General features: G+C 44.9%; 9 protein-coding genes and 1 non-coding gene across 20 annotated transcripts in view; 4 read left to right on the plus strand and 6 right to left on the minus strand.

Moving 5' to 3' along the window:
- Positions 1–8,205: 8,205 nt before the first annotated feature.
- Positions 8,206–25,955, plus strand: si:ch73-40i7.5 (amyloid-beta A4 precursor protein-binding family A member 1). Its single transcript, XM_042342834.1, has 11 exons — positions 8,206–8,551; positions 8,598–9,328; positions 11,199–11,235; positions 14,929–15,074; positions 17,712–17,798; positions 18,199–18,375; positions 19,597–19,773; positions 20,630–20,842; positions 21,667–21,786; positions 22,161–22,301; positions 23,535–25,955. The coding sequence occupies exons 1-11, from the start codon at positions 8,206–8,208 to the stop codon at positions 23,604–23,606; spliced, it is 2,247 nt and encodes a 748-aa protein (XP_042198768.1). The 3' UTR covers positions 23,607–25,955.
- Positions 25,956–26,788: 833 nt separating this feature from the next.
- LOC103188138 (tight junction protein ZO-3) lies at positions 26,789–57,555 on the minus strand. The gene is given in 21 exon segments (XM_007908000.2): positions 26,789–28,155; positions 29,433–29,473; positions 31,334–31,588; positions 32,111–32,211; positions 33,212–33,422; positions 33,959–34,038; positions 34,954–35,049; positions 36,150–36,346; positions 37,273–37,393; positions 37,396–37,491; positions 38,368–38,476; positions 39,730–39,886; positions 40,944–41,028; positions 42,708–42,766; positions 43,330–43,429; positions 44,225–44,387; positions 49,280–49,383; positions 54,115–54,793; positions 55,652–55,754; positions 56,792–56,916; positions 57,505–57,555. Coding segments are annotated over 21 exon segments (3,024 nt in total). The 5' UTR covers positions 57,550–57,555; the 3' UTR covers positions 26,789–28,058.
- Positions 52,169–52,240, minus strand: trnav-cac. Its single transcript has one exon. It is a non-coding gene; the product is annotated as a tRNA-Val (tRNA).
- A 26,249-nt stretch (positions 57,556–83,804) lies between the features above and the next one.
- Positions 83,805–144,171, plus strand: LOC103188137 (phosphatidylinositol 4-phosphate 5-kinase type-1 gamma). Of its 3 annotated transcripts, XM_042342610.1 has the most exons (17): positions 83,805–83,968; positions 108,557–108,588; positions 108,670–108,762; positions 110,917–111,047; positions 112,703–112,820; positions 115,968–116,120; positions 117,611–117,910; positions 118,657–118,862; positions 120,144–120,227; positions 120,689–120,737; positions 122,459–122,543; positions 123,464–123,625; positions 124,911–125,061; positions 126,233–126,265; positions 128,826–128,927; positions 130,476–130,611; positions 143,178–144,171. In XM_042342610.1, exons 1-17 carry the CDS (start codon positions 83,833–83,835, stop codon positions 143,178–143,180), a joined length of 1,974 nt encoding a protein of 657 aa, XP_042198544.1. In that variant the 5' UTR covers positions 83,805–83,832; the 3' UTR covers positions 143,181–144,171. The 3 variants fall into 3 exon arrangements, with proteins under 3 accessions (XP_042198544.1, XP_042198542.1, XP_042198543.1); XM_042342608.1 differs by lacking the exon at positions 143,178–144,171 and having other exon boundaries at positions 130,476–131,195; XM_042342609.1 differs by lacking the exon at positions 143,178–144,171 and having other exon boundaries at positions 123,491–123,625; positions 130,476–131,195.
- Positions 144,172–152,346: 8,175 nt separating this feature from the next.
- mrpl54 (mitochondrial ribosomal protein L54) lies at positions 152,347–156,023 on the plus strand. 2 transcript variants are annotated; one of them, XM_007907995.2, is made up of 3 exons: positions 152,347–152,466; positions 154,550–154,706; positions 155,665–156,023. In XM_007907995.2, the coding sequence occupies exons 1-3, from the start codon at positions 152,361–152,363 to the stop codon at positions 155,795–155,797; spliced, it is 396 nt and encodes a 131-aa protein (XP_007906186.1). In that variant the 5' UTR covers positions 152,347–152,360; the 3' UTR covers positions 155,798–156,023. The 2 variants fall into 2 exon arrangements, with proteins under 2 accessions (XP_007906186.1, XP_007906187.1); XM_007907996.2 differs by lacking the exon at positions 152,347–152,466 and adding an exon at positions 153,140–153,503.
- Positions 156,024–158,594: 2,571 nt separating this feature from the next.
- Positions 158,595–179,059, plus strand: malt2 (MALT paracaspase 2). The gene is made up of 17 exons (XM_042342836.1): positions 158,595–158,622; positions 160,103–160,254; positions 164,338–164,504; positions 165,425–165,555; positions 166,070–166,214; positions 167,548–167,729; positions 167,862–167,958; positions 169,219–169,266; positions 170,699–170,752; positions 171,162–171,365; positions 171,935–172,112; positions 172,668–172,742; positions 173,067–173,194; positions 174,751–174,900; positions 175,971–176,128; positions 177,739–177,873; positions 178,173–179,059. Exons 2-17 carry the CDS (start codon positions 160,118–160,120, stop codon positions 178,701–178,703), a joined length of 2,520 nt encoding a protein of 839 aa, XP_042198770.1. The 5' UTR covers positions 158,595–158,622; positions 160,103–160,117; the 3' UTR covers positions 178,704–179,059.
- A 16,936-nt stretch (positions 179,060–195,995) lies between these two features.
- Positions 195,996–206,499, minus strand: rx1 (retinal homeobox gene 1). The gene is made up of 3 exons (XM_007908006.2): positions 206,208–206,499; positions 202,012–202,253; positions 195,996–196,544 (listed from the first exon to the last, which is right to left on the minus strand). Exons 1-3 carry the CDS (start codon positions 206,497–206,499, stop codon positions 196,101–196,103), a joined length of 978 nt encoding a protein of 325 aa, XP_007906197.1. The 3' UTR covers positions 195,996–196,100.
- A 13,143-nt stretch (positions 206,500–219,642) lies between these two features.
- On the minus strand, positions 219,643–229,712 carry cplx4c (complexin 4c). Its single transcript, XM_007907993.1, has 3 exons — positions 229,546–229,712; positions 221,602–221,689; positions 219,643–219,861 (listed from the first exon to the last, which is right to left on the minus strand). Exons 1-3 carry the CDS (start codon positions 229,710–229,712, stop codon positions 219,643–219,645), a joined length of 474 nt encoding a protein of 157 aa, XP_007906184.1.
- A 9,243-nt stretch (positions 229,713–238,955) lies between these two features.
- matk (megakaryocyte-associated tyrosine kinase) lies at positions 238,956–275,600 on the minus strand. 6 transcript variants are annotated; one of them, XM_007907989.2, is made up of 13 exons: positions 275,521–275,600; positions 264,046–264,198; positions 261,974–262,087; positions 259,871–259,986; positions 258,562–258,781; positions 255,430–255,523; positions 253,850–253,915; positions 250,695–250,794; positions 246,164–246,248; positions 245,760–245,833; positions 243,472–243,667; positions 242,569–242,655; positions 238,956–240,935 (listed from the first exon to the last, which is right to left on the minus strand). In XM_007907989.2, the coding sequence occupies exons 2-13, from the start codon at positions 264,052–264,054 to the stop codon at positions 240,711–240,713; spliced, it is 1,386 nt and encodes a 461-aa protein (XP_007906180.1). In that variant the 5' UTR covers positions 264,055–264,198; positions 275,521–275,600; the 3' UTR covers positions 238,956–240,710. The 6 variants fall into 6 exon arrangements, with proteins under 6 accessions (XP_007906180.1, XP_007906179.1, XP_007906178.1 ...); XM_007907988.2 differs by having other exon boundaries at positions 275,502–275,600; XM_007907987.2 differs by having other exon boundaries at positions 264,046–264,236; positions 275,521–275,539.
- A 5,547-nt stretch (positions 275,601–281,147) lies between these two features.
- zfr2 (zinc finger RNA binding protein 2) overlaps positions 281,148–288,358 on the minus strand; it is a 50,760-nt gene continuing 43,549 nt past the window's right edge. For all 3 annotated transcript variants that reach the window (XM_007907984.2, XM_007907983.2, XM_042342632.1), the window contains 3 exons: positions 285,944–286,055; positions 284,626–284,723; positions 281,148–283,370 (listed from right to left, as the gene is read on the minus strand). In XM_007907984.2, coding sequence (XP_007906175.1) covers positions 283,188–283,370; positions 284,626–284,723; positions 285,944–286,055 — 393 coding nt within the window. In that variant the 3' untranslated portion in view covers positions 281,148–283,187. The remainder of the gene's footprint in view (positions 283,371–284,625; positions 284,724–285,943; positions 286,056–288,358) is intronic.

Raw genomic sequence — 288,358 nt, forward strand, 5'->3', positions numbered from 1 at the left:
CTTTGCTCTCCGTGCTGCCTCTCACAAGGTTTTACAAGTCAGGAGATCAGCCTCATAAATAAATACAAAAATATGCTAAATACGACAAAAACTGATGGCCATGACTTTCTAAAGGGACAAGAACAACAAAATTACAGGTGTATAGGGTTTTTCACGTTGGGAGGACGTCCCAAGACGCTGGACAGTCAGTGTTTCGGACCCGAGCTGGGGGTTGGGATCGGGGAGGGTGGAGGGCAGGGGGCAAAGAGGGTGATCAAAGACACAGTCATAGAGTGGGGTCTTGAGATGGGTCTTGAAAGAGCTGCCAACTAGTCGCACTCCTCCCCTATTACACCATAGCCCTGCAAATTGTTCCTTATAACATACATAACCAATCCCTTTTGAAAGCTAAAGTGATATCCTATATTAGAATTGTAAAAACATAAGTGTAATTTTTGCATAATTTTATTTTTTTCCTGAATAATTTATTTTTTCTGCGTTTGTAATTCCCTGAAGTGTTCTCTATATAGTACGGTATCCTGTAGCTCAGTGGTTAGATCACTCACCTCGCAAGCGAGAGGACCTGGGTTTGATTCCCGGTGGGGAAGGGCGAAATGCTGGGTAAGTTTCCTTACTCCTCACCCCTCTGTTTACCTTGCAGTAAGTAGGAACCTGATCGCTTTTCTGGGGGTAATAATCCCTTCAAAAAAATAATAATAATAATTTGGTCACTTAATCCACAACTGCTCGTGGACACTGCTGTGTGCAGTTGGCTGCCCCATTTCACCTACAAAGATCCGTACAGTCAATTCACTTCACAGTATATTCTATAAAGCGCTTTGAGATGTCTGGAAACCGTGATAAGGCGCTGATCAAATGCAAGAATTATTATTATTATTATTGTCCTCTCTGACATACCTGGAGCTCCTCCTACTGGATACTCACTGAATTATTGAATTCTGCTTCTACCACTGATTTTTGGCCAGGCATTGCGTGTCCTGATAGCCCCTCCGCAAACTTTCAAATGGTGATTGTTGGTCAGGACACCGCTCTCTTTGCCTGTAGTATTGACGTGTTCTTTAGCAGACTGATCACACGTCCCCGATTTGTGGGGACTTTCTCCGGATGACCTATTGTGTCCCTGGGGCCAAGTCTGCCCCTGTCTTGAGATCAGCAAGAAACTTAACAAGCATTCTAACCCAAAGACACTCATCAGCCATCAATCCAACATGTTTCCCCAGTAACTGCCGGCATCAGCCATTGTGGGCAGTTTTACATTTTATTTATATGTGTCCCCAGATCTGGATAACAAATTTTTGGTCAATTTTATTTTTGGTATCTTTAACATCCGACTGAACACGGAGATGGGATGCAGGTTTAACATGTCGTCCAAATGACTGTGAAGTCTCTGCACCTCTGACAATTCCTACCTGCCTTCTTCCTTCTCTTAAATGTTCCGAGACGCTACTTGTGTGTAAGGCGCAATATAAATGCAAGTTGCTGTTCTCTCTCCCCACTTCCCCCCTCAATCAGCAGTAGCACTTGCCCCAGTGCCTGGAGAAGCCCTCTGTACGTGTATGTCTATCTGTGTGCGTATCACTGATCGGGCCTTCAGCCACTCTACCCCAGCCTCTGGAACTCCATCCTGCAGTCCCTCCACCTCACCCCATCCCTTGGCTCCTTCAAGACTCATCTCAAGGCCCTTTTCTTCAAACGTGCCTTTGATAACCCTGCTTTCCCCAATACCCCCCACCCTCCCAGATCCTGACCCCCAGCTCGAGTCCAAAACTCTGACTGTCCAGCGTCTTTGGACATCCTCACGACAGGAAAGGCACTATACAAACGTAATCCTAGAGGATCGAATTCAAGATCCTCATCCTCACCTACAGGGCCATTGACGGCCTCGCTCCCTCCTACCTCTCTGACCTATTATCCCCCTAACCCTCCGTTCCTCTGGCTCCGGTCTGCTCCACACCCCCCGCCCCAACCGCCCTACCATCGGTGGCCTTCAGCCTCTCAGCCCCGAGGCTCTGGAACTCTATCCCCCAGTGCCTTTCCCTCCTCGCCCCCTCCCTTCCCTCCCCTCACCCTGACCATTTCCCCCCTCCTCGCTCCCTCCCTTCACCCTGACCATTTCCCCCCTCCTCGCTCCCTCTCTTCCCTCCCCTCACCCTGACCATTTCCCCCCTCCTCGCTCCCTCCCTTCCCTCCCCTCACCCTGACCATTTCCCCCCTCCTCGCTCCCTCCCTTCCCTCCCCTCACCCTGACTATTTCCCCCTGCTCGCTCCCTCCCTTCCCTCCCCTCACCCTGACCATTTCCCCCTTCCTCGCTTCCTCCCTTCCCTCCCCTCACCCTGACCATTTCGCCCCTCCTCGCTCCCTCCCTTCCCTTCCCTCCCCTCCCCCTGACCATTTCCCTAATGCTCGGGTCCTGACCCAACTGTACAGCGCTTTGGGACGTCCTCCCGACGTGAAAGGCGCTCTATAAATGGAATCTTGTTGTTGTTGTTGTTGTCTCTGTGTGTGTGTGGATCTCTGTGTGTGTCTGTGTGTCTCTGTGGGTGTGTCTGTCTCTCTGAGTGTCTCTCTGTGTATGTGTGTGTCTGTGTGTGTGTGTGTCTCTGTGTGTGTGTCTTTGTGTGTGTGTGTCTCTGTGTGTGTGTCTCTGTGTGTCTGTGCGTCTCAGTGTGTGTGTGCGTGTCTCTGTGTGTGTATGTCTGTGTATGTGTCTGTGTGTGTATGTGTGTGTGTGTCTTTGTGTGTCTGTGTGTGCGTGTCTCTGTGTGTGCGTCTGTGTGTATGTCTGTGTGTGTGTCTCTGGTTCAAGTCCTATTTTTCTAAGGAAATGAGAGGACTTTAACCTCTATTTTTTACTCTATCAAAGTAATCCTATGATTCAGGCATTGTTTCTTGTATTAACTAGATGGGGGGGATGGGGGGACGGGGGGGATGGGGGGATGGGGGGATGGGGGGACGGGGGGGATGGGAGGACGGGGGACGGGGGGATGGGAGGATGGGGGACGAGGGGATGGGGGGACGGGGGGATGGGAGGATGGGGGGGATGGGAGGACGGGACGGGGGGACGGGGGATGGGGGGGAACGGGGGGATGGGACGATGGGGGGATGGGGGGATGGGAGGATGGGGGGACGGGGGAGATGGGAGGATGGGGGGACGGGGGATGGGGGGACGGGGGGATGGGAGGATGGGGGGACGGGGGGATGGGAGGATGGGGGGACGGGGGGATGGGAGGATGGGGGGACGGGAGGATGGGAGGACGGGAGGATGGGAAGACGGGGGATGGGAGGATGGGGGGACGGGAGGATGGGAGGATGGGAGGATGGGAGGATGGGGGGACGGGAGGACGCTTGCTAAAGAGATGGGGATAGTTACATGTCATAGATACGTGTGTGTGTGTGTGTCTGTGTGTGTGTGTTTCTGTGTGTGTGTCTCTCTGTGTCTGTGTGTGTGTCTCTCTGTGTCTGTGTGTGTCTCTTTGTGCGTCTGTGTGTGTATATGTGTGTGTGTTTATGTGTGTGTGTGTCTATGTGTGTGTGTCTATGTCTATGTGTGTGTGTCTCTCTGTGTGTGTTTATGTATGTGTGCGTGTGTCTGTGTGTGTGTCTTTGTCTATATGTGTGTGGGTCTCTGTGTGTGTGTGTCTCTGTGTGCATGTGTCTATGTGTGTGTGTCTGTGTATCTATGTGCTTGTGTCTGTGTGTGTGTCTGTGTGTGTGTCTGTATGTGTGTGTGTGTCTATGTGAGTGCGTTTATGTGTGTGTGTCTCTCTGTGTCTGTGTGTCTCTCTTTGTGCGTCTGTGTGTGTGTCTCTGTGTGTGTCTGTGTGTGTGTCTGTGTGCCTGTCTGTGTGTGTCTATGTAGGTGTGTCTGTGAGTGTCTGTGTGTATATGTCTCTGTGTGTGTGTGTCTGTTGTGTCTATGTGTGTGTCTGTCTATGTGTGTCTCTCTGTGTGTGTTTATGTTTATGTGCGTGTGTCTGTGTGTGTGTATATTTGTCTATGTGTGTGTGGGTCTTGTGTGTGTGTGTGTCTGTGTGTGTGTGTTTATGTGTGTCTGTGCGTGTGTTTCTGTGTGTGTCTGTGTGCGTGTGTCTATGTGTGTGTGTGTGTCTATGTGTGTGTGTCTCTGTGTGTGTGTTTATGTGTGTCTGTGCGTGTGTTTCTGTGTGTGTCTGTGTGCGTGTGTCTATGTGTGTGTGTGTGTCTATGTGTGTGTGTCTCTGTGTGTGTGTTTATGTGTGTGTCTCTCTGTCTGTGTGTGTCTTTGGTGCGTCTGTGTGTCTGTATGTGTGTGTGTCTGTGTATGTGTGTGCCTGTGTCTGTCTGTGTGTGTGTCTGTGTGTCTCAGTGTGCGTCTGTGTGTGTGTGTCTATGTGTGTGTGTGAGTGTCTCTGTGTGTGTGTGTGTCTGTTGTGTCTATGTGTGTGTCTATGTGTGTCTCTGTGTGTTTATGTGTGTGTGTGCGTGTGTCTGTGTGTGTCTTTGTCTATGTGTGTGTCTGTGTGCGTGTTTATGTGTGTATCTCTGTGTGTGTTTGTCTGTGTGTGTGTGTCTGTGTGTTTATGTTGTGTGTCTCTCTGTGTGTGTTTGTGTGTGTCTGTGTGCGTGTCTTTGTGTGAGTGTTATGTGTATGTGTGTCTATGTGTGTGTGTTTATGTGTGTGTGTCTCTCTGTGTATGTTTATGTGTGTGTGCGTGTCTGTGTGTGTGAGTTTATGTGTGTGTGCGTGTGTCTATGTGTGTGTGTCTGTGTGTATCTATGTGTATGTGTCTCTCTGTGTCTGTGTGTGTCTGTGTGTGTCTCTTGTGTGGGTGTCTGTGTTTATGTGTGTGTGTTTGTCTATGTGTGTGTGTGTCTGTGTGCGTGTGTCTATGTGTGTCTGTGTGTATCTGTATGTGTGTGTGTGTCTATGTGTGTGTGTTTATGTGTGTGTGGCTATGTGTGTGTGTGTCTCTCTGTGGGTGTTTGTGTGTGTGCGTGTCTGTGTGTGTGAGTTTATGTGTGTGCGCGTGTGTCTATGTGTGTGTCTGTGTGTATCTATGTGTATGTGTCTCTCTGTGTCTGTGTGTGTCTCTTGTGTGGGTGTCTGCCGCTCCGCGGTCACTTCCCCTCCAACTTCCACCCACCACCCACCCCTTCCCTCCCACACTCCGACTCCTACCCATCCTCCCCTACACACCTTCGTACCCGTTTCCCCACCCTCTGTCACTGAACTCATCCTATCCCTAAAACCAACCACCTGCTCCCTTGACCCCATCCCCACTCCACTCCTTATCTCCCAGCTCCATTTTCTTGCCCCACACATCACTGACATCATAAACCTGTCCCTCTCCTCTGGCTCTGTCCCCATTCCATTAAAAACTGCCATCATCACGCCCACCCTGAAAAAACCCTCCCTTGATGCGTCGCAGCTATCAAGCTACCGGCCCATCTCCAACCTCCCCTTTCTCTCCAAGGTCTTGGAAAGAGTTGTCGCCTCCCAACTGCGCTCTTTCCTCTCCACCCATTCTCTTTTTGAACCCCTTCAGTCAGGTTTCCGTGCTGCTCATAGCACAGAAACTGCCCTGGTCAAGGTCACCAATGATATCCTGACCATCTGTGACCAGGGCTCCCTCTGTCTCCTCGTCCTCCTCGACCTATCGGCAGCATTCGATACGGTCGACCACGCTATCCTACTCCACCGCTTGTCCTCCCACCTCAACCTTCAAGGCACTGTCCTTGAATGGTTTAGCTCTTACCTTTCCCACCGTCTTCACTTCGTCTCAACGAATGGCTTCTCCTCCACCCCCCGTACTGTCTCATGTGGTGTCCCTCAGGGCTCTGTCCTCGGTCCCCTCCTCTTCACCCTCTATATGCTCCCCCTCGGTGACATCATCCGCAACATGGGGTTAACTTCCACATGTATGCGGATGACACCCAACTCTACCTTTCCTCCTCTACTCTCAACTCCACGACCACCGATGTCCTGACAGCCTGCCTGTCCGACATCGAGTCCTGGACGAGAGACAACTTTCTTCAGCTCAACGTGCGAAAAACCGAGGCCCTCCTGATTGGCTCACGTCAGCGCCTCCGCACCTCAGGCGCTGACACCATCAGCATCCAAGGCTGCACTCTCCACCTCTCAAAGCCAGTCAGGAACCTCGGCGTTTTGTTCGACCCTGAGCTGTCCTTTCTCCCTCACATCCGCACCACAACTGGCACCGCCTTCCATCACCTCCGGAACATCGCCAGACTACGGCACTACCTCACCCCTCACGCTGCTGAAACCCTGGTTCACGCCTTTGTCACCTCAAGGCTGGACTATGGGAACTCTCTCCTCGCCGGCCTTCCCGCCACCTCCCTCCACAAGCTGCAGGTCATTCAGAACTCTGCAGCTCGTGTACTGTCCCGCACCAGGCTTCGGGACCACATCACTCCCACCCTCGCTCGCCTCCACTGGCTCCCCATCCCCCAGAGGATTGATTTCAAGATCCTCATCCTCACCTACAAGGCCATTCACGGCCTTGCTCCCTCCTACCTCTCCAACCTACTATCCCCCTACCTACCTGCCCGTACCCTCCGTTCCTCTGGCTCCGGTCTGCTCCACGTCCCCCGCCCCAACCGCCCTACTATCGGTGGTCGGGCCTTCAGCCTCTCAGCCCCGAGGCTCTGGAACTCCATCCCCCAGTGCCTTCGCCGCTTCCTCCCTTTCCTCCTTCAAGGCCGGTCTCAAAACCTTTCTCTTTGACCGTGCCTTCAGCTCCCCTCTCGACTCTCTTCCTCCTCCTCGCTCCCTCCCTTCCCTCCCCTCACCCTGACCATTTCCCCCCTCCTCTCTCCCTCCCTTCCCTCCCCTCACCCTGACCATTTCCCCCAATGCTCGGGTCATGACCCAACTGTGCAGCGCCTTGGGACGTCCTCCTGACGTGAAAGGCGCTCTATAAATGGAATCTTGTTGTTGTTGTTTATCTGTGTGTGTGTTTGTCTATTTGTGTGTGTCTGTGTGTGTGTCTGTATGTGTGTGTCTCTCTGTGTGTTTATGTGTGTCTATGCGTGTGTTTATGTGTGTGTTTGTCTATGTGTGTGTGTCTGTGTGCGTGTATCTATGTGTGTGTGTGTCTGTGCGTCTATGTCTGTGGTCTATGTGTGTGTGTCTCTGTGTGTCTATGTGTATGTGTCTCTCTGTGTGTGTCTGTGTGTGTCTCTTGTATGGGTGTCTGTGTGTGTGTTTGTCTATGTGTGTGTGTCTGTGTGCGTGTGTCTATGTGTGTCTGTGTGTGTCTGTATGTGTGTGTGTGTCTATGTGTGTGTGTTTATGTGTGTGTGTCTCTCTGTGGGTGTTTGTGTGTGTGTGAGTTTATGTGGAGTCCTGTAGCTCAGTGGTTAGAGCACTCGCTTTGCAAGTGAGAGACCTGAGTCCAATCCCAGGCAGAGGGCGAAACCTTGGGCAAGTTTCCTTACTCCACACAGAGCCTAATAATAATCCTCCAAACCCCAAACAATAATAAATTGGTCATTTTCAATCTACGACTGTTTGTGGGACATTGCTGTGCGCAATTGGCTGCCGCGTTCGCCCACAAATATACAGTCAATTCACTTTACAGTGTGTTCTGTGAAGCGCTTTGGGACGTCCTCCTGACGTGAAAAGCGCTATATCAAATGCAAGGATTATTATTATTATTATTATGTGTGTGTGCGTGTGTCTATGTGTGTGTGTCTGTGTGTATCTATGTGTATGTGTCTCTCTGTGTCTGTGTGTGTCTGTGTGTGTCTGTGTGTGTCTCTTGTGTGGGTGTCTGTGTGTGTGTTTATGTGTGTGTGTTTGTCTATTTGTGTGTGTCTGTGTGCGTGTGTCTATGTGTCTGTGTATGTGTGTGTGTCTGTGTGTGTGTCTGTATGTGTGTCTCTCTGTGTGTTTATGTGTGCGTGTGTCTATGTGTGTGTGTCTGTGTGTGTCTATGTCTGTGTGTGTGGGTCTATGTGTGTGTGTCTGTGTCTCTGTGGGTGTGTCTCTGTGTATCTGTGGCTCAGTCACTGTGTGTGTGTGTGAACGGTCCTCGCGCTGTGATTGGTTGCGTGCGGCTGACGTCATGACGCTGTGTGCGTGGCGGTGGCGCCGCGCGGGGACAGCGCCGTCAGTCAGTCACTCACTCCCTCACACACCGACCGACCGACCGCGGCCCCGACACCCGGGGAGGGAGAGCGGGAGGCGGCGGCGCGGGGCGGACATGGAGAGCGTCCCCGAGGAGACACCGGGAGGCGCGGCCTCTCCGCAGAAAACCGCCCACAGCGGCGGGACGGCCGAGTCCGGGCCGCAGCCCGAGCGGGTGGACGGTGCCCCTGAGGGGGAGCGGTCAGCAGTCCACCTGCCCCCGGGACCCCCGACCGCCCCCCGCGACCCCCCCGGCGGCCGCCGCTCTCAGCCCGACGGCGACTTGATCGACTTCACCCGCCCCCCCGAGCCGGCGGCGGGGGGGTCCGAGGCCGAGGCCGAGCCGGCGGCGGGGGGGTCCGAGGCCGAGGCCGAGCCGGCGGCGGGGGGGTCCGAGGCCGAGCCGGCGGCGGGGGTCCGAGGCCGAGCCGGAGCGGCGGGGGGACGAGGACCACTCGCGGATCAAAGCGCTCGCGTGTCGGCTCCGCGGCGCTGAGGGCAGCGCGGGCCCGGAGGCCGCCCCGGAGGCCGCGGAGCGCGTGCGGCCCGAGAGCGGTGCAGCGGGAGGGCCGGAGGGCGGGTGGCAGCCCCTCGCGGGGGTCGGCGGGGACACACCGCGGGACCGCAGCCCCTCCCCGTCCGGCGGCGGAGGGCCTCCTCCTCCTCCTCGGGGGGCGGACGGGAGACCCGATGTCGGGGCGGACCGGGAACTCGAGTCCGACCGAACCCTCCGCCGGGACCTGATCTCTTGGGCGAGCGACGAGCACTTGTGCAGCGGTTCGGGCGGTGATCACTTGACTCCTGAGCGCGATGGCGAAGCTGATGGAAGACCTGTAACGCCGGAGGGAGTGTGCGGTCGGGCGGAAACTCCCGGGGACCGGGTCTCCCGCGGAGCCGCGACCACCGCCGCGGACTCCTCACCCGAGGGCCGGGCAGCTCCGGACCTCCGTGTCCACGGCTCCCCAACGGGTGGAGGAGACCCCTCGCTTGACCCCCGGCCGCCGTGTGGCCGGACCCCGCTGGGGAGGGACTGGGAGAGGCAGGGCCGGGCCTTGTCGTTGGCTGTTCGGGAGTTAAAGGAGGAGGTGGAGAGCATCAGCGAGTGCTTTCCGGCTGACGGTGCGGCTGAAGCTGTGGGGCCGGAGAGTCGGGGGCTGTGCCCGGAGGGAGGCAGCGAACAGGCACTGCCTGACCGGGAGGTACGTGGAACAGCGCGTGGAGAGGGCTCTGCCTTTCACCTTCTGCATTGGAGGCGCTCTCCAACCAACACAACAGTCACGTTGTGAAGCGCCTTTCAAATCGGACGTCCCGAGGCGCTGAGCTGTCAGGGATTAGGGTGGGGGGGGGGGGGGAGGGGGGGGTTGGGATCCGGGGAGGGGGGAGAGGGTAGGAGGGAGAGGGTAGGAGGGAGGGAGGGAGCGCGGCCGAAAGCACAGTCGAAGAGGAGGGCCTTGAGGCGGTCAAGTCTCCTCACTCCGCACACGGCCCTAATAATAATCCCTCAAAAAAAAACAATAATGAATTGGTCATTTACAATAATAATAATAATAATCTTTTCATTTGATATAGTGCTTTTCACGTCGGGAGGACGTCCCAAAGCGCTTCACAGAACACACTGTAAAGTGAATTGACTGTATATTTGTGGGCGAACGCGGCAGCCAATTGCGCACAGCAATGTCCCACAAACAGTCGTAGATTGAAAATGACCAATTTATTATTGTTTTTGGTTTTGGAGGGATTATTATTAGGCTCTGTGTGGAATAAGGAAACTTGCCCGAGGTTTCGCCCTCTGCCTGGAATTGAACTCAGGTCTCTCACTTGCAAAGCGAGTGCTCTAACCACTGAGCTACAGGACTCCACAAATCCCCGACTCTGCGGGGACGCTGCTGCGCGCAATTGGCCGCCGCGTTTCACCCACAAACATACAGTCAATTCACTTCACGGTCTATTCTGTGAAGCGCTTTGAGACGCCGAGAAGACGTGAAAGGCACTATATCGAATGCGAGGATTGTTATCGTTGAAGGAGGCAACAAAGGGAGCGATGCGAAGGGAATGTGGGATGGAGTTCCAGAGGGCAGCTGTCCTCAAGTGAATGAGTCCCTATAATGAAAGTATCTTAACTCTCCTCTTGCTCCCTCATTCCCGATACAATGGCCACACTAAACCATATGCTATATGCAGGATGTGGCGTATTGTAGCACAGTGGTTAGAGGACTCTCCTCGCAAGTGAGAGGATCCGGGTTGGATTCCTACAGTGTGAAACCTTAGGCAAGTTTCCTAACTCCACACGCTTCTGTTTACTAGCAACCAGGTTGTTAGTCGATTGACACATCGCTTTTCCGGGGGTAATAATCCCTTCAAAAATAATAATTTGGTCACTCAATCCACCACTATTTGTGGGACACTGTTGTGCGTAATTGGCTGCCAAAATATACAGTCTATTCACTTTGCAGTATATTCTGTGTAAAGTTTTGAGACGTCTCAATTATGTGATAAGGCGCTATATCAAATGCAAGGATTATCGTTGGCTGACCTCAGCTGGGGCAGTAGTTGTGGCTATAATTGGCTTTTAAACCGCTGGATTTAGGAGGCGACAGATCAGCCAGGGTTTCCATTCCAGGTTTTACGTCCTGATATTTTCGCTTAGCAATTGCATCTATCCCCAGGCGTCTGGATAGCAATCGGGAGTTATAAACCCTCCCGAGTCCAAAGGAGCTGAGGTTAAGGTAGCGTGAACTGCTGCAAACTCAGCAACGACCAAAGATCGAAAAGGAACCTCCCTATTCTGTGTGTGTCAGCTGGTCACCGAATAATTGTCATGAGACTCACACACATTATTATAATAATAATAATACAAATAATCTTTGGATTTGATATAGTGATATAGTGCTGATATAATGTTGTTGAGACATCTCCAAGCACTTCACAGAATATACTGTAAAGTAAACTGAGTGTTTGTATTTGTAGTTGAATCATCACTGAGTCATCAGAGTCAATCTCATCACCTAAAATTAGATTGATTTTAAAACTTCTGTTTTAGCATATTAAAACCCCCAATTTTTCTTTCAGAGAAAGAAGAAATTATTGTTCCCTGCTTTTAAGGAAGGTAAGCTGGTTTGACTTGGATGATCTATACATTTTTTTTGTGTGCAGTTGGTGTAGAGTAAATCAGCATCAGATTTCTCTGTCTCGCAGAACAAATCTGCCGCTACAACTAATGCTAGGAACTTGCTGCATGAGGAGTTAGGGACGTAAGCTCATGCACCGGTTCAGTTTCCATTCCCCTAAAAACAGCCGTCATCACCCCCATCTTGAAAAAATCCTTCCTGGACCCATCCCTTCTCTCCGCCCCATCTCTAACCTCCCATTCCTCTCCAAGGTCCTGGAACGAATCATCGCGTCCCAACTCCGCTCCTCCCTCTCTTGTCATTCCCTCTTTGAACCCCTCCAATCCGGCTTCCACGCTGCCTACAGCACGGAAACAGCCCTGGTCACAGTCACTAATGACACTGAATATCTGTGATCAGGGCTCCCTCTGCCTCCTTGTCCTCCTCGATCTCTCTGCCGCCTTCGTCACTGTCGATCACTCCATCCTCATACACCGTCTCTCCGCTTTACTCAATCGTCGTGGACCTGCCTTTGCCTGGTTCAATTCCTATCTCTCTCACTGTCTCCACCTTGTTGCCTCTAATGATTTCTCCTCCAGCCCCTGCACTGTCACGTTTGGCGTCCCCCAGGGCTCTGTCCTTGGCCCTCTCCTCTTTAATATCTACACGCTCCCCCTGGGACATGGGGTCAACTTCCATATTTATGTGGATGACACCCAACTCTTATCTTTCAGCCTCCACCCTCAACTCCATGACCACTGTTGTCCTGACAGACAAAATTTCCTACAGTTGAATGTGAACAAGACTGAGACCCTCCTGATTGCTCGCGTCAGCGCCTCAGCACCTCAGACTCTGTCAGCATCAACCTCCATGGTTGCACACTTCAACTCACCAGCCAGTCAGGAACCTAGGGTCCAACTCTCAACTATCTTTTCTTCCCCACAACCAAGCTATGACCCGCTCTGTCTTCCCTCACCTCAGTAACATCGCCCGACTCCGCCACCACCTCACCCCTCAGGCCGCTGAAACTCTTGTTCATGCCTTCATCACCTCCAGGCTCGAACTATGCAAACTCCCTGCTTGTCGGCCTTCCCAACCACTCCCTCCACAGACCTCAGATAATCCAGAACTCTGCAGCCCGTGTCCTCTCCCGCACCAAACTCCGTGACCCCATCCAGAACTCTGCACCCCATCTCCCCCACTCTCCCCCGACTCCATTGGCTCCCTATCCTTCAGAGGATCCAGTTCAAGATCCTGGTTCTCACCTATAAAGCCCTCCATGGCCTCGCCCCACCCACCTCTGCGACCTCCTAACCCCCTACCAACCCGCCCGCTCCCTCCGCTCAGCCGGCTCTGGCTGTCTGGCTGCTCCATGTCCCCCGACCCACCCGCCCCACCATTAGGGGAGAGCCTTCAGCCACTCTGCCCCCAACCTCTGGAAGTCCATCCCCCAGTCACTTCGCCTCGCCCCCTCCTTAGCCTCTTTCAAGTCCCGCCTCAAGACCCTCCTCTTTGATCATTGGCCACCCCGCCTTCCCCGCTCCTCCTTCTCCCCACCCCGACCCCAGCTTGGGTCTGAAATGCTGTACACTTCCAGTGCCTTGGGACGTCCTCCCGACTTGAAAGGCGCTATACAAATTAATCATGTTATTGGTGTCTTGTCACTTAGTGGTCCTGATTGGCTCACGTCAGCGCCTCCGCACCTCAGGCGCTGACACCATCAGCATCCAAGGCTGCACTCTCCACCTCTCAAAGCCAGTCAGGAACCTCGGCGTTTTGTTCGACCCTGAGCTGTCCTTTCTCCCTCACATCCGCACCACAACTGGCACCGCCTTCCATCACCTCCGGAATATCGCCAGATTACGGCACTACCTCACCCCTCACGCTGCTGAAACCCTGGTTCACGCCTTTGTCACCTCAAGGCTGGACTATGGGAACTCTCTCCTCGCCGGCCTTCCCGCCACCTCCCTCCACAAGCTGCAGGTCATTCAGAACTCTGCAGCTCGTGTACTGTCCCGCACCAGGCTTCGGGACCACATCACTCCCACCCTCGCTCGCCTCCACTGGCTCCCCATCCCCCAGAGGATTGATTTCAAGATCCTCATCCTCACCTACAAGGCCATTCACGGCCTTGCTCCCTCCTACCTCTCCAACCTACTATCCCCCTACCTACCTGCCCGTACCCTCCGTTCCTCTGGCTCCGGTCTGCTCCACGTCCCCCGCCCCAACCGCCCTACTATCGGTGGTCGGGCCTTCAGCCTCTCAGCCCCGAGGCTCTGGAACTCCATCCCCCAGTGCCTTCGCCGCTTCCTCCCTTTCCTCCTTCAAGGCCGGTCTCAAAACCTTTCTCTTTGACCGTGCCTTCAGCTCCCCTCTCGACTCTCTTCCTCCTCCTCGCTCCCTCCCTTCCCTCCCCTCACCCTGACCATTTCCCCCTCCTCTCTCCCTCCCTTCCCTCCCCTCACCCTGACCATTTCCCCCCTCCTCGCTCCCTCCCTTCCCTCCCCTCACCCTGACCATTTCCCCCCTGCTCGGGTCATGACCCAACTGTGCAGCGCCTTGGGACGTCCTCCTGACGTGAAAGGCGCTCTATAAATGGAATCTTGTTGTTGTTGTTGTTGTTGTAACACATTTACTAACACATTTCGTGGAGTCCTGTAGCTCAGTGGTTAGAGCACTCGCTTTGCAAGTGAGAGACCTGAGTTCAATTCCCGGCAGAGGGCGAAACCTTGGGCAAGTTTCCTTACTCCACACAGAGCCTAATAATAATCCCTCCAAAACAAAACAATAATAAATTGGTCATTTTCAATCTACGACTGTTTGTGGGACATTGCTGTGCGCAATTGGCTGCTGCGTTCGCCCACAAATATACAGTCAATTCACTTTACAGTGTGTTCTGTGAAGCGCTTTGGGACGTCCTCCCGACGTGAAAAGCGCTACATCAAATGCAAGGATTATTATTATTATTACTAATTGCACTTGTGTGGTGCAGGGTTGATTGCAACAACTGGTGGATTCATTGTCAAGTGTTTCCAACATTAGATCATTCAAATATTGTGGGTTTGTTTTGGATAGCGGTGTTCCGACATGTGCAGAAAATGCGCGGTATGCTTAAGAGTATCTAAACCAGATCGAGCATCCTATATATGTGGGCCACCTACACGTAGAAATGTTCCATCTGTCTGGGATTAAGTGCTCACTCTCTCCTAGAGGTGCACCTAATTACCTAATTGTAGAATGAATTGGGCGTAGGTTGGCAGGAGCTAAAGCTTAAAGACCTCCAGAATGTCACTAGTTTATCATTAAACATCGAACAAATACAGGTATGAGCCCTTATTAGGTGGAGAGTAGGTACCAGGTACCTTGTGGACCTTTTGGTGAGAGGTACAGCTCAGTATATGTCCACATATCTGGGTGTGTGGTGGGGAGGGTTTTGTATAAGAGTCGAGAGTAGGAACTTAATTTCCCTACTCCCTAATCCAGAGGCACTTGTAGCCCAAACTACTGTTCCAGCCGAGATTAGCTAACCCAGCACCGACAGTGTTTGAACCTGTGACTCTGGTTTGTATTTTCTAGTGCGGTGCTTTTACCCCTTAATCGAGGGAAAAATCGCAAAGGTATTTCTAAAGAGTGACCTAAACAAATAATAAGCACAAATAAATATTATTATCCTTTTCTATTCCTTTCTGAAGTGTCTGGACCCTGTGAGTCGGAGGACCTCCTGGATGGAATCTTATTTGCAGCGAATTACCTTGGGTCGACCCAGCTGTTCTCTGAGAAAAACCCATCGACCATTGTGCGAATGGCACAAGCGCAGGAGGCAGTGGGCAGGATAAAGGTAATGATTATAGTGGTAATGAAACATATAGACCTGCTGCCAGTGTCTTCCTGCAAGTCAATGCGATTTCTGGTTCCAGTAGACTCCTGATAACTCGACCCTGGGTTAACTTATCATTACTACCTAAGCCATTGTGCTTTCAATATCCCAGCACATTTATTTATGTATTTATATATACTTCTAACCCGCCGTTCCGGATAACTAGTCAGTGAACTCCTTTCCTTTGGAGTTTACTGTATTGTAATAATACATTTTTTAAAAACTCAATCATAGAGGTTGAAGCACAGAAGGGGGCCACTTGGCACATTCAGCCGATGCTGATGGAAGCTCCTCCATGGGAGCTAACTATTATTCTATCACAAATTCCTTGTCCTTTTATATTTACTCTTATATTTTTCTATGTTGCATTGGTCTTAGCTTCAATAACAACTGATGGCAAAACATTCCAGGTTCTAATAATTCTCTGCCCCATCGCACCTTGACAACAACAACAACAACAAGATTCCATTTATAAAGCGCCTTTCACGTCAGGAGGACGTCCCAAGGCGCTGCAGAGTTGGGTCAGGACCCGAGCAGGGGGAAATGGTCAGGGTGAGGGGAGCGAGGAGGGGGGAAATGGTCAGGGTGAGGGGAGGGAAGGGAGGGAGCGAGGAGGGGGAAGAGAGTCGAGAGGGGAGCTGAAGGCTCGGTCAAAGAGAAAGGTTTTGAGACCGGCCTTGAAGGAGGAGAGGGAGGAAGAGGCAAAGGCACTGGGGATAGAGTTCCAGAGCCTCGGGGCTGAGAGGCTGAAGGCCCGACACCGATGGTAGGGCGATTGGGGCGGGGGATGTGGAGCAGACCGGAGCCGGAGGAACGGAGGGTACGGGCAGGTAGGTAGGGGGATAGTAGGTTGGAGAGGTAGGAGGGAGCGAGGCCGTGAATGGCCTTGTAGGTGAGGATGAGGATCTTGAAATCAATCCTCTGGGGATGGGGAGCCAGTGGAGGCGAGCGAGGGCGAGGGTGGGAGTGATGTGGTCGCGGTGTCTGGTGCGGGACAGTACACGAGCTGCAGAGTTCTGAATGACCTGCAGTGTGGAGGGAGGTGGCGGGAAGGCCGGCGAGGAGAGAGTTCCCATAGTCCAGCCTTGAGGTGACAAAGGCGTGGACCAGGGTTTCAGCCGCGTGAGGGGTGAGGTAGTGCCGTAATCTGGCGATGTTCCGGAGGTGATGGAAGGCGGTGCCAGTTGTGGTGCGGATGTGAGGGAGAAAGGACAGCTCAGGGTTGAACAAAACGCCGAGGTTCCTGACTGGCTTTGAGAGGTGGAGAGTGCAGCCTTGGATGCTGATGGTGTCAGCGCCTGAGGTGCGGAGGCGCTGACGTGAGCCAATCAGGAGGGCCTCGGTTTTTCGCACGTTGAGCTGAAGAAAGTTGTCTCTCGTCCAAGACTCGCCGGCCTTCCCGCCGCGGTGGAGGAGGATAGCGTGGTCAACCGTATCGAATGCTGCCGATAGGTCGAGAAGGACGAGGAGGCAGAGGGAGCCCTGGTCACAGATGGTCAGGATGTCATTGGTGACCTTGACCAGGGCAGTTTCTGTGCTATGGGCAGCACGGAAACCTGACTGAAGGGGTTCGAAGAGTGAATGGGTGGAAAGGAAAGAGCGCAGTTGGGAGGCGACAACTCTTTCCAGGACCTTGGAGAGAAAGGGGAGGTTGGAGATGGGCCGGTAGCTTGATAGCTGCGACGCATCAAGGGAGGGTTTTTTCAGGGTGGGCGTGATGATGGCAGTTTTTAAGGGAATGGGGACAGAGCCAGAGGAGAGGGACAGGTTGACGATGTCGGTGATATGTGGGGCAAGAAAGTGGAGCTGGGAGATAAGGAGTGGAGTGGGGATGGGGTCAAGGGAGCAGGTGGTTGGTTTCAGGGATAGGATGAGTTTGGTGACAGAGGGTGGGGAAACGGGTACAAAAGTGAGTAGGGGAGGATGGGTAGCAGTCGGAGTGTGGGAGTGAGGGGGTGGGAGGTTGGTGGATGTTGGAGGGGAAGTGACCGCGGAGCGGATTCCCTTGATCTTGGATTCAAGGAAATCCAGCATCTCCTCGCAGTGAAGGTTGGAGGAGATGACCTGCGCGGGGTGGCGGGGGGGACGGAGGAGTCGGGTTGTGGTGGAAAACAGTAGCCTGGGGTTGTTCTTCGCCTCCAGGATTATCCTGGAGTAGAAGGACGACTTGGCCGAGGCTAGAGTGGAGCGGTAAATTTTGAGGAGGTCCAGCCAGATTTGTCGGTGGACCGTTAGGCCAGATTTGACACAGGTGCGTTCAGCGGCCCGCACCTGGCTTTTCAGTGAGCGGAGGTGGGTGGTGTACCAGGGGGAGGAGCGGGGGTAGGAGACAGTGCGGGAAGTGATGGGGGCAAGAGTATCGAGTGTGGAGGAGAGGGTATTGTGGAGGAGGGAGAGAGGAGAAGAGGGGTCGGTGAGGGTTGAAGGCCAGAGGGAGAGGAGTTCAGAGGACTCCAAGGCATCGGTTAGGGATTGTGGGTGTAACTTCTTCCAAGGGCAGTAGAAGTTTACATTCTGACCTTATATCTGAGTTAAATTACAATTTGGTTACATGTAAACTGAATGTGAGGTTAACCCTGCTGTGTTTTTTTTGTTCAGGCACCAGAAGGAGAATCGCAGCCTATGACGCAAGTGGATCTCTTTATTTCCACTCAACGAATTAAAGTGCTGAATGCAGATTCTCAGGTAAATAGAGCCAGTTGCGCAAGACAAATCAAGAGGCTTAATTAAGGCTTTTGGCGGATTGCTTTTCCGGTATTAATAATCCCTCAAAATAATAACAATTTGGTCACTCAGTGGATGACTGTTTGTGGGACACTGCTGTGCACAATTTGCTGCTCCGTTTCTCCCACAAAATATACAGTCAAATTTATTTTACAGCGTATTCTGTGAAGCGCTTTGAGACGTCTCAACAGCGTGATAAGGCGCTATATCACCTTTAAGGATTATTATTATTACAAGGCATATTTAACACAAACAAATAGCACATGGGTTTATTTAACTGAAGAAACATTTGATGCACTTAGTAGCTGACTACGCAGAGTTGCCTTGATGTCTGACATATAATCAATGGTGTTCTCTGCAGGAAGCCCTGATGGATCACTCTCTGCAAACCATCTCATATATCGCTGATATTGGAACTATCATTGTCCTGATGGCTCGTCGCCGAATACCACGCAAAGCTACAGCCCCGGAAACCTCCAGCCCATCACTTGAAAAACAAGAGTATAAGATGATTTGTCACGTCTTTGAGTCTGCAGATGTGAGTGTTCTTTTCAGAAGGAGATGGCTTCTCTCACCTCTGGGGCAATGTATTCACTATAGACCTGTTTGGGTTCAGAAACAAATAGCAGGTGATTGTAGAGGCCAAGTGAATGGCTGGCATGTTTACAGCTGCTTTCATTCCATGGCTGTTTGTGGGACATAGCTATGTGCAAATTGTCTGCTGTATTTGCAAAAAAATACAGTGTTGCTAAAGTGTACAGTGTGAAGTGATTTGAGATGTCCTCTCGACATGAAAGGTATTTTATCAAATGTAAGGATTTTGTTGGTTTTCCCTCCGCCTCAGCCCATCTCTTGCCTCCTTTTATGTGGAGTCCTGTAGCTCAGTGGTTAGAGCACTCGCTTTGCAAGTGAGAGACCTGAGTTCAATTCCAGGCAGAGGGCCAAACCTTGGGCAAGTTTCCTTACTCCACACAGAGCCTAATAATAATCCTCCAAAACCCCAAACAATAATAAATTGGTCATTTTCAATCTACGACTGTTTGTGGGACATTGCTGTGCGCAATTGGCTGCCGCGTTCGCCCACAAATATACAGTCAATTCACTTTACAGTGTGTTCTGTGAAGCGCTTTGGGACGTCCTCCCGACGTGAAAAGCGCTATATCAAATGCAAGGATTATTATTATTAAGACCTTCCTCTTTGACTGTGCCTTTGGCCACACTCCTGCCCTCATGTCACCTAACCTCCAACCCTCTTGATCCTAACCCCCAGTTCAGATGCAAACCCTTAATTGGAAACCCTTAACAGCGCCTAAAGATATTCTTCCGACATGAAAGGCAGTATATAAATAAATGTAATTTTGTGCTGTTGTTATGACAAATTGAGAAAAAAACAGGATGTTTTCAGCCTGGCTCAGTTGGTAGCGCTTGTGCTTCTGAGTCAGAAGGTTGAGGGTTCCTGCCCAAGTTGCCTTTTACTTTGGTTGCCATTTCCCAAAGTAGATCAGTGTCTGCCTGGCAGTAATTATAGGAATTTCGGAAACCTCAAAGATTAGGTCATTGACAACGTTGGCTTCTCAGCACGTGATTGACTGAGTTCTGTTGAGTCTTTAGCATCACATCTCGGTTTATTTTCCTCCTGGCAAAGTCCGTCCCTGACTTTGCTCCTCACTAACCAGCACCTTGGTTGGGATGTCCTACCGACGTGAAAAGTGCTATAAAAATGTAACTTGTTGTTGTGGTTGCTGTTGGTTGCTCGCAGGCATCACTCATTGCACAGGCAATCGGCCAGGCTTTCAGCGTCGCTTATCAACAGTTTCTAAACGCCAATGGCATCAATCCTGGTGATCTGAGCCCCACTGAATACAACGATTTACTCGACACAGATTTCTACAACGGAGACCTGGTCCACTTCTCCAAGTCTGAGAACTCCAAGGAGGTGAGCAGCTGATGCAGACTGAGTAATAGAATATCTTTCCAAGATTTAAGTTACTTTACCAGCTATTACATCTAACAATGTACTTGACGTGATTGTGAATTTACAGTTAAATACAATGTAAAATTGCCGAATGATTTTCAATGACTGGGTCTGGGCTATATTTATAAATAATAAAAATAATAATAATGGTTACATTTGGCAAAGTGCCTTTCACCTCAGGAGGTTGTAACTCAGTAGTTGCTGATTTCTGCATTATGACAGCCCTTTAGCTCGTTTGCATTGCACAGATGGTTTCCAGGCAGTTGCAAGTTTTTCCTCTTTAATAACCGTGTGTCCTACTCACTGGTCTAGCTTCAGTGTGAGTCACTGCGCTGCGCAATTGGCTGCTACATTTTGCCCACAATTCACATTACAGTATATCCTGTGAAGTGCTTTGAGACATCTCAACAATGTGATAAGGTGCTATATCAAATGCAAGGATTATTATCATTAGTGCTCTGGTTCTACTGTTGGGCATAGGCCACACCTCTTGTAGTGTGAGCCCTGCTAGAGATGTGAGGGAATGTTGGATGAGGAGAAGATCTGGCTTGACTGTGAGGCCCTCAGTAATCTATTGGCATGTTGATACTCACTGTCAATGGTAACGTGTGAAGAATGGCCAATTGCCCCTTTTGATACCTGCCTGGGGGTGCCAAGGAGGTCCTGTAAGGCACCAATCAGTACCTTTAGGAACATAGGCAAGAAAATTGGTAATAAGGAAAAAAAAATGTATACATCAGCCTTGAAAAAGAAACCTTAAACTGGGTGGCTGAGCTAATCCTGTGTTGGTTGTAACTTGGTTGGATTCTCTGCCCAGGTTCACATCGAAAAGGGCAAGGGAGAGATCTTGGGCATTGTGATTGTAGAGTCAGGCTGGGGCTCCATCCTCCCCACCGTGGTGATAGCCAACCTGATGCATGGAGGGTGTGCGGAGCGATCGGGGGAGCTGAACATTGGCGACCAGATCATTTCTGTCAACGGGACCAGCTTAGTCGGACTCCCTCTCGCTACTTGCCAGGGCATAATCAAGGTATTTCTCTTTGACCGAGCCTTCAGCTCCCCTCTCGACTCTCTTCCCCCTCCTCGCTCCCTCCCTTCCCTCCCCTCACCCTGACCATTTCCCCCTCCTCGCTCCCTCCCTTCCCTCCCCTCACCCTGACCATTTCCCCCCTCCTCGGGTCATGACCCAACTGTGCAGCGCCTTGGGACGTCCTCCTGACGTGAAAGGCGCTTTATAAATGGAATCTTGTTGTTGTTGTATGGGTTTCAGCTGCTCTGTAGTATCTGTTATTTGGATTAACCTGTTCACTGAAGTCTAGAAAACCTTTTTGGGGAATGAATACGTTGCTAGGTTCAAGGACTGTAAGATAATGTCAGCCCGTGCTGCACTGTGAGCTCAATACCTAAAGTGGGGCTTACTCGATTTGCTTTGGTCAGGCGAGTGTCTGAAACATGTCAAAACCCATCACCGTGCTTATGAGTATCTAAACCAGACTGAGATCTCCATGTACACCACATACACATTGAAATTCCCATGTTTGGAATGGAATGTGCACTCTCTCTCTCCCTGGAGGGACGCCACCCGCTGCTTACCCTAATTCCAGAGAGTATTGGGTACTAGTTAGCAAGAGCCAAGGCTTGGCAACCGCAGAGTGTATGTTGGGGGTAACTGTTGGAGTTTAATCAGTTGAAACCTCATAAGAATGTTTGCGGGACATAGAGAAAAGCAAACAAATGAGAATAAAGTGAAACCAGCCCAAAGGATTGAATGGCTGGCTACTCCTTTTCCTGTTGCTAATGATCTCTACCGAAAATCAGAGAAATGTTTTGACATGAAACACGTTGGTTTTCCAGGACCTAAAGTACCAAACCGAGGTAAAGCTGAACATTGTTCGATGTCCTCCAGTCACCACTGCCATTATCAAACGACCTGACACACACCATCAGCTCGGATTTAGTGTGCAAGACGGCATAGTAAGTCAAAACCTTATTTTAGCTGAGTATGTTACTTTCTCAGAATCAGATTTTATCTTTTCAGAGTCCCGGTAATACTGTGGAACGATGAGTATGTTTTTTCTTTTATAAAATAATTTCTCACAGTTTTCACTATCTCGTGACTCTTGTCTGAAGAACGCACATGTGTAGACAGGATTGGGCTTAGCTGTAATTCTCTCTCTCTCTACTCCCCCTCCCCCATGTGCGTATGCATCAGCCACTTGAGTGAGCTATAAGGTGGTGGCAATTTACCTCTGGAGAGCAATACAGCGGAATTTCTTTTGAAAAAAAAGCTGTCATCTATAATGTAGCTAAACACAGGGTATTGTAGCTGAACGTACCTTCCAACCCAGATCTACAGCCTTATGAGAGGTGGGATTGCAGAGCGAGGTGGCATCAGAGTCGGTCATCGGATCATTGAAATCAACGGGCAGAGTGTCGTCGCTACTCCACACGAGAAGATTGTCCACCGATTGTCCAACGCCATTGGAGAGGTGAGTCAGGCATGTAGCGGAGGATCCCCCTCGTGGCCGAGTGGGTAACGGGCCTGCTTCTGATCAACTAAACTGTCGGGAAGTTTCTGTAATGAACCAACAGCCAGCTGTGTGGTATAATGTCTGAGATTCACAAGAGGATTTGTCATCACTGAATCCTGCATCTACATGGCTAGTCTCAGGCTGACTCTTTGGAACTCCTCTTGGATTCTGACCTTATTTTCGACTTGCATAAATCTAGACTGTGGTGGAAGGAGGCTCCCAGTCGAAGATTGGTTATGAAATTGCTATACCAAATGCGAGGATTATTATTATGATGAGTAGAGTTCCAGAGAACAGGCATATGACAATTCCTGATACTTGCAGTATCTGCTATTTACAAATCCTTTTGTAAAGCTTGTAAAATAGTAACACAAGGCAGATAATGTCCTTCTCTCATAAACCTTGATTGATTTCTTCGCCTAATAGCTTCCCTGTTGCTGTGTGTGCTTACACAATATGCTTCCCTTGGCAGTCTGTTCCACATATTCAGCAGTCGCTTTGTAACGTACTTAAATATGAACAGTCTGATCATATTTTGTTTCTGAGCTTAAATCGCTGTCTGATTAGTGTAGATATTTTTGTCCATTCAAAAGCTGATTTTTAGGGTTCATGCATTAGGATATTCAGATTGATCTGTGGTGTGAATATTTTCAGCTTCTGTAGCCTCTTGTCACAACTCGAGTGTCGAGTCCCGCTCTTAGTCCAGTTGCCCTTCTTAGTACCCATTCTAATAACAATAAACCTTGAATTTGATATAGCACTTTTTCACACCTTGGAATGTCTCAAAGCGTTTCACAGAATATACTGTAAAGTGAGTTGACTATATATTGTGGGCAAAACACGACAGCCAATTGGGCACAGGAATGCCCCATAATCTGTCGTTGATTGAGTGACCAAATTATTATTATTTTTTACTTACACAATCTGCTTACTCCAATGCTAAGATATCTTCACTGGGATACAGATTTGTACGAAACTGAGCTTCGGGATAGCTTCGAGACTGATCTGCAATCTGTTCTTGACCGCTGATTGTCCAGCGCCCTGGGATGTCTTTCTGACATGAAGGGCCCTATACAAGTGTTAATTTGCTGTTTTATTTCTAGTTACAATATGGACAGGTGTGTAAGCATAATCTATAGTTTGCAGGTGCCGACTGTCACTGTGGGTAACTGGGTGTTTTTCCTCTGTTAGATACACATAAAGACGATGCCAGCTGCAACCTACAGACTGCTGACTGGACAAGAGCAGCCAATATACATTTAAAGGAAGGACCTACACGTCGGGTCAGCAATACGCTAGGTTCTGGAGCTGGTATACTGCACCTGATAGTAATATGACAGTATTTCCTGACATCACTCAACGTATTCTGCTTCTGAGACGCCACTTGCCACAGCCCACTGTACACTGCACAGCTCTGCTCAATGCAGCCTCTGGGACTGAGGCCCACAGCAGGAACCAGCATAAATCTCTTTATCTTCCACAGTGGATGAATGAAAGGATGGATGGAGGAGGAGAACACAAGGAAGTATGTGACCTGAAGTGGGCAGGCCTGGTGAGGGTGGCACTGCCAGGAGACCCACCACGATGGCTGCTTCAATATTTATTGGCTTCAGGGAAGATATGATACCAGCCAGCCACAGCTTTATCACCAGCGCAGACCGTTCTGCACACGCTGCCAGCAGCACCATAACGGACCCTGCTTTCAGAATGGCACCTTTTTTTAATATAGCGAAGTATATACATACGGAATAAATAGTTTTGATAGCACAGCTTGACATGTATTTTAACAAAATGATTTAAAAATAATGACACACTTAGCAAAGGGCTGAGGGTGTTGGAAGTTGATGTTATTAATCCTAACCGCCCCAGTGAGTGAGTGAGCACAATAGGCTGGAAAAAAGGTGTAGTAATTACAGAGACTTTGACGATGAGGCCTTACTCGGTATTCCTGAACCAGACTCTCCTGGCTCAGCTGGGCTGACTGGAAAAGCACTTCATGTTCAGTCGATCTTCCCCCAGTGTCTCCATAATGAGATCAAACACAGTCTACAAGTTTGTAACCATGGTATTGCACAGCTTTATGTTTAAAACTCGTCTGTGAGATTTTCTAACAAGCAGCTGAATGTGCTGTTTGCTTATTGCCCCCCAAAGACTAGATTGTGGACAGCCTGGGAATTGGATTGCATGGTGCCTTTGATGAGATAAAATTACAAGCTCGATCAGGAGAATTACTATCTAAATTAGAGTTGATGATTAGTTTGTTGTGCACTCGTGGTAAAATGAGTTTAATCTTACTGGACATCAGGTACTGGCTAAATTAGTTCTCTTCCTCTGTGGTTCTTAAATAGCCTGTAATAAAACATGAGATGTATGGAGTTTGTTAATCTCAGCAAAAGCAGAGGTAAGGATGTGACAATTAGCCTAAATGCTCCTGCTCTAGAGAGAGAGTGTGCCAGGGTTCCAGCTCCTGGCAGCTTTGGGGTAGCCATCTTCCTTGCTGGAAATGCATATGTCAGGTACAATTTTATCTCATCAAACAGACACGGAGTTGGGCTGTGTTGGGCTTACTGCTGCCAACACTGGCCTCACACATGAATGGTTCATGCGTGAAGCCAACATTGGCAGCAGTAGTGCGAGCACAGCCCAAGGTGTCTAAGGATGAGTAACAACCTTCGTGGAACTGTTTCCCAGCGCGAGCCAGCACCTTCAGGAGAAGATGGGAATGAGTAAGATTATCATCTCAGATTAACTAAGATAGTTGCATTGGCCAGTGATCCAATGAAAGAAATGCTGATATTTTTCCCAAAGAAGCTGCAGTTGTTCAATAAAATGCATACAGACTCCAGTTAGTCACGCACCAATGTTATTCAGACGCAGCTGAGTTATAGGTATATAAAGGGTGAGTTCCATCAAGCAGACCCAGTTTATGCTGTAGCTGTGATGGAATTATTGATGCTGGAATCTGTTGAACGTTAGAATCCATGCTGCTTATTGCAAAGGAGTGGAACGTCAGGAAGAAAACCCAAGTGCTTTGACAGCTCCTTAAAATGCCTCATTCACAGATAGTTGCCTTATCTTCGTGGTGCTTTCCACAGCAACACTTCAGCCACCTCTAGTTCTTGCTTTGGTTGCTTTATAAGAAAGCCGTGACCATATCACTTTATGTACACACACCAGTATTAACCTGCACAGTCTAACAACCGTGCTCATTAATGAATGGTAGGAGGGAAAACACCCTCAGTAGATCTCGAACTTTACCTCAAGAGCCAGATCCTTGTTATTTTAAGGAATTATGTGTAAAAATGCAAGGACCTTTTTATTTAATGATTGGTGCAGATTTCATATTCCAAGCTCAGTGTTTTAATCACAAAAGCTGCCTTCCTCAGACCAGCTCTGCCACAGGTGCTTCCAAAGAAATATCATGTTGGTGAACAGTCAGGCCTTGGCGATAGGGAGCCTGAGTCTGTTTGTAATGGATGTAGAGCCACAGTGCCTATGAGCCACTGTGCGCTGCTGAATTACGCTTTATATTCTCAGTGACTGGCAACAAAAGGACAAAGTTTTCGAAGCTTTTGTAAATTGCACTGTTTTCTTAATAAAAAGAGGAAACTGCACAGTTGTCAAAGTGTCCTTTGCATTTCACTGAATGTTCTTGTTTAAGCTGCTGATAAACACACCCACACTCCCTCTTTTTTAGAATAAAACCGTGGGTGGGGGCGGGGAATACCGCTACACAGTGTATCAGGCTTGCCCCATCCATAGATCAATGCAAACCGTATTTTACCTCGGACAACCCTCTCCAGATCCTGAGATACAACAACAACAACAAGATTCCATTTATAGAGCACCTTTCACGTCAGGAGGACGTCCCAAGGCGCTGCACAGTTGGGTCATGACCCGAGCAGGGGGGAAATGGTCAGGGTGAGGGAAGGGAGGGAGCGAGGAGGGGGGAAATGGTCAGGGTGAGGGAAGGGAGGGAGCGAGGAGGGGGGAAATGGTCAGGGTGAGGGGAGGGAAGGGAGGGAGCGAGAAGGGGGTAGAGAGTCGAGAGGGGAGCTGAAGGCTCGGTCAAAGAGAAAGGTTTTGAGACCGGCCTTGAAGGAGGAAAGGGAGGAAGCGGCGAAGGCACTGGGGATAGAGTTCCAGAGCCTCGGGCTGAGAGGCTGAAGGCCCGACCACCGATAGTAGGGCGGTTGGGGCGGGGGACGTGGAGCAGACCGGAGCCAGAGGAACGGAGGGTACGGGCAGGTAGGTAGGGGGATAGTAGGTTGGAGAGGTAGGAGGGAGATCAGCACTGCATCAACACTTCTGTAAAGGCAATCAAACAAAAGTTGCAAAATTATACATCCCCAAATGCTATTTAACCCGGACGTGCTTTCCACCAGTACATGTGCTGTTGGGGAAACGAGAGAGCATTGTTGGTTCAGCAAAGCAATATTTAAAGATTTTCTAAAAATGTACAGTATTTTATTGAAATACATTGATAATCTTACAAAATCACTTAGCATATAGTTTTGGTTGAACACAGTAACTGTTTACCAAAAGAAACTACCACCATTCTTACTCCCCAGCTGGAGTATCACATCACCCTTCCAGTTTATAATAATAATAATCCTTGCATTTGATATAGCGCTTTTCACGTCGGGAGGACGTCCCAAAGCGCTTCACAGAACACACTGTAAAGTGAATTGACTGTATATTTGTGGGCGAACACGGCAGCCAATTGCGCACAGCAATGTCCCACAAACAGTCGTAGATTGAAAATGATTTTCAATTTAATTATTGTTTTTGGTTTTGGAGGGATTATTATTAGGCTCTGTGTGGAGTAAGGAAACTTGCCCAAGGTTTGGCCCTCTGCCTGGAATTGAACTCAGGTCTCTCACTTGCAAAGCGAGTGCTCTAACCACTGAGCTACAGGACTCCACAAATGTATATTACATAACAAGATGTTGCTCATTTCTATATTAAAAGTACAACCCTCTCCCTACCTACATAGAGACAGCCCATTAACGAAATTGACGTTTCAGTTTATGCTGCCTATTAACCTGAGCAGTACAGCTCTGAGCTGCTATGCACTTTTGTGGCATCCAAGCTACTTGCCCACATAATGAGTAAAAGGTGGTCAGTATTTGGAGGTGATTTTGAAAGGAGTTGCTGACTGTATTGTTTTTTTTTTGTTTCTTCGGGTTGTGAGCTGAAGTAGCACAGAGAGAGAGAGAAAGTTGCAATGAGTCTGACAAAGGCCCACTGATAATTGGTAAACAGTCAAGCTAAATTATGTTGGTTTTGTACGCACAATAATACATCTGGTCTGGGAAACAGGTCCACATTGAAGGTGAGAAAGGTTAATCTTCTGATCTATGGCCTTGGGTTAGAGGGAGTTTCAGGGTCCGTGTTAGTCACTGTTTATGATGTTCTTCAATCACTTCACCTCTCAGAAATTGAGATTATGTGAATTCCCGTAAAGAAGTGATATTTACTCTCCAGATATGAACTAATTGGAACGAGATGTTTATATTCCTGGAATGCACAAAGAATCTTAGCAGCTAAAATCTTCCATTCAGCAAAACAGACAACCATAAGAGATTTACACCTGAGATATAGTACTTTGCCATGTGGAATTATATTGATTCCCTTATTTTGAATTACAGTCACATTTGGCGAGTGGTTGGAGATGTGAGAGGTTCTGTGTTTCGCCACCTGATGTAGTTTCTTTCACAGTTCAGTCGCTGGACCATTCCAATCATCTTCGTCCGAGCTGTAGTTGGTTCTCCCATGGTTGTGATGTGTCCTGTGGTCCCATTTGTCAGATCTTTTTAAGAGATTGAATAATAACAAATAATAATCCTCGCGTTTGATACAGCGCCTTATCACGTCTTCAAGATGTCTCAAAGTGCTTCACAGAATAGACTGTAAAGTGAATTGACTGTATATTTTGTGGGCGAACGCGGCAGCAAATTGCACACAGTAGTGTCCCACAAACAGTCATGGATTGAATGAACAATTTATTATTTATTTTTGGAAAGAATTATTACCCCCAAAAAAGTGATCCACCAATCGACTAACAACCGGGTTCCTACTAGTTTGATAGGTAAACAGGCGGGTGGAGTTAGGAAACTTGCCCAACCTTTCGCTGTGCCAGAAATCGAACCCAAGTCTCTTGTTTGCATGGCGAGTGGTCTAACCACTAAGCCAGAGGAATAAACTGATCTTTAGGACCAAACCCCCCCCACCCCTCCATTGTCATCCCATTCACAAACGCTGGCCTACAGTTCCACAGAAACAGGCCAACTTCCTCTATCTTGCCAGTGTTTCATGTGTGAGCTTCACCAGTGAGTGCTGAAAGCATACCCACGCATATATACCTCCCAACAAGGGGAGGGTGACTGAATAGTCACCAGTAAGTACAGAACAAATCCTGTGTGGATTCTTCAGCAAGAGAGAATTTCCCCCCATATCCTTGGGTATTGGTAGCAAATTGTATTTGATTTTAGAAGGTACAACAGTACCAGTGTCTAATTTTATAAGGGTTGAGTTGGGAGCAGAACACAGAACACGCCACTCATCTACTTCTATTATTAGAGGAGGAGTTCATAGAATCATAGAATTATACAGCAGATAAGGAGACCATTCGATCCATCGTGCCTATGCTGGCTCTTTGAAAAGAGCTTCTAAATCAATCCGCTCTCCCCATAGCCCTGCAAACTTGTCCTGCCCAAATAATTATCTACTTCTCTCTTAAAAGCTGTTATCAAATCGACTTCCGCCACCCTTTCAGGCAATGCATTCTAGATCCCAACAACTCGGTGTCCTCGGGTTACCGACCCACTCGCCAGTGGAAATAGTTTCTCCTTGTTCACCCTATTGAATCCCCTCAGAATTTTTAAAATTTATATTAAGTCTCCTCTTAACCTTCTCTGGTCCAAGGAGAATAATTCTCGCTTCTCTAGCCTCTCCTGAGTTTGCAGTTGTGGCTTCACTGGTTTCCACAAAATCTAATTAAGGGAACAGAGTCACAGCGTTTACTGGAATTTGGTCACTAGTGCCTTGATCAAAATAGAGACAAAATGTGTAAACGAGAGCACTCACCGTGGATACTGGGGGTTCTTGTACTGTCCCCGTGGCTGTACCTATCAAAAGAAACCATAATGGAATGGAATCAATCGAGTTACATAGAGCAAAGTAAGAAGGTATCATTCTGGTACAATGATGGCACTCGAGCTTTTGAGTCAGAGGGTTGTGGGTTCAAGCCCTGCATAGGTACTTGGAACCACAACGCCACCTTGCATTTATATAGTGCCCCTCATGCAGGGGAGCGTCCCGCTTAAATCGCATAGTCTAAGGTGACATTTCCAATGCAGTCCTGAGCATGGGGGGGGATTTGCATTGACGGAGGCACTGTCCTTCAGATGAGACCTTAAACCAAGGTCCTGTCCCTGCCTGTTCAGGTGGATGTTAAAGATCCCATAGCACTATTTGAAAAGAGAAGGGAGTTTCTCCTGGTGTCCTGGCCAACAATCCTCCAAATAAAATTGGTCACTCATTCGATGGTTGTTTGTGGGACACTATTTTAATAATAATCCTTGCATTTGATATAGCGCATTATCACGTCTTTGAGACTTCTCAAAGCGCTTCATAGAATGTACTGTAAAGTGAACTAACTATATTTTTGGGTGAAACACGGCACCCAATCGTGTACAATGACCCACAAACAGTTGTGGATTAAGAGACCAAGTTATTATTTTTTTTGAAGGAATTATTACCCCCGGAAAAGCGATTCTCCCAATCATCAAACAACTGTGTTACTTCCAAGGTAAACATGGGCATGTGGAGTAAGGAAACTTTCCCTACGTTTTGCCCTGCCGGGAATCAAACCCAGGTCTCTTGCTTGCGGCACGAGTGCTCTAACCACTAAGCTACAGGACTGCAATTGGCTGCCGTGTTTCACCTACAAAATACAGTCAATCCACTTCCCAATGTATCCTGTGCAGTGCTTCGGGACATCTCAACATTACATTAGAATACATAACAGAAACAGCCATTCGGCCCAACTGGTGTCTGCCGGTGTTTATGCTCCTCCTGCCCTTCCTCAAGCATAATTCTATTCCTTTCTCCCTCATGTACCTATCTCGTTTCCCCTTAAATACATCCGTGCTATTTGCCCCAACAATTCCTTGCGGTAGCATGTTCCACATTCCCTCTACTCTCTGTGTGAAGAAATTTCTTCTAACTTCCCTGTTTGATCTATTTGTGACTATTTTATATTGATGGCCCCTGGTTTTGGTCTCCCCCACAACTGGAAACATCTTCCCTATGTCGACCCTATCAAAACCTTTAATCATTTTAAAGACCTCTATCAGGTCACCCCTCACCCTCCTCTTTTCAAGAGAAAACAGTCCAAGTATGTTCAGGCTTTCCTGATAGGTATAACCTCTCAGTTCTGGGAACATCCTTGTGAGTCTCCTTTGTACCCTCTCCAGTGCCTCTACATCACTTCTATGATGTGGGGACCAGAACTGCACACAGTATTCTAAGTGTGGTTCTATAGTTTACCATAACTTCCCTGCTTTTCACTTCTAACCCTCTAGAAATGCCTGGTTTGCCTTTTTTATGGCCTTATTAACCTGCGTTGCTACTTTTAGCGAGTTGTGTACCCCAAGATCCCTTAGCTCCTCTACCCCATTTAGGTTTTTATTTTTCAACGACTTGATAACGCGCTCTCTCAAATGGAAGGATTAAAAGGTGCAATGAAAAGGACTCTGGAGAAAATGAACCCAAAAGGCATTTTGTTATAGCAGTTCCTCTTCAGATTTTGGGCGAATAATGAGCAAAATGCTTTCAACAGAGACTTCTGATACTCCACTTGCTGTCCTGAGTGGGATTGATGTTAGTATAACTGGTAACAACAACTTGCAGTTACACAGCGCCTCTCATGCAGAGTAGAGTCCCAGAGCACTGAGTTTGCCAATATCTGTCAGTGAAGCCCTTACCTGTGCCAACAAGTTTTCTGTTGAAACCCTGGTGTGGGGGACGGGGCTGTGGTGGGCTTCGTTCCTCACGGGCTCAGAGGACCTGGAGATGGCGGGTACGCCCATGTAATCGTCGAGCTCGTTGTCGGTGTACCCACCGCCCTCAGCGTCCGTGTCCTCGTAATCGCTGGTCATTCGGCTGTCGTCACAGCTCAGGTAATCCATGCTGATGCTGGGCTTCAGTATCTCCAGCTCCTCGTTGCCTCCTTCCTCGGTCTGAGAGCGAACAACGTCAAGAGAGTCTTAGCAAAGTGCTCACAACACGCATTTGAAGATCAGGCCATAAAACCCACCTTGGAAGGACCCCACCCATTAACTCACAATAAGGTTCGTCAATCATCCACATCACTGCAGAACCTTGCAGTCATGCTTGCCGTTATAACAGTCACTACGCTTCAAAGTAACTCATATGAGGTATTTTTGAGTGTATTTCATTTGATATGCGGCTGTTACAAAGGCAAGCTCTTTTCTTTAAATCATAGTACAAGTTCTATTGATTTGCTCATCTCATCCAAACAGTAATAAACAAGGTTTAATTGAATCTTACAGCACATCTTACATAACATAACCCCAGGCCATTCGGCTCATCGTGACAGTGCCATCTCTTTGAAAGAGCTACCAAACTAGTCCTACTCCCCCGCTCTTACTCCATAGCCCTGCAAACTTTTCCTTTTCAGTATTTATACAATTCCCTTTTGAAAGCTTTATTAAAGAAGTTTTATTAAAGAAAAAAAATACCTTTTCTTCGGAAAACCAGACAGGGTGAGACTGCTGTTCCTTGATCACCGAGGCTAGATTTGAGAACCACGTCGCAGGAGCCGAGTTTAGGTTTATTGTGGCTGTTGGGATTGGGGGGAAAGAGAAACAAAATCCATGTGATAAAATCTCTCTCAGTTATTCAAATGAGAATAGAATCTAAAACAGAAAATAAATCAGCTCCTGATTACTATCTGCTACTCGTCAGCAGGACTTAAAGGGAAATCAGTAACTGGGAAAAGGGATTCTTGCCACTCAGCTTAACAACAACTTGCAATTATACATTGCCCCTCAGGGTAGTGTCCCAGAGCGATCAACTTTGTTAAACCTTGCATGCCAAAGACCTAGAAAGTAGGGTTCGTCCTAGCGGGACAAGCAGTGGGATGATCTGGGGACCCCAAGCCTTGGCTCTTGCCAATTTGCACCTGATACTCTATGGAATAAGATAAGCAAGTGTGCAGTGCATTCTAGCTTCAGGGCAATTTCCATGGGTAGTGTTTTACATATGTGGAACTCATTTGAGAGCGCTCGTGTTTCTAAGTCATACGAACGAGATCATCTGTAATGTCCACCGTTCAAAGCCCTGCTAACTTCATCAATCTGCACACCTCTTTCCCCTTGGCAGGCACTGGCCTGCTCCACATCCCCTGCCCTGCCTGCTCCACTATCAGTGGTCGGGCCTTCAACCTCTCTGCCTCCACCCTCTGGAACTCCATCCCGGAGTCCCTCCACCTTGTCCCTCTCTTGCCTCCTTCAAGGCCTGTCCCAAGACTCTCCATTTCAAACATGCCTTTGGTCATCTTCCCTCCACCCCTCCCTGATCTCAACCCACAGCTCGGGTGCAAACTCTTCAATGTCCAACACTTCGGGACGTCTTCCCGAAGTGAAAGGTGCTCTGTTTGTTGTTCTTGTTGTTGTCTGGCCTAACACAATAAAATAGTTTAGGAACATAATAGATGCTGCATCAAATCAAGGATTATTATTACAATGCAAAGTCCGCAGGTGGAACTGCACTCCAGCCTGAAGGAACGGGAGACAGTTAAAGGGAAAACATTGGCAAAGGCCGCTGGAAGATTTATTTACCTGTGAAGAGGTGAGACCAGTGTTTCCTGAGTTTCACTGCCTGAGTGTAGAGTCTCTTAGAACTTTTCTTGGACTCAGGGCACAGACGCTGACGGACGGCTTTCACTTCCTGACGGTTCTCTGGGTTGAAGAAAACCACAATGGGGTACCACTTGACGTAATTGAGCCGCTCGATGGCTGGCGGTGTGATGTCCAGCAAGCCGTGCTTGTCCTGCAGAGGAGACGGGGGTTACATTTCTCACCTTCTGTAATTCATCAGAAATCTCAAAACGTTTTTCTTTCATAATTGAACGGTGCCTCGTCAGCTGATCTCAGGCTGGGTCAGCATGCGTGACGTCAAAGTTAATTCTGAGTTTGTTATCCTCCTTAGGATAGAGTTCAAAATCCTCATCCTCACCTTCAAAGCCCTCCACGGAGCTGCTCCCCCCTCCCTCTGCGACCTGCTAACTTTCATATAAACCTGTCCGCTCCCTCCGCTCATCGGGCTCTGGCCTTTGGAGCTGTTTCACAGTCCATTTCCCTTGCTCCATCCCTTGCCTCCTTCAGGGCCAGTCTCAAGACCCTCCTCTTCGACCAACCGCTCGTTCAGTCACCCTTCTACCCACACTCTCCCCCCACTCCACCCCTCCTGATTCCAATCTCCACTTAAACTGCATTTTAGCGCAGAACAATTCACAGCAGTGAAAAATTTGAGGGAATATGTAGAACTGCCAACCTGAAGCACCTGGAAGGGTTTTTTTGCCTCACCTTCTGAGCTATAAACTTGACCGTCTCAAGCTTAATAATGGATGATGAGTAGTCAGCATCAGGGTTTCTCCGCACCGTTTCTGGAAACGACACATCTCAACATTAGAGAGATATTGGTGCAGTTATTACATTACATCTCCGGCAACCAGCCTCGGAGAAGTTCTTCACCGTCTAAAGGCTTCAGACACCAGGGGGTGCAATTAAGTAAGGAGCAAGTAGGGAATGTCAAACAGACCTTTTTTTAAGAAAACACGCAGAAGGTAATAGGAGAGTTAACAGGGAGATCATGGAAGCAGATGTACTGGGTGACTCTGTTGATTAGGTACCTTACTGGTGGTGTGGAACATGTTTGTAGGCTTAGCCAGTTGCACACAGCAATAGTCCCACAAACAGCCTTGAAGTGATTGACCAATTTTCCTAGGAGAGGACACTGGGAGAGAGAAACTCTTTTTTTGAAATAGGGCCATGGGATCTTAAATGTCCACCTAAACAGGCGAGTGGGGCCTCGGTTTAACGTCTGCAATGCAGCACACTCCCAGGCTCAGAGGCGAGAGCGCTATCGACTGAGCTGACACACGGATTAAAGGATCTGGTGTGAAGGAAGGTGATGGGGTTAAAATCAATCAAAATGGAACAGTCATTGGGCTAAATTCACGTTCCTGATCCAAAAATTTATAGCAATGTAAAAACAGCAAATAAACTTAGAATCAAATAAACCTAGAATCCTACAGCACAGAAGGAGACCATTCGGCCCATCGTGCCTGTGCTGGCTCTTCGAAAGAGCTGCCAACAAGTCCCACTCCCCCATCTTTCTCCATAACCTTGCAATTGTTTTCGTTTCAATTAAATATCAAATTCCCCTTTGAAAGTTAATATTGAATCTGTTTGCCCCGGCCTTTCAAGCAGTGCAGTCCAGACCGTAACAAGTCGCAGCGAAAGAAATTTCTCCTCTCCCGTCTGGTTCTTTTGCCAACTTGACCCTAAGGGATACTCACGAGCGAGCTCGAACTTGATGGGAAGGTCGTCGGCCAGGGTCTGTATGGCAACATCTGAAATTGGTCCGAGAATAACTATCGGCCGTTTAAAACTTGCTGTAGATAGAAAGGCAGTGAGTAAAAGCCAAAGATTGAGCACAGTTGCTGAAAAATTACAAAACTTGTAAACTTATATATATATAAGAACTGTAGTAGGATATTCAGCCCCTCGAGCCTGTTCTGGCATTCCATTAGATCACTTTTTAACTTTTTAAAAAAATTTGGGTGGAAATAATTCAAAAGGGCTCATTCAATAGATGACATGACAACTTAAAAAAAAACACATGAAGGCTTAACTGAAAGAGTTCTATATCTCCCCTACAAAATAACACAAAACCATTTTAACAATTTTATCGAATGACAATGAGGGTTTAGAACCTGATCTGACATTGATGCACTTCAGTGGCTGCTTCTCTGAACTTTTCTTCCATCATCAAAAATCCCCATTCCACACACTCTCGCACCTTCCCCATCTTCACTGTGTCAAAACCTAATCATTCAATCCCCAGGACCACAAGGCTCTGACCTCCTTCGCTCATTCCTACAACCTAAACACTTTTAAGATCCGAAGGAATCTCCTGCTTGTCTGGTGAAGACCTTTCACTGGCTTCGTTCACCCTCTGAGTTTGGACTTTCCAAAGCTCAGCCTTAACCATCTGTCCTCCTGGTCCTTCCTTTTCAAAGTATCTTTGCTCAGTGCCTGCTGCACGGTTGTTAGTCTCATGGACGTTGAATGACAGTCAGAGTCTTGTGGAGGCTTGGAAGCTTTTGTTAAACTTCTTTGAGAAAGGACATTGCCCAGACCCCAGTCTGTGCTCTTTTACTTTCCATCAGGTCAATGTGTAAAAAATCTACACCACTCCTAGCTAAGAACGTAAGAATTTACTGGCAAATAAAGACCAATGTCCATCGATTTCACCTTCCACCATCCTGGCAGTTGCTTGACATGTCGTGCCCCAAACCATATACTGTGTCCCCAGATATTATTTTCTAGCAGCAATTTATCCAATTTGTTCTTGAAACAAAACGACATTTTCTGCTTCCGCTGTCAGTCTCCCGAGGGAGCCTGTTCCATACGTTTACTACTTGCTACTGAAGTAACATTTCCACCAGCTCAACGTGTAAGAACCTACACCGTTCCTATCTGCGGGCTGTACCTTCTCTCAGAGCCACGTGTTCATACGGTGGGAATCTGCTTTGGATGGTGAGGTTTGAAAGGTCGTCTCTGCTCTTTCGCAGGTTTTTCTTGGCGCCCCTCAGCCCGCGCATCTTCCAGAATTCTGCCCTCGGTCCTGTCGAAGAGTTCGAGGAGGCTATTTTCTGAGTCATCCCCACCCTGACAATTTGCTCCGCTCTGCGGGAAAATAAGCAACAGGGCATCACTGAGGGGGACCGGGCCACAAAATCAGTCCTTTTTTTTCTTACAATAAATAATAATGGTTGCATTTGATAGAGCACATTTTCACATTGTTCAGACATTGATAAGACGTGATAAGGCACTATATCAAATGCAAGGATTGTTATTATCTCAAGGTGCTTTGTGGGTGAACATGACAACAACCAATTTGCACGCAACAATCTTCCACAAACAGACAATTTTATTTGGGAGATTTTTGTTGGCCAGGATACCGGGCGAGAGAAACTCGCTTCTCCTTCGAATAGTGCCATGGAATCTTTAACATCCACCTGAACCTCAGTTTTAACCTTTCATCCAAGTGACCGCCCTTCTAACAATGCGTTCAAAGTACCGACAGAGGGCTTGAATCCACAAGCTTCTCTGACTCAGAGGCAAGAATGCTTAAAACTAAGCCAGGCTGACACTTCAACCCCCCTCCCATTCAGGAAACGCCTGGAACTTCAACAACTTGAGTTTAGGTAGATCTAAATGTAGCAAACCTCACTGGTACCAAATTAACATTTGTAAAGGCCATGTTCTACATTATAATAGAGGAACTGCGATAGAAATGGGAACATATTTATCACAATCTGCTTTGGGGGCAGTTTTTAATGTTTTTTTAAAAGAATTTGTAGTAAAATCTGGGTTATTGAGGAACCTTAGATTTACCATATTGAAATACAACAAGCAAGCTGAAAGAAAGTGGCCTCTTAAGAGACACTTCATAGAATCATATAGAACCTTATAGTACAGAAGGAGGCCATTCTGTTGGCTCTTTGAAAGAGCTACCCAATCAGTCCCACTTGATGGTCCTGAGTGAATGAGATTCACTGATTACAATCTCTCACACCCTTTGGCCCATGTTCTCCCCAAGGTTCTCTGACCTGCTCTTGTTGGGGATAGTGCCTCTGTCCTGCTCTTTCAGGTCGTGTCCGATTCTCACGGCGAGCCAGGTTCCCAGCTTGCCCTTGAACATGGTGTCCACCACCCGGAAAACCTCTCCCGCGAAAAGGTCAACCCACGTGGCTCATCGGCCTCATGTTCAAAGTGCGCTCGGATGTGGAAGGAATCTCCTACATTGGACTGCATCATCTTCGTATAAACTGGAAGGAGAAGACATGGAATTTTGGCATTTATAAGCAGCTCCGTAATGGAATTGAGGAACTAAACACAGAAAAATATTTGTCCAATCTTTTTCGCAGAGAGTTGTTACAGTCTGTAATGCACGCCCTGAAAGGGAGGTGGGAACAGATTCAATATAGCTTTCAAAAGAGAATTGGGTAGGTACTTGAAAAGGAAAACTTTGCAGGGCCATGGGGTAAGAACGGGGGAGTGCGATTAGTTGGTAGCTCTTTCAAAGAGCCGGCACAGGCACTATGGATCGAATGGCCTCCTCCTGTGCTGTAAGATTCTATGATATGATAAGGTGGCAGGACGAGAGGGTGTTGGTTCAGTATTGTGAAGGGCAACTTTGGAAACAGGCAAAAGGAAAAACAAGTACACAGTGGAGTCAACGGCTGCAACACGTTATCAGACAGGATGGCCGAGGCCAGGAGACACGTTAAAGGACAACTGGATGAGATAATGGGAAGACGCAAGGGTGGAGAACCTGGAAGAATGAGATCAGGGGACTACAGTTGCCCTCAGGTTCCTAAGGTTGGCGGGGGTGGAGGAGTGGGAAGTGGGGATGCAGGGAATAAAACCCAGCTAGGGTCTATTTTCCTTATCGCTCTTACTGCCACTGACCAGAGGTTTTCTTCTGGAGGGCAAGTGGTTGTGGGGCAGCACAGACATTACTATTCTCACTGTGGCACCGCTTGCTGTCCTGCCATCACCCCACCTGAGATCACACATGAAGAACGGTGGCTTAGGTGAGATCCCAGAGGGTGGTCAGTAGGCGATGAACTGAAGACCAGGCACCAGTCAGTGGTACCATAGAGAAGAGAAACATTAATATGATATAGAGCAGCTCTACTTACTGTCCTGTTTGCTCTGAGCCAGAATTTCCATTTGTTCACCTCTCGGTATGTCCAGCAGAAAAAGGATAGCTTCCTCACGTGTGAGGTTTTGAAAGTTGACGTTGTTCACCTGTTCGATAAGAGGAATGAGGTACAGATCAGTTTATGGGAGGGTGTGGGGGGATAGGACAGCACAGCACCCCAAGATGATCATTCGGAACCCAGCAACAGGAACCCATCACCGGCTGCCACTGGCTCAAGCCAGCAGAGAGGCTGGACGTTAAGAAAGAACTTGCATTTTATAGCTCATGATCACGTCACATCTCAGAGCACGTGTAGATATAGTTTCTGTGGAAGCCATTTGCACAAGCAAACTTCAAACTTCAACAAACAGCCAATGTGGAGGAATGTGGCCAGGACTTTGGGAAAAATTCCCTTTTTCTTTTCCACTAGTCTTTGAAGCCCACCAAAATAGGCAGACTCTTACACAGGGTCAATAGGATGCCTGGTACGATTTTCCAATATCATAGTTGACTGTTAGCCCTATTGAGGTTGTGAATTTGATTTCCTGGCTGTGTTGAGTCGGATGATTTCAGCTGAGGCAGCAGCTAGGGTCACAGTTGGCCTCAGTTGAGGGGAAAAATCAGCTAATGTTCCTGTCCCTGATCGCTGCTCCTGTTGGAGACTTCAAACACGTACTACACGTAGGAGTCCTGTAGCTCAGTGGTTAGAGCACTCGCTTTGCAAGCGAGAGACCTGAGTTCAATTCCAGGCAGAGGGCGAAACCTTGGGCAAGTTTCCTTACTCCACACAGAGCCTAATAATAATCCCTCCAAAACCAAAAACAATAATAAATGGTCATTTTCAATCTACGACTGTTTGTGGGACATTGCTGTGCGCAATTGGCTGCCGCGTTCGCCCACAAATATACAGTCAATTCACTTTACAGTGTGTTCTGTGAAGCGCTTTGGGACGTCCTCCCGACGTGAAAAGCGCTATATCAAATGCAAGGATTATTATTATTATTATTACACAACGCAGCGCTACCCCAGAATGTCATTGGAGTGTCGGCCTAAACAATGAACTCAAGAGGCCCGATGTGAGGGCTTAAACCCACAACCTTCCTACTCAGAGGCGAGAGTGCTGCTAACTGAGCCAGGCTGACATTAGCTTTAAAGATGCTGCTCCTGTGGTCAAAGTGCTTGCAAACACTCTTTGGTCCAGGCTCACCCATGAAGAAGAACAGTTTGTGTGGACACGTGATCAATCCCACGGAACCACAGCACAGGATCAGGAGGGAAGGAAATTAATAATGGAAAAGCTCTAAAGGGTGTGAGGTATAAGATTGAGAAGATTGAAGAATCTGGACTTGTTTTTCCTTACTTTAAGAATCTGATCTCCTTTCTGGATGCCTTGCTTTCCAGCAGGGCTTCCATCCTGAACTCCTGATACAAATATCCCCACATCATTGCCTCCTGCCAGTTGGAGGCCAACACTGTCATCCTTGGTGAACCTCGCCATCTTCATGTCAGGGCTGTAGCTAAACAGCAACACATTACATTACAATGAACAAAAGGCAAAAGATCGCAGATGCTGGAAATCTGAAATATAAACAGGTCGCTGGGAACACGCAGCAGGTCAGGCCGCATCTACGGAGGGAGGAAAATGAGTTAATGTTTCAGGTCGATGACCAAAGGTCATTTTCCTCTCTCCATAGATGCTGCGTATTCCCAGCTTCTTCTGTTTGTATTACATTACTGTTATGGGGAGCCGTTGACATTGGGATTGATTTCAACTCCTGAATTATCTTATCAAACATCATCGAATGGTGGCCTAGTTGGTAAAGACACTAAAGTACAGCAATAGATCATACAGACCAGGGGGTCGCAAGTTCAAATCCTGGTTTGTGCTGATTTAACCTATTTGTACCAGAGCAAGTTAGGGCTATGATTTATAATTTCAGTTAGGGCGTGGTGGGGGAGGGGAGAGGGAGAAAAAGGTTTCCGCTCCTAATTACTACCCGGGATGTTGGGATCAGTTTAGGGTGGAGGGCAAGGGGGGGGATGGAGGAGGGAAGATGACCGAAGGCATGTTTAAAGAGGAAGGTCTTGATATGGGCCTTGAAGGAGGCAAGAGAGAGAGGGAGTGGCTCTGGGATGGAGTTCCGGAGGGTGGGACAGAAGGCTGAAGGCCCGACCGCTGATAGTGGAGCGGGCAGGGCCGGGGACATGGAGCAGGCCGGAGCTTGCAGAGTGGACTTATAATGGACAGGTTGGTTTTAATAGGTGGCAGAGATAATGAGGAGCACGATTGTGAAGGGATGTAAAGGTGAGGACAAGGATCTTGGACTCAATCCTCTGGGAGATGGGGAGCCAGTGAAACCCATGGGGTGATGGCTTTACTATCCGGGTCATTGGGAGGAAAGACCTAATCATTTGCTCAGAAAATACACAGTCAGTACTTTACAGTACATACTGTGAATCAATTTTTTAGACGTTCTCCCAAATGTGAAAGCGCTTGATCAAATGTAAGGATTATTATTATTATGATCGGATAATTATTGATCAATTCCTGTTAAAAGAAAGGTTCCAACTTACCCAGCATTATATTCATCTTTCAGTTTTGTGAATGAAGGCTTTACCGGGAGAGAGTAAATTGGATCTTCACTGACTGAGCTCAGCCCTTGAAGGTGGGGATAGAAAATGAAATAATTCACTTTAAAAAGCTAACTGTTACAGAACCACAGTACAGGAAATCAAATCACTCCAGCGTTTCGTTCACAAAATACAGTTAATCCATTGTACAGTATATTCTGTAAAGCTCTTTGAGAGTTCAACAACGTGAAAAGGTGCTACATCAAGGGCATGGATGATTATTATTATTGTTATCATTATGTGATTGAATTCATCTTTCCAGCAAACACTGGAATGTGGATTTCAATCCTCAAAGATTGTAGATTTACTGAATGACACAGTGGGTTAGAGACTGGCTTTGCACATCCGGGATCAGTCTTTAAATACAGCCTAGACCGACGTGGTATAGAGAGAGCTTCACTCCTGCATCTCACCTGTGCTGAGAGTGCTTGATGTGAGGGGCTTTGAGACGTCTCAAAGATGTGATAAAGCGATATATCAAATGCAAGGATTATTGATTCAGACACCATCTAAAACGAGACCTTGCTCCATTTGCACTAACACCCTCACATCAATGAGCACAAACTTCACCCAAAAGTTTAAAAATTGCTAATAGTAATCTGCTCATGCAAAGCTTCTCCATTCACAGCAGCAAAACAATTATAATAATAATCTTTGCACCTTTCTTATCAAGGAGGACGTCTCAAAGCACAGGTCTTATCTGAAGGAAAGGCACATCTAAAATACAGCCCTGGATTGTAGGGGCAGCCCAGGCATTATGAGTTCAAAGTTCCAACATGGGATCAGTCATTAAGATCAATTGCCATTTGGTCAGGATGGTAAATGCCAACATGTGAAGCTTAATGTGGAGAAATGCGATGTGATGCAATTTGGGAGGAAGAATGAGGAGCGGCAATATAAGCTGATGGTACAATCTTAAAGGGGGTGAAGGAACAGATACACCTGGGTCTCATATGAGTAAATGTTTGAAGGTGGCCGGACAGGTAGATACAGCTGTTGAAAAAAGCATATGGGATCCTAGGCTTTATAAATAGGGGCATAGAATACACAAGTCAGGAAGTTATGATAAACCTTTATAAAACACTGGTGAGGCCTCAGCTACAGACTGGGTTCAGTTCTGGGCCCCACACTTTAGGAAGGATGTCAAGGCATTGGAGAAGGTGCAAAGGACATTTACCAAGATGGTACCAGGAATAAGGGACAAGGTTAAGAGGAGACTGAATAGAATTTTTCAAAATTCTGAGAGGAATCGAGAGGTGAACAAGGAGAAACTATTCCCACTGGCGGGTGGGTCTGTAACCCGAGGACACCGATTTAAAATAGTTGTTAAAAGAAACAGAGGGGAAGCGAGAAGAAATTTTTTCACACAGCGAGTTGTTGGTATCTGGAATGCGTTGCCTAAAAGGCTGGTGGAAGCCAATTCAATAACAAATTTTTACAAGAGAAATAGATAATTATTTGGAGAGGACAAGTTTGCAGGGCCATGGGGAGAGAGCGGGGGAGTGGGATTGATTTGGAAGCTCTTTTAAAAGGGCCGGCACAGACATGATGGGCTGGATGGCCTCCTTCTGTGCTGTATGATTCTATGTGCAACTTTCATCTCTAGCAATCTGCATCCAACTGCTGATCCAACAACAACAACATGCAATTAAAGCATGTATAATGCAGGGTAGCGTCCCAGAGCAAGTCAATCCACTCGACACTCACCGGGAAGAGGTTCAATGGCTGTGGGCTTGTCCACCACGTCCGCTTTGTTGGTTTTCAGGCTGGTCAGTAAAAGAGAATTAAGTCATTTTGGCAAAGGACAGGCAGGCATGATGACATGTTCAACATTCGAGAGTTTCACAATTTGCATTCTGTGATTCAATCGCCATATGGAGCCGTGATCCATGTGGTTTTAAGATGCTTGTAGCTTGTAATTGATTGCACAATAAACCTGATGCATTCGAAATAACCCGGGTAATTAGCTTTAGCTTTCCTATAATGCAGTTTCCTGTGCAAGGAGACAAAAAGAAAAAGGACTGTGATCTAGTTTAGGATCCAGTGACCACCACGCACCCACCTCCGCTTACCCCATTCCACAAACACCCACCACTCACCCTTGTGGGTGTGGACATTGGGTGAGGGCATGATCAGGTTTGGCTGTGATGTTTGTCATTGTTAAATGGCCAGGGAACACTCACAGTGCACACCGACCGAGGTTCTGAGTGAGATATCACAGACACCTGTGGAATGGAGCGCAGAGGGAGAATACTGGAGGTCAACAGACATCAATGCCTCCAATAACTGAGTGGGTTGTTAGGAATCTCTCTTTAGAAAGCCCAAATACCGTTCATTGTTCTTGGTCTCCCTCTCAGGATTTCGCTCGACCGGTTTTCTCCTGCGCTCGTCCGGGGAATCCAAGGGGTCAGGCTCCAAGTCTGAAATATCTGCGTAGAAAATAATAACAAAGGTAATAATAATAATCCTTGCATTTGACATAGTGCCTTATCACGTCATTGAGACGTCTTAAAGCGCTTCACAGAATATATTGTAAAGTGAAGTGACTATGTATTTTCCGTGTGATTTGCCAAAGTTACATTTCAGTCCGTTTTGAAGGATGAGCAAAGTGAGAACTGGGGAATGAGCTCACAGTGAGCAGCCGAGGCTGCTGTCAGCCAGGCCAGCCTATCACATCCCACATTTACCAGGGAAACCAGGTGGAATTGGACAAAATTTAAGTATGTGTACGAATACAGGAAACACTAGGGCTTCCCGGGAGTTATCTGTGAGTAGCTGAGCCATACAGACCAGGCTAGGTCCAGGTTCAACACTTGATCGCTGATTCGAATTCAACACTTGGGTTATCTGATCTCAGCCGGAACAGAGGAGTCAGAGCTGCTGTTAGCCTCGGTGATGCTGTGTTAGAGACTGGAAATCCAGTAAGAATTCGATCCCGATTGCTATCCAGAGATACCTTTCTTCTTACGTGTGGTGTTGTGTTGTGTGGTGTGGTGTGTGCGTGTGTGTGTGTGCATGGATATCAGATTAGGACAAACCCAAGTTCAGCTGTAATCCTGCTGCAGTCAAACAGTGGACTGACACTGACTGTAAATTCACAAATGAATTATGGTCACTTGGGTGAGGAAGGATGTCCTGCACCAGTGACTGCTTTCAGGGGATGAGCAATGCTGTTTGCTGGAATGTGGTGGAACATTTGGATCTTCCATTGCCCCGTCACTCACCCTCAAGCCCAGAACTGTGCTCATCGCTGTCAGCTAGCTCAGGAATATTGACCAGAAATTGTTCTTTATCCCGCAGCACCAGGAGGGCTAGTTTCCCCTCGGACTTCTCAATCAAGGTCCTCGTGTCTTCGAGAGAAATGTTCTCGGTCACTATACCATTAATCTAGACAGTGGAAGAAATTGGTCCATTCAACACTCAGAGTATGACTTTAACCCAGTGTAAAAGATCGACAACAACAACAATTTGCACTTACACAGAGTCACGTCCCAGAGCGCTTGTCAGTGGGGGTGCACAACGAGAGCCAGGGGGAGGTGGAGGTGACTGTAGGCACAGTCGAAGAGGAAGCTCTTCAGACGTGATCTGAAGGTAGGGAAGGAAAGGGCAAGGTGGACGAATAGAGGAAGAGTGTTTCAGAGTTTTGGGGCATAGTGGCTGAAAGCACAGCCACCAATGGTGGAGCAAAGGGCATGAGGTACAAACAGGAAGCCGTAGCCAGTCGAGCGGAAGCAGCAGGTAGTGGGGATCCAGGAAAGAGGAAATGTCTGTAAGGCATAGTGGATTTGGACCTTGAAAATGTTAGCAGGGAACTTCCGAGAAGCCATGAACAGAGAGAGTATTGATAAAAATGAACAAAGGTTGTGCTGGAGATTGAGATTGGAAGCGAGAGATAACAATGATCCTTCCATTTAATGTATCATCTTATCACTTCAAAAGACGTCTCAAAGCACTTCACAGGAATTTACTGCGAAGTGTAGTGGCAATATTTGCAATCAGACCCGGCAGCTAATTTGTTCACAAACAGTGAAAGATAACTTTTATCTGGAAGATTGTTGGGCAGGGAAAAAACTGGGAAAAAACTCCCTTCTCTTTTCGAATAGTAATAATAATCCTTGCATTTGATATAGCGCTTTTCACGTCGGGAGGACGTCCCAAAGCGCTTCACAGAACACACTGTAAAGTGAATTGACTGTATATTTGTGGGTGAACGCGGCAGCCAATTGCGCACAGCAATGTCCCACAAACAGTCATAGATTGAAAATGACCAATTTAATTATTGTTTTTGGTTTTTTTTTGGAGGGATTATTATTAGGCTCTGTGTGGAGTAAGGAAACTTGCCCGAGGTTTCGCCTTCTGCCCGGTATTGAACTCAGGTCTCTCACTTGCAAAGCGAGTGCTCTAACCACTGAGCTACAGGACTCCACAGTGACTTCTCTTTAAGGTCCACCTGGCCAGATTCCTTCAGTTTAAAGTCTCATCCGAAAGATGAAGTCAGGTGTGTCAGCCTGGCTCTGAGTCAGAAGGTTATGGGTTCAAGCCCCACGTCAGGACTTGGAATTCATGTTGTCTAAGCTGACGCTCCAACAACAACAACAACAAAATTACATTTGTAAAGCGTCTTTCACGTTGGGAGGATGTCCCAAGGCGCTGGACAGATAGAGTTATGGACCCGAGCTGAGGGTCGGGGTGGGGGAGGGCAGCGGGGGAAGCAGGGAGATTGAAAGCACAGTCGAAGAGGAGGGTCTTGAGGTGGGTCTTGAAGATGGTGAGGGAGGGGGTAAGATGGAGGGACTGCGGGATAGAGTTCTAGATGGTGGGGGCAGAGTGGCGGAAGGCCCGCCGATAGTGGGGCGAGCGAGGCGGGGGACGAGAAGCAGGCCAGAGCCTGCTGAGCGGAGGGAGCGAGCAGGATGGTAAGGGGTTAGGAGGTCGCAGACGTTGGGGGGATTAGCAAGATTAGGGAGGGCTTTGAAGGTGAGGACCAGGATCTTGAACTGTATCCTCTGTGAGATGGGAAACCAGTGGAGTCGGGCGAGGATGGGGGTGATAGGGTTGTGGAGCCTGGTGCAGGAGAAGACATGGACTACAGAGTTCTGGATGATCTGCAGCCTGTGGAGGGAGGAGTTGGGGAGGCCGACAAGCAATGAGTTTACATAGTCAAGCCTCGATGTATTGAAGGCGTTTATGAGGGTTTCGGCGGTCTGTGGTGTGAGACAGTGTCGGAGCCGGGAGATGTTGCGGAGGTGGGGTAAGGCAGAGCACAGATAGTGCAATTGTGGGGTAGAAAGGATAGTTGAGGGTCAAACAAGACCCCAAGGTTCCGGACTGGTCGAGGGGGTGACCACGGACATGGGTGGATGTGAAGGGAGAGGTTGAGGGAGGAGATGAGGGAGGAGAAATCATCCTAGGTGATTTCAACCTTCACTTCACCCCCAAATGATAGAGCAGAAGGGGGTGAAGTGAAGGTTGAAATCACCTAGGATGAGAAGGATCGGATGGTGGAGATGTCAGGGATGAAGGTGTGCGAGGGCTTGTGGGGGCGGTAGATAAGGAGAATTTTGAGGGAAAGGTTGGAGGGGTGATAGAGAGTAAGGTGCTGAAAGGAGGGCAAGGTTTCAGAGGAGGCAGGGGATAGGCCGAGGGGGAACCGGGAGATGAGAGCCACTCTGCCACCACGGCGGTTGATCGAGGGTGTGATGGACGGTGTAGCCGGCCTCAGTCTGGGGGAAGGTGTCACCTGAAGTAATCCCATAAACAACAACAACTTGTACTTATATAGTGCCCTCCACGCAGGTTAGCGTCTCAGAGCGCTTAATAGTGGCGGAGCCTGACTCTGAGCCAGTGCAGTGCTGGGGGGTGTTGGGGGGGGGGGGGGGGGGGGTGGGTGTTGGTGGGATGGGAGCAAGTTACATTGCTGGAGGCACCACCTTTCGGATGAGGTATTAAACCAAGCCCCATCTGCCTGTTCAAATAAACTGAAAGAGAAGAGTTTCTCCCGGTGTCCTGGCCAACAATCCCCCAAATAAAATTGTTTGTTCACTTCATGGCTGTTTCTGAAACATCACTGTGCCAAATTGGCTGCCACATTCACCCACAAAGCAGTCCCTGCACATTCAGTATATCCTGTGAAATGCTTTGGGACGTCCTCCTGATATGAAAGATGCTCTACCAGATGAAAGGATTATTATTTTATTATTATTAATAATAATAAGGCTGCACCTCCAACAATACAGGTCCGCGCTCCCCCCAGCACCTCATTGGAGTGTCAGCCTAGGCTTTGAGTTCAAAGCCCAGTGTGGGTCCACAACCTTCTGACTGAGAGGCAGGAGCTACCAACTGAGCCAGGCTGACACTTGTGATGGTGGATCAATTGTCAAACGATAATTTTGGTTATCATTGGTCCTTGCCAGCCAATGATTGTCATCACATTAATATAGGTGAAGGCAAGGTCCATAGTGCAACCTGAAGCAAAAGTCACGTGAGAGAATTCCTGAGAGTAAAATTGCTGATGCACCTTTTTTTTTTTGTCGGTCACAAAGCTTTTTTTTTTGTCACCGCACCATGATTCAATCAGGAAGTTGTAGGTTCACGGGAAACCCTGAAGCTAAGTAGCAGAGCAGTTCTTTTAATAGAAATCAGGCACTTTAACTGCCTTTAAGAAAATCCCTCAATGTCAGGAACTCCAGGCAGAGTGTTAATCAAACAATTTCAAGGTGACAATATCTCAACCTATAACACAGTTAAAGATATAGGTCTCAAAAAGCATAGGTGCTGCTCTCTCAAAAACTGCAGGATGTCAGTTTTAATGCAGTTCCTCCTTGCCCCCCTCTCCTTTTCAATCTCCTTGGAAAGATCTGAATGTCCACGACAACAACTTGTACTTATATATTGCCTTGCAAGCTGGGTGACTGTCTTGAAGTGCAGACTGGGAGACAGAAGGAAGAATTCAGGATGTTTACCAAAAGCACAGTCAAATAGATGCATGTTTTAGGAGGTCGATATGTTTGAAGACAGAGAGAGTAAGAATCTGAAAGAGAGTTCCAGGGAGCTGGACAGATAGAGTTACACCTTTGTTACCTCCAGACTAGACTTCTCAATAAAATAATAATCCTTGTATTTTATACAGCGCTTTATCACATCTTCTAGATGTCTTAAAGAGCGTCACAGAATATACTGTAAAGTGAATTGACTGTATATTTGTGGATGAATTGTGGCAGCCAATTGCGTACAGCAGCGTCCCACAAACAGTCGTGGTTTGAAGTGACCAATTTATTATTGTTTTTTTTCTTGACGGATTATTATCAGTCGTGTGGAGTAAGGCAGCTTGCCCAATGTTTTCCCCTTCTGGGAATCGAACCCAGGTCTCTTGCATGCAAAGCGAGTGCTCTAACCCACGAGCTACAGAACAAACACACTCCTTGCCAGTCTCCCACTGGCTCAGCATCTCCCAATGGACCACTTTTAAGATCCTCAACCTCGCCTCTAGATCCCTTCATGCCCTCACACCTTGCCATCTACACCACTCTTCTGCTCGCCCCATCCTCCGACTGCGTAACTCAGGTCTCCTGCATGTCCCCCAACCCCTCTGCACTCTGTAAATATTAATTTGTATTGTGTAAAGGATGCTATAATAAATGCAAGTTGTTGTTGAAGTCAGTGCCAAGAAAATGGGACAGAGGGAGTGAGGGATGAGAAACAGGTAATAATAATAATCCTTGCATTTGATACAGCGTCTTATCACATCTTCGAGATGTCTCAAAGCGCTTCAGAGTGAGAAGAGTGGCGAGTATGGGAAGGAGAATAAGGTAAGAAAGACAACGTAGAAAGATAAGGCAAGACCGTGAACTGATCTGAAGGTCAGAACCCGTATAATTCCCATTGTTAATTACCAATGCAAAATCTTGATATCACTCCAGGCAGGCAACAACAACAACAACTTGCATTTATACAGCGCACTCACGTGGGGTAGCGTCCTGGAGCGCTTGACAGTGATCGAGTCTGACTCCGTGGCAAGGGGGAGAGGGAGGTGGGGAGGTGACCGTGAGCACAATCAAAAAGCAAGGTCTTTACGCGAGATTTGAAGTGGGGAGGGAGGGGGAAAGGCGGAGGGATTGAGGGAGAGATTTTCAGGGCATAGTGGATGAAGGCACGGCCACCGATGGTGGAGCGGAGGGGACGAGGGACAAAGGGTCATGGCTCATAGTGCAAGACACCACAACTGCGAGCAGAATAGATAAATAACGAGATTGGTCATTTTATGGAAATTGGACTCTGACCTTCAGTATGATGTCTCCTTCCTGCAAGACTCCATCCTTTGTTGCAAGGCCACTCGGGGACATGTGCTTAATGTAAACCTGACTCCCCAACCTCAAGCCATATTCTGGGGGAGAAGAATAGTACAAGCTGTTAGGCTGAAAGAGTTGACGTCAAAGATTACGACATCCCTGCAACCATCAAGGAGATATTTAACAACAACAACAACAAGATTTCATTTATGGAGTGCCTTTCACATTGGGAGGATGTCCCAAGGTGCTGGACAGTTGGGTCAGGACCCGAGCAGGGGGGAAATGGTCAGGGTGAGGGGAGGGAAGGGAGGGAGCGAGGAGGGGGTAGAGAGTCGAGAGCGGAGCTGAACACACGGTCAAAGAGAAAGTCTTGAGACCGGCCTTGAAGGAGGAAAGGGAGGAAGCGGCGAAATCACTGGGAGATAGAGTTCCAGAGCCTCGGGGCTGAGAGGCTGAAGGCCCGGCCACCGATGGTAGGGCAGTTAGGGCGGGGAATGTGGAGCAGACCGGAGCCAGGGGAATGGAGGGTACGGGCAGGTAGGTAGGGGGATAGTAGGTCGGAGAGGTAGGAGGGAGTGAGGCCGTGAATGGCCTTGTAGGTGAGGATGAGGATCTTGAATTCGATTTCTGGGGGATGGGGAGCCAGTGGAGGGAGCGAGGGCGAGGGTGGGAGTGATGTGGTCGCGGTGTCTGGTGCGGGACAGTACACGAGCTGCAGAGTTCTTAATGACCTGCAGTGTGGAGGGAGGGCCGGGAAGGCCGGCGAGGAGAGAGTTCCCATAGTCCAGCCTTGAGGTGACAAAGGCGTGGACCAGAGTTTCAGCCGCGTGAGGGGTGAGGTAGTGTCGTAGTCTGGCGATGTTCCGGAGGTGATGGAAGGCGGTGCCAGTTGTGGTGCGGATATGAGGGAGAAAGGACAGCTCAGGGTCGAACAGAACCCCGAGGTTCCTGACTGGCTTTGAGAGGTGCGGCCTTGGAGTGCGGCCTTGGAGCTGATGCTGTCAGCGCCTGAGGTTTGAAAGCTGTGGCCGCGTAATTGCTGCAATCCACTTGTCAGCCTCAGGGCCAATTACTTATCTATTGCTTGGCACCAGGTCTATTAATACTAATAGTACTTAAATTTGATATAGTGCTTATTGATATCATGCCATTAAGACGTCTCAAAGCATTTCACAGATTATATTGTAAAGTGGATTGACTGAGTATTTTGTGGGCAAACATTTAAGTAATTACTTTAGTTGATTAAAATATTTGGTTAAGATTTCAGAGTTGGCCGATAAAAATCAAATATTGAAGTAAAGTTTGCAATTGCCGTTTGTAATAATGTTCAATATTGTGATATAATTCACATTGTTAATTACTAACACAAAATTTTGATATCACTCTAGGCAGGCGAGAACAACAACAACATGCATTTATATAGTGCCCTTCACTCGGTGTAGTGTTCCGGGTGTGGCGTTCCTCAGGGCTCTGTCCTTGGTTCCCTCCATTTAATATCTACGTGCTCTCTCTTGGTGACATCATTCACAGACATGAGGGCAACTTACATACCCAACTCTACCTCTCTGCCTCCACGCCTGACTCCAGGGACCGACCCACTGCTGTGCTGACAGAATGTCTGATGGACATCAAGTGCTGGATGAGAACTAACTTTCTTCAGTTGAACGTCAAGAAGACTGAGGCTCTCCTGATTGTCTCCCGTCAGCACCTCTTCACCTCAGGCGCTGACAGCATCACCTTCCATGGTTGCACACTCCACCTCACTGAGCCAGTCCAGAACCCTGGGGTCTTCTTTGACCCTCAATTATCCTTTCTACCCCACATCCGCGCCATGACCCGCTCTGCCTTCCCCCACCTCTGCAATGTCGCGCGGCTCCACCACTGTCTCACACTGCAGGCCGCCAAAACCCTCATACATTACATTTCATTACATTGAGGCTCGATTATGCAAACTCCCTGTTGTCAGCCTCCCAAACTCCTCGCTCCACAGGCTGCAGATCATCCAGAACTCTGCAGCCCATATCCTCTCCTGCACCAAACTCCATGACCCTATCACCCCAATCCTGGTCCGACTCCACTGGCTTCCCATCACACAGAGGATGCAGTTCAAGATCCTGGTCCTCACCTTCAAAGCCCTCCCCTACATCTGTGACCTCCTAACCCCCTACTATCCTGCCCGCTCCTTCCACTCAAAGGGCCCCACTCAATAGGCCTTCTGCCACTCTGCCCCCACCATCTGGAACTCCATCCCGCAGTCCCTCTGCCGCGCCCCCTCCCTTACCTCCTTCAAGACCCGTCTCAAGACCCTCCTCTTCGATCGTGCTTTTGATCTCTCTGCTTCCCCCACTGCCCGCCACCCTCCCCAACCCTGACCCCCAGCTTGGTTCCGAATATCTGACTGTCCAGCTCCTTGGGACGTCCTCCCTACATGAAAGGCGTTATACAAATATAATTGTGTTGTTGTTGTTGAATTCAGGGGAGAGCTTCTATGTGGAGAAACTAAATGCTCTCTTTCAGGTTTCTCAGACGGTTGCTTCCGAGTCAATAGGTTGTGGATTCAACCTCTGATGACCAACTTTGCGACTTTACACACTTACAGGAGTGGCGAGTTAGGCCTGTGTATAAATACATAAATAAATGTTGCCGGGATACTACTACTAATAATAATCCTTGCATTTGATATAGCGCTTTTTCATGTCTTTTCGACGTCTCAAAGCGCTTCACAGAATAGACTGTAAAGTGAATTGACTGTATATTTGTGGGAGAAATGCAGCAGCTGATTGCGCAGAGCAATGTCCCACAAACAGTCGTGGATTAAGTGACCGATTTTATTATTTTTTTTGAACAATTATTATTAGGCGTGTGGAGTAAGGAAACTTTTGGCCCTGCTGGGAATCGAACCCAGGTCTGTCGCTTGTGAGGCGAGCGCTCTAACCACTGAGCTACAGGACTCCTATATTGACACCAATGATTACTTAAGTGGTAGTGACAAGTTAAGTCAGGATCCAGTTATCAGGAGTTTACTGTGAATTGTATTGTATCCCAGAGAGAAATAGCCGGCTCTCGCCGAGAATGAAGACCAGTCTGGTAGTCAGGGTGTTGGCCTGTGGAAAGCCTTTACAAGAAGTGGGGGTGGGTAACAGAACACGGATTGACACGGACTCCACGTCCCCCGGCCCAACCGCCCGACCATCGGTGGTCGGGCCTTCAGCCTCTCAGCCCCGAGCTCTGGAACTCCATCCCCCAGTGCCTTCGCCGCTTCCTCCCTTTCCTCCTTCAAGGCCGGTCTCAAGACCTTTCTCTTTGACCGTGCCTTCAGCTCCCTCTCGACTCTCTTCCTCCTCCTCGCTCCTCCCTTCCTCCCTCACCCTGACCATTTCCCCCCTCCTCTCTCCCTCCCTTCCTCCCTCACCCTGACCATTTCCCCCCTGCTCGGGTCATGACCCAACTGTGCAGCGCCTTGGGACGTCCTCCTGACGTGAAGGGCGCTCTATAAATGGAATCTTGTTGTTGTTGTTGTTGTTTGCTCTCCGTTGGAACTGTGACCATTTGGGACCTCAATTGTTTCAGGTCAGGAATAACGCAGCCTCCCTCGTTCAGTGATACCCTCAATGTAACGTGTTTGAATTCTGATGACGTTACTGAACCTATAAAAACACTGACAACAAAGTAGTGCTGAACAAGCACTGGGAATCCTTCAACAGCAACTACTACACAGGGCTTTTTATTTGGTCAGCCGCGGGTCTGACACACACGGAAACCCACATCACCGTGCTTATAATAATCCGTGCATTTGATGCAGCGCCTTATCACGTCTTCGAGACGTCTCAAAGTGATTCACAGAATACACTGTAAAGTGAATCAACTGTATATTTTGTAGGGGCGAAATCTAAAAATATATAAAATCATTTTTTTGATGTAACCTCCTGACATGAAACACACCATATTTGATACAAGGATTATTAATTAGTATTATTATTATTTAGTTATGTTGAACATTCTCAGGTGTTCAATAGGTAACATGGTACAGAGTGCCCTCTTCACAGTAAACACAGTAACTACACTGAGGAGGTTGCTGTAGGTTTGCTCAGTTTGTACTACTCTAACAACAACAGCAAGAACAAATTACATTTGTATAGCGCCTTTCACATCGGGAGGACATCCCAAGGCGTGGACAGTCTATAGCATTTCAGACCCGAGCTGGGGTCAAGGGGGAGAAGTGAGGGGAGGGTTAGGGGGGTGACCAATGGCATGGTCGAGGAGGAGGGTTTGGAGGCGGGACTTGAAGGAGGCTAAGGAGGGGGCGAGGCGGAGTGATTGGGGGATGGAGTTCCAGAGGTTGGGGGCAGAATGGCTGAAGGCTCTCCCGCCAATGGTCGGGCAGGTGCGTTGGGGGAGCAGGCCGGAGCCGGCTGAGCGGGCGGGTTGGTAGGGGGTTAGGAGGTCCCAGAGGTAGGGTGGGGTGAGGCCAATGAGGCTTTTGTAGTTGAAGACCAGGATTTTGAACTGGATCCTCTGAAGGATAGGGAGCCAATGGGAGTCGGTGAGAGTGGGGGAGATGGGGTCACGGAGTTTGGTGCAACATAGTGCAAAACAATACTTTTATACTACAGTAGAATATCGTAACGTAAAACCACCAAAGGTGTCCTTGCCATTTGCCGACACAGTACGACTTTCACAAGAACCACACTGATTTGCTCTGATTTGGGGAACGTTAAGGTCAGATGATGAAGGCCAAGGTAGGGGTCATGAACAAGTCCTATTGCTATCAGAAGCAGCACATTTCTGAGTGTCAACAATTCCCAGATCGCCTTTCACATGCTCACCTTCGTTTGGATTTTGTTTAACCAGGACACTCTGGATGGGTTTATTGAAGGTAAGGTCACTGTGGCTGTTGTTGTGGTCCAGCTCATCATGGTGACTCCTCTTTGGGTAGCGTTCTCTGTCACCGGTATATTCCCGGCTGGAGCTGTGGCCTCGATCGTCGCTCCTCCTGGGACTCAGGCCTCGATCGTGGCTCTTCGCTCGCCGCATAGGGCTCAGCTCTTCATCATAGCCGCGGTTGGAACTGAGTTGATCGTAACTCTTGGCACGATTTATCCCTTGATCATAGCTCCGAGGGGGACTGCGGCCCTGGTCATCACTCCAAGAGGGACTCCGACCTCTGTCATAGCTTCTGGTGGGACTGTGTCCCCGGCCATAGCTCCTGGTCGGACTGCGGCCTCGTTCGTAGCTCCGTGTGGAGCTCCGGTCTCGGTCATAGCTTCCATCACTGCTGGGCTCTCGGGAATGGTTGTGGTGGTTATAGTCAGGTCTGTGATTTGGGTGGTCAGCGTAGAGGTTTTGGTTCTGAGCCCTTCGCAGGTTCCTGTTGGGATCATAGTCCTCGTCCTCGTCTGAGGCATCGTCACTCCGCGGCGGGTCCGAGTGGAAGGATTGGCTGGAATAATAGGAGTTGGCAGGTAGTTCTCGATTGACCACTACCTTCCGAGACCTCTTTATGATCTGAAACAAAAGAGAATGTCATCTCATGAGACGGGACAAGATCAGCCTCATCCCAACTAGCTGGTGGTAACTGTACTTGGGAATGGCAGTTAGTCAATAACGTAAGACAGAGGCCGACTCATCAAGTTAGTGAAGGTTATACAGACTAGGTTTGGTCCTGAGCAAAGCTCACAGAAGGAGCGATGATAGAGACTCACTTGGTCTCAGAGACACTGAATTTTGAAGAGGTGGGCGAGGGGGAAAATTATTCAGAATTCCTGCTTTCTAAGCGCTGTCCAGTGCAATCCCCCTGCCCCCCTCCCCACCCCCCCAATCCTGGGAAATATACGTGTATCCATGTCAGATTACAATGGGAATGGGCTCAGTTAGGCTTCTCTTCCCTCCGTGCTCTTCCCCTCCATTCACAGAGCTGCACATAGTAATATTTGAATTTGGTAAAGCACCATGAAATGAAGTGAGTGACCAATTTTATTTGGGGGATTGTTGGCCAGGACACCAGGAGAAACTCCATTCTCATTTTGAATAGAGCTTTTGGATTTTTAACGTCCACCTGAACAGGCTGCTGGGTCCTCGGTTTAACGTCTCATCCGAGAGATGGAACCTCAAACAATACAGCACACATTGTATTGGAGCGTCATCTTATAATTCGGGAGTTCCAAGTCCTGACGTGGAGCTTGAACCCACAAACTTCAAACTCAGAGGTGAGGGTTACCAACTGAGCCAGGATTAACACATTTAAGGGCAACATTAACTGTCTCAGTGTTAATGTCCAGCTCTCTAAAGCAATACAGTTAAATGGATTTGTGAAGTTAAACAAAATCTTTACCACACAGCCATTCTGGACAGTTTGATACTCACAATATTCACAGCCTTTCCACAACTTTTCAGAGTCTGGATTGAGAAGAACGAGGTCACATTTTCCATGGAAACTCCATTCACCATAATAATCTTGTCATTGATCCTGAAAAGGGACAACAACTGGAATTACAGGAAGCATCGCAGCAAAGGGCCAGGCCGGGTCTCAGCCCTTCATCTAGACATTGAAAAGAGAAAGCTCTTTTTGGAGAACAGAGCAACCATGTGGAAAAGAGCCAAACTGTTCTCAAGACCTACACTTTTTGACCCATTGACTAGGGTTACAATCAATATAAGAATAATCCTTGCATTCGGTATAATGCCTTAATCATAGAATCATAGAATCATAGAATGTTACGGCACAGAAGGAGACCATTCGGCCCATCGAGTCTGTGCGGCTCTTTGATAGAGCAACTGACTTTTATTAACCCCACTCACCAGCTTTCTCCCCATAACCCTGCAAACCTGTCTTCTCCAGATACCTATCCAATTCTCTCTTAAAAGCTGTTATCGAATCGGACTTCACTGCCCTTTCGGGCAGATCATTCCAAATTCTCATTTGGAGTCACAGACACACCTACCAGCGGAAACAGCTTTTCCCTATCTCGCCTGTCGAAACCTTTCATGATCTTGAAGACCTCTATCAGATCCCCGCGTAACCTTCTCTGCTCTAATGGGAAAAGTCCTAACTTCTCCAGCCTGTCCTCATAGCTAAGGTTCCCCATTCCTGGTATCATTCTCGTGAATCTCCTCTGCACCCTTTCCAGTGCCTTAATATCCTTCCTGAGGTAATGTCTCAAAGCACTTCACAGTATTTACTGTAAACTACGGTGACTGTGTAGGCAAATGTAGCAGTGAATTTGTTCAGGGCTGTCTCTCATAAGAGATCTTTAATGCCCAGCTTGCCAGGCAGACAGGACCTAGGTTTAAAGTCAGAAGGATGGTACCTCCAACAATGTGACATTGGAATACTCCTCCCCCCGCCCCCCCCACCACCTACAGGACTGTATTAGAGTGTTAGGATAGATAGACTACGTGAGTTCAAAGTCTCAATACGGGGCTTCAACCCACAACCTTGTGACTTGGAGATGAGTGTTACAGATTGAGCCAGGTTTAGTTGATCGGAGAGATTGCTTTACTTACATCATTTTTCCAAAGGCAGGTCCTTGAGGAACAACATCTGTCACTAGAATAGCTGGGTCTCCATTGGCGGGGTTGGGTTTATCCCTTCCTCCAGAGATTGCAATACCAAAGCCAATTCTTGGATCCTAGAGTGAAATACAGTACAGAGGATTAAGAGGCAGGTCAGAGCCGTAGGGAGGTCGTTTAAACAGGATAAGGAAGAAGTACACCTGGTAATTTTCTCCAGTGAAGCAGAAGTCATTTGCCAAGACTAACAATTCCCATGGATCACTGAAGTCTGAGTGACGTCAAACAGGTAACGGTAGGAGAGGAGCCTGAGGCTCCTGGCAATCTGTGTGTTCACTCATGCACACCTGCACAGTCCCCCCCCTGACGTGTGTTGGATCACTGACTGAGACCAGACAACACTGAGACAAGTGTTCTCTGGGTCCATCTCAAAAGTAATACCAAAGCAATTTTTTTTCTAGAAAAAATTACACTTTTTAATTTATCTCCTTGAGTTGCTCTATCCCTGGGGGGGGGGGTGCAGCATCCAGCCTAGTGATATGCAGCTCAATTTACACTCTACAAGAACAGGGTTGTTTTATTTTGTGTGTGTGGGGGGCACAAGAAAGCACAGATGATGTGGGTAGATTCTTATATTAACTATTAAACATGGCTGAATTCCTCATCGAATCAGACACAGCTAATGATAATAGAGGGCTGATTATTACCTTGTGTAAGGTCACTGTGAATGGCTCCCATATTATTTCCTCCATGACTGTGGACTGTAAAGGAATAAGAAACACTGTTAAAATGAAAAGCTGTATGCAACTACTTAAGTAACATTTTGTACCTGCTCACATCACGTACCTCCCCTCCAAAGACATTTACATTCTTGTTCCTTACCAACAACTTTTTATAAATTGCTAATCCCACCTCCACCACCCATTCCTTCTACCCACCCCCCAAACACCCAAAGACCTGCTTATGCTGGGACGAGGTTATTTCTACCCCAGGCAAGACCAGCTGACACAGACCGCCTAGGCACACATACATACAAACATACAAACAGTCACCACACTGTACGGTAAATCCTGTGAAGAGCTTTGGGATGTGCTGTAGCATTCTTGCCTCTAGGTCTGAAAGCTGTGGTGTTGAAGCCCCACATCGGGACTTGCAGCTGACAAGTCTAGACTGACGCTGCATCACAACAACAACAACTTGCATTTATACAGCACCCCTCACACTAGGTAGCGTCCCAGTGCTGGAAGGAGCTCTGCATTGTTGAAGCCCCTTTTGATGAGATGCTAAACTGAGTCTGCCTGTTCAGGTAGTTGTTAACGATCCTGCGGCACTACTCAAAAAGAGAAAGCAGTTTCTCCCGGTGTCTTGGCCCACTATCCCCCAGATACAATTAGTCATTCATTTCCTGGCTATTTTGGGGACGTTGCTGTATGTGAATTGGCTGCCACGTTCACCTACAAAGTACACATTCACTACACGTTAGCAGAGACTCTGTGAAGTGCTTTGAGTTGTTTCATTGATGAACTGAGGCATTACATCAAATGTAAGGATTATTTATATTATTTTTGCCAATAACATTGCCTTTTTAAAAAAAAACATCAATAGAAACATAGAATTATACAGCACAGAAGGAGGCCATTCGGCCCATCATGTCTTGCCGTTTCTTTGAAAAGAGCTTTTCCAAATCAAACCCACTCTCCCGCTCTCTCCCCATAGCTCTGCAAACTTGTCCTCCCCAAATAATTATCTACTTCTCTCTTAAAAGCTGTTATCGAATCGGTTCCCACCGGCCTTTCAGGCAATGCATTCCAGATCCCAACAACTCGCTGTGTAAAAACATTTCTCCTCACCTCCTCTCTGTTTCTTTTCACAACTATTTTAAATCGGTGTCCTCGGGTTACCGACCCACCCGTCAGTGGGAATAGTTTCTCCTTGTTCACCCTATACTATTTTAATACTGTATCAAAATTTTAAAATCTACAAAATTGACAGTAATTACCCTTGTACCGCTTCGCGACTTCGCCATGAGAAGATGCTATAAAAATCCAAGTTCTTTACTGCTTCACTGCTGAACAATTTCTGGAGTGGTTTTCGGTTGCTGCCTGGTTTACTGTAGAAGGTTTACACAGAGTGGCAGGAAATGCCACACACACACACACACAGCCCTCCAATTGGACTATATCTGTGTAATGGCAGACACTCCCAAAAAGAGATTGAAATTCCTGCCCAACTCCCTCAGGTAATGGAATAAAACAATCCAGGATTGCAATCTTATCCTCGCAATCTACTCCATTTAATGTTGACCAATAGCATTCCACACATAACATTGCCATTATACCAACAAGACTGGAACCAAACGCCTGAACACGATATTCAGCCCTGCAGCCCTGTCTAACACCTACAATTTGTTCGCAACCAATTCTCCTTTGAAAAGAGTTAATCAACTTCAGTCAATCGCTGTACCTGTGAGAGCCTCATCATGACTGATCTGTACTTCAGCTCTATTTACCTGCCGTTGCTCCATATCCCTTGATGCCCTGACCTAACAAACATCTATCAGCCTCAGTCTTGAACATTTGAATGGATTCAGCACGCATAGCCTTTTGGGGGAGAGATTTCCACTTCCCTTTGTAACTCACACCATTCAAATGTTGGTAGTTCCTGTCTCTACGTTAGACGTTTGGGGGTTTTGGCCCCATGCCACAGGTTGGTACTGTGCTCCAATGCAGTGTTGTTCAGCGCTGATGGTCAGAGATTAAACGGTTAAACTAAAGTCTCATTTACCTGGACATTAAAGATCCCACAACACTATTTGAAAAGAGAAGTTTCTCCTGACCAACAATGCTCTAGAAAATTGGCCAGCTATAAAAACTCAAGATACTGGGGATGCTGATATGGTTAGGCTCCTGAAACCACAGAACACACAGAACTTCCTGCTTGCATTTGATATGCACAGTACCTTTCAGATTGAGAGGACTTCTCAAAGTGCTTCACAGGATTTATTGTAAAGTATATTTTGTAGTCAAACACAGCAGCTAATTTGCACACACCAAAGTCCCACAAGCAATGGTGAAGTGAATGACCAATTTTATCCAGGGGATTGTTGGACAGGAGAACTCCCTTCTTTTATCATGGAGGGTCATGGGGTCTTAAAAATCCTCCTGAACAGGCAGATGGGACCTCGGTTTGATGTCTGATAAGATGTCTGAGAGCTGAAATACAGCATTTGCTGTGGATTTCCTATAGAGGTTACTCCCCAGTTTTACCGTGTGCTTCTCAGACTGAACAGCATCACAGTCTGGTAGCTTTACTCCTGGGGATTGGGGAGTGGGGGCGGGGGGGTAGGATGTGGTTAGTGGGGTGGGGGGCAGCAGGCTCGGTTGATGTGACCTCTGTAGAATAGTTAGCAGTTTAAAAAGAAGGCAGTTATGCAAACAACCGCTCATAAAACAATATAACAAAGATCCCAGGCCAGACAGGAAGCCTGGAGTTGGATTTCCTGGTTGTGCTGCAGGTTACAATATATCAGACAAAACCCAGCAACTGTCTCCTTTCTGAACTTAAAACAACTACAACAACAACAACGTACATTGATATAGTGCCCTACACACAGGGTAGCGTCTCAAAGCGCTCAAGAGTGGCAGAGCCTGACGCCAAGCAGCGGGAGTGGGGGAGGTAACCGTCATCACGGTCGAAAGGGAAGGTCTTCAGTCATGATCTGAAAATGGGGAAAGAGGTGGCAAGCGAAGGGATTGGGGGGGGGAAGAGTTCCAAAGGTGTCATGGCTGAAAGCATAGCCACCGATGGTGGATCGGAGGGGACGAGGGACAAGCAGAAGGCCAGAGCCAGCCGAGCAGAGGTGGCGGGTGGTGGAGTAGGGGGGTTGCAGGTCGGAGCTTAAACATTAAGTAGGTTGCGGACTGGGAGAGAGGGCTGGCACTGCTGGCATGGACGAAGAGGCAAATGCTGGGTTTTCTGCATTATCTTGAATGTTTTATAGATTTTAGTGCTTCTGAACTCTGGAGTTATTAATCTCACATTAACTTCCTGCAATTTGTATACCTCTGCATCTCAGAGAGAAATTCATCATTTGTGTATTGCCTGAGAGGCAAATGATTGTATCAGAGAGAGAGCGAAAGAGAGTAATGTCGCCTTAGGGAAGGCATTATAGAAATGTGATTTGTTTGCTGTTGTTATTGTTACTTTTAGTTATTACTGTATGAATATGGAGTATTTGAGTGGGGAAGAGAGCAGCATAGTCAAGTTCGATCCCTGTTGTCCCCGCAGCCCCCCCCCCACATACACACACACTCTAGCGAGGGATCTCTGGAGAGCGATCAGGATTTTAAATCCCTGACTGGCCCACGGGCACTGAGGCCAATTGTGTTGTGGCCCCGACCTCTACGCTGCGTGAGATCAGCTGATTCACCACAGTCTAGAAATTAAACCTGTCATTCTCTGCATTTCTCAGTCAGTCACAGTTGGCTGCTGCCTTTACCCACTCACTAAACTCCAGGAGGCACAGACGTACACACTCTCTTCCTGGGAGACTCCGATACAGTACCAAACAGCAGTTTAGACCCAGCCCAAAGATCAGGCTCCTTATACGAGCAGCTTACAGACAGTTTAAAGATCAGCATCACTCCTGTCCTAATGTTAAGTGATTGAGCAGCTCCGGTTATACAGTAACAGTCATACTTGCCTGGTCTAGAAACCTTACAGACATTTTGAAGCTAGTTTTTCGGACTGTAACTGAGGTGCCCCTGGTGTCCTTCCCTCTCACTTGTTAAGTCCTCATTTTGAGATTGTGGGGTGAGGTGTGCAGGGCAGCGCAGGGCAGCCGGCCAGCAGCTCCTAGGCCTGGAGAACAGGGTGTGTGTGTTCACCTGCCACACACAGGGGAATGAGGTTTGTTGGGCTCCAGCCCACAGCCTGCCTCCGCCCCGCCCAGTGACGCCACAACCACACTCACCTGCAGTAAACAAGACGTACCCTTTGGCCCTTTTAAATCTCAGGCCTGATCCTTGCGAGTTTCCACACAGGCACGACAGAGTTCATAATCTGAGCGTTCAATGTTCCATCAAAGTCTCTCCGAGCATTTTGTAGGCAATTGCTGTCAAGCGTAGCGACTGTGTCTACACACAGACGAACCAACAACATTGTCCCACAAACGGCTGTGAAGCGAGTGATCGATTTTATTTGGGGGTTTGTCAGCCAGGACATTGGGAGAGAGAAATTCCCTTCTCTTTTTGTATAGTGTCTCAGCATCTTTAACGTCCCCTGAACAGGCAGACGGAACCTCGGTTTAATGTTATATCGAAGGATGGCACCTCCGACAATGGAGCTCTGGATAGTGACCTCAAAGGCTCGATGTGGGGCTTGAACCCATATCAGTCTGAACCAAAGGAAAGAGTGCTCCTGCTTTTGCACTCAATTCTATATTCTGCTCGCAGCAATAATCTGCCAGATGTGCAAGTCCAGATGTGGACTCACTGAGTGAACCCATCACCTTAAGCAGGAAGGGCTCAGGTTCTGATCTCTAGGCTGTGCTGTGTTAGCTGATCTCACAGCAGATGGGGAGAGAGGAAAGCTTCCAGGTTTCGCCCATAATATACAGTCAATTCACTTTACAGTATATCCTGTGAAGCAGTTTGAGACATCTCGAAGATGTGATAAAGTGCTATATCAAATGCACATCAAATGCACATATTGCACACAGCAGTGTACCACAAATAGTCATTGATTGAGTGAATCCCTCAATTTATTTTGAGGGATTATTACCCCTGGAAAGCAATCCACTAACAATCGGATTCTTACATATTGCGAGATAAACAGAGGCTTGTGGAGTAAGGAAACTTGCGTAAGGTTTTCCCTTTCCCAGGAATCGAACTTGGATCCTTTTGCTTGCAAGGCGAGTGCTCCAACTAACCACTACGCTATGGGATTCCATGGGATACAACAACTGGTCTCATTGCCATAGTTTATGGGGGAGAGAATTTGTGCACAGCGGTATCCAAAACAAAGGGTAAGTAGGTGACCAATTTCATCTGGATGGTTGTTGGCTGGGCAATTGGCTTCCCAATTGATTAGGCGCTGTATCGAATGCAAGGATTATTATTATTATTATTAATATTATTCACAGCTACCCAAGCTGAGCTCCGCTAACTTAGCGCTGACTTAATAATAATAATCCTTGCATTTGATATTGCGCTTTTCACGTCGGGAGGACGTCCCAAAGCGCTTCACAGAACACACTGTAAAGTGAATTGACTGTATATTTGTGGGCGAACTTGGGATGGAACCTGGTGCTTTCCCAGCCTGTGGAGCTCAGATCCTCACTGAACAACATTTCTGAGCGTGTAGAGGAGGCCAGTATGTCATGTACAGTACAGTTCCAGGTGTCAGGCTACCTCACCTCAGTCAGAATGGTGTCTCCATGTTGGTCTTTGAACTCACAGTTCAGTGAGGTGTGGGAGTGGGGAGGAGCAGCATTGTTGAAGGTGTCATTAAACTGAGGTCTCTTCTGTTCAGGTAGACATTAAAAATCCTATGAAACTATTCAAAAAGAGAAGGGAGTTTCCCTTTCCCGGTGTCCTGGATAACAATCCCCCCAATAAAATTGGTCACTCACTCAATGGCTGTTTGCAGGATGTTGCTGCACACAACTTGGCTGCCAGGATCACGCACATCTACACAGTCACTACACTTCACAGTAAGGTCTTGTGAAGTGCTTTGAGGCATCTCGACGAAGTGGTAAGACGCTGTATCAAACACAAGGATTATTTATTGAATCTGAAACAAGTTATGAGCACAGTCCCTCCCTCAGGGCCTGATAGTTACTGATTTGCTCACACTGACTGATTTGGATACACCAGTTAGTTTCAGATAATGTGTCAGTTACATCTTTTGTTCTCAGCTCTTAAATAATTCCACAGAATGTCCCTTGTGGTTTACAACCCTTACAGGGCAGGCGGAGTAAGAGAACAAGGTAGGGCTTTGTCAGGATCTGTAACCTGGAATCCTAGAGTAAACTTGTAAACTTTGTAAACTTGTAAACTTGGGACAAAGGATCAAATATAGAATGTAGATTAACACACAGACAAACACATAGACAGACATTTCATTTTTATCTGGGAGGACTCCTGTGGGAGGACTCGTTTTGGAAGGACTCAGTGGAAGGACTCAGTGGGAGGACTCAGTGGGAAGATTCCTTTAATATATTTTCTCTCAAAGTATCTCTCTCTCTCTCTCTCTCTCTCTCTCTCTCAATCTTTCCCAGTCTCCCCCTCTCTCTCTCTCTAAGTTTCTCTCTCTCCCTGTCTGTCCCTCTTTTAGTGTTCCTCTGGTTCTGTGGAGTCCTGTAGCTCAGTGGTTAGAGCACTCGCTTTGCAAGCAACAGGACACCTGAGTTCAATTCCAGGCAGAGGGCGAAACCTTGGGCAAGTTTCCTTACTCCACACTGAGCCTAATAATAATCCCTCCAAAACAAAACAATAATAAATTGGTCATTTTCAACCTACGACTGTGGGACATTGCTGTGCGCAATTGGCTGCCGCGTTCGCCCACAAATATACAGTGAATTCACTTTACAGTGTGTTCTGTGAAGCGCTTTGGGACGTTCTCCCGACGTGAAAAGTGCTATATCAAATGCAAGGATTATTATTATTATTATTCTCCTTCAAACCACAGTCACTACACTTTATAATATATTCTTTCTCACAGTCTCTCTCACACAGTCTATCTCTTCGTATCTCTCTCTCTCTCTCAGTCTCTCTCTTTGCTGTCCCACATGGGAGGACTCTAGCTCCCAGAAAAAGGTGCCATACATTTGTGCAGGATATAGATGCATCTCTTTGAAGAGTGTGTGCTTTCTTCTGTTGCTGTGTAGTTGCAGAATATGATGCGTACCACATATTTTGGGGCTTAATGGAAGCATTTTTTAATATAGTTCATCAGCAATAGGAGACCCCCCAAAAATTATGACTAAGACACTGCCAAATGCAAGACCTTTCCGGTGAGGTATAAATCATGTCTTTATGTCAATCAGTTATTATGTGATTGTCAGATTCACTGTCACACTGACAGTGTCTTTAATAGTACAAAGAAGATGTCTCCTTCACTCATCCCCTCTCCTCTCCTCTCCGTCCTGACTTGTGCTGGATTAGGTTTGCGTGTCAGTCGGAGGTATTTGAGCACAGAGGCATGACGGTCGAGCCCAATCCAGTCCGTTCCCCCCACCTATTGTGACATCCACATCTTCTACCAGGGCAGGAGGAGGGGAGCCATTGGAAGGGATCAGGTGTGGGAGCCTGGCCAGTATTTTCTCCTCCAGCCGATTTCCTTTCTGTACTTCCACACAGACTACAATAATATAGTCTGAGTCTGGGGCATGTTTTTCTCAACATGCCCCAGTTCTGACGAAGGATTGTGGGCCCGAAACGTTGACTCACTTTCCTCTCTCCATAGATGCTGCCTGATCTGCTGAGTGTTCCCAGCGACTCCTGTTTTTGGTACAATAATATAGCCTCGGTCGATGCTGGCTGTTGCACTGACTAACAACCAGGGATCCAGGCAAGAACAACAACTTGCATTTATGTGATACCCCTCACATAGGGTAGCATCCTAGAGAGCAACAAAATTGCATTCATTAAAATAATAATCATTACGCCTTTCACGTTGAGAGGACGTCTTAAAGGGAGTCACGGGATGTACTGCAAAGTATAGTGACTGTATTTTTGTAGAAAAACTGGACTTTGAGCCAGAACACTCACGGTTATTATCAATGTTTTACAACTCCACAGGGTCCAGTATTTACAGGAACCAAGTCCAATAATCTTTTGTGAACTTAAAAACTTTCCTCGACTGTCTAAAATTCAAGCAGCCATGAGGGCGAGTGCTGTGAGCTCACTCCCACCTTCCCTTCTGTTGAGAGTTGCAAATATTAATTTCAACACTTGTATTGATCCAAACACTGCCCCACCTGCCTGCCCTGTTACTGAAGCTGATCACTGGCTGTGTTTATCTCTCTACGGAGGATTTCTCACTTCCTTCTTGCAAGTCATTCAGCAGCTGTTGTGTTGCATAATGTCGAACTTCAAAACAAATAACGGAAATAAATTATGTTTAAGAATCTTGTTACTGTCACGAAGAGCACAAATGTTCCAGCCTCAAGGCAGAGCATTCAGGGATAATAATAATAATCATCCTTGCATTTGATGTCGTGCCTTATCACATCTCAAAGCATTTCACAGACCACACTGTGAAGTGGATTAATTGTGTATTTTGTGGGTGAAACACGGTAGCCAGTTGCGTACGGCAGTGTCCCACAAACAGCCGTGGATTGAGTCACCTTTTGGATTATTCTCTCCAAAATTGATCCACCAATCAATTGCCAACTGGGTTCATACTTACTGCTAGGTAAACAGGAGTGTGGAGTAAGGAAACTTGCCTAAGGTTTCATCCCACCAGAGAATCAAACCTGTGTCCTCTCACTTGCACGGGACTCTACATTCATTCCACTAGTCACGGACTCAACGACAAGAGGACTTGAATTCAATACTGTGACTTGGAAAATAAAAAGAGGAAGGTTGGGTTGTCAGGGTAGCTTTAAGAGTTGAGTTGATTGGAGGCATTTTAATGAGAATTGAACAAGAATGGGCAGAGGAAGGGGATTAGAGGGGACGGGGAGAAAGCAGGGAATTGGGACTAAGATAGACAACTTCTTGGGAAAAAATGGCCCAAATGGCCACTGATTGTGTCATGCATTTCTCTTGGGTCCACCTGGTTCAGAAATCCACTGCCCCTCTCCTCACTTGTAACAGGCTCCGCACCCCTACCACCCTAGTCCTTGCCAGGCTCCACCGGTCTCTGTCGCAGAACAACAACAACTTGCACTGATATAGTGCTCTCCACGCAGGGTAGCGTCTCAGAGCGCTTCACGGTGGCGGAGCCTGGCTCCGAGCCGGAGGGTGGGAGGGGGAGGTGGCCGTAAGCACAAGCGAAGAGGAAAGTTTTCAGGCAGTATTAAAAAAGGGGAGAGAGAGGGCAAGGCTAGGCAAGAAATTTCAAGATCCTCACACTCATTTACAAATCACTTCATGCCCTCGCGCCTCCCTACTACTCCAATCTGTTTAACCCCCCCCGCACTCCTCTTCTCACCCACTTCACTCAGCCGGCTATGGCCATACCTTCAGCCACTCGCTTTGAGTTGAGTGACCAAATTCAGAAGTTTTTTATAACTCCTTGTCTCAGTGTCTCCACCGTGCCCACATTCAAATCTCACCTTGAAACTTTTATCTTTGCAAAGACAGCAACAACTTGCATTTATATAGTGCCCTCCATGTGGGGTACAGTCCCAGAGCACCTGCAGTCACCTCCCCTTTCCCCACAGCTCGCTATCAGCCTACTCCATTTGTTCAGTGCTCTGAAATGCGACCCCAAGTGAAGGCCCCTACACAACTGCAAGTTCTTGTCATTGTAGTATGGTTCTATGGGTAACACATGCTGCTCACTCACATCAGCAAACCTTTCATTCCATGATACAACTGGGATTGCTACACAGCTTGTAAGGCCTTGGGAAGATGGCTGTGTAATTAATAGATATATTAGGCTTTAGAATTAGGTGAATTGTGTTCATATTGAGGGTGAAGGCTGGTAATAAAGTACAGCACAGCTCTCTTTACTCTGCCCCAATATGGTCTCAGCAGAGCAGCCTGCACAGCATCACTGTGAGATATTCAGGGTCAATATCCAACACAGAAGGAAACCAAATCGAGATGTTCCTGAGATATTGCAACATCGGGGAGAGAACTACGTAGGTTTACAAGAATGTTTCCAACAATGAGCGAATATAGTTATAAGCAAAATCAGACAGGTCATAGAAACAGGAGTAGGCCATTCAGCCCTCGAGCCTGTTCCACCATTATACAAGATCATGGCTGATCTGTAACTCAAGTCCTCTTGCCCGCCCTTGCCCCGTATACCTTAATACCCTACCTGGATCTTTTATTTGTAGAGTTGAGATGAGTGAGAGGGGGGACCTGATAGAGAAGTGAGTTATGAAAGGATTTGATGAGTTGTTGGGATCTGGATGCATTGCCTGAAAGGCTGGTGGAAGCCCATTCAATAACAACTTTTAATAACAGAGAGAAGTAGATGACTATTCGGGGAGGACAAGTTTGCAGGACTGTGGGGAGAGTGGGTGGAAGTGGGATTGAATCGGATAGCTCTTTTCAAAGAGCCGGTACAGACACGATGGGCCTAATGTCCTCCTTATGTGCTGTAGAATTCTATGATTGATGGACATTGGTAGGTAGACTGTTTTTACTTGTTGGTGAGGCCCAAACTAAAGGGTGCAAAGATAAGCAGCAGATCGAATAGACAGTTTAGGAGGAACTTCATCACACAGAGGGCTGTGAGAATATGGAACTCATTGCCAGAAACTGTGGTTGAACCAGTAAAACAAAGTATTTAAGAGGAACTTGATGAGTGCATGAGGAAGAAAGAAATAGAAGAGGGAAGAACTGGAGAGGTGGAAGCTCATGTGGAGTGTAAACAGTGGCACAGACTATTTGGACCAAACAGCCTGATTACCAACCCTCACCAAATTATAATTTGTACAGAAATTACAACAATAACTTGCATTTTATATAACGCCCTTCACGCCATCTGGAGTGAAAGGCTCTATGTGAAGGTAAGTTGTTATTGTATGTAATTCCTAGGGGAGAAATTCCACCTGGGTCTAGACAGGAACTATTTTTTTCTCATCACCTTCAAAGTGGGCAACTTCCTAAGAAAATAATACTGAACACCAGCTTCAAAATTAAGTTAAGTCTAACTTTAAGAATTGTCCAAAACCCGTATACGCTTTAAAATGTTACTAAAATACCTCCAGGCAGAAAGTCTCCACTTGCTCTCTGCCAAGATGCACATTCCCTGAAGCATCAACGAAGTGAGCAAATGAAGCTGAACTAATTTCCCGGCATGGAAGAAATATAACACTGTACGCACGTTTCAGATAGAGCTCAATGCAATTCCTGGGAATTTTGCTGTTCCACTATCAATGACAAAAATTAATGATAATCCTGTTGTCAAAACGTCTCAAAACGTTTCTCAGGATTTGCTATAATAATAATAATGTGTAGTGATTATATATTATTGGGCAAACATGGCAGCCAATTTGCACAGAACAATCTTTGCAAACAGTCATGGATTGAGCGATCAATTTTATTTGGAGATTGTCGGCCAGGACACTGGGGGAGAGAAACCCCATTCCCTTTTCATATAGCGCCGCTGGATCTTTAAAATTCACCTGCACAGGCAGACGTGACCTCGGTTTAACATCTCATCTGAAGGATGGCACCTCTGACAATGCAGCACTCCCCCAGCCGTGCACTGGAGAATCAGCTAAGTCTAGGAATTCTAATTCTCACTGTGAAGCTTGAAGCCCAAAGCTCATGACTCAGAGGCGAGAATAAAATACTGCCCCAACATGGAATTGGAGTGTCGGCCTAGACTGGGAGCCTTTCTGAGCCAGAGGCAAGAACGTCACCACCTGAGCCAGGCTGACGGTTAAGGTGAGGCATCAGCCTTTATTGTCATTAATCCACTAAAAGCACAAGAGATTTTTTTCAGTCACTCCCCGGGGAACGCCTCATTTAGGGTATGTATGAATTAGACCTCAACTCCCCTTGGCTAGGGAGGCAAAAGCCACCAGGGCTCTTGCTCACCATTTGGTGACGCCTGTTGGAGTTGGATTGTGAGCGTGCATCAGGGTCCTGGCATCTGTGCCAGTGTGTGCAAGTAATAAGAATGTGTGTAAGCTGACTCTTATCTAAGTCAGAAGATTGTGGGTTCAAACCCCATGGTTCTTTGAGCTCACAGTCTGACACTCCAGTCCATGCTTCAGATAATAATAATAATAATAATCCTTGCATTTGATATAGCGCTTTTCACGTTGGGAGGATGTCCCAAAGCGCTTCACAGAACACACTGTAAAGTGAATTGACTGTATATTTGTGGGCGAACGCGGCAGCCAATTGCGCACAGCAATGTCCCACAAACAGTCGTCGATTGAAAATGACCAATTTATTATTGTTTTTGGTTTTGGAGGATTATTATTAGGCTCTGTGTGGAGTAAGGAAACTTGCCCAAGGTTTCGCCCTCTGCCTGGAATTGAACTCAGGTCTCTCACTTGCAGAGCGAGTGCTCTAACCACTGAGCTACAGGACTCCACAATAAGATACGCCGTCTGTGCCTGTTTATTAAGCCCTCTGAGATGCTACCCTGTGTGGAGGGCGCTATATATAAGTGTAAGCTGTTGTTGTGGATGGATTTTAAAGTTATTTGGATACAAAAAGAAGGAATTTTCTTTGTATGTCGTGCAATAAAACTGATAAGTCACTTCACAGCTGTTTGAGGGACACTGATGTGTGCAAACTGGCTGCTGTGTTTACCTACAAACACAAGGTGTAACCTGCAAAGCGTGTTAAAACATTTCAACGACATGATTAAGATGCTATTATTATGGCGTGATTACGGCAGAACAAGCTCGAGGGGCTGAATGGCCTGCTCTGTTCCTATGCTACATCAAATGCAAGGCTTGTTTTAATGGGCCACTAGTTATAATAATAACAATCCTTGCATTTGATATAGTGCTTTTCACGTCTTCTCGACGTCTCAAAGCGCTTCACAGAATAGACTGAAAAGTGAATTGACTGTATATTTGTGGGCGAAATAGTTTTGAGGTAGAGGGGCTGAGGCACAAGCCAGTGCCTTCAGCAGAGCCGAGATGAAATAAATTGAGAAGGGATAAAATTCTAAAAACCATCAAATCACTTTGTACATCTGCAAAACAAGTTGCTGGCAAGAACGCAGCAGCTCACAGCAAGTCACTGCTTGCACTGCCTGATGCCCTGATACACTACAGCCCTGAGATGTTTATCGAGGAGTTTCACGCATTTGCTATGAAACCGTGTTTCCAGTCGGAGCAGTTAGGGAGAAGCCGCTGGCACTGACCAAACCGGTTGAGCAGGTACATGCTCAATTGTAGGTCTCTGGTAAGAATGGCCTCTTGCCCGTTGCTTGCATTGAGCTCAGTGAATGCTCAGTCCTTACTTCCCCGAGGGATCACCAATCAAATTAACCCTTACACAGTGACGAGTTATCAGAAGTGGCGAGTTAAGCCTATGTATAAATAGATAAATAAATGTGGTCGCAATGTCAGCGGTAGTGACAAGTTAAGACAGGAACAAAAACAGAGAGAGCTGGGAAAACTCAGCGGGTCAGGCAGCATCTATGGAGAAAGGAAAGTGAGCCAATGTTTTGGGACCACGACCCTTCATCAGAAGTTCATCAGTTAAGCCAGGACCCACTTATCAGGAGTTTACTGTGAATTGTATTGTATCCCAGAGAGAAATAGCCGGCTCTCGCCGAGAATGAAGACTAGTCTGGTAGTCAGGGTGTTGGCCTGTGGAAAGCCTTTACAAGAAGTGGGGGTGGGTAACAGAACACGGATTGACACGTTTGCTCTCCCTTGGAACTGTGACCATTTGGGACCTCAATTGTTTCAGGTCAGGAATAACGCAGCCTCCCTCGTTCAGTGATAATGTAACGTGTTTGAATTCTGATGACGTTACTAAACCTATAAAAATACTGATAACAAAGTGGTGCTGAACAAGCACTGGGAATCCTTCAACAGCAACTACTATACAGGGTTTTTTTATTTGGTCAGCCGCGGGTCTGACACACACGGAAACCCACATCACCGTGCTTATAATAATCTGTGCATTTGATGCAGCGCCTTATCACGTCTTCGAGACGTCTCAAAGCATTTCACAGGATATATTGCAAAGTGGATTGTCTGTGTACGTTGTGGGTAAAACATGGCAACGAATTATGCACAGCAACGTCCCACAAACAATCATGGATTGAGGGACAACAGCAACAACAAAAAATTACATTTGTACAGCGCGTTTCACATCAGGAGGACATCCCGAGGTGCTGGACAGTCGGTGTTTCGAACCTGACCTGGGGGTTGGAATTGGGGAGGGTACGGTAGGGGCTTAGTCGGTTTCAGACGTAGGGGGAAGCAAGACCATGAAGGTGAGGACCAGGTTCTGGAACTGTATCCTCTGTGTGATGGGAAGCCAGTGGAGTTGGGCGAGGATGGGGGTGATGGGGACCAAATTATTATTAATTTTTAAAGGAATTTTTCCCCCGGAAACAATCCACCAGTCGACTAACAACCGGATTCCTTCTTGCTGCTCGGTAAACTGAGGCGTGTGCAGTAAGGAAACTGCCTGATGTTTCAACTTGCCTGGGAATCGAACACGGGTCCTCTTGCTTGTGAGGCGAGCGATCAAACTACTCCAATTACAGCTTAAGTGTATCCAAACCAGATTGAAAGGTCCACATATCCAGCGCGAGATTCTGAAATGCATTCGTTAAGCTCATGAAAGCTACAATCATTTGGGCTCTGCCTGCCTTTCCCGAAAAAGTTTCCCCGAACATTTCTCAGACTGAACATGACAGTTTCCATTCGTACTAATGATTAGTTCCGCCAGGCTAACGATTAATACTCCAACACGTAGAATTAGTTCAGCTTTCAGTATTTTAGGGCATGGTTACAAAAATGGTGGGCAATTTGGCACATCAATCTCTCAAATGTTCAGAAACTGCCCCAGGCATCTCTGCTCTCTCTACGTTGCAGGAGAGGTGCTGCTACTACTCACCTTAGTACAAAACTTGTGGGAATCCAGCACCAAGCCAGGGAAGGAAGACCCAAGCAACCGAGACCAAACTCAGAACATTATTCCTGGCTCTGAACTTCTCCAGCATGCACTGAACCATTCAGAGACGCAGTGCCTTGTGCAGTGGTTAAGGGTGGGTGGATAAATCGTTTCTCATTTCAGCAGGTGTCAGGTTTACAGCGAACTTAACCCTTTGTGGTCCTGAAGGCAGCAGCGGAACCCGGATCAGCCTCTGTCTGTCACCATCCGGACTTTTCTCTCTGCTCCAATATTGAAGTTGTTGGAGACATTTTCTCTGGCATCTTTACTTACATAGTTGGCCATTCTTCATGTGTGAGCCAACAGAGTGAACGTCTCAGGCTATTCTAGCGTGGAGGTGTTTTGTTTTGTCCGGAAACCCATCAACAAAGAACAACAAATTAGATTTGTATAGCGCCTTTCACATTGGGAGGACATCCCAAGGTGCTGGAACCATGCTTAAGAATATCCAAACCAGATTGAAAGTTTTACATATCCAGCACTACAGATCCCTTCTTATAAATATTAATAATAATAATCCATGCATTTGATATAGCGCCTTATCAGGTCTTCAAGGCATCTCTATATATAATTATTATTCACTATATAGATATATACTAATATATCAGACTATTAGAGGTTCTCACTGTTAATATCAGACTATTAGAGGTGCTCACTGTTAATATCAGACTATATAGAGGTTCTCACTATTAATATCAGACTATATAGAGGTTCTCACTATTAATATCAGACTATATAGAGGTTCTCACTGTTAATATCAGACTATATAGAGATTCTGACTGTTAATATCAGACTATATAGAGATTCTCACTATTAATATCAGACTATATAGAGGTTCTCACTGTTAATATCAGACTATATAGAGATTCTGACTGTTAATATCAGACTATATAGAGATTCTCACTATTAATATCAGACTATATAGAGGTTCTCACTGTTAATATCAGACTATATAGAGGTTCTCACTGTTAATATCAGACTATATAGAGGTTCTCACTGTTAATATCAGACTATATGGAGGTTCTCACTGTTGATGTCAGACTATATAGAGGTGTCAGTGTTAATATCAGACTATAGAGGTTCTCACTGTTAATATCAGACTACATAGAAATTCTCACTGTTAATATCAGACTATATGGAGGTTCTCACTGTTAATATTAAACTATATAGAGGTTCTCACTATTAATATCAGACTATATAGAGGTTCTCACTGTTAATATCAGACTATATGGAGGTTCTCACTGTTAATATCAGACTATATGGAGGTTCTCACTGTTAATATCAGACTATATAGAGGTTCTCACTGTTAATATCAGACTATATAGAGGTTCTCACTGTTAATATCAGACTATATAGAGGTGTCATTGTTAATATCAGACTATATAGAGGTGTCAGTGTTAATATCAGACTACATGGAGGTTCTCACTGTTAATATCAGACTATATAGAGGTGTCAGTGTTAATATCAGACTGTATAGAGGGTCTCACTGTTAATATCAGACTATATATAATTCAATATATATATATAATTTAAGAATTATTATCCAATGACGAATGACTCTACATATGTGTATTTTCAAACAGGGGTTATGCATGGTGATGACAAACACTGGTTGACTTTCCCTCTGTCTAGCCCAGGAACCCTGAGGACAGTTACCTGTTTAGAGATGGGGTTTGGGCTGAATGGCTGACACTCTTTCCACTGGGACAGAAGGTTGTCGGGTGTCGGCTGACGATGCGTTGTCAGTGCCTCAGTGAGCGAGACACCACTGTGATCACTGACGCTTCAGGCAATAGTTAGTGAGTAACGTCACAGTCTACCCCTCTTTTACGTAACCCGTCTGTCTTTTCTGTTTAATTTATGCGTTGGAAACATTAACTGTTGAAAATGTTTAATGTTTCCAGTGTGTAGTTTAAAACATTGATTGCTGAAATGTGGTTATTTTCTGACCCCAATGCGCTCGAGTAAAACCCGTACAAACACCAAGAGTTTGGAAAAGAACTAGCGCATAACAGTTTTCAGTGTAATATTACTTTAACTGCATTTTTAATGTACTTAATTATGATTTTGACACGTTGGTGCCATCAAGTCATCACAGGCGTTGGTTGCAACAATTTGGTGGTACTTCCCATTCTAATATGCAAATGAATGATTGGAAGTGAACTTGTACCCTATTGCGCAACTGAGCGGAGGATCTGATTGAACAATAAAAAGGCACCAATTACACCAAATTATTGGTGCAATACAATTACTATTGGGGTAATTACCCTAATTCAGGGAGGGCTTAATGCCCATAAAAGAACGAGCACCATGTACTTGCTTTTACTTGATAACATCAGAAAAGTATGTCTCTTGACGAGCTCTAGCTCTGAGTTAATAGTTGTTTCAGTGCAAATACATTAACAGCAACAAGATTACATGTGTGCAGCGCCTTTCACGTCGTGAGGACGACCCAAGCCGCTGGACAGTGACAGCATTTCAGACCCGAGCTGGGGTTGGAAGAAAGGAGGGGAAGGGGAGTGGCCAATGGCACGGTCAAAGAGGAGGGTCTTGAGGCGGGACTTGAAGGAGGCTAAGGAGGGGGCGAGGCGGAGTGACTGGGGGACAGAATTTCAGAGGTTGGGGGCAGAGTGGCTGAAGGCTCTCCCGCCAATGGTGGAGCGGATGAAGCGGGGGACGTGGAGCAGCCAGAGCCGGCTGAGGGGTTGGTAGAGGGTTAGGAAGTCACAGAGGTAGGGTGGGGTGAGGCCCAGGATCAAACTGGATCCTCTGAAGGATAGGGAGCCAGTGGAGTTGGGCGAGAGTGGGGGAGATGGGGTTTGGTATGTAATATGTATGTGTATATATGTAACTTCATATGTAATAGGCTGCTGGCTAGTATTTGTTAAAGTTGATTAGTTATTTGTGTCAGTCATGGTTGTGTAATTCATTGTTATTTATCGAAATCACTTGAGGGCTACTTCCAAGGCGTTTGGGATTCTGAACGAACTGTAATAAAATTACCATAGAGTTTTCTTAACTGTGTCTCATTCGAGTTAATAATAATAATAATCCTTGCATTTGATATAGTGGGCAATCCACTAACAATCGGATTCTTACATATTGCGAGATAAACAGAGGCTTGTGGAGTAAGGAAACTTGCGTAAGGTTTTCCCCTACCCAGGAATCAAACTTGGATCCTTTTACTTGCAAGGCGAGTGCTCTAACTAACCACTACGCTATGGTTATTGGCTGGGCAATTGGCTTCCCAATTGATTAGGCGCTGTATCGAATGCAAGGATTATTATTATTATTCACAGCTACCCAAGCTGAGCTCCGCTAACTTAGCACTGACTTAATAATAATAATCCTTGCATTTGATATAGCGCTTTTCACGTCGGGAGGACATCCCAAAGCGCTTCACAGAACACACTGTAAAGTGAATTGACTGTATATTTGTGCGCGAACGCGGCAGCCAATTGCGCACAGCAATGTCCCACAAACAGTCGTAGATTGAAAATGACCAATTTATTATTGTTTTGTTTTGGAGGGATTATTATTAGGCTCTGTGTGGAGTAAGGAAACTTGCCCAAGGTTTCCCTGTTAACAAGAGTTCTCTGTTAATTTTCAATTAGCAAGAAATACTTAGCGATGAGTGAGAATTGATTACAGAGGCCACCCAGTATACTCTGCAAGGGGGGGAGCGAACCATATTGTGGCTGAGTCGGTAACATTTTCACATCTGAATCAGAAGGTTATGGGTTTGAGTTCCACATCAGGACTTTGAACGTACAGTCTACGGTGACAGTGCAGTTCTGTGCTGTGCTCGGGGAGCCCTGAATTGTCAGAGTGAGATACTATGGGCTCTTGATCAGTGAGTAATACAGAAAGATGGTCTTTTATTACCTCTCATGCTGGAACCAAATCCTAACGTTAACAACAACATTCTCAACTTTATTTCAAGCTGATTGATGGTATGTTGCTGGATTTCATGTGCTTCCCTTATTCAATTGCAATGGGTGATGGAAAAGATGATGAGATGAAGGATGTGCCTGGAATTAACAATGATACTGAATCATACAACAATGATTTACAGTCTATAGAATGAGGAGGTAAAATAGCCTCCAGTACTTTAACTGCAGCTATTGTGTTCAAGGCCCAAGTAAGGAGCTGGAATTTAGCTGCAGTCCCTGTCAATCTGTTTTAACTGGTTAGACTCCAGCAATAACACCTCCCACTGACACGCATACACACACTCTCTCTCTCGCTCTCTTGGGTCCCCAAGCCTTGGCTCTCTCACCAGCCTGTGCCTAATACTCTCCGGAATTAGATTGCAGGGAACAGCCCTCCAGGGAGACGCTTTCCATTCCAGACGCAAAGGGAAGTTTTTTCATGTGTAAAACGACAATACAATTTACATTTATTATTAGTGCCTTTTGCATCTGGAGGTGTTTGCCCAGTTGGGATATTGTTAATAATGGTAATGGGTTTCAGACACCCCGCGGGAAAAAACAGGTAACTCACCTGTGAATGGGTGGTCCCCACACAGGCTGGTGGAGCTTTTATAAGAGGATAACCCTTTTAAGGGACTGGAGGGAAGCTGAATGGGGCACAGGTGTAACAAATAGTTCTGTCTGTCAGAAGGTTTAAGGATACCAGAGCTGGTCAGGTGGGAGATCGAGAGTGTTTGTTTAATTTATACACAGTTGCGCCATATAGAATCATAGAATGTTACAGCATAGAAGGAGGCCATTCGGCCCGTCGTGCCTGTGCCGGCTCTTTAAATAATAATCCCTCCAAAAACAATAATAAATTGGTCATTTTCAATCTACGACTGTTTGTGGGACATTGCTGTTCGCAATTGGCTGCCGCGTTCGCCCACAAATATACAGTCAATTCACTTTACAGTGTGTTCTGTGAAGCGCTTTGGGACGTCCTCCCGATGTGAAAAGCGCTATATCAAATGCAAGAATTATTATTATTATTATTATTAAAGGAGCTACCAACACGTCCCACTCTACTTTTACTCTGTAGACTTGCACATTATTCCTTTTCAAGTACCTTTCTAATTCCCTTTTGAAACCTACTATCAAAAGGGAATAATTGAATGTGATGTTTGTTTTCCAGCCTCCAATAAATTGAGGGTGTTTTGTCGGTGAAAGGTTTGTGTCTGTTGATGTTAACTGGTGATGTTACACAGGAGTCAGTGCTGGCTGTGGGTTTGCAGCTGAGTTTGATCCTATTCTCAGCTGATCAACATATGCCCTTTCCAGGAGGGTCTGGATGGTGATTAGATGTTAAACTGAGCTCCTGCCTGTTCAGGTGGATTTCTCCTAGCCAACAATCTCCAGATAAAACTGGTCACTCACTTTGTAGCTGTTTGGGGGATATTGTTGAGTGCAAATTGCCTGCCAATTTGCTAACAAAATCCTCACTCCACTGAACTATAAATCCATTTCCTATGTGAGAATCCTTTTCAAATAAGGTCACAAGATTTTGAAAAGCCATCTGAACAGGCAAACAGAATCGTCTCAAAAAATAAAGTGATGATCCTAGGTTTTGAGTTGTGCTCCTGATGTGAAAGAGAGTATATCAAATGCAAGGGTTTAATGAAACCAAGCCCCAGCTGATTTTCCCAAGGATGCTGAATTTTTAGCTGCTGCCCCTGGATGAGATCTGCTAACTCGGCACAGAGGACAACTCAAAAGTTCTCTTTTATACCTTTCACATCAGGAGGACAACTCAGAGCCTAGGATCATCATTTTATTTTTTGAGACAATTCTGTCTACCTGTTGCCTTGTGCCTTGGAAGACTGAGGACCTGGCGGAATAGACTGCCACAGAGTTGACTCAATTTTGACAATCTATTGTGAAACATTTTATCTTGGAGCCAAACTTGCCTTGAGGAGACCCTGCTTACCTTCCCCCTCCCCAATGGACAGTCATTAATTGGTCATTGGCATCTGTCTGATACAAACACTGGTCAGGCATGGCAGACTGGATTGGCCACCTTTACCTCCTCTGAAATGTCAATCTTATTGTCTCATACCTTGGGCATTGGGCTGTGCTCCCTGCAGTCTCTAAATTATGACGCAGATTAATTTCTAAATTAAGATTTATTTGTTACTGCCCCCTAGTGGTGAAGTGGTAAACAGCAAGGGGATTTATCGGAGACTTAAATATTGGTGTCAAGTACAAACAGGATTGTACGTGTGGAATCTTGCCATGACCAGATGAGCGTCACAGAGTCGGTGGGAACCTGTGTAGATGAGATCTTCTCAGTGGTTGCAGCAGAGATGCTGTGAGTCAGCAGGACGCCCATCTGGTTGCAATATTTCCAATGTTTTGTTGAATGAATGAGGCCTGCTGTCTCAACAGACTTGTGACCTTCTGGTCTGTGCGCCAGTTTCAATGTCACAAAAAAAAACTGGTCACGTTCAACTGATGGGTCAATGGACCAATTCTGATACAGTCTGTAATAATAATAAAGTTCAACTCATCAATTGTTTATTGATACTGAAACACTTCCATTCTTTTCAGCTCTGTCTGACACATGGAGAAATTCATCACTGTACACCTTGTTCTCTCTTATTGAATTTTAGCTACAACTGCAGAGCTCAGTAACTTCGGAGACCAGGGTTGAAACTTTCTGATGAAAGGTCATAGACTTAAAACATTAATTCATTTTCCTCTCTTCATGGATGCTGCTTGATCTGCTGCGTGTTCCCAGCGACTTCTTATTTATACCAGATTTCCAGCATCTGCAGTACTTTGCCTTTTGAAACTTTATGACTTGTATGGCTCGGTGCTGATTTACTGTTATAAAATTGCCTACTGACTACAATCAGTAACTTTAACATTACATCATGTGAAATGCTTCCAGATCTCCCTCTGATGTGAGGTGCTTTATCAAATACAAAGTTTTTTTTTATATGAGTATGAGTTTGAGGAGCTTTACATCGTGTACCCAAACTCCTGTTATTCCCCATGTGTTTTTTCTCTCTCTCTCTACAGTGTACTGTCTAACAACTGAACAACTGAATGATGATAGTTGCATTTAGATGTATTTAATTGTATTCAATACAAGTGTTTAACTGTATTTAGATGTCCAGAGGATCAGTGTGTGTGAGTGCGTGTCATTTTCATGGTAGCTAATGATCTGTCACCGTGCAACATCTTCTGTAACATGGATGGAGTGACGAGGCCAAATGCATCTCCGACAACTTGTTTCAGCTCCTCCGTAGTCTCATATCGCTGTTATGTAACAGGGGGTAACAGGACTTTGCGGATACCCTGGATACTAGAAAGACTAAAATCAGACGACAGTGGAATTTCATTCACCTAGTTGGAATATTTTATCAAATAAAATAACACTAACATATCAAATTCCACTTACAGAACAGCTGGCATTTTGTTACTACAATAATAAGGCACGATTTGAAATGTATCTCAGTCACAGCACTGCTTGGATTATTATGATCCTTTGCTTTTTATGTAGTGACTATATGACTAATACATCTCAAAATGCTTCACAGGGAATTGCTATTTGTAAATAATAACTATTTGTAGATATATGCAGCCATTTTCGCACGGGAAGCCACTGAAATGGCCATCAAATGAATGTGCAGCTTCTCTGGAGGATTTTTGTCCAGGATATGCTATACTGGAAGATTTTTTTGTCCTATATATAATGAAAAGGAATACTACAGAGACAGAGGGACAGTATTTACAAATGCTAATTTATGTTGACACAGATCTAAAAGCATCTTGAGATATAGTTAACCAAGTACTATATTCACAAGTGCAATAGATATCATTATACAATGTGGTCTTTAAGGGGGAGTGCAGACTTTCTCTCTCTCCCCACCCCCCATTTATTTAAAGGCACTGCCCACACCGTGCAGCTGATCATTGGCTGCCACATTTCGCCCACAAATATACAGTTAATTCACCTTACAGTCTGTGAAGTGCTTTGAGACGTCGAGAAGATGTGTTGTTATTGTTTTAAGAACCAACCTCTCTGTTCTTTTGCCATTCCCTACCTCTTCTGTGTTTTATGCTGACAAGTCAATTTGATTCAGATAATGACATTCTTGCTCCAGGTGATGTGAGTCTATTGTTTTTTCTCTACCGCTGAGGTCTACTGGTCCTACGGCTTGGAAGAGCCCAGCATTCACTGCTGGTCACAGTTAGTTGGTTGACTATTCTGATGGCCTAATGAGTAAACATCCTACTGAAGTATTAAGGTACGTAGATCAAAGGTTTGAATGCTTATTTGGTTGATATTAACCAGGGCAGCAGTCTGGGAATTACAATTGACCCCAGTATCCCAGAGGAGAAATCACTCAAGGTTTCTGCTTGAAGTTGTTGTCTACTGATCCCTACTGGAACATTCCTGCATGTGGACAGGATTGATTGTCTTCTTCCGCCCAATTCTCAACATGTACAGAATCCTTCCTGGGCTCAATGCCAATTAGAAAAGGTACAGGAAGGTGCCCTGTGGAACATAAAACCCCAGCTCCCTGAGTGGAACAGATGGTTGGGGAAGGTTTATTCAAACCAAATCTTAAATGTTCATCTGAGCTGTGAGCAAATGATTAGACAAACTAACAAGATTCTTTCAACTTGAGAGAAATTGTCTCAATAGGGATCTTATAGTTGTACAAGACTTTTAAATGGGATTAAAAAAATAAACCCAGAAAGTAAACTTTAGGAGACAGTAGAACAAGAGGAGATAGATTTAGAGTTGCAAAAGGGCAATTTCAGGGTGAACTCAAGTCAGTTATTTTTTCTTTATCCAATGGAACTGGAACAGGTTGCCAGGAAGGGTTATGTGGAGTCCTGCAGTTGTGGTTAGAGCACTCGCTTCAGTTCAGTTCTCAGCAGGGCGAAATGTTGAGCAAGTTTCCTTACTCCACACACCTCTGCTTACCTAAGTAGTAAATGGGAACCCAGTTGTTAGTCGATTGGCAGATCACTTTTCTGGGGGTAATAAATCCTTAAAAAAAAATTGGTCACTCAACCCACGACTGTTTGCGGGACGCTGCTGTGTGCAATTGGCTGCCACAAAATATACAGTCAATTCACTTTACATTATATTCTGTGAAGCACTTTGAGACGTCTCGATCAGGCGCTATACCACATGCAAGGATTATTATTATTCCCCACCTCCACATCACCTCTCCCTCATGACACATCCCCCCCATACTCATTCAACCCTACCTCTCCCTCCTCTCTCACTATGACTGTCTGCAAATCCAAATCCACCACCTGCTCCCTCGATCCCATCCCCACCTTTCTCCTCGTTTCCCAGCTCCACCTTCTGGTCCTTCTCCTGTCCGATGTCATTAACCTCTCCTTATCCACCGGTTCAGTTCCCACCTCCCTAAAAACAGCCGTCATCACCCCCATCTTGAAAAAACCTTCCCTGGATCCATCCCTCTTCTCCAGCTACAATCCCATCTCTAACCACCCATTCCTCTCCAAGGTCCTGGAATTAGTCGTCGCGTCCCAGCTCCACTCCTTTCTCTCTCGCCATTTCCTTTTTGAACCCCTCCAATCTGGCTTCCGCGCTGCCCACAGCACGGAAACAGCCCTGGGAGTCACAGTCACTAATGACATTCTGAACATCTGTGATCAGGGCTCCCTCTGTCTCCTTGTCCTCCTTGACCTCTCTGCCGCCTTCGACACTGTCGACCACTCAATCTCATACACCGCCTCTCTGCTTTACTCAATCTTCACGGACCTGCCTTTGCCTGGTTCGATTCCTGTTTCTCTCACTGTTTCCACTTGTTGCCTCTAATGGTTTCTCCTCCAGCCCCCGCACTGTCACATCTGGCGTCCCCCAGGGCTCTGTCCTTGGCCCTCTCCTCTTTAATATCTACTCGCTCCCTCTGGGACATGGGGTCAACTTCCACATGTATGCGGATGACACTCAACTCTATATTTCTGCCTCCACCCTCAACTCCAGGAACACTGCTGTCCTGACAGACTGCCTGTCAGACATCAAGTCCGGGATGAGGGCAAATTTCCTACAGTTGAATGTGAAGACTGAGGCTCCTGATTGGCTCGCGCCAGTGCCTGGGTCTTTTCTCCCCACATCCAAGCCATGACCCACTCTGCCTTCCCTCATCTCCGTAACATCACCCGACTCCGCCACTACCTCACCCCTCAGGCCGCTGAAACTCTTGTTCATGCCTTCATCACCTTGAGGCTCGACTATGGAAACTCCCTGCTTGTCGGCCTTCCCAACTCTTCCCTCCACAGCTGCAGATAATCCAGAACTCTGCAGCCTGTGACCTCTCCCGCACCAAACTCTGTGACCCCATCTCCCCCTTTCTCACCCGACTCCATTCAGAGGATCCAGATCCTGGTCCTCACCTACAAAGTCCTGCATGGCCTCGCCCCACCCTACCTCTGTGACCTCTTAAATCCTACCAACCCGCCCGCTCCCTCCGCTCAGCCGCTCTGGCTGCTCCACATCCCCCAACCCACCCGCCCCACCATTGGCGGGAGAGCCTTCAGCCACTCTGCCCCCAACCTCTGGAATTCCGTCCCCCAGTCACTCCGCGTCGCCCCCTCCTTAGCCTCCTTCAAGTCCCACCTCAAGACCCTCCTCTTCGACCGCGCCATCAGCCACCCCCCCCTTCCCCTCCCCTCCCCCCCTGACCTCCGCTCGGGTCTGAAATGCTGTCACTGTCAGCGCATTGGGACGTCCTCCCGACATGAAAGGCGCTGCACACGTGTAATCTCGTTGTCGCTATATGGTTGAGTCCAGGACTCGTTTAAGAAACAACTCGATGCCGGAAGGAATGCTATTAAATGGGCAGAAGAACCTCATCATCCCGACCCCGGGTGACCCCGGGCCCCATTCATAAAAATAAGGGCTGAGGGTACCCGGAAACTGGTGACGCAGCAGAGGCGTGATGACGCAATGCGGGAGCGGGGCGGTGACGCGGAGCGCAGGGAGCGGTGACGCGAAACGTAGGGATCGGTGACGCGGGCGGGAGCTGTGCTGTGCTGCCGGCGGACGTCGGCGACTCTTCAGTCGGAGCGAAGAAGAGCAGCAGCGCAGGGAGCGGGGCCCCGGGGGAGGCTGTGCCGCTCGAGCCGTCCGTCGGTCCACGACCCCAGTGTTGGGGGGTGGGTGAGGGTCAGAATCCCGCGGGGGGAGAGGTGCGGGGTTCAGTTATTTGGGTTTGAATCCGGCGTCGGAGAGGAGGAGGAGGAGGAGGTGGCGGTGGGGGGGGGGCGCTGGGGGGGGAGCTGAATGGAACCGGACGGCGCGGCGACCGAGGCCGGAGGCGAGAGCGAAGTGGCGGCGGCGGTGGCGGTGGCTGAAGCGGCGGCCGATGAGGAGGAGGAGGAGGAGGAAGAGGAAGGGGTGGAGGACGCGAGTCCAACGGGTGAGACCCTCTTTTTTTCTACCTTTTACCGACCACCGTCAGCCCCGCCCGGGGTCCCGGGCCCGGGGGAGGGGAGGGGAGGGGAGGGGCGCTGAGGCAGCTGTTTACCCGCCTCCCCTTTCAAAGGGGGGAATCAGGTGCTTTGCCACATAGTGAGCTGCGTTATACCCCCCAACCCCCCCCCCCCCGCTCCCACCCGCCTGATGGGGCCTCGCGCCTGCGCAGATTGGGCTGTTTGGCTGCTAAATAGTGCACCTGAACCACAGATGTTTTGGACTCAGAGTTGTCCCCATCCCTGTCCTCTGGTCGGTTCTTCTGTCATCATCATCATCATCATCACAACAATAATAAACCTTGCATTTTGATATAGCGCCTTATTACGTCTTTGAAATGTCTCAAAAGCACTTCACAGGATATACTGTAGTAAAGTGTAGTGACTGTATTTTGTGGGCGAAATGCGGCAGCCAGTTGTGCACAGCAATAATAATAATAATAATCCTTGCATTTGATACAGCGCTTTTCACGTCTTCTAGACCCGCAAACGGTTGTGGTGACCAAAGTTAAAATGTCTCCTTACCGTCATCCATCATTCCAATAATGACAAATTGTGTTGATAAGGCGCCTTTCATGTCGGGAGGATGTCCCCGAGGCACTGGACAGTTGAGGGTTTGCACCTTTACAGAAGCTGTTGGTGTATTTGTTGGGACCAAGCTGTGACTTGCTTTGTGCCAACTTTATACCGAAATCAATTGCTGTCAGAATTGGCAATCACATTTTGCGAGACAAATCTTTGAAATTTATTTTTGCCCTCTCAGAAATTTCAATATGTTTCTGTTTGTCAAAAAAAATATGGAATGAGTCAGAGATCATTGTGGTATCTTGTAAAGTTTGGGATAATTAAATTATACAACGCAGGCTGCTTTGTCTCTGAAAGTGTAAATGCAATCTTCGGTTTCACAGTATGTTTTCACTCAATGGGAAAAATAGGTAACTGATTATAATATCTATTTGGATATTACTGTAGAATTTCCAAGTTTTACAACACTAACGAAATCAAATGTGCATGTTTGATTAAAGCAAAGGTGGATTTCTTGTCCATAAATAGTAGTAAAATAGGCTGACAAGATTGCCTTATTAACCCAATTTCAAGCTTTATCCATCAGCCTATTTAAAATGTTGTCATGACAGTGCTAACAAAATTTAAAGAGTATATTGAATCTGTTCCAAAACAATATGGAGTCTGCTGATAAGTGAACCTTTGTGGTAAGAAGTATAATTAGTAAAAGCAATCAAAATTAGGTAATGTTCCTTAATAGGAACAATATAAAAGGGCACGGGGAAAAAAGGGTAGGAAATTGGGATTTGATTTCCAGGGGAGCAGATAGCACCAATCTGGGTTTCACAGGCTTAATGGCTTTCTTCTGTGCTGTGCGTTTTATGATTCTGGTTTATTTGGATAGTGGAGTCGTTATCTCGTATTTAACAGTTATGTCGGGTGCTTTTGTAGATGGAAACCTAGGTAGCTTTGTGGTGCAGTCCTTCACATCGAGTGGCTTTGCTCTTCACGCATGTGATAATCTGGTTATTGGAAAAATAAGAGGTTAAGTGTCGTGTGGAGGGATCTACATAAGAAGGCAGCAGGGCAAAGCTTTTTTAAAAAAAATAGTATTTTCAGGAATTTAATGTCTGTTTACTGATCAACAAGGTGTTATGTTAAGATGAATTCTAATTCAGCTGCTGCAAAATATGTCATCAGTTTTGGGTTGGATACAAGCCGAGTTAGAAGAAACCGTTTTCCTTGGATTACATGAGCTTTGAATTTGTGCCAAGAATGGAGCGCTTTCAATTCAAGCTGACTCTTTACTGTAACTGAACTTACTGCTTGCTCCATTTCATTAAAACAGTTAATAATGTTCAGTCAGCTGATTGCTAGCTATAGCGAACCATTGTGGCTTGAGAAACGTTTAGGCCTGAAGTGAATGTATGTTGAGGATGAGTGTACGGGCCACACCCATTGACTTCCTATTAATTTCCTTCTTCAGATTTCTTAGACACATTCTTTTTATCCTGCCATTGCCTAATTGCATCAGCTTAAGTATTGTACGGTAAATACTTGGCAAGTAAATTGGTTTGGGGCTGAGACGGTGGGCTGAAGGAACACCTGATGTACAGAAACTCTCCATTTCTATGAGTGAGTGTTTGACATTTTCTTTTCGGGAAAGAAAACATTTTGATGCATCTACAAAGTATTGGATCTTCCTATGTTACTAATTACAAGTAAAATAGGAATGAGTTTGCTGCTATTGTATGCGTTAGCAGGTCTCTATGGGGGTACATTTTGGAGGGCATTGTAGACTATAGGGCTTTATGTGCCACCTGTTCATTGATTAACATATATGATCTATTTGTACTCTGTATTTTAACTGTTTAGCTGTAGCAGTTAGAGGTTATTAGGTGTGACATTGAATTAGTTTGGTTTCATGAACAACCTAATGGAACTTAAATATTTTTGAAGTCTCCCCCCCGCCCAACTAAGAGATCCACTTCAGTTTATTTGAAGCTATTCCACTTTTTCCTTTCCATTTTTTTCAGTGTCTCAGAATGTGTGCTGAGGTCTGTTTTCTTCCACGATCATCCTGATTAAAACTTAGCTTTTAACTTGCTGGTATTCACCTAGTATTCCTTGTGTGTTATCAAAGGAAGCAAATTTCACTCATGGGGTCATTGTTTCATAATTGCCAGCATGTTGGAGTTGTTATGATCCGTATTGCCAAATGCCATTCTAGTATTTGCTAACCATTATGCTGTGGAGCTTGAGGCTATGACTCTGAAATATGTGGTTGCATTGTCAGATAAGCTGTATAATCAAACTGGCAGTATTGAGTAAACCCTCCCCCGCACCCCCACGACCCCGCCCCATCCCATGGCTGAAAAGAATGGCATTGTTTTGTTATACTCTGCATGAAGCAGTTGTGGGAGCTGTGAACAATGTAGCTTGAACAATGTGATGGGAACTGCAGTGCACGTGTTTACAAAACCGGAAAATGTTTCGCTTCAAAGATTGCGTGCGCTCAACTTCAAGCAGCTGTACGAATGTGCCAAGAATTCTGAGAATCTGTACTCTTTACCACGGTCAGTCTTATCCTGAGCAATGCAAGATCAATTGTTTGCATTGTCACTTCCTTGAGTTCCCTTACATCTCTTATCTTCATCAGTGCGTTGCTGGCTGTTTAGCCGAAAACTGCTACGAAAAAAATGAAAAGTGCCAACACAAAATACCTCACTAGAGAAGACTGCAAAATGCATCAAATATGTTTTTTTATAGCGAGTCTGCATTGTAAATTCAGTGTTAATGCAAACAAAATAATTCCTACAAGATTCACCTTGAATTCACTTCTTTAAGAGATGTTTCACTTCACAGGTGGTATTTCCAGCTTCACCAAGCTGCTGTCAGAGGAATAATAATCATTGCATTGAAAATAGTGCCTTTCATCTCAGGAGGACATTTCAAAGTGCTTCACAGGATTTAGTGTAATGCGTAGTGACAGTTTTGTAGCTGAGTGTGACAGCCAGTTTGCACACAGCAAGGCACCACATATTAGCATGAAATGATTGACCGTTTTTTCCCTCTAGATTGTTGGCTAGGACATAGGGAGAAGCTTCCTTCTCTATTCTCAATTTGAATAGTGTCATAGGATCTTTAACATTAACAGGCAGACAGGACCTTGGTTTAATGCTCATCCAGGTCGTCACCTGCACAGGTTAGTGCTCCATCAAGCTACGTAGTTTTTGCTGATTAAATTCCAGCAGTACCCCAATGTACTATTTGGAGTCCCCAAGCATGCCGTGTAGTGTAATGTCTAATAGGCTTCATGCTGTTTGTCTAGCTGGGAGTTCTTTTGTTAGTTCTTTTGCTAAGTGTTAATTGAGTGGGAAGAATCCCTTCTCTGATTGGCTTGTCTGTGCCTCCAAGGCTTCCCAATGAGCCAGGCTGAATGGTGTGTCATCAGCAGTGCCCTGGAATGTTAGACTAGAGTGTCAGCCTACATGGGCTTGAACCCATAACCTTCTGACGCAGGTGAGCATGCTACCAGGCTGACGCACAACTGTGCAAGACAGCTCTGGCTACTGAGAGGAGTAGAATCCAATCGCTTGACTTTGCATTTGGATAATTGTAAATGACAATTCTGATTAACCAATTAAATCACAGAAACCACAAGGAATTGTTTAAAGGCAGCTTAAGGTGTAGATCGATGCAGAAGCTACATCTCATTTAGTTTGTAGCATTGTGTTGTACGTTCTAAATGGAGCAGCTGTGCCAAGCTGGTAATGGATTTGGTTGTGTTTTATTGCTGCGACTCTGAGTCTAATAAGAATGAGCAGTAGCCTGACCGGGTCTGTCATTACAACAGACAGAAAAAGCTTTGCATTTTAGAGTCTTTAAAAAGAGCAGTGTACATTTTAAGCTTTATTTTGATTTTTTGGGGGGGATCAATGGTATGAAGATGTTTGTTAAGTCAGAACACCTTGATGAGCCCTCATGTTGTTTTAAAGCCAACTTTGTGTCCTTGAATTTGATTCTGAACCACGTTGAGACATATCAACCAGCAACATGTATTTACATAGCACTTTTCATATTGTTGTTTGTCTCAAAGTGCTTCAGAAGCAAATGCAAGGATTATTAGAACTATGACTTTCAGGGCTGAGTCTGATGCCAATTCCAGCACATCTGTTTGTTGAGAATACATGTGAAAGGCACAGCCCTGTTCTCTTGGTAAACTACAGTGAGAGGCCTTTTAGATTGGTGAGAGGGCTACACTATTTTATTTTGAATTTTGCTTTTAGGCTTAGTAGGTATAGTTTAGTTATAGTTTTTGTCTCTTTGCTCTCAAGTCTACTGCATTCCCTTTGCTTGCCATAATGACTTGTGATTGACTTGTCTGCAGTTGTGCCTGAGCCAAGCTCTGGAGCACCTGGTTGCTCCGTGGAATAGTTGGGAAGGTTTGAGGAAGAAAAATATGCATGAAACTGGAAGCCACTGTTGTTAATTCTTCAAAGTTTAATTACTATTTTGTCATTTGGATCAACATTGATCCCGTTACTGAAACTGATCTGCGGAACTAAAGGTAGAGAAGGAAGTAAGAGCAATTGTTTTCACTCTCCTGCCGTACAATGCACTTTGCTTTTGCAACTTCTGTCAGTTTTATTCCAGTGTTATCAACAAAACGAAACAGGAATAGAAACAAAATATTGAAAAAAATATCAATTAAATGGGGGGAAACAGGATGTTACTTTTGCTGAATATATTGTTTTTAAAAACTGGTTACAAATTGGTTTAAACATTGTTGGGTGCAATGTAACTAGATAACTTACTGTCAGAAGATGTAACAGCCTGTGGTGACATTGAAATGAAGTTGTTGATTTGTTTATCTCACTTGTGACTTTCAGTTCCAAAATAGAAACAATGATAGCTGAAGCGCAGTATAACTGGACTCAAATAAGAGCATTGGAGATAATGGAGGCAATGTTGCTGTAGCGAATACCCTTGACACGAGTCATATGTTCAGCCCAATATGTTCAGTTTCACAAATACAGGGTTGCTCTAAAATGTAAGACTTTCTCTCATGGAGGTTTCCTTTAAACCTTGATTAGTGGACCAAGTACTGGTAGTTTATAAAGTTCCAAGAATGATCTTAAACGCTATTACAGGCATTGAATCTTGTGTTTTGGGTTTGCTATGGTGCTGGAAACCATAGCTGATAAACATTGTCACATCACATCAACTAGCAAAATATTGGAGAAAAATTAGTTTTCTTTCAGTAATAGGACCACTTCATAGCATAAATATTTTAGATTAGAATGCTGCACGGGTTTTACTGTAAAGTGTAATGACTTTATTTTGTAGCAGTGCTGCACAAACAGCCACAAAGTGAATGACCCATTTTATCTATTGGAATAGAGAGGAACAATACCACAAGAAAAACAATTGTCATTCATTCACTTTGTGGTGTTTGTGGGATATTGCTATATGCAATTTGATTTCAGTGTTTGCCTACCAATGTACAGATGCTAGACTTTACAGAAAACATCTTTGAGATGTTTCAACTTAGTAAGGGGCTATAAGGGGCTATAGTAAGGGGCTATATCTAATCAAGGATCATTATCATATCATTGTGTCATAACAACAAGTGTTTTTCCTGTTTCTTTAGCCCTTATCTACTCCACTTTTCTCCATCCCCCACCACCCCCTCGTCCAAAAAAAAGTCCAGGGGCACTCACTGATTTTAATCTTGTGTTTGAACTGGAGTTAATTATATACAGTACCATATTTAAGGTAGCATCTTATTTTTAAATTATATTTTTTGTGTGATTTAGCTGAAATAGTTAATCGTACTCTCAATGCGTATTTGCAGTCTAAATGATCATAATCCTTTCGGTTTGTGTAGCAATTTATCATGTCATCAGCATCACAATTTTTCAGAGAAAATATTGTGAAGTGACTGTATATTTGTAGGTGAATAGTTCTTCCAGTCAGACTGGGGTTCCTCTTGCATTTCAGCAGAAACACAAATTGCAGTTGTGGTAACTTTCATGTCTGTGTGGTTCATGGCATAGGATCAGTAACTTTACTAACTGCATCCACTAATTTAAACCTCTTTGCTGCTATAATCTGTTTCCCAAATACTGTATAAAACATGTTGAACATTTGACATTTGGTACATGTTTCCTTTGTCAGTAAAATGTTGCAAAAAAAAAGTAACTTTCTGGAATCGTATGATACCTTAACCTTTTAATGTATTAAAGTGGAACGCTTCTTACTATTTTTGCCTGGCGTATTTCAACAATATTAATAGATCCAATTTTACATATTGAGCTTTATTTGCCAAATTGTCCATTTAGCCCGATGTAATGAGCTGCTTGTTTGTTACTGTTGTTCTGCACTGTCGTTTATAACAAGGTAATATGAACAAAGTAATATGTATACTTTCATATAATTTGAGTTGCAAAGGTTATGTTCATGAGTGCAGTTAGTTCGATTTTTTTAATAGAAAATGTCTGAAGAGCACTTAACTATTATTCAGTGAATTATTTGTGACCGTGTGGATGAATTTACATTGCTGTTCATGAGTATCTGTATCTGCTGGACAACTGCATTTTCCTGAACCAAATTTCTCTCTGGATCTGCTTCTGTTCTGTGTATTCTTACAATTAACCTAGAATTGTGCGCATTTTATTTTAATCCTGCTGAGAATCTCTGAACTTGAGATGGTTTAGCACGGCCTAATTTATGGTGTCTTTGAAGCTTTGGATTTCATTAGCTATAATTGAATCTTGTGTTTTGGGCTTTCTATCCGTTCTGTGATGCTGGAAGGCACAGCTGATAAGCATCGTCACATCAACTAGCAAAATATTACAGAAATTAGTTTGCTTTGATCTAATTTATTTATGCTATGAAGTTCTGGCTCAGTCGCTTATGTGTGTGTCAGCCTGGCTCAGTCACTGTATGTCAGCCTGGCGCAATAAGTGGTCCTGTTACTGCAAAAGGTTAAAACTACAGAATTAAAATGAAAAGTGGAAAAATCTGAAATTGAACAACGAAAGCAGAAAAATGCAGTTCTTTTGAGTCTTGCTCCAGACTGCATCTTTTTTGATGCTTACTGACTGCTGTGGATTTCCAGCATTTTTTAAAACTACATCCTAGTCTTTATCCAACTGGTTATGTAATTGTTTATTCTATTCCGTTTTGAACTGTAAGATAGCAGCGGTATCCCTGATGTAATCAGATAACCGATTGTGCGCAAAAAGTATTGGGCAATCTAGTATTGCAGACATATTGACGTGTGCATTTTGAAATATGCAAAGGATGTTCATTTTATGAATGTTGATTGGGTAGAAATGAAATGCCCTAACCTTGTAACTAACTGCCTGTTGCTCCATAACATGCTAAACCACATATTTGCTGGTAGATACGCACCCCTCTCCCATCTCACACACACACACACACAGTTTCATTGTCTTTTTCAAACGTTCTGCAATTCGTGGGAGAAACAGGATTAAAATAACAATGTGATGTCTGCTTCGTACTGTAACAGACGTTGGCTGGATTGATATGTAATTGATTACTTGGCCCTCTCCCCTCCCCCCCACCACCACCCCCACATCACAAAGTTTAACATCTTACTTTTGAACTGGAGTTTATATATAGTACCATATTTAAGGTAGTATCATATTTAAAATATATATTTTGTGTGTGATTTAGCTGAAATAGTTAATTGCACCCAATGCATCATATTTGTAATACAAATGATTATAATCCTTCCATTTTATAGCATCTTATTATGTCAACAATTCAATTTTTCACAGGATTTATTGCAAGGTGACTGTGTAGGTGAACAGGGCAACCAATTTGTGCTAAGTAATGTCCCACAAACAGCCTGGAAGTCAATGTTCAATTTTGTCTAGAGGATTGTTGGCCAGGATACTGGGGGAAACCCTCTTCTCTTTCAAATAGTGCCATGGGCTCTTTAATGTCAACCTGAATAGGTAGACTGGACCTCAATTTAACATTGCTTCCACAGTACAGCAGCTCTCCCAATCCAGCACTCATTCCAAGCTGTATTAGATCGTCAGCCGAGGCAATCAGCTCAAAATTCTGTTTTGAGGCTTGAACCCACGTATTTCTGCCTCTATCCCTAGAATGCTACGAACTGAGCTAAGACATGCACACACTATGTGTGTGTGTGTTATCCGTATAAATACTTAACATTTCAGCAATTTAGATCAACTAATCAAAAATTCCTGTACACATCAACAATGAATTCATTGCCTTGTTCTGGGATTTGATTATTGTAGGCAGGCGAAGGCTTAATCTAAATCCTTTGAAGCTTGTAACTAGTTCACTTGAGAAAACTTTGAATACGACATGCTGATCACATAGTTTCTTGGAAGATTAATTTGACTCCATAATGTTTTTTCCTTTGTTTTAATCTCCAAATCTATTTAATCTTCATATACAGTGAAGCGAGGAAGGATGGAATTGCAGGCAGACAATCTTTAGCAAGATTTGTATAAGCGTTGTGAAAACTACTTGATCTCACTGTTTCTGCTTTTTTAAAATGTACCCTGATCTAACTTGCAATTTCCCACCATCTCCAACATTGGTGGTTGTTCTTTAGGGACACTATTGTCCTTTTTCATATTAGTTAATTTTGGTAGCCACTATGTCTGTTTAGTAAACTCCTGATACCTCGACACTGTCTTAACTTGCCACTACTACTGTCGTCATGCTGTCAATATCCCATGACCATATGTATTTCTGTGTTTATTCATAGGCTTAACTTGCCACTCCTGATAACTGGTCACTGAGCCCTTTTCCTTTGGAGCGACAAGTTATCAGGAATTTGTTTGGCGCTGTTGTATATGAATTCGAACTAGTCATCAAGTTATGGCTGTATAATACCAGCTCTGGTGGTTCAATCATTTAGAAGCTGGCCCTTGGTCTCTACCCATAATATAGTTATTCCATAGACCTTCCCAGCTACTGACCAGGCATAACTTTGTTGCCTTCTAACCAAGCATAGCTTTGAAGAATATTAACCTATTCACCTACAGTCAATTCACTTTACAGTATATTCTGTGAAGTGCATTGAGATGTCCCATGATAAGGAGCTATATCAAATGGAAGGATTATTATTAACCTCCAAATGGGTATGGTGAGAAAGACCAAAAGGCTGTAAGATTATCAGACAGGATGGCCTTGCAAGATGCACCAGGAAGGAAGCTATGGAGTCGAATTTGCATGTTAAAATCTGAAAAGTAGCACAAATTCTTGATAAGAAGGATTCACTAGGGTAAGAGGATGCGGTTTATCTGAACTGGCGGTTGCTCTTACCCTATGGCTTACTGTTAGGATAGGTAGACACCATATGGTGCTTTATTTTTGAAGCTTTTGAGATTGAGTATCGGTAGTGACATGATTGCTGCCTTTTAAATTCTAAAGGGACAAGACAATATAGATCATAGCAGGCTGTTTCAACTTGTTCAGAATAGTAGAACCAGAGGACATGGCCTGCGATTGAAAGAGGGTAAATTCAGAATGAATCTATTTCAGTGAGCGTAGAGTGAACCCATGGAACATGCTCCCAAGTGAGGCGACGGTTGAAGCAGGAAGTGTTGATTCTTTCAAACACAAATTAGATGATTTTCTTTTAGGAAATAATATTATGGAATACAGTACATAGGTAGTTTGGGACATATGTGCATGCAATCGCCTAGAAGGTGGAAGGTGAATTAGATGGATCTTGGTCTTTTATCATCTAGCATTTCTTATGTTCTAAGTCTGAGCTCAGATGTGCCTCTGACACCAATATATGGGCTTTACTTGGTTAACTGCCCATGGTACTGAAAAGGTTCGAAGTGCTTGTTTATAATAATTGTTTGATTATAATATAGCCTTTAATAAGCATTTGATATAGCTTCTTATTACATTTTTGAGATGTCCCAAAGCGTTCACAGAATATACTTTAAAGTGAATTCACTGTATATTTTGTGGGCGAACTGCGACAGCCAATTACACACAGCAGCGTCCCACAAATAGTTGTGGATTAAGTGACTAAATTATTATTAGATTTCTTTTGAAGGAATTATTACCCACGGAAAAGCGATCTGACAATTGACTAACAATCGGGTTCCTACTTACTGCTAGGTAAACAGGTGTATGAAGTAAGGAAACTTGCCCAACATTACCCTGCTGGGAATCAAGCCCAGGTCTCTCGCTTGTGAGGTGAGTGCTGTAACCACTGAGCTACAGGATTCCACAAGTTTGCTTCTGTTGTGCATGGTTTGACCAAATCCTTCAAGGTCACAGTTGTTCCTTCTTAGAATATTCAGCTCAATTCAACAGACATTGGTGAGCTAGTCACTGTCATGGATCACAGCCTTCAGAAATCACCATGGATTTAGTGACCTTAGAAATATGGCATATTTGAATTTGTTCCAGGTGACTACTCACATTGCTCTTCGATGCTTTCATCACTGTCCTTTTAACAGACAATATGAAACCAGTGCTTCTCGGGAGCGCCTCACAGTTCACTGAGGTTTGGGCTGGAAGTAAGACATCACATTGCTTCAACAGCAACTTGTGTTTATGAAGCATCCTTCTCTTGTAGAGTTAAATCTGAGTGCTTTATGTAGATGGTACCAAACACTGAGCAGGAAGGGGTAGGTACATATGCAGAATGGTCTCCTGCATGTTGAAGGGTAAAGCTGAAGAAGTTTACTGAGTTGAGGAGGTGCGAGGGAGTGAAGGAATTTGTAGCTGATACTGAAGATCTTGTTTGCTGGGAGCCAGTGGAGCCTGGCAAGGATGGCGGGGGCAATAGGCATGTAGAGTTTTGTGAGGGTAAGGATGTGGGCGGCTGGGATGAACTGTTGCTTGTAGATTGCGGAACTGCGGAGGCCAGCAACAAAACCATTTTAAAAAGTTGAGTTCTGAAGGTGACAAAGGTATGAATGTGGTTTTGGCAGCATTGAGCGTGTGATGGAGACTGTGGCAGGCGATGGAGCAAAGATGCAGAAAATCAATCTTGGTCGGAGACTGAATGTGAAGGAAAGCTGAGGGTCGAACTGAATGTGGCACTGATTCAGTAAGTTGGAGAGAAAGGCTTGGAAGGTTGAGGATGGCTCAGCCGGAGGCAAGATGATGTTGGCAGGAGCTGATGTAAAAATGTTTCAGTAGAATCCATTCAATGACATTGACTTGCTATATTTTATTAGTTATGACAGGAATTGGTGTATTACCTCCAGACTTGCTCATTAATGGTTTCACGTTGTACCTTGTGTAAAAAAATTGATGTCGGTTGATGTTTTTTTTATTTTGTATCCATCTGCCATCCAAGAAACTCTGTTACTTTTGAATTAAGGATTCATTAAATATACAATGATGCATTGAAAAACTATTCTTCAGCCTTGCTAGTCCTGTCGTCCTCTGCTGCGGAGTGGCAGTTTGTGGTCATGTTACTGCTGAACCTGTCACTGAGCTATAGTGTGTGAAGGATAATATATGGTTGCAGCTTTTTCAGGCCCTGAGTGTGAAAAAGCAGAGCAGAGAACCTGATGATAGTAATCCTAGCATTTGATATCGCTCTTCAACCATCACCTGTGTCTCAAAGTGCTTCTCAGAATTTCTTGTAAAGTATGGTGATGCAGCTAACCAATTTGTGCAGAGCAGTATCCCTGTCCCACAATCAGCCATGAAGTGAATGACCAATTATATCCGGTCTGTTGTTAAACTACTGTTCTGTCAAATGAGGACAAGGCTGTTTCAAAAAAGATCCCAGAAGCTCTGATCAGTTCAGTAACTATGCTTCGCCTGTCTCTATGCTGCTAGGCACCAAGTTCAGACTGTTGGGAGTGCTGACGTGTGAAAGCTTGTCATTTTCCACTGGCGTATGTGGGGAGGTCCATATTTCCCACTGTTTTGTCCTGCTGTCATGGTACCTACTGGATAAACAGAGGGCTGCTAGCTGTGGCTGTTATGGATATGCACAGGACCTCATGTGGAGGAGAATGCAAACAAAGAGTATTTTTTGGTGAGAAGAGGATAATAATGCTATTTTTCTGATCAAATTAATAAACTTAGTAGATTCTCATCTAGGTTACCCCAGTGTGCTATTCTGTACCTGAGGCTTGTCTTTACAGCTATATGCACAATGTAATAATAGCTGTCGTAAATCATCCTGTTTTCCAGTACAAATGTGATAGATTACAATTTGCTTAAATTAAAAAAAAAAATTAAGCCCTTGATGAAATCCTGCTGAATAAGAAATTAAGTGCTAAATAATTTCAAACAAATCTGTTTTACGGATATGGGACAGGACCTCTTGTGAAGTAGGATGCAAACAAAGAGGTTTCGCCCACAAAATATACTGTCACTTTTATGGTATATTCTGCAAAGCGTTTTGGGACGACTTAAAGACGTGATAAGGCATTACATCAAATACAAGAATTATTATTATAAGTAAAAGCTCACTTTTGTAATTTATCAGTTGGTATTAGGATTGAATTGCAATTTTAATTTTCCATTTTCAGTCTCATGTTTTACAAAGCCATTTGGTTGGCTGTATCTTGCTAATTTTTGATTTTTGTCTGCATTTCCATAGTATGCAAAGGTCAAACTTGCTTTGCCTTCAAGGATATTCATTTGAATTATCACAGCTTTATAGGTCATGGGAAGGCTGAGTTACACTTGAATGAATTTGCCAAATACTGGCATGTTAAATACTGGAAAGCTTTTGGATACGGAGAATCAATCTTGCGCTATGCAAACCTGTGAAAACCCATTTACGTTACAAAAGAAGACTGTGCTGCATTTTCACACAATCTTGACCCAATAATTTTGAAATGTGGGAATGAAGAGCTTAGAGACTCTATTTTCCTTTCTGAATCATACAATCTCTGCTTAAGAAATTTCAGTACAAGCTGAATGATACCCACTGGGATGGTTCAACCTTCAGCCAATGTGAGAGTGGCATGCAATAATTGGTCTTGCACCTCTGATAGGGAGGAGCAAAATAGCTCAAGTTTTTATTTCTTGCCTCCATTTATGGGGCTTGTTGAAAATTACATAAATGGTATATAGATTTTAGTGGAGGATTGGGTCTGGCACAGTTTTGTGATGTTTCTTGAAGTTACTAGACTGCATCTTCTCGGGGGGAAAAAAGCAAAAATCCCTTGTATACGGAATGAAAAGGCTCACCGGCAGGACTTGGAAGCCGGAGCCATAACAGGTAGTCTTGACTCTTGCCAACTGGTGGCTCATACTCTCTGAAATTATGTAAGCAGAATGTGTCCCTCTCAGAAGAGTGTGTGCATTCCATTAGCCAAGGGAATTTCTACGTGTAGAAACTGGTTTGATTTTAGAATCTCATAGCATAATAATGGACATTAGGCTGACCTGAAAAAAAAATCGTTTTGTCACTGAATTTTGTAGAATCTCTGCACAGAAGGAGGCCATTCGGCCCATCGTGGCTGTGCCGGCTCATTGAAAGAGCTACCAACTAGTCGCACTGCCCCACTCACCATAGCTCTGCAAATTTTTCATTTGTAAGTGCCTGTCCAATTTGATCTATCATTCTAACATAATTCTAGTTATAGGCCTAGTTCTGCCGTTGTTTTAACATTAGATTTATGCATTAGATTTATGAACGAGTTTGTTGAACAAATGTATTAATATATTCTCCTTTCCTGAAGACTCCAGGATACAGGCATCACCAGTTTAAGTTGCCATTCTTTACCTGTGAAGCCAAGACATTCAGGATAGGCTAAAGGTCATAGCTACTTTACAACATAATCATAATAATAATCCTTGCATTTGATATAGAGCTTTTCACGTCTTCTCGATGTCTCAAAGTGCTTCACAGAATAGACTATAAAGTAAATTGACCGTATACTTGTAGGTGAAACGCGGCAGCCAATTATGCACAGCAGCATCCCACAAACAGTCGTGGATTGAAACTGACCAATTTATTATTGTTTTGTTTTTTGAAGGGATTATTATTAGGTGTGTGGAGTAAGGAAACTTGCCCAAGGTTTTGCCCTGCCTGGAATTGAACCCAGGTGTCTCGCTTGCAAGGTGAGTGCTCTAACCACTGAGCTACATGGTAGAGACTTGAGTCAGAGACATGATAGTAAGAGATGTGCAGGTGGATTGCTTGTTAATCCTTTGTTTTGTGGAACAATTCAAGCAGAATCCCACATGAAGGTGAAGTGAACCTTGTACCAGGTCTATCCTGGTATCGTATTGTGCTGTGATTCTAGTCGATAGTCTATTAAGCAGGTATTGACTGACCTCGGTTCATGTCTCTGACATGGATGTGTTGGTTGACCAGGCAGAGTCTACAACTGATATGTCCTACATGCTGCATTACTCCAGTCCAGCTAAGTTGCTGCTTCTTGTATCACATTGTGGTGTCTGAAACTGTATGCCCTGTTGGTTATTTGACCCTGAACTGCAGTATTATAAACTTCTGGCTGCGCACAAATGATCATTAAAAATGCACTTGGTACATTTTAAAAGCCATTTGAGATGTCGTCTTCTGGAACAGAATAACCCTAGAATTACATTTGTACCCTTGTTAGTACCGGTGTTACGTAACGTACCACATATCTGTGATGGATGAGGAAAATGATGCAACCGTGATCAACATGGGAAACCTGGTAGTTACTGAGTATTGAGTTTGAGTGGATTGTTCTACTCAAAGCAGTCAATGAATAATCAATTATTATCATATGAAATATTATTTATGTATAAAATGGAGCTTATTTATTAAACCAGTGCTTATTAAACCAGTGACTTCAAGATTTCTAAACCTATTTTCACGTTCTTACACCTATTCTATTCCACTTCATCCAGTCTGGACTACTAGGTCCTCTGTTGGAGCATCAATTGGTCAGTTTATGGCTCCTGGGGCTAATGGGAGGGGGGAGGAGGACAGAGAGAACATCAGACAGCAATCCCTCTCTTGATCACTATTGAGTGATCGCTTTGTTGGAAGATAAACATGTGTGGAGAGCTGTACTGCTTCCTCTTCATGGTTACCTTGCTCTCTTCTGTTGAATGTAACATTATTTGGCTATTAACCATGACTGTGGTTGTTTCCCCCTTCTCCTTTGCTTGTCATCCAACCCCATCACTGAAGTGCTTAGCCATTATCCTACGTGAAAGATGCTATAGAAATGCAAATTGTTGTTGTTGATGAGCTAAGTACTAAAGATTACTCGCTCAGCACGGTATTGGGTGTGTCAGCCTGACCCTAGACTGGGAATTCAGGGAGCCAGGCTGACACGGAAACCATCTTAAGGAACCTTTTCTAAGTGCTACCCTCTAGCATTAACGTTTTGTGTAAATAGGTGTCAAATAGATCTTTAATGGTTTAAAAAAAACTTGAGCAGTGCTGCTGTCTTTTCAGAAAAAAATATACGGGGTTGGCAATAATCTACAGAACTCTTGTGCTTGGCACATTATATCTCATTGTATCGAGTGCAAATCTATTGCTTCAGTGTTCCTGTTGCATACGTTCTTTCATGTAAGGGAAGAGGATTTGAATACATATGTTGAAATTCTGGTGAGCGATTCAGAAATGCAGATTCTGATGTATAATGTGAATGGTGTATAATTCAAGTGAAGATCCAGGATTTACATTATTACTTGGAAAAGACCTTCCTTTTTGATTGTGCTTATGGTCACCTCCCTCTTTCCCTGGTTAGTTGCCAGACTCCGCCATCGTGAAGAGCTTCTGGACGCCACCGCGCGTGAAGGGCGCTAAATAAATGCAAGTTGGTGGTGTTGTGTAAAGGTTTATGAACAACTGAGTTGTTCATAAACCAAGTTTGTTACATCTACAAACTTCTACTCTGGGCATACATTTTAACTAATTGTGAATTACAAGTGCTCCAGTTAAAATTGTTTGCCTACAAAATCCACAGTGTATCCTGTAAAGCTCTTTGAGATGTTCTCCCAATGTTAAAGTGTCATTTCAAATATAAGAATGTTATTAAAATTACTTTCAAAAAGTTGCTAACTAATGACTGAAGTTATAAATTGAACACTCAGAGATTTGACATGGAAAGGAGAAGAAAACAGAAGAGCTCTCTGCGTGTAGGCGGAGTGATTGAGGGATGGAATTCCAGAGGTTGGGGGCAGAATGGCTGAAGGCTCTCCCACCAATGGTGGGTCGGGGGACGTAGCAGGCCGGAGCTGGCTTTGCGGAGGGAGCGCGTGGTTTGGTAGGGGAGTTAGGAGGTCACAGAGGTAGAGTGGAGCGAGGCGATGTAGGTGAGCACCATCATGACAGCAGTGATCCCCATGTTGGGACTTATAGTCTGGCTCGGCACTCCAGGGCAGTGCTGGGGGTACCTGCAATGTTGGAGGTACTGTCCTTCAGTTGAAATGCTAGGCCAAAGTCCTACCTGCCTGTTCAGGTTGATGTTAAGCATTCTGTGGCATGATTCAAAATGTTTTGGAAGATAACATTTTTATTCACTTTCACTGGGACATTACTTCGTGCAAATTGGCTGCTTCATTTGCCAACAAACACACATACATTACAGTGATGACAAGTATTGAGACATTTAAATGACATAAGGTACTAAATCAAAAAGGCAAGTTATCATTAAAAAAGCTGACTTAAAGGTCTTGATAAACTGTTCATGTGAGAATGGAGAATAACAGAGAAAAAAGTAGCAAATTAAGCGAGTGCTTCTAATTGCACTTTGGTTGATTGTTGTCTGCAAAGGGGTAGAGGCACTCAGTGTAGACCATCGACCACCAAGCAAACAAAGTGCATGACTGACAAATTCTAGTTACTGTGTTTTATGCAGTTTTATTATACAATTAATAATAGTATTAATTATTAACACCTTTCCATTTGTCCATGTTTCAAAAAAACTCCTTCCCATGTAATTTTATTAACAATTTCAGCCTGCTTGATTCCCACCAGATCTACCCCATCATTGGTGGGCGAGCTTCCAACAACAGCTTACATTTATATAGAGCCCTTCACAAAGGACTTGGATGGCTTTCAGCCATTCTGTCCCTGCTCTCTGGAAGTCCATCATAAAGTCACTCACCCCTCCTTCACTTTNAAAAAAACAGTTTTAAGACCTTACCTCTTTGATTGCACTTTTGATCATGTCTTCTCCCCACCATGGTTTGAGGTGGTCTCTTGATCTAAAAAGCACCTTACAAACATACATTGTATTGTCTAATAATGCACTGCTTGGCTTCTTGTTTAAATGTAGAAGTCTAACCTTGTATCCCTTCTCTAGTGTTATTTCTTGCTTTGGTGTGACTTTTCCAGCAAGTATAGGAATTAAAACAAATCCCTGTACTAATTTTTTAGTTAACTATCATTTAAAACATTTTTACGCCTGAAGTATTCTACCTTAATTGACTTGGTGAGATTGCAGCAGGAGTATATCCCCTCCATTGGGTATGCAATTTCTGTAAAGTCCCAATACATAGGGAATATTATGAAGTAGGATTGCTGATTTAGGTGATTGTAGCTTAAATGGTTTTCGAAGGTCATTTGGAGGAGGAGCAAGTGAAGGCTGTAACTGCAGAACTGTTAAATACTATTGTGCACTCTAACTTAACTATTCATGGTAGACTGTAAGAAAATGGATATAATTTAGTGTTTTTTTTAGAAAAGGCTGCAATTGTACTATTAACTCCTGTAGTTTAATAAGGCTGACATGTTGCCAGTTTTTATGGCTTCCTTGACTCCCATGAATTGCTGCAAGAATAAAGCACTCCACCTTATTACATGTTAAGGCAAGATTTTAATAACAGGGGACAGCTATTTTTTTGAACATTTACTGTATAGTGCCTTGGGACGTTCTCCTGACGTGAAAAAACGCAAAACCAATGTAATTTGTTGTTGGGTAAGTCTCCAATTGTCACAAAATTAGCTCTAAAAAGTTCATAGAATTATACAGCACAGGAGGCCACTTGGCACATTGTGTCTGTGCCGGCTCTTTTAAAAGAGCTTCCAAATATCCCACTCCTCTGCTCTCTCTCCCCATAGCCCTGCAAACTTGTCCTCCCCAAATAATTATCTACTTCTCTCTTAAAAGTTGTTATTGAATTGGCTTCCACCACCTTTTCAGGCAATGCATTCCAAATCCGAACAACTCGCTGTGTAAAAAAATTTCTCCTCGGGTTTCTGCCAGTGGAAATAGTTCCTCCTAATTTTCTCTAAGAGAGCTGCTCTGTTTCGTACGAAACCCTGACACAGTCTGTTCATGGCTTTCGTAAGAATTTATCCCAAACAAACTAAATATCTATTGCATATACAATATTCAGTTGAAATATGCTTGTATTCACAGTTGTCATTTTGTTGTTGCATCACAAAGGCTATCTGTGAACTTCTTGCTTGAGGTATGCTTCCTAACCACCATTTTCTGATATTGGGGTGAGGGCAGAGAAAGAAAACTACAATAGTGCAAAGCACTGCAGTTCTGCTGTTCAAGCTTGTTTATTTTGTGCTTGTTGTTGATTTGAATGATTGTATCAGTGGAGAAGTGCACTGGATAAGACCAGTTTCTGTATCTAGTACTGTCCTTCCACATCCCAACTGGCTCTCTATACAATACAATTTAAATCTGTGAGGAAGCTCTCAAAGACCTATACAATACTGGATGACACCTATGCTGGTGGTGGGAGCTGAGAGGGTGGGGAGGGAAAAGATGATCAAAAGCATAGTCAAAGAGGTACATTTTGAGACTTGACGTGAACAACGTGGAGGAGAATTGGAGGGACTCCGGGATGGAGTTCCAAAGATCGGGGGCTTGCTACATTTCTATTTGTACTTGTACAGTGCCTTTCATGTAGGGTCAAACACTCAATAGATAGATATTAGAGTCCTGATCAAAATCACGTCAAAGAAATCTGTTTAGAAAGAAGGGAAAGCAAGATAAATAGTTGCAGAGGGCATGCATATGGCTTACTGTTTGGCGATAAAATGATTTCTAAATATACATTGATTGGACTTGTACATCTGGGTTGCGTGTTTATCTTTAAGCATTTCAAATCTTTTTATCAGAGTTGGAAGAATTTTCCATTTGTCTGAGAATAGAGAATAGATATTTCAGTGTTTGCTGCATTGTGCCTTGGACCATCTTAATCTTGAACCAATTGTTTGTTATGTGCACTTTGAGTGACTTTTGAAATATTTCCTCCATTTCACTTATCACTTTCAGAGGAAGAGAGTGCTTTTCAGAGCAAGCCACTGAGGGCCTGAGGCACCGTGTTTGAATATTTTGGAGACAACACAAGGAACCATAGAGATTTATCATACAGAAGGCCATTTGCCCATCGTGTCTGTGCTGCCTCCTTCAAGCGATACACCTGGGATCAATTCCAGGCAGAGGGCGAAACCTTGGGCAAGTTTCCTTACTCCACACAGAGCCTAATAATAATCCCTCCAAAACAAAACAATAATAAATTGGTTATTTTCAATCTACGAATGTTTGTGGGACACTGCTGTGCGCAATTGGCTGCCGCGTTCGCCCACAAATATACAGTCAATTCACTTTACAGTATATTCTGTGAAGCACTTTGGGACGTCTAGAAGACGTGAAAAGCGCTATATCAAATGCAAAGATTATTATTATTAAGTGCAATCCCAAAGAGTTGTATTTACAGGAATGGTAGTTAGAGATGGTGCCTGGTTTATTGAATTTCGGAGGAGTCATTACTTTACCATATTGAGTAATCGAAGAGTTACTAGCAAGTTTAATTTACCCAAAACAAGGTCAACTGACAAGTTTCCTTGAGAAAAATGTTCTTTCAAACACCAGCCATACCTTGATGTGCATGCCCTTGATGGCAGCAAACTCCAGGAGAGCCTTGAACAATTCTTCACTGTTCTAGTTTGTGGCACTGAGCCATTCCAACCAATCAGAATTCAGTCTCTGTGAGAAAGATCAGCTCCGATTACATTCTGCCATCTAAGCTGTAACACAACCACGAGTTGGAAAAGCTTCAATTGATCTCATGATGCCAGAGTCTGTTGAAAGACTCAACAGGAGCAAAGCTGAATGAGGTGGTTGGGATTTTAAACTCCTTGGCATTTTTATTATGTCTTGTAAATATTTAGAAAGAACCCTGTCAATTTAAAATTAACTGGTGCAGGAGAGGACACAAGCTGCAGAGTTCTGAATGGTTTGTAGTTTGTGGAGGGAAGAGTTTGGAAGTTTGGTGAGCAGAGTTGGCGCAGTCAAGCTTGGAATGTGATAGAAGCATGGATAAGGGTCTCGGTGGCCCGAGGAGAGAGGTAGTGGTGGAGGCAGGCAATGTTGCAGAGGTCATTCATAACTCTGCAGCTCGTGTACTATCCCGCACCAGGCTTTGCGACCACATCACTCCCACCCTCGCTCGCCTCCACTGGCTCCCCATCCCCCAGAGGATTGAATTCCAGATCCTCATCCTCATCTACAAGGCCATTCACGGCCTTGCTCCGTCCTACCTCTCCGACCTACTATCCCCCTACTTACCTGCCCGTACCCTCCGTTCCTCTGGCTCCGGTCTGCTCCACATTCCCCCGCCCTAACGGCCCTACCATCGGTGGCTGAGTCTTCAGCCTCTCAGCCCCGAGGCTCTGGAACTCCATCCCCCAGTGCCTTCGCCGCTTCCTCCCTTTCCTCCTTCAAGGCTGATCTCAAGACCTTTTTAACTTCAACCGTGCCTTCAGCTTCCCTCTCGACTCTCTACCTCCTTCTCGCTCCCTCCCCTCACGCTGACCATTTCCCCCCTGCTTGGGTCCCAACCCAACTGTCCTCCCGACGTGAAAGGCGCACTATAAATGAAATCTTGTTGTTGTGGGGAAAAAGCTGAACAGGTCAAAGCACAGATGTGGGATTTAAAGGACAGATGAGTTGAACATGTATATTGATGCCTGAGAAGACATTGACAGGAGCCAAGCAGGAGCTGGTTCTCGTCCAGGTCTTAATATCTGACAAGGTGGAGGCAGAGAGATGAAGTTGTGTGTCATCCGCATACATGTGGAAGTTAACTCCATGCGTAGATAACATTGCCGAACAGGAGCATGTACATTTTACAGATGAGAGGACTGAGGACAGAGCTCCGAGAAATGCTACACGTATCGGTGCGGGGCAGGAGGTGAAGCAGTGAGCAGATATAAACTGGAGATGTTGAGTTAGGTAACAATGGAAAAAGGGTAAGGACAGAACGGTGATGGTGCTGGGTGAAATACCGTGGAATAGAATTGAATTGTCAACAGTGTCGAAGGCAGCAGACAGAGCCCCGGTGGAGAGATATCATTTGTGACTTTGACAAGGGAAGTCTTGGTGATTTGGGCAGTGTGGAAGACAGATTGGAGGGAGTCCTGCAGTAGATCTAATCTAGTTTAGGAGGAACTTCTTCAAGCAGAAAGTGATGAGAATGTAGAACTCATTGCCAGAAGCTGTGGTTGAAATAAAAAGCATCAATTTATAAGAGAAAACCTGATGCATATGTGAGGGATAAAGGAATTCAGGGGTACAGGAGAAAGGAAAGGTGGAGGAGGCTCATTGAGTATAAATACCAATGAGGATTAGTTGTGTCCATGTTCTATGTAACTCATCCACAACTCTGTTGGATTCATGCTAAGTATTGATGAGCTGGGCCAACAGAAAAGTATGGCCGCACTTCTGTGGAACCTGCTACGAACGCCCTCCTCCACTGCTACACACCTGTATACGCAGTGCGCCTCTGTGCACTATTTTCTCGATGCTGCTATTGTGAATGAGGTGGCTCCGGTCGCTGTGCTTGTATTTGAATTAGTTGAATACTAATATTGTGCATGAAGCTTACTTGTGTTTAAAGTATTGTTAAAAAACAATACTCTAAAACTTCAATCTTGCTGGGAATGTGGCTGAGCCGGTTGCAGACTGTCACCTACCTTGGGACAGATCAGCCGGGTTTATGCAGAACAAGGAAGAGGTTTATTCTAAACCTAGAGAATACTGGAAACACACAACATATCAATCATCTAAAGGGGAAGTTAGGTTAATGTTTTGGAGTGAGATTTGAGAACTGGACCGGGTGGGCTGGGCTTTATTAGAGCTGGCGGCACTGTTTGATAAAATAACAAAATTGGGGTAGTAATAGATATTCCATGCAGGTCAATCAACAACGAATCTATTGTGCAGTTTGAGGCATTAGCCTGCAGAGAACAGATATATTACTGAAAGGCTCCACACGGCTGAGGAAATGATGTGCAATATTTTAACTGAGGTCATTAGTATTTCAGGAATATGTAACGCCTTGCTCTGAAAGTCATGCTGTTGCCTGATGTTCGGATCACGGGTTTAGATTATTGGCACCCTGGCTGAGATGTTACAATCTGTTTCACACAAATTCTTTTGCATTTAATCTTGCTTCTACGCTGTGGCTAAAACAGATTTAAGATTAAGAGTTTAGGCAGTAAATCGTTACACAACTTCCTAGCAACATAGTTGTGTGGGGTGCTCCGGCCTGCTCCATGTTCCCTGCTCGGCCCACCATCGGTGATCGGGCCTTTTAGCCTCTTTGCAACTGCCCTCTTCGACCACGCCTTCGGTCACTCTTCTACCCCCACCTCCCCTGCCCTCCACACCTACTGATCCCAACCCCCAGCTCGGGGTTTGTCTGGGACATCATACTGTCGTGAAAGGCGCTATACAAATTTAAGTTGTTGTTGATACAAATTTAGATGCCAAATTATTAACTAGCTGATAGGATTGAATGAGTCTGGTCAGTTATGCTCATTCAAGTTTCTATTTAATTCGTGCATCTATTGTTAAATTGGAATTTTCTTAACACTTATTGATGTCTTATGCTATTATTATTACACGCATTACTACTTATGATTTTGAAACGTTTTCCACCGTCTCTGTTGTGCTCTTGTGTACAAATAAACAGACTGGACTTGAGGTAGCCATTGTTTGCAGCTTAGTGCTATTGTACTTAGATTTGCTTCTGTGTGTGATGCATGTTGTGCAGACAGCAGGGATTGAAGTCAATCCAATTTAAAACCCTTGGCTGGATACGCAATGGGACACATGACCAGAGCATTTGCCTCCCATCATGATGCTCTGTGGAAATAGGTTGCCATACTTAAATATGGGTGGAGAAAATGCATTCAATTATAGGATATGGATGTATCCTATTTTCTATGAAGTAAGGATCTAACTATAACTAACCGATTATTTTTAAATGGGCTATTACCATAGGCTTCCTATTTCCACTCACATCACTAAGGCTTAGGGGAAGCTCCGTTTGCTCCACTAAACATACCAAATGTCAACTCTTACCATAGAAATTTACAACCCAGTTGTAAATTTGTATGTTATGTTGGTTCACCAATACTAAGTTTATTGTAAAAGTGAACTGACTGTAGAATTTGTGGGTGAAACGCAGCAGCCAATTGCGCACAGCAGCGGGATTGAGTGAGCAAATTATTATTACTTAATAAACCAGCCACTGATTAGTTAAGGTGATGCACAAGAAGGGTTCACACACTGGTTTGGTTCCTGCCCTAGAATGTGAATTCTGTTTCCGGTACAGGCTGCTGCAGGAATAAAGAAATGTTCCTCTCAGACTGACGTACTCTAGTTGGACCAAATGGCCTTTTCCTTCCAAACCATTCTGTGTGCCTGCTTTGTTATCTTACACTTCTGCTTTTGAACGTGGATGTTTTCCCTGACATGCCTTCTTGCCTGTAGATGGCATTGGTATTGCAGTCCCTTCCTTCTACCCCCCAAAAAAAACTTTGCAAAGCCAAGCCCAAATGAACTGGATTTCCTTGAGTAGAAGTTACGCATGGTACCTTGAATGGGTGGTGAGGTGGCATGGATGATGAGTTGAGAAATGTTATAACTAGGATATTTTTGTACATTTGCAATGTGCCTGTTTAGCAAACATATTGCTGTGCGCGGGTGTGTTTAGTATCTCGTGTTCACAGAATGAAGCTGTCCCACCACGCGTGAATCCTTATGAGATGCAGAAATATTTATTAGCTGATAGAAGGTATTCTCTTTCTCTTCCAGATTCTTCCAGCAAGAAACGAGGCTTAGCTGAGGTGAGCAATGATCAATAAAAGTAACACTTTGTGCAGATACAGTGAAAGATGAAGTATCTTGAATATTTCACTCTTTTTAAGATGCCTTCTTCATCGGGAGTTATAAGTACGCCGACAGGCAAAAGGATTGGGCATAGGGGAGTGGATGCTTCTGGGGAAACTACTTACAAAAAGGTAATTACGGTCTTGGCTTCATTTATTCACTTGAATACATTTGAAAACCGTAAAGTATAAACAATAGCTGATTTTGACTTCAAGTGCTTTATTTTCTCAGCACTGTAAAATGCAGCAGTTTTGGGAGCAATGTTGGGAATTGATTAAATGGTACAAATTATAAGGAACTGCATGCAACCTTGTAAAATCTATATCTTATGATTTGAAAGATCTGTTAGTTCTTCTGCTATCTCACTATTTTTGAGGGTTATGTGGATTGGATGATTAAATACGCTAGTGTGTTTTTGAGGCTAGGGTGTACTTAGCGAGTGGTTTCCCTTTGTATGATCTGAAAGGGTCAGCTTTTATGACTAATTGTACCTCAAGTGGGTTTTAACTCAAGACTGACCAGGACAACAAGGCTGACCATGAGCCACTTTAAAGCTTTCATTTTTGCTTTGTTGATTGACCAGCAAGCCACTGTAAAGCTTTCTTTTTTCCTCACTTGTTCAATTGCAAACTGATCTATCGATCGAGGTGCTGGAGTGCCTTGCTCTGCTTGGATTCTTAAACCAATAATCAGCGTTGTACATTGAGCAGTAAAATTGCCAAGCCAATTTTGAATTTTTACAATGTAACTGTGGTGCTGAGTAACAGCGAATGGTAAACCCTTGAGGCTTTAAAACTGAAGTCTTATCAGTCATTTTTGTTGACTGCTTTGATAAGTCAGTTCAACCTTTTAATATTCTCTCCATTTGCTGCAGTTAAGCATTTTAACTGTACAAAATGCCTGATGTAAAACTGCTCCAACTGTTGCTGAGAGGTCAGGTTGGGACAGGCAGTCTGCTCAGCGTGGCTTTCTGAATGCTACACACATTCCTTAATCCAAATAAGTACCTTGGATCAAGGTCACCAAATGGCTGGTTATGACTCTGCCTTCAAAGAATGGAATTCAAGAATAAAACTATTCCAGCAAAAATATATTTCATACAGTCAAAAATATATTTCATACATTGTGAGTTTGCAAACCTTCTGTAGCTGGTTGAGTTGTGCTGAGAGAATTACAGCGATTGTAATTGGTGTGATTGAATGGCGGGGCACCATGATTGAATGGCGGGGCACCATGATTGAATGGCGGGGCACCATGATTGAATGGCGGGGCACCATGATTGAATGGCGGGGCACCATGATTGAGTGGCGGGGCACCATGATTGAATGGCCGAATAGCCTACTCCTCCTACATGTTATGTTACAGTCATGCAGCATGGATGATGAAGCTGAACTAATGAACTACAGGTGACTATTGTAAATGGTTTGTTTTTAAGGCAGAATTCTTGCCAAGCACTGACGATGTTAACCCTACGTTAGCATGTTTGAACGTCTAGACAAACATCATTTTACCAAGATTGAAAAACTAAGATTCATCCTGTAATTTTTTTTTTGGTCAGCCGGATATCTGACACATGCATTAACCCATCACCATACTTAAGAGTATCCAAACCAAACTGAGAGTTCCAGGCATCCCACCACACATGGAAATTCCAGAAATATCTTTTGCGATGGAACACAAACTGTCTCCCTGGAGGGACATAGCCTGATTACCTAATTCCAGAGAGTATTAGTCGCAGGTTGGCAAGAGCCAAGGCTTGGGGACCCCAGAGTGTGGGTTGGAGTAACTGCTGGAATCTAACCAGTTAAAACCGCATAGCTTGCCATTGAGAGCAGAGCCTGGCAAACTTTCCCGATGCTTGTCCAGCTAGGACGACCCTACCGGTTAGGACTTTGGCTTGCAGGGTTAATAGGAGGTGGGTGGTAGAATCCCTACCCTCAGTGTCTGGTCTGCCCTTCCAAGTCCTGCCAATGAGTCAGCCTGGTTGTGCTGTCGTCAGCAGTGCCTTGGATTGTTGGGGACCCGCCTGACTTGAGAACCAGACCACCTCAGAGGGTTGACTCAATTCTGACATTCCGTTGCCAAACATGTCACCTTGGAGCCAGTTCAGCCCCAAGGAGACCCCACCTACCTCCCCCCGAAGGATCTGACATCCAAAATCGTGGGTTTGAGCCCTCACTAGGTGGATGGCACTAGATTTAAACTGTGCTTCAGAATGCACAGTAAATATTCTGCTGTCCTGTCTAATATAGCTGAAAATGTTCATATAATCCTATGTGTTGCAGACGACATCTTCGACTCTTAAAGGAGCTATTCAGCTGGGCATTGGATATACAGTGGGAAACCTCAGCTCCAAGCCGGAAAGAGATGTGTTGATGCAGGACTTCTACGTGGTTGAAAGCATATTCTTTCCCGGGCAAGTCTGCTAAATATGGTCATCTTTCTACAATGATGATTTTCATACAGACAGAATTGAGGAGCTGAGTTCTCCTCCACACTCTTCAATTGTTTGTTATGAGTAGGGATGTCATGGTGGTAAAAATGTCATAGACGCTGTGATTTTTCTGTTTCTTTGTGTCCATGATTTTAATAAAGTGCATTGAAAAATGGGGGGAAGCAATAATTGACCGGGGAAAGCGATCAATTGGGAAATGCAATGCTTTCCACACTGGTAGGGCAGACTGGGGGCGGGGACAGACTGGCACACATTTCATTAAATGGCATCGCTTGTTTTTCTCAATCCCAAAGCTGTCAATCATGCCAGAGACTGCTGTTGGCACGTGTGGGAAAGCATTACACTGTCAGTCAGTTGAATTGGTTGTCAGTCATTACTCCCTCCCAGCTTCCTGTGTGTGACTTTACACAATATTTCGCCCTAAATCCATGACTCTTTCTAAATTTACCGTGACTGCTCCATGACTTTTGATTGAAAAATAAGCTGTGACAAATCTGCAGCGCTCGTCACGAGTTACCAAATAATTTCTCCCGTATCCCTCTCGTATAACAACAATAACAACTTGCATTTCTATAGTGCCCTTTTCATGTAGTAGTGTCCTGGAGAAATTAAATAGCAGCTGGAGATAGACAGCAGTGAAGGCAAAACACAATTGGGATCGTCAAGCATTTCCTTTAGTGAAGCATTGAGAGCAGAGTGGTGCTGGGAAGGGAAAAAAAGAGAATCTAGCATGAAGGAAAAATCCAACTGAGCAAATATAATCTAATGGGGGTCAACCTTGTCCACTTGGAGTTGGATGTCATGGTTACATTGCAAGTGGTGTAGGTCCAAATGATCCATTACTTTCAGACTGGGTGCAACTTACCATTATTGTGTCTTTGGAAGGTATGAATATATAAAAAGGATATCACAGCGATTGAGAGGATACAGAGGAGGGCAACCAATATGATTGAGCGGCTGGAAGGACTGAACTATGAGGATTAGATATGATTGGAGCGATTAGATACACTGGAGAAGAGAAGGCTGAGAGGCGATATGATTGCAGTCTTCAAGATTCTGAAGGGATTTTTAATGTGGACGATGATCAGCTGTTTTATCTCTTTACCGAGCAGTAGACCTAGAGGCTATGACCTGCGATTGAAGGGGGTAAATTGAGAACAAATCTGTGGAGACACTAGTGACTGAGTAGTAAATTGTGGAACAGTCTCCCTAAGGAGACAGTGGAAGCAGAATTCGTCATTTGTTTCAAGAACAAGTTAGATAGATTTCTTCTAAAAAAAAATCTCAGGATAGTATATAGTTTGGGACATGACTTGTCAAGCTTCTGCCAGGATCCTGGTGGAAGGTGAACTAGATGGACCTTGGTCTTCGTTCGCTAGCAAATTCTTATGAACTGGAGTTATACCTTTTGATCTGGAGTTACGTATCTTGGCAATCAAATGCAAGGATTATTGTCAACCTCTGTGCTAGCTTGCAGAGGAGGGTTTTGATAATTTTTTCAGTTCATCCCTGAACTGTGCTAGAAGTAGAGATTGTATTCAACTTCGCGCAAGAGAATCCGTGCTGTAAATGTACTGCAGTTCGCTTGGGCTAAAATGTTTTATTTTCATTTACAGTGAAGGTAGTAACCTGACTCCAGCACATCACTATCCAGATTTCCGATTCAAGACCTATGCACCGGTGGCATTCCGGTACTTTCGAGAGCTCTTTGGCATTCGACCAGATGACTATTTGGTGAGTGTGGATGTTTAATAGGAGCACATCCCCCACAGCAACTTTTCAACTTAAAAGGGTGGTTTAAATCATTTCACTCCAGTATACAGTAGTACAGCAACCTTGTTTATTCTCTTTTTTTCAAGCTCGGTTTCAGAAATTAGGATTCATACAGTCCATTCAAATGGTACATTATTCCCAATTCTTTCCTCTTTCCCCTCACCCGCTGGTGCTGAATCAGTTCTATATTGTGTGTTGCCTTATTAAATGTGGTAAAAAGAAATGCATATAGTACTGACTGACTGTATCCTGCACTTGCCATCTCAGTGGTTTGAAAGGAATTTATTTTTCTGTTTGTGACTGAAAATGGACAGAGATTAAAAGCTGCCTTTGTGTTGGTTGCTCCTTGGAACACTTGAATCTGAGTTTTAACTCACTGCTAGTCACTGCAAGTGTGTGTATGAAGTGTGTGTAATAAGATACTACTGAGCATTATGAATATTGATTAGAAAGGACCCGGGTTCGATTCCTGGGCAGGACTAAACCTTAGACAAGTTTCCTGACTCCACACACCTCTGTTTACAAAGAGGTAAGAAGGAACCCGGTTGTTAGTCGATTGGCAGATTGCTTTCCGCGCTAATAATTCCTTCAAAAAAAATAATACTTTGTTCACTCAATGCACGATTATTTGTAGGACACTGCTGCGCACAATTGTTTGCCGTGTTTTAGTCACAAAATATAAAGTCAATTTACTTAATGAAGGGCTTTGAGGCTTTTCAACGACATAATAACAAGCCATAATAAATGCAAGGATGTCTTATTATCATTGTTATTAAAACTGGGATTGCGTATCCATAACCGTTTAAGATGCACTGACGTTCAGAGGTTCATTACTGTGATGCTTGCAATTTCTGGAAGGAAATTATTTGTCACGTTACCTTGATTTAAAACAACTTTAACCACATCAGCCATGGAAATGAGGAAAAAAAAACCATAGCGTGAGAGCTGTTGCAGAATTCAGGCTTTTTAGCAGGTTTCTGGTCCGGCCTGATGGAACTGATTTTGGGGACCAAAATGTTTCATTTTGATATTTGCTAATCATATAAAACTACACACTTGAATTTACCATATAGTTAACTCAGGAGAGCTCTCGTGGTCACAATGCTACAGGGAGGAAGAACGTGTTGTGAATGGGCAAAGACACTCGTCTGGATATGGGAAGAGAGAGGGGAGGGGCGCTTGGGACTCGAAAGGGAAGAGTGGTGAAAGTGGAATCTCCAAAGGAAACAATTTTTAGTTATCACCGAAACCATTTTATACAGTAAAGCCCTGTTAGAACACAGTTGTCCAGAGTCTATAACATCCCAACCAGCACTATAACAGGGCATTGGTCAACACTTCATATTCATACCATACATACACTTAGGCCACTTCGCTTCAAAATGCCAAAATATTTTGTGGCCCATCAGGTTACTGCCGATCTTTTGAAGCAATCTGGTTGGCGTGTTGTGCAAACTTCAGTTGTCATTTGGTAAGTGAATGTTGGAATCCATTCTGCAAAGAACCAACATTTTAATGAGATTCCATAGTATTTTGCAGGAAACACATTGTCCACCTTGTTTGCTTCATGCAAAGGGGTCCTTTTCAGTTACAGCGAATGATCAGCTCTCTACTACATGACAAGTCTCTGTTAATAGCTACTGTCAATTCACTTGCAAGCATCATGCTTTGCTTTTTACTGGAATAATATAATCCTTACATTTGATCAGGAGGATGTCACGGAATTTCCTGTAAAATGATTGTGTACTTCGTACGTAAACAAAGTGGTCAATTTCCACACAGCAAAGTCCCACAAGCAACAAGAATGACTAATTTTCACTAGCTGTTTGTTGACCAGGACACTGGGAGAGATTCAACTGTTGAGATATAGTTCATCTCTCTCTCTGCCTTTTCATAGTTTACTCCATTTTGATGCTTTAATGAAATTTAGGGTTGTTGTGGCTTAATAATGTTAATATTAACGTGACATCCAGGTGGAGTCTTGTCTGATATTTTTTCAGTGGCCCCTTTCTTGAGGCAAAGTGCTGGGAATCATAATTCACTTTTCTTATTCCTATGAGGCACTTTACCTTTTTGTCTGTTTCGCTAGTGAGATCAATTGGTTGATTAACAAATGTTTTGATCTTTGGTGTGCTAAATTGACATTTGAATTTGAAAGCTTAGGATCAGGAGGCTGTTGTGCTTCATAATATTTGGAAAAGATTGGGGTTGGGGTTGGGAGGAGAGAAAAACAGAAATGAAAAAAAACAAAAGAGAATATTTAAATACAGATTTTTTTCTTTATAATAGCAGGTGTAAAATAAGTACTTCCTTTAAATTACTGGGGTGTGACCTCATGCTAACCAGGTTCAAGAGGTGTAACTATCTTTACAGTAGAAGACAGAACCACAACCAAGTGTCAGCCTGCTGATCCATCTGATTAAGCTACTCTGTTGAGGGATTTAACGCAGTTGCTCAGGAATCAAATAAGTGAGGCTTTACAAATGGTAAATCTTTATTCTACTTGTAAATTTCTAAAGCTCAGGGTAAGGGAAACATGTCCTGAATTACCCTAACAAAAAACTGCTGTTCATAAATCTCTGTATGGGTGGGGTGGGGGGTTCATCATTGAGCTTGGTTGGGTTGCTGAGAAAATCTCTTGTGCACAGTATATAGTCATTTGATGCATACATACTGTTAGAAATAATGTAAAGGCAAATGATGCTGACAACCCCGTACTGTGTATGTAATTGCAGTTCTGATCGGCTAGCCTGGGTTTCTATGGTTACGAACAGCAGAAGAACGTTGATAACACACTTAATGATGCTTCATGATTACTCAATTGCATCTCTTTTCTTTCTCCGCATCTCTCTCCCACCCCCCCCCCCCTCCGTGATAATTATTCTGTAGCCGAGGCTGGCCCCTGATATTTCATGTAATCGGGTTATGCTATCATAGTAAATCTATTCTGAGAAATTGAGCAGTATGTAAAATAATAAATATTAATTTTATATGAATTCAAGAACAATTGGCTTTTTTAGTTTTAGTGATAAGTTTGCTAACTGTGTGTAATCTGTGTTTTCTGTGTGGAGATGGGGTGAAGTAACCGTTATCTGTGTTCTCTTACAGTATTCATTATGCAACGAGCCCTTGATTGAACTTTCCAACCCGGGGGCCAGTGGTTCAGTCTTTTATTTAACCAGCGACGATGAGTTTATCATAAAGACCGTCATAAATAAAGAAGCAGAGTTTCTGCAAAAATTGCTTCCAGGCTATTATATGGTAAATGAAAGAAAACCTTGTGTCTAATATATTCACTGCCTATAAAAGGTGCCTGTGCTTCTTTCACACTTTATCTTCTGTTTTTGCGAGGACTGCCACTTAGAATACATCATTTGGGTCAGTGTAGTCACTGCCATGGTTTTGGTTTCTGCCCTCCCACCCCTCCAGTACCTCAACCAAGAAGCAGCTCTTCATGGATGTTCATGACAGTAAGTGCATCCAGTGAGTTGCTGTAAAACATTGAACTTTGGCCGAGAGGATGTCCTCTCTCAAAGTTCATGTGTTTTATAGCAGGTCACTGGATGCATAGTGATCTCTGTCACTCTTGCTAAGCTAATTGTATTGCACCAACCCCCCCTCCCGATTACAGTTGAGGTGAGGGAAGATGGCCTAATCATCCGGGTTCTCCGGTTTTATCTCCTCATTCAGCCGTGACTTGCCAATGTGATTGGGTTTTGACGAACGTAAACTTTAAACAGCCATACATTTTTATACGATTTGTTCTGTTGGATCTGAATCAGTTAATTTGTTCTGTGTTAAACAGCAGCTGAAATTAATTTCAATGAAATCCACCTGAGGAATTTTCAATGAGATCGCTTGGGTGAGAGACTGCAGAGAAACGCAGCTGCGATATCTCCGGTTCCAGGCATAGGATGTTTCATTCCTTAATTCTAAATACAGCATCATTTGGTATTCAGGTTCTTTTTGGCCTCTGAAAGACTTGTTTGCTGCAAAATTGCAACGATTGCTGAAAGATGGGAGTAGAATATCTTCAGATGTAAATGCTGACAAATTGTAACCACTGATTTGCATTTAGGTTTGCAGTCAATTTATTCCAGTGCCACTCAACAGTGAACCTATTATGGCTCAGGCCATTGCCATGTTGGAGTGAAAGCGCACATTGTGCAAGGAGGCTGTGGGGGGAGAGAAGGATGACAGATTTAACCATTTGATTGCTGGCATTTGGTTGTGATCCAGATACTGTAGTTGTGTTTGAAGAAGGTGAAATGTCTGAAAGAATTTGATTTCCAACTCCTAATTGTTCAGCACACTGCTTAGAACTGAGTACGCAGTGTTTTACTTTGTAAAATCTACTGGGAGGATATTGGATCGTATTTTGTTTTCACAAATAGAGTTGGTGTAAAACCAATTTGTATGGTTGTAAAATAAAGTGAAAGCAGGAATGCAGTAATCGACTTCATCTTAGACTTGATGGACTGAATGGCATCCTTGTAAACTGTAATTTATGTAATTCTATTAGCCCCTGAACTATGGATTGAAAATCTGCCACGTTTTCTCTGTTTCTCTGTTTCTTCCCCCCCCCACCCCGGTCAGAATAGACTGTTGACACTCACTGTCAGCTGAAACAGTAAGAATTGCACTGGAGCCACATGTCGGCATGAGAGGAGAGAAAATAAGGGGGAAAGGTTCTAACCATTTGCACATTGTTACACTGCTAAATTGAAATTTTTTTTTCTCTCTCTCATCAGAATTTGAACCAGAACCCAAGGACGCTCTTACCAAAGTTTTATGGGCTGTACTGTGTGCAGTCTGGGGGCAAGAACATCCGAGTGGCGGTGATGAACAATGTGTTGCCGCGAGTGGTTAAGATGCATATGAAGTACGACTTAAAAGGTTCGACCTATAAACGAAGGGCCTCGAGAAAAGAGCGTGAGAAAAAGAGGCCTACGTTTAAAGACCTGGACTTCATGTTAGATTTCTCAGACGGGCTGATGTTGGACGTGGACATGTACAGTGCTCTTGTCAAAACCCTGCAGAGGGATTGTCTGGTGAGATGATGGTTGGGATTTAACCCTGTTTGAGATGAAGCTTGGTTTAATACACTCAGATTTCTGAATGAGCGCAGGCAAACAGCTGTCAGCAGTGAGGAACTGAAATGAGGGAGTCCATGATTTGTTTTAAACGAGTATTTTGGATTATGGTCTTTGAATGTTAGGATTTATTTAATGTTTTAACCTTGTTCATTTGCACAGCCAGGTGTCCGACACATGTGAAAACCCATTATCATGCTTGAACCAATCAGAGTTCCACCTGCACATGGAAATTTCCTTGTGGAAATGGAATCTGCACTCTCTCCCTGGAGGGGGATATACCCTGATCAGCTAATTCCGGAGAGTATGAGGTGCAAGTTCACAAGAGCCAAGGTTTGGGGACCCTGGGGTTTGTTTTGGGGTAACAGTTGAAGTCTTAACCAGCTAAAACCATATTGAGAATACTGTCTGGCAAGCTTCCCGCTGATTGTCCAGTTTAGTAGGGTTAGCAGGAGGTGAGTGAGAAGAATCGCAGTCTGCCCTTCCAAATCCTGTTGATGAACCTGCAGACCCATTGGGCTCAGGAAGTGGACTGCTGAAATTGCCGCAGGGAATTGACTCTTGCAACATGTCATCTTGCAGCCAGTTCAGCTCCAAAGAGACCCTGCTTACCTCCTCCCATCCCTCCACTCCCCGGGGAGGATTTTGAACTTCAGTTTGTTTTGTGTGCGTGACTGATGTGGTATTCGTACTCTGCTCACCAGGTGCTGGAAAGCTTTAAGATTATGGACTACAGTCTGTTGCTAGGAGTTCACAACCTGGACCAAGCCAGCCGCGAGAGACAAGCCGAGGGATCACAAAGCCCTTCCGATGAGAAGCGGCCCATTGCGCAGAAGGCTCTTTATTCCACCGCCATGGAGTCCATTCAGGGTGGGGCTTCCCGGGGCGAGTCTATTGACACCGATGACACGTATGTAGAATGTGCTAAACGTTTTGTTTGGTTAATCTCAGGCATTAATAATAATAATAATAATAATAATAATCCTTGCATTTGATATAGCGCTTTTCACGTCGGGAGGACGTCCCAAAGCGCTTCACAGAACACACTGTAAAGTGAATTGACTGTATATTTGTGGGCGAACGCGGCAGCCAATTGCGCACAGCAATGTCCCACAAACAGTCGTAGATTGAAAATGACCCAATTTTTTTTTATTATTGTTTTTTGGTTTTTTTGGAGGGATTATTATTATCTTGTTGATACTCGTCAACAAGGTGATGTCTCACCACTGTAATCATAGACAGACTGCAGACATGGTTGGGAAGAGAGACTGCATTGCTTGAAGTGTAGTAAAAACTAGACGTAACTCCCTGGTTATCTAATCTGCTCAGTGTATAAATGGACATGTATATAATCCACTTCCTCAGGTCCAGATACCTGGCCCATTCAGGTTTCCCATGAGGTCAGTCGTAATCATTGTTAAATGCGCTGAAGCTAATGGAAAGGCCTAATAAAGCTCTTGTTGCTTTTGGCCAATGTTATGAAGTTGCTGACTCTCGCTGGGGTAGCAACCTACTCCAGTACCTGTACCTTGTGGAGTCCTGTAGCTCAGTGGTTAGAGCACTCGCTTTGTAAGTGAGAGACCTGAGTTCAATTTCAGGCAGAGGGCGAAACCTTGGGCAAGTTTCTTTACTCCACACAGAGCCTAATAATAATCCTCCAAAACCAAAAACAATAATAAATTGGTCATTTTCAATCTACGACTGTTTGTGGGACATTGCTGTGTGCAATTGGCTGCCGCGTTCGCCCACAAATATACAGTCAATTCACTTTACAGTGTGTTCTGTGAAGCGCTTTGGGACGTCCTCCCGACGTGAAAAGCGCTACATCAAATGCAAGGATTATTATTATTATATTACCTTGCTGACATTGCCACAATTTATGAGGAAGCTTGAGTGAAAGCTGAAGAGGATGACAAAGCCTGGTCAGGGATCAATCTTGAGACGGGCCTTGAAGGAGGCAAGGGAGGGGGGAAACGAGGCAGAGGCTCTGTGAAATGGAATTCCAAAGGGTGGGGGCAGAAAGGCTGAAGACCCGATCGTTGTATATCGATGGTGGGGTGGGTAGGATGGGGCACATGAAGCAGGCAAGGGAAGTCTTGCTCGTGCTGAGGCTTTGCTCTGATCTGTTGTTGAACGTTACCTAAACACAGGAGATTCTAAAACATGTTCTTTCCTGTTCCCCTTGCTCCAGGATGGGAGGAATTCCAGCCATAAATGGCAAAGGAGAGCGGCTGCTTTTGTACATTGGCATTATTGACATTTTACAGTCTTACAGGTAGACTTCGCTGCTTGTCTCATCTTGTCGCTTTAATCGCACTAAAATATTTTGTTTCGAATATCTAACTAACAGTCACCTCCTTTGCACGTTCCATCTTTAACTTGGATCTCGGAGGGGAATAATTTTATCCGCACTTTTAGGCATTCCAGTTTATTTTGCTGTTCATGTAATTTCCTATTGAATATATACCTTTACTGCAGTAAACAGTCGGCTGCTTGGCAATCTTTTCAGCATAGAATGCAGCCCAAATCCAAGCACACTTGATTGACATACTTGCAGGACACTGACCACCTTTAATGTTGATGACTGTTGAGCTGTTTATTACAGAAAATGGAAGCATCAGCCTTTTAAACAATGCTCAAAGGATATTTTGGGGGTTTTGTGGCATAGTTAATACTAAACTAATTAACATTAAGCTTTTATAAAGCTTACAATCTTATCTATGTTTGCTTTTCCAGGCTGATAAAGAAACTGGAACACACCTGGAAAGCACTTGTCCACGATGGTGTAAGTTTTCATTTTAAAATTGTTTGAAAATATTCATTACTTTTTTAGAAAGGCTTCATGATCATTGCAATAGATTTCCTTCTGAATTATCTTTAAATAATAATAATGCTTGTATTTGATATAACACCTTGTCACATCATCAAAATGTCTCGAAGGGCTTTACAGGAATTTTAATGTGAACGGCATTCAATGTGTATTTGTGGATTCAATGCATGTTTGTGCATGCAATTCAATTTGTACAAGACATTTACATTCCATACTATTGCTGTGGTGGGTAGTCATCTTGAACTGAAGTTGGCATATGAAGTGTCAGGATAGGGAGGCAGTGATCATATTCCCATTCATTGAACTCTGCCCCTTCAGTACTTGCCACTAAATGTTCCTTTTGTGATTACTGGGGAAGATGACTCTTTTTGTGGTCATGTGGATGTTGTATGACTGATACGCACAGCTGCTTTTCGAAGTTGGATCCAGTTGCATGACTTAGTGGAGTCCTGAAGCGAGAGACCTTGATTTGATTTCCCGGGAGGGTGAAAAGTTGGGCACGTTTTCTTACTCCACAAGCCTCTGTTTGCCTAGCAGTAAGTAGGAACCCAGTGGTTAGTCGATTGGCGGATCGTTTTTCCAGGGGTAATAATCCCTTAAAAAATAATAAATTGGTCACTCAATCCATAACTGTTTGTGGGGACGCTGCTGTGCGCAATTGGCTGCCACGTTTCGCCTACAAAATAAACAGTCAATTCACTTTACAGTATATTCTGTGATGCACTTTGAGACGTCTCGAAGACATGACACGGCACTATATTAATAACAACAAAATTCTATTTACACAGCGCCTTTCGCGTCAGGAGGACGTCCCAAGGCGCTGGACAGTTCAGTGTTTCGGACCCGATCTGGGGGTCGGGATTGGGGAGGGTTGAGAGCAGGGGGAAGCAGGATGATCAAAAGATCGAAGAGGAGAGTCTTGAGTTGGGTCTTGAAGGAGGCATGGGAGGAGGCGAGGTGGAGGGACTGCGGGGTGGAGTTCCAGTGGGTGGGGGCAGAATGGTGGGGTGTGGGCGATATGAAGCAAGCCAGAGCGCATTGAGTGGAGGGAGCGTGCAGGATGGTAGGGGTTTAGGAGGTCGCAGAGGGACAGTTTTTAAAGGTGTGGGAATGGTACCAGTGGACAGGGAGAGGTTTATGATGTCTGTGGGTAGAGGGGCAAGGAGATGGAGCTGGGAGTTGATGAGTGGGGTAGGGATGGGGTCGAGGGAGCAGGTGGTCGGTTTCATGCAGGTTATAGTGGTGGTGAGAGACGAGTGGGAGACAGGTTCGAAGATGCTTTGGGACGTCCTCCTGATGTGAAAGGCACTCTATAAATATAATTTTGTTGTTGTTGTGATGGGGAAGGATGGGTAGGGGCCGGATGTCAGGGGGAGTTGGGAACAGGATAGTTTATGGAAGGGCAGAGGCAGCTGAGCGGATCCCCTCGACTTTGGATTCAAGAAGTCCAGTATCGCTTCACAGTTGGCATTGGAGGTGAGGATGGCTGAGGCGTGAGAGGGTGGGCGGAGGAGCCGGTTCGTGATGGAGAAGATGAGCCTGGGGTTGTCCTTGGCCTCCAAGATTGTCTTGGAGTAGAACGATAATTTAGTTGAGGCGAGGACGGAGCAGTAATATTTGATCCTTGCACCAAATGCAAGGATTATTGTTGTTATTAATTTGCTATGTTTTTCCAGGATACTGTGTCAGTGCACCGGCCAAACTTCTATGCAGACAGATTTTTTAAATTTATGAGCAACGTTGTCTTCAGAAAATCTTCATGTAAGTAACCTAAACACGTCAATATACTTCACCCGAAAAACACAAACGAATAAACTTGTGAAGCTACAGTCAGTACTTGCCAATCAGTTCCCAAAGAGCTGAATTTCAAATGGCAAATACAGTTGCATAGTAACATAGAACCATAGAAATTTACAGCACAGAAGCAAGCCATTTGGCCCATTTTGTCTGCTGGCTTCTTTAAAAGCAATCCATTCAATCCAATTTGCTTGCTATTTCCTCATACCTCTGTAATTATTTAAAAGGCCATATAGATTCTGCCTCAGCCATGGCTCCCAGCAGGGCATTCCCTATCCTAACCACTCTGCCTGAAAAAAATTCTTCTAACTTTCCCATTTGCTCATTTGCTAACTATTTTAAATTGATGCCCTCCAGTCACTGACTCACTGAGTAGTGGAAATAATTTCTCCCCTATTGAGTCTAAAAGATATAATCTCATATTTGTCTGCATTCAATTTATTTGCCATTTCTCCTTTCAATAAACTAATCAGTCTATGTGGCCCTGAAGTTGCTTACAATAGTCATTTGTGTCATCAGCAGTTTCTCTTCTGTACAACGCTACTTAGTTTGACTTTGTACAGTTCCGAGTTGTACCTTTAATCATTCTGCCTCTATAGGGCCTGGAGTCAGAACATCCTGTTTTGCTGTAAGATGTTCTCTGAATCAAACCAATAGGGCATACAAATCTGAAATATTTAAATTATCAAACTCATTTTAACCAACAATTAAGAATCATTATTTCAGTTGCAGGTTAAATGTACATGGGGAATAGTTTCATTTCATGAAGCCTTTAACCTTGAAGGTTTGTACATTTACTTAAAAAGCCAAAGGTCTAGGATTGGGAAACCTTTTAAAGGCCACTAGTTAAGTGCTTACAAAATGATTGAATTCCATCGCAACAGCTCTGAAGTCATCTCCTTCCAAAAAAGGCCGTTCCACCTTGATGGTTCCTCAGTACACTGGTCCTGGACAAGCCTTCTCAGCCAGTCAGATTCCTATGGAAGGAGATGAGAAGAGGTATGACCTGCGGGGCGCCAGGAGTTTCCCTACGCTCGAGGATGAAGGTAATTCCTTTCCCGTTTTATGCTGTGGCTGTCAATCCCCTGTGACCAGTGCACAGTTTTCACCCGCACTCTCCCAAGTTGTGCCTTAGGCACAAAGGCAGAGAATCTGGAATTGATGAGCTTATTTTGTTAGTTTATTGCCCTACAACTCATACTTATCCAACCAGTACCAACAATGCCATCACATTTTTCCCTGTGGGAAGTCAAACCTGTAATGGTTAAAGTGGGTTCAATACTTACTTGGAATTTAGAAACACACTTTGAAATTATTCTGTGTGCCTTTATGATTCTCTTTGTTCTCTGATTTAATCAGCCTTGCAGATGTGTTGCGTTCTGTAGGTGATCTTCGCTTGCAGGGTGATTTTGATCCCAGTACTTGCGCAGTTGTGGTTGCTCTTCTAGTCATCCAGTGAAGCAGGCGTATTATTGATGACTTTCAGGCATCGGAAATTATTTTTTTTAAAAATCTCTAAACGTTTGACTGTTCGCCTTTCTTGATGGCTTCCCTTTTTTTAAAACAACAACAACAAGATTCCATTTATAAAGCGCCTTTCACGTCAGGAGGACGTCCCAAGGCGCTGCACAGTTGGGTCATGACCCGAGCAGGGGGGAAATGGTCAGGGTGAGGGGAGGGAAGGGAGGGAGCGAGGAGGGGGGAAATGGTCAGGGTGAGGGGAGGGAAGAGAGGGAGCGAGGGGGGAAATGGTCAGGGTGAGGGGAGGGAAGGGAGGGAGCGAGGAGGGGGAAGAGAGTCGAGAGGGGAGCTGAAGGCTCGGTCAAAAAAAAGTCAAAAAAAAAAATTTTAGTGACCACTTATTTTTTTCTCATCTTCTTCCCACTGACCTCTCTGGCCCTGGTCCCTGGTTTGACCTCTTCCTGCCAGATGCAGTTCTATGGGTCCTGGTTGCCCTCGGATTCTACGACCATTCATGTGTGAGCCTGAGCAGTGAGTTTCAGCAGGCCTCTTGACAGTAGAAGCAGTACAACCTAGTGCCTGAACACTCCTCGTCTGCCTGGCACAGGTGCGCAACCGGTAGAGGGTGCTGTAGAGGAACCAGAAGTAGGAAGACTATCTGGTTTTATCCTCCCTAAACTGGGGAAGGTCAGATCCACTTGAGCCTCCTCATTCAACCGGAACTGATATCAGCAAACTCAGCACCGACGGGTATTGACTTCACACGAGCGAGCTGCTAGGCTTTAAGCTGCAACTTATCTACGACACCATTGAGGCTGCTCCTAAAAGGTTCCTTTTCAAAAACTACATTCACTTTTTTTTCTTTCTAAGGTCTAATGGGTCGACCAGATCTACTACCCTCTACCCCACCCTCCTTTGAAGAAGCAACTACAGCTTCGATAGCTACAACCCTATCCTCAACATCATTGTCAATAGCTGAACGATCACCATCAGATTCCATTGAACATCACCCCCGCTACAGGTATGACTCTTGTTGCTCCAAAGAGCAGACAGACCCTGACATTTAAACTACTGGAATATTAAGATGGGGGATATATAGAAACAATTTTCAACCAAACATTTTCAGTGTATTAAAGAAAGAGATGAATCTTTTGATTGCCCAACTTGCTATAGAAGGAAAGGACAATAGAATAGAAGGAAATATGGATAACTTAGATTGTATTATGGTCAACAAGTCCCGGGTCGCAAACTGAGCTTATGATACTGTACTTAGAGGATGGTTAACATGTGGGATAGTTTGCTCAGAGAGGTGGATAGTGTGGGCAGTTTCAAAAACAAACTGGATGAATGTTGAATTATGAAGAGAACTGGGGGGGAGCTGTAGGTGTAAAGGATAATGTTTGAAAATGAGAATAATTGAACAGACTGCAGTGCTTCTTTTGGCTTGCATGTTTTTTGTCAACTCTTGCTGACAGAAAAATCAGCATGTTGCCATATGTAAATTCTAGTCAAGTGACAACTATCATCAGATTTGCTAAACCCAGCTGCCAGGCTTGTAAATAATTCCCATTATGATTCAGTTTTCAAATCTGTGAAGGCAGGGTCGCTTACACTCATTTATGTACATGTCTCTGATCATTATTGTCATTGAAAATCCTCGATTTTCAGTATCTCTGAAGCATGTGACGTGTTCTCTCAACGCATCTGGTTTAAACACGGACATTTCAATAACATTCTGACTGAATCAAAGACTGCGTTTGCCTTGGGTTCCAGATCATTTTTTTCAGTCCCTACATTTTATGTGAAGGACTCTTATGTCAAATGTTGGAATTGTTATTACTTTATGTTATTTCCCCCCCCCCACCCCCCTTAACAAGTGCAGGTTTGAGCTTTTACCAGATAAATAGCAAATACAAGGCTCTCCCTGTGAGCTTTCTTGTGTGTAACAGTTGAATGAAGGAGATTCAGCGGTTGTCACATGTGCAGCTTCTCTCAAAGCAACTTTTCCAAATTTGGTTTTCTGTGAGTGAACCTTAGAAAATTCTATATTTTTGAGCCGAGCAATTGAAATGTGCCTGAAAAAATTGGTCCTGACTTTCTATCTAATTTAAGCATTAAATTTTGTTTTTTTAAAAAATACTCTAGGAGAAACTAAACGTTTGATTTTAATGATGCATCTTTCATCCCTTTAGACGGCCTATGGTTTCCTCATTATTTGATGCAAGGTAAGCATTAACCTTACTTGGTTTCCTCTTCATTTAGACTTGGTACATTATTTATATTTCCACCCCCCCCCCCAGTTGTAAGGGATGTTAGTGCTGATAAATGGGACGCTGGGTTAAGTATCGTCAGGTTAACTAGATGGGTTTGGCAAAAAATATTAACTTCACTGTATTCTGGGAAGAATTGCCTGCTTTCTTTGTACTAAGCCAGCGTTACTCTTGTGACTAATCTTACTGATCAAACTAACTTCCCCCAAATCTTCTACATTGGATGAAGTGTTGAATGTTCTCTATCAGGCGCAGCTGTCTAACGATTGCTTCCTGCGCTTTCAAAACTTGTGACATTTATTTTGCAACTCAAGTGGAACGGAAAGAGGCAGGAAATAGAACCATTATATCTAGCTTTCCACATGTTTGTGTAACTGTTCTACACTATAGAGGCTGATTTGAGTGCCAAATTGTACACTGCATACTAATTTGTTCAGGCAACACTTGCAATGCCAGCTGTGTCAGCTTGGCTCAGTCGATAGCTCTCTCACCTCTAAGTCAGAAGGTTGTGGGTTCAAACCGGGACTTTGAATTCACAGTCTGGGCTACTGTTCCAGTGCAGAGTGGAGTATTTGTTGCCTTGTGGAGGTGCTGTCGTTCGGATGCGAGTCTGTTAGGGTGCACATTAAAGATCCCAGAATACTATTTGAGTTTCTCTCGATGTCCTGGCAAACAATCCCCACAACATATACAATGTGTCCTGGGAAGCCTTTGAGATCTCCTGGACCAAATGCAAGGATTATTGTTATAATACTATTACAGAGATTTTAACTTTTAAAAAGCATTGCAAATCTTCACTGTTGAGGAACAATCTTTTTAGAATAGCCAAACGTGCTTGAAAATGGAGAATAGCCTCTTGAGTGAGTGCTGCTGTTGCCTGTTTCTTTTCTGTGGATACAGACTTTGCCGACACGCACTTAGGTCTTGAATTTAATTTTGAATGGGTTTTTTAAAATAATTGGGAGAAAACTTATTTATTGCTTGACTGCAGATAAAACTGCACCCTACCCAAGCTAACCAGTGGTCAAGCTTCCGACACTCAGCTCCAGGAATCCAGGCTCAATTATGGGATTAACCATCACTGGCTAAAGCAAGGTTTCAGTGCACCTGCTGGGCAGTGGGAAAACTCTCTGTCCCTGGAGCAACTCCTGAGGAGAAATTCCTGTGGCTTTCCTTGTTGCACTGGTTCACTGCCTTAGCGTTTTTTTCAAAGCGTAATTTTTGACCCATCAAGTTCTTATTACATTATAATCTCACAACAATAAGGGTGATATTCATGTATTCCGGTCTTTTGACTTTGTAATATACTTACAAACGAACAAAATAATATAATAATAATCCTTGCATTTTGATATAGAGCCTTATCAAGTCTTTGCGACGTCTCATAGTGCTTCACAGAATATACTGTAAAGTGAATTTCTTGTATATCTTGTTGGTGAAAATATATATATTACAAAAATTTTAGTCTCTAGACGTGGTAGCTTGAATTACATGATTTAATTAAATTCCCCAACTGAATATTGCCACTCCAACTTCATCAAACTAGGGTTTGATTTGGTAATTTTATCATCAGCACTGCTACTTTGCATGGATTGTAACGCGTGAAAAAAACTACCAGAACCTGCAAGTAGTAATAATAATCCTTGCATTTGATATAGCACCTTACACGTAATTGAGTCTCAAAGTGTTTCATACAATAGACTGTAAAGTGGATTGACTGTGTATTTTGTGGGCAGAATCCAGTAGTCATTTGCACACAGCAATGTCCCACAAACAGCCGTAGAGTGAGAGACCAATTTTAGTTGGGGATTGTTGGCCAGGACACCGGGGGAGAGAAACCTCTTTCTCTTTTCGAGTAGTGCCGTGGGACTTTTAACATCCAACTGTACAGGCAGATACGATCTTGATTTGATGTCTCACCTGAAGGACGGCACCTCCAATAATGCAACTTCCAACCCCCCCCCCACCACCCCCATTACTGGAGTGTCAGCTTGGACTATGTGATTCCAAGTCCCAACATGGGGCTTGAACCTACAACTTTCTAACTCAAAGGCGAAAGCGCTACCACTCAGGCTGACCAGGCTGACACACACAGGTAAGAAGGTGGGTGTTCCACAAACAATTTGAATTCTGTCGCAGCAAATTGACTGAATAGCTCTCCTGTGAGTGAGTGCTTAGTCTTATCCTAACCATTGAAAGGGACGGGGAGGAAAGGGGGAAACAAAGAGGCAAGTGGGTAACGGAGAGGCATCCCTCCTGCCCCCCACCACAAAAAATTTCAGTTTCAATTTGTGGATTTAAAAATAACAACTTTAAAAGTCTTTAATCAAACTCGTGAGTCTATCAGTCTCTTCTGAGAACTGGTGTAACTTGATTGCTGGAATAGCTATAGGTTGTTCAATCAATGCAGGACAGTATTAATCAACTGTACCCTTTAAAAGTTAAGGTATTTTCCCATTGGTACAATCTAGTGTTACTTTAACAATCTAACAATTGCATTCAACGTTTTTTCCAGTGTTCGGTCATTTGATGAGACGAGAGTGGAAGATGATCTTCAGCAAATCGCAGTTGAGCTGGAAAAGACAAGCATCGAATCTGAAGCAGTAGAAGAGCCCAAGTAAATCTTTATCATATATCTGCATTCGTACTGCATGTTTTGTGTCAGGTGGTAGCACTCTTGCCTCTTGAGTTAGAAGGTTGTGGATTCAAGCCCTACATTGGGACTTTGATCTCAGTCGAGGCTGCCAAAAGAAACTCCCTTCTCTTTTTGAATAACGCCAATGGATCTTTAATGTCCACCTGAACAGGAAGACGGGACCTCGGTTTAACATCTCAGCTGAAGAACAGAACCTCAACCAATGTGAAACTGCATTGGAATGTCAGCCTTGACTGAGTTCAAAGTCTTGATGTGGCGAGAATGTTACCAGTAGAGCCAGCCAGACACCCAGGGAACCTCTGTATATGGCAGTGATCTTGAGACCAGTTACATATTATGGTTGAGTTGAGGATTAAAAGCTTCATTGATCTTATTTAAACCCCAGCACTGTTCCATGTGTTTTCATTATACACCCATAATATGGTGAGCATGAAACCTTATGTAATGGGCTTAACCTACTTACGAAAACATTCTTTTCGAGTTAAAATAACGTTTGGCCAAATAACAGTGCGAGCGGCTAATGGTGATTTCAGAACTTGCAATTCAAAAAGCCTATGTTGAATGGTGTCTCAGCTGTTTCTGTAGCAATGCTTTTTCTCTTCAGTAATTTGTTAAATACAACACAAAAGTGCAATCAAATTGGAAAGCTGCAGAATAGGAGATTCTGCGGGCTACAACGTCATATGTGCCATCTGTATCGGTCAGGGCATATCTGAAGGGTTTTGTTAGACTAATTAGCTCTTTGGTCAGCGGATCTGAAAGCACAGATCCAGGTTTTGTTGTGGAGGCCCCAGGTTTTGTGGCTCAGTTCACCATCTGCCTATTGCAGATCCTGCTTTGCACCTGCCAGCTTACTCATTTGTATCCCGTTCACTTCAGTGCAGTTAACAGAATTTAATTTATTGAAAGAGATGACTGGGTTCAGCAACACGATGGGGGCTGGGGAGAGAGAATGGTAAACCTGGCTCTGCCCCTAAATATTCTGTTTTATTTACATACACACACATATATATATAGAGAGAGAGAGTGATCAAGCTTTGACAAGATTTCTGTATTATTGCTAGCAGAAGTGCGAAATCGCAGTGATCTCTATTCTGCTAGTTAGATGAATATAGTAGTAGATTTTCTTTGACTGGAACATTAATGCAGAATAGATGTCTCTTGAATCATTCGTGCTGCTGAGTCTGCATGTTGATTACATGTTGATTCTGTGTATTACATGTTGATTCTTTTCAGCTCTGCTCAGTTTGGTAAAACTCTTGCCTCCGGATCGGAAGGTTGTGGATTCAAGTCCCACATGAGTGCATGCAGTTTAGGCTGAATTTTTGCGATGAAACGATAAACCAAGGTCCCGTCTGCCTGTTTAAGTGGACTGTTTGCAGCACTATTAAAAAAGAGAAGGGAGTTTCTCACAGTATCCTGACAAACAATTCTCACGGAAATTTGTTTAGTGTTAGGAGTTGCCTATATTGACTCACCATCTCTAACTCATAATTCTTTTATTTTTAGGGAAGTTCCTTCAGCAACTGCAACTGAGAGTTCAGTGGTGACATTGGAAGCAGACACTGTGAGCCAGGTCTCTGAGGTAGCCAGCCAGGCCTCGGGAGAGGATGAGGAGGATGTCCCAGTGACTGATATATACTTTGTAAGTATCACCAGCCTGCATCTTAGGGAGAACACTGACAGATGTCGACAACACAAAACCTAACATTAGAATATCTTTTACATGCACAAAAGTACACACAGTAGTGTGTTGTGTGGGGAACCAAATTGGAGGGAGGGAGTTAAAGAGCTTAGTTAGGCAGTAAATGACCAAAGTCTTGCTCTGTGTGTGGGCGAGCATGTGTTCTTCACTGCAGACAGTGTGGCTTGTGAGACGCTTCCAACTTGATTTTGTCACTTGAACCGTAATGTTCTGACCTAATTTGTACTCTACTTCCTTGCTTGTTCTCCCCTCCCTCTGACGGTGCTAACTTGTGCTCAGTTCCAGTCCTACAGCCTCTGATGGCTCCATACTGCAGCAGGTGTTGCTAGGTCCTGCACAGCTCTTTATAGCAGACAAACTGCCTCAAAACCTGCCTCAAAATATACAGTGAAAATTGGGTTCATAGAAAATGTTTATTTTAGAAATGGCAAGATATAGTTTTTGAGATCCTCAATTGCTTGCACCGTATTAAGCTTGAGCTTCACTGCTGCAAGAAGGGATTTTTACAGTTTTTTGTTCACAGAAGCTGAAGATGCTCTTGGCAAATTCACCCCAGCAGGATTTCTTGTTCATCTGCATATTGTTTCTGCACTTTATTGCTCCTGGCTGTTGATACTTTTGGAAATGTCCCGACATATCACCAGTGTGGAACACTTACAGCTGTTGGAAACACAAAACCTAACGTAGAATGTCTGTTACATGCACAAAAATACACGCAGGTGTGTGTGTGTATATGTGTGTGTGTATGTGTGAAACCAAATGGGAGGGAGGGAGGGAGTTAAAGAGCTTAATTAGGTAGTAAATGACCAAAGTCTTGCTCCTGTGCACATCTTGTGAGTATCTGATTAAACCTGGACTTTTTGTTGGAGGTACCTATTGAAGCTGACAGTTAAAAGGTGTTGTAAAAGAATAGATATTTTTGATATAGATAGAGAAACAATATAATGGGATTCCATTATAGGCCTCTTTGGATTTCTCTGATTACATTAGAACCCCTTTATAAGGCGCCCACCTTATAACGCTGGTTTGCTTCTAAGGCTGGCGCCCTGTGGTTCTGCTATTGGTTTCAGTGGCCTGGCCAACTTTCCTTGCGCTAAAAAATAGCTGGCATTAGGTTACTTCGTGCATGCTGCACATGCTAACTGTGCAGGAAGTGATGTGGCATCTTGATGATCTGGAAGTGGGACTTTTGTTTAGCCCAGGGAGTTATAATAATGATAATTCTTGCATTTGATATAGCACTTTTCACGTCTTCTAAACGTCTCAAAGCGCTTCACAGAATAGACTGTGAAGTGAATTGACTGTATATTTATGGGCAAAACGCTACAGCCAATTGCACACAGCAGTGTCCCACAAACAGTGGTGGATTGAAGTGACCAATTTTTATTANTTTTTTTCTTGAGGGATTATTATCTGGTGTGCGGAGTAAGGAAACTTGCCCAAAGTTTTGCCCTGTTGGGAATCAAACCCAGGTCTCTCGCTTGCTAGGCGAGTGCTCTTAACTATTGAGCTACAGGACTCCACGAATTCCTACACAAGAGGCCTTACAACTGGGTGGGATCATGTGCAATACGTAGGAAGCTGTGCAGGGGCATCCAGATAACCAGACGTTGGTCATTTTAACATGGGAAGCCAATCGGCTGTCTGCCTGCATGTGCAGAGCGCCAACTGGTGGCCAGTCTTAGTTGTGCCCAGCTGTAAGGTAAGTTGGAATTGTATGGATCCCAACTACTGCCTTGTAGGTCCTTCCACTCTTGTTCTTCTCTGGTGACATTACATAACGAAACAGTAATAGTCTGTAGGCAGAAATTGATTGCTATTAACATTATTCGCTTTGCTGCATTTTTCAATCTTAAATAGTGTTTATAATAATAACCCTTACGTTTGATATGGCGCTGTATCACGTTGTTGAGACATCTCAAAGCGCTTCGCAGAATATACTGTGAAGTGAATTGACTGTTTATTTTGTAGTATATTTATTGGTAAGTGTCCATCTTGTGTGGTGCTTGTGCTCTGGACGATTATTTCAGTTAATCAAGAGGAAGTGTCCAGGCTCATTTCACCAGCTGTAAGTGTAAAACTCTATAAACTGTGTGGGGACTGAGGAGAGAAAGGGTCAGTAACAAACTCCAAAGCCAGCGAGTGGCTCATTGTCTGCAGGATTGCTGGAGATTAATGGTGAGGTGGATTCTCACTCAGATCTGGATTCTATCTCCTGGCTGCAAGGTGATTTGGAGTTAACACAAGTGTGCTCAAATATTAGTATTACACAAAGATGGGGCAGGCTGGAGGCTGAGATCATAGGATTAAACTGCTTGACTTTTCAGTCAAATGAGCAACGTAACTTAAATGAGTTGTATTTATTTAGAACTTAGATTCAGAATTTAATTTTATAGACGTCGGGAAGCCCAGAAATGTAAGGATTATGCGGGCAGATGTTAACTCTGTATGTTGAAGCTTGTTAGGCAAAACCAACTTAGTTTTAAGGTGATGGTGGCAAGAGCGTTCAGCTTGCGTGAACAGAATAATTGTTCATATGTTATACCACAGCCCCCCGTAGTCTTAATATGACCGTTCAGTGAAAACGTGTGGAAGCTCTTACAACACACAAAGAGAAATGCTGCAAATCCCAAACTAGTTAATCGGCCTCTGAAAGAGAAAAGGCGGGTCAGCATTTCAGACAGGTCTGAAAGCTGAACATCCGGGCACCAGTGTGATAGAATGGTTCCGCTCTGATGGGTGTCATTGTTTTTGTTTATCCAGATACAGACCCCACATAAGCTGGTGGAGTTTTACAGTGCAAGTGAGTAAGGAAGGAAATGTTTTTAAAAAGAATAAAGATATTGCTAATTGTAAAAGTAACCACTAATTAGTTTGGACGGGTTATGTGAACAGTATACATCTGGCATGACTAATGAATGGCTAGCACATCTCCCCCTCTGCTCTGTTAAAAATATACCCAATTCACTAATGCAGCAACACCACGACCACAATAATAATAATAATCCTTGCATTTGTTATTACTCCTTATCAAGTCTTCAAGACGTCTCAAAGCGCTTCACTGGATATAATGTAAAGTGAATTGACTGTATATTTTGTGGGCAAAATGTGGCAACCAATTGACACGAGAGTCCCACAAACAGTTGTGGATTGAGTGACCAATTTATTATTCATTTATTTTTGTAAAGGAATTATTACCCCTGGAAAGGTGATCGCCGATCGACTAACAACCAGGTTCCTACTTACTGCTAGGTAAACAGAGGCGTGTGGACTAAGGAAACTTGCCCATGGTTTCACCCTGACCTGCTGAGGAATCAAACCCAGGTCTCTCACTTGTGAGGCGAGTGCTCTAACCACTGAGCTACAGGACTCCGCAATTTCTCAGCGCCCATCAAGTAGGGTAATGTCTCAGTGCAACTTACACTGACGGGGTTATAAACTGAAGAAAGAAGGGAAGGGGAAGGTGGCCATATGTGTGCAGCCTAGCTCAGTGATAGCATACTCGCCTCTGAATCAGAAGGTTCTGAGTTCAAACCTTAAGTTTTAAGATACGACAGAAAGACAGATAGAGAGTGGAGTGGGGAGTGGGTTGAGTCTAGGCCGAGCAATCGAGGGAGAGTTGCAGAAGTTCTGGACACTAGAATCTGAAGTTTGTCTGTCGAGTGTGTTACAGACCTTGCAACAACCTCAAGTTTTCTAAGCAGAGGAGCGGGATAGGGGAAGCTCAGAGTGCTGGCAAAGTGTTTGGGAGTGAGAGTGAGGAAATGTTCATCGGGTCAATGAGAGTGGAATCTACCTATCCATTCACTTCTAGATTTATTACAATGTGTGCATCACTGCTCCTGTCCATTATAAAGCTTCAGTAAACATCTATCCCCAATTGATGTTGACTGCTGCACTAATGCAGCCTGTTCTGGCATGGTTTTCACACATAATGGCTGTTTGCTTATCCAGCTGTTGCCAGGATACCCTTGCTGCCCAGTCACCTGCTCAGGACTGTTGTGATTCTGCATGTTTAAGCAATCTAAAGCTTCAAAGTTCTTTAAATATTAAATGTTTAGTAAATCTGTTAACCTTGGTACGGTAATAACATTTCCTGGAATTTTAATCTTGAACTGACGCTGCCCTTGAGGCCAAACTAGATTGAGTTGGGCTGCGTTTTTCTCTCTCTCTCTTTCTCTCTCTCTCTTGTTCTTCCTTCTCTCGTCTCCTCTTAATTAAGTGTGTGTTCCTAGATTTAAAAACATTTTATGTAAATTACAAAACTCGGTGCTGTAGCTTTTAACTAATCAGTTGGTAAACCGTGTCTCTGAGCCTGGCAATAACATTACTAATCCATTTGTTTGTGGGAGACTGACCGATCTGCGAAAACTATTGACTGCGTCCAGTTCTCTACTTTTTACTGCAATGTGCAAATTTTGCGATGTATTGAACCAGAAACAGAAGCGTTCTTTTTGAATATGGAAATGTATTTGTATGCAAACAGCAAGTCTGAGCTTGTTTAATGACTTTTTCAATCCTTTAGTAGGAATTCACAGCTGACGAACAAATATATGGGTAATCTTTTTCTACCATTGCAGATTTTCCTACTTCGTATGTGGCAGAATTTAGGAATTTGTCTTTACAAATGGCTTTCTCAGGTTTCCCACTTTTTGAGATCTTGTGCGGTTGTGGCATTGAGCATAAAAAGTGAGGCTACCCATTTGGTGTCTCCTGCCACTCACATTCCTTTGGTTGTTTCATAGGATAAGTGAGTGGTGCGAATGGACTACCCTCTGACTCTGTGCCTTTCCCTGACGACCTAGCAATTGGGAATTCAAGTACAGAGTTGCGCCCATGTTCGCTGTTCGCTGTTTTCCAGATGACTTTAAAGTTGGTGCATTAAACTAAAATATTGCAATCCTGTCAATTAAATGGAAAATAACAATACCTGCTCCAGGCCAGTGTTTACAGACCTCTCCTCNTTTTTAGGAACTAATTAATCCATGCGCATTCAGGAAGAAGTGCTAGTGAAAGAATTAGGAGGAACTTATTTCTATAGATTATCTCAAATTAGGCAGTTGAGAGAAATGTAATCCAATTCCTCTTGAGCACAGCTTTCCAGCCAGAATTTGCAGAAGTCACTCTGGTCCCATTTAACATCAACTTTGTTTGGATCTGATTTGCCTCTATGGTACAGGGTTTCCGCTCCATCCTGGTTTTGCCCAGAGTTCTGTCTCTCCTGACATCCACAAATATCCCTCTGATTTGGACATTGCAGCCGAACTGGCTAACGTCTGCCACTTGCCGAAGTGAGGTCCTTCATGTATGAGCTAAGTGGTGAGTTATTAACTGATTTGGACATTTCAGCCGGAATTAATGCTGTTCTGCAAATTAAAGCAGTTGCTGCTGGCTGCTTCAATTAATCCTTTCAAACTCAATGTTGGGTATTGGTGCAGACACAATGAGGAAATACTCCATGGAACACATTGATAGCTATGCTGCCGGGGAGAGGACAAAGGCGGGATATTTGTGGATATCAGGAGAGCCAGAATTTAACAGTGAAGATTTGGGGATGGCTGAATATTGTGAAGTTTATTTGATTGCTTTTAGTGATCTAGGGGGGATCTTGACACCAGGCAGTTGTCACGTAGGTAGCAGTCTCCCCACTGAGTCATGAGGTTTGAGCTTCAAGCTACGCAGCGAGAATTGGAACTCCTAGACTAAGCTGATTCTCCAGTGCAGGGCTGGGGGAGTGCTGCATTGTCGAGTGAGGTCCCGTCTGCCTGTGCAGCTCGACAGTAAAGATCCAATGGTACTATTCAAAAAGAGAATGGAGTTTCTCCTGGTGTCCTGGCCAACAATCCTCCAGATAAAATTGGATACTCATTTCATGGCTGTTTATGGGACATTACTGTCAGCAAAATTGACTGCCCTATTCACCCCAAAATACAGTCACTGCACTTTACAGTATATCCTGCGAGGTGCTTTGCTACATCCTATCATCGTGATAAGGCACTATTACGAAATGTTAGGATGCTTATTATATTTTCACACTGGAGGAGATGTGGGTGGGGTAAAGGCTAGGATCAGGTAGGATTTTCACGACGCTGGAAGGAATAGGCTGGATCAGCCAATTAACCTTTCCTTGTTCCCTGTTTACTTTCTTCCAAACTGACACACCAGCTGCTTAAAACTAGGCTAATTACAGACTTAAAGGTTTTGGATTGCGAGTCATTAGTGGGTGGCGTGGGATTAACGGCTGCATTAAATCAGTTGAAAATGTAACTTGTATATATGTAAAATTGTTTTGTCAGCTAGGAGCAGGCTCGCCTCTGGATAGAAAGCTTGTGGGTTCAGCCTAATTTGAGCCTATAGACGAGGATAACATTCCCAATAGTGGGGAATGCAACATTGTTGGGAGTGCTGTCTTTGGATTAGATGTTAAACAGATCCTGTGGACATTGACATCCCCACAACGCTATTTGAAAAGAGAAGGGAGTTTCTCCCAATTTTCTGGCCACTAATCTTCAGCATTAGCTGATCATTCACCTCCTGACTTTCTGGGGGTTTACCTCAAAGGGGATCTGGCAATTTTTGCTGTGTGTAAAATGGCCTACAAGCAAGTCACTATGTTCATCTGTAATTACTGTAGAAGCTTTTGACACATTGATGTGATAAATGTGCAATTTCTCTCCTTTAAGCAGCAATTCTGTAGTACAGACTTGAAGAAGGGTTAAAGATTGAAGCCCTGGGTTACAGGAATAGTTGAGTATACTGCAGAAACGCTGATTAAACCAGGAAGCTTCAGATCATGAAACAATTCATCAAAGATGATGTGTGTGAGATATGAATCCTGCCTAGATTTATGGAGTGAAAAATCTCCTCAATGTGTCAAAATAGTTTGGGGGATATCCGCAATCCTGTTTCAGGTTTGCTTAAGTCAGTCACTGTCCATAGCTTGACAGTCTCGCATGGAATGACCACATTGTGTTGGTGGCGCAGAAAATGGGAGGGGGAGAAATTTAATATTTTTGTTAAGGCAGTTTATTGGTAATGAGGAGAATCGATTCCATCCAAACCTGCATTATTCATGCTAAGAATGGAGAATTTCTCTATGCCCTGTTATTGACAATACTTTTCAGTATCATTCAACACTCCCTCTTTAAAGGCCGTTGCCATTCTGTTCTCACACACTCCAGCGCACAGGAACAAATGGTCCTAGAAATGCATACGTGGCTTTCATTAGTTTTGGTTCTGAAAGAATGTCAGTAAGCAAAAGGGGGAGGGGTTGGAATACTTATTTTGCTTAGGATCACTTTCAAGATCCTCACATTGTTGTACAAATTATTTCATGCCCTTTCATCATCCTTCCTCTCTGACCTGTTTACACCTCACTCCTCTAACCTGCTCCTCAGCTAGTTCCGGACTCCTGCACGTCCCTTGTCCCCTCCGCTTTACCATTGGCAACCGTGCTTTTGCATTCTGCCATTACTCTCCGAAGCTATGGAACTCTCTCCCTCAATCACCTTGTCTCCTCCTTGCCCATCTTCAGATCACCCCTGAAGACCTTACTCTTTGATCATGCCTAGGGTCACCTCCCCCTTTCTCTGGCTTGGCGTCAACCTCCGCCACTGTTAAACACTACCCCATGTGAAAGGCACTACATAAATACAAGCTGTTATTGTAAGGATGTCAGTATAAAGGGGGATGCTTAAATTAACTTCTTTTTGTTTCTGTTGCCTCGTTATATTTGAAAATGGCAGTTTCGATTGCATCCTGTAATTTGACCCGAGTCTCTATAAAGTACCTGCATTGTGTATTCCCAAACCAGGTCCACAGCATGGTTCGGTTTCACGCTGACTGTAATGCGAGCCACGCTATGTCATTTTGTCTACTGTGTATTGAGCTGGCCAGCAAAGTGAAAGCAGCATCTGTGTCAAATGCTCTGTGCAGGTTACAGAACTGGGTCTTGGGAGAATGAGGTTCTGGGATAAAATACAATTTACATTTACATTCACCTTTCACATCAGGAGGACGTCCCAAAGTGCTTAAATGTTTTATGGTTTTAGCCCAAGTTTTGCAGTATTTTGGGAAATTGTTCAATTGAGACAATTTGGAATCTACAAGGCCATTCACGGCCTCGCTCCCTCCTACCTCTCTGACCTACTATCCCCCTACCTACCTGCCCGTACCCTCCGTTCCTCTGGCTCCAGTCTGCTCCACACCCCCCGCCCCAACCGCCCTACCATCGGTGGTCGGGCCTTCAGCCTCTCAGCCCCTCGGCTCTGGAACTCTATCCCCAGTGCCTTCGCCGCTTCCTCCCTTTCCTCCTTCAAGGCCGGTCTCAAGACCTTTCTCTTTGACCGAGCCTTCGGCTCCCCTCTCGACTCTCTACCCCCTCCTCGCTCCCTCCCTTCCCTCACCCTGACCATTTCCCCCCACTGCTCGGGTCCCGACCCAACTGTACAGTGCCTTGGGACGTCCTCCCGACGTGAAAGGCACTCTATAAATGGAATCTTGTTGTTGTAGTTTTACAGTTCTGTTGAACTAATCTTAAATTTTAAGATTTTAAGCTAAGCCTGTTCACTTTTTGTAAGCTCCAGTGAATCGAATTGCCCCAGATTGTAAATTTTGTGGGAATGTTTAGACTATTTTTGTTTCTTTCACACGTGGGAGATTTGTTTAAGATCATGTTATTCTCTTCACCTATGCAACCTAACATCCACTCTGGTCTGATCTGTCCATTTAGAGGGCAATTTATTTGGACTCCCAAGGTTTGTGTCTCTCATTCAGAGTGTTGGAGAGCCACCTCTATCAGATGTCTTGACTAAGGCTGGGAATATCATCCTGGGGGAGGAGAGAGGAGTTTCTTCCAATGTCCTGGCCAACAATCCTCCACATAACTTCATGCTGTTGTGCAATATTGCTGTTTCCAGATTGCGTTTGCCTACGTATAGTCCTTGCACTTAACTGTGAAATGTTCTGAGATGTTTCAACAATGTAGAGGCAAATCAAAGCCGAGGATGTTAAGTCAGTCGTGCTTAATAAGGCTGGGGTTCATCCTTTTTTCCTCTCTCCATAAACGATGATGAAAGTTTGTGTTGGTGCTGGAGTATTTTGTAGCAAAGCAGGATTAGGAGAAAGATTTTCTTTTGTTACTTTTTGTTTTTCTTTCAATACTTTCTGTTACAATTATCCACTTTACACATGACTTTCCTTTTCTTATTCACTGTGTTTCCATTCTTTTTTTCTTTTCATGATTGATTCCTTCATTTGTGTGTCTGCCATTTTCTTACACCATCCAGTTTACGGATGGAAAGTATTGGATTTACTCTCCGCTCCGCAATTGTTCCCGAGCCAGTTCAGTGTCTGGTGATCATGTAAGTGGGATTATTTTTCTTTGAAACCCTACCTTGTCTTGTAGTTCTCATCTCATTGTAACAATCTTTTACCCCAGCACTTCTACACCATTGCAAAGCTTTGAAATTCATGCTTTACTTTTTAGCAATCATAGAAGAGTCGGACGCTGGTGCTGTGCTGTATGTTGGTAGTGCAGTGTGAGCTTCACTGATGTGCTGGACAGGGTGCTTTCACACTTAAGTGTCAGCTCGGCTCAGTTGGTATAGCCTCTGCATTAGAAGTTGTGAGTTGAAACCGTATGACAGTGATTTTATAGCTCAGTGCCGACAAACAATTACTTGCATTTATTTAGTACCCTTCATTTAGGATAGCATTGTGCAACACTTCACAGTGTCACTGTGGAAATGAAGCTAGGAGGAAGGGGTGGGGGATAGGGAGAAGGTGACCATAAGTGTGGTTTAAAAGTTTTTTTTAAGATACAATTTAAAAAGTGAGCGAGGTGGGGGATAGCTGCAGAGTTCCAGAGGTTGGGGGCATTATGACTGAAGGCTTAACACTTGCCTGCCGTGCTTCGCAGAGTATTGCAGTAGATTCTGAGGAGCATGGCCCTCTCATCATGGTGACTACACTTCTATTTCTGGGTGTCTTAGAAGCCAGTGTGTCTGAACCAGTCCTGGTCATTATAATTATACATCCATAAAACAAACCTTTCAGTAATTATGAACTACAAGAAAATGTATTACACAGCTACAAGCAAAGCCTTTCCTTCCAAGAGAGACATTCATGGGGAGTTAAGTGTATAACCATGTTACCACACGACACTGGAGGAAGAGAGGCGATTTGTAAATTATTTTGGATGGGAAAAGTACTTAAAGTGAGAAAATAATGACTGTGACTGAAATACAAACCAATATGTGTTTTTCCTCTGTGCTTGCTGAGCAGACAAAACTCAAGCTGATAATAACATATTTATTTTGTTAGATACATGCTTTACTTGTATAAATTTGATACTTGCTGGAAACTAACGGGCGTGGATCTGGTCATTTCTTATGTTAGCAAATTCTCTGTGTGCCCCTCAAATAATCAAGAATTAAAGAGGAACTTCCGAGCAAGTCTTGCAATAATCTGCTTCCTTCTTGTATTCAAACTTTTCTGTGTGTCTAACCTTTTCCTTCTCTCGCTCGCTGATGATTGTCTCATTTTGCTTCCATTCTTTCTCTTCCTCTTCTGCGTCCTTTTTTCTCCTGCTGCTCAGTGTACAGAAGACAGGGCCTGGATTTACTCTCCTCTTCACTACGGTTCTCAAGTCCGTTCAGTTTCAGACGGTGAGAGTGAAACTGTAAGTGTAATGTCCCGTTCCTTTAGAAGTTTGCTGTTAAAGGTATAGAGCTGCCGGACTGGGGTATGCAGGACTGGTGCTTGTTCAATGTAGTGTAGCTTGTGTGCAACGTAGTATAGCTTATTTGGTTTTGCCTGGCTTTCCTCTGTACAGTGTGAGCTGAATGTGTGACCACTTTTATCTGTGAGTAGCATTACTATTCATGTACAGTGTTTGGGCATGTGGTAAGTCGCCAGCATTAATTAACCAAAATGCAAGCAAATGTGGTGATGTGAAAATCACTGTCTGAGAGTAAGTAATAGAACCTGCGGTGGTTTCAATTAGAGGAACACGTATCAGACATACGACTTCAAACTGCATTTTATTTTCTAACATTTCAGTCTCTGATAATACTCACTTACCCCAAAGGCCAGTAAAATAACCTCTTTATTGGCTGTGAGTCAAACTGGCTGTTTTTACTTTTTAGCCAAATTTAGGGAACAAACGGTTATCCTTTTCTGCACTTGCTCGATCTCTGAACGTTTGCACCATGTGAAGCCTTCACAGTGACGGGTTCTGATTTATTTTTGCCCCTTCTGGAACACGAAAAAAAAATGGAGCTGGCAACACAAAATCTGCAGAGCTGTCTGATTTTTATATTGTCATCATTTAAAACTGCCCACATGCCACTGAACTACAGCTATTGTTCTTCCTTCAGTGGCTAGTTTACGCTGCATTCACACATTGTATGCTTACAATGCTTTTGGTTATAGCAGGTTCAACTATTTGATTGGCTTTGGACCAGCTGATTGCTTAAAGATGTCATTTGCATCAAATGTTTGTGCCCTACCAATTGCCCAATTTGTGCTATGGCAGCCAGGCTCAATTTGTAGCACTCTTGCCTTTGAGGCAGAAGGTTGTGGCTTCCGGTCCCATGTTAGGAATTTGAATTCCTATAGTCTAGGCTGATGCTCCAGTGAATTACTGCATTGTCAGAGGTGCCGTCCTTCAGATGAGCTGTTTACCAAGATCCTCTATGTGGGTGGATGTTATAAACGTATCATGACTCGATTCAAAAAAGAGAAGCTCGTTTATAATAAATAATAATAATCCTTGCGTTTGATATAGCACTTTTCACGTCTTCTAGTTTCTTGCAGTATCTGGCTAACCATTGTCAGCCTGGCTCATCGGCACTGCTTGGAAGGGTAGACCAGTCACTGGTCACTCAACTCCTGTTAACCCTGCAAGCCAAAGCCCTAAAGGGTAGGGTGGGCCTAGCTGGACAAGAGTCAGGAAAGCTTGCTATCTGTGGCAAGTGCTATCAATGGCAAGCTATGTGTGTGTGTACTTCGGGGTACTGCTGGTTAGATTCCGGGCTCACTCTGGGGTCCCCAAGCTTTGGCTCTTGCCAACCTGAGCCTAATACTTTCTGGAATCAGGTAAGCAGGATGCATCCCTTCAGGGAGAGAGAGCGCATTCCATTCCAACAATCTATCTCTGGGATTTCCATGTGCAGGCGGGATGCATGGGATACTCAGTTTGGATATTTAATTGTGGGACATTGGTGTGCACACATTGGCTGCTGCTTTTGCCTACAACTACAGATACCTTACAGTAAAATCCTGTGAAGCACTTTGAGATATTTTAATGACTTAATGAGTCATTAAATGTAAAGGTTATTTTACTGACTGAAAGCAACACTTGCAATAAGTTTTACTTGTTCGGTGCTGTATCTGAGATGGTTCAATGTACTATCTAAGACTGTACCAGGCATATATGGGCAATTAGTTAAGATTGGGTTAAAATTTACTGTCATTAATTTTCTGTCTATCGTTTTTTATCTCAGTAAATCTTATTCAGATTATTTGAAAATGGAAGTTCTTCTGGAGGGGATGGCGTCCTTTCAGTCAGAAGCTGCCTCACTCATTGCATCCGCGTGATCCGATGGCTCCGTTCAGTGAAACTGGCTCCCATTACCTGCAACCTGAGCAGAGGAAACCTTAGGAACTGAGCTCATCGTGAGGAACGCTGTTTGTGATGCAGAAACAAACTTATGCCTAACTTGGCCCACACAGCAACCATCCCGTGTTTTGTTTAGCTGTTGCACACTGTGACCCCTCACTGTCTCCTTGTTCCCTTGCCTAGATGAAGCATCTAGATTTATTCATAAGTTCATTCATTCCATCAGTGCAGTTAAAAGTTGATTGCGTATTTCCCGTAAGCAACTTCACAGTGAGTATTTTTTTTAACTCCCAAGTATGTGCAGGTTTTGATGTGCTCCCAGTGATGCAAATCATGTGTAAATAATCAAACTCCTCCTATGTGCAGAGGTGTTATTTTGTGTGCGTGGAGGTGGGCGGGCGGGGGGGTGTTTGGAGGGTGGGGAGAGCTTAAGGTCTTGTCCGATTATCTGTGATTGAGTTAAGTGGCTGAGTCGTACAAAAACATTGGTACCTTTAAATAAAATATCCTGGAAGCACAATTCAAACACACTGCAGGTTCCAGAAATACTTTCTCCTTCCACACACTGTATATAGGATGAAAGGTGACTAGAATTGACTCTTCCAAACTTATTTGAAACTTGAATAGCATTTTCAGGTGCAAGCTGTAACAAATGGTTACATGACATCCTCCCTTAGCTCCAAATCTCTAATCGCAATAAGTATCATAAGCTATTGATTAACTGGTTTTACTTTGGAAATTGAGATGTCCAGAAGTGTGCGCGAGTGTGTGTGTGTAACGATTTGTCACAAACCAAATATTTAATCCATGCAGTCAATGATAAATGCCAAAATGTTGAAGGAATGATCAATTTTTTTAATTAAAAAAATGTGAACTTATTTAAGTAGCTATAAACCCTGCCTCGCTAGGGCTGTCTCTCATCTTATAATTTCTCTTGAATTTCATTTGTTTCCTTATTATAAATCAATTGCTTTTCACAACGCTTAATGTTAGGTTTTTGCACTTGTTGATGCACGTGCAGAAAACTAGTGAATGATCGGGGAGCTGGGCTAGAGGGGGACTGCTATTGTAGGGTTACATTTTATATTTATGTAGAACAAATCATTTGGGTTTGAGTCATTTCTGAAATCGTGTGAGTGAAGTTCATTGTAAAGCAGTGCCATTAGCACTAGAGTATGTCTCCACCTGGGAACTGTCTCCATCTGAGAACCGTCGGGGGTGGGGGGGGGTCAGTGAGAATACTCTTGAGCGGAACTGTATCTGACTTTCAAATGTCGCTTCCATCACTAGTACCATCACTACAGGTCTGCTCTGGAGTCTTTGCATTATGTCTGGCTCCTCCTATTGGAAGTGGATCAGTTTGAGTTTTTTTATGCATTACATCCATTTGGATAACAGTATGAAATATGCTGTCATGATCTGTATATCTTAAAACGAAATCCTTTACTGAGGAATTGGATCATTAAAGTCCATATTGTATTGTTCACAACAGATTGATATGGCAGTGGGGGAGGGTTAGGCTCTGGCGTGAGGTAAGCCAGTCATTGGGGAATGATCTAACAACAATAAATTACATATGTATAACACCTTTCACGTCAGGAGGATGTCCCAAGGTGCTGAAAGGCAAACCTTCTGAAGCCAAGTGTGTATCACAGTATTTCACTTTGACACCATTGGAGATGTCCTTGTAAGGAAGATGCAGAGTAAGTAATAACTACAGCTTTTTCTTTTGCTGTCACTGAAGAGTGAAGTGAGCTGCGCGGAGTGTCTAAAACCCATTTTTTACCCTCAAAACCAGTATAAGAAAATAATTCCTACTTGTCACTAGTTCAGGAAGGCAAGGTATCATTGGAGTTTCAGCAGATTTGAATTGCGTGTTGAGCATCATCCTCTCAGGCTGAGAGTGCTTACTGATGAAGCAAATGAACTGGAAATCTTCAGAGCCGCCAATGCAAACAATCGCGTCCATTGGACCAAATAAAAACGCATTTTGGAGAAAACAATAAAGTTCAACACATCACAAATCTCGACCAGTCATCCAGGTGATTGTTGGACATGTTTGCAGTTAAATCACGAGAGATGCGGAGAGATGCAGGACCTGAAGGTCCTTCGGCTTATTTGATCCCTTCCTTCCAGAATACCGACTCTACTATATTACAATAACAGCATCAAGCTGTTTGACGAGACAATATGTTTATCCAACCATGTTGATCATTTTAAGGAACAATGAACACCTGATTGATTACGGATGGTAATTTAATTGACAAGGTCCACTGTCCAAAATCTTCAGAGGGTAGCTTCCCTGAGATTACATTACTACTTTGAAATTGGGCCAAAATACATTTGGCTTGGTGTTTTGCTTGTAGTAGATATTTGGACGCACGGCTGTTATTGCACACAGTGTCATTGATTCTTCACGAATCTCCCTCAATGTGGCGTGGAGAGTATATTGAGAAATAACATTCCGTAATTTCTGTAAATTGTTAATAAACCTGCCAGGCATCTTGACATTTGCTGCAGTAATTTTACTATATTTGTCTATTTACTGTTAATCCAGCCCCTAAGTTAAGAATGATTCACTTGACTTTCCATTACAATAGCTGATCCGATTTCGTTGGACGGTACATTTTGACACCGGAGATTTCAGGACGTGTAGTGATGTGTTGTAGCCTATTGTAACAATTGGGCAATTATAATCCCATGTTCAGTGTCTCACTCCTGACCTCAATTGTTTCCAGTGAGGTTCATAACTCAAGTTCATTGCTCTACTCCAAAATAATGGGAAGTGGCCCATTTCCATTCCTTGCCTCGGGTGGGAGGAAGAAAGGACAAAGTAACTTGCTAGTAGAAGGTTTATAAAATGTACTATTCCATAGAACATTCAGTCATCCCGAGGTCCCCATCTCCCCAGGTCTTGTAATGAAGACTGCACATAAATGCTATTTTGCATCGAGCCTTAGCCCTTGATGTTTCAGCTGTGAGGCTGCTGTCCTGACATTGAAGCCAGCAGCAAATTGCTCTGACTCTCCAGTCTCTTAATCTAGTCCCACAGATTTTCTCAGGTTGCAGTGAATCAGTGATATGAACAAGTGTTCCGTCTGGAGCAGGTGGTGCTGATTCCCTTTCATCACAGGTTAATTTGCTGGTCACCATAATGAACATTGAGTGTCTTGACTGCAGGGAACAATGGCTCTCATTGTGGGTCAGAAGCCAATGCAGTTTCACTCTAAATTGGGAGCAGCAAATCTGAGGGACGGTTCTCAAAATGCTGATTTTGTTTTTAGCACAAGTCTACAAGGAATGTGAGCTGAAGTCCCAACAAAGGGAATGACAACTTTGTTCTTTTTTTTAAAAAAAATGTGGTTGTGCTGGGAGTGGCAACTGTTTATTTTAGAAAACATTTCAGATTCCTGTTTTGTGAGAATAAAATCTCAGTCACATTATAGGATCTGCTGTTGGCGGGCTGACCTCTCAATAGCTGAAATTGCCCTCAGTGACTGAATAAAGGCAGAAGTTTCCTTTCCTGAATTCTACTGGGTCTGATATTGCTAGAAATGTATCAGTCACAATCTTGTCTTTCGCTCTCCAGAAATTAATTTACTTATAAGACCGTTAGTTAATACAGTATATTGCTTAAGTTGAGCAACTGCTCTGTGAAATAACGTTGTACATGTTCATTTTCTCCTTTTTTATACTAGTAAGTTTAGGATTTAACAGTGAATTCTGTGGGCTTCGGTATTGTTAAGTTGCTGACCGCATGTCACCTGGACACAGCTAACCAGCAGTCACAGCTGAAATGCAAGGTCACTAAGCACATTTACATTAACTCCTTGACTGAAGGGGAGCAGAGGTACATGTACTGTTGGCCTAAAATTGTTTTGCGTGGCAGTAAGTGTTTAAAATGTTTTTCCCCATTAAGTTCATTTGGAATTGGCTTTTCTCCGTCTAGTCCAGGGCTGTACTGCCAAAACTGCCCGGCTGGTGGTACTGCAGTATCGCTCATCTTGCAACGTCAGAACAGAAGCAGAGAACCAGGGAAAGTAAAAGTGCTGTAGAGTTTTTAGTAGATTAATACTTACTAATTGTAGATAAGTTGCATATCTGAGGAGTTCAGCGAGTTGGGATCAGAGAGCATTTGCTATTGGTGCGAGTTTGAGAAATCTCATCTCTTCGGGTGGGAAGTCATTTTAAGGGAACGTTTGAGCATCTAGTTCTTGTCCTGTGCACAACATTCTCATCTCCTTGTCATAACGCTCCCCCTGAAATGCGAAGCCTATCAACACGAATGCACAAACTGGCTATCTTGAATGGGGCCTTTGAAAAAATCTTTAATTCTGAACAAACAAATATTAAATGGGCATCATTTAACCTGTGGTCTTTCCTTTCAACCCCACCCCATCTCCTACAATGCTCCATTACAAACGATTTGATGTTCTCTTCGTGCCTCATTGATGGTTCCTGGATGCAGTGGTTAGCTTTGAGCGGCAGAGCCGGAATTTCACGTTCACATGCACCTAGATGCACGCAAGCCTGAAAAAAAATCCAATTACTGACCACCTTGCCCATTTTTGACGTATTTTTCTTGTTTTTTCCATCTTTCTCTTCCCTCATAATTCAGTCCCTAGCACCAGCATAAAGCTATAGAATTCCTTTTTGAAACTGTCATCAGTTTTGTCTCCCTGAGCAGATCTACTCACAGTCTATGTAAATGCTCCAGTGTAACTCAATCTCAGTAAACTCTTTGTTCACTGTTTCCTTCTGATTGAGACCAGGACACTGGACATAGCAACATTCTGTAAAGTCCATCTTGTCTTTGCCCTTTAAATCTGTGGATTAGGTCTGTGTCGCTTAGCCATAAACCAAGCCTTGTTGCCTGCAGATTGTCTCCTTCAGTGTCTATGTTAAACTCCATGTTCTGTTTGTTTTCCAAGTTTGGTAAATCTTTTCTTCTGTTGCATTGCAAAACTGAAGCGATTTGATGGTCAGTGTTTTGTGTTGCTTGCTACCTAATGTACAAAGGAACTCTTTTGGTGGAAATTGATCAGTTCCAAGGTGTGAGATGGCCAGTGTTAAAAGGCAAAATCTAACATTTGTAGGTACTGTAATTTACTGACTTAGTCAGTTTGTTGGTGTGCTTCCTTGGAATTTTAGTTTTTAAAACCTTTTCCTGCATTATAATTAGAATAGAATCAAAGAATCTTACAGCACACAAGGAGGCCATTCTTGCCTGTGCCAGCTCTTTGAAACAGCAACCGACTAACCCCACTCACCCGCTTTTACCCCAGAGCCCTGCATATTTTTCCTTTTTAAGTCCCTATCCAATTCTCTTTTGAAAGCTATCATCGAAATAGAATTCTTTGAATGCAGTGGATTCTTCTGTTCCACTGCTGTCAGTGAAACAATAGCTAAGTTGCAATAACTTAAAACCAGTAACCGATTTAAAGTGACTTGTTCCCTCTGTGTCCAACCTGCCAGCAAAAGGAGTGCTTTGTGGCTTGACCACAAGTGTCCGCAGCTGAACCCAGCTTAAGGTTATTTGTGGTGACTGGCAGAGGAGATGGAGGCCTCTCTGATCAGGTAGACTTAACAATTTGGTTAATTGTGTGATTTTTTTTTGAGAGGAAGAAACGATGTGTGGTGCTCGATTGTACAGTCTAATTTACAATGTTTGTTGAAATCCCTTTAGAATTTGCATTGTCCCACTCCACTGTCCCTGCCCTCAATGTGCTGTCCATTGTTATGGGTTTGTGTAACTCTGATATCCATTGAGGAATCCCATTTAAAAAAAAACTCAAATTAGATCCCATTGCCTAAGGTTCCCTTACCATGAGGTCGACTGCAATTTTACTGTTCATTTTGAAACCAGTTTGAGTCTAAACTATTCATTGAGCTGAGAAATAATCAAGTGTTAAGCTCACTGAATCTTGTATTCCTTGAACCATGGATTTGGTTTTGTGTCGTTTCTCTGAGATTTCCAAAGTTGTGGTTCTTCCTGAATTGAGGGTTTGAGAGAAGATCCATCAGAATACTTGAGATGTTGGTAACCCACTTGTTAGGTGGTCTTGGCTGGAGGTCTAAGATGAAATCCTACAAACTTTAGGAAAAATGCAGATAGCTGAGGTTTCTAACACTGGGGAGTGTAGTGCTACTGACTGAAATGACTGAAATTGTGAATATTCCGAATTCAACAGAAACCTTTGAATGAAATCTTCATCCCAATCCTTTTTACAAAGCAATGCACTGTAATTGGAAGACTCACATTGCCAGGCAGACTGTTTCAATTATTATCCTCAGCTGTTAGAGAGCTTTTGATTTAAAGCGTGACTAAGGCAGCCTTGACCAGGTCTCTGATCTACCCACTGAGCAGTGACCTGTCACACTGAGTTGGGATGGTGGGATTTTCACAGCCATCTCAAGGCCAGCATAAAGCAATAACAGAGATTCACTCCATTATGTAGTCGTTTCTCCGAGAATCTTTTTGCAACAGAGGAGTTGTGCAACTTCTTTGAGAACAAAAATGTGGCAATAAGTCGAATGAGTTCTAATTGAAGAGGAGGTGAATACAAGGCTGGGTGGAGCATTCTTGGTGATTTAGATTTAATTTTGAAAGTGTTTAAACCAACCTGAAAGGTTTTATATTTTACTTCCTTTGTTTGACTGGATGAATATTGGGAGTAACTCCAACCAGCTTAATAGAATTAGGGAAGGAAAGGCAAATGTATTTCACCTGATTGAATTTTCTTTCTTCTGAAATACAATTGAGCTCAAGTGTTACTGTAATCTGCAGACTGTGATCTCTATTTTTATAGTAAATTGTAATACTTTCAGTGTTTACCGCTGTACATTTTTATGCAAAGGTCAAACTGTATTTAATATCAGCGTTCTGAGTGAAGTTAGTTGTCATGAAATAGCAGACGTCAAAGGAAACCATGGGTTTGTAGCAGATCTTCTGATTTTTAGCGTTTGAATATCAAACCTAGTGTGCCCGTGCCATGATCTGTTGCTGTTTATTGTTATTGTTGTGTTGATAATTAAAAGCAGAAAACCTACAATGGGCCAGGGGCCAATTCTCGTCTATTCTGTACATACTCAATTCTTTGTATATTTGTTAATGGATGTACATACAAATTACACTGACTACTTCCCCTCCCCTTTATGTTTCCAATCAAAGGCTGAACATTAATCAATAGTTTATTCATGCCCAGAAGGTGGCATGTAGTATATATGAAATATTCAGTCTGAATAAAGTGCACTCCGTTATATAAGGTGTGAAATGGATTGAGCAATGTGAATCCATTCGATACTGTGACTAATGGATTTTATTATCAGTTGTGCATAACCAGGTAGTTTGTTTAACGTGTTCTGTTTTCTGCACTGCTCTCGCCCTCGAGAAATTCAGACCCTGTCTCAGACTCTTGTATCCACAGCTATTAGTGTGCAAGCGAGCTCAAAGTGGGAAAAAAACTTCAGATTGTTTTGATTTGGTGGTGACGAGGGAGTATTGGTTAATTGTACCGATGTACGTGTTTGTGCAGATTGGCAATCCTGACTTACAAGAATTAGGTTTGGTGACTCAGATGGGAATTGTTACATTGGCTATTTGTTCATGCTGCTGTTTTTTTTCTTATGGAATGTGGATATTATAATAAAACACTACATTGCTGAAATTTTTGAATGGCTTCTATTTTTCAAAACTTCACTGAAATAAATCTTCCTGCACAATAATAGACCTCGCATTTGAAATAGCACCTTATCACGTTGATGAAATGTCTCCACGTTGGGAGGACATCGCAAGCCACTATAAAAAGTGGTTTACACCCGAGCTGGGGGTCAGATTTGGGAGAGGTGGGGGCCAAAGGGTTGAGTGGTTAGAGCACTCGACTTGTAAGCGAGAGACCTAAGTTTGATTCCCGGCCAAGGAGGAACTTTGGGCAAGTTTCCTTTCCGCACACATCTGTTTACCTAGCAGTAAGTAGGAACCTGGTTGTTAGTCAATTGGAAATATTATCATTGGAAATATTTCCTTCCAAAAAAAAACAAATTGGTCACTCAATATATATCTATATATACATTCACTCTACAGTATACACTGAAACTCTTTGAGATGTCTCAAAGAAGTGATAAGGGGCTGTATCAAATGCAAGGATTATTATAATAAATATATGTATCCAATATATGGTGTGTATATATGGTGTATATAATATACAAAATGTAAAATAAAATATAAAAAATAATATATATATATATATATATATACACAATATATATCCCAAACACAGAATACTGCAGATGCTGGAATCAAACACAAAACAGAGCGCTGGGAACGCTCAGCAGGTCAGGCGCCGTCTATGGAGAAAGGAAAGTGAGGCGACGTTTGGGGTCTCCGGCCCTTCGCCAGAGCGGTGGCGCGGTGGGAGAGGATCAGCCAACACATTCTCTCATTTGTCTCTTTCTTGTCCACCCTGTCCTGCCTCCCACTCTCAATGTGTCCTTAAAAACCTCTCCCTCAAGGGCGATAAATAATTTTGAAAAAAATATATACAAATATATATTATATTTATATTACACACACACATATATATATATATATATATATAATCCTTGTGTGTGGGATGGGTGGGCTCGAACCCGTGCCTCCTGCCCCAGATCCAGTGCACCTGTGGCCACCTGCGGTTTGGTCGCAGCTGATGCCCATGTGGGGGCGGGGAGGCAGAGCAATGTGCCCCCCCCCCCGCACGGGTGCTTTGATTGGCTTGCGGCTGCAAAGGTAGGCGGGTTACGGGTGATTGACATCACACCCGACCAATCGGCGATTAGCTGCTGCCTGACGTACCGTGACGAGCGGTGCTACGCGCCGGCGCCGGTGATTGACGTCAGGCGCGACCAATCGGCGGTTAGCTGCTGCCTGACGTAACGAACGGTGACCCGCGTCGGCGGCCGGCGCCGGTGATTGACACCAGGCGCGACCAATCGGCAATTAGCTCTGGCCGCAGCTAATTGCCGATTGGTCGCGCCTGGTGTCAATCACCGGCTCCCCGCCCTCTCCCCTGTGATTGACAGGCCGGCGATGGCCGCGCGCTCCGGGCTGCAGCTCGGCCGTTGGTGGCTGCGAGGCGGCGGCGATGGCCTCCTGAGGCCCGGGCCTCCCGCCAGAGGCTACGCCAAGAAAGCGGGTGAGTGTGTGAGGGGGAGGGGGTGAGGGAGGTGGGGAGGGGGTGAGGGAGGTGCGGGGAGGATAAAAAAAAGAAAAGAAATATCGGGATTCGCGCCCGGGTTTCAGGCCTCCGATTGAGGTCCCGACCGCTCTCACTGCTGCCCCCTCAACCGCACGTTTCCCCCCTGAACCGCGCGCGCACACACACATTCACCTCATCCGCGCATTCCTCTCGACGGCACACACGTCCCTTTCATCCGCACACACACACACACAACCCCCTCATCCGCGTACACACACACACACATTCCCCTCATCCGCGTACACACACACCCCCCCCATCCGCACATTCCTCTCAACCGCACGCACAGACCTCTCATCTGCACATCTCCCCCTCAGCAACAACGCATCGACCTTCACGCGTTAAGAGCTTGAGAGCTCGTAACAGAAGACCCATTTAAGGGAGTGTGTGTGTGGGGGAGGGGGAGTGTGTGTGGGGGGGGGCTGTGTGTGTGTGGGGGGGGAGTGTGTGTGTGGGGGGGGGAGTGTGTGTGGGGGGAGTGTGGGGGGGAGAGTGTGTGTGGGGAGGGGGTGTGGGGGAGTGTGGGGCGGAGGGGGAGTGTGTGTGGGGGGGAGTGTGTGGGGGAGGGGGAGTGTGGGGGGGGGAGTGTGTGTGGGGGGGGGAGTGTGTGTGGGGGGGGAGTGTTTGGGGGAGAGACTCCTAATAGAAGTGCTTTAAAATGATAGAAGGGTTCGATAGGGTTACCATCAATCAGCTGTTTGCAGTGCGGGGCTCCGCCAGAGGGGACACGAGTGTAAGAGAGTTAAAAGAGAACTATTTCAGGAGCACTTTCACACAGAGGGCAGTGAGACCGAGCAATTTGCTGCTGAAGCCGCGGTTGAATCAATGAAGATGCGTTCAAGAGGAATTGAGGCTTTCACATGAGGAAGAGGGGAGTAGAAGGGAGCGACACGGAATGCGTGGAGTACAAACACTGGCACCGACTGTTGGACCTCGTGCCCTGTTCCCGTGTGGCCAGTTCTTTGTAAATCTCTGTAAGCGCGGCAGAGGGTGTTATAATAATAATAATAATAATAATCCTTGCATTTGATATAGCGCTTTTCACGTCGGGAGGACGTCCCAAAGCGCTTCACAGAACACACTGTGAAGTGAATTGACTGTATATTTGTGGGCGAACGCGGCGGCCAATTGATCACAGCAATGTCCCACAAACAGTCGTAGATTGAAAATGACCAATTTATTATTGTTTTTGGTTTTGAAGGGATTATTATTAGGCTCTGTGTGGAGTAAGGAAACTTGCCCAAGGTTTCGCCCTCTGCCTGGAATTGAACTCAGGTCTCTCACTTGCAAAGCGAGTGCTCTAACCACTGAGCTACAGGACTCCTCAGCGTGTTGACGCTGAGAAGGGAGAGGTGACCGTAGGCACAGGCACAGAGGAAGGTCCTCAGGCGTGATGTGAAGATGGAAAAGGAGGGGGCAAAGCGGAGGGATTTGAGGGAAAGAGTTCCAGAATTTTGAAGCAGAGTGACTGAAAGCCCTCCGCTAATGGTGAAGCGGAGGGGACGAGGGACAAGCAAGAGGCTGGAGCCGGCCGAGCGAAGGGCGTGGGAAGGGGAGTGGGGTATGAGCAGGTCGGAGAGTACAGTCAGTGCATACAGTGATTTGTCTGCGGGTTTGAGGACTCTGAAGTCGATCTGTCCAGTATTGGGAGCCGGTGGAGCCTGGCAAGGACTGACTGGGGTGATGGAGGTAATTAAGATGATAAGGCGTTATAAAGCTCTTCCTTTTTATAGACATTTACTACTATTTGGTAACCGACTGCAACATTTCCATGAAACCTGACGTGACATTTTTCTTATTTTTTGATGCATTTATTTTATTGTACTTTTAGTAAACTGTTTGCCGTGAGTACAAATCTGTTGTCAATTGGCTGCCTCGTTTGGCCCACCAAAAATACACAGTCACAGTATCCACTTACTTTACAGTATATTCTGTGAAGCGCTTTGAGATGTCTCAACGATGTAATAAGGTGATCTATCAAATGCAAGGATTATCCTGACACATTCCTGTCCTGTTTCAGCTGTGAAGGGGAAAGGGAAGATGGGAGTTAAAGAGGTTCTAAAGGGTCCTGAAGTCTGTACTGATCCCTTCACGCTCACCACGCGTGCCGTGGGGGTCAACGTCTACAAACAAGGCACAGACCCCGAACTGAAGCCCAGGTCTGAGTACCCCGAATGGTCAGTACTGTTACTGCTTAATTAATCCTCGGCTTTTCTAATGTCTACCTGTATGACACTATCTGCAAACTGTTCTCATTGTAACTTACGAATGCCCCCACCCTCTGGAACTCCATCCCACAATCCCTCTGCCTCGTCTCCTCCCTTCACTCCTTCAAGACCCTCCTCTTCAACCGTACTTTTGATCACCCTCCTTCCACTCCCTGCCCTCCACCGTCTCTGATCCCGACCCCCAGCTCGAGTCCGAAACAATAATTGTCCAACGCCTTGGGATGTCCTCCCGGTATGAAAGACGCTATAAAAATTTTATTTTGTTGCTTTTGTTGTTATGGCACTAAGAATCCTTAAAGCAGTTGACTCTCGGTGACACGGTGCAGCTGACGAGCTTGAGATCCAGTAACTCAGCACAAACCGGGGATCAAACCTGGGACCTTCCCAGTCTGTTTGACTCAGGGCTGACGTTGTTCTCTGATACACTGCTCTGCGTGAGGGGCGTTATATAAATGCAAGTTGTTGTAATATTTCTGAGTCAGAAGAATGTGGGTTCAAGCCACACATCGGGACTTTGAGCTCAAAGTCTACACTGACCCTCAGTTGAGGAGAGCTGAATTGTCGGATGTGCCATCCCGCAGATGAGACATTAATCCGTGATCCTGTCTGTCTGATCAGATGTATGTTCAAGATCCCGTGAGTATTTGAAAAGAGAAGGGAGTTTCTTCCTGTTTCCTGGCAAACAATCCCTCAGATAAAAATGAGGTCATTCAACTTCCTGCTGTTTATGGGACTTTGCTACGTGTAAATTGGTTGCCTACAAAGTACACGGTTACTACACTTGACAATAAATGCTGTGAAGCTTTGAGAAGTTTCGACGAGGTGATAAGCTGCTTCATCAAACGCAAGGACTGTTACATTCACTGTGTTTCTCCATGGAATAATTGTCTTCTGTTGTTTTCTGCAGGTTGTTCACTCTGAATCTTGGCCCTCCGAAGAAATTAGAGGAATTGGATCCAGAATCTCGGGAATACTGGAATCTGCTGAGGAAACACCACATGTGGCAATTTAACAAACTTCACAAAGGGAAGAAACTCTAGGACAATGAACGGTGAATGTCACCCAGGGCTTGGGTTGGGCCAACAACCTCAGTGAGGTGTGAGCTGGCTTCTCTCGTAGGACAGACGATGTACAGACCAGTGCAGGAGGGAGACTCCTGAGCTCACAGCAGCGGCTGGGATACGGGAACAGGAGAGATGCTTTGTGGTTACTTATTCTGTAACGGCTGAATATTTAAAGAGAAAAATAAAAAGTGACCATTCTGAATCTAGTATGAATGAGTGCTCTGTATTAGGGCTTCAGATCTCTGCGGTCCTGTATTAGTGGTTAGAGCACTTGCCTCACAAGCGAGAGACCTGGGTTTGATTCCCGGCAGGGTGAAACCTTGGACAAGCTTCCTTACTCCATACGCCTGATAATAATCCCTCAAGAAAAAAAACAATGATAAATTGGTCATTTCAATCCACGACTGTTTGTGGGACACTGGCTGCCGCATTTCGCCCGCCCACAAATATACAGTCAATTCATTTTACAATATATTCTGTGAAGCGCTTTGAGACATCTCGAAGACATGAAAAGCGCTATATCAAATGTAACGATTATTATTATTATTAATGAACACATTGATGTTTTGCACTTCATGTTGTGAGGCACTGGGCAGTCCAGGGATTAGAGTCCAGGAATCATACTTTCATGGTCTTTGGAGTTTGAAATCAATAATTTTTCCTGCTCAGTTTTCTCTCCTCACCCTGGCATAATCCTTTCTGTTTCTACAGCGACAGTTTCATGCTTCCCCTCTGTCCCACCCCCGCCCCCAGCATTGCAGTCAAGTGGTCACCTCCCACCCAAGACTTGATGCTGAGTGTCAGCTACGTCTTCCAATGACAGTCTAGCACGTTTTATCAGCTGCGGGTTGCTGACCGTGATCCAGAGGAGGACGACTGGCTGACTTCTCCCCTCCTAACCCAGGGGTGCTCAGGCCAACTGTAGCCTCAAAGGTTGAGGTCAACAACTTGGTGCAGAGCAGGCGCTTGGGACCTTACTCTTCTGTAGCCTGTAGTCACTCTGCCCACCTCCCTCACTCAGCGGCCAACACTATCTCAGACCTCCTATGTGCTTTGTTAATGCAGCTTTTTGTTGGTGTGGCCAATTCCTGTGATGGTCGTTACCCCGGGGAGGGGAGGGAGATCACGTATTTATTTAAGTAGTGCCTACTTTCTGTGGTTGAGTTTGTTGTCATAGCAGTGAATCGCAGTGGGCGGAGGTGGTATGGGGGGTGGGGTTTGGCTTGGCAAACATGAGGCAAAGGGCAGGGCCGTGCGGAGAAGATATTTTAAGAATGTCGAGAGAACAGTCCTTTTGGAGAGAAGGTCAACATCGAACCTGGATGGGGACGATACCAATGATTGCCTCGCGCTCTCTCTCTCTCTCTCTCGGGGTCAATACAACACGTGGAGACCCTCGACCGGGTTAGTGACTGGGTGGGATCCAAAGATACGAAAGCTGCACTGAATGCGCCACACGAGCATTCGCGCTGAGGACTATTTATTCCAACAGCACAGAGGGACCATCGCGTTTCCCCAGACAGTGGCTGGACCTGACCTGAGAGTGTCTGACACTGACACTGGGTGAACAAATTGTTTTGAGTCTGAGGCGATAGCCAAAGCTTTCGTTATCCATATCAGGACTCTGGCTTTATTTCGGCCTCTTTTTCGGGCCGGTGCATTTACGTGCTTGTAGCCATGTCAACATTTCGTTGTTTCCAACCATCTTCTGTCCCCACGGATCTATTTAGCAGAAGCCAATCCATTGCAATCTTTCTTCACAGCCGTGGCTGCCTTCTTACTTTGTTCGAGACAGCTGCCTAAACTGCTGATCATCTTGAGCGGGTCCTTGTTTCTTTGTTAGCCAACAGTTTACATGAGCATAATCCTCCCAAACTGCCCGAGATTGAAGGCCAGTAGGAAAGAATTAAAATTATTTTCCCCGGATTTAAATAATCCCGTGATGTAGGGAGTTAACACATTTTATCATCGGAATTAAAACCTATGGCGTAATCTGGTCAGGGAGAATGGAGCAGTTAGAATCATAGAATATTACAGCACAGAAGGGCGTCCTGTAGCTCGGTGGTTGGAGCACTCGCTTTGCAAGTGAGAGACCTGAGTTCAATTCCAGGCAGAGGGCGAAACCTTGGGCAAGTTTCCTTACTCCACACAGAGCCTAATAATAATCCCTCCAAAACAAAACAATAATAAATTGGTCATTTTCAATCTACGACTGTTTGTGGGACATTGCTGTGCGCAATTGGCTGCCGCGTTCGCCCACAAATATACAGTCAATTCTCTTTACAGTGTGTTCTGTGAAGCGCTTTGGGACGTCCTCCCAACGTGAAAAGCGCTATATCAAATGCAAGGATTATTATTATTATTTCCTCCACTCCCTTTCTTGAGGAATCCCTTGAGCTCTCAATACCTCCCGTGATAACCAGCCAGCGATGCAGCTCCTAGCCCGTGTGCTGGTTTCGCTGTCGATCGGCGATTGATGTTTACGGCGTACGGATGCATCGTTCCAATTTACCACCTGCAGGTTCTGCCTGTTCTCTACGGAAGGGAGTGAACACCTTGAGCCTCAGTGGCTGAAGTTTGTGGAACCTAAATGGAAAAGGAGAAGTGAGTATTTTCATATCGGGTTGAGCGGGTGAGTTTCACATCCTGGGTTTGCTTGCGCTTCTGTATCTCTTCCCTTTTCTCATTCTGTGCTGAGCGAGCAGCGACGAGCTGCTGAGAGCCCTGGGCAGCGTGGTTGCTGACCAGCCAGTGACTGAGCCACTGGGATACTGCCACACCAAGGTCTGTGCATCTCTGAGGTAAACTTAATGCTCGACTTTTAACATTTTGGGACGTTGACAGCTGAGCACGTCAACAGGGAGCAGTCTGCAAAATGGAATCTGGCTTCAGACTCCAGTCCTCTCACATCGGGGTCAGAAGCTTCCCACGTCAAGACTGAGCTCCCAGTGCAGACTAACACTGTGCAGGTCAACACTGCAGCGTAGGGCTGGGAGGGGGAGCCCGATACTGCAAGGCTAGAAATGCTATTCTTGGGCTAAGTCGTTAAACTGATGGCCCGTCTGTTCAGGAGGATGTTTAACTATCCAGTGGTATTACTGGAACAACTACTTGTGATTATATAGCAACCCTCGCGCTGGATAGTGTCTCAGAGCAGTGGTGGGGTGGGACACTGAGCATGGGGGGAGTGGGAGGGGGAGATCAGCACAGGTGTGGTTGAAGAGATAGGCGTTAAGGTGGGATTTAAAGATAGAGCGGGTGAGATAGGGGGATTGAGACAGCAAGTTGCCGAGGTTAGGGGTGTGGCTGCAGGCATGGTCGGTCTCCGATAGTGGCGGTTGGGTTGGGGGAGACTGTGTTAGCTGAGGGAAGGGGGAAGAGGAGTACTAGCAGATCAGTGAGGCAGGGAGGGCATGAAGGGATTTGTTTGTGATGGTGAGGATCTTGAGATTGATTTTTTTTGAGATACGGAGCCTGGTGAGGGTTGGGGTGATGGACCTACTGTGTTTGGTACAGTTGAGAACGTAACAGGAGAATTCTGGATGAGTTTGACTTTGTGGAAAAGAGAAGTGAGTTTCTCTTGGCCAACAATCCTCAGGATCAATTGATTCAGTTTCCTGGCTGTTTGTGGGACAACTGCTATGCGAAAAATGGCTGCTGTGTTTCCTGACAAAATACACAACCACTACATTTGATAGTAATACTTTGGGAAGCATGTTTGACATTACAGTAAACCTCACATAAGTCGCCTCAGTTGGGACTGTACATTTAATGTGATTTATGCAAAGTATGAGTTATGTCATAGTTTTCTTACTCCACACGCCTGATAATAATCCCTCAAAAAAAAATTGGTCACTTCATTCCATGACTGTTTGTGGGACGCTGCTGTGCGCAATTGGCTGCCGCGTTTCGCCCACCAATATACAGTCAATTCAATTTACAGTAAATTCTGTGATGCGCTTTGAGACAGTGTCTAGAAGACGTGAAGAGCGTAATATCAAATGCGAGGATTATCATTATTTTATTTATTTGTTATGTCAAACTTGCAGAGAATGTAAACTCTTGAACAGGACTTGGATTGTGTATGATTTAGGCGGTTATGTGATTTACACAGATCAGATGTACGTGAGTTTTACTGCATTAAATCTGAATCAGGTGCAAGAATTATATTTTCAATCCCCGGATGGAATAACCGCCCGCATTTATGTTGCTTTAGTTCAATGCTTGGTTTGATTTTCTGACAAGGGCTTAGTTTGGCTGACGACGCGAGATACCTTTCAGGACTGATGCCCGAGGATGGGGGACTGGAATCTGCTGCTGCTGAGCGTGAGCGAGGAGGTGATGCAGAGACTCGGCAAAAAACTGGACAATCCCACCAATGGGTGGCGCAGGTTAGCCAGAATGGTGGGCATCGAGCAGCGATTCCAGTGCAGGTACACAGCACTTCACCCAGCTATTCGTTACTCAGATCTCGGAGCCCCTCCGCCTCGCCTTCTCCTTGGCCTCCTTCAAGGCCTGTCTCGAGAACTTTCCTTTTCGACTGTGCCTTCTCCAGCCCCCCCCGCCCCCACCCACCCCGCGCCCTCGCTTGTCCTCCACTCCTCTCTGATCCCAACCCACAACTCAGGTCCGAAACCCTCATTTTCCAGCCCTCAGGATGTCTTCCTGACGTGAAAGGCAATATATAAGTGCAATTTGCTGTTGTTGTTGATGTTGTCAGCCAGGCTCAGTTGGTCGCGCTCTCGCCTCTGAGTTAGAAGATTGTTGATGAAGTCCCCTTTCAGGATTATAAGGTCATAGTCTAGGCTGACATTCCAGTGCAGTGTTGGGGGAGCGCTGCACTGTTGGAGGTGCTGTCCCTTGTATGAGATGTTAAACTGAAGCCCGTCAGCATGTTCAGGGGATCATAGAATCGTACAGCACAAAAAGAGGCCATTTGGCCCATCAAGATGTGCCGACTCTTTGAATAGAGCAATTAATATCAATCCCACTCCCAGCCCTTTCCCCATAACCCGCAAACCAGTCCTCAAATACCCGTCCACCGCGTTTTTAAAAGTAGTTATCGAATCGGCCTCCACCGCCCTTTCAGGCAATGTGTTCCAGATTCGAACAACTCGCTGCGTGAAAAAAATTCTTCTCACCTCTCCTCTGCTTCTTTTAGAGACTATTTTGAATCTGTGACCTTGAGTCACTGACACACCCACCAGTGGAAACAGTTCTTCCCTTTCTAACCTATCAAATCCCCTCATGATTTTGAAGACATCTATTAGGTCCTCGTAACCTTCTCTGCTCCAATGAGAATAATCCTCAGCTCTCCAACCTTTCCTCATAATCACGGTCCCTCATTCCTGGTCCCATCCTCGTAAATCTCCTCTCTACCCTTTCCAATGCCTTAACATCCTTCCTATAGTGTGGGGCCCAGAACTGGGCGCAGTATCTAACTGAGGCCTAACCAGTGTTTTATATGGGTTAATCATAACCTCCTGACTCTTGTACTCTATGTCCTCTATTTATAAAGCCTAGTATCCCATATGCCCTTTTTACAGCCCTATCTACCTGTCCTGCCACCTTCAAGGATTCATTTACCTGCACCCCCAGGTCTCTCTGTTCCTTCACCCCCCCCACCTTAAGATTGTATTATCAGCCTATATTGCCCCTCATTCTTTCTACCAAAATGCAATATCTTGCATTTCTCCACATTGAAACTCATCTGCCACGTGTCGCCCATTTTACCATTCTGGCTGTGTCTTCCTGCAGTCGGCTCCTATCCTTCTCACTGTTTACGCCCCTACCCAACTTTGTGTCGTCCGCAAACTTGGAAATGGTGGTTGCTATACCCAAGTCCAGATCACTTATGTTTATTAAGAAGAGCAGTGGTCCTAATACCCTGAGCTGTCTTTTCTCCCTCATATCCGCGCCACAACTGGCACCGCCTTCCATCACCTCTGGAACATCGCCAGACTACGGCACTACCTCACCCCTCACGCGGCTGAAACTCTGGTCCACGCCTTTATCACCTCAAGGCTGGACTATGGGAACTCTCTCCTCGCCGGCCTTCCCGGCCCTCCCTCCACACTGCAGGTCAATCAGAACTCTGCAGCTCGTGTACTGTCCCACACCAGGCTTCGCGACCACATCACTCCCACCCTCGCCCTCGCTCGCCTCCACTGGCTCCCCATCCCCCAGAGGATCGAATTCAAGATCCTCATCCTCACCTACAAGGCCATTCACAGCCTCACTACCTCCTACCTGTCCGACCTACTACCCCCCTACTTATCCCCCTCCGTTCCTCTGACTCCAGTCTGTTCCACATCCCCAGCCCTAACCGCCCTTCCTCCCTTTCCTCCTTCAAGGCCGGTCTCAAGACCTTTCTCTTCGACCGAGCCTTCAGCTCCCCTCTCGACTCTCTACCCCCTCCTCGTTCCCTCCCTTCCCTCCCCTCACCCTGACCATTTCCCCCCTCCTCGTTCCCTCCCTTCCCTCCCCTCACCCTGACCATTTCCCCCCTCCTCGCTCCCTCCCTTCCCTCCCCTCACCCTGACCATTTCCCCCCTCCTCGCTCCCTCCCTTCCCTCCCCTCACCCTGACCATTTCCCCCCTCCTCGCTCCCTCCCTTCCCTCCCCTCACCCTGACCATTTCCCCCCTCCTCGCTCCCTCTCTTCCCTCCCCTCACCCTGACCATTTCCCCCTCCTCGCTCCCTCCCTTCCCTCCCCTCACCCTGACCATTTCCCCCCTCCTCGCTCCCTCCCTTCCCTCACCCTGACCATTTCCCCCCTGCTCGGGTCACGACCCAACTATACAGCGCCAACGTGAAAGGCGCTCTATAAATGAAATCTTGTTGTTGTTGTTGTTGTAATACCGATCCCTGGGGAACGCCACTGTACACTTCCCTCCAGTCAGAAAAGCAGCCGTTCACCATAACTCTCCGCTTTCTGTCTCCCAGTGAGTTCTGGATCCGCTGCCACTGTCCCTTTTATACCATTGGCTTCTATCTTTCTTACAAGTCTTTCATGTGGCACTTTGTCAAATGCCTTTTGAAAGTCCATATAAACTACATCTACTGCACTACCTTCATCCACCCTCTCCGTTACCTCATCGAAAAATTCTGTTAGATGCGTTAGACAAGATTTGCCTTTAACAAATCTGTGATGATTTTCCCTAATTAACCCATATTCTTCTAAGTGAAGATTTATTCTGTCCCGGATTATATTCTCCAGGAGTTTCCCCACTGCTGATGTTAGGCACTGGCCTGGAGTTCCAACGAAGATTGAAAAATTGTAGCCAAAGCCTCTGCTATTTGTACCCGTACCTCCCATAGTAACCTCGGCTGCATCCCGTCCGGACCGGGCGACTTATCACCTTCAGCCCAGTCAACCTTTTCAGTACTTCCTCTCTGTTTATACTTATCCTATCCATTTCCTCTGCCCTCTCCTCCGATACTGCGGCATTTGGTGCATCCACTTCTTTTGTGAAGACAGATGCAAAGTACTCATTCAGCACATCAGGCAATGCCTCCGCCTCCACAATAAGATTTCCCACTTGGTCCTTAATTGGCCCCACCCTACCTTTGACTAACCTTTCTTTCTTGATATGTTTGTAAAATATTTTAGAATTCCCTTTAATGTTACCCGCTAACTTTTTCTCGTATAATCTTTTTGCCCCTCATTTCCTTTTTCAGTTCTCTTCTGCACTTCCTATATTCTATTTGGTTGTCTTCTGTGTCTTGGGTTTGACATTTGTCATACGCCTTCTTTTTCTGCTTCATTCTAGATACAATTACCTTCGTCATCCACGGAGGTTTGAATGCCCTACTTTTCCCTTTTGTGGGAATGTATTTATTCTGTCCCTGAGCTATCTCATCCTTGGAGACTTCCCACTGCTCTTTAGTTGTTTTACCTGCCAATCTTTCTTTCCAGTCCACCTTGGCTCGGTCCCTTTTTAACTCACTGAAATTTGCCCTCTTCCAGTTGAGTATCTTCACCTTAGATGGTTCCTTGTCTCTTTCCATATGTACTCTGAATCTAATGATGTTGTGATCGATGCCCGATGCTCTCCCACTGAAACCTGCACCACTTGCCCGACTTCATTCCCCAGAACTAGATCCAGCACTGCTTCCTTCCTCGTTGGGCTGGAAATGTACTGATGAAGAAAGTTCAAGATCCCATGGCACTATTGAACCAGAGAAGGGAGTTTCTCTCTCCCCATGTCCTGGCTAGTTTTATCCCCCCAAATAAAACTAGTCGCTCACTTCATGGCTGTGTATAGGACGTTGCTATGCACAAATAGGCTGCCGCGTTTGTCTAAAAAATACACAGTCGCAGCACTTTACAGTAAATCCTGTGAAATACTTGATTTAATGATGTGTTAATGTTCTACATTAAATGCAAGGATTGTTGTCATTATTGTTGTTGCTCTGTGTTGCTCCGGGTGTCTCTAACTGTGAACACTGGGAGTATAACAGCCCCAGTCAGTATAGCAGCAGCCGTCCAGTCAGTGTGACCTCTTTTCCCGCAGTGAGAAGGAGATGGACCAGTGCTCGCTGAAAGTCCTGGAGCCGGTGGGGAGTCCAGGCCGGAGCTTTCTGCAGATCCTGGCAGATCGTGGCTGCACCGTCTGGTACCTGCTGAGCTGCCTGGACAGGATGGACCACAGAGAGGCTGTGGGCTGTCTGCTGCCCCTGGGTGGGTGCAGAGCGGGCAGAGATGAGGAGCTTCTCTGGTCTCCTCTTGAAGCTCGCTCCAACTCTCGCTTCTACATCCCTCTCACACACTCTCTCTCTCTCTCGCGCCTCCTCCCTCTCACACTCCTTCACACTCAAAGTGTCCATCACTTTTCCTCTCTTCGTCCACACTCTCCCCCCTCTCGTGCAATCCCTCTCCTTCCCTCTCACAAACCCTCTCATACTCTCTCTCCCTCCTCTCACACACTCTCTTTCTCTTCCTGATTTCCTCTCTCCACCTCTCCATTTCTTTCACATCTTCGCCTCTCCTATACTCTCCCATTCACCCTCTCCCTTTTTAATGTCAGTCTCGAGAAATTACCTCTTTGATGGCATTTTCGATCATCTTTCCCCTCCCCAACCCCTTCAGCTCCCAACCCCAGAACAAAATCAAGCCTGTCAAGCGCCTTGGGGTTGGGGGGCAGGTGGGGAGGTGGGGGAGGGTATCTGGTTAAACTCCACCTATATCTCAACTCAAACTTTTGCCTCTTACCAACCTGCGTCTAACACTCTCCAGGGTCCTTCCTTGGAAAAAGCACATGTGCCTTTCCAGCTACAGGGGTATTTCCATGCGTTGTCAAGCTTGGAGCCTGGGAAGCTTGGCAATGGATTTATATGTCAAGACACACGACAACAACAGCAACAACTTGCACTTATATAGCGCCCTCCACAGAGGACAGCGTCTCAGAGCGCTTAACAGTGGTGAAGCCTTAACACCCAGCTGTTTTATATAATCTTTCTTTCATCTCTCTTACACTTTCTCCAACTCTCTCTCTTGCTCCCACTTTCCATTTCTCTCACACTTTCTCTCACTCTCTCCATCAGTCTCACATTCTCTCCATCTCTTTTTCTCACCCTCTCTCTCACTGAATTCTCTCCCAGTGCCGGCTGCTGTGTGTATCACTGTCCAGCCTGAGTCTCGGGATGTTGTGGTTGGAGAGCGTGTGGTGCTGTACTGTGGGGCAGTGGGAGCCTCGGGGCTCAGCTACCAATGGTTCCAGGGATCGCGCGAGGTAAAGAGATCTACCTTTACTGTGTGTATGGGGTATGGGGTGTGTATGGGGGTGTGTGTGTATGGGGTGTGTATGAGGGTGTGTGTATATGGGGTGTGCGCATGTATGGGGTGGGTGTGTGTGGATTGGGTGTGCATGTGAGTGTGTGGAGTGTGTGTGCATGGCGTGTGTGACTATATTGGGTGTGATTGTGTGTGTGTATGGGGTGTGTATATATAGAATCTGTGTATGGCGTGTGTATATATTGGGGTGTGTGTGTGTGTACGACGTGAGCATGTATGAGTATGTGTGAGTGTGTATGGGGTGTGTATGAGTGCATGTGTGAATGTGTCTGAGAGTGTATAGGGTGTGTGTATGGAGTGTGTGTGTATGTGGTGTGTGTGTATGGGGTGTGTGTTTGTATGGTGTGTGAGTGTGTATGGAGTGTGTATGTGTGTGTGTGTCTGGGTGTTGTGTGTGTGTGGGGGGGGGTGACTAGCACATGGGGGTGAGTAACTGTGTGCTGTCTGTGCAGGTGGAGCGAGGGACAGGGTCGGAGCTGGTGATGGAGGCAGTGAGACCGGAGGACGGTGGTTGGTATATTTGCCGGGTGCACTGTGCCAGCGGCTTCACCTTTACCAGGTGGATCAAACTGCGTGTGGCCACAAGCCCTGTCTCAGGCAAGTAGTCAGCCCGGGGGGGGAGGGAGAGCGAGGCGAGCGGGGGCGGGCGGAGAGAGGGGGTTCAGGGGGCCGAGAGGAGGCGGGTGAGTGAGGGGGGAGGGGGAAGGGAGAGGGGGCATGGGAGGAGCGCGCGGGCAGGTGGGGGGAGGGGGGGGGCAGAGAGTGGGCAAGGGGAGACAGGAAGGGGGAGAGAGAGGGGGGGGTGGGGGCAGGGAGTGTGGGGCGAGTGCTGGGGAAAGGGGCAGGGAGGGAGAGGGGGGTTGGGGGGACGGGGAGAGGGGTGGGGAGAGAGGCGAGGAGGCGAGAGAGGTGAGTGGGAGGGAGAGAGGGGGAGGAGCAGGCGGGGGGAGAGTGGGGGTAGGGAGAGAAGGACGTGTTGGGTGGGTGGGGGGGGGAAGGGGGTGAAGGTGGGGGAGGTGCAGCCAAGAGCAGAGCTTCAGACAGCAGCAACTCGGGACTCTTCACGGCTGCAGTTCCTTCCTCATTATTATTTCCACCGCCCTGTGATCGCCTTCGCACACAGAGCCACCCGTCCTGCAAGGGGCAGGTGTGATAATGTCAGGCAGTTTCCATCACAGTTGGGGTTAACGTCTTGCGTAGTTGTGGGGGTGGGGGGAATAAATATAAAGCTCGTTTGCCACTCTGATTTTCCATTGAAACAGCCGTCACTACTGTGGTACGACTGGTGAGGGGACAAGTGGTAACGGCTGTTTCAATGGAAAATCAGAGATGCAAACGAGCTTTATATTTATTCCCCCCACCTCAAGAATAGCCCTCCCCGCAGGAGGCTATTTGTAGGTTCTAATCCCCAAATTTTGGGACTTAGTAGTAATAATAATAATGATAATGTTGATACAGCGCCTGATCACGTCTTCGAGACGTCTCAAAGCGCTTCATGGGATCCGCTGTAAAGTGAATCAACTGTGCGTTTTGTGAGCCAATTGCGCACATCAGCGTCTCGCAAACAGCCGTGGGTTGAAGTGGCCAAATTATTATTATTATTATAATTTTTTTACAAATTATTTATTTATTTAGTTATTTTGAAGAGATTGTTACCCACGGAAAAGCGATTTGCCAATCGACTAACGACCGTGTTCCTACTTACCGCTGGGCAAACAGAGGCGTGTGTGTGGAGTCAGGAAACCTGGCCGACTTTTCGCCCTGCCCTGGAATCAAACCCGGGTCCTCTCGCTTGCGAGGCGAGTGCTCTAACGACCGAGCTACAGGTCTCCACAACCTCTAGTTTAGCTTTAGTTTAATTTAACCCTAATTCAGGATTTTGACCTCTAACACCTCTAACGTGTTGTCTTCTCCCCCCACCCCCCAACAGCCGGCTCGCTTGGCTCAGGCTACGTTTGCAGCCTACGGATCCTGGTGCACCCCAACTCCCTGAGACTGCAGGAAGGTCAGCACATGAGCCTCCAGTGCTCAGCTACGGGGACACCCCCTCCTCAGTACCAGTGGTTCAGGAACAATCAATCCATCCCTGACGCCACAGAAAGCTCTCTCAAGGTCTGCGCTCTCCTGTCGTTCCGCTAAATTTACCTTTGAGACGTTTTCACGTGTAAAAAAAACCAAACACACAAACAAACAACAACAGGACCTCGATAAACGTGCAGATTATTGTTCCCCATTTGTGCGCAGGTAACAGGCGTCACCACGGCCGATCGCGGGGTCTACTGCTGCCGTGTCTACAACCTCTACCAGCAGGTCCTGAGCAGAGAGGCTCATGTGGAGATCGGTAAGGTTTCACCAGGTTTAACAATAATAATAATCCTTGCATTTGATACAGCGACTTATCACATCTTTGATACGTCTCAAAGCTTCACAGAATATACTGTAAAGTGAGTTGACTATGTATTTTGTGGGAGAAACACGGCAGCCAATTGCGCACAGCAGCGTCCCCACAAACAGCCATAGATTGAGTGACCAATTTTTTGATTTATTTGGATTGAATGGATTATTAACCCCAGAAAGCCATCCACCAATTGACTAACAACCGGCTTCCCACTTGCTGATAGGTAAATAGAGGCGTGTGGAGTAAGGAATTTGCCTAAGAAACAAATCCAGGTCCTCTCGCTTGCGAGGCGAGTGCTCTGACCACTGAGCTACAGGACTCCACACGTGTACGCTACAGGCTTCCTGGCTGGTGGGGTTTATAGTGAAAACTGAACTTGTGGTTATAGCTGCCCCAATGAGAGAATCAGATACAAAGTGCCGGGTTCCAATCCGGGCTGTTGTGGGGTGGCGAGGTGACAGGGCTGGGGCGGTGGATTCAGGAAACTTGGCTAACTTTCAGCTCACGCAGCTCAGGCTGACAGTCCAGTGCACTGCTGGCGCATGTGCTGTTGTTAGAGGTGCCGTCCTTCAGATGAGACATTACACCGAGGTCCACAGCAGAAATGGTGTATCCTGTGACACTACTTGCGTCCTTTTTTCTCCTATCAATCACAAGTGTAAACTCATCAGAACGCTAGACTGAGAATTCCACACATACCATCTGCACGTAGAAATTCCCATGTCTGGAATGGAAGGCTCTCTCTGGAGGGATGCATCTTGTTTACCTAATTCTGGAGAGTATTAGAGCCAAGGCTGGGGGGGGGGGGGGAAAGCCCAGAGTGTGTTTTGGGGTAACTACTGGAGTCTAACCAGCTAAAATCTGATGGCGCTGTGTACCTGTGTGTCCTGGCTGATCAATGGCCCAGATAAATATTGATTATTCACGTTTGGGGGTCAATGCTGGGCACACATTGGCCTCCACGTTTGCCTACAAGAACACAGTCACCATACGTGACAGAAATCCCTGTCAAGAGACATGTTGACGTTATGTATAATGTAAAAACATTGAGAATTCTCATTATTATGAACTGTGCTCAGTGATTTTCCCCGTACAGGAAATCTCAGTAATGTTTTTGCAATATTTTAGGTTTGGCCATGTGGTGAAGGGTTGCCGAGGGATTAAGCTTCTGACATTTACTGACTATGCTTGTGCTTCATACAGGACCCAACAGCTCCTTCAATGAGACGTTCCTGGGCGAATCGGAGAGAGGTAATAAGAATAATCCTTACAACAACAACAACATGCAGTAATTAGTGCTCTTCATGCAGTCTTTCCAACGTGACAGGCGCTATACAGGTGTATTTTGTCGTTGTTGTTGTGTAGTGTCTCAGAGTGCTTAACAGTGACACAGATTAAGAGAGGAGAGGTGACGGATGGCACGGTCAAAGAGGAAGATCTTCAGGTGTGATCTGAAGGAGTGGGCAAAATGAAAAGATTGAGGAAGAGAGTTACAGAGAATTGAGGTGTTGTGGCTGAGATCACGGCCACTGATGGTGGAACAGAGGGGACGAGGGACTCGCAGGAGGCCAGACCAGCTGAGCAGAGGGGGCGGGTAGAGGATTGAGGTACAAGCAGGTCGGAGATGTAGGGAGGTGCCTGGGCGAGAAGCAATTTATACGTGAGTGTGAGAATCTTGAAATCGATCCATTCTGCAATAGGGAGTCAGTGGAGGCTGGCAAGGACCGGAGTGATGGAGGTGCAGAGTTTAGTCCAGGTGAGGATATGGGTGGCGGAATATTGAATTAATTAGATTTTATGAAAAGTGAAGCTGAGGAGACTAGCGAGGAGGGTATTGGAATAATTGAGGCGGGATACATCATACCTAATATATAACGTAGTGTAGGAGGAAGGGAAGAGCAAGGAAGGTGAGGAGTGTTGTAGAGTGTAGGAGAGAGGGAAGAGTGAGGGAGGTGAGGAGTGCTGTAGAGTGTAGGAGGGAGGGAAGAGTGAGGGAGGTTAGGAGTGCTGTAGAGTGCAGGAGGAAGGGAAGAGCGAGAGAGGTGAGGAGTGTTGTAGAGTGTAGGAGGAAGGGAAGCGTGAGGGAGGTGAAGAAGGTTGTAGTCTTTCATGTTGGGAGGATGTCCCAAAGCGCTTCACTGAATTTGCTGTAAAATGCAGTGACTATGTTTTAGGGGTGAACGTTCTTGATCATCTCTCAGCCTCAGTGACTATGTTTCTGGTCTGGGGCTACTCAGGGTGTAGGCAACGAGGTTGGAGGGCCTGAAATTCCATCTAGACTGAGCCTGAGAGACATTTTGGCTCTGAATATGACTGAGCAGAAATGAGGCCAATTTCTCAATTTAGCATTGATTTGGAAGCTTATTTCGTCCTAAGAACCGTGGAAAATTGGCTCCCAAATTCAGATTAAATTGAAGAATTTTTCACAAACAACAACAACAGCAAAATTACATTTATAGAGCGCCTTTCACGTCGGGAGGATGTCCCAAGGCGCTGAAATCTGCATCATCTTACATTTTAAGACAAAATGGCTGAGATCAGGTGGAAGTTTGGGCCTCTGCTTTTTATGAAGTGAGTGGACCTGACTTCACCTCTTGTGTATATATGGCGTAGGCTCCAGAGATGGACTCGCAGTTCTGTGTTCGTGTTAATTCCAGTTTCTCTCTCACTTTGTTCCAATCAGGACTCCCGGCACTGCCTGGCCCCCTGAACACCAACACCCAGCCCCGTTTGCTTGGTGAGTCTTAATCACTGCTGGTCAGGGAGTGAGAAAAGGCTTGTGGTCTGATGATGGCTGATGCCTCAGCCATCAGTTTCTCACTCTCTCCATCACAATCTTTCTCATCTCAATTTATTTCATCCATGTTGCTGACTTCTGAACGTTCCTCTCTCTCCTCCAGAGCTCCAAATCCCTCCTCCTACACCCTCTCTGTCCTCACTCTGTTAAAATCCAGCTTCCTTGCCCCATCTCCTCCTCTGATTCATTCTTTCCCAGGACCTCAACTATGGAACTCCTCACCTCCCTCACTCTTCCCTCCCTCCGACATTCACCCCTTCCCCCCCACCACACCCCACTCCCTGAGTGTCTGAGTAAGAAATTGACTGGCAACCTCCTGCTGATTGCACCCCTTGGTTTCTCTCCCCAGCGACAGACAAGGTGGCTCTGCTGATGGGGAACATGAACTATCAGCACCACAAGCAGCTGCGAGCCCCCATGGTGGACGTGCACGAACTGACCAACCTCCTGAGGCAGCTGGACTTCAAGGTTGTGTCACTGCTGGACCTGAGCAGGCGGGAGATGCAGAAAGCGGTCAACGAGTTCCTGCTGCTGCTCGACAAGGGAGTCTATGGTACCTGCACAGCTCCTCCCTGTGCCCCCACATAGAACCATAGACATTTACGGCACAGAAGGAGGCCATTCAGCCCATCGTGTCTGTGGCACTCCCGGAAGAGCAATCCTTTCAGTCCCATTTACCCCCACACTCCTGTAGCCGACTCTTTTTAAGTATCAATCCAGTTCCTTTTGAAAGGTCAACCAGTGTTCCCAACAAGTGGTTCCTATTAAGACCTAACGCAAATCATACCCTCAGGCACTGTTTGAGTGCAGAGGGAGCGTTACTCTGGCTCTAACTTGAGTGCTGGACGGACAGTATGGATAGAGCTTTATTCTGTCTCTAACCTATGCTGTTGCTAACAGTGTCTCTAATCCTGACCTGGGAGTGTGGACGGACAGTGTAGAGGAGCTTTGCTGTGTCTCGAACCCTGACCTGGGAGTGTGGACGCACAGTGTAGAGGGAGCTTCACTGTGTCTCGAACCCTGACCTGGGAGTGTGGACGCACAGTGTAGAGTGAGCTTCACTCTGTCTCTTGCCTCGCTATGGCTGGGCAGCGCTCACTGATTGTCTGCTCTTCGCCGCAGGTTTGCTTTACTACGCGGGTCATGGATACGAAAACTACGGCAACAGCTTCATGGTGCCCATTGATGCTCCCGACTCGTACACATCGGAGCACTGCCTGTGTGTGCAGGGAATCCTGCAGCGCATGCAGGACAAGCAGACCCGCCTCAACGTCTTCCTGCTCGACATGTGCCGCAAGAGGTGAGCTGCCTGGCCCACTGCCTGGGTCCCAGACACAGGTCTCCCTCACATGCTCAGGTTCTCTGAGGGGCAGCATCTCCCACAGTGAAGCACACTCCTAGATCATGGAATCATAGAATTCTACAGCACAGAAGGAGGCCATTCGGCCCATCGACTCTGAGCACCGGCTCTTCGAAAAGAGCTAGAAAATGGGGTCAAAGTCCCAACGTGAGGCTTGAACCCACACTGTTCTGACTCGGAGGCGAGAGTTGCCCACTGAGCCAGGCAGTAACATATGGGTCTGTCTGTTCTATAATTAATAGATAAAGAGCGCCGAGAAATCAGTCAGAATTTATACTCCTGTCTGATATTCCTCCGCACCCCCCCACCGACCTCCAACCACTGCTGGAAGGGATAGGTGTGGGTGTCAGGCAGGAAGAATGGCTGTTTCGATGAGAGTAGTGGAGTTCGCCTGACCTCCAGCATGAATCACTTGTGGGGGGGGGAGGTGGGGAGAAGTGGAGAAGTCGAGCAGCAGCTGCTGGCTCTGTGATTCTCGATACTTTCTCTACCCAGGAACCTACATGATGGAATCATTCCGCGACTGGAAGCCTTTCGAGTCACCGCCAACATCGTTTTTGGTTATGCCACGTAAGCTGTCTCTCTCTCTCTCTCTCTCTCTCTCTCGCGCGCTCTCCGTTTGCATGGACCTCCTGATGCTCAGGGGCAATTCTCTGTGTGAGAATAATAATCCTTGCATTTGATATAGGCCTTGTCACGTCTCAGAGCACTATATTTTGTGGGCGAAACAGCAGACAATTGCACCCAGCAATGTCCTACAAACAGTCAGTGGATGTAGTGACCAAAGTCGGGAATTAATATTAATTATAATAATAATAATCCTTGCATTTGATACAGTGCCTAAACACGTCTTCTATTTGAGGCTAACCAGAGTTGTGTGGCTTGTTTTTGAAGCTGCCTGGATGCCGAGGCGTATGAAATCAGTCACGGGAATCGGTCCAACGGGATCTTCATCAGCTTTTTGAAGAAACGTTTGTTGGAGGATGAAAAAATCACTGTCCTGCTGGATAAAGTGGCTGAAGGCAGGTTATAATCACGATGATAATAATATTAATAATATTACTTGCATTTCATACAGCGCCTTATCAAATCTCAAAGCGCTTCACAGTATATGATGACCCATTCCATAGCAATCAGGCTTCAGAGATGAAAGGCGTTCTCTGATGATCCTGATGTGTTTTGAGATGAACGTGAAATGTTATCTGGAGGTGATGTGGATCCAGATTATTTGGGACTGGATAACAATAATCTTTGCATTTGATATAGCGCTTTGCACGTCTTCTCGACATCTCAAAGCGCTTCACAGAATAGACTGTAAAGTGAATTGGCTATATATTTGTGGACGAAACTCGGCAGCCAATTGCTGAGGATTCTCTGCGGTAAAACCTCTGTAACCACCAGGTGGTGTGTTCTACTAATCAGTACAAGATAAAACAGCTCAGCACGGTCCACATTATGGGCATTATGTGGAGTCCTGTAGCTCAGTGGTTAGAGCACTCGCCTTGCAAGCGAGACACCTGGATTCACTTCCAGGCAGAGTGAAACCTTGGGCAAGTCTCCTTACTCCACACACCTAATAATAATCCCTCCAAAACAAACCAATAATAAAATTGGTCATTTTCAATCCACGACTGTTTGTGGGACATTTCTGTGCGCAATTGGCTGCCGAATCAAGCTCCGCATCAGGACTTGAACTCCTGTTGGACGAGATGTTAAACTGAGAAATGTCAGCACATTCAGGTTGAGGTTAAAGATCCCGTGGCACTATTCGAATGGAGGACACGGCCTGTGATTAAAAGGGGGTAAATTCCAAACAAATCCTCTGAAACACTGTTTTCTCCAGCGAGTAGTAAACATACTGAACAGGTTCTCCAGGGAAACAGTGGAAGCAGAAAGTGTTGACTCTTTCAAAAGCAAATTGGATAGATTTATTTTAGGATTCGGGACACAGTATATAGTTTGGGGCATGACATGTACAAGCGACTGCCAGGATCCTGGTGGAAGGTGAACTGGATGGACCTTGGTCTTTTTTCACCAGCAAATTTTTGTGTTCTTATTACTGCTGAGGATTCTCTGCGGTAAAACTTCTTAACCACCAGGTGATGGCTTCTGCCACACATTAACTGCGCCTGAAATTGGCGCCTCCTGCTGTTCACATGTGAAATTACACATTACTACCTGTCTTCAGGTAATAAGGAAAGGAGGATTTCGAGAGGCACTGATTATGTTCAAAAGCATTTCACTAGTAATTACTGTTAAGTGTAGGGACTTTTTCTTTGCAGGCAATAAGCAAACATTGTAAAAACACTCAACAAGATAGGTACTTGAAGAGGAATGCAAGGATATTGGGAAAAAATAGGGGAGTGGGACTGATTGGGTAGCTTTTCCAAAGAGCTGGCACGGGCACGATGGGCTGAATGGCCTCCTTCTGTGTTGTAATATTCTATGATTCTATGACTGGGTGGATTCATCAGGACTCCGGAAGCTGTGAAGTAGGTGAAGATTGTGTATAAATGGCAGATTAATGAAAGCGAGCAACAGACTGGGTGTTTAATCCACCTTCCTGATGTTGTTTCAGACATGGGCACCTACGAGCTGACCAAGGGGAAACAGGCCCTGGAGATCAGGAGCAGCCTATCAGAGAGGCGGGCACTGACTGACCACATCCAACAGTTCAACAGCTGTGATAAAAGCTCGGCCAGGAACTTACAATGGGCTAAAGCTCACGGTGAGTCTGCGTGTGTATGCGTCTGTGTGTGCCCGTGTGTGTACGTCCGTGTCAATTGGTATGAGTGTGCATGTCTTTGAGTGTGCGTGTGTGAATCCACATGTTAAATCCATCCTAGGTGACAGCTTGGCTCAGTCCGTAGCTCACTCACTCCTAAATCACAAGGTTGTGGGTTTAAGCCTCAAATTGTGACTATGAACACATAGTCAAGCCTTCTGCTTCAGTGTAGTGCGGGGGGTTGGGCTACACTGTTGGAAGTGCCATCCTTAAATTAGTTAAGTTTATGAAAGGGCTCGATACGCTGGACATTGATAGGCTGTTTCCAATTGTTGGTGATTCCAAAACGAGAGGGTATAATAATAATATAATATAAATATAAACACCGGTAACAGAGTTTAGGAGGAACTGCATCACAAGAAGGACAGTGAGAATGTGGAACTCACTGCCCGAATCTGTGGTGGAAAAGCATCAATGTATTTAAGAGAAAAACCTGATGCCTACTTGTCCCATGACTCCCCTAAGGCTGGCCCCACCCCTGAGACTGGCTCTGCCCCCAAGACCAGCCCCTCCCCTGAGACTGGCCCCTCCCCTAGTCTGGCCCCGCCTCTGAGACCAGTCCCTTTCCTGAGCCCGGCCCCTCCCCCGCGTCTGAGTGCTCCCCTGATTCTGGCCTCTCCCTCCAAGACCACCTCACACCCTCCAACAAGACTACCCACTCCACCCCCTCCCATTTGTGGCACCTCCTTAAGACTATCTCCTCCTCTGAGATGGCCCCTCCCCGAGACCGGCCCCTCCCCCGAGACCGGCCCCTCCCCCGAGACCGGCCCCTCCCCCGAGACCGGCCCCTCCCCCGAGACCGGCCCCTCCCCTGAGACAGGACCCTCCCCCGAGACAGGACCCTCCCCTGAGACTGGCCCCTCCCCCCAAGACCGGCCCCTCCCCCAAGACTATCCCCACCTGTGAGACCGGCCCCTCCCCTGAGACAGGAGCCTCCCCTGAGACCGGCCCCTGCCCTGAGAACCCCCCATGAGATAGCCGCCCCCAGTGACCAGCTGTTCCCTTGTCCCCAGAGCTCCCTGAGAGCAGGTTTGTGACGTTCGACTGTGGGGTCAGCGTGAGGCTGGGATTTGCGGCCGAGTTCTCCAACATTATGATGATTTACACCCAGATCGTGCAGATTCCAGACGGCATCTTACACTGTGAAGCCACACTCACGGACTTCTCTGAGGTACAAACAACATCTCTCTTCATTTAGTTTGGGCTGTGATGGGAGATTCAAACACATATCCAATCATTGAAACATAGAAACCAGAGGAGGCCATTCAGACCTTAGAGTCTGTTCTATAAGATCATGGCTGATCTGTACCTCAACTCCAATTACCCGCCCTTGCCCCATATCCCTTAATCCTCTGACCTAACAAATATTAGGTCTTCCCTCCCTCAAACTGACTCGACAGTATCTCTCTTACCTCTGAGACAGAAGGTTGTGGATTCAAGTCCCACGCTGGGACTCGCAGTCTAGGCTGACGCTCCAGGCAGTGCTGGGGGAATGCTGCATTGTCAGAGGTTCCATCTTTCAGGTAAGACCTTAAGCCGAGGTCCTGTCTGCCTGGTTAGGTGGACCGTGAAAATCCTACTCTGCTATTCAAAAAGAGAAAAGAGATTCTCTCTCCTGGTGCCTTGGCCAACAATCCCCCAAATAAAATTGATCATTTTCTTCATGGTGTTTGTGAGACATTGCTGTGTGCAGATCGGTTGCAGGGTTTGCTCACAACATACCCAGTCACTCACTTTGCAGTATATCCTGTGAAGCGCGTTGAGATATCCTCCTGACACGAAGAGTACAAGATCGAATGTAAGGATCATTAATATTCTCCCTTGTCAGTTATTATAACAACAACTTGACACTTATAAATCGCCCTCCACACAGGGTAGCATCTCAGAGCGCTTAACAGTGGTGTCGCCTGACTCCGAGCTGGGGGAGGGTGAAGGTGGCCGTAATCACGGTCGAACAGGAAAGAGGACTTGAAAGAGGGGAGAGTGGAGGCAAGGCGGAGCGATTAAGGGGAAAGTGTTCAAGAGTTTTGGGAGGTAGTGGCCGAAAGCGCGACCTCCGATGGTAGGATGGAGGAGGGTGCGAGGGATGAGCAGGAGGCTGGTGCCAATTGAGTGGGGGATCTGGGTAGTGGATTGGGGAGTGAGGAGGTTGGAGAGGTTGGGAGATACCAGGGATTGAAGGGATTTCAACACAAGAGTGAGGATCTAAAGTCGACCCATTCAGTGAAGGGGAGCCAGTGGAGTCTGGCCACTATTAGTTAGTTAGTTAGTTAGTTAGTTAGTTAGTTAGTTAGTTAGTTAGTTAGTTAGTTAGTTAGTTAGTTAGTTAGTTAGTTAGTTAGTTAGTTAGTTAGTTAGTTAGTTAGTTAGTTAGTTAGTTAGTTAGTTAGTATGTGTATGTGTGTGTGTGTTATGGAAGAAAGCTGCTGATTGTTGAGTTGAATCTTACAGGCCAGGGAGAGCCCAGGAACCAATTCGTAGTTTCATACAATCAGAGAAGTTTACGTGCAGAAGGAGGCCATTCGGCCCATAGAGACACTGTCTGCCTACATTCACTGCCCAAGCTTACACGTCAGGAGAGAGAGAGAGAGGGACACGGATGACTGAGGGAGCTGGGGATGGGGAGTGGAGCTGGTAGTGTCTGGGGTATGGAAGCCCAGCGAAACCACTGTATCCAGGAGAGGAGTTAGACGTTAAAATAAACCGGAGACTCTGAAGTACACCTTACATGATCCCGGTTCACTAAACCTCTCAAGGTTTGTGTTTCCCTGTGACTGGCAGGATCTGGATGTTGACATCAAGCAGACGAATAAAGACTGCCCCGAGGAGACAGGCAGCGTTCTCTTCACCTTCAGAAACTTTGACTGTGCCGATCGGTGTCTGTACACAAGGCTCAGCAAGCTCCAGAAACTGCGGGTAAGTCTCTGACCTGTGTATAGGGTGGGACAGTCAGTGACTGTGCCTTATTCGATCATGCCTTCGGCTACCGTCCTACCCTGCACCCTACCTTACCCCAAGCCCACCCACCCCCATCTCCCCCCCCCCCACTGCTTGGGACTAAATCCCTGGCTGTCCAGCACCTTGAGACATCCTCCTGACGTGAAAGGCGCTGTGTAAATGTCATTTGGTATTTGTATTGTATTGTATTGACTGGTATCATAAGCTCAGACCTTCCCAGTATCTGATGTGCTTCCCCGCCTCTTGTCTGTGTGCAGAAGGAGTTGAGGTTCTGTGTTTGCCTCCAGTACTGTTACCAAGGTCTGCTCGAGAGTGTGGTGGAGAAGCAGATGGTGGACGTCGGGAAGCCGCTCGTGGCTAAGCTGAACCTCCACGACTCCCACGCCTTGAACGACTATTTCTACCTTCATGGGCCCCTCCGCAATTCCTCCAGCGACCCCTCGCAGAGGTTCAGTCAGGGCAGCAGACCCTTACCCCCAACTTCACTGCGGACAGCCAACAGCCTGACCGACCTTGCACTCTCTGCCGATTTGCACAGCGTTCAGTCTACCGACTTCTACCGGACCGCAATGCAGTTCAGGGGCGGCTACGTGCCTGATGTGAGGCCACGGGGAGGCGGGGAAAGGGGGGCGCTGACCAGTGCTGGGGTCACTCTGGCCAATATGTCAGCAGCCCGGCCAGCCTCCGAGCCACGCTATGCAACTCTGCCAAACCTCACACAAATCTCCAAAAGAAAAATTTTTCCACGTACTGATTCCTGGGGCTGGTGGGACCCGAGCTCGCTGTAACTCAGAGACTTTGTGATGTGTTTGAGCACAGGTGTGTATCTGCAGCTCTTCATTTCTGTCCCTGGTAAAGCCTATGTTCCTATAAGTACCTCTAATTCTCTCTATCACCACCGTTCTGCTCTATCTCCATTTCATCATTACTACTTTGGTCATTTTTCCTCTGAATGTTCCTCTCTTGTCTATCCCAAACTCCAAATTCCCATCCCACGCCCACTTGCTTTCCTACGTCCTCACTGTGATGAATCTCATTGCACTGTCTTCTCCTCTATCTCATTGCTCCCGGAACCTCAGAACTATGGAAATTCTTCTTTCCTTCAGTCTTCCTCCTCCCTACACTCTACAGGACTCCTCACCTGCACTACAGCCTTCATACTTTAGGGTTTCTCCATTAATTGTGAGAGAGGGAGGGTAGGATGGTGGGAGGGAGGGGGATGCTCAGTGGGTTGTTCTGTTGCTTGAAGATATGACATTTTATTCCTGGAGGTGAGTCAGCCCCAGAGCCCAAAGTACACTGCAGACACTTGACCACCATCTCACCCCCAAATCAAGTGTGAGCCGAGTTGACACATAGTTGTAATCGCACTCTCCAATGTAATAGAATAAAAAGTGTATTATCATAGAATCATAGAATCGTACAGCAGAAAAAGATGCCATTCGGCCCATTGAGTCTGTGCGGCTCTTTGAATAGAGCAATGTAATATCAATCCCACTCCCAGCCCTTTCCCCATAACCCGCAAACCCGTCCTCAAATACCCGTCCACCGCGTTTTTAAAAGCAGTTATCGAATCGGCCTCCACCGCCCTTTCAGGCAAAGCGTTCCAGATTCGAACAACTCGCTGCGTGAAAAAATTCTTCTCACCTCCTCTCTGCTTCTTTTAGAGACTATTTTGAATCTGTGACCTCGAGTCACTGACACACCCACCAGTGGAAACAGTTTTTCCCTCTCTAACCTAACAAATCCCTTCACGATTTTGAAGACCTCTATTAGGTCCTCGTAATCTTCTCTGCTCCAATGAGAATAATCCTCACGTCTCCAGCCTTTCCTCATAATCACAGTCCCTCATTCCTGGTATCATCCTCGTAAATCTCCTCTGCGCCCTTTCCAATGCCTTAACATCCTTCCTATAGTGCGGTGCCCAGAACTGGGCGCAGTATTCTAACTGAGGCCTAACCAGTGTTTTATATGGGTTAATCATAACCTCCTGACTCTTGTACTCTATGCCCCTATTTATGAAGCCCATATGCCCTTTTTACAGCTTTACCTACCTGTCCTGCCACCCCCAAAGATTCATTTACCTGCACCCCCAGGTCTCTCTGTTCTTTTACCCCCCTTAAGATTGTATTATCAGCCTATATTGCTCCCCTCATTCTTTCTACCAAAATGCATTACCCGCATTTCTCCACATTGAAACTCATCCGCCATGTGTCGCCCATTTTACCATTCTGTCTATGTCTTCCTGCAGTTGGCTCCTATCCTTCTCACTGTTTACTCCCCTACCCAACTTTGTATCGTCCGCAAACTTGGAAATGGTACTTGCTGTACCCAAGTCCAGATCATTTACGTATATTAAGAAGAGCAGTGGTTCTAGGATTCTCCAGGAATTTCCCCACTACTGATGTTAGGCACTGGCCTGTAGTTCCCAGGTTTGTCCTTCTGTCTCTTTTTGTACAGAGGAGTCACATTGGCCCCTCTCCAGTCCTCGGGCACCACTCCTGTGTCCAACGAAGATTGAAAAATTGTAGCCAAAGCCTCTGCTATTTGTACCTGTGCCTCCCATAGTAACCTCGGCTGCATCCCGTCTGGACCGGGCGACTTATCACCTTCAGCCCAGTCAACCTTTTCAGTACTTCCTCTCTGTTTATACTTATCCTATCCATTTCCTCTGCCCTCTCCTCCGATACTGCAGCATTTGGTGCATCCACTTCTTTTGTGAAGAAAGTACTCATTCAGCACATCAGCCATTGCCCTCTGCCTCCACAATAAGATTTCCCCCTTGGTCCTTAATTGTCCCCACCCTACCTGTGACTGACCTTTTTTTCTTGATATGTTTGTAAAATATTTAGAATTCCCTTTAATGTTATCTTTTTTAGGTTAATGCTAACCTTTTTTTGTATAATCGATGTCTCTGAGAGCAGGGTTTGGTTGTTGAGATCGTTTACTTTATTCGATTGTAAGCCATTATTTTGGTTGCGTCTGGAGTTCAAAGCTCATCCTGATTGGCTCCAGTTCCACACATAGTTCCTTTGAGCTCCTCAGCTCCAATGATACAGATACTCAACGCAATACTCCACAATAAAATACAATTTACATTTACACAGCGTGCTTCATGCAGGACAGCATCACTAATGGAATTTCCCTTCTGTAATCGCACACGCTGAATGCAATTTTGACCCCAATTTATATTTATGCAGAGACTTTCACGTTGGGAGGATGACTCAAAACGCTTCAGTGCTGGGCGCCTGAGCTGGTGGGGGGAAGCGAGGGAAAAGATGACTGAAAACGCGGTCAATGACATAGGTTTGAGATGTGCCTTGAAAGAGGAGAGGGAGAGAACAGGGGAAGGAACTAGGCTGGGAGCAGACCTTATTTTCTGGGATTCTCAAAGCATCTAAAGCCACAAAGTTCCTTTCCAATTCTGTGCTGAACAGGTAGGAGAAGCTCAGGGGAAGTCAGTGAGTGTCAATGGCCCGTTCGACTTCAGACTGTCCAGGATACAGTCAAGCCCGATCTTGTCCTCAGCTGACGTTCACACATACGGGAGCAGGAAGTACTGGGTTTGGATCAGAGCTGATTACACGTCTCACCCACAAAACTACACTGTCAATCCACTTTACAATATATTCTGTGAAGCGCGTTCAGAGGCCTTAATGACTTGGCAACAGCAACAACGCTTGCACTTATAGAGCAACCTGCATGCAGGGTAGCGTCTCAGAACACTTAAAAGCCGCTGTGTCAAATGCAAGGATTATATTATTATGATTATCACCTCCTTATCCCAGGGGGACAGAGATTGATTGCCCCCGAACTGGCTGTGCTTGTCTGAGACCAGCTGAGTCAGTACAGAACAGGGATTGAACCTGTGATGTGTGTGACTGTTAGTCCTGGAATCTGACAACAGAACAAAATACTGAGTCGTCAAAGGCAACGAGTGGTGGAAGAACCAGGAAAACTCAGGTAAAAGCTTAAGTTCCCAACATGTGAAGATATGGCACCAAAATGAATTCTCTTTATAGTTCTCATTCCTGACTGGAATCCTTGGAACCACATGCTCAACTGGCGCCAAGCACTGATGTCAATAACTGGCTTGGCTAACAGAGGCTACTGCTCGTCCTCTCTCCCTCCACCCCATCATCCGTGGCCGCACCTTCAGCCTCGCTTCTAGAACTTGCTGCCTCGATCCCTCCGTTTCACTTCCCTCTTCATTCTTTATCACAGAGCAGATCGATTTCAAGGTCCTCACACTCAAATCCCTACAAACCCTTCCACTCCGTGGTACCTCCCAACCTTCTGACCTGCTTTCTTCACACTCGGCAGGCTTTGGCTTCCTGCTTGTCCCCAATGTCAGCGGCTGTAATCAGCTACTGCGCCCCGAAACTTTGGGACTCTCTTCCCCCAAATCCATCCGCCTTGCCCTTTCTTTTAGGAAGACCTTCCTCTTCGACCCTGCATACGGTCACCTCCTTCCAACCCCAAGCCCAGAGTCAGGCTCCGGCACCGTTAAGCCTTCTGGGACACTACCCTGCATGAAGGGCGTTGTACAAATGCAAGTTGTTGTTGTTATCTAGATTCCACTTTAAGAGCTACCTCTTTGACGGTACTTATGGTCACTTCCCCTTCTCCCTCTCTCGGCCTCCAACCCCACAACTGGACAGCGCTGTGGGACGCTACCCTGCGTGAAATAAATGCGCGTTGTTGATGATGGCAGAGTGTCAGAGGCTGCACGGGTTCCACGTCAGTCCTGATATTCGAGCCTCCAGACATCTGCCAAGGATTAGCTGTGAAGCGAGGCTGGTGCAGGGCCCTCTGCCTGAGAGAGAACAAAGACCGGGTCCCTCTCTCACTGTCACTGTGGTGAGCTGTGCAGTGAGAGGTGGAATGGCTGCAAGGTGCTGGCTCCTGGTTTGTGGGGTCCTGCTGGTGGGGGCAGTACTGTATGAGTGCTCGATGGCCACTGGCCTGAGCCATGGCCGGGTGGTCAAGCTGAGGTCACAGTGGGCAGTGGGTAAGTTGAGACATCTCAACGATGTGATAAGGCACTGTATCAAACGCAAGACTTATTATTGTTATTATTATCATTATAATTGTATTCAACACAGCATCTAAGGCGGACGCTTCTCGAAGTGCTTCATAGGGAACCGCTGTAAAATGTAATGGCTGGATTTTGTAGACAAAAATAGCAGCGAATTTGAGCACAGTAATGTACCCCATCATACAAGGTGCCCCAACGCACACTTTGGGGTCCTTAAGCCTTGGCCCTTGCCAACCTGTGCCTAATACTTTCCGGAATTAGGAAAGCAGAGTGCATCCTTCCAGGGAGAGAGTGTGCATTTCATTCCAATAAATATCCCTGGAATTTCCATATGTAAGTTGGATGTATGGAATTCTCAGTTTGGTTTGGATACTCTCAAGCACAATGATGGGTTTCCATGTGCGTAGCTGAGCAAAACAAAACTGTTATGAAATGGATGGAGTGGTTCAGTTGGCAGCACCCTTGCCTCTGAATCAGAAGGTTGTGGGTTCAAGCCCCACATCAGGACTTTGCTTTGAGCTCATGGTCCAGGCTGACTCTCCATTGCTGTGCTGGTAGAGCTGTACTTTGGATGAGACGTAAAACCATGCTTTCCTACTACGCCCCAAAGCTCTGGGACTCCCTAGCTCAATCCTCCGTCTCGCCCTCTCTTTGGCTATCGTCAAATCACACCTAAAGACTTTCCTCTTCGACCGTGCCTACGGTCACCTCCTCCACCTACCTTTCCGACTCAGCGTCAAGTCGTGCTGCTGTTCAGCATTCCGAAACACTGCCCACGTGCCGGGCGCTGTGTCACAAGCTGTTGAGGGGCATCTGCAACTTTACGTTTAAAATTAATTTGCAACATGTGGAATGTAAGGATCAAATTCTCATTGATACTGATAGAGACGTGAGTCAGTGGCTGCTATAAAGCCCTCCCCTATCTGCCCCACCCCGTGTGTTGTGTTTCAGGCCATCTCCTGGGGAAGAAGAATCTTCCAGGCTTTTCACGGACAAAAACCGAGCCCCCGGCACGGGAACCGAGAGCACAGACCCCCTGGGAGAGGGGCGATCGCTGAGCAAACAGCCTATGATGTACTACACAAGGTCAGCTTCTCCCTGAGATTCATCAGGAGCCTCCAGCAGCTTTTGATATGGTCTGGTCGCCCACTGCCACCAGCTGTGTTATCTTTGTGGGATTCTAGCCAGTGACTGTCCCAGGATAGTCACCTGTGGGATAGTGTAGAGGGAGCTTTACTGTGTCTCTAACCCTGACTTGGGAGTGAGGACGGACAGTGTGGAGGAGCTTTATCTGCCTCTAACCCTGACTTGGGAGTGTAGACCGACAGTGTAGAAGGAGCTTTACTCTGTTCCTAATCCGTGCTGTCACTGCCCTGGGAGTGTGGATGCACAGTGTAGAGGGAGCTTTACTCTGTCTCTAACCCGTGCTGTTACTTCCCTGGGAGGGCTGGATGTTGACATTGGGTTCTGAAATGTGAAACATTTCTATGAAGAAGAAATGTGATATCTATATTAGAGAAAAGACATTAGAGGGTGTGGGAGGGTTGGAGGCTCAGGTGAGCACACACAAGTTGGACCAATGACCCATTTCCATGCTGTAAAGCTCTATGTAAAAATAATAATCCTTTCACATTGACAAGACATCGCAAAGCGCTTAACAAGATATACTATAGAGTGTAGTGACTGTGTATTTTGTGGGTGATTTGGCAGACAATTTGTGCACAGCAATGTCCCACAAACAGCCATACAGTGAGTGACCAATTTTATCTTGGAGGATTATTGGCCAGGACACTGGGAGAGAAACTTCCTTCTCTTCATGAATAGTGCCATGGGATCTTCAATGTCCACCTGAATAGACAGTCAGGACCTTGGTTTAACGTCTCATCAGAAAGACGACACCTCTGTCAATGCTGTACAGATTTGAAGGTAAGCCTGGACTTTCTGGGCTTCATATAATTCTGTATAATGATGATTGTAAAAATTGTAAATTTAAAGTAAGAAAATTAAGAATTGACCAAACAAAAACAGAAGGTACTGGGAGCACTCGGCAGGTCAGGCAGCATCTATGGAGAAGGGAAAGTGAGTCCTTTCGGGTCGACCACCCTTCTGCATCTGCATATTTTATGTTTTTTTTATTGACAATATGATTTACTTTCAGATCACCGGCCTCGTTCTCTCGTGGATGTTGGGTAAGAAGCGACGAGAGAGAGAGAGAGGATTTGTAGCGGAAAGGCCACAGACGGCCTTTTCTGTATTGTTTGATTAAAGGCCACACTTCACTGAAAATAAAACGTCTAAAATCTGAACTCAAGTCATTTTCCATCACAGGGTCTGTGCCTATTTTTGTTTAATTTTTCTCCTTCCTCCATGAAGATGTGGACCTGCTCCGGGAGTGGGGCAATGATTCACACTGAGAGAGGATTTCTGGGGGAGGGGCAATGACCGTTGGGGGAGGGGCAATGACCATTGGGGGAGGGCCAATGACCATTGGGGGAGGGCCAATGACCATTGGGGAGGGGCAATGATTTGCTCTAGGGGAGGGGCAGTGACCCGGGCTGGGGGGGGAGGGCAGTGACCTGGGCTGGGGGGAGGGGGCAGTGACCCGAGCTGGCAGGGGCAGTGACCCGGGCTGGGGGGAGGGGGCAGTGACCCAAGTTGGGGGGAGGGGGCAGTGACCCGGGCTGGAGGCAGGGGCAGTGCCCTGGGCTGGGGGAGGGCAGTGACCCGGGCTGGGGGGAGGGCAGTGACCCGGGCTGGGGGGAGGGCAGTGACCCGGGCTGGGGGGAGGGCAGTGACCCGGGCTGGGGGGAGGGGGCAGTGACCCGAGCTGGGGGCAGGGGCAGTGACCCGGGCTGGGGGGAGGGGGCAGTGACCCAAGCTGGGGGGAGGGGGCAGTGACCCGGGCTGGAGGCAGGGGCAGTGCCCTGGGCTGGGGGCAGGGGCAGTGACCCGGGCTGGAGGCAGGGGCAGTGCCCTGGGCTGGGGGCACAGATGCCCTTCACTGGCTCAGTCAAACAGCCACCCAGGAACCATGGAGCAGATAGTGAGATCACACCGAAAAAATATCACAAATAAGAACAGGTCTCCCGGCCAACGAGCCTCCAAACCGAGCAGTATTCACTTCACACCTGTCTGTGGGACATTGATGTGTGCAAATCAGCCGCCGCACTCGCCCGCAAATACACAGTCACTACACTTCACAGCAATGGCTGTAAAATGCTTCGAGACATTTTGTTGTTTTAGTCGCTGTGTCTATTTGTTATTATAATGCACTGCAAACTTACGCTTTTATAGTCGCTTTCAGCCACTGCGCCCCCAGAGCTCTGGAACACTCTCCCTCAATCCATTCCCCATCTCTCCCCTCTTTCAAGTCCCGTCAGAAAACTTTCCTCTTCGACCGTGCTTACGGCCACCTCTCCTCCCCCTTCCTCCCCCGGCTCAGAGTCAGGCTCCGCCACTGTTAAACGCTCTGAAATACCACCCTGCGTGGAGGGCAGGTTGTTGTTGTTGTAGTACAGAGCTTTTCATATCGGGAGGACGCAAGAGTACTAGCTAAACCAATAAAGTAATAATCATCATCATAATTATAATAATAATCCTTGCAGTTGAAATAGTATCTTATCATGTCTTTGAGAGTCTCAAAGCGCTTCATAGGATACATTCATTGTAAAATGATTTTCACTGCATATTTTGTGGACGAACTGCAGCAGCCAATTGCGCACAGCAGTATCCCACAAACAGTCTTGGAGTGAGTGACCAAATTTACGGCAATATTACAGTTAATAATTATTAAAAAACTGCAGGGCGATGGAGAGGCGGATTGACTGTCATGCAATTGTACTTTGCAGAGTGTCCACAATGTCTTGTTACCCCATTTTTTTTTCTACAGTCCACTGACCAACGACTGAAACATGTGGAAGAACGATGATAGTTCTATGTAGAAGTACTTAATTGCATTCAGTGCAAATGTTTAACTGTATATAATAATACATTAGTGACTTCAATCAACGACTGTTTGTGGGACGCTGCTGTGCGCAATTGGCTGTCATGTTTCGCCTACAAAATATGCAATCAATTCACTATACGGGAGGACGTTCTCTGTGACGTATTCTGTGAAGCGCTTTGAAACTTTGAAACTTCTCGAAGATGTGCTAAGACGCTGTATCATATGCAAGGATTATTATTATCGTCCAGAGGATCGATGTGAGAGAGTGTGAGGGCCATAATTTTCATCGCAGATAATAATCCATCGCCATGTTCGGTGCAACATCTTCAGTAACATGGATGGAGTGAGGAGGCCAAATGAATCTCTGACAGCTTGTTTCAGCTCCTCCGTGTTTTATAACGGGGGTGGGGGGGAGGGTAACAGCCTGTGGACACCCTGTGCATCCCAAACATTGCTTGTTTATAAATAACTGGGGGAAAAAATGCTTCTCAGAAACTTTCCCCAGATCTTAAAGAGTAATTTCAAGCGTGTGCCAACATCCAATTGGAAGAGAAAGAAACATAATGAAAGGAGGAGGCCATTCAGCCCCTCTAGCCTGTTTCCACCTTTCTATAAGATCATGGCTGATCTGTACCCCAAGTCCAATTTTTTGAGTTTTGAGCAGAAGTCCAACTTTTCCTTCGTTATTGTTGAAAAGTTTTGTTTTGTAACTTTTTTCCCCCCCCACTCTCCCCCCCTCTCTCTCTTGCTCTCTCTGTTTCTTTTTTGGGTCAGCCGAGTGTTTGACACGTGCGGAAACCATCGCGGTGCTTAAGAGTATCCACACCAAGCTGAGAATCCCATCCATCCCACCTACACATGGGAATCCAGCGATGGACCCAGAGCGATTGACAGTGGTCAGTCATCATCCTGAGATGTGATCATAAGACATCCCGCTTATCCAATTCCAGAAAGTATTAGGCGGACGTTCTCTCTCTCTCTCTCTCTCTTTGACTGTCTGTCTCTCCCTCCTCCCCCCTCTGCCCAGGTCTTTGTTCCTTGTAATAGGATGAGACTGTGGAACAGGAAGGTGCCAAGCTCCCCCCCACCAACCACACACACACAGCCTGGACACCAGAGCCAGGCGCCAGGCAAATGATGTCATGTGAAGGGAATCTGTCTCAATTCAATGCCCTTTTTTTCTTAAATCGAACTCAGTTTCAATTAATTCCGCTGGTTGCTCTATTATCTTTGCTCAAAAGTGGGTCTCTCAGTTGGACAGTTCATTTAAGCCATTCCCATTAAAGGGCTCAGGGAATCGATTATGCAATTAATTCCTAGTTAGTGCCTTAATTATCCTTAATGAATTAGCAAAACGCTGTGAGCGGCTAAAGGAGAGCAACAAGCGGAAACAATGGCACTTCAACCCGGACTGGGCTCCTCATTAGCCGGGGGTGGGTGGGTGTGAAGTGTAACAGAATGGGGTGGGTGGTGGGGGGGTTGTGTCTGTCTGGCAGGAACACCAGGCGAGGGGGCCAAACACATGTAATTACCAACCCCTCAAGTGTCTGCCCGGGAAAGTGCTGCTGATTTCATAGCTGAATAGGTCTATTGATTGGAGTTTTGAAAATAGAGAGAGAGAGACAGACAGAGCCGGAGAGGAAGAGATGGGAGAGAGAGAGAGAGAAATACTGGAAGAGAGAGATGAGATGGAGATGGCGAGGAGAGAGAGATGGAAGAGAAAGATCATGAAAAGAAGAAAGAGAGAGAAAGAGAGAGAGGAAATGGGGGAGAGACAGACAAAGAAAGAGGACATGGGAGAGAGACAGAGAGAGAGGACACGGGAGAAAGCCAGAAAGAGAGGTCATGGGAGAGAGAGAGAGAGCGAGAGGACATGGGAAAGAGATTGAGAAAGATGACATGGAAGACTCACAGAGAGAGAGAGAACGAGAGGACACAAGAGAGAGAGAGAAAGAAAGAGAGCAAAAAAAGAAGAGAAAGATAGAAAGAAAGAAGTGGAAGAGAAATAATGGAAGAAAGAGATATAGTGGAAGAAAGAAAGGAAGATAAAAGAGAGAGAAGGGGGAGATGGAAGAGATGAGAGGTGGAAAGAGGGAGAACGAAAAAAAAATGTTTCAAGAAGTTTAGTCAGACAGATCTGAACTGAAAACAGCCAAATATTAAAGAGCGAGTGGGGTAAAAGCTTTAAAATGATCTAAATGAAAGACAGGAAGTTAGTAACAAAGATTAATAATAATAATATTAAATCTTGCATTTGATATCATGTCTTCGAGGCGCCTCAACCTGCTTCACACAATATACTGTAAAGTGAATTGATTGTATATTGGGGTGAAACATGGCAGCAAATGGCGCACAGCAGTGTCCCATAAACAGTCAGACAAATAGACTAAAACACCAACAGTAATGGGAGAGATGCTGGCATACACTACACCCCCAACTCACAATTCTCTGCCCCATCTCTTGAGGTCACTTATGGTCTAAGTTTTTTTTAACTGTTTTTAACTGGTTTTGATGGTCCTGATGGAATCTTTACTTGAATCTGCAGCTTTACAAATTCCCTGTAAATTTCCAGCTCGGATAAGGTGAGCAGCCATTTACACTGTCCTGGTCTGAGACGGCGACATAAACTAAAACCTTAGTTAACTTTGATTTAATTATTTTCCAGTTACCAGTAGAGTGGAGCATGTTAACTACTGCCTTTAATTTAATAGAAAGCTCCGTGATTTGTGTAGTTGGATTGCTCATGCTCATCACCCCTCTTCCTAAAACTATAATGAACTTAACTGGACCCACGGTTAACACTAATTGGGGATTGGATGGAGCTAAAGGAAGGGAGGCGAAAAGATCTAAATAGGAACATAAGAAGAGGAGGAGACCATTCAGCCCCTCGAGCCTGTTCCGCCATTCTACTAGATCATGGCTGATCTGTACCTCAATTCCAATTACCCGCCTTTGCTCCAAATCCCTTGATACCCTCACTTAACAAATATCTATCCACCTCAGTCTTGAAAATTTGATTCATGCACAGCCTTTTGAATGCCTTAAATGTATAATAAGGTGTTTCTTTTTTCCCCCCAAAATCACCATTTTGATAAATGATATTTTGAACATCACAATTTCTTGACACAGTTTGTGCTGTTCATGGTTTAAGTGCGGAATTTAATTTTTTTTTAAAAACAGTGATTGTTGTTTGAAGCACATAATAGGGTGCTGTGTAAAATAATAATTATTATTACTTATCATTAGTAATTGTTACATGATCGAGCGAATGGCAGGGAAATATCCATATAGAACTGCAATGTAATATTAATAATAATCCTTGCATTTGATATAGCGCCTTTTTACTTCTCAAAGCGCTTCACAAGATTTACTGTAGAGTGCAGCGACTGTGTATTTTTTGGGTGAAACATAAAAGAGTCTATAATGCAGCCAGTGTGAGCATTGTATCAGCACACACACATGGAAGCTCATTCACAGAATCTTCCAAGAAGTTGCAACGATCTAACCTCACCCATCATCAATGTCCTCGCTCTCCGCTCTTCCCTCCGTGTTCATTGTGAGACATGGTGGATGGACAGGGTTTGACTCTGATGTGCCTCAGCTGGTAAAGCCAGTGTGTAGCTCCACTGCACAGAGCAGAGAGATGGCACTGGGGTTCTCCAGTCTGTATTGTCAGCCTGGCTAAACCCCCACCTCCGAGTCGGAGGTCGGTTCAAGCCCCACATGGAGGACAGTACTAAGGCAGTGTTCATTGTTAGCGGTGCCGCCTTTGGTTGAGGTGTTAAACCGAGGCCCTGTCTGCCTGTTCAGCTGGACGTTAAAGATCCCGTGGCGTTGTTGGAAAAGAGGGAGTTTCTCCCAGCGGGTGTCCTGGCCAACAAAAGTCTCAGATGGAATTGGTCATTCACTTCATGGCCGTTTGTTCCTGAGAGGAGAGGGTTAGAATCCCTGACCATCCTCAGCAGGCTCCCATTTGTTAGCAGTAGGTGGCTGTTTATGGGATGTTCCTGTGTGTAAATTTACTGCTGCATTTTCCTACACAATACACAGCCACTGCACTTGACAGCAAAACATTCTTGTGAAAGCTTTGAGACGCCCTCCCGGTGTGAAAATTGCTGTAGCAAATGTTAGGATTATTTATTTTTTAATTTGAACCACAGCAGCATTTAGCCTCTGGGTTTGGGAGAAGGAAAATGAGCCTCAGATACCTGCCCCCAATTGCTAACTCTGAGGTTCCCCCAAGCCTTGGCTCTTGCCAACCTGCGCCTAATGGTTTCTGGAATTAGGTAAACAGGAATGCGTCTCTCCAGGGAGAGAGTTCGCATTCTATTCCAACAATCTATCTCTGGACTTTCGTAGTGTAGGTGGGATGTATGGAATTCTCAGTTTGGTTTACTCTAGTAATAATAATCTCACATTTGATATTGCGCCTTATCACGTCTTCGAGAGGTCTCAAAGCGCTTCACAGAATATACTGTAAAGTGAATTGACTGTATATTTTGTGGGCGAAACATGGCGGCCAATTGCGCACAGCAGCGTCCCACAAACCATTTAAGAGTGAAATTAAGAAGCATTTTTTCACTCAAAGGGTGGTAGAAATCTGGATTTCTCTCTCCCAAAAGGCTGTGGATGCTAGATCTATGCACACCTTTAAGAGTGAGGTTGATAGATTGTGGGTAGGTCAGGATATCCAGGGATATGGGGAGAAAGCGGGAAACTAGAATTGAAAGAATTAGTTCAGGTACAAATCTGCCATGATCTAATCAATGGTGGAACAAACTCGAAGGGCTGAACACCCTCTTCCTGTTCCTATGTTCCTATGTTCTGAACAGGTCCTGGATTGAAGTGACAAATTTATAATTACTATTGTTTTGAAGGAATTATTAACACCTGAAAAGCGATCCGCCAATCGACTAACAACCAGGTTTCTGCTTACTACTATAGAGATGTGTAGTGTAAGGAAACTTGCCCAGCATTTCGCCCTGCCGGGAATCAAATTCAGGTCTCTCCTCGTGAGGCGAGTTCTCTAACCTCTGAGCTACACGACTTCACAGGTTTGGATACTCTGAGGCATGGTGATGGGTTTCCACTTGTTTCCACTTGTGCCTGGTGGCTGACACCCCACTCCCAACCCCCCAAAAAAAACAAATTGCTAGCTAGAAAAAATATGTGTGGGGACGGGTGAAGGGGGGAGAGAGGATGGGATTGGGACTTGGTGCTTTGTTTGAGTCTATCTTATGTTCATCATTAAAATAGAATAAGGAAAAGATGTGCAGTGACCAGAGTGCAATACAAAGCTCCCACACAGTAAATAGATACCTGGGTTTGGTGTGTATGTGGGGTGGGGTGGGGGGGGTGTGCCCTCAGAAGTATCCCTGAGCATACGTCAGTACCTCTGGGGGGTGCGAAGAGAAAATGACACATCTTTTAGAATTTAGTTATCTACTGTCTGTAAGTCTGGATTTCCACCTTCCTCTATGGTACTCTGGTCACTGCACATCTTTTCCCTATTCTATTTTAATGATGAACGTAAAATAGACTCAAACAAAGTACTGAGTCCCAATCCCGTCCTCTCTCCGCCCTTCGCCCCTCCTCACACGTTCCTTTACAACAACAACAGCCTTAGCTGAGAAGCCTGAATCCCTATCTCTCGCCCCTTCCCAGGCCAGGGACACTGAGGACAATTCCAGTGCCCCAACTAAGTTCAGCTACATGAGTACAGATCAAACCTGAGACCTGTTGGCTCTGTGTGCTTCACCTCCTCATTGCCGGCAGTACATATAGTCACTGGGCTTTCGGAGGCTACACTGGGTCTAGCTCCGCCATTGGGGGTTCTGATAAGATCATGACAACCCAATGTGACAGTTTCTCAGCTCATTGGAGTCAAGGCAACGCTGGTTTATAGTAACAATAATAATCCTTGAATTTGATATAGCGCCTTATCAAATGCAAAATAAGGAGTTTCAAAGAATATACTGTAAAGTGGGCAAAACCCAGCAGCCAATTGCACATAGCAGTGTCCCGCAATCAGCGGTAGTTTGAGTGATCAAATTATTATTTTTTGGGGAGGTTTTTTTAAAGAATCGCGGAGAGCGATCCACCAATTGACCAACAACCGGGTTCCTATTTCCTGATGGGTAAACAGAGGTGTGTGGAGTAAGGAAACTTGCGTAAGGTTTGCCTGCTTGTGGCTGGTTCTGGCACTGCGACCGCAGTTACAACTGGTTACCAGCTTGTGTTTACAGGCGGTGAACAGATAAACTCTAAATGAGGACATTCAAGAATAATGAATATTTATTTCAGAAAGTGATTAATGCACCAAACAGACAATTTACAGAGATTTTGTGGAGAATTTGTAAAACTTAGTTTCCTGGGAGCTAAAGGCTGGAATTCCCTCACCTACCAGTCTTCCACTCCTCTGACACTAACATACACATAAACCAAACAGCTCTGTCACTGAACCATTGCTTTTGACTCATCGTGGAGTCCTGTAGCTCAGTGGTTAGAGCACTCGCTTCGCGCGAGGAACCGGGTTCGATTCCCAGGCAGGGTGAAACCGTAGGCAACTTCCTCTGTTTACCTAGCATTAAGCAGGAACCCGGTTTTTAGACAATTGATGGATCGCTAACCAAGAATAAAATTCCCCCAAAATATAATAATTTGGTCACTCAAGCCATGACTGTTTGTGGGACACCACTGTGAGCGATTGGCTGCCGTGTTTCGTCCCCAAAATATACAGTGAATCATTTTACAGTATATTCTATGAAGTGCTTTGAGTAGTCTGGACAACAAGATAAGGTGCCGTATCAAATGTAAGGTTTATTATTATTATCTCATCTTCACTCCTACATTTTACAAACCTTGGCGCTGGCCTGATTCTGGAGTGAATGATTTCTCAATACCAACAAGTCTGAAACTTTCCTTGAGTAGGATTTTCAGATCGCTGTCCCTGAGCTGAAACAAACCTGGCCTTTAATTTCTTCAGTTTAACATGTGCTGGAGTGGGGTGGTGGGGTGGGGAGGGGGGGGGCTGCAATTAGGGAATGAACCACAGGTCCCCTGTAAATCTCTGAGTGATTGGAGCGTGCCTGGTTTTGACAGGTCCATGGAAGCCGAGTGATTTGTGCGAAAGTTTTCAGTTCCCCTTGTTACTGCTCCCGCAGAGCGGAGAGTCAGTGTGAGAGAATAGAGATGGGAAGCAAGCTTTGTGTGGAGCAGTTTTGTTCTGTTTGTGTCCTCTTTAGTGACGGGTTTGTGCACTGTTACATTCCTGCCCTCCTGTTTGTAAAGCACTGGCTGACCCCGGTTTTTCTTTCATTAACAAGATTTCACAATGTTGTTCCACAGAGAACAGCATGAAGGCTTGAAGGAGGAAACGAAGAGGACACCAAGGGGGGAATTTGTGGGCCAGGAGATTCTGTGTGTGAGTGTGTATACAGAGGAAGAAGAATAGGAGAGAAAATGAGATAAATCGAGTGTTGATGATTAGATGAGGCCAAGCTTGGAGCTTCATGTACAATATACGGTAAAACATTTGATCCAGAGTCTACAACATCAAAGTGCTTCATACACAATAGCTGTCAAGTGTCAAGCATAGTAACTGTGAATTTCTTAGAGTCACTGCAGCTAGTTTGTGCACCGCAATGTAAGAGGTTTAGTGGCCAAGATACCTGGAGAAACTCTTTCCTTCTTCTTGAATAATGTTATGGCATCTTTAACATCTACCTGAGCAAATGGGACCTCAGGCTGATGAGGAAGGGAAGGAGTTGTATGTTTGATGTTATTTTTTTCCCATCTTCCTGACTCCCAAATATTTTCCCTGAGCACCTGCGTTGATATTGAAAAAATCACACCAGCTCCAGTTCCTCTCATGCGCAGTTGACCGAACAGTTAATCATTTGTTAATCGTGGAGCGAAGAATATGATATTGGGAGAACACATTTGTTTTACATGGAGAGTTGTTAGGGTCTGGAATGCATGACCTGATGGTGGGAGAAACATATTCAATAACAACTTTCAAAAGGAAATTGGAGAATTAAATGAAAAGGAAAAACTTGCAAGGATATGGGGAAAGAGCGGGTAGTGGGACCTATTGGGCAGCTCTTCCAAAGAGCCGGCACATGCACCATGGGCCAAATGGCCTCCTTCTGTGCTGTAAATATTCTACGATTCTAACAGGATTTCAATGATGGTCTGCCTCTGAGATGGACAGCAACAGCACTGCTCCCATATCAGTTAGATGCGAGAATCTTTTTAGGAGAGAAAACTGCGCTTGTGATTGTGACAATCACTGATTTGTGACTCTCTCATCTCAGCTCATGGTGCATTTGGCGTGAGGTGGAATGATGCTCTTCAGATTGACATACTGTTTAGGTATTGCAGAGGGAGCTTTCTTCTCTACCTAACCCGTGCTGTTGCTGATCTGGGAGTGTGGATGGACAGTGTAAGGGAGCTTTACTCTGTCTCTAACCCGTGCTGTAACTGACTCTGGGTGTCATCTTGATAACTACAAAATCACCATTTTAAAAACTTGTTCCCTTCTTGTAGGTCACCTCTGCTCTGTACACAATCCACAGTCAGTACACCTGGAGGAGATGGTCGGTAGTTTAATCATTGTGGAGATATTAAATCAATATCTCAAGACTCTCTGGGAGTAGGGGAAAAATGTTCTTCACGTAAGATGCATTCAGAGTTCAAAATAGAATTTATTCACGTAGAATAAAGAGCCAGTCGGGGAGCACTATACACGCTGCGCTGGGCAGCAGTGGCAACTTGTATTAAATATCTATGAACACCAGTATTGTTCCTTTTGAGAAATTACCCTTAAGACAAAAATGGAAGCCAAAGACCAGTTACATCTCATCTACATGATTCAAATAAAGTAATGTCTACACCAAAACTGTAATGGAAGACAAAATTTGTCGCATTGTGTGGTGACTGGGAATATGCAGACGCTATACTATCTTTACATTTCCTCACTGTCTCTCTCCCAGCCATGGCTGATCATTAGTAAGGTAAATAGAACCTTTGGCTTATGACTAAGACCAACTGGGATTTATAGTTTCAATGGATGTCAAGTTGGGTTGATGCCAAATTCCAGGTGTTTGTTGTTGTGGATCTTGGTAAGTAATTGCATGAAGTCAGTGTGGAGATGGAGGTAGGTAGCTGTGAACATTGTCTACCTGATGTTTGTTGCCTTCATCAGATCGGTTGCCAACTTTTGTCAATGGACTGAATGTGTTCCTTGGCTTTCATCCTTAATGAAGCGATACTAGAGCTTCTCTGGTCTACATCTTCCAGAGGATATTTGTCCACAAAAGTCGTTGCACACTGGTACGGTGGGGGTCCCATGGACTGCATGGCTTGAGCCATTGGTGGTGGGGAGTTCAGGAAGGTGTGGCCTGGGTAGCTGGCCTGTAAGCCTTGTGGGGGCCCCATGAAGCCTGGAATACTGTGGATAGAAGTTGCACTGGAGATCGGAGATGTCAGCCAAGGGTCCAGCGGCAGAGAATTACTCATGGCTCCCATATTGGAGGGCATTGGAGGTCGGTTGAAGGACAACATGGGAGAGTCATGCAGTTTCATGGTGCTCGCTTCCAGCTTCTCTTGTCTCCTCCATTTTGCCCTTCGGTTTTGAAACCACACCTAGGATTTTAAAAACAAATCTTAGTTTGGCTTGAATTGATTATAATCGTACAATTTTCAGTGCAGAAAGAGGCCATTCGGCCCATTGCCCTCCTGCTTATCTATTTCCCCTCACCCCAACCATTGTAATTCCCTTCTTCCTCTTTGGACCAGCCAACCTGGCTAGGAGGAACGGCGAACAGGATCTGACCAGTCATTGGGGGCTGCAATTCCTCCTATCCAGGTCCAAATTACCCAGCAAGTCTGCCCACGCCTCCTCCCCCTCCTGCCATTTAATCCGGCCCATCCATTCTCTCCATAGCCTGTAAATTTTATGTTATGTTTCTGGAAGGAAAACACCAAAAATTTGCTTATGCGGCCCACGACATTTGTCAAATAGGGCATCCGGTCCTCAGCAGCCAAAAGGTTGGACCACCCTGGCTTAATGCCTGGTCCTAACTGAATCAGCTGCAGGAAGCTTGCCAGTGTTTGGAACGGTAGGCTACGTGGTTTTAATTCATTAAGCTCTAGCATTTACCCAAATGCACAATCTGGGGTCCCCAAATCTTGGCTCCCAGAAACCTGCACCTCATGCCTCTCCAATGTAAGAGCTATTCATTATCCTTCCTTCTGCAGAGAGAGTACTCACTCCATACCAGACGACTGTAAACCATGAGGGTATGGAAGTCTCATTAGTTTGGTTTGAAGATTCTAAAACGAAACAAAGGGTTTCTGCATATATTTTAAAAACAAAAATCTTTTTTTCCCTTCACCCTATTATATCTTTATTTCTCAAGTGTCGAATTCCCTTCTCAATTTTATAACTGGCTTGGGTTTAACAGCTGTTTGTGTTCCACATTCTAATAATAAATAATAATCCTTCCATTTGATGCAGCGCCTTATCACATCTTTGAGATGTCTCAAAGCGCTTCACAGAAAATACTGTAAAGTGATTTGACTGTAGATACTGTGGACGAAACGCAGCAGTTAATTGCGTATAGTAATGTCCAAAGTAATCTGTCAATTGATCAACAGTAGTGTCCCAAAGCAATCTGTCAATTGACTGGTTTCCTACTTACTGCTAGGTAAACAGGCGTGTGGAGTAAGGAAACTTGCCCTGCCCGGGAATAAAAACATGGGTCCTCTCGCCTGTGAAGTGAGCGTGCTAACCACTATACTATGGGACTCCCTCATTCTTCACTCCCTCAAATGTTCGACATTTCTGTGAGATCCCTTCTTTTCCCTCTCTGGTCCAGTGATTTATTTTTCCCAGAGAAAATCTGAATCAATTGCGATCAAATTCTCTGATTATTGATCGAATTATCCCATGTGAACGGTGGGAAATGGCAGTTAATATTTTATGACGTTACCGGCGTTCAACAGCTGCCCTTCCCCAGGAGCCAGACCGGGGGGAGATTCGTGTTCTAACTGATAAAAGGTAAATAATGTCATCAAAAGATTAGGTATCCAGTGCTGAGGCAATGCAAAAGTCAGAAGAAGAAATGCATATTGGGGGTAATAATCCCTTCTCAATAAATGTATATAAAAAAATAATAAAAATTTGGTCACTCAATGCACGACTGTTTGTGGGACACTGCTGTGCGCAATTGGGACACTGTGGGACACTGCTGTGCATGATTTCAGATATCTCGAAGATGTTATAAGGCGCTATAATAATAATCTTTGGATTTTATGTAGCTATATCAAATGCAATGATTATTATTGTTATTATTATTAACTACTAGTCCATGCCAGTGTTTACACTTGATCTGAGTCTTCACCCAGCCTAATCCCCTTTTCCATACCAGTTTATTCTCTTCTCTATCATTTATAACCTCCTTTGTCATGTATGCAATAATCACAGAACTAGATTTCCAGATACATAAAGCCACAGACTCAGGGATGTTTCTCCCAGTTTCCTGGCCAATAATCCCACAGCACTCCCCCCACAAAAATGGTCATTCATTTCATGCTTGTGCTCAATTGGGCTGCTGCACTAACCTATAAACATACAGTTACTCCATCTCACAGTAAATCCTGTGAAGTTTTGGACTTACTCCTGAAAGGTCCTATACAAGGATTATTATTAATATGTGACCAGATTTAGACTGGACACCAGGAAGTATTTCTTTACATAGAGAGTAATTAATATCTCTGTGGTGTTATCAAGTGCTCCAAGAAGGTAGCTATGTAAATGTTTTTATTAACACCTAGAACAGGGGTTACAATGAAGGTTGGTTGCGAGTAGGACACTGGACTCATTTAAGAAATAACTCAATATTACAATGGGAGGATTGTAGGGTGCAATAAGGCCCATTGTTGGGAGGAAATTGAGTGACCATAATTTTTTTTATTACCCCCCCCAGAAAGCTATTGCTTGAAACAGAAATGAGTTTCTTGATGAACCCAAGATTTAATCTTCACCACCCCCTCCCCAATAAAAATGAGCACTGCAACAGAGAAGGTTCCTTTATCTAAAATCTATCTACTATAAAAATCTCTGGGATGGATTTTTTTATTGTGACTGCTGTCACGAGGCGGCAGAAGTGACGACAAACTCTAATACTCCAGGTTTAAGTGTCGCCTGTACTCTGTAATCCGCTGCTCTCTGCCTCAGATCTTAATTACATTACTGCACATCCCAGCGACTCATTAACATAATCTACACACATCGTTCGGTGCACTAAAACTGTGGGGTCACGGATTTGATCCCCGGTTGTTGGGCTGTTGCCTGACCTGAGAAGGGCAGTAGTCAGGGTTACAATTGGTCTGGGATAGGGAGGCAGTAATCAGCCTGTGTTCCCACACCTGGTCACAAACTGCTGTCCCTCCCCCTCCCTCATTGAGCAGTCTGTGTGTGAGTAGGATCAGGCTCAGCTGTCATATCCTCCCAACAACCAAATAACCTCATTGGTATAGGAATAATAATAATAATCCTTGCATTTGAAATAGCGCCTTATCACGTTGTTAAGACGTCTCAAAGCGCTTCACAGAGCACACTGTAAAGTGAATTGACTCTACATTTTGTGTGCAAAACGCAGCAGTCAATTGCGCACAGCAGTGTCCCACAAACAGTTGTGGATTGACCAAATTATAATTTTTTTTGTTTGAGGGATTATTACTCCTGGAAAAATGATCCACTAATTTATTTAAAAGCAATTTGTCTGGTAGTTTGATCCACCAAACTACCAGACAAACTGCTAGTTAAACAGAGGCTTGTGGAGTAAGGAAACATGCCTAAGGTTTTGCATTGCCCGGGAATCAAACCCGGGTCCTCTTGCTTGTGAGGCGAGTGCTGCAACCAGTACTCTCCAGTAATCCTCCAGCCATCATTTGCAATGACAGTCACCAATAGTCACTGCTGACATTCAAATCCCAGGAAAATCATTATGAGCTGCTCCTTTGTTGACCCCCATTATCCTACCTATGAAGTACCTTATCAAAGAAACCTCAAAGAAACTTCAACCAAGTGATTGAGCTTTAAGCGCTCCAGGACTCCATCGTGAAGACCGCTATATAAATGTAAGTTGTTGTTGTTATCTCCAGACAGTGGGTATAAGTTATTTGACTTTGGAAGATACCAGCACAGATGAGACCTAAACTACCCAACCCATCTACACATACACACACACACACTCTAGCAATGGCCAGTAGATGGTGATCAGGGAGAGGAAGCCTCCCTACTTTCATAGCATGGGGACAACTGTAGGCACCCCACTCCCCATTCCCCCCCTCCCCCCTCCCCCCCGCACTTGCTCATAGTGATGGGAGGACATAAATGAAAATGTGAAGTTACACATATGCCAGAGAATAGTAACATTTATTCCTTCTCTAGTGACTAATTTCAGCACCTTGGGACATCCTCCCAAGGTGAAAGGCGCTCTATCAATGCAATTTGTTGTTGTAATATTCCTTTTTGTCCTCTGACTGGGAATGCAGGTGACGTTGACAAGCTCTAGTTGTGGTGTGAAAGTGATGGACCTTCTCTTTAACTACCTCGTTGTAGCCTCATTCGCTGCCATGCGATCTCCACTGGTCTCTGATGTAATGCTCACCTCTCCACCACTGCTAAAGTTTCTCCTCAAAGCTTTCATCCCAAACATTTATTTTGTTCTCAACGACCCGCAAACCTCAACAAACCCAAGGACTCCCAAGGCTTGATCACCGCAGCTCTCTTCCAGTTCCTCTTTCGCACTCCTGGGCAATACAGCAGACAGCTTATCACCTGATACCTGATCCCTCTCTCTCTCTCTCTCTCCACATCACAATCTTCTGGTCTGTCTTTATTTATCGACACAGCTCTGAACTTTCTTCCGTTATTGATCCCAGACTCCAAATCACCCCCTTGCTCCCATAGGAGTCAGTGGTTAGAGCGCTCGCCTCGCAAACGAGAGACCCGGGTTCGATTCCTGGCAGAGCGAAACCTTGGGCAGGTTTCCTTACTCCACACGCCTGATAATAAACTTTCAAGAAAAAAAATAATAAAATTGGTCACTTCAATCCACGACTATTTATGGGACATTGCTGTGCACAATTGGCTGCCGCGTTTCACTCACAAATATACAGTCAATTCACTTTACAGTATATTCTGTGAAGCGCTTTGAGACGTCTAGAAGATGTGAAATGCCCTATATCTAATACAATTATTATTAATGATTATTATTCATCACGCTCTTTCTCTTGCCTTCAGCCTGATTGTGCTAATACTCAACACACCATCTCCTCACCGCCCTCTTCCCTTCCTTCTACACTCCGCAGGACTCCTCACATCCCTCACTCTACCATTCCTCCTACACTCTTTCAAATCCAAAGTTAGGTCTCACCCTCCACCTTGTGCCTTATCTCATATCTCATTCCTCAGTGATGTCAATGCATTACACATCACTCACAAATCTCCAGGTCTAAATAAAGACATATTTTATTACAAGTAGAACAGGTGTCTAATATGCGATCATTTCTAAAGAGTTTCTTAAATAAAGAAATCAGAAGTAGGTGACTCTGACTCACGTGAACTACTTTCAGAGCAGAGTTCCTGCAAAACATTGCCCTTTACTGGAGGGAACCTGTTTGGGTTAAATTAAACCTGATAAGTTTTAAATCATGTTAAAATCTTTTAAAACAACCAATGCCCCAATTCAACCAGAAAACAAGCTTCAATCACTCATCTGTCTGTCTTTCTTTCAGTTTCCTTCTCACTGATGTCTGTTTGTATCTGGCTCTCTCTTTCTCTCTCTGCCCCTCTGTTTCTATCTCTATACCTGCGCCTATCATTTTCTTGTCTGTCTCTGTATCTGTCAGTACCTGTCTGCCTGTTTCTGCCTATATCTGTCTGTCTGTATCTGACTGACTGAATCTGACTGTCTCTCTGTGTCTGTCCGCCTGTACCTGCCTGCCTGTAGCCGTCTGTCTCTGCCTGTGTCTGTCTATCTGTATATGGCTGTCTGCCTGTACTTGTCTATCTGCCTGTGTCAGCTTGTCTCTCACTCACCTGCACCCGCACCTCGGGCAGGTTGACCTTCATGGCGAGCTCCTCCCGGCTGTACACGTCGGGGTAGTGGGACTTCTCGAAGGCTCTCTCCAGCTCGTGCAGCTGATATGTGGTGAAGGTGGTGCGGTTTCTGCGGTGTTTCTTCTTGGGCGGCTCCTCCTCCATGTCCTGGGCTGTGTGCTGGCTGCCCGGGCTGTCTCCCTCCCTCACACCATCCACACCCTTCCCAAAACCCGGGGGGTCTGAAGGGCAAACACACACACACAGTGTCAGCAGGGTTCCTGCCTTAAACCACACTCTCTTATTATAACTCTGATCTACTGTAGTGCTTGATAGAGTAGAAGCCACTTAAACTGGACATTCAGAGCTGTTTGTCCACCTTAAGCGGTGTCCGAGGTTAATCGGTGGCCATTTAAAGCGACTTCCGTTGTAAGGCAATAAAATAAAATTTTATATTGTAATACAATAAGACAAAGTTGTTTTGCATTAAAATAGCAGGGTTTCTAACTCTCTTTTCCGCTTGATTCAATCGCTCCAAACCAGCGCTTCGCTTAAGTTTTTAGAGGAATTATTTATTATGACTTCATCTTCGGAAACAAAAATTTGTGAAAAGAATTATGTGGATATCGATTAGCAGCGAGAGATTGGGGATTATATACACGGTTTACAGTCTGGGCTTTGGTTACATTTTATAAATTCTGAAGTTTGACGAATTAAATGTTATCTGCTCTCCCATCTGTCTTTCTGCCTATCTCTGTATTTCTGTGTCTGTCTGTCTGTCTCTGTGTCTGTCTGTCTCTGTGTCTCTCTGTCTATCTCTGTATTTCTGTGTCTGTCTGTCTGTCTCTCTCTCTCTGTCTATCTCTGTATTTCTGTGTCTGTCTGTCTGTCTGTCTGTCTGTCTCTCTCTGTCTATCTCTGTATTTCTGTGTCTGTCTGTCTCTCTCTGTCTATCTCTGTATTTCTGTGTCTGTCTGTCTCTCTCTCTCTGTCTATCTCTGTATTTCTGTGTCTGTCTGTGTGTGTCTGACTGTCTCTGTGCTGTCTCTTAAACTTAAATCTCAGACCAGTGCATTAAATGTGGGGAATCAGAATTGGAGCTGAATTTGCAAAGCCACGTTTATAACTGAAGCTGGAAACAGACCTGGAGTTAACAACCCTCACCCACACCCTCTCCTCTCTCTCCCTCCCTTTATCCCCATCTCTCTCCCCTACATCCCCCTCTCTATCCCGCGATCTCTCTCTCTCTCCTCTCTCACCCCCCCCCCACCCCCACACTCCCCTCTCTCCCCACTCTCTTCCTCCCCCCCTCTTTCTTCCTCTATCCCCCTCTATCCCTCTATCTTCCCCTCCCCCTCTCTCTACCCCCCCCCCCACTCCTCTTCCCTTCCTCGCTCTCCCCCTCCCCGTCTCTCTACCCCCCCCCCCACCCACACACACACCTCTCTCCCTCCGGTACAAGAAGTACTATATTTATTCAGTGTTCCTTCTGTGCAAAAGTTTCAACGAATCCCCCCAACAAATAGTTCGATTCAAATGGTTATTCATTTCTTTTATTTTTCTAATTACCAGTGGAGCAGTTACCAGTCTGCAAAGGGTTAATGCAATGTGTCAGTTACTAACAAGTCCCTAAATGAGAGAGAGAGAGACTTTTGATGACATTAATGAATATTAACTTTAATAACTCGTACATTTATTGTCTTCCTGTGAAGCAGTCTCCCCCTCTCCCCCCAGTCAAAGGCACTGGGGAGAGTGAGGCTGTTTATAACCTGAGTCTATTTTAATGCCTGAGTTAGTAAAGTTACACACACACATTTACTGTGAACATTTATTGCCAATATTTATTGTGAAGTCGGTTGGAAAAGGCACCGTTTCCAGGAGAGGGGAAAAAAAACTGCAAACTTACAGATAGCATCACTGACATTCAGATATATTCCTAAACCCGTCACTGTCTGTGTGTGTGAACACCGCAGAACAGGGACTGGAGGAGGGAAGTGAGTGCAGTGATGGGTCAGTAAACAGCGGTTTGGCTTTATGTGAAGCGCAATGTTTCTGTCTCTTTCTCTCTCGCGTTTGTGCTGTGATTTTACTGAGAATATTGTTGGCTTTAGCGATCTGTGCGCCATCCTATCGAAGATCGTTTAATTGCCATATTCACGAGTGGTTTTGCTCAGTGTGTGTGTGTGAGTGTGTATTTGCTCTGTGTGTGTGTGTGAGGGTGTATTTGCTCTGTGTGTGTGAGGGTGTATTTGTTCAGTGTGTGTGTGTGTGTATTTGCTCTGTGTGTGAGTGTATTTGCTTAGTGTGTGTGTGAGTGTGTATTTGCTCAGTGTGTGTGTGAGTGTGTATTTGCTCAGTGTGTGTGTGTGTATTTGCTCTGTGTGTGTGAGTGTATTTGTTCAGTGTGTGTGTGAGTGTGTATTTGCTCAGTGTGTGTGTGAGTGTATTTGTTCAGTGTGTGTGTGTGTATTTGCTCTGTGTGTGTGAGTGTATTTGTTCAGTGTGTGTGTGAGTGTGTATTTGCTCAGTGTGAGTGTGTATTTGCTCAGTGTGTGTGTGTGAGTGTATTTGTTCAGTGTGTGTGTGTGTATTTGCTCTGTGTGTGTGAGTGTATTTGTTCAGTGTGTGTGTGTGTGTGTATTTGCTCAGTGTGTGTGTGAGTGTGTATTTGCTCAGTGTGTGTGTGTGAGTGTATTTGTTCAGTGTGTGTGTGTATTTTCCGGGTGTGTGAGTGTGAGGGTATAATTTCTGTGATAGGAAGGGAGACACAAATTCACACTCACACTCACACACACTCAGCTTTCAGACACTAAAGCATTAATATACTTATACTTATACACTGGAATTGAAAATGTAGGATTTTCCCGACAACAAGTTCCCAAATCCCATTCCCCCGAACTGCTGTTCACTGGAAATAATCCGCTCTTTATTACAGTTTCCTATTAGCCAACGTTAGCTCTACATATACAATATATACATCTAATACAGATCTCATATTATAATGATAGTAATCTTTGATTTGATACAGCGCCTTATCATGTTTTCGAGACATCTCAAAGCGCTTCACAGAATACACTGTAAATACATATATATTTATAGCGCCAACATTGGCGTATTGGAAAATAATATATATTATCTTTATGCATAATCACTGTCAATTTCTCTTTAACTGCCCAGTAATTCGCGATTGCTATTCTATTTGCCCTAAAATGTTGCAACGTCTTAATTCCTAACGGTGTTTTAATTAAAACCTTCGGATGAGCCCATGACCCGAACTTTTCATGTACCTGAATGAAGTTACTAATTGGGAAAAAAATAATAGAATCCAATTCGATTCGTTTGCTTTGAGGTCAGAGTCGATAACGAGCACTAAATATTTCCTGATTACAAAACGCTGTACTCCCAAAGCACCGCAGGATGTGAGGTGGGAATAATTAATTCCCTATAAATATCTGTATCTGTGGTCGAATCTGAAATTGGATGTCCACAATTTCAATAATAGGGTTTACCAATAGGTGCAGATTCTATTTTAGTGCATTATTATTCTTATTTTCCCTTCAGTCCATTTTGTTTTAAGTGACAATGCGTTATTATTAAAACGACAATGATATCATATTGTATTATACATTATATTGTATTATATAAATCGGTAATAGGCAGCGTTTGCGCTATATCTAATACATGTATTAGTAAATACATATAGAAATACTGTTAATTTCTCTTTCCTTATCCAGCAATTCAATGATACTATATTGTATTACATTCTATATTGTATTGTATTGTATTATATTATTTACACGCGGATAATTCAACACATGTTGAATAAATAAGTTGGAAACCTGTTTTCCAAATGATTGCCTTAAACGGACAGACCCTCTCTCTCTCCCTCTCTCTCTCTCCCTCTCCCTCTCTCTCTCCCCCTCTCCCCCTCTCTCCCCCCTCTCTCCCCCTCTCCCTCTCTCTCTCCCCCTCTCTCCCCCTCTCCCTCTCTCTCTCCCCCTCTCTCCCCCTCTCCCTCTCTCTCTCCCCCTCTCTCTCCCTCTCCCTCTCTCTCCCCCCCTCTCTCCCTCTCTCTCCCTCTCTCTCCCTCTCCCTCTCTCCCCCTCTCTCTCTCTCCCTCTCCACACACGTAAGTGCGGTTAAAAGTTGTTTTCGTAACACAACGAAAGCGGTGACCGGTCGCTGCGGGAACTTACCGTCACTCCGCGGTCGGTGCTGCGGGAGGAGGAGCAGCGCCGGGGGCTGTGCGTGGAGGTCGCTGAGAGGCGCTGTGCCGGTGTCCTGCGGGCAGTGAGGAGGGGTCAGGGCGGAGGGGGGCACTGGGGTGAGGAGCGGCTGATCCTCTGTGTAGCCGAGGATCACCTCAATGCTGTGCACTCGCGCTGAGGCGCCGGAGCTCTTAACCACGTCGTGAAAGTGATTAGGCTCCAGAGACAGATTCACACAGGACTTATCCACCGCGTTCATGTCATCCACCAACCAATGCATTCGACTGCAATTTTTTTTTTTTTTTTTTTTTTTTTTTGGGGGTTTGTTTGGGTTTTGTTTTGTTTTTAAAAAAAAACGGAAACGATACAGACGTGAATTTTGAAATTAATTTTTTTTTTAAAAAAAAGAGAGGAATCAGTAGAAATAGAAAGATCTCACTCCAAAAGGGTTCTTTTGCGACTTCTTTTGTTTTTACGTGTGGGTTAAAGACCAGATATCAGCAGAAAAAAAAATCAATCAGAAGAAATATTCAAACAAACAGCCTTTCTAAATAGAGGCATCTACATCTACTATTTGCTTCTCAACTCCCCCCGTATCTTAATAATTATTGTATTAATAACTTGAATCAATTACCAATTAATTAACGAATTAATTATATTACGATTAGTAATGAAAAGTAATAACACTTTCAATAATCATTGCAGATGGTAAAACAGCCTTCCTACATAGAGGCACCTCTGGTTGGTTTTCGTCTTCCCCATATAATGGTTATAATATGAATAATTAATCATTACAATTGCTCTTTTGTTAACAACATTACGGGGATTCAATGCTAATAATCTTTGCATTTGATACGGAGCCGTTCACGACTTCGACACTTCCCAAAGCGCTTCCCAGGATTTTTACTGTAAAAGTAGTAAGAATCTCACTAGATCTCTGTCTCTAGAAAATAAAAGCTTTGGTTAAGTGGTTTTCCTGGACATTTAGAAAATTCTTTTAAAAGTTACAACACAACAAAAAAAAAACTGCAAAACATCAATGTCAAACCGACCCACACACTGAAAACCTCAAACTTCTAACACATTAAGTTATTTTGTTTGTAGGGGTTGGGGGTTAAACGAACAATAATATATATTTTTAAATTAAACAGACAGACAGACAGACAAGTAACAAACTCAATCACACCCTCTCCCCATTCTCCCTGAAATCCAGGAGAGGGGAACGAACAGACAAAAAAAAAAGTTACCTCCAATTAAATATTATACACAGGTTATGTTATCGATTATAAATGGCAAAATCTCAACAAAATCTAATCGATTAGAATCTGCACTCAACTTGTTTTGGGGAGGGTTTCTTCAGTTCAAGGCTTGATGTGTTTTTCTTGTTAAAAAAGCGTTTTCCCTGATATATAGAGCGTTTTCTCTCCAATCTTAAACCGTGTGGATGTGGTCAAACGGAATGAAGCGACACAGAGTGAGAGCTGAGCCGCTTATTAACAGAGGCGGTTTCCCCTGATTGACAGCAGCTCTCTCTCTCTCTCTCTCTGTCTCTCTCTGTCTCTCTGTCTGTCTGTCTGTCTGTCTGTCTATGTGTCTGTCTTTGACTCTCTCTGTGTCTGTCTCTCTCAGTCTTTCTCTGTCTCCCTCCCTCTCTCTCTCTCTTTCTGTCTTTTTCTGTTTCTCTCTGTGTCTCTCTCTCTCTTTCAGGAGTGTCTCTGTCACTATCTCTGTCTCTCTGTCTCTCTCTCTCTTTCAGGGGTGTCTCTGTCTCTATCTCTCTGTCTCTCTCTGTCTCTCTCTCTTTCAGGGGCGTCTCTGTCTCTCTCTCTTTCTGTATCTCTTTCTCTCTCTCCGCTGAAATCCACTGCCTGAATCTTTCAGTCAGAGAGAGAGAGAGAGAGAGAGGGTATCTCTCTGATTTCGGTACAAATGCAGAGTAAATGTCTTTATTCTAAAACCCCTCGATCCACACAACAGGAAATGTTACTTTTTCCAGACATTAAAAAGAGGAAAACGAATTAATTCATTCAAATTTCGTTAAAATTCTGTTTAAATCGCAGAGGGACTTGTGAGGTTTTTTTTAAAAAAAGTGAGAAGGCAGTTTGGGAGGAGAGTGTGAGTGTGAAATGATCCTGAAAAGATTATTTGTATTATTATTATTATTATTATTATTATTTAAGACCACCGCTTATAACGCTGTGTTCAGACCGCGTTATAAGAGAGTTTTTGCGTTTATGTGTGAACATAAACGCAACAACTCTCTTATAACGCGGTGTGTGATGTGAGACCCTTTTTCTGTACTCACATGATCTTTTCGGGATAATTTCACACACACACACACACTCCCTCCTTTTTAACTCAAAATTATCTCTGCGATTTGGACACAATTTTAACGTGAATCAATCAATCAATTCATTAATTCGTTTCCCCTTTTTAAAACAAAGTAAACTGGAAATGGCACAACAACGAAGAGGATGTTTTTTTGCTGTGAAACTCACCTCAATCACAGCTCTGTACAGTGTTTCCGACACTTTCCTGACGTGGTGTCCAACAACAGATCCGATTATTATCCGTTTGCACTCAGTGATGTGATGGTTTGTGTTGGCGACAACACTTTGACATAACCCCCGGAGTCCTGGTCAGTAACGCCGATTAACCACAGGTTTGTCCCTCAGGGAAAGGCGATCCGGAGAGACATCCAATGCCATCCCAAAGCACTGCAGAACATCCCCAGAGCCTTTCAAACCAGAGAGAGAGAGGGGGTGTGTGTGTGTGGTGTGTGTGTGTGTGTGGGGGGGGGGGTGTGGGGTGTGTGTGGGGGGGTGGGGGGGGTGGGTGTGTGTGTGTGTGGGGTGGAGGGGTTGTGTGTGGGGGGTGTGTGTGTGTAGGGGTGTGGGGGTGTGTGTGTGTGTGTGTGTAGGGGTGTGGGTGTGGGTGGGTGTGTGTGTGTGGGGTGTGTGTGTGGGGGGTGTGTGTGGGGGGGGTGGGGTGTGTGTGTGGGTGTGTGTGTGGGTGTGTGTGTGTAGGGGGGTGTGTGTGTGTGTGTGTGGGGGTGTGTGTGTGGGGGTGTGTGTGTGGGGGGGTGGGGTGTGTGTGTGGGTGTGTGTGTGGGTGTGTGTGTGTAGGGGTGTGTGGGTGTGTGTGTGGGGTGTGTGTGTGTGGGGTGTGTGTGTGTGTGGGTGTGTGTGTGGGGGTGTGTGTGTGGGGGGGGTGTGGGGGGTGTGTGTGTGGGGGGGGTGGGGGGTGTGGGGTGTGTGTGTGTGTGTGTGTGGTGGGGTGTGTGTGTGGGTGTGTGTGTGGGGTGTGTGTGTGTGGGGGGGGGTGTGTGTGTGTGTGTGGGGTGTGGGTGTGGGGGGGGGGAGCCTGGAATCACACACATACAACAGTAACATTGCATTAAGGAACTCTCTGGGGGTTTTGGGGGGAAAAAAGCACTTGGTGACAAGGGAATAAATCCGCGAATTTATTAATATTTCGTTCACTAATTTATTTATTTAATGACAATTCGCAATATGTGTTTATCACAGAATATCCCCAATTTACAGAGTTTCCTGTGAGGCCCTTTTGACTTGACGACCTGATAAGGCATCGTATCAAATACAGAGAGAGTATTAATAGTCGGTATCGTTATAATATGTCTCAATTGCTGCTATTATTATTATTATTATTATTATTATTATTATTATTATTATTATTATTATTATTATTATTATCAAAAGCAAAGATGATGTATTACACTGTGTTCCCCTCCGATAGTGAAATGCCAATTTCATTGCCTTCAAAAAAGGGCAACAACATCGATAAGGCAATGCTCAGTTGGTTACAAAGCACCAAATCAGAGCGATCTCAGGGCAAAGGTGGGTTTAATTGGGGAGGGGGACAGGGGGGAGATTCCAAATAGAGGCACGAATTCATGGAGGGGAAATAGCTGGAGTGAATGAGAAAGTTGGGGTGGGGAACAAATCCTGGTCTGGGATGAAAGGTGGGAAAGGGGGCTGTTTGCAAATAAAAATATTGTGTTTGCAAAGCAGATCAAACGAAAAAAAACCCCAGAGGTGTCTCTTTAAACCAGTGGTCAGTGGGTAGGAATTGGCTCATGAATCTCTACATGAGTTCAGGAAGTGAACATTTTATTATTATTATTATCATTAGCATTATCATTATTATTATTATTAGTCCTGTAGCTCAGTGGTTAGAGCACTCGTTTTGCAAGTGAGAGACCTGAGTTCAATTCCAGGCAGAGGGCGAAACCTTGGGCAAGTTTCCTTACTCCACACAGAGCCTAATAATAATCCCTCCAAAACCAAAAACAATAATAAATTGGTCATTTTCAATCCGTATGACTGTTTGTGGGACATTGCTGTGCGCAATTGGCTGCCGCGTTCGCCCACAAATATACAGTCAATTCACTTTACAGTGTGTTCTGTGAAGCACTTTGGGACGTCCTCCCGACGTGAAAAGCGCTATATCAAATGCAAGGATTATTATTATTATTATTATATTGTCAAAAGCAAAGATTATTGATAAGGCCTTGTCTGTGTCTCATGCCTGCGCACACGATGATTATGATTATTACTGACAATTATAGACCATCACCTGCACAGACCATGTACTCGTTTCCCACACAAAACGACAGGACACATGTCCCAGCTCGATGATCGATTTATTATTTATTATCATCATTATTAATTTTCAAAAGCAAAGATGATTTATTTCACGCCCCTCAGATGATAATTATGATTATTACTGATCACGTTTTTTAATGACTGATTTGTGGGATGAAATGGGATGAAATTCAGATGATCCGATCATTGAATTTCACTCAATTTGTAACTGACAAATAATTCACTGGAAACGGAATCTTCAACTGGTTACAGCTTCCAAAACACACACAATACACAATATACAACACATGGCACATTCACAATGGTTCACATCTAATCAAAATGTTTTTATTTCATTATTTTTTGTCCCAAATTCCTTTTTTTACCATTTTACAAAGAAACCTCATGTGTTTCCAATTGCATTTTTTAAAAAAAATCAATTGATACCCGTTGTCTTGAAAGGGAATTGGAGTTGTTCGTTGTACTGTGGGAATAATGCAAAATAAAGACACACAGAATCTCCCCCACCCACCCAAACACACCCAGAATCACCCCCACCCACCCAAACACACACAGAATCACCCCCACCCACCCAAACACACCCAGAATCACCCCCACCTCCCATCCAACCACTTAAGCCCTAATGATCTCAAGATATCATTCCATGATAAAGTTTCTTCCAGATAACTGGCAAAAAATAATCTCGAACTCTCTCCCCCCCAAACACACACCTTTTCTGTGTTTCTAGTATTTTATAAACCAAGTTTAGTATTTATTTCCAGATAGAGATGGCCAACAATCCCCCAAATAAAATTGATCACTCACTTCATGGCTGTTTGTGGGCAGTCCCTGTGTGCAGATTGGCTGCTGCCTTTTCCTCCATATACACAGTCACTACACTTTCCAGTAAAGCACTTTTGAAGCGCTTTGAGACATCTCAGCGGCATGACATGGTGCTGGATCAAATACAAGGTTTGTTATTATCATCATCGTCCCTTTTCTTGCCGACACCATTTCAGTCAGACGTGGAGTGTTTCTCCCTGTTTCTCCCAATCTACATTCCTCCTCCTTCCCCACATTTTCTCCCAAATTTAATTGAATTGGCTGCTCATCTCATTGGGTTCAGGATATCCTGGTGCAGATTAGCTGCCACATTTACCTGTATATCAATGCTCATTTACGAGCAATTACATTTTCTGGGGATAATAATCCCTCAAAAAAATATTTGGCCACTCAATCCACGACTGTTTGTGGGACGCTGCTGTGCGGAGTTGACTGCCATGTTTCACCCACAAGTATACAGTCAGTTCACTTTAGAGAATATTCTGTGATGCGCATTGGGACGTCTGGAAGACGTGATAAGGCCCTATACCAAATGCAAGGATTAATATTATTATTTTATGAAGACTTTGAAATGTCTATTTTGACAGCATTGATGTGGGAGCTGTGGTGAGGTGCTTTGCGCAGTTCAGTGAAGCCTTCGACACATGCTCCTGTCACCCGCCTCAGATATTGGAGCTTCTAAACATGAATCCATCCCTGGCAGCCAACTGGCCCTTTGGGGGAATGGTACCTTGTTGTTTCACTGGCATTTAAACTCAGCGCAATTGAATCAAAACCAAAAAATAGTTTCCCAGCAGCTCTGATCACAGCTGAACAAGCAGCAACGAACCAGAAAGTAACAATCATCATCTTGCATTTAGTATTGGGACACATCATGTGGTTGAAATGTCTCAAAGCGCTTCACAGTAAAGGGTAGTGACTGTGTATTTTGTGGATGAAACGCAGCAGCCATGGAGTGAGTAACCAACTTTATTTGGGGGGGTTTGTGGGCCAAGAAACCGGGAGAAACTCCTTCCTCTTTTTGAATAGCGCCATCGGATATTTAACATCCACCTGAACAGGCAGATCTCGGTTTAACATCTCATCCGAAAGACGAAGGGTTATGTTTTGCCTATTCCTCCTCCACATCAACCCCAACCCCACCTCCCCCCGTACCTCCCAACCCCTTCTCTCCACTGACGTGTGAAGGGAGTCAGAGCACAGATTAGAAACAGCAGGAACCAGAACAGAGAGAGATCTATAACGTGTTGTGTTCTGACAGAGGAATCAATTCAAGTTACACCCTGAAGTTTCACCTGTTAGCCTGTGTCTGTGTCTGAGACCAATTTTGCCTTAAAATTTATGACTGTTTAATTCGAACGCCATTTCTCCGCAGTGTTTTAAACAAAAATGAATTTGTATTCCAGATTCAGACTGAATTTAAGATTTTGTGTGCAACCAAAGCACAGTCACTCCACTTTACAATATATTCTGTGAAGCGCTTTGAGACGTCTCAACGACGTGATAAGGCGCTGTATCAAATGCGAGGATTATTATTATTGTTGTAGGTTGTGGGTGATCTTAAATTGCAAGAGAAAATGATCTTGCCGGCTGAGATCAGGTGGAATTTTAAGACTTGTAACTGTTTAACAGCGGGGAGCGAAAAGGAAGTCAAATCCTGCACCGTATTTCCAGGAGGAAAGAGGCTCGTCAGTATATAAACATGTCTGACCATGGAGCTGGATTAAGGTGATGGTCTCCTGCTGAGTGAGGACACAATGAGCTCCCATTGCAAAGCTCGTCAAACGACCTTTAAGTGTTTTAGCAGAAACGCCAGAGAAATAGTCCGATCCATGCCACGAATGATGCCTAACCTCCTTAACTCAAGCACCCGCTAAATAAATTATTATAATTGTATTTTGGTTATGCCATTTACGAGGAGTAATTTGATTTCTCTCCCTCGTGTGAGGGGCGAGAGGCAGAGGAGGGGGTGATGGAGAATTTAATCGTTCTGCCAGTTTACAATATTAAGGCAATACGCCTTTGCTTGTTTATTAATTACACTAATTGAATGCAAATTGCTTAAGAAGGAGCAGCGAAGTTATCAATCTGCTTAGTTTTATCAGATGACAACATAAGCTTTGAGTGATCCTATTAACTGTAAATCTGTTAATGCTTTAGGCGCTGTGTCAGCTTATTGTGGCAACGTGTCCCCATCAAAGCTTTGCTGCTTTTTTCAGTTCATTTAAAGTCCGACTTAGAGAGAAGATGGCAGCGAATCAGAGCATACCTGCCCTTTCCTCTCCAGCTACTTTACATAAAGCAGCTAAAATCTCCTCGGCTTGCCCCAGCCGACACTGGGCAACCTTCCCACTGCTCCTACAATATAATAATAATAATAGTAATAATAATAATGTTACATTATTAATGTTGCATCTTCATGACGTGTCAAAGCTCTTCAAACCAATATAGCCAATGTGACCTTTTTTCTTAATAGTACAATAATTATAATAACAAATAATAATAACAAATAATAATAATAATCCTTGCACTTCATACAGCGCTTTTCACGTCGGGAGGACGTCCCAAAGCGCTTCACAGAATATACTGTAAAGTGAATTGACTGTATATTTGTGGGCGAACGCGGCAGCCAATTGCGCACAGCAATGTCCCACAAACAGTCGTGGATTGAAAATGACCAATTTATTATTGTTTTGTTTTGGAGGGATTATTATTAGGCTCTGTGTGGAGTAAGGAAACTTGCCCAAGGTTTCGCCCTCTGCCTGGAATTGAACTCAGGTCTCTCGCTTGCAATAATCCTTGCAATTGGTACTTTCACAACTTTCACATCAGGAAGAGCTTTGTCTCAAGACCCTCCTCTTCGACTGCGCTCTCTGTTACCCTCCTACCCCTACCTTTCTTGCCCACCATGCTTCCTGATCCAAACCACCAGCTTGGGCCCAGGAAGCTTGTCAGAGACTCGATCCCTCTGGGTGTAGGTCGTAGACGTCTGGGCTCAAAGACAACATTTGGTGTTTTCTTGCCGATTCATTTTCTCCCCCCAAAAAAATCAATCAAGTTGTGTGTAACTTTACTAAACCGCTTATCCGCCACCAAATGTAATTTCTCCCAGAAAGAAAAAAATATCTTGAAATAATCCCCAGAACTACCCAATACATCATGTCATTAAACTGCACATTTCTTGTATTTCTGCCTGATTATTTTTCTTATATCTCTGGATTACTGGATAGGGGGAAAACTCAGAGAAAGGATTACAGGGATCAGGACTGAACCAGAATCTAAGGATAATTCTTATATGCGAATTACAAATTGTATTGATTGTTTGGCCCTATGCTTGCACTTTTTAGTTTAAATATGGGAGGATGTTCAAAAGAGATGCTGTTCATTGACACAAGATAAACATTGACTGCAATCCTGTGCTCTGTCCTAGGTTCATATCCAGCCCAGACCAATGGTCTGAATCTCTCCCTGTGTCTATTGACTGTGAGAGACATGATCCACATGTGAGAGGAGTTTGGGGCCATTCTTTCTTTTCCCACAGTCCCTGCACCTCGCCCTCTCCCTTGCCTCCTTCAAGACCAACTCTCCCTTCCCTCCTGATCCCAACCCCCAGCTTGGGTACAAATCCTTGACTGTCCAGTGCTTTGGGACATCCTCCCAATGTGAAAGGTGCTGTATAAATGCAATTTGTTGTTGTTGTTGTCTGAGCCCAGGTTTCCAGTGGCTGTGGGGCTCACCGCACAAGCCTGCCCTGAATCCAGCATCAAATTGTCCATCTCGCTCTGAGAGTCCACAGGGCGGCTGGTGAGGAGGAATGTCAGACTGGTGCAGTAGGGGGTGCTCTTCTGAGGATGGCGCTTGGTCCTGTGGTTGAGGGGGTGTGGAGCTTGAGATAGGATAGCTTTGGGGAGGGGAGGGGGGAAGAAATCAGAGCTCATGAAACAGAAACATTGTTTATTTAAATTGCACCAAATATTCAAGCCAGAGATGACAGGAAAGATTCACATTGAAACAGACAACAAATCTCCAAAGGAAACGCCCGAGAATAACAGGGAGTATAACAGGGAGGAAAGCAGAGATTGTGCTCAACGTAACTGATGTTGCTTAGAAGAAGATTCGGTCCCACATTTCACAGTTGCTCACAGTGTAAGCTGCTCCTGTTCATCACTGTGCAGATGATCACAACACCATCTCCCACACAGACACGTTCCATTTGACCCACCACCTCAAGTGTGCGTTGGGGTAACTGCTGGAGTCTAACAACTAAAACTACACAATTAATATCGCTGTCTGGCTGCCGGTTAGTGTAACAGGAGCTGAGTGGGATGACTCCCATGAGCTGATTGTCTCATCCCACCTCCCCAAACCTTTTTATATTCTTTCTCAGGAATATGTCTTGTTCTCTTTCAGAGGAATTCCTGGTCACTTCAGCTATGATTTGCACCGGCACTGATGTGATGGATCAAATGGAACGTGTCTGTGAGGTAATGTTGTGAGACATAGAGAATTCAACTTTTCCACCAGTCTGTGGGTAAAGAGAGGTTTAAAACCCTTCAGTGATTCCTTTTAATTATAATAAATATATTAATCCTTGCCTTTGATACAGCGCCTTATCACGTCTCAAAGAGCTTCACACAATATAATGTAAAGTGAATTGACAGAATATTTTGCGGGTAAAACGCTGCAGCCAATTGCGCACAACAGCGTCCCACAAACAGTCGTGGATTGAGTGATTAATTTTTTTAAGGAATTATTATCCCCGTAAACGCGATCCGCCAATCGATTAAAAAATGAGTGCTTACTTACTGCTAGGTAAACAGAGGCGCGTGAAGTAAAGAAACTTGCCCAACTTTTCACACCCCAGTAGCCAGCCCTCCCAGGTCAACGACAGCACGGGTTAGAGACAGAGTAAAGCTTCCTCTATGCTGTCCGTCCACACTCCCAGGTCAGGGTTAGAGACAGAATGAAGCTCCCTCTACACTTGTCCGTCTGCACACCCAGGTCAGTTGCAGCATGGGTTACGTGTACTGTGAAGCTCCCTTCCAAGGTTACAAGGTCTCAATGTTGCAGCTTAACACTAGAAAGCTGACTGCACTCTGGTATCTCACCCAAGGGATCACTACCCACGAGCCTAGATCAGTGGTGGTTAATGTTTGTGGCTGACCAACAACATGTTTTTTCGATTGAATATTTTGGGATTTGTGCTGAGCCCAATCCTGTCCTCAACCACACATACAGCCTGTCCGAGGAAGGGCTCTGGACTGTGAGTCCTGGCTGTTTCCCCCCCACAATCCTCCCCTGGACCCGAGATGCTGAGTTTAATTCCAGATCCCCTCATGCTCCCTGATCTAAATCAAATGTTTTTTTTAAAAAAAAGAGAACGAGCACTTTGACGTTTCCTTTGAGGATCAAATTATTTTGATCTTTTCATAAACGGCTAAAAACAAATATGACAAATTGGATTGCTGGGCCATGATATTTCAGTAAAAAGACGAAGGATTGCCTTGAATGATAAATCTGCTTCTGTTCCAATTTCATTCACTTTTTAAACGGAAATGGGTATAAATGTGGATTGTCTGATTGATGGTAAAGTGTACTGACCAGTGGAGCAACTCATATCAAAGCTCTCTATGCAAGTGTGTGTCATTAAGATGGACTTATCCCACTGAGTGATGATTTAATGCAGAGCAAAACCTTAGGCAAGTTTCCTTACTCCACACACTTTACTTACCATTATGTAGGAACCCGCTTGTTAGTCAATTGGTGAATCACTTTCCGGGGGTAATAATTCCTTTTAAAAAAATAATAATCCATGACTGTTTGTAGGACACTGCTCTGCGCAATTGGCTGCCGCGTTTTGCTCACAAAACACACAGCCACTACACTTTCCAGTATATCCTGTGAAGCGCTTTGAGAAATTATGTGAAACTTGCATAAATCGTATCATATATGAATGATGTAAAGTTATGTATAAGTTGGATTTTATATGACCTACATAAAACAAATACACAAGTACTGAACTGGCTGGTGACGTTAATGCCTGAAAAGGTGGTGGAAACAGATTCAGTAACAACTTTCAAAAGGAAATTGGATAGATACTCGAAAAGGAAAGAATTACAAGGATATGGGGAAAAGTGGGGGAGAGGGACTGATTGGTATCTCTTCCAAAGAGCCAGCACAGCACGATTGGGCCGAATCGCCTCCTTCTGTGCTGTAATACTCTCTAATTCTATAATTATACAAGGCAAGGTTTCTGTAGTATGTTGCATATTAAAGCTGTTGTAGCCCATCCTTTCCCTATAGACTGCTGCAAAGTTCTGTACCTCATGTGCAGAAAATCTACAATGAATGGCACAACCGAACAGATTTCAAAACAGAACTGTTTTATTATAATATAAACTCTTAAAAAGAACTACAATATTCACATTGTAACTGAATTACCAATCATTTTTTAAGGAAATGTTAAGTCAGACATAAATCCTCAGACATAAACCCTCTGCCTGATCTCCCCCATTCTGGGATTTCCGTGTGTAGGGGGGATGCATGGAAATCTCAGTTTGGTTTGGATATTCTTCAGCACGGTGATGGGTTTCTGCGTGTGTCAGACATCTGGCTGACCAAAAAAATCAAAATAAACACTAATTTGCATTGCCCGATGCCATGATGGCTGGTCAAACATTTGGTTTCTGTACATGTTCACTGTTCTCTACTGCGCATTGAATCCTTCGGCATTGCAGCTGGTAAGCGTGCAGCAGGTTGGGCCTTAGGTTTCTGCGATGGTCTCACATGGAGACCTGTAGCTCAGCGGTTAGAGCTCTCGCCTCACAAGCAAGAGACCTGGGTTCGATTCCCGGCAGGGCAAAACTTTGGGCAAGTTTCCTTACTCCATACACCTCTGTTTGCCTTGCAGTAAGCAGGGACCTGATTGTTAGTCAATTAGCAGATTGCTTTTCTGGGGGTAATAATTCCTTCAAAAAAATAATAATAATAAATCCACGACTGTTTGTGGGATGCTGCTGTGCCCAATTGGCTGCCATAGTTCGCTCACAAAATACACAGTCAATTCACTTTACAGTATATCCTGTGAAGCGTTTTGAGATGACAACAACAACAATTTGCATCCTTATATAGCGTCCTCCATGCAGGGTAGTGTCTCAGAGTGCTTTAACATCTCGAAGACGTGATAAGGCGCTAGATCAAATGCAAAGATTATTATTATTACGGAGCAGTGTGTCTGCTGCTTCCAGGCCGGTAAGTGCGACTGCGATGACGGATCTTGGTCACTTTCCACGTGGTCAGACGTAGCTCACCCCCTCCCCGTGATCAGGTGACGCTCTTTCCTCTCTCGCCCCCACCGCTCCCATGCTGCCGAGTGCGATGACATTGATGTTATGCCCCAGGGGGGAGGGGGCGGAGAGAGTTGGTTTGCGATAGATGTTCCATTTGAGATAGATGCGGGAAACAAAGTTCTAACCAGGCAGTTAGTTTGCTGAACGCAAGTACAGTACAGTAGCAATGTTACGAGTGACGCAATTGTTTATACGACTGGTGCAGAAAAATGAAAGTGGATTTAATAGGAAATTCAACAGGACTTGGGTAGATGTGCGATTTAGGCGATTATATGGATTATGTACATCAGATTTATGGGTGTTTTACTGTATTTCCGTGCAGTTTGAGGTTACACGTTTACCTCATGTGTTGATGCTGAATAACACCATTGGAATAATAATAAAAATAATCAATTCTCGTATTCGATAATAGGGCCTTTAGCGTCAGGAGGACGTCCAAAGCGAGACTCACAGATTTTACTGTAAAGTGTAGTGGCTGTGTGCTTTGTAGGTGAACGTGCGATTTATTTCATCAGTAAAATCAATAAATACTGTTCTAGACAACCGCCTTAATCTGAACCCAATAACAATAAATAATCTCGCCTGATCACTGATTGGAAACCATCACGTGGCAATCCCAGACCAATGTTACATGACGGAGCACTTCTCCTCGGCTGATTGCTTTATTTCAATGAAAGTATCTTGAGCTTTGTTTTTGAACATATCGAAGTCCATGTTTTGAATCGACCCCAGAAAGGAATCGTTGGCTTCCTCCTCCTCTTCGTCCGCCTCCACCATCTTCGCCAAGTCCTCGGGCAGGTCCACGTCACCTCCCACCATCTGAATGTGATTTTCGTCCTTTTCACTCTGATTAATAATAATAATAACAATAATAATAATCCTTGCATTTGCTATAGCGCTTTATCACGTCTTTGAGACGTCTCAAAGCGCTTCACAGGAAGTGAATTGAACTATATATTTTGTGGGCGAAATGGGGCAGCCAATTGCGCGTGGAATGATTGACCAAATAATATTATTTTGACTTTTTTTAAGTGATTATTGCCCCTAGAGAGCGATCCGACAATCGACTAACAACCGGGTTCCTGTTATCACTTCATGTTAAAAGGGAACCTGGTTACTGCACTATCCCATGTATGTTGGGAGACGAGAACCTAGATCCCTTGTGGATGTGTCTACAGTTTGCACCTAAGAAGTTTTTATTGATCTGCCTACATCATGTCCCCCACCTTACCTGCCCCATCATCAGGCGAGCAGGCCAGCCTTTAGTCATTCTGCCCCCACTCTCTGGAACTCCATCCCAGAGTCCCTCCAACTCATTTCCTCCCTCCTCACATTGAAAGCCCACCTCAAGACTTACCTCTCTGACTGCCCTTTCGGTCATTTTTAAAACCTACCCAACCACCCTCTTCAACTCCCATCCTCAGACAGCTTTGTGAAGCACTATGAGACCGAGCTGCTGTAAACTGGATTTTATTCTATTAATTTCAACCAGATGACAAGGAGCTTTAGGTGAAGAAGACACTTCAGTCCAATTGATCTCATGCTTTAAGAACACCAAACTCCCAATCCTACTGCCTTCCCATTTAGTATTAAGCTGTTTTTTAAATGAAGCCCATGACCTGATCTCAGCCACCATCTCTGGTAACTCACTCCAGCTCTTGCCTCCACTCTCTAGTGAACCATTTCCTGGTGTATGTCCCAAAACCTAACCTTCTGTACCTTCTTGCAGTGCTGCCATAAGGTACCTAAAACTATTTCTAATATAATCATAGAATCTTCCAGCCCAGAAGGAGGCTATTTGGCCCATCGTGCCTGTGACGGCTCTTTGAAAGAGCTTCCAACTAGTTCCACTCCCCCAGTCTTACTCCATTTTTCTGGGTATACTTTCTCTAACCCACTTTGCATCTCTCACCCACCTTCTCACCTCCTATCCTTCCCTCCAGAATCTGTTTACATTGTACCAATTTATATTGTTCTTTTGAATACCGTCCTGGGAATACGCTCCATAAATTTATTATTTTTCTCTAGAAAGTAAATCCACCCATCTTCCCTCCTTGGGCCTAAACAGAACCACAGAATTATAGAGATTTACAGCACAGAAGAAGGCCATTTGGCCTACCGTGTCTGTGGTAGCTCTTTTAAGAGAAATCCTTTCAGTCTAATTTACCGGCAGTTTCCCCAAACCCCTGTATTATTGGGCAAAAGTAATAATCCTTGCATTTGATATATAGCGCCTTATCACGACTTCGAGACGTCTCAAAGCGCTTCACAGAATATACTGTAAAGTGAATTGACTGTATATTTTGTTGGGCGAAACACAGCAGCCAATTACACACAGCGGTGTCCCACAAACAGCCGTGGACCAATTTATTATTGCTTTTTTTCTTGCAGGATTATTGTCAGGCGGAAACTTGCCCAAGGTTTCGCCCTGCTGATACCATCACATCTAAGTGCTCCAAGACACCTTTTGCTGCTGTCAATCTGATCCAATTCAAGTGAGTGGCTATTTTGAAGGCGATTCGTAAATTTGTTGAGTGTATTGTATTTGAGCCATAAACCAGTGCCAATCAACATAACACACCTTACCTGCGGCAGCCGGTACTTTTCCCTCATGTGCACCCTGAGCGTCGCTCTCTCCGCTTTCTTCTGTGCGAACGAATTGTCTCGTTCCATTCTGTAAAAGAAACAACGCTTTGCTTCTGGATCTGTTTCTTACGCTGCCGTACTTTGGAACTCTCTCTCCCCCAAACCACCCCCCGCGCTTCACCCTCTCCTTCCTTTCTTTTAGATCACAACCGAAGACCTTCCTCTTCGCCTGGTGCTTACAATTACCTCCTCCCTCACCCTGGCTCGGTGTCAGGATCTGTCACTGTTAAGTGCTCTGAGATGCTAACCCATGTGAAAAGCGCTATATAAATGCAAGTTATTGTGTTTTTGTTGTTGCCATTGGGGGTAGGGTGTGTGTGTGTTGGGGGGGGCTTCTGTGTCTCAGTGTTGCCCAGCACTGACTCCCACCCACCCCCATCCCAAACCACAATCAATCCAAATTGCTTATATCGTTGAATGCAACAAGAACAAGTCACCTGGGAAAGTTTCAGGAATTATCTTGGAAAATACAGCACAGAAGGAAGCCATTCAACCTTTGTGCATTGCTGCTGCTAGCTCCTCACCACTCATCCCAACATCCACAGATGCCTGAAATTCGACCCAGTTTTAGCCTCAAGACTATTTTGACTTTATATCGATGACGGTGAAGAATTGAGTTGAAGTCTTAACTCCATTGTTAAGATCAAGTGCCCTGGGGCATCCCTTGGAGTGATCTACTCTAAATCCGATTGTATGATCTTTCCCCGTGCTTTTCTATACTCTGCCTTGCCACACCTTTGCTCAATTATACATAGTTATATTCTCAGTTTCAACCAGCCACAAGGGTACCATGTTCTAACTATCCTCAACACGGAAAAATTGCTTTTTAACTCTCAAACATAGAGTTACATAGAGTGATACAGCACGGAAACAGTCAAGTCAGCCCATCTAGTCCATGACAGTATTTATATCCCACACACAAGCCCACCAACATGTCCATTGCCTTCTTCTTTGTGTCTGCATCAAATTTTCTCTTAAATAAATTGATGCTTCCGGCAGTGAGTTCCATATTTTCACCACCCTCTGTGTAATGAAGTTCCTCCTAAACTCCCTATTAGATCTACTACTGGCTGACTTATGTCCTCTAGTTATGGATTCACCAACAAGTGGAAACAGCTTATCAACCTTCACCTTATCAAATCCTTTCAACACCTCTATCAGGTCCCTTCTGAACGCTAATGGGTGAGAGCGAGGTCAGTGATGGTCCACACCTTGAGGCACATTGTAGCCTTGGAGGATATTTTGTCTTTAAATTTATGCTTGTTCACAGTTATGGAAAATTCTCAAATTGAGTCTTAATTTGGAATCCAGGATTTATGAAGAACTGCGGAAAAACAGCTACTAAATAAAGACCAAATTGAAGAATTTTCCACCATTCTGTGCAATCTCAAGATTGAGTGTAAAGTACAACTCCTCAATGATTGAAGTGGAGAGATGGTCTCTGTGCTAAGTGGAGAGGAAGGTCTGATTAGAGGAGTTGTACCTCAATACAGAGAACACTCAGCGTTTGTCTGAGAGATATTTATGGGATTTTTAGGAGGAACTTCCTAACTTAGAAGCTGTGTAGAATGTGGAAGTTATGGTTGAAGTAGGAAGCATAATAATATTAATAACCCTTCCATTTGACACAGCGTGATAAGGCGCTGTGTCAGCTATAACACTTTATTACTGTAAAGTTAGAAAGGCCTTGAGTGAAATGTGCAGTTTACATTTCCAGGCAGGTTTTGTTCAGGCTCCTCATACACACAATGCAACGTGAACTGCATCACTGACTTGACAGCAATCGGAAATGGAGGTGAGTTCTGCGTGGTGACTGGTTTCAGTGGGAAGCTGTGATGTGCTATTCCCCAGGGGGTCAGCCAGTGCCAGGCTCCGGCTATTCAGATATGTTATCCTTGACCTTGAGTAGATTATAAATGTAAAAACAGGTCTGCGGACGGCACAGAGTATTATCTGTTGTGTTGGTTCTTAGCTAAACAGCAAACAAGGATTTTATTATGGCGGTGGGGGTTGTAACAGACTGTGAAGGTTTACTGAAGACATTGAAGGACTCAGGCATTGAGGATTGCACATAGACCTGTTCAAATTGCATTTCCGGCACCATTCAGCCCATTGTGGAGTCCCGTAGCGTAAGTTAGAGCATCGCCTCGCAAGTGAGAGGACCCAGGTTCGATTCCCGGGCGGAGCAAAACATTAGACAAACTTTCTTACTTCACATGCCTCTGTTTACTGGAATGAATGTAATTTATCATTTTTATTAATTCTGTGGCAATCTTAAATATTTAAGACAAGGCTAAGACTGGACAAAATGTTAGGCTTTTGCAGATACTGAAGGAGGTAGACAAAGGGTAGACAAAGGCTTGATAATAATAATAATAATCCTTACATTTGATATCATGTCTTATCACATTGTTGAGATGTCTCACAAAATATACAATCCATTCACTTTACAATATATTCTGTGAAGCGCTTTGAGACTTCTCAACAATGTGATAAGATATTATAGCAAATGCAAGGATTATTATTATTATCAAGCTACTTCACTATCTGCAAAGGCCTAACATTTCACTCAGTCTTAGCCTTGTCTTAAATATTTAAGATCGCCTCAGAATTAATGACAATTACAAATTTCAGTCTTCATTTGGAAGTTGGCTCTTGAAAAGAAGCCACTCTCCTAATGAAAACTGCATTAAAACATTTTGCACAATTCCACTCAATCCCAAATTTTGAGACAAAATCTTATTTTAAGATTATTAAGTTTATGACTCGGGGAGTGGACTAGAGACCATCACAGAGAGTTGACTCGATTCTGACATTCTATTGCAAAGCATGTCACCTTGGAGCTAGTTTAACTCCAAGTTGACTCTGCTTTCCTCCCCCTCTCCCTCTCCGCAGAGGAGAGCTGGTCGTCTGTTTTGAGCAGAGACGCATGACTTCAGTTCCCCAGGTCTAAATAGGGCAAAGATCAGCCAGGATTTCTGCTCCTGATCACCATCGCCACCGTACAGCAGGTGGATAATGAATACGAGGTGAGGACAGGTTAATCTGACCGACCCCCTCACAGCCAAACAAGCTACCAGCTACTCCCTCTTTAAACTGGAACCAACGGTAAGGTAATGGAGAGCTTCCAGTGATCATTCATGAGACACGTCTAACAGAAGAATAAATAGGATTTTTTTTAGTTCCAGCCACGGGCGCTCAAATGCTAGTCATTAGGGGCGAAGATTCCTGGTTTACGTTTTCTCTCTCTCATTCCTAATAGGTAAGTGTTCTATGTCATAGATAAATCCTCCTAAAGCTATTTCACCTAAGCTGCTGGTTTGAACATTTAGCCCACAAATCCAGGATTGCACTAGTTTCCTGGCTTCATAAAGTGGAAGTCACTTAGGGCAGTTTGACAGGCTAATAAATACAAGGCCTAAATGATTGGATTGGCAAAGACGTCACAAAAGTTTTGAGCCAATCTATAATTAACAGCTGATATTGTGCCAAGGCGGAGCGAGAAGTTAATGGGATTTTGCTGTGTTCTGAACTGAATTAAACAGTCCTGCTTATACAGTTATTTAATCAGTTAATAACAGCTCTATTGTTCAGTAGCCGAGAAACAAGTGTGGTTTGTTAAATTATATCAAATAAAATCCTCCCAGATATCAGGGCTGAGCTGCGTTTCTTATTTATTTCACATAAACTGAGGCACAGGAAAGGATAACTGGCCTTTCTCACACTTCGTTTTATCCCTTAATCCTCTTCTTTCTAAAGCACAACCTGTTGTTTCTATTGGCTTCTTCTTATTCCTTATCCCTATTCTTTCCCATTTAGTCTCAAGCTCCTCATTGTAACTTGATGCCTTCTGCTCCTTAAAAGTATTGCTAGTGGCAATGGTTTGTTGGTTCAAGTTCATCCATCCCTGCGATGAAGATATCTTGAAGGTTTCTTACTTCCATTGAGGACAAGCCCAACTTCCCCAATTCTTCCTCATGACCCATGAGAACCAATGCTGACCAGGTCTTCAAATGTCCATTTAGACACATCAAGCCTTGTTGAGGCTTAAAAACGTGCAGGATTGAGGATCTATCTGTACCTCCAATTCCTTGGATTATTACCGATCTCCCAGCTCCAAGGGCTTAATTTACCTCAGATGAGACAGTAGTCTTGGGACGTCCTCCCGATGTGAAATGTGCTTTACTAATGTAATTCCTTGTTGTTGTCGTAGTCAGGATTACGATTGACTTCAGTTCCCTTGGGTGAGGGAGAAAACAATCAACCAGGATTCCTGCTTCTGCTTGTAATCGAAAATTGAGGGGAGGTTATTTAGGGTCTGTTATTCCCCATTTAGAATCGATCTCCTCATTGTAACTTGATGCCTTCTGCTTCTTTGCCAATGTCAAAAGTGGGTACAAGCCATATGTTAGGACCTGAGCTTAAGGTCTAAGATGACCAATCTGCCTGTTCAGATTGAATGAGACCTTTGGAAAAGAGAGGTTCTCCTCGTGTCTAGCCAGCAATCGTGCCTGTTAGTTGGTCACTCTCTTCTTGGCTGTCCATGGGAACCTGCCATTTCAGCTCGTCTGCAGCATATCTCACTTCCAGATATTGCTGTCTGACCAGGATATACCAGCCTCTATGGAGGAACATTAAACCATAGTCCTGCCAGCCTGTTTTAGTGGTTCAGGTGGACTTTAAAAGAGAAGGAATTTCTCCCAATGTACTGGCTAACATTTCTCCCTCCCCCGCCCTCCCTCCCTGGGATAATTGGCCATTCATCTCATTGCTGTGGATGTGGGTTCAAGCTCCAAGTTGGGACTTCGAGCTGATGCGCTGTGCTGGGGTTGATCACTGCAGTGTCAGAGGTGCTGCCCTTCGGATGAGATAGTAAACTGAGGTCTTGTCTGGCTATTCATAAATATCCCATGGCGCTATTAAAAAAGAGAAGTCTTTCCTGGTGTCCTGGCCAACAGTTCCCCAGATAAACTCGGTCATTCACTTCATGGCGGTTTGTGGAATATAATCTGTGAAAAACTGGCTGCTGTATTCACGTACAGAATACAGTCATTGTACTTTACAGTATATCTTGAGAAATGCTTTGAGATGTTTCCATGACCAGATAAGATTCTGTATCAAATGCAAGGATTATTATATTAAGTTATTGTATTATAATTAATATTATGTAGAACATTGCTAGCCCACATTAGCTTCTACATAAAATTCCCTTCAAAATGACCCATGTGAAGAGCTTTGAGATGTTTTCACCAGATAATGTTTAATTTGTTTTCCTGTGTTTTTTTTGTTGGGGAAAAAAACCTCAGTGCAAACTAGGTTACAATCAAGATCAATGTTTCTGAGATACATCTCTCTAAAACTCCAAACACATTCATCCTATTCTCTTTTATTATTGAAAGAACAGAGCAGTTTACACGACTGACTGTGACCTCAGATTCTGAAAATTGAAAGTGGCTTACACCCGGATGACCTGACATACACTGCACGGGATTCACATAGGCTGGGAGTATAGCTTAGCTCTCCTCACTCTAAGTCATGTCAGGTTATTACAAGATGATATGAGTTTGAAAGGGACACAAGACTTAACACTGAGACCTGCCACTCCAGAATTGTACTCAACTGCCAAGCAATCAGTTAATAATAATCATAATAATAATAATAATCCTTACATTTGATATATCGCCTTATCACATCGTTGAGATGATTCAAAGCGCTTCGCACAATATATTGTAAAGTGGATTGACTTTTTTTTGTGGGCGCAGCGTCCCACAGACAGGCTTTTTAAAAAAGGTTACCAACTTCTGTTTAAAGTTGGGTCCATTCTTCGAAGGTGAATGGACTGCTCACTGCCCCCTGGCCTGATCTGCTCTGTGTTGGCTGATCTTACGAGTTGGAGTTACAACTTGTGGGTTTTGTTGTGCAAATTAGTTGCTGTGTGAGGAGGGGGTGAGGCATTGTGAAGCCTCTCACCCATGCGGTCTTGGCTCATAGGTAAAGAATGACCAATAATATAATAATACAATATATAATAAAGTAATCCTTGCATTTGATATAATAATAATCCTTGTATTTGATACAGCGCTTCACATAATTTACTGTAAAGTGAATCGACTGTATATTTTGTGGGAAAATCGCAGCAGGCAATTGCGCACAGCAGCGTCCCCACACACAGCCGTGGATTGAGTGAGCAAAATTTTTTAAAAATGTCAAAAACTATTATTACCCCCGGAAAGCGCTCCGAGACGCTAGCCCACATGAACAGGGCTATATAAATGTAACTTGCTTATTTAATAATAATAATAATCCTTGCATTTGACATAGCGCCTTATAACATCCGCTTCACAGGATGTACTGAAAGGATTGACTATATATTTTGTGGGTGAAACGTGGCAGCCAATTGTGCACAGTGGTGTCCCACAGATATTGTGGATTGAGAGACCAAATTTTTTTTGTAAGTATTATTACCCTCGGAAAGTGATCCACCAATCGACTAACAACCGGGCTCCTACTAACTGCTAGGTAAACAGAGACGTGTGGAGTAAGAAAACTTGCTTAAGATTTTGCCCCTTGGGAATGAAACCCAGGAGTAAGGGATCAGAGGATACCCATGAAGCCGTATCTCATCAACAACAAATTCTCAAACCGAAGGGAAAAAAACAGGAACCAACTGACCATTTTAGGCCCCGATTCAATTACGATTATTCAATTATTATAAGAATTATTATAATTCAATTATTATAAGAATCATGGTGAGAAATTCTTACCATAAATCCGTAGGACTTAATGTAACAAATCCCAGAAGAATTGAACCTACACAAACACGACTAGCATCAATAAGACTCACTGTAAATTATTTTTGCAATTAATATGCACTTTTTAACAACAACTCAGCCCCCCAGGGAGACCTTTAAAAATATGTATTGTGAAGTTTCATGAAAATATGGTTGTCAGAGGTTCTGATAAGCATAGGAAGTGCTGTGTATTCAGAGCACCTCTTCCACACAATGTTTAACCACTTGTTGCCAACAGAGGTCCAACACTGGGTGGAGGAACATCCTTACATCTGACAGGAAAGCTTTGCAACAACAACAACAACAAACAACATAAAATGGCATTTATGTAGCATCTTTCAGTTATATTTAATATGACATCTATTGAAACGCTTTGAGAGATCTTGAAGACGTGATATGGTGCTGTATCTAATGCAAAGATTATTACTATATTATGTCTTTCACGTCGGGAGGATGTCCCAAGGCCCTGGACAACGAGAGGTTTACACCCCAGTTGCAGGTTGGGATCAAGAGGATTCTGTTTTCTATTATTATTTGATTTGCATTCTGTTCTGTGCGCTCAGTATACAGATTCCAGACCAAACGCTCTGTTATCCTGTTCGAAGGATGTGAAGGTGTACACTGTAAATTTAACTGAAACAAATGTATTTTGGAATACGGGAGTGTATAATCGAACGGAATGACCTTTGTTGGTTCTGTTTTAAATATAAAATTCTCATCCGGTTCAGAACAGCAACGGTACAACACAATAAATTTTGCATTTGATACACCGCCTTTCACATTTGGGGGACAACAATCACAACAACTTGCATTTACATAGCGCTCATCATGTGGGATAGCGTCTCAGAGTGCTTCACACAGCTGGCTGGGCATCGGGGGGGTGTGGACTGCAGGTGGGGGAGGTGTGTATCGGGTGGTGGGAAGCATATGTAGGTGTAGTCTAGAAGGTTCTATTAGAATCCAGCATATTTCTATCAGATTTTTTTCAGTATCACTTTGTCAGCTAGGATTTATTTGATAAGAGATTCCAAGCTTCAATTCTAAGTTCGCTTTTAAAAGCCATCGATTGTCTCTCTCTCTCGTAAACACTCACTTCTCCTCCACCAGCTGCCGCTGATATTCCTCAAACTCCTCCCTGGTCATTCCCGTGCTGGCCGGGGTCGGAGTCCCGTCGCCTGTCTCCGTCTTCTCCTCCTCCCCACCGCCTCCGCTCAGATTTTTCATTTTCTGGCTAAGCATGTTCTTCAGCAGAAAGGACATTTTGACGGAAACGGTGTAATTAACAAGGAGTGCAGGCGAGATGGCCTTTGCTGGAACAGAATGAATTTGAGGGGAAGATAAGCCCTTGGGTGTAATTGGCACACATGCTCCTAAACGGATTAAATCATTAGAAGATGCAAGTTTACACCATAGCAGCCTGGGTTGCTCTGTACCTAGCAACATTCCCTTTCCAATTCGTTCCTTCAATATCAATCAGGGAATTATAATGGAATAATAATACACAGTGGACAATTCTGGTTTGATAATTCTTGTATTTGCATTTGACATAGCGCCTTATCAGGTCGTTGAGACGTCTCAAAGCTATGATACAGAATAGACTGTAAAGTGGAGTGATTTTGTATTTTGTGGACAAACGTGGCAGCCAATTGTCCAATGGGTTTCTTTTATGAGCGAGGAACTGGGAAAAGATGTCAGGCCCATGGTGAAGGCAGTGCCAAGGAGGAATAACGAGCAGGAGAGAGGAAGAGAAGAATTAAGAAGTAGGGGTAAAGTTTGGGGTTTAAACTATTGTGTGTAGCAGGAAGGGAAGAGTGAGCGAGGGGGAAGGAAGAACGGCCTCATCATTCCTCAGTAAAATACCTGAACCCACTAACCTCAGAAAATCATCCCAAAATAATAATAATAATCTTTACATGGAATATAGTGCCTGATCGGGTCGTTGAGACATCTCAAAGCGCTTCACAGCTTGTAAAGTGGATTGACTGTGTATTTTGTTGGCGAAACGCAACAGTCAATTGTGCACAGCAGCGTCCCACAAACAGTCGTGGATTGAGTGGACAAATTATTGTTTCTTTTAAGAGATTATTATCTCTGAAGAAGCTATCTGCCAATCGACTAACAACCGGGTTCCTATTTACAGCGTAGTGGTTACAGCAATTGGTTGCGAGGCGAGTGCTGCAATACGGCACAATTTGGTGTTGAATTCAGGTCAGTTTTGTGCTGTGAAACCCACATCCACAGTGAACTGGGCTGCAAGTGCAAGAGATTCTTTCATTTAAGCAGTTTTAATATTGTACCAGTAAATTGCCTGTCAGTGTTTACAACTCTCCTTATGGCAAAGTTATTGAGTGTTTGCAACACTTTAACTATTGCCTGGTGGTGATATCAAACTGCTCAATCAATTCACCAACCAGTTCCCATCATACGCTCATCGCCCTCGCTCATATCAACTTCATTCACCACAACACACAGACAAAACCCTGGCAATAATGAGCAATGAAATCTGCAGATCTTTGCAACCAACGTATAGGAACTATACCACTGGCCTCGGAATAACCTCAGTCTTTTATTCAGTGTGTTAATGAACCGTGGTGATTTAAAGGGATTTCAAGGTAATGTGCCTTGGGATTTCTTTATATTTAGGTCAAGAGACTTTAATCTGCAGCTGCATCTCCAACACTAACTGTACAGATATTGGAGGCACGGCAGTAGTTCATTAAGATCTGGAGCTACAGTCTGCGAGTAACACATAACAGCCAATAGCTATGCATGGGCTGTGATCTGGGTAAAGTCGGAGCCAGGCCTTGTCTATATATTTTTACACAGAGAGTGGTACAATGCATTACAAGGTTACATTTGTAAAGCGCCTTTCATATCAGGAGGATGTCCCAAGGTGCTGGACGGTCAGGAATTTGGACCCAAGCAAAGGGGGGGGTGGGGGAGGGATTGGCGTAAGGGAGGGTGGAGGGCAGGAGGTGTAGGAGAGTGGCTGAAGGCGTGGTCGAAGAGTCTTGACACGGGCCTTGAAGGAGGCAAGGGAGCGAGCGAGGCGAAAGAATGGGGGCAAAAGAATGGGGGCAGAAAGGTTGAAGGCCCAACTGCCGATGGAGGGGCGGACCAGGCGGGGGACGTGGAGCAGGCCAGAGCCAGAGCCTGCTGAGCGGAGAGAGCGGACAGGTTGTTAGGACATAGGTTGCCTGACCTGGAACCTTGATTGAGACAGGATTTATATTCATTTTCTAAGAAAGAATAAGGTAAATATCTGACAAGGAAAAATATAAAAGTCTCAGAGGAGGAGGGGTGGCAGGAAGATGGGACTAAACTCTCCCAGAGAGACGACTAAGGCGTGATGAGCTGAATGTCCTCTTGCTGTAAATGTTCATTGTTCTATAATGTATTTGATACAGCGCCTTATCACATCTTCGAGATGTCTCAAAACGCTTCACAGAATATACTGTAAAGTGAATTGACTGTATATTTTGGGGGCGAAACGCGGCAGCCAATTGCGCACAGCAGCGTCCCACAAACAGTCGTTGATTGAGTGACCACATTTTTTTTGTTCTTACAACGTTTTTTAAGAGAGAGATAGATGACTTTAAAATTATTAATACTCAATCAGGGTGGCCGAAAATCACAGAATATATTGTAAAGTCAATTGACTGTATATTTTCAGGGGGAAACAACAAATACATTTCCCTTCATTGAATTTTTCTTCATTTATGGCTGCACTGTGGAGCTCAGTAGCGACGATCTTCAACCCGACATTGAGACTTTGCGCTCAGTCTAGGCTGACGTTCCAACTCAGTGCTGATGACATCGCAGCAAGGTCAGAGGTGCCGAGCGCTAACCTTCCACTGACTGGTTATACCGAGGTCCCATCTTTGTCTATTCAGGTGGACTTGAAATATCCCGTGACACTACTCAAAAAAAGAAGGGAGTCCCGATGTCCCTGCCAACAATCTCCCAGATAAAATTGATCATTTACTTTGTGGCTGCTTAAGCTCTCCGACACGCTAGCCCACACAACTAGGGCTATATAAAGGTAACTTGCTTATTTAATAATAATAATTATAACCCTTGCATTTGATACAGTGGCTTAACACGTCTTCGAAACATCTCAAAGTCCTTCACAGGATAGAATAGTAATAATAATCCTTGCATTTGATATAGCACTTTTCATGTCTTCTAGAGGTCTCAAAGCGCTTCATAGAATATACTGTAAAGCGGATTGACTATGTATTTCGTGGGCGAAACGCAGCAGCCAATTGTGCACAGCAGTGTGCCACAAATATTGTGGACTGAGTGACAATTTTTTTGTGTGGGGATTATTAACCCTGGAAAGTAATCCGCCAGTCGACTAACAACCGGATTTCTACTTAGTGCTGGGTAAACAGAGGCTTGTGGAGTATGGAAACTTGCCTAATGTTTCGCCCTAGTTGGGATTCTACCTGGGTCCTCTCAAGGCGAGTGAACTACTACTCCACAGGACTCTACTTGCCACCCAAACAGCCAGCTTTGAGAGCCTGGCAATGCTCCACTTGGATCGGATGTTGCCTCAGTTGGAGTTTCTGTGATTGCAAATAGCTGGAACGGAGTGCTAGACTGCAGCCAAACTAGTCTAATGAGAAGAGGGAGTATTGCAAGGATTAGACCCAAACACAATCATCAATCAAATGTCTGGAACGAATGCAAGGCCTGATTGCACTCTAAGCTCTTATGCCAAGTAATCTCAGTACATAAAATATACAAGATTGTTTTCAATGAAAGGACAGGATAGCTTATTTGATCCTGCATATTATTTTTACATCCGACTAGGTGCTCGGAATTGTAAGCTATATGTAAGCATTTTAGATATAGTTATTAGAGGAATGTAATCTCACTCAAGTCCTCGGGAAAAAAATAAGTTTTGTGGAGGATTATTTAATCATTAGACTCCAGGCTGCCCCCCCACCCCGGGTCAGGGGCAGGGGTGGGGGGCAGTGGAGAGATTGTTCTATCATGTAGGATTTCGAATCAGAAATATGACTAAATACAACCTTCAGAAAGGGCTGAAGCTGTGCGTTAAGCACTTGTCTTTCCTTCTGGGATTTGCGTTCCAGCTCAGCCCTGACTGACTGGATGAAAGTTCCCTGTGTCCAGTGAGCATCCCTGTGTGAGAGGAGTTTGAGCCCAGTCCCCAGTGGGATGTCAGACTGGTGCAGTAGGGGGCGCTCTTCTGAGACTTAGCACAGTGTAGACCAGGGATTTCCAACTAGTCAATCATGATCGACTTCTTGGAGCACCAAGAAGTGGCCCAATAAACACCCACCCTGGTCCAAACAATTCTACACCAAAGCTCCAATAGCTACTGAGCCACAAGACCCATGGCACGGCCATAAATGAAGAAAAATTCAATAAAGAAAAATATATTTGTTGTCTGACTCTGTCTCTAACCCCCCTGTCCCTGATCTGGGAGAGTGGACAGACAGTGTAGAGGGAGCTTTACTCTGTCTCTGACCGGGGCTGTCCCTGATCTGGGAGGGTGGCACTGGGGTACTGGGCCAAGAAGGTTTGACAAGGCCGATAGGGTTTTGGAACACAATGGGGTTATGATTAATGGACCAGAACAGAGGAGCCAGGATGATTTTGTTTTCCTAACTCAACCAACGATCCCGGAATTGTTTTAGTTTCCTGCTGACTCAGTGGCAAGTGAGTCAGGCTGACACAAAGCCAATGCCTCCACCTAATAATAATAATAATCCTTGCATTTGATATAGCGCTTTTCACGTCGGGAGGACGTCCCAAAGCGCTTCACAGAACACACTGTAAAGTGAATTGACTGTATATTTGTGGGCGAACGCGGCAGCCAATTGCGCACAGCAATGTCCCACAAACAGTCGTAGATTGAAAATGACCAATTTATTATTGTTTTGGGTTTTGGAGGATTATTATTAGGCTCTGTGTGGAGTAAGGAAACTTGCCCAAGGTTTCGCCCTCTGCCTGGAATTGAACTCAGGTCTCTCACTTGCAAAGCGAGTGCTCTAACCACTGAGCTACAGGACCCCACCTGAGTCAAGTTTGTCTTCATCCCATCATCATTGGAGCTCATACTCTTTACAATCCTGTTGGTGCCCTCACTGAAGGTCTCTCAACAAAAGGTACTCGGACCTGGTCTTATAATTGCTGGAAGTCATCCTCAAGTGCTGTCCTCCTGTCGGCAGGCCCAGCCTTAATTTAGAGAGACAGAAAACATGAGTACGACTATTAATTAGATGAATAGAGTTGTAACAATAATAGATCATATCAACAGCTAAATTAAATAATCTTACGATCCCCATTTAATCAGATTGGATTAACCAGAGGGCAATTCATTCAAAACCAACAGCAACTAAGACAATAGATTGCTTAGGATGAGCTAAAGATGATTAACAGAACTCCAATTAGACTGTAGTGATTGGAATTGAAAGCCATACAATGGCAAGTAACAGAGGACTCAGGTTGCATTCCAATTGGGAAGGGGACCCAGATGGAAGAACTGCAGGTCAGATGTGAAGTCGCTGGATTTGATCCGATTGGATTGGAAAGAACTTTGATCCTGGTTGGAGCCTCGCAACCAAGAGGACCCAGAATCAATTACTGAGCAGGGTGAAACCTTAGGCAAGTTTCCTTGCTCCACATGCCTGTTTAGCTAGCAGTAATTAGGAATCCGCTTGTCAGTCGATTGGTGGATCACTTTCAGGGGGTTATAATCCCTTCGTAAAAAAAATTTGGTCACTCAATCCACGACTGTTTGTTTGGACTCTGCTGTGTGTTTCGCCTTCAAATTACACAATCAATTCACTTTACAGTATATTCTGTGAAGCGCTTTGAGACATCTCAACGAGATGATAAGGCGCTATATCAAATGCAAAGATTATTATTATAATAATAAGAGAAATTTAGTAATTTCTGAAAGCTGTACATTTAAAAACCTGGAGAGTGAAACTCTATCTCCCTCCGACTGGCCGGGATAGAGGCTCAGCCTTGGATAGGGTTTCTTTCACAACATTTTTTTTGTAAATTTTGCAGTCAAACCTGTCATCAGCAACCACTCAGGGGCCAGACCAAAGTGTCCTTGCTGTAAATCTGGCCTCTGAGTTGTTGGTGTGTGTAGAATATCTCACTGTATAGGTATACAGAAAAATACAGTGCACATACGAACCTATGAATCAAACTAGTTTTAATAAAGTAATAAATCAGTTACAAAATACAAATTGTTACTGTTTCCACGGACCGGCGTGTAGAATCCCGCTAGACTCCTAACTCCTGCCAATCCTGCCCTGGGCAGCCCAATGGACCAGATCTGGTTATCTCTATCACTGACAGGACTAAAAATGAGTGGCCTTAGACAGTGATTGCTGTATAAAGATGGTTTATTATGGAGAATTGGTCCAGACTGTTCAGGTTGGTTGTTGACAGCAGGTGGTTGCTGCATAGAGGTGGTTACTTTAAGACATTGTATATTAGAAAATATTTTTCAATCCTCCCCTGAAGACACCTGGCGATGGGGTTTAATGGGCTCTGACTACCCTGTGGTTCCAGGCCCCAGTGGCCATTGCTCTTGTGTAGGATCTGGTGTCATCCCAATCCTGGGATGAACCCCAGTATATATCCCCCTTCCTGGCAGTTCTGAAACATCTATAATAATCCTTGCATTTGCTGAATCTCTTATCAAGTCAGCTGTGAAGATGTACAATTATGTAATCTGTAGGCAAATGCTACAGCTGATTTACAGGCTGCAATGTCCCACAAATAGCCATAAAATGAATGATCAATTTTATTTGGGGAATTGTTGGCCAAGACACCCAGTGGGAGAAAGAAACTCCTCTTTTTGACCAGAGATGTGGGATCTTTAACGTCCACCTGAAAAGGCAGTTGGGACCTCGGTTTAACATTTCATCTGAAGGACGCCACCTCCGACAATGAGGCAAACCCTCAGCATTGTATTGGAGCGTTCGCCTTCTGAATCCAGAACCGTCTGACTCAGAGATGAGAGTGCTACTGACTGAGCCAGCTGATGCACAAATGGTTAAGAAACCTTCAGATACACATGAGACAGATACCAACAATCTTTCCTGTTTGTAGCGCCAGGCAGAGTGACTTGAGAAAGGCCACAATTTGTTTGACTTGTGGACATTAGTAATCCTCAGAGTGAGTGAGCAAACGTTGTATTGGATTCAATCTCAGGTCACAGACCTGAGCTTCAATGCCTCATTCACTAAGATACCCAATCCCCAACTCAGCCCTCGCTTAATGCTGTGCTGACACGTTGGTGAAATCCGCACTGTTAGTGGCCACATCTCCATGTGTAACCACCAACCTTCCTTGATGCCTCTTTGCTCCATGTGCTTGTTCGCTTGCCGTCAACTGATCTGTTGCTTTGGAGACCTGTAGCAAATTGGTTACTGAGCTCGTCTCGCAAGAGAACAGACCGAAGTTCGAATCCCAGGCAGGTCGAAACCTTAGGCAAGTTTCCTTACTTCACACATCCCATTATTTACCCAGCAGTAAGTAGGAGCCCGGTTGTTAGTCGATTGACGGATCACTTTCCTGGGGTAATAATCCCTCCCCCAAAAAAGAAATAATGATTTGGTCACTCAATTCACAACTATTTGTGGGACACTGCTGTGCGCAATTCACTGCTGGATTTTGCCCACAAAATATACAACAACAAAATACATGTGTATAGCATCTTTCACATCAGGAGGACATTCCAAGGCACAGGAAAGTCAGTGTTTCAGACCTGAGCTGGCATTGGGTTTGGGGAGGGTGGAGATAAGGGGGGAACAGGGTGATCGAAAGCACAATCAAAGAGGAGAGTCTTAATGGAGGCAAGAAATAGGGCGAATTGGCTGGTCTGTGGGATGGAGTTCCAGAGGGTTGGGGCAGAGTGGCAGAAGGCCCAATGTTGGGACAGGTGAGGCAGGGAACCTGAAGCTGGTCAGAGCCAGCTGAGCGGAGGGAAGAGAGAAGATAGCAGATTCTTCGCTCTCCACAGAATCTAAAGTGCTTGTAAAATCATAACTAAACACAGCAACACCGAATACCTTCCAGGTTCTCCGTGCTGAATGCCACCTCCAGGAGAAACTGCCCTCAGACAGTGATACAGGCCCTCGCCACTCTGTTGAGATGAGAGCCACAGGCCCAGGCCGGGACTCAATCGATAACAGTGAGCAATGGGATTCGGGTTCCAAGTGTTATACAGTGTCACAGAAACTCTTGGTCCCAGAGTTCGAGTAATCATGCCAAGATGGAACTGGATGCTCTAACATTGATGGTCAGGTGATCAGTGACTTGTTCTCTCAGTAAACGCTGTTGGTAACGTGCTGAAGTGGGAGAGGGAAGCTCGAATCCTGAAATCTCTCTGTGAACGACTTTACTCAGTTTGTCCCCAGGGCATTGGTCCACGTACAGGCACTGTGATCAGGACCTTCCAGTACCTCACTCACACTTCATGTTGGGTCCAAATGTGGGGTTCTGGGCAATGAACAGAATAAGACAAGCTTATTCTTTGTAGACTTCCTTTAAATAAGGACTCTTGAGCAGAAGAACTAAAGCCACACAGCAAATTAAGTTTGAAGTAATTTATTTACTTAAAATGAAATGTAAAGTTTGTTAGTTCAAAATATTACAAATACAACAGACAAGTCAGTACCATAGACACACGTCAGGATCAAAGTAAATAAACCAATAATTGCTCAGTCCATAAATCATACAAATCTTGTTTCTTTGATGGAGTTAGTTGATAGAAGTCCCGATCAGCAAGCAAAAGTCTTGCATCAATGGAAAGTCTCTTGATTCAGACCCGAAACCTCTTGCTTGGGTATTTTGATCTCAAAGTCAAAGTTGATGGTGGACAGCTGTGCTGTGCATTTTATTCAACAGTTGTTATATGTTGTTGTTCTCCTCCCGTTAAGTTTAAAACGATTTCAGAAGTTCTGGAATTTCTGCAGTCTTCCTTCTTCCCGAAATTGCTGAAGTTAACGAAAGTTGAGGAAATGATGGAACAGTCCACGACTTGAAGCCAAAGACAACACATTGGCTTCACCACTTCATATCGTCACACGAAAGATGGCTTTTTGTGTGGACGGCACCTGATGTGCTCTGTCCCAGGCTCATTCATGCTCTGAGTTTGGTTGGGGGTGACAGACATCACAGTCATCCCTACACAAAACCTGCCCGGGCACTTCCCAGAGCAGGAATCTCTGGGTAGTGATCAGGATCAGGATCTGGAATCCAGCAATATTTCCTTTTCTCCACACAAAGATAATCAGCCCAATTGTAGCTCCGATATTTGTCTTGACTGATAGTATATACTTTGCGGGCGCACAGCAGTGGTCCACAAACAGTCGTGGATTGAATAACCACATTTTTTTTCTCTAAAAAAACGGGTTCTTACTTACTGCTAGGTAAACGGAGGCATGTGGAGTAAGGAAACTTGCTTGAGGGTTCACCCTGCCGGGAATCAAACCCGGGTCCTCTCGCTTGTGAGGTGAGTGCTCTAACCACTGAGCTATGGGACTCCACAATAAAGGCTATAAGCGAAATACCTTGCAAATGAGTAAAATGTGGATAAATAAAAATGACGGGGGGAGTAAAAGGATTAGGAACTCACCATAGAGTGGGGATCGTTGCCCTGACTTCCCTCCCCCTCCTCCCCCCCCCTCCCGTGGGCTGTGTAGAGAGGGATTTGAACCTGAGCCCTGTTGGTCTGTGTGGCTGAGAGCAGTGACTTTACTCTGGAGAGTGGGAGGGAATTCCGGCTGTGGAACGCAGAATTGTGATACCGTGACTGGATGTTTAGTGAGAAGATGGTGGGAAATTCTATTGCCAGTGTAAGTTATAATCCTTTAATGAATTTAACAGCCAGTTCTCGTAAACAGATGGACGTTTTGCAAAGTAAGTTAACGTGGATTAGCGGGCCCCAAAGCATTTTAGACTGGTTTTAAATACTGGAGCAGCTGTGGGAAACTGCCTGAAAACTCTGAGATGCCTTCATTGTATCAATAAGAAAGATCAAGGGGGATGTCTCTGCTCACAACAGCGACCAAAGGATCAGAGGAATGTACAGCACGGAAACAGTCATTCAGCCCAACCTCTCTGGGCCGGTGTTTATGCTCCACCCATACCTTACACGCAATTCCTGATAACTTGTCACGCCAAGGCCAAGGGCTCAGTGACGAGTTATCGGAGCAGTGAATTAGGCATGTGTGTAAATACATAAATAAAAGTGGTCCGAATATTGAGAGCATGATGACTTAAGCGGTAGTGACAAGTTAAGCCAGGGTTGAGTTATCAGGAGTTTTCTGTATCTAGCTTCCTCTTTCATCATAGCAGGAAGCTATTTGACCCACTGAGCAAAATTTCCCATTGGAGCTAATTATCCCAACTCCTTGCTCTTATTCTGTGCCCTTTTATACTCTTCCTCTTCGAATATCTGCCAATTCCCTTTAAGGTTTATGTTTCTGGTATTCCATGCTCCAATAACCTCCTGTGCGGGATTTTCTTTTAACCTTCCCAGTAACTTTTCCAGTGATGTTCCTCAGCTCACGGTCTCTTGTTCCCGATTCCCCGAGCGGTGGGAATTATCTCTCCTCCTCAAACCTCCCAGAATTCTGAAAATCAACGTTCAAAGGTGAAAGTTGATGATTCCAACCCAACTGCATTCATCGCCTGGGTTCTGCTCTGATACATTGAAAGCTTACAGTTAACAGGTATTGTCCTCATTGTGCGATTAGAGAGTACGGCAATGTTAATAACAACAACAAAATAAATTTGAATAACGCTCACATCGGGTGGGAGTTCCCAAAAACCACTAGACAACAATTTACATTTATACAGTGCCTTTCACATCGGAAGATGGTCTCTTATTGTCAGTCATGTGAAGCGCTTTGAGACAAAGGCCCAAAAGAGTCTGGAGATTTTCGGGGCCAAAGGTGCGGCCTCCAGCCCCCAGAGGCCAAGTCGAGGGCTTGGTGCCCGGCAGAGGGAGGAAATGGAAACACAGAAACTGATTGTATCATCGCTCTAGAGGGTGACCATTTCTCAGGCGCTTGATTGAAAGTTCTGGGTTGAAGACAATAGTTTTGTTTGTTGGGTAACAGTGTCAGCCACGCCCAGTGTTACCCCTCAGGCACATTCTTGGTGGTCTCATCTGAAGGTATTCCACCTATTAACTTGATTCAGTGAGAAGTGAGAGGTAAACCTTTGTTCTGTGAGGGTTTGGGAGGACCACTCCACTCAGACACTCTCAATTCGCCGCCTCTCCTTCTCCATCTTTTCCTTAATTTTTTTGAAGGTCGGCCTCTTGCCCGGATCCTGTTCCCAGCAGCATTTCATGGTCTCGTAGATGGGAGCCGGGCACTGCTCAGGTGGTTCCATCCGATAGCCGTTCGCCACCTCCGCTGTCACCTCTGTAAGGGACTGAAACAATATCGGTTTCATGTCAATGTCGCTCAGTTCCACCTTAGTCACCAAGGAAACAGAGCTGTCAAACACACCTCAAGACTCACAACAACAACAATAATAATCCTTGCATTTGATATAGCGCCTTATCGCATCTTCGAGCAATTTGGGGGTTCGCGATTCCCATCCCAGCAAAGTGATTGCCTCTCGTCTCAACCCCTTTTGATCTAATTTTAAGGATGTGACCTCTCCTCACTGACTGACTGTCCCACAAGGGGAAAACACTGTTTGACTGTTTATTGGTCGGGTCACCTCCTCCCTCCCCCTGGCTCGAGGTCAGCATCCGCCACTGTTACGCACTCCGAGACGCTGCACTGCATGAAGGGCGCTGTGTAAATGCAAGTTGTTGAACCCCAGTGTATAAATCTGACAACCCCCACCCTCGAGCTCGGATCCCCAGGTATGTGAAGCCCTTCCAGATGCAGAAGGCACTGCGTAAAATGTATATTGTGTTGCATGTCTGCAAAGAGTGGAGGCTGCGTTGGAGCCCCCTGGAGGACAACCCGAGACGGGTTTCTCTGTACCAGAACCCCAGGCTCCGAGCTCTAGCGGTGACTGAGCGTGAGAGGCAGCGAGCATCATGTGAGGATAAAGGCAGGAGGATAATGCAGGATTACGGGCAGGAAGCTTTGCTGCCATGTTAAGATTGCTGCCAAGGGCATCGAGCACGAGAGAAGCCTGTGAAGACGTGGATAAAGGTCAACTGGTTCCAAGTATTTTTAACTCTTCAGTGGATTGAAAGGGAATTGATTTTTCACCACTTTCTGGCAAGCGAGGGAGCCAGTGTGGGCACTTACTGGTTTGGGATAAATGGATTAGGATGTTCAATATTCCTCTCGAAAACCACACACACACACACAATCTTTCAAACAACAATAATAATCCTTGCATTTGATACAGCGCCTTATTACATCTTCAAGACTTCTCAAAGCGCTTCACAGAATGTACTATAAAGTGAATTGACTGTATTTTGTGGGCAAAACACTTCAGCCAATTGCGCAAATCCTTGCAGCGTCCCACAAACAGTCGTGGATTAAAGTGACCAATTTTTTTTGGAAGAAATTATTACCCCCAGTAAAACAACCCAGTTCCTTCTTACTCCTAGCTTAAATAGTTCAAAGGCTGTTGTTCGGAGCCTGGGATTAGACGCAGAACTTCTCTCTCTTACGTGATTGCCACAATCCCCAGTCTGTTTTCAGTGGATTGAGGGTGTCGCCCTGAGATGCGAATTCCCCCGCCCCACATCTCATAGGAACATAGGAATTGCTAGACTAAAAAGACCAAGATCCATCTCGTCCTCTTTCTACCATCTAATGCAGATGTTGATAACAATTAATTCTGGATGGATTAGTCTACCAACACAGTGGAAAGCTTTGGGAACCTTAGATCCAAAGTTGCCTGGTTCTTCCAAGCCAAACTATACTTACTATACGTCATGTCTCTAATTACTCCCATATACTGTATTCCAAAATATTATTTTCTAAATAAATCTATCTAATTCGTATTTGAATGAATTGACACTATCTGCTTCCACCGTCTCCCTCGGAAACCTATTGCAATTTTGCGGTGTCAGCGCCTAAATTTCAGATCTCTGTTGTCTCGCTCTCACACCCCGGTCAGGATCGAGACTCACCATTTTGGGATAAGGTGCCCGTCCATAGGAAAACAGCTCCCACAGGAATATTCCGTAGCTCCACACGTCCGACTTGGTGGAGAATTTCTGGGGGGTGGTGGAAGGAATTACAAGACTCATTAGAGCTCTCCAAAGCAATTACACTTGTAATAATCTTAATTCACGGCAGCAAGAAATCACCGGGGACTGCTTTTCTCCCTCACTGAGCTGGTTACAGTCTCCCATTCACACAACACAGCCTCGGGGGAGAAAGGGGCCAGGTCTGTGGGAGGGGAGGATTGGGTTACCGGCGACCTGAGAACTGTCAAGGCAATTGGAGGCTTGTCAACGCACACAAGCTCTGTCTGCCCTTAATGGTTAAATTGGTCGCAGATTGGAATGAATGGGCAGGTAACACAGCACGTGTTGATATCTAACGCTCTGCTGAGATTGAGAGGAAATCCCAGGTTAAGCCTGGGAGAAAGGAATCTGCCCGATTTGAGGAGCTTCAGGCGAGTTTAGGCCCATTTAAAGCATCAGCGATTTCCCACTATCACACTTCCACGACTGTCACACTGAGGCCGACACAGAGTGAGTCTTGGGTCTGCGCTGTGTGAGCCGCATGATGATCACACCTTATAATAATCCTTCAATACAATGTCTTATCACGATGTTGAGGCAAGGAGGCAAGGGAGGGAACGAGGCGAAGGGACTGTGGGATGGAGTCCCAAAGGGTGGGAAGGGAGGCTGAAGGCCCGACTGCCGATGGTGGGGAGGGCAAGGTGGGGGACGTGGAACAGGCTGAGCAGAGTGAATGGACATGTCTGCATGGAGTTAGCAGGTGACAGAGCTAGGGAGGAGCAAGGCCGTGGAGGGCTTTGAAGGCGAGGATGAAGTGGGCAGTGAGGCATTGCTGTCACTTACATGCTGTTTGAGAGCCTCAGGTGCCGTCCACTTGATGGGGAGCTTGGCCTGGTCCTGCTTGTTGGACGCGCCTTTGGCCAGTCCGAAGTCGCTGACTTTGGCCACATTCTGATCAGAGATGAGGATGTTGCGGGCGGCTAAATCCCGGTGAACCAGCTTCTTGGACTCCAGATATTCCATTCCCTCACAAACGTCACTGCCAACAACACAGCCCAGAATCACACCCTGTGCACTCTCCTTTCCTTATCTTTACAACTGTGAACCCACAAGGCGCAACCATCTGGGCTGCGATGTCCATATATAAGTGTGTGGGGGGGAGGTTACGTATGTATGAATTTGTGTATGGGTGTGGGCATGTTTATTGGGGTATGGCTGTCTATGGGAGTGCGTATGTTTGTGTATGTATATGTGAAAATGAGTGTGGTGAGAGTGTGCATTGGTGTTCCGCAGAGTGTGTGTCTGTTGTGTGCAAGTGTCTGATGTTTGGGTGTGTGTATAGCTGTGTGAGTGTGTATGGGTGTGTGAGTCTGTATGGGCGTGAGTGTGTATGGGCGAGTGAGGGTGTATGGGTGTGTGAGTGTGTATGGGCATGTGAGTGTGTGTGGGTGTGTGAATGAGTGCGTATAGTGTGTGTGTATGGGTGTGTGAGTGAGTGCGTATAGTGTGTGTGCGTGCGCGTTTGCAACAGCATGATCTGAGATCGCCTCCTGATGTTCACCAGTGAGTGAGTGCGTATAGTGTGTATGCGTACAGTGTGTGTGTATGGGTGTGTGAGTGCGTATAGTGTGTATGCGTACAGTGTGTGTGTGTATGGGTGTGTGAGTGAGTGCGTATAGTGTGTGTGTGTGTGTGTGTGTGCGCGTGCGTGATCTGAAATCGCTTCCTGATGTTCACCATCAAAACTCAGGCAAGAGCGCGGCACGGAACGGGTTAAACCCAAGTTGACAGTGACACAAATCAGGAAGGGAAATAACCAGAGAGAGTGGCAGACCCTCAGCAGGTCAGGCCAGCGTTACCCACACAGGTCTCTGCCTCGCTTTACATTTGGCTGTTTGTAACCCGCCCGCCTCTGCCTCGGCCTGGAGCGAGTGGGCTGTAACTGGGAAAGTGGATTGTAATAAAGGAATCATTAGTCTCTCATTAGCACTAATTGCCCGGAACAAGTGGAGGGTGAAGATAACTAAACAACAGCTGACAAGTGCTTGACATCTCCAGCACTGCCTATTCTCCGTGCTCTTTAGCTAAGCTCGAAGCTGCTGATCCAGGAAGAAAGGGACAGAGTCTGTCTCTTGTCTCTGAAGGAGGGGGCTTCACACATTGATCTCCCCCACGGGGGGGTGGGGTGGGGGTGGCGGTGGGGGCTTGCGCTGGGCTGAGCCCCGGCCCCACACAATGCTCCCTTTAGCAGACAGAGCGTAAACTTTGTGGGGTAGCGGAGTCGCTGCAGACTCCGGGCTGGGAGACCTCAAACGCTGGTGGGATTGGAGCTCGATGACCCGTGGCTAATCTGCAACAATGAGGGACGAGAGCTTTGCAGGACCAGTCCAGCCAGTTAATTGGAGGGTCTCATTAAATGGATCAGATTTAATTAGTACCACGTGAATGCTCTGTGACACCCCCTCCCGCCCCCCACTCCACACACACAATCCTCCCCCCTCCACACACACACTCCACCCTCCCTCCACACATACACACACACACACACACATCCTCCTCCCTACACACAACATACACACTCCCTCCCCCCCACATACACACACACACCCTTCCTCCCCCTTCCACACACGCGAGCACATGCACGCATACATACACCCACACCACCCCTGCTCCAAAATGGGGTCCACTTCTCTGTTCATTCACTTAAAGTTTAGGTGGAGGGGATAGACAAGAGGCTGCGTTGGAGCCAACACGCAAAGACACATGGAATACACGGCGATACATTAACGTGCTCAGTAAACTGGTGGCCGACAGCCATCAGAGGAAGGTATAAAGGTGAAGGTCAGACCAAGAAGTGTAGGAAGGGGGTGACTGGTCAGGAATCCTGTCTTGTTCTTTTTCCCAGTTTTAATTATAATAATCCTTGCACTTGATACAACGCCTTATCACGTCTTCGAGACGTCTCAAAGCGCTTCACAGGATACACTGCAAAGTGAATTGAATGTATTTTGTGGGCGAAACTTGGCCACACCCACAAACAATAAAATAAATGGAAATATTAAATGAATGATTGAGTTAGCGTTGAGGGAGAGGAGGAAGCGGTTAATATCCATGGAGGAGCACTGACTCACAGTCCAAACCGGATCAGATGCTTCACTGTGACGACTGATCGGCCCCGGGTTCTCAAATAGTTAACGAGATTTCCCTGGAAAACAAACAGAAAAGAAGGAAAGATCAGTTGCTCATTTCTAATATCCTTCAATTGGCCAACTGCTCTCTGCCCCCAGGTGACTGTCCTACAGGTCAGGACATCACCCAGGGTCAAAACATAAGCAAGAAGATGAGCAGGAAGTGGTGGTTAGGTCGAGGCCAAGTTCAGGGTTTAAAAGTCTGTCGAGGAAAGGATGAGTGAGGGAGATGAGGAGTCCTGTAGAGTGCAGGAAGCAGGGAAGGAACAGTGAAGGGGAGATATAGAGAGAGACAGAGAGGACAGAGAGAGATGGAAAAAGATAGGCTGAGTGAATGGCTGCCGTACCTTACTCATAAAGTCAGTGATGATGTGCAGTCCGTTGTCCACAATCACCCCCAGTAATGTCACAAGGTTTTTATGTTGCAGGTTCCTGTGCAGATAGAGGACAAGTTGTCAGAAAGGAGAACCATCCAAAAGCATGAGTCACACAAAATATACAATCACTGTACTTTACAGTATATTCTGTGAAGCGCTTTGAGACGTCTCAAAGATGTGATAAAGCGCTATATCAAAGCAAGGATTATTATTATAAGGGCAACATTTCAATTAAGAATTATCAATATATATTTCATATACATTTCATTTGGAGCTTTATTGGATGTTTGAGTCATCTCAAAGTGGTTTATTGTAAAGTGTAGTGACTGTGTATTTGTAGGTGAAAGCTGCAGCCAATTTGCTCACAGCAACATCCCACAAACAGCTATGAAGTGAGTGACTGATTTCATTTGGTGGATTGTTGGCCAGGACACCAGGAGAATCCCCCTTCATGTAGGAGGAACAGAAGAGTAAGGGAAGGAGGGAGGGAGGGAGGAGAGGAGTCCTGGACAGTGTAGGAGGAAGGGAAGAAGTGCCATTCTTCAGATGAGCTATTAAACCAAGGTCCCATCTTGGCCTATTCAGATGGACATCAAAGATCCGATGGCACTTCTTGAAAAGAGAGGGGAGTTTGTTCTGGTGTCTTGGCCAACAATCCTCCAGACAAAACTGGTCAGTTATTTCATGGCTGTTTGTGGGACATTGCTGTGTACAAATAGGCTTCTGAGTTCACCTAAAAATACACAGTCACTACACTCTGCAGTAAATCCTGTAAAGAACTTTGAGATAAGATACTCTATCCAATGCAAGAATTTTTATCATTATAAGAGTTGGAGGGGTAGGAGCTCTGTAGAATGTAGGAGGTAGAGTAGACTGAGGGTGGAGAGGTGTTACAGTGTTCACATCCGTAGGTAGGATGAGTTACAGGAGGAGATTGTGTGGCTTATTTTGAGAACATAAGACTCCGGGCTGCTCCACGTCCGTTCCCCCCTGTCTGCTCCACTATCGCTGGTTGGGCTTTCAGCCTCTCTGCCCCCACCCTCTGGAACTCCATCCTGGATTCCCGTTGCCTGACCCCCTCCCTTTCCTCCTTCAAGGCTTATCTCAAGACTTTCCTATTCGTCAGAGCCTTTGGTCATCTTCCTTCCCTTTACCCTCCACCCCTCTCCGACCCCAACCCTCATTGTCCAGCACTTTGGGACGTCCTTCTGATGTGAAACGCAATGTAATAAATACAATTTGTTGCCGTTGCTGCATTGAGTTAGTTGGGGGTATGCTGGTGCAGCATTGTGAGCTGTAATTGGCCAAGTGCTTCCGGGTAGTGAACAGGAAAATCAGCCACGTTCCCACTCCCGATCCCCGGTTAATTTCTTGGCTACAGGAGTGACTGTTGGATGTTGGGTGAGGCTGGGATTGGGCTCAGCTGGGAAACCCGTGGTTGAACACCCTCCCGCCTACTGTCTGAGCTCTGAGACGCCATCCGGCATGAAGGGAGCTGTATAAATGTAAATTGTTATTGTTGTTGAGCTCACGTGTGAAGAATGGCAGCCCGGGTGAGAGTGTATGAATTGGACAATGTTTGCTGCCCACGTCTGATACATCACAACCTCCTGACTCAGAGACGAGAGTGCTACCAACCGAACCAGGCTGACAGGCTGACAAACTGCAGATGGCCTTCTTTAAGTCCTGTAGCTCAGTGGTTAGAGCACTGGCTTTGCAAGTGAGAGACCTGAGTTCAATTCCAGGCAGAGGGCGAAACCTTGGGCAAGTTTCCTTACTCCACACAGAGCCTAATAATAATCCCTCCAAAACAAAACAATAATAAATTGGTCATTTTCAATCTACGACTGTTTGTGGGACATTGCTGTGCGCAATTGGCTGCCGCGTTCGCCCACAAATATACAGTCAATTCACTTTACAGTGTGTTCTGTGAAGCGCTTTGGGACGTCGAGAAGACGCGAAAAGTGCCATATGAAATGCAATGATTATATTATTATATAATCGAAAGCCTCGGGAACAGGGAAATCGATGGGAAACTCTGGAGCTCTCAATGCATCGAGTGTCATATCACTGGGTTACAGCGCCACCTGGTGCACACACTGCAACCTGCAGGTCCCCACTGTTCTGAGCCTTCACAACCCTTCTGCCTTTCTCAGCCTTACATTTTGATACGGCGCCGAATCACAACACTTCAAAACACTTCACAGACTATTCTATAAAGTGAATTGACTGTATATTTTGTGGGCAGAAAGCGATCCGCCAATTGACTAACAACCGGGTTCCTGCTTACTAATAGGTAAACCGGCTGGTGGAGCAAGGAAATTTGCCTACCGTTTCGCCCTGGTAGGGGAATCAAACCCAGGTCCTCACGCTACATGCCTTCAAACTATCATCCTCATTGCTCTCCTCTGCACTGTCTCTGTGGCCCGTGCAGCCCTTTATGTCACGGTGACCAGAGCTGTAGATAGGATTCTAGGTGCGGCCTGACCAGACTCTGGGGATCTAAACTCAACTGATTTAGCAACATAGCACAGTGTCCTGTTGTCCTTGTTTACTGCTGCCTCACACTGTGTGACTCAGTGAGGATGATCTCAATATGTCAAAACAATGAGATCATGTTCAGATAGATCTCTTTCCGCTTCGCCTTTGGGACATTCCATCCCATCCGTGGAATACTTGTGTTTTCCAGTCTTGCCTCCTATATGTTGTACTTTATCTGCATTCAACTTCATTTATCGGTTATCAGCCTGAGTGTGTTTCCTCTCTGTACGAACCTTGCTCTGATTCCACATTTCCCCCAACTTAGTGTCAACCGCAAGTTTAACTACGTAACACTAGTTCCTTCTGCTTCCTTCCCTTCAGCCAATTCTGAATCGACGTCCACATCTTGACACCCAGTGACCACAGCTTTTTACGGAGTCTTTAAGTGGTACTTTGTCAAATGCCTTTTGAAAGTCTAGATGTACCATATCATCATTCCTGGTAACATTTCTGTAAATCTATACTGTAATCTCTATAATGTACTTCCTACTTCTTATTTGCTGGTGCTTTGGTTTGCCAAAGCACACTCTGGGGTCCCCAATCCTTGGCTCTTGCCAACAGTTTCTAACAGTTTCCGGAATTAGGTAAGCAGGAAGTGTCCCTCCAGGGAGGGAGAGAGAGTGCATTCTATTTCAACAGTCTATCTCTGTGATTTCCATGTGGAGGTGGGATGCAAGGAAATCTCAGTTTGGTTAGGAGACTCTTAAGCAATGTTGTTGGGTTTCCGCCTGTGTCAGATACCCGGCTGACCAAAAAAATACTTCTTATAATATGTTGACTGGAAATGCACACAGTACTTCAAATGTGGTCTCACCAAGATTTTATATAAATTTGACATGACTTCCCTAGTTTGTGGAGTCCTGTAGCTCAGTGGTTAGAGCACTCGCCTTGCAAGCGAGAGACCTGGGTTCAACTCCAGGCCGGGTGAAAGGTTGGGCAAGTTTCCTTACTCCACGCCTAATAATAATCCCTCCAAAACAAACAATTAATAATTGTTCATCTTCAATCCACGACTGTTTGTGGGACGCTGCTGTGCACAATTGGTTGCCGCATTTCACCCACAAATATACGTCAATTCACTTTAAGCATATTCTGTGAAGCGCTTTGGGACGTCTAGAAAACGTGAAAAGTGCTATATCAAATGCAAGGATTATTATTATTATTATTATAATCTGTTCCATTAAATAATAAAGCCAGGACTGTATTTACATTCTTTATGGCTTTGGCCAGGTGAGCTGCTACTTTTAAAGTCCTGTAAATCTGGATCACCAGATCGCTTTGCTCCTCTCCCCTCTCAATTTCCTCGTCAGTCTTTTTATTCTTCCAACCTCAGTAACCTCGTGTGCAGTATTGTTACAGTGAGTGATGTTAGCGGGTACGCCTTCCATGAAATGGGTATTTTATTTAAAATGGGAAACCAGCTTAGGTGGCTCCATGGTACAAACCACAACCTTTTGACCGACGAGACAAGAGAACTCCATCCCACAGTCCCTCTCACTTGCCTCTTTCAAGACCCATCCGTCTCAAGACCCTCCTCTTCTTCCTCGCCCTCCACCCCTACTGATCCCAACCACTAGTTCAGCGCCTTGGAACGTCCTCCTGACGTGAAAGGCACTATACACGTTTGTTGTTGTTGCTACTGCCTGAGCCAGGCTGGTATGAATGAAGCTTTCCTTATTTTTAACGGGGAGGTTGGCGTTCCAAACAGGGGGCTAAATGGATAAAGAGAGATTAGAAATTGGTGGAGAGAATCTGTGTACGAGACAAGCTCTTCAAGTGTCTGTCCTTCGTGTGTAAGCTTGGATAGGAAGGTTCAGCAGCACATTCAAACACAAGGGCTGGTCAGTGGCACTTTTCTAGAATAATGTGTGCCTCAAGACAATACTCTGCCCGAGAAGAGCTGTGACCAAAGACACAGGGCTCAGCGAGTGACTGAAGTAACTGACACTGAAATACTCACGTCATAACCGCTGTCTCCTCCAGGAAGGCCTGAGCCATTACATCGCACTTGATATTTTTGACGGCCACTTTCTGCCCCATGTAGTCAGCCTGGAAAACATCTGGGGAGTGACACAAAGTGCAATACAGGGAGGTCACACACAAGTGTCTCTTCAACAGGAACAATCTTCACAGCGTCACTGTGCTTCAAGGCACTATCCCACAATGAAAGGTGCTGAATAAGTGACCCGAACAAGACTCATGTGTCTGACACATGTGGAAACCCAGCACCGCTTAAGAGTATTCAAACCAGACAGAGTTACAGGCTTCCCACCTACAAATGGAAATTCCCGTGTTTAGAATGGAATGCACACTCTCCCCAGATGGAAGCACCCTTTTTACCTAATTATGGAGATTACTAGGGCACAGTTTGACAAGGTTTGGAGACCGTGGAGTGTGAAATGGGAAACTGAAAAAGTTTAACCAGCTAAAAACATCTGGGGAGTGACGGCTAGAGGTCGTGAAAAGCGCGATATCAAATGCAAGGATTATTATTATTATTAAAACTGCAGAGCTTGTCATTCAAAGCATTGTCTGGTAAGCTTCTCACTGCTTATCCAGCAAGGACCACCCTACCCATTAGGACTTTGCTTTGGGTAAACCTAGCATCTGAGTCTGCCTCTCCAAGATCTGCCAATGGCTCATGAGCCAGGCTGGCTGGTCTGTCATCAGCACTGCTGTAGACTAGAGTACTGCAGCCCAGCCTAGCTCAGAAACCAGGTAATGAGACTGCCACCCACGCTCTATTTCCTTGTAGATTTTGTAAATTACTTTGATCAGTCAGAGCAAGGTGGGCGTCATAACATCAGAAGAAGCCAAAATGTGTTTGTAACACTCCTTTCCTGTCCAATCTATTCTTAGTTTAAAATGATCCTTGTTCAAAAGTCTGCTTAGTTTGACAGCAATTACCTGTGTCATACTCTGAGATGTTTAGAGATCCCATGGTACTGTTTGAAAAGAGACGGGAGCTTCTCTCTCCTGGTGTCCTGGCCAACAATCTCCCAAATAAAATTGTATTGTGATATGTGGACGGCAGAGTAAGGGTAAGGTTGGGCTTAGTATAGAAACGTAGAAACAAAGAAACAGGAGGAGGCCAGTCAGCCCTTCGAGCCTGTTCCATTCTATAAGATCATGGCTGATTTGCACCTCAACTCCAATTACCAGTCCTTGCCCCATATCCCTTGATACCCTGATCTCTCGGCTGTGATAACAACAACAAGTTGCATTTATATAATATCCATATAAGGGAGGTCATCTCCAGGCACTGGTCAGTGAAAGGTTTGCAGCCCAGCTGGAGGTTTGGATCAGAGAATGGTGGAGGGCAAAGGTGGGTGGAGGTGGGAAGATGACCGAAGGCACGGTCAAAGAGGAAGGTCTTGAGACCTTAAAGGAGACAGTGGAGTGGGTGAAATGAAGGGGTTCATAACGGCTGTCACAAAAAAAGCCTGTGTGTTCAGATGAAGTCCCAGAGGGAACTGATTCTCCAGGATGAGATTGGGGGTGGTTAGAATGTGAGAGGTCTAACTCATCTGTCCACAAAATACAAAGTCACTACACTTTGCAATATATTTTGTGAAGCGTTTTGGGGCATCTTAAGGATATAATAATAATTGCATTTGATATTGTGCTTTATCACATGTTTGAGACATCCTAAAGCACAGAATATACCATAGAGTGACTTGACTGTATATTTTGTGGGCGAAACCAGGCAGCCAATTGCGCACAGCAGCGTCCCACAAACAGCCTTGGATTGAGTGACCAAATTATTACTATTTATTTTATTTATTTAGAGCCTAATACAAGTATTATTATTATTATATATTACTGTAATGTTGTGATGTCCTTCTCTTGATCTGACATCGACGTGTTACAATAGCTTTAACAATGGCCTTAACTATCACCTGCAGCCATCGAGCAGCGTATGGTTATGTTGTGTTTTACAAGACTCTGCTTGAAACCTATGCGGCGAGTCTAAAAAAGTAGAGTGTGAAGAAGTATTTTGGCTCAGCAGGCGCTGGTAATCAACTTGGCTTGATACTGAAAACAATATTTTCCATTTGCGATACTGCATTGGCTTGTCAGGTGTCAGCCTATCTCAGGCTGTAGCGCTCTCGCCTCCGTGTCAACAAGTTGTGGGTTAAACGTCCACAGAAAAGTCGTGCGTGTCAACTCACACTATGTGAGTTCAAAATCCAGTATCACTGAGTAACATAGTCTGTGCTGGCACTCTCAGCGCAGTGCTGGGGAGGTGGGGGAGTGAGGGAGGTGATGGGGGTGGGAACACTGCATTCTCATGGGACACAATGTTAAACCAGGTGTCGTTGCCTGTGTGGATGGACGTTAAAGCTCCCATGGAGCTATTCAAGAAAGAGAAGGGAGTATCTCTAGGTGTCCTGGCCAACAATCTCCAGAGTTCCCGTGCTGGAAGGTACCCAGTGTAGAGGTTGGGGTAAGGACAGGTTCAGGCTTGATTGTGATGCCCCCCACCTTCCCCCAGACTCCAGAAGCATTTATCTGTCATCAGCAGTGCCCTAAAGTACTGCAAATCTGTCTGGCTCAGCAGCCATCCATGCTCTTATCTCCTTGTAGCTTTTGCAAATGACTTTGATCAGTCAGACCAAGGTGGTTACCGATAACATTAGAAGACGCCACAGTGTGTTTGTGACACTCCATTTCCTGTCCAATCTATTCTTACTTTAAAATGATTGTTGATCAAAAGTCCCTTCTAATATCCTGTTAGTAAAGCAAAGCTAAGTGCTATGAAGGTACCTTCATCCTACCTCCTCCCCACCTTGGAAAGTCCGTATGACGCTGTTTGTGGGACACATCACTGCACAAATTGGCTGCCTCATTCGCCAACAAATGTATAATTTGGTCAAAGGATGATCGAAGGCACAGTAAAAGAGGAAGGTCTTGAGACAGGTCTTGAAGGAGGTGAGGGAGGGAGGCGAGGCAGAGGGACTCATCATGGCTGTCCTAAAAAAGACCTGTGTGTTCAGGCAAAGTCACAGAGGGAACTGGTCCCCAGAATCAGCAGGCATGAGGGTGGGGGGGGGGCTGCTGAGGGCCAGATGTTCTATTTGAGAAATGTCCGTGGGCCGCATAAGCAATACTCACCCCCAAACTCCCCTTCACCAACCTTGTCTCCCAACGTCAGCCTCTCCATACTGAGCAGCCAGCCAGCTGCAAGCAAATGGGAACAAGAGGAACTGAGGATATAGCCAGCAACACAGTGACAACAACAACAATTAATAATATTAGCAATAATAATGGAAGTAATAATAATAATCCTTGCATTTTGATTCAGCGCCTTATCATGTTGTTGAGATGCCTCAAAGCATATACAGAATATACTCTAAAGTGAATTGATTGTATATTTGTAGGCAAAATGCGGCAGCCAATTGCGAACAGCAGTGTCCCACAAACAGTCGTGGATTGAGTGACCAAATTTATTATTATTTTATTTTTTATTTTTGAAGGCATTATTACTCCCGAATAAGCGATCTGCCATCGACTAACAACCAGTTTCCTACTTACTTCTAGGTAAACAAAAGCGTGTGGAGTAAGGAAACTTGCCCAAGGTTTCATCCGCCTAGGTATCAAACCCAGGTCTTCTCGCTTGCGAGGCAAGTGCTCTAATCACTAAGCTGCAGGACTATAATAATGCTAATAATATGATAAACAATGATTATAATAAACAAAATACTGATAATAATGACAAAAATGACAATAATAAATAAGAATAATAATGTTGTATTTTTTTTACAGCAAATGAAATACTGAACCATCTCAAACTGCTTCACAGAGAGTAGGTATCATTTGGAATGACATTATACAGTACTTGTAGGCAAATGCAGCGGTCAATTTGCATACAACAGTGTCCCACAAATAACCTTGAGGTAAATTAAGCAAATTTCAATTATATCTGGGGAATCGTTGGCCAGGACATGGTTCTCTTTTCGAATGGGATCTTTATGATGGCATTGATGGCACCTCTGATAATGCATTGGAGCATCAGCTTGAACTGGGAGCTGAAGGTCCCATCATGAACTCACAATCTTCTGACTCAGAGACAAAAGTGCCAATGACTGAGCCGGGCTGACACCATATTGCTGGTTTCAACACACAGTAACATATCAAAACATGAATACCACATCATTATGTGGTTCCTGGAAAACTTTCAACATTTACTGGAGAATTGGCCAAGGACAATGCTTCACGGAAAGGAAATATACTAATAGAAATATGCAAATTGGTCTCACTATCAGCTCAAAGTGAAACTAATAAGGTGAAAAATGGGATGTTTCAAAATAGATTTGATGTGGCAACACCTTTCTGTTGTGAAACACTGAGTTGTGCATCCCAATAAATGTAAGTTAAATTGAATTAAATGCAGCAGGAAAGCTTTCAATATCAATGGCAAGCTACGTGGCTTTAGCTGGTTAGACTTGAGCAGTTACCCCAACGCACACTCTGGCCAGGAGTGTCAGCCCAGACCCTGAGCACATCATGGAGCTTGAGAGGTGAGAGTCCTACCATGTGCGCATCCACGTGGCATTCATGCACAAATGACTGTTTGTGGGACGCTGCTGTGCACAATTAGTTATCGCGTTTCACCCACAAAATACAGTCAATTCACTTTACAATACTTTATGTGAAGAGCACAGCTGTTGCCCATCTTGAGTTTGTGCCTTTACCTTTTGAGAGCTCCTCGGTGGCTGACTTTGCTCCTTCCTTATGTTTGGGCTTCGACAGCCTGGTGACGAGTCCAAATGCATCTTTCCTGTAATGCTAAAGAGATGGGAAGAGAAGAGAGTTCTTTACTGTAAAGACAATGGCTTTGCGGAGGTTTGTGAGGGCTGAGCAGCTTGTTTACATAGCACTGCTATGCGCTTTGTTTCGCCCTCAATCCATTACTGTTTGTGGGACGCTGCTGTATGCAATTGGCTGCCGCATTTTGCCCACAAAATATACAGTCAATTCAATTTACAGTACATTCTGTGAAGCGCTTTCAGACGTCTTGAAGACGTGATAAGGCGCTGTATCAAATGCAATGATTATTATGATTGTTGTTGTTGTCAATTTCCTCTCCAACTCAGTTGGCCATGACACCAGTTGTTCACCCTGACTGCAGATCAGCAAACTCAGCACATCTGTTAAGCAGCACCGCAAATTAGACACAATGTTTTCACCCCTAGAACAGTTTTTCTCAACGGTCAGGGTCACTGAGTCTGTTAAATCACTCAACCTAATAATCTGTGCATTTGATACAGCGTCTTTCACATAAGTCATCAAGACGTTTCAAATTGCTTAATGGGATGTTATTGAAGTGCAATGACTGGGTATTTTGCAGCTACTTTGCACACATCAATGTCCCAAAAGCAGCCATGAAGTTGAAGTTCCAGCCAGTTTTATCTGGGGGATTGTCAACTAGGACTCCAGGAGAGAGAAACTCCCTTCTCTTTTCATCGGGAAGCACTGCGCGATCTTTAATGTCACCTGAAAAGGGACGGCCAGGAAAAACCTTGGTTTAACATTTAACATCTCATCCAAAGGACAGCACCTCTGATAACGCAGCTCCCCCCAGCACTTTAGTGGAGTCTCAGCCCACAGCGTGAGCTCAAAATCCCAACATGGTATTTGACCCCAATTCCTCAGAATCAGAGGTGAGAGTTTTACGGATTGAGTCAGAAAAATCCGTACGGAAAGAGATCTCTGATAAGAACTTTCTGATGCCTTTATCAACCTGTTTAATGCCAGGATCGGTTTTTGGTATCTTCTTACAAGTGTTCTGGGACACTACCTGGTGTGAGGAGTGCTATATAAATGCAAGTTATTATTCTAGTTGTTGTAAAATGTGTGATTAGCATTGGTAACTGAGCCTGTGGGTCAGTGGAGGGTATCAGGCTTGGTCAGTTCTCTCTATGAGGAAATTTGGGGAAGTTTTGCAAAAGAAGTCAGGGAGATAAGGAATAGCGGAATAGGGTGTTTGAGGCCGAATTGTAATTGACTCACATTCAATTATCAGTAAGGCTCTAAATACAGAAGCATAATTTTACGCAGGGTTATTTTGGTCGCTCAGGTGGAAATATCTGACCAACTGCAGGGTGATGAATGGAAACTACAGTTGTTGCAAAGTTATAAACATATAAACAAAGATAAATAGAAGCTATTCTATAGCGTTTCGCTCCCAAACATACAGTCAATTCACTTTACAGTATTCTGTGAAGCACTTTGAGAAGTCTCGAAGTTGTGATAAGGCGCTGTATCAAATACAAGGATCATTATTATTATTAGCTGTAACTGGTAGTTAAACTCAATTGTGATTGTTCTGATACCTCTGCTCCCTCCTTCCCTCCCTCCCATTTCTCTCATCACCCTCCCTCTCTCCTCTCTCTACTGTGTCTTATGCCCTCAAACATCTTCATCTCCTCTCCCTTCTCTTCCTTTCCCCCTTCCCATTCTCCTCCTTCCCACCACTCTCCTCTCCCCTATATTTTCCCACCCAAACAATTGGTCACTCAATCCACGACTGTGGGACACTGCTCTGCGCAATTGGCTGCCGCGTTTCGCCCACAAAATATACAGTCAATCCAACAACAACGACAAGAAATTCACCTCTATGAGTTCGATGAAGTTGTCTTTCCGGTTAGGAGGACGTCCCAATGCACTTTACAATATATTCTGTGAAGCGCTTTGAGATGTCTTGACGACGTGATATCAAATGCAAGGATTATTATTATTATAATACTGTCAGTACAGCGAGGCAGCTTCATCAGCTATAAAAAGATATAAACATTTTTCTCTGATTTCCACCTCCCTCCTTCTTGCTGCACATTAAGTTTCAGTTATTTTGAAACTTCCCCAATTACTTGTGGGGTTAATGAAATTTTGCATGAAAACACTTCCCTTTTCTGCTGTTTGCAGAACAATAGTTTCCACCTGCAAGAGGTGTTAAAGCAGCTCAAATTCATGTTTAAATTTCCTGTCTCTTAATTTTCCATACAAGGGGGAGGGGGTGATATATTTGAATAAATTTAGATTTTTTCCGAGGGGAAGCAATTAGAATATAATAAATAATCCTTACATTTGATATATCACAAGATACACTGAAAACTTTAGAGACGGTGTATTTTTGTAGGTGAACTTGGCAGCTAATTTGCGCACAGCAATGTCCTACAAACAGCGATAAATTGAGTGACTCATTTTATTTGTCCGGTTTGTTGGCCAGGACATCGGGAGAAACTCCTTCTCCCTTCTCTGCCATGGGATCTTTATCAGCCAACTGAACGTGTAGAAAGGGTCTTGGTTTAACTTCTCGGCACTGCACTGAAATGATTATACATTATAGGAGTTCACAGTCCCCATGTGGGGCTTGAGCCCACAACCTTCTGACTCAGAGGCGAGAGTCATAGCAACTGAGCCAGGATGAGGAAGGAGCATCAAGTCCCTTCTCAGGCTGACAAATCAACCAACAAATTTCCATTTCTTCCTCCCATATCTGTAGTCTCCTGTTAATGCATACTCAAGACCCTCCTCTTCAACCATGCCTTCGGTCACCCTCCTTACCCCACCCTCCCTGCCCTCCACCTCTTCTGATCCCAACCCCCAGCTCGGGTGCGAATCCTTAACTGTCCAGCACCTTGGGACGTCTTCCTGACTATCCAGCGCCTTGGGACATCCTCATTTGCTGTTTTGTTGGGGTCAAGAGACAGTGTGGCCTCTGGACATAAGCAAGCAAGAACTCCTTTGGCTCAGGAAGCGTCCGCTTCCCTTTGCGAGCCAAAACCGCCCAACGCCACGGCACAGCCAGGAAATGGCCACTTCACCTCGATGAGTTCGATGAGGTTGTAGAAGTAATCGTTCTCATCGATGGTCAGCTTGTTGTCCTTGTAAATGACACGATAGTGGTTGATGCCGGAGTGGGAACTGACACACAGCACGTAGTCTCCGGGGTGGCGAATAGACTCGCGCACCAGGAACAGCCCATCCTCCTGGGGCTGCAGCTGCTGCACTGCATCCTCGCCCGAGATCTTCCCATGGAACCATCTGATGATCAAAGATACAGAGACACAGTTATCTCCGACCTGCCGTAAAGTCCCTGACTGTCCCAATACGGGTACCAGTGTCCCATGAAATGGAAACCCCTCTATTCCCACTCACATTCCTACATGAATGCATGGGAAACATTCTGATCTGCTTATCCTTATGCCAATTTGCAAGTGGATTGGGTAGTAATCCGGAGATTACCAACCAACATGTCCAATTGCCTTAAGCACCTGCTTCCCTATGAAGTGCTTGTTGAGTGTTCCTCACACTCAGACACCATTGTCCAGTTAGCACCTCTGTGAAAGGGGCGATGTCTGATATCGGGTGAAGACAATAGCACTTTGCTATTGTCCCGTCCCGACCTGTGTGAGGTCACAGAAGATGGTGAGGAAACCATCACCCAATAGAGGTCAGCTCCTTCAGAAAAGGAGAAGCATTTTTGGGGGAGTCTGACACATGCGGAAACCTATCATCATGTGAGAGTTCCATGCATCCCATCGACCCGTGGAAATCTCAAACATAGATTGTTGGAATGGAATGTACCCTCTTCCCAAGGAGGGACACATCCTGCTTACCTAATTCTGGAGCTGTATTAGGCACAAATTGGCAAGAACCAAGACTTGATGACCCCAGAGTGGGTGTTGGGATAACCGCTGGAGTCTAACCAGCTAAAACCGTATAGCTTGCCATTTAGAGCGCTGTCTGGCAAGCTTCCCTGCTGCTTGTCCATCTAGGACCATCCTACCCCTTTAGCGCTTTGGTTTACAGTTAACAGCAGCTGAGTGGGATGATGTCTTGGCCCCAGTGACTAGTCTGCCCTTCCAAATCCTGCCGATGAGCCAGACGGGTTGAACAATCATCAGCAGTGGCTTGGAATACTGTGAACCTGCGTGGCTCAGGAACCGGACTGCCGAGACTGCCAGGGAGGTTGGCTTGATTCTGACATTCTGTTGTCAAGTATGTCACCTTGGAGCCAATTCAGCTCCAAGAAGACCCGGCTCACTTGTTGGTGGTTCGACATTCGACAATTTGCAGGTTTGCAGGAGAAGGAAAATTGGGAAGTGTTTTATTAACAAATAAGATACTCACGGCATGAGACTGATGTGGGGATCGACTCTGATGGCCTCTCGTTCCCGCACGTTATTCCTGGCTATCAGCCCTTCCTCACCAGTCTTATTGTGTTTAGCTTTGTACACGCCTTTCTCCTAGTTACACAGGAAAATACAGCTCTGATGTGCACAGTCAGCACAGTATGTTACAGGTTTGAGGAATATCTGGCCACACATCACACCTCGACATGTACAATATCAGCAACACAACTTTCACACGCAATGTGAAATCGGAATTTTGTGATCAATGTGTTTACCGTGACCAGAGAAACAGGAAATTTACAACATATACAGTGCTATCACTCCCTGACTGGAGCTCTCCAATCCCATTCCCCTCCTTTTTTCCTTTTGTTTCTATGCTGCTGGTGCTCACTCCCCATTGAAGTCCTCTCATCCCATTTCCCTTGCTCTTTGGGACGACCTCCCAACGCGAAAAGCCCAACATAAATTTAATAGAGGTGTTCAAAATTATGAGGAGTTTTTTGATGGAGAAACTGTTCCCTCTGGCAGGTGGTTCAGTAACCAGGGCACATAGATTGAAGATAATTAGCAAAAGGGATACAAGGAAACANTTTTTTTACCCAGAGAGTTTTTTACAGTCTGGAAAGGGTGGTGGAAGCAGATTTGATAATAGTTTTCAAAAGGGAATTGGACATGTACTTAAAAAGGATACGTTTGCAGGGCTATGGGGAAGAGCGGGGGAGTGGGACAAGTTGGTAGCTCTTTCAAAGAGCCGGCACGGGCACGATGGGCCAAATGGCCTCCTCCTGTGCCTCAAAATTCTATGATTTTCTGATCGATTCAATTTATTGTTGTTCCCCCACTGTGCTTGAACATGTGCTCGCTCTCCCCTGGGGCCATTTATTCTAGATAGACCTCGCATTTATATAGTGCTGTTCACGTCAAAATGGCTCAAAACGTGTCACTGTCGGATACAATTCCATTCCCTTGGTCTCTCTCCGTGCCCCTTTAATATCACTTTTCCTCAATATTTATTCAAGTCTCAGCAACCTACATATGTCAGAATGTATCAGCTGCTTAGTTTGGCTTTGTAACAGAAGATAATCTGCCTTCTGTTTGTCCTTCCTTTCCTGACAGCGCTGACTCATGCTGGGGCACCAGTCACTCTCCTTCTCCCCCACCCACCAACTTCGCTCGTCCAAGTGACAAAATGTTGTCTGGTGTGAAGGGCGCTATATAAATGCAAATTGTTATTGTTGTTGACTTTTCTTAATCTGCAAACTGGGACAGTGAGTAGTGTCAGACTGTTAAACCACAGGGGATGGCAGAGATAATAATAATAATTATAATTATAATCCTTGCATTTGATGTAGCGTCTTATCGTCTCGAGACATCTCAAAGCGCTTCACCGAATACACTATAAAGTGGATTGACTGTGTATTTTGTGGGCAAAAAGGCAGCTAATTGCGCACAGCAGCGTCCCAGTGGTGGATTGAGTGACCAAATTTTTTTTTGATGGGATTATTTGAACAAATATTAACATTATAATAACCTGTTTCGTACTCTCCTAGGTAAACAGAGGCTTGTGGAGCAAGGAAACTTGCATGAGGTTTTTCCCCACCTGGGAATCGAACCCAGGTCCTCTCGCTTGCGAGGCTAATTTTCCAACCACTAGGCTACAGGAAGGCGTCCCAGCCAAGCCTGACCCGGTCATCACCTATATTCACAGACATTCAGTGATCGTGCACTTTGGTTGTCACTTGATAGTGATCAGTGGTAGAAAATGTGGCTGATGTGACCATGCTCTAGCCCAGGGTCATTGAGGTTACATGAGTCAACCTCCCACAGCTGAACCTGAGGTCCAGAATGATCAATGGCTTTTACTGAATCATGGGGAGAGGAGGGGAGAAGGTCGGAGGCTTTTTGTTCGACATTATTATAGCAGAAAAATACAGCTAACAATGGGAGTGACAAGAGGTTTCGTCTGCACAGAGCTGATAGCTGGGGCAAGCTTCTCATGTTGTGTCTTGTGAAAGGACATGTTCAAAGGAATCTTGTTCAAGAGGAAGTGAGACAGAAGGAAATGAATTGCTCTGTAACAAACTGCCTTTTAGATACTCACATTCACAATTTCCGTGATAGTCAGGAGATCACCTTTGTGAAACGGCAGCTCATTTTTCTTGGACGTCTTGTGATCACATTTGGCCACGCATTGTGTGCCAGGCCCCCAGCCTTTCTGCACGAACACAAGAAGCAATAAAAATAATTGTAAACGATTCCTTACATATACTGCGCCTATAATAATAATCATTGCATTTGGCAGTCCCCCCGCCTCACCCCCTCCCTTGCTCCTTCAAGACCCTCCTCTTTGACCGTGCCTTTGATCATCCCCACCTGCCCTCCACCCTCCCTGATTCACGTGTTCTTGAAGTCTCAAAGCGCTTCACAGAATAGACTCTAAAGTGAATTGACCGTATATTTGTGGGCAAAACATGACAGCCAATTGCGCACAGCAATGTCCCACAAACAGTTGTGGATTTAAAATGACCAATTTATTATTGTTTTTTGTTTTTGGAGGGATTATTATTAGGCTGTGTGTGGAGTAAGGAAACTTGCCCAAGGTTTCGCTCTGCCTGGAACTAAACCCAGGTGTCTCGCTTATAAGGCGAGTGCTCTAACCACTGAGTTACAGGTGTGGAGTAACACTGAAAATATGTCAAAAACATTTTGCAAGAGATTTTTTGGTAAAGTGTCGTGACCTGTGTATATGTAGGTCGGGTCTTCAGCCACTCTGCCCCCACCCTCTGGAACTCCATGCCGCAGTCCCCCCGCCTCACCCCCTCCCTTGCTCCTTCAAGACCCTCCTCTTTGACCGTGCCTTTGATCATCCCCACCTGCCCTCCACCCTCCCTGATTCCGACCCCAACTCAGGTCCAAAACACTGACTATCCAGTACCTTGGGATGTCCTCCCAATGTGAAAGGGGCTATATACATGTAATTTTGTTGTTGTAGGTGAGTGAACGCACCAGTTAATTTGTCCACAGCGATATCCCACGAAGAGCCATAAAGTAAATGACCGATTTTAGTTGGAGGATTGTTGGCTAGGGTACTGGGAGAAACTCCATTTTCTTCACCAGTAGTGCCATGGGATCTTTAACGTCCAGCTAAACAGCCAGCCATGGTTTAGGTGGCTCATTTGAATGTCTCACCTGAAGGAAGTCTGGCAATACAGCACTTCCTCAGCTCTATACTCCATCGTCAGCCTCGACTCTGAGCTCAAAGTTCCAACATGAGGTGACTCAAGAGGCAAGAGTGCTACCAACTGAGCCAGGCTGACATTTGGATACGGGCAGGGATGGGCAAGAGGCAAGGCAATGGGACTAAACACAGAGCTCTTTCAGAAAGACAATGCTGGTACGATGGGCCAGATGGCCTCCTTCTGTGCTGAGAATTTCTATGGTTCTAACATTAAAGGAAAGTTGTGAAAATTACCTCAGTGAGAACGCAGATCAAGAGGCTCACAGAATCACAGCAGACACCAGGAGATGATATTAAATGGTCAAACGTTACCAGAACGGTGACAAGGACACTGGATTCATTTAAGAAACATTCTGGAAGAATGATGCCAAATGATCCAAAGTGTCTTCTTCATCCAAACTTCTCATGATTACGAGAATCGATTTCAAGATCCTCTCACTTGTTTTCAAATCCCTTTATGCCCTCGCACCTCCCTAACTCTCCAATTTGCTTACTCGCCATTCCCCCACTCCCCTACCCACTGCCTCCACTCAGTTGGCTCCAACCTCCCTCGTCCTCTCCGCTCCACCATCGGGGACCATGCCTTCAGCCACTCTGCCCCGAAACTCTGGAACTCTCTCCCTCAATCCCTCCGCCTTGCCCCCTCCCTCGCAACTTTCAAATCCCAGCTAAAGACCTTTCTTCTTTTTGATTGTGCTTACTGTCACCTCCCTCGTCCCCTGGCTTGGAGGTCAGACTCCGCCACTGTCAAGCGCTCTAGGGCGCTACTCCACATTAAGGGCTCTATATAAATGCATGTTATTGTTATTGTTGATGAGTAATGTCCTGTTGAAGTGTTCTGTGTTTAAAATCCACTCTCCGGCCTGTCATTACTATAGAAGACTGCTTATTTAACAGATGTAACACAACTAAGGTCTGTGCATTGTTGAACTCACCGCTGCCATCAGCTTTTCGTGAAATGCTCTCTCTTAGAGCACTGAAGAGTAGACGACGAAGCTTGTGGAAGCACTTCTTTATCCAGCAGTGTTGCAATCAGACATGCTAGGCTGACGTGGCTGTACGTTTCCGTGGACTGTGACTGTTACAGGCTATGGAGGATGCTGAATTTCAAAACGTGTTCTCAAACCTCAACACAAACATTCAAGACAAGCATCCATTACATTCTTCAAAATAGCAATGCCTGGGATACGTCTGACAGGAGATCACATTTCATGGTGAAATATTTTTGCCACTAAAGTTCAAAAAGTCCAAATTTTCAAACTCATACAGATTATATCAGAACAACTCGCATTCCTTTCAAATAGGATGAAGATCTCAGAACACTTCAGAGACAGCACTGAGCAATGAGCAGTGAGAAGACGAAGGAGCTCACTTCCCTCTCCCAATGCACACTGATTGATCTCGCTCAGTCTCTGTAAAGCACGTTGAGATGTGAAAGATGCTGTATAAGTGACACCTGATAATAATCCCTCAAGAAAAAGAACAATAATAAATTGGTCACTTCAATCCACAAGTATTTGTGGGATGCTGCTGTGCACAAAACCAATTGGTTTTCACACAGCGAAACCAATTGGCTGCTGCGTTTCGCCCACAAAACATAGTCACTGGTTTGCACAAGTGGCTCCAGCATTTTGCTCACAAACTACACAGTCACTCCATTTTACAATATATGCTTTGAGACATCTCAACGATGTGATAAGACGCTATCAACGCAAGTTATTATTGTTATTATAAATGATTGTTGATCATTTTCTCCCCAGTCAGTCTGAATGCTGCAAATCAACCTCTAAAGCAGAGGAAGTGGTGGAATGCTCAGACTATAGTGCAAATTAGCAAACCTTATTATAGTATTTATTATTTGGGGGGAAAACATGACTGTGTAGATTACATACCAGTCACCTCAGATAACAAAACCTTTCCTGCCTCATACCCAGTGAAATATCTCATACCCAGTAGTCAGAACCAGCCTCAATTTAGAAGCAATTTAGCTTCATATAGAAAGTACAGCCCAGCATTGTAAGTGCAACACAACAGCTCACAGCTCAGTGGGATTGATGTGTCAGCTCAGTTGGAGGCCCTCTTGTCTCTGAGTCACAAGGTTGTGGATTCAAGCCCTCATGACGGGAATTTGAACTCACAGTCTAAGCTGACACTCCAATGCAGTGCTGGGGGAAAGCGCTGTATTGTTGGAGTGCTGTCCTTCAAATAAGACGAGACCCAGTCTGCCTGTTTACTGGTACTAGCAAGAGAGTTTCTCTCTCCCACTGTCTTGGCCGACAATCCCCCAGATAATAATATAATAATAATCCTTGCATTTGATACTTTGAGACTTTTCAACGACATGATAAGTGTTTCACAGAATATATTATCAAGTGAATCGACTTTATTGCCTACTACAATACCAGCAAACCCACTGGAAGTGTTTTTTTTAAACATTTCTGTGATTCCTGTTTGTGTTTGTACTCCTGATGATAAGGGAAAAGAAACACTTTCAGGCTCCCCGCGGCAGAACCACAGATCAGCTACAGATACGGGTTAGATACAGAGTAAAGCTCCCTCTACACTGTCCGTCCACATTCCCTGGTCAGGACACCACAGGCTAGAGTTATATATAATAAATAACAATAATAATAACCCTTGCATTTGATACAGCGCCTTATCACTTCTTCGAGACGTCTCAAAGCGTTCACAGAATATACTGTAAAGTGAATTGACTGTATATTTGTGGGAGAAAAGCGGCAGCTAATTACGCACAGCAGCGTCCCCACAAACAGTCGTGGATTGAAGGGACCAATTTTTTTTAAGGTATTATTAAGCCTGGAAAAGCGATCTGTCAATCGACTAACAACAACAAAAAATTACATTTCTATAGCACCTTTCAAGTCGGGAGGGATATCCCAAGGCGCTGGACAGACAGTTACGGACCCAAGCTGAGGGGGATGGTGGAGGGCAGGGGGTGGAGGCAGGTCAGGGAGATCGAAAGCAGGGTCGAAGAGGAGGGTCTTGAGGTAGGTCTTGAAGGTGGCGAGGGAGGGGGCGAGAAGGAGGAACTGCAGGATGGAGTTCCAGAGCGTGAGTGCAGAGTGCCTGCCGATAGAGCGAGGCGGGGGACGTGAAGCAGGCCAGAGCCCGCTGAGCGGAGAGCAAATAGGGTGGTAGGGGGTTAGGAGGTCGGAGAGGTGGGGGTGGTTCTGACTTACTGCGTAAACAGAGGCGTGTAGAGTGAGGAAACTTGTCCAACGTTTCGCCCTGACAGGAATCGAACCCACATCTCTCACTTGCGAGGTGTGTGCTCTAATTACTGAACAACCAAGAGTTAGAGTAAAGTTCCCTCCACACTGTCCGTCCACACTCCCACGTCAGCTACAGCATGGATTAGAAACAAAATAAATCTTCCTTCAGATTGTCCGTCCATTGCTCCAGGTGAAATTCAGAACAGACTCAGAATGTGCAACGTTCTGGTTTGTATAGCCTAATACTCCTCTATCCACGAGACATTCTTTGCTGTATCCAGCATGTTTTGAACGACAATTGAGAATAGTCTTGCCAAAATATTTCACTTTTAATTACGAAATATAAGGCCAACAGCCCTTAGATTTCATTACCTCTGCTCTAAGCTGGGCTCCGAGTTAATTCTTTGTGTTAACCTCAATTCTTTGAGATAGAAGAAATATTTAGAAGTTCCTTTCACAGCCACACACAGCTCTAGTAAATTTAACCAGCCAACTTGTGATTTAGCTTTCTTCTGCTGTTGCTTAACGTGCACCGAGTTCTGCTCAGCTCTGAATCTCTTTCGCTCGTCTTTTTAGAAGTTAACAAAATAAGCACATGGCACTTACACTATCCAAGGAGGACTTTGCCTTGTCGTCAGCGTCCTCACATGATAGTCAGTGCTCAACCTTGCACTCATCACTGCAACAGGAAGTACAGCACTGACTGTATACGCACATACACAAACCAATCCCCTCTCTAGCCACGAGTCTCTGTATGAGATAGTTTAAGCCACTCGACTGTAAACGCTACAAATGTTTTTCAGTTGATATTCCGGATCTCTCACAGCAGGAGTTTCCCACGTTGAATCTTTATAATATGATAGTAGGGCTGGTGGAGTCCTGTAGCTCAGTGGTTAGAGCACTCACCTCACGAGAGACCTGGGTTCGATTCCCGGGCAGAGCGAAATGTTGGGCAAGTTTCCTTACTCCACTTAGTTAGTGTTTACTGAGCAGTAAGTAAGAACCCAGTTATTAGTTGATTGTCAAGATCGCTTTTCTGGGGGCAATAATTCCTTCCAAAAAAAAGTAATAAATTGGTCGCTCAATCCACGACTGTTTGTGGGACGCTGCTGTGCGCAATTGGCTGCCGCGTTTCGCCCACAAAATATAGTCAATTCACTAGATAGTATATTCTGTGAAGCGCTTTGATGTCTCGAAGATGTGATAAGGCGCCATATCAAATGCAAGGATTATTATTATATTATTATTGTATATTATTATTGCGTTGTAATGATCTCAAAGCACGTCCCAGGGTTTTACTGTGAAATGTTGTGACTGTAGGAGAATGTGGCAGCCAGTTTGCATGCAGCAGTGCACCACAAACAGTTCCTTCCCATTGAACGTTTGTTTCCACCAGTTGGAGGTGCAGAGTTTAAGCAGCAGTCACTTGCCTGTCTGTAAGCCAATCAAGGTGGATGTACGTATGTATTTTTACTAACTTGGACTCACACAACAGCTTCCCCGAGCCTCACTTGCTCAGCTTTACTTTATCTCTGCCACATCGCTTGGCTACGTCACTTTCTCTCCCGGCTGCCGAGACCCTTGTCCACACCTTCATCACAAGCCACCTTCAATTATTCCAGCCCCTCTGCTCACCGGACCTCCCAGCTCCTCTGTACACTCTGCAGCTCATGTTCCAGGCTCCATATTTTTGGTCAGCTCTACTGACTCCCTATCCCCCAGTGGATCGAATTCAAGATCTTCTTCCTCATGTTCAAATCCCTCCATAACCTTACCTCTGGAACCTCCTGCCACCTTACCACCCCAGCCACTGCCTCCGCTCAGCTAACAGCCTTCTTCTTGACCCCGCCTGACCCGTCCTACCAACAGCTGCCCCCACTCTCTGGAACTCGATCACAGAGTCTTCCCTCCTCCTCTCTCACTTCCATCTTTAAAGCCCACCTTAAGAGCTATCTTTTCGACTGTGCTGTTGGCCACTTGCCTCCCCCCCACCAAGCTCAGGTGTCCAGTCAGCTGTGTGAAGCGCTTTGAGACATCCTCCCGAGGTGAAAGGTGCTCTATAAATGTAAACTGTTGTTGTTGTTCCTTTGATCCCACTTGTTTGACCACAGGAATCTTCCAGACCCAGGCACAAGTGTATTTCAGTCACCTCTCCTCCACTATTCTCCTCTCCTGGAGGTACTGACTTGTGCTGGAAACTGTTCCACAGGCCCCTGCAGTACCTCGCCTGCGTCTCCCCCTCCTCTTCCCCCTCCTCGCTCCCTCCCTTCCCTCCCCTTACCCTGACCATTTCCCCCCTCCCCCCACCCTGACCATTTCCCCCCTGCTCGGGTCATGACCCAACTGTGCAGCGCCTTGGGACTTCCTCCTGACGTGAAAGGCGCTTTATAAATGGAATCTTGTTGTTGTTGTTGTTGTTGTTGCGTCACTGTTCTTTATACGGGACAGTGAGTGTTGGCAGGGTAAGCCAGCAAGGGAGATCAACTGACCCCAATCTCACACTTGCAATTGGGTGGGTGGGTGGTGGGGGGGGCGTTGGACAGTGATGGGGCCATCCTCCCCAAACTCCTGGTCCAGGAATGCTTAGATTAATCAAAGCTCCCTCAGCACCAAGCTGGCTGCCACTGGCCAGAGAACGGACAAACCTGGGACCTCTCAGTATTACTGTGTGGCTAAATACTACACACTGCTTTCACCAACAGAGACAGTAAAGGAGCAATGAGATTTCTAATGCAATTTATGGTCAGTACTGCTTGGCTGGCACTATCTTTTTAACCATATTGCCTCAAGCAGCAAGATTTGCTTGTGGCAACATCGGATCACCGATGAAGCATCACATCACCAGGTCTGGGCTGGGGTTCAGTGCATTGAGGATCAAGTTGCCTGCTATGGCTGATAACAGTAGGAAATGAATAAGGTTCCTGGGCAGGAAACCTCAGGATACTGAGAGATATAATTAAACTGGTGGAACGCAGTTTTACAGGGTACCAGACTTAGGATCCGGACGACCTAATCATGTCAAGGACAAGACAACACTATTTGAATCTAACTGAGGTCATCAGTGGACAGTCCCAATTTACCATTTATTAACTCGTAACCCCTTGTGTTTAATTTCACAATTTATTTATTTGTTAACCTTTGTGTTCAATTTGTTATTCTCTCCCCCCCCACCCCCTCGATATTTGCTTGGCTGGGCTAGTTTCATGAGCACCAGTGCCCTCATCATTCCTCCAATTGGCCATCATCCCAAGGCTAAAGAGAGAGTGTTGACGTAGAACAGCCAAGCCTGAACCTCTAGTCTCACATCAGTCCCCAGTGGGTGTAGCACAAAACCGCCCTGAATTAGGCACCAAATTGTCAACCTCCTCAGAGAGGCTACAGGACGGGGGAATGGAAAGTGCTATTCTAGGCATTACAGCATTACATTCTAATCAGAACATTCTAATCAGAACAAGAATTTGCTGGGCAAAAGAAGACCAAGGTCCATCCAGTTTGCCTTCCACCATCCTGGTAGTCGCACATAAATGTTGTGCCCCCAAATTTTCCACCAGGGCTAATGATTTAAAAAGGGATCTAAGCCAAGGTGGACTGGAAAGAATGGCAGGTAAAACAGCTAACAAGCAATGGGAAGCCTTTAAGGAGGAGATAGTTCAGGGACAGAACGAATACATTCCCACAAAGGAGAAAGGTAGGGCATCCAAAACTCCCTGGATGAATAAGGAAATTGGATCTGAAACTCCATCCCCCAGTGCCTTCGCCGCCTCCTCCCTTTCCTCCTTCAAGGCCGGTCTCAAGACCTTTCTCTTTGACCGTGCCTTCAGCTCCCCTCTCGACTCTCTACCCCCTGCTCGCTCCCTCCCTTCCCTCCCCTCACCCTGACCATTTCCTCCTTGCTCGGGTCCTGACCCAACTGTACAGCGCCTTGGGACGTCCTCCCGACGTGAAAGGCGCTCAATAAATGGAATCTTGTTGTTGTTGTTGATTAATAAAACATAAAAAGGAGACTTATGATAAATGTCAGGTGCAAAATACGGAAGATAATCAAATAGAATATAGAAAGTACAGAGGCGAACTGAAAAAAGGAAATAAGAGGGGAAAAGAGATTGAATGAGAAAAGATTAGTCGGTAACATAAAAGGGAACCCTCAAAGTATTTCTAAGCGTATAAAAATAAAATGTTAATCAAAGGTATGGTGGGTCGAATTCGGGACCAAAGAGGAAATCTGGAGGCAGAGGGCATGGGGAATGAGGACTTTGCGTCTGTCTTCACAAAGAAGAGGATGCAGCCAATACCACAGTATCGGAGGAGAGGGTAGGAACATTAATAAGATAAGAATAAACCGAGGAGGTACTAAAATGATTATCGGTGCTCAAGGTAGATAAGTCACCCGGTCTGGACGGGATGCATCCTAGGTTACTGAGGGGAAGTAAGGGTGGAAATAACAGAGGCTCTGGCCACAATCTTTCAAACCTCTTTGGATACTGGGGTGGTGCCAGAGCACTGGAGGGTTGCAAATGTTACTTCCCTGTATAAAAAGGGGCAGAAGGATAAACCCGGGAACTACAGGCCAGTCAGCCTAACGTCAGTAGTGGGGAAATTCTTCTAGAGACTATAATCCGGGACAAAATAAATTGTCACTTAGAAAAATATGGGTTAATAAAGGACAGCCAACACGGATTTGTTAAAGACAATTATGTTTAACAAACCTGATGAGTTTTTTGATGAAGTAACGGAGAGGGTGGATGAAGGTGGTGCAGTTGATGTAGTTTATATGGATTTTCAAAAGGCGTTTGATAAAATGCCACATAAGAGACTTGTCAGCAAAATAGAAGCCCACGGTATTAAAGGGACAGTGGCAGCGGATACAGAACTGGGAGACAGAGAGCAGAGAGTGGTGGTGAACGGTTGTTTTTCTGACTGAAGGGAAGTGCAGTGGTGTCCCCCAGGGATCAGTATTGGGGCCACTGCTGTTTATGATCTATATAAATGACCTGGACTTGGGTATAGGGAGGACAATTTCCAAGTTTGCAGATGATACTAAGTTAGGAAAAGAGGTAAACAGTGAGGAGGATAGTAGTAGACGGCAAGAGGGCATAGACAGACTGGTAACATGGGCAGACACATGGCAGATGAAGTTTAATGTGGAGAAATGCGAAGTGATGCATTTTGTGAGGAAGAATGAGGAGCGACAATATACGCTGATGGTACAATCTTAAAGGGGGTGAAGGAACAGAGAGACCTGGGGGTCATATAAGTAAATGTTTGAAGATGGCAGGACAGGCAGATAGTTAAAAAAGCATATGGGATACAAGGCTTTATAAATAGGGGCATAGAATACAAAAGTCGGGAAGTTATGATGAACCTTTATAAAACACTGGTGAGGCCTCAGCTATAGACTGCGTTCAGTTCTGGACACCACACTTTAGGAAGGATGTCAAAGCATTGGAGAGGGTGCAAAGGAGATTTACCAGGATTATATAATTTCCACTGGCGGGTGAGTCGGTAACCTGAGGACACTGATTTAAAATAGTTGTAAAAACAAAGAGGAGGTGAGGAGAAAATTTTTCACACAGCAAGTTGTTCAGATCTGAAATGCATTCCCTGAAAGGGTGGTGGAAGCCGATTCGATAACAACTTTTAAGAGAGAAGTAGATAATCATTCGAGGAGGACAAGGGCTATGGGAAGAGAGCGGGGAATGGGATTGATTTTGAAGCTCTTTTCAAAGAGCCAGCACCAGACGCGATGGGCCAAATGGCCTCCTTCTGTACTGTATAATTCTATGAAACTATATGTTATATCCCGAGGTATTATATCCTAGCATAAATCTAATTTTACTTCCACCGTCTCCCTTGGGAACCTGTTCCACATTATAGCCTCATCGATGTGGATCAGAGGCAGAAACAAAAATCTGCATTGTGTCTTTCTCTTTCAATTTCATTTTCTTGAAAATATAGCTGCACGAGTCTCTCTTAACTGAAGCAAACCTTGCAATTTCTATATTTAACTGCTTAGACATGCTGATTGTCGATTCACTGGAGGCAATTTACTGGTTTTTATGCCTTTGAATAATCTCGATTTCAAAGTTCCTCTTTGGATTTTCATTACCCTTTCTTCTCCCTAGCTAGCATCTCAGCAAAGCTTCAAAACTACTTCTCCTTTCCAATGAGTTCATAGTTCACTTTTTGATCATAATATAATTCTTGCATTTGGTATTGTGCCTTTCACGTTGGGAGGATGTCCCAAAGCGCTCTGCCTTATTTTACTATGAAGTGGTGTGACTGCGTATTTTGTAGGTAAACATGGCAGGCAGCATCATTTGCACACAGCAATGTCCCACAACCAGCTGTAAAACAAATTACCAATTTTATTTGGATATTTGGAGGATTGTCGGCCAGGATACAGGGAGAAACTCCCTTCCCGTCTTTAACAGGCAGATGGGACCTTGTTTAATGTCTCATCCTTGTTTAACAGCATCTCCAACAATGGAACAACCCCCATAACTGCATTGTAGAGTCTAAGCCTTAGACTGTGTGTGTTCAGGTTGATGTGGGTATTAACAGAATTAGCAGTTCTGTGCTTCTCTCTGTTCGAATCAGAAATATATTATTGCTTAAAATATTATTTTAGTTTGGATAGGCACGCGTATTTATGTTTGTTAGTTAACCCGAGGAATGACAATCTTGATTTTAAATTGCTTGTTTTGATGAGGTGAAGGTTGCTCATGCTTCCTCGTCAGTATTGAAATGACTTGTTAAGACACTGAGCTTAATCAGAATCAGCTGAATTGTAAAATTTATGTTTAAGCATATTGTATGTTACGTGGTCGTTGGTATAACTTCAGTTAAAATGTTATGGGGAAATTGCCTGTATGTTTGCCTTGAGGAGTTAAATTGGTTCACAAGTAAAGAAATGTGTTTATTGCAGTGCAGCTCTCTTGTTGGTTGTAATGTCCTGCTGTTGTTTAATCAGAATCAGCTCATGAGCACTGTACCCGAGGATAGTCCTAGCCTGTAAATAACTATCTGGTGGGTGAGGACGTGCAGATTCACATGGGACCATCCATCTTGATGTTAAAAAAAGGCCAATGATAAAAGAGGTATAGTTAAGCTATACTTTGTTCAGTCAGAATTGGTCATCCTGTGTGTTTAGTCCGAGCTGGTGAGAGCGAGAGCGAGTACACAGGAATAGGAATTGCTCGTGTACTGTCCCGCACCAGGCGTCGCGACCACATCACTCCCACCTTCGTTCGCCTCCACTGGCTCCACTGGATCCCCCAGAGGATCGAATTCAAGTTCCTCATCCTCACCTACAAGGCCATTCACGGCCTCGCTCCCTCCTACCTCTCCGACCTACTACCTGCCCGTACCCTCCGTTCCTCTGGCTCCAGTCTGCTCAACATCCCCCGCCCTAATCGTCCTACCATCGGTGGTCGGGCCTTCAGCCTCTCAGCCCCGAGGCTCTGGAACTCCATCCACCAGTGCCTTCGCCGCTTCCTCCCTTTCCTCCTTCAAGGTCGGTCTCAAGACCTTTCTCTTCGACCGTGCCTTCAGCTCCCCTCTCGACTGTCTGCCACCTCCTCGCTCCCTCCCTTCCCTCACCCTGACCATTTCCCCCTGTTCGGGTCCCGACCCAACTGTCCAGCGCCTTGGGACATCCTCCCGACGTGAAAGGCGCTCTATAAATGAAATCTTGTTGTTGTTGTTGCTCGATTAAAAAAAAGACCAAGGTCCATTTAGTCCGGCTTCTACCATCCTGGTAATTTGGCAGGCTACAAAACATTTTCACTTTCCCTCGCTCTGTGACTCCAGACACTCCACCTCAACTGTTCCAATGATTCCAGCAACATCAGAGAGTAAAAGAGAAGAAAACCAACGATACAGGAATACAGCTGAAACTCAACAGCTAGAGATAAGGACTTCTGATTTTGTAATTCAATGCCTATTATTTATAATCCTTGCATTTGATTTAGCACTTTATTCTCAGATTGCCAGTTTCAGGGCTGACCGTCATGCTGACACCAGAGAAAAGGGGAACAAGAGCTTTTCGCCCATGGCTTGTGAACTTAGATATTATCATCAGTGACATTGCTATACGTGAGCATAGCAGCAACATTTGTCTTTCGTAAACCTGCCTATTCCAATGATGTTCATTAAAATAATGCAAATTTATGCATTTTCTGCTTTAATAAACACTGTATATCAAATACTACAGACATATGAAGCTCCCTAAGTAGCCGCCAGTTGGTAAATGGCTGGTGTAAAACTGACTCACAAAGATTCCAGCTTCAATTTCTCCTCTGTGCTGAGTTATCCGATCTTAGCTGGAGCCACAGTAGGGCTACAATTTGGCTCAGTGACCCTGGATTTAGGGAAGGGAAAATAAAAACCAAGGATCTCATTCCTGATCACTGCTTTGGGACATCCTCCTGATGTGAAAGGCGCTTTACAAATGTAATTTGTTGTTGTTGTCCAATTATCCCCACTGTAAAGTGAAGGTTGACATTGAAAGAGTAGAGGGTCAGGCTTGGCTGTTCTCCCTCAGCAACACTCTCTCTTTAGGTTCACACATGGATAATGGACAGTTGTGGGGGATGATGTATTAGAGGGGGACGATGTATTAGAGGGTGCTGCTGCTCGTAAAACTGTAGCCTAGCCCCTAGCGAGGGATTGTCTTCAGGAAGGGAAAAATTTAAGGGGGGAGGGGGGGCAGCATACAAATTGAACACAAGGGTCAACTAATTAATACATTTTGAACTTCCAATTTAAAATGTGCTCAATACAGCATAGGCTAGAGAGAGAGAAAGGGATTCCTATTCACTGGATTTAACTGTGAGAGCTTACTCTATAATAATAATTCTTGCATTTGATATCACACCTTATCGCACGGCATTAAGACTTCTCAAAGCGCTTCACAGAATATACTTTAAAGTGGAGTGACTGTGCATTTTGTGGGCGAAACGCTGGGGAACTTTCCCACCTCAGACATTACGTTATAGACGTGGTGTTTCCATATGAGACGGACAAGAGTGGACAACAGAGCCAATAAGAAATTATTTTACACACACTACAGACAGAACTAAAGCAGGAATAGAACAACAGCCAACAAGGAGAGGGGATAACAGAGATCAGATCTTTATGTTAAAAGGTATTCTACTCACTCAGTCTCTGAGGACTTACAGAAAGAACAGAGGATTCTGTATTGAGAACGTTTTCTCGTTGAGGTGTGGAACAAGACTAGGCTGTTCATTCAGGGATTTGCGGAGTGGGAAGTCCAATTTGGCAGCAGTTAAGACCTGTTTTCACTTCCTCTTATTCCTTATTTGCATTTATTTCCTCCATCCTTCCCCTAACCACCGCCCAACCACAAGTCAATTTTAAAAAACCTTAGTTTCTATATTGTGAATACAGAGTGGGTCAGTTGAATTTCATGTAGTTTGACTGATTTCCTGCCGATGGAGCAGGTGTCTTCTGCGCTCAAAACTCCTGCCAACCTCTCTGACTTGTAAAGAATAGAACACTTCAGGAGCTCTAATTTTTGCTGCTTTCTCATAAAATCATAGAATCTTACATCACATTGTGCCTGAGTCGGCTCTTTAAAAGAGCTACCAACTTGTCCCACTCCCCCGCTCTTACATCAAATTACACTTGTATAAGCCTCCTTCATGTCAGAAAGACGTCCCAGGGTACTGTACATTCAAGCGTTTTGGACCCGAGCTGGGGTCAGGAGGGTTGGAGAGCAGGTGGAGGTGGCCGAAGGCACGGTCGAAGAGGAGGGTCTTTAGACGGGACTTCAATGACGCAAGCGAGGGGGCAACTTGGAGGAATTGTGGGATAGAGTTCTAGAGTGTGCAGGTAGATATGCTGAATGCCCAACCAATGGTGGGATTGGAAGCGCAGGGGACCTGAAGCAGCCGGTGTCTGCCGAGCGGAGGGAACAGACAGGAGTTAGGAGGTTGTAGAGGTCGTGGGGGGGGGAGCAAAACCATGGAGGGCCTTGATGGTGAGAACGAGGGTTGGGGAGCCAGTGGAGGCGTCCGATGGTGGTTGTGATCGGTTCACGAAGCCTGATGCGGGAGAGGACCATAGCTGCAGAGTTCTGAATAATCTGCAGCTTGTGAAGGGAAGAGATGGGAAGTCCAGCGAGCAGGCAGTTGGCATAGTCACGCTGGGATGTGATGAAAGCTCTCCCAATTTTTTCCTTTTCAAATACCTATGCAATTCCCTTTTAAAAGCTATTATTATAATAATTTGCATTTGATATAGCACTTTTCAAGACTTCTAGACGTCCCAAAGCACTTCACAGAATATACTATAAAGTGAATTGATTGTATATTTGGGGGCGAACGCGGCAGCCAATTGCGTACAGCAGTGTCCCACAAACAGTCATGGATTGAAAATGACCAATTTATTATTGTTTTGTTTTTTTGGAGGGATTATTATTAGGTGTGTGGAGTAAGGAAACTTGCCCAAGGTTTCGCCCTCTGCCTGGAATTGAACTCAGGTCTCTCACTTGCAAAGCGAGTGCTCTAACCACTGAGCTACAGGACTCCTTGAGATTAGCGAATCTGCTTCCACCATATTTTCAGGCAGAGCATTCCAGACCGTAACAACTCTCTGGGTAAAAAAAAGTCTCCCCTCCCCTCTGGTTCTCCAGCCAATTATCTTAAATCTGTGTCCTCTGGTTACTGACCCAACTTCCAGGCAAAAAAAACAAAGGACTCTCCCTGATGTGGGCAAACAAACCATCTGGTGCAGCCTGGATGGTTACAAGTTCAAACGTGTTAGCTGCTCACAACAGTAGGAGGACTGCACTCTGTGGTTTGGGAGTGAATGTGGTGAATCTTGTTTGTTCTTAAGGTTGAAGGCCTCAGTCAGTTTCTGCAAAGCCCAATATTTCTATTAATTATAGGGAAGTAGACACACAGGCCAGGCTAGTCAACAAAAGGTCAGAAGTATAGAAGAATTGGGAGAACAAACATGAGAGAGGAGACAGATGAATCCAAAATTGTTAAGATGCACACACTGGAGGATGGCGAGGAGAGAGGGAGCGTCAAAAATATCACAAAGGAGTCGGTGGGTGATGCACAGGAATGAGGTAAAGAGAATCTTTAAAGGGAAACAGAGGGAATAGACTACCACCAAAGTAAACCAGGGGAGCTGGAGCAATACGAAATTGCTTATCTTAATTCTACTGACAGACAGAAAGGATCCAATTGAGTATTGTGCAATGAGGCTACATGGTGGTCGCTCTCCCTTGGACAGGCTTCCTGTTTTCAGTACGCAGTGGACTTTCAGACACACCAAAGTGCATTATAATAATAATCCTTGCATTTGTATTGCACCTTATCACTTCTTCGCGATGTCTCAAAGCGCTTCACAGAATATACTGAAAAGTTATTTGACTATATTTTGTAGGCGAAACGCTGCAGCCAATTGCACACAGCAGCGTCCCACAAGCAATCTTGGATTGAGAGAACAAATTTAAAATTTATTTTTTTTAGAAAAAAGGTATTACAAGGTTTTTCTCTGTCCGGGAATTGAACCCAAGTTCTTTCGTTTGCGAGGCAAGTGCTCTCACCAAAACTAAGGTCGAGGGGTGAAACAAGAGTAATAATAACATAAGGCTAGTTTTGTATTTACTGGTAATTTGTGTTCAGTGGTTGCAGTGTATGTAAATTCTGGTATTGCATTCATCAGCATTGTGGAACTCAGGATTGTACTGAGCCACATGTGTGAGCCATACCAGTCAAAAAATGAAACAAGAAATTCCTCTGAAACATTCATTTATAAGCTCTTCTTCATAAAGACAACACCAAGAATGCAAAACCCAAACATTATTAGTAAATGTTAGCAGTGCAAAAGCAAAACAACTCATTAGTGTGAGAGTTGACCTTTGTTGTTCTCAATCCATTTTTTAAAAAATTTGCTGAAAACAATTGCTATTAATTATAATTACCCACCCGTACAGGGCAGTTCTGCCGCCAAACATTTGTTTATCAAGAGAGATCTGTATTTTTTTGATGAAAGTGATTGCAGAAATGGTCAATTCACAAAGGTATGTCGATCCAAACACTGAAGAGTTTTACCGCAATTGCACTAACTTAATATCAACACCCAGGGCCTAGAGTTGAAAGATAATCCTTATTAATGCATCACTAAGTTGCCCTCACTCCGATCCATCTTACCTCATAAAGCTGGTTGGCATTTTGAGACCAACTGATTAAAAAAAAGCATCAGATTTCAGCATGCTTCCGGCTTTTGGGGTTTTAAATGGGAAGGTGGCAGTAAAGTTACCACAGGGATAGTTGGCTTGGCAGCCAAACAATCACAGCAACGCTGCTTTTTGATCCTTTGGTGCTGGCTCGTCCCATTGTAGTGAAGCAGAATTCAACAACAACAATATGACATTTGTGTAGTGACTTTCATGTCAGGACGACGTCCCAAGGTGCTGGACGATCAGTGTTTTGGAACCGAGCTGGTGGTTGGGATCAGGGAAGGTGGGGGGGCAGGGAACCAGGGTGATCGAACGCACTGTCGAATAGGAGCGCCTTGAAGGAAGCAACGGAAGAGGCGAAGTGGAGGGACTGCGGGATGGAGTTCCAGAGGGTAGGCTCAGAGTGGCGGAAGGCCCGCCTCCCAGTGGGGGATGTGACCGGAAGGAGCAGGCAGGATGGTAGAGGGTTAGGAGGTTGCAAAGGTAGTGGGGAGCAAGGCTGTGGAGGGCTCTGAAGTTGAGGACCAGGATCCTCTGTGTGATGGGAAGCCAGTGGAGTCGGGCGAGAACGGGGCTGATAGGGAATTCACCAAGTGTTGGATTGTTCACACATTAATAGGAACCTGGGTTTAGATCATTGTGGGATGGTTTAGTTTTACTTGACCAGTATCTGCTATTTCAATAATAATCCTGCTCAGGTAAAAACAATAAAGATGTCATGTCTACCAACAATCGCGACTACCAGATGCTCATTGCCTGTGGTACGTTGTTCAGCTTCCTCCCAAAACTCACTGTGGTGTGAGCTTTAACACCAAGTAACGGCTTGCAGGTGTGAAAACTTTTATATCAGTTCTGTAAAATGTCACCGTCCTTTAAATAGTAAAGAAACAATAAACTTCAAGAAAATGTTCTGTATCATCTTGAAAATAGTTTCTATAGGTTACAGCACCTCAGCAGAATTCTGGTCACCCTTTGCACAAAGCTAAATAGAAGAAACAAATGAAGCCGAAATCCTCATTGAAGCTAATGAAATCAAGCACAAATTTCTAATTTAAAAAGTGCCTTGTATCTAGTTTTAACTTTTTTGTCAATCAATGTCAAAGGCACATTCTTATCAACTAAAGAGACAAAGCTTCTGAAGCCATTGTTGCAAATTGCTGATATACTTACTGTGTTAGGAAGACTAGGGGGGAGATTGTATGGTCAGCATTCAAAGAAGCGAACAACTAAATAATACAATCTGCTAGTCTCATCAGATGAATAAATTATGTGAATTCTATAAACTCTTTTTAAACTTGATAGTAAAAATGTACAGTAAGAATCTTTGAATGCATCAATGAGATGTAAACTGAACTAGATTAATAACGTATTGCTACAAAGTGTTCAGATCACCAGGACTCTTCCTTGTGACTGCTAGTCTATGAAATAATTTCCTGCAAGCGACTAAGCGGAGGTTCACTGAACAGTGGAGACAATTTCAGTAAAGTTTCTGAGAAAGAACTATAATAATAATCCTTACATTTGGTATAGTGTCTTTCACATCGGGGGGGGTACATCTCAAAGAGCTTCACAGGACATCCTGTAAAGCATAGTGACTATTTTTGTAACTAGTTTCATTTATGAATTTTTTTTCTAAGAAGTTAATTTACATAATTACATAAAGCAAATATTACTTAGCACAGCAACTGGAGTCCATACCTGTTTTTCAGCACGATAAATTTCAGCACATTTATCTGAAAAGTCTGTATCTTAAAACATAACAGGGGAAGGGATAAAACAGTACCTTGTGTTTATCCACTCAGACCCAACTTCTGGATTGATAAGTCATGTAACACAGCTCAGGCACGTTATAAACCAGAGGGTTTAGCTATTCAACAGAAAATACCAATTGGCTTCCCATTCTGAAACATTTTCCTAACTGTAAATGCAGACATTAATTTCATGGTTTGTCTAAACCTAATGAATTTTTTTTATTGTTGCATGGAATCGGACTGATACCAAAAGCAAACCAGAAGGGATATAATATAATCCTTACGTCTGATATAGACCCCGCAAAGCACTTCACAGAATATACTGTGGATTGAGTGACCAAATTATTATTTTTTTACATTTATTTTTTGAAATGGAGCGAAAAAGCGATCCACCAATCGACTGATAACTGGATTCCTACTTACTGCTAGGTAAACAGATGCATACGGAGTAAGGAAACTTGCCTAAGGTTTCTCCCTGCCTGTGAATCGAACCAAGGTCCTCTCGCTTGCGAGGCGAGTGCTCTAACCAATTCGCTACAGGACTCCACACCGAGGGGTGATGGGCATAGCAACCATGCAAAAGTCATACGAGGGACATGAAATGCCCCCTCCCATCCTCCCCACCCAACACCTGTATGGAGTAAACCACAAAAATGCAGAAGGTAACAAATGAACACACAGATAACTTTAGTAAATAGATACCACATTGAAGAAACTTTATTCACTTACCAAAGTAGGTCTTGCAAACAAAATCCATTATCTCACTGAAAATCTCAGTACGCACTGAAGTTCAAACATATTTACAGATTTCTAGATGCAACAAAAGCACTGTCAGAACATGCAGTCTTTCATGAAGAGTTTTATTTCCAATTAATCTTTTATAGAGTTGCAGTGTGTCAACAGCTATCTCAAAGCATAAAAAAGGACCTGAACTACACAGCGATCCTCTACAATGCTTTTCTTTTTAGCACTTTTACTCTAGCTCAGTAATACACAGCTGACAAAAGTTGAATATACGCTTTTAAATACCACAGAGCTCATGACAAAGCCACATTTCGATTGAAATAACACTTAGGTAGGTGAACCTGAATCGGGTACTCTTACACGGTGGAAAATTATTCCCCAGCTATACAAACTCTAAGAGTTTAAATTAGCTAAACCGTACATTAAAAAGGAGAGTTACCTACAGATGTCAGTTTTCATTTTTGCATAAAATGCCCCGAGCTTGATATCGGAGCTGATAGTAGCTGGGCTGGATTGAATCCAACAATCAGCTCAGCGCAGGGGAATTTGACGCAAAGGAACTGGTGCTCAAAAGATCCATCGAGATAGCTATAGGTACCACGGAGTCAGGGAACAGACAGAGCCTTGCAAAAATATCTATACTCGGTGTGTGCCTGCTGAGCAAACGTCTCTGTGATTTTGTGGTACACTACAGTGCACAATCCTGACAGATGTAAACCCAAAATATAGAATCTCTTACCTACCTGACATACTGAATCCTAAAAGTGTACAAAGAATTAGAAAAAAAAGGTTTTAAGTCTTCAAGCTATGAATAACCCACAACACCTTTGAGTGATACCAGAGAATCTATCAGTACCAGATTTCATCAGTGCAACGACAACTCAAAAACACAACAGTAATTGGTTTACTGAATTGTGGATAACATGCTAATTATTGTGCAATTCTACTGCAGAAACTTAACTAAGGCTTAAAGTATTCTCAGGTGGTTCTCAAACGTGAGAAAATGGGATTCAAAACAATTGAATTTACTTAACTTATGACTAGAAAAATTTGCAGAATAGATCAGAAAAACTTTGCAATAGCACTATAAATATTCTGATCAAATTGAACCACTGCTCAGACAGACAGTGGGGTGTGGTTGGTGGGGGTGGAAAGAGGAGAAAGGTGCAAGGAGATATCGCACACAAGACAATCCATGCACAAGAGGTCTGAAGTTCTTTTTTAATGGGCAGCACTACAAACATTTTGTAACAAGCCAGTTACAGGCTGTCCTGTCAAATAAAACAAACCCAGAAAAAACCCAGTTGCAAGAGACCCCGATTTCTGATGCCGTCAAAAAGCTAAACGTGTTGGAAATGGGCTGCTTCAGGCCAAAGCGGAAAAGCTCCACATGTCACGGGTTAGCCCAGACCACAACAGTCCTTTTCTGAAATAAATTGCTCTGTTCAAACCTGCAGTAAACTGCACTGTAGTGTATAGGGTGAACGTCAGTCATGCCAAGGTCAGTTGAGAGAACTTTGCTCCCCTCTCCCAACCTTAAGCAAAATAGCCAGCACCTTTCTAGTGCATGTCAGATAAACCCAGAGGCTGTGTCTGACGTTGCATAGCTTTTGAATCGGGACCAGGTATTGACATATTTAGGTGGAAGGTGCCTGTAGAGTGAAGTGCAAATGATCTGCATTCAACTAATCCGTGTGAACTATACAATTCGTTCTTGTAGAAACATTTTTCAATGCTACCTTTTTAAAATAAAAACGTGACCCATCTTTGACTGAATGCAGTGCAATTTTTTTTAACCAATGTTAATGTGTTTACACGAGAAAGCCACCTCACGCTGATCAGGGAGCGAGCCATTACTTTGGTTTAACTTTTTTTAAAAAAATGCCTTTCTGGACTGAACCAACTGATTTAACGGAGTTACTTTTTTTGAGGGGGAGGGGCAGAGGGGCACAGTTGTTGCCATAGGCAACATGATCTTTATGGAATGATGCAATTCTTACTGATTTAAGCACAATTTAAAACAGATCTACAGTACACTGTTATTCAAGTGAAACACTAAAATTGCAAATGTTTTAGACTAGACAGCAACTCATAAAAAAAACTGAAATGAAAATTTAGCATCACAAGGACAGGACTCAGCCATCTCCTGCATCACTGTCCTTTTTGTCTTTCTTTCCTTCACCTTCTCCCTCTGCGGTCTCGCTGGTGTCTCGTCTCCGTTTACGATTACGCACGTTAAACCGAGGCTTTGTCTGCGGCAGAGGATCCATGCCGAGAACTTTGTGGATCTGTCTAAACGCCAACAGCCTTAATGCGTGCTGGGGAGGCAAGAGACAGGAGGCAGTTACACGCTGGGCAATGAACAAAGCCTTACATCGCCCTAGAAACAAGTGTTACATTCACAAGATTTTATCACGATACGATTTGCTTAAGTGACATGTACGCAGGCTACACCATGTTCACAGATGTTGAAGACAATTAAATGCTAATTCACAGCACTCACTCGGGAATACAGAGTTACAACTGATCTGCAGTTTCAGCAATGGTTTGAAAGCAATCAAAGATGAAGTTAAGTGGCCACTTGCCAGCTGGTTCCAACACAAGAAAATCTGTTTATTCCAGACAATGTGAGGAGAACTGCTACTTCGGTAAGTCTGTTGATTAGAACTGGTCTTTTCAAGGAAATGCCTTATTCTGACAAAACACAGAACATTTACTTCAATGGTACTTCTGAGCAGAACGTAGGAACAGGAGGAAATCTAGCATCACGAAGACAGCCACTGCCATCTCCTGCATCACTGTCCTTTTTGTTTCCAGTTTCACAACTTTATGAGTTAGGAAATACCTTTCGATTTCACTACAAACAGATCTCGCTCTCATTTCTAGAACTACATCATCTTGGTTTGGGTTCTGCAACCATAGAAAATAGTGTTTCTGTCAATTCCCGACTACCGTAAACACCTTGATCATCACCTCTCAATCTTCTTTCTTCAAGGGAATACAGCCTAGTTTGCCCATTCTGTCTCCACAACTAAGCACCTTTAATCCAACAACTTGCATTTATACAGGGCCTCACGCAGGGTAGCATCGCAGAGCAGTGGTGGAACAATGATCCAGGTATCATTCTGGTGAATACACACTACAAGACCGCCAAGCGCAATCTCTCTTTTCTAAAGTGTGGTACGTTTGGATCTTTTACAAGGAGCCCGTGGTACAGTGGTTGCCGCTGAAAGAACATTTTCAGTGTCCCTAGCATTGGGAGTTTTGTATTAGGCTCTTGCCAACCTGCGCCTAATACTTTCCGGTATTAAGTAAGCAGGATACATCCCTCCAGGGAGAGAGACAGTGCGCATTCCATCCCGAAGATCTATCTCTGCGATTTCCATGTGTTGGTGGAATGCATGCAATTCTCAGTTTGGTTTGGAGACTCTTAAACAATGGTGATGGTTTTCTGCGTGTGTCAGACAAAAAAAAGTTTTGTAAAATGCAAACCCTGATATGCATCGAATAGAAGGTTTGCTATGTAAGCAGCGTGTTACAAGGGAAGCCTGGAGTCTGCTTGAGGTACATTACCTGTGCACTGGCTGTAATATCTTCTCGTTGCTGATCGGTCATGCAGGACAAAGCATCCGATTGGTCTTTTTCACAAGGATCCAGGAGTCCAGGGCCATCTGTAGGTTATTATTATTATTTGCTGATGTAGCACACTCCCACCAGAACGCACAAGTTTTGCAAGCCCACACATTTTGGGATCCCCTTCATAAAACTATCCAGGGATTAATTATTCATTCTGAATGTTCTAAACCTATTGTCTATGAACTGTCAAAGAAACCTTTATTATGCACATTCCAATCTGGGTGAGTTGGCAGATTCTGAGCAACGTTTACAAAGCTTCATGCATGGAAAGTTACGATAGCCTGTTCATTCCCTGCATCACACCTTGCTGACCGCAGTGGAAGAAACATGGGAAAATATGGTGGGTGCGGGAGGTATTGAGATTGTTGCAGTGGGGAATCATAATAATAATCTTTGTATTTGATACAGCGCCTTGTGTCTTTGAGTCATCTCAAAGCGATTCACAAAATATACTGCAGAGTGAATTAACTGTATATTTTGTGGGTGAAACGCGGCAGCCAGTTACAGACAGCAGTGTCCCACAAACAGTCGTGGACTGAGTGACCAAATGATTATTATTATTTAACAAAAATTTTAAGGGAATATTAGCCTCCGGAAAAGCATTCCGCCAATCAACTAACAATCGGGTTCCTACTTACTGTGAGGTAAACAGAGGCAAGTGGAGTAAGGAAAGCTGCCCAACGTTTCGCCCTGACTGGGAATCAAACCTGTTGTCGATGTTGTTCGGGTGATGGGTTGCTGAGATTATCACTGTGGGGGTGCTGAGCTGAGGTTGAAACCAGGGTGTTTGAAACACCTGAGCAATATAGGTATTTATTTGGGGAATTTTTTTTAAAAAAACTTAAGAGGGTCAAATCAAGATTGAATGGTGATTGAAAAAGGGCATAAACATATTCCCAGTACCACTGTGCTTCAGATTCGATGCTCGATAAAACATCATTCAGATTTATCATTTTTGAAGCCCCCAATCCACAAACACCTCCACTCACCCACCCCAAGCTTTCTCCACCACCAGGGGAAGGAGGTTCAACAACATGCATGCATTTATATATTTATATAGGTTCAATGGAAAACAGTAAATTATGGGCACTTGTTGCAAGAAACAATGCTCTAATATCTACTCTAAAATCTTTCCCCAAATACAGAAAGGATATTCAAACCTTTAGCAGTGTTGCTCAAAAGAATATCGCTGTCATCCCAGCAAAGTACACCCTCCTTAACACTTTGTCCACTTCCAGAGTGGAGAGAGACTAACCTGGAAGGAGAACTCCCGAAGCAACACATTCCAGTACTCGGCGCATTGCATCACCAGGACTTAATGGACCCGTTGAACTGCTGATGGCCTTCTCTACCAGCAATTCCATCGCCTGAGAGTGAAGAATAAACTAGTTGATGTTGAGGCCTTATATTCATTTTGAGGCCTTATATTCATTTTGGTATACCTTTACTTTTCATGCCATTTTGCAGTATATTCACAAAAAATGAATGATATCTATTGCTGGCTGAGATTTCATAGAATCATAGAATTATACAGAACAGGAGGTCATTCGGCCCATCTTATCTGTGCTGGCTCTATGAAAAGAGCTATCCAATTCAATCCCACTCCCCCACTCTTTCCCCATAGCCCTGCAAATTTATCCTTCTCAAATAATTATCTACTTCTCTCTTAAAAGCCGTTAGCGAATCGGCTTCCACCAGCCTTTCAGGCAACGCATTCCAGATCCCAACAACTCGCTGTGTGAAAACATTTCTCCTCACCTCCCGTTTCTTTTAACAACTATTTTAAATTGGTGTCCTCGGGTTACCGACCCACCCGCCATGGGAATAGTTTCCTTTGTTCACTCTATCGAATTTCCTCATAATTTTGAAAATTTCTATTAAGTCTCCTCTTAACCTTTTCTCCTCCAAAGAGAATAACCCTCGCTTCTCTCGCCTCTCCTGATAACTGAAGTCCCTCATTCCCAATACCATCCTGGTAAATCTCCTTTGCACTCTCTCCAATGCCTTGACATCCTTCCTAAAATGTAGTGCCCGGAACTGAACGCAGTCTCGAGCTGAGGCCTCACCAGTGTTTTATAAAGGTTCACCATAACTTCCTGACTTTTGTATTTTATGCCACTATTTATAAAGTCTTTTTCAACAGCTTTATCTACCTGTCCTGCCACCTTCAAAGATTTACTTATGTGAACCCCCAGGTCTCTCTGTTCCTTCACACCCTTTAAGATTGTACCATTAGCTTGTGTTGCACCTCCTCATTCTTCCTCACAAAAGTATCACTTTGCATTTCTCCACATTAAACATTATTTGCCATGTCTGCCCATTTTATCAGTCTATGTCCTCTTGCAATCTGCTACTATCCTCCTCACTGTTTACTACTTTTTCTATCATCTGCAAACTTGGAAATAGTACTCTCTATACCCAAGTCCAGGTCATTTATTATATTATTATACTATATTATTTATTATATTATCATTATTTATATAGATCAAAACAGCAGTGGCCCCAATACTGACCCCTGGGGGTCACCACTGCACTTCCATCCAGTCAGAAAAACAACCGTTCACCACCACTCTCTGCTTTCTGTCTCCTAGCCAGTTCTGTACCCACTGTCCCTTTAATACTTTTTCTATTTTGCTGACAAGTCTCTTATGTGGCATTTTATCAAACGCCTTTTGAAAATCCATTTAAAGTACATCAACTGCACTGCCTTCATCCACCCTCTCCGTTACTTCATCAAAAAAACTATCAGTTTTGTTAGACATGATTTGCCTTTAGGAAATCCGTGTTGGCTGCCCTTTATGAACCTATATTTTTCTCAGTGACAATTTATTTTGTGCAGGATTATAGTCTCCAGAAGTTTCCACTTCTGACGTTAAGATGACTAACCTAGGATGCATCCCGTCCGAACCGGGTAACTTATGTACCTTGAGCACCGACAACCTCTTTAGTCCCACCTCTCGGTTTATTCTTATCTTATCAATTTCTCTACCCTCTCCTCCTTTACTATGGCATTGGCTGCATCCCTCTTCTTTTGTGAAGACAGATGCAAAGTCAGTACGTCAGCTATGCCCTCTGCCTCCACAAGAAGATTTCCTCTTTGGTTCCTAATTGGACCCGCCCCTACCTTTGACTGAACTTTTATTCTTTATATGCTTATAAAATACCTTAGAGTTCCTTTTATGTTACTCGTTAACCTTTACTCAAAATTATCTTCCCTCTTAGTTGGAAATTATAAAAAAATTCAACATTGCAATTGTAACTGTAGCTCCAACTGAGATTGCTGCCTCTGCAACAGACTAGGGATAGAATTTTAAGGTTTATTGTCTTGTGCTCCCCACTTCCCCGGCTCAAGCGTCCAGCCAGCAGTGTAAAGTGTTTTGAGCTGTTCTCCCAATGGGAAAGGGCTGTGTGAATGTAAATTGTATTTCAGCAATTTCTCATTCAGCTTTAAATAATAATCCTTGCATTTGATATAGCGCTTTTCACGTTTTCTAGACACTGTCTCAAATGCTTCACAGAATATGCTGTAAAGTGAATTGACTGTATATTTGTGAGCAAAACATAGCAGCCAATTACGCACACCAGCGTCCCACAAATAGTCGTGGATTAAAAATGATCAATTTATTATTGTTTTGTTTTGGAGGGATTATTATTAGGTGTGTGGAGTAAG

The sequence above is a fragment of the Callorhinchus milii genome, unplaced genomic scaffold, assembly GCF_018977255.1.
Source record: "Callorhinchus milii isolate IMCB2004 unplaced genomic scaffold, IMCB_Cmil_1.0 Scaffold21, whole genome shotgun sequence".
In the NCBI taxonomy this organism is placed as follows: domain Eukaryota; kingdom Metazoa; phylum Chordata; class Chondrichthyes; order Chimaeriformes; family Callorhinchidae; genus Callorhinchus; species Callorhinchus milii.

What these genes read in the sequence shown, in the direction of transcription:
- si:ch73-40i7.5 (XM_042342834.1), top strand. Translation starts at nt 8,206, where the DNA reads ATGGAGAGCGTCCCCGAGGAGACACCGGGAGGCGCGGCCTCTCCGCAG. An exon ending in GCCGGCGGCGGGGGTCCGAG is followed by an intron (nt 8,552 to 8,597) that starts GCCGAGCCGGAG and finishes CGCGGATCAAAG; the next exon opens with CGCTCGCGTGTCGGCTCCGC. An exon ending in TGCTGAATGCAGATTCTCAG is followed by an intron (nt 17,799 to 18,198) that starts GTAAATAGAGCC and finishes TGTTCTCTGCAG; the next exon opens with GAAGCCCTGATGGATCACTC.
- LOC103188137 (XM_042342608.1), top strand. Translation starts at nt 83,833, where the DNA reads ATGGAACCGGACGGCGCGGCGACCGAGGCCGGAGGCGAGAGCGAAGTG. An exon ending in AGAAACGAGGCTTAGCTGAG is followed by an intron (nt 108,589 to 108,669) that starts GTGAGCAATGAT and finishes ACTCTTTTTAAG; the next exon opens with ATGCCTTCTTCATCGGGAGT. An exon ending in AAGCACTTGTCCACGATGGT is followed by an intron (nt 120,738 to 122,458) that starts GTAAGTTTTCAT and finishes ATGTTTTTCCAG; the next exon opens with GATACTGTGTCAGTGCACCG.
- mrpl54 (XM_007907995.2), top strand. Translation starts at nt 152,361, where the DNA reads ATGGCCGCGCGCTCCGGGCTGCAGCTCGGCCGTTGGTGGCTGCGAGGC. An exon ending in AGGCTACGCCAAGAAAGCGG is followed by an intron (nt 152,467 to 154,549) that starts GTGAGTGTGTGA and finishes GTCCTGTTTCAG; the next exon opens with CTGTGAAGGGGAAAGGGAAG. An exon ending in AGGTCTGAGTACCCCGAATG is followed by an intron (nt 154,707 to 155,664) that starts GTCAGTACTGTT and finishes TGTTTTCTGCAG; the next exon opens with GTTGTTCACTCTGAATCTTG.
- malt2 (XM_042342836.1), top strand. Translation starts at nt 160,118, where the DNA reads ATGGGGGACTGGAATCTGCTGCTGCTGAGCGTGAGCGAGGAGGTGATG. An exon ending in CCTGGGCGAATCGGAGAGAG is followed by an intron (nt 169,267 to 170,698) that starts GTAATAAGAATA and finishes TGTTCCAATCAG; the next exon opens with GACTCCCGGCACTGCCTGGC. An exon ending in CTCGACATGTGCCGCAAGAG is followed by an intron (nt 172,113 to 172,667) that starts GTGAGCTGCCTG and finishes TTCTCTACCCAG; the next exon opens with GAACCTACATGATGGAATCA.
- rx1 (XM_007908006.2), bottom strand. Translation starts at nt 206,499, where the DNA reads ATGCATTGGTTGGTGGATGACATGAACGCGGTGGATAAGTCCTGTGTG. An exon ending in GCACCGACCGCGGAGTGACG is followed by an intron (nt 202,254 to 206,207) that starts GTAAGTTCCCGC and finishes TTTGCCCTTCAG; the next exon opens with ACCCCCCGGGTTTTGGGAAG. An exon ending in TGCCCGAGGTGCGGGTGCAG is followed by an intron (nt 196,545 to 202,011) that starts GTGAGTGAGAGA and finishes TTAAAATCCTAG; the next exon opens with GTGTGGTTTCAAAACCGAAG.
- cplx4c (XM_007907993.1), bottom strand. Translation starts at nt 229,712, where the DNA reads ATGTCCTTTCTGCTGAAGAACATGCTTAGCCAGAAAATGAAAAATCTG. An exon ending in CGGCAGCTGGTGGAGGAGAA is followed by an intron (nt 221,690 to 229,545) that starts GTGAGTGTTTAC and finishes TTTCTTTTACAG; the next exon opens with AATGGAACGAGACAATTCGT. An exon ending in AAAAGTACCGGCTGCCGCAG is followed by an intron (nt 219,862 to 221,601) that starts GTAAGGTGTGTT and finishes ATTATTAATCAG; the next exon opens with AGTGAAAAGGACGAAAATCA.
- matk (XM_007907989.2), bottom strand. An exon ending in TCACTGACTTTATGAGTAAG is followed by an intron (nt 245,834 to 246,163) that starts GTACGGCAGCCA and finishes TTTGTTTTCCAG; the next exon opens with GGAAATCTCGTTAACTATTT. An exon ending in CATCTGATCCGGTTTGGACT is followed by an intron (nt 243,668 to 245,759) that starts GTGAGTCAGTGC and finishes TGTTGTTGGCAG; the next exon opens with TGACGTTTGTGAGGGAATGG.